The sequence below is a fragment of the Bos grunniens genome, chromosome 2 (genome assembly GCF_055505025.1).
Source record: "Bos grunniens cultivar Pamir isolate PY7600 chromosome 2, Bosgru_T2T1.0, whole genome shotgun sequence".
Taxonomy (NCBI): domain Eukaryota; kingdom Metazoa; phylum Chordata; class Mammalia; order Artiodactyla; family Bovidae; genus Bos; species Bos grunniens.
Genome location: NC_141166.1, coordinates 82,899,543 through 83,187,900, shown reverse-complemented (window position 1 = coordinate 83,187,900; position 288,358 = coordinate 82,899,543). Strand labels below are relative to the sequence as shown.

The 288,358-nt window shown below is 37.0% G+C and overlaps 2 protein-coding genes across 5 annotated transcripts in view; both read right to left on the bottom strand.

Moving 5' to 3' along the window:
• Nucleotides 1-30,413, bottom strand: part of ARHGAP15 (Rho GTPase activating protein 15) — a 700,275-nt gene extending 669,862 nt beyond the window's left edge. Inside the window, exon 1 of the mRNA XM_086368469.1 lies at nucleotides 30,132-30,413. The gene's annotated coding sequence lies outside the window, so the exon portion shown is untranslated. The remainder of the gene's footprint in view (nucleotides 1-30,131) is intronic.
• A 74,710-nt stretch (nucleotides 30,414-105,123) lies between these two features.
• KYNU (kynureninase) lies at nucleotides 105,124-226,809 on the bottom strand. 4 transcript variants are annotated; one of them, XM_086368429.1, is made up of 14 exons: nucleotides 226,557-226,809; nucleotides 219,097-219,278; nucleotides 204,263-204,383; nucleotides 191,374-191,456; nucleotides 178,244-178,305; nucleotides 176,230-176,301; nucleotides 174,980-175,054; nucleotides 172,297-172,443; nucleotides 146,628-146,726; nucleotides 145,693-145,766; nucleotides 117,390-117,442; nucleotides 115,049-115,134; nucleotides 107,715-107,945; nucleotides 105,124-106,411 (listed from the first exon to the last, which is right to left on the bottom strand). In XM_086368429.1, exons 2-14 carry the CDS (start codon nucleotides 219,263-219,265, stop codon nucleotides 106,292-106,294), a joined length of 1,392 nt encoding a protein of 463 aa, XP_086224555.1. In that variant the 5' UTR covers nucleotides 219,266-219,278; nucleotides 226,557-226,809; the 3' UTR covers nucleotides 105,124-106,291. The 4 variants fall into 4 exon arrangements, with proteins under 4 accessions (XP_086224555.1, XP_086224565.1, XP_086224575.1 ...); XM_086368439.1 differs by having other exon boundaries at nucleotides 219,097-219,223; nucleotides 226,557-226,679; XM_086368449.1 differs by lacking the exon at nucleotides 219,097-219,278.
• Between the last annotated feature and the right edge of the window lie 61,549 nt (nucleotides 226,810-288,358).

Below are 288,358 nucleotides of genomic sequence, written 5' to 3'. Positions count from 1 at the left end.
TGGCGTGCTGCGATTCATGGAGTCGAAGAGAGTCGGACACGACTGAGCGACTGAACTGAACTGAACTCACTTAAAAAAACAACCAAAAACGACCCATAAGTCCACCAACAGATGAATTGATAGAAAAATTCTGGTTTATCTATACAATATAACAATAAAAAATGGATAACTGATGCATGCAACTACATGGATGAATTGCAAACTTACTGGGCAGAGTGAAAGAAACCAAGCCCTTTCCCTAAAAAGTTCTCATTGCGTGTTTATGATTTCACTTATATAATATATATATATATATACATTTTTAGTTGTGGTGGTTTAGGTTTTTTTTTTTTAATTTTATTTTTTAACTTTACAATATTGTATTGGTTTTGCCATATATCAAAATGAATCCGCCACAGGTACACATGTGTTCCCCCTCCTCGCTTCTCCCTCCCCATACCATTCCTCTGGCTCCAATACAGTATACTAATGCATATATATGGAATTTAGAAAGATGGTAACAATAACCCTGTATACAAGACAGCAAAAGAGACACTGATGTATAGAACAGTCTTTTGGACTCTGTGGGAGAGGGAGAGGGAGAGGGTGGGATGATTTTGGAGAATGGCACTGTAACATGTATAATATCATATATGAAACGAGTCGCCAGTCCAGGTTCGATGCCTGATACTGGATGCTTGGGGCTGGTGCACTTATATACTATTTTTGAAAATTCAAACTAACAAAGTAAACAGACAAAACAAAGATTGCCTAGGGACAGGGTAGACTCTGGAAACAAAGAACCCTTTGGGAGTGACAGATATGTTTGTTATCTTGATTGTGATGATGGTTTAACAACAATATACAAGTATTAAAAATGATCAAATTGTACACTTTAAACAACTGCACTTCACTGTACTTTAGTAATATCTAACTTCTTGGACTGCAAGGAGATCCAACCAGTCCATTCTGAAGGAGATCAGCCCTGGGATTTCTTTGGAAGGAATGATGCTAAAGCTGAAACTCCAGTACTTTGGCCACCTCATGCCAAGAGTTGATTCATTGGAAAAGACTGATGCTGGGAGGGATTGGGGACAGGAGGAAGAGGGGACGACAGAGGATGAGATGGCTGGATGGCATCACTGACTCGATGGATGTGAGTCTGAGTAAATTCTGGGAGATGGTGATGGACAGGGAGGCCTGGCGTGCTGCGATTCATGGGGTCGCAAAGAGTCAGACACGACTGAGCAACTGAACTGACTGAACCAAATTATTTTTCTACTTATTTTATTTTCATTTATTTAAAATATATTCATTTCATAATCCTATGAGTGACGTATTTAAAAAACATTTAATTGAGAACAAAAAGGCTCTTTTGACAACATTAGAAATACAACTTTGAAGTAATAAAATAAGGAAGTCTTATCCCCACTATTCCATATAAATATGATTACAACTACATTTAATAGAATTTTTAAATGGATCGAATTTGACCACTAATGTATGCATAAGGGAACTTATCTCTTTATATAACTAGAATAAGATATAGAAGGTTAAATATATCAGTGTGTTTTAAAAAGTAAATGCAATCACAGGCAAATGATATAAATAGTTATTTTTCCATATACCCTAGTACAGGGTAATACATTTTTGGTTTTATTCTGTGTATTATTTATTATCGAGGCCTTCAATTTTTTATAACCAAGAAGACATTATTTCAAAATAAAGCAAATCTATGGATTTTTTATATTGATAAAGTGCTAATAATAAAGGCATGAGTTTTTTCAGCGTTTCAGTGAATGAAGTAATTATGAGTGAAACAATGAGAATCTAGGCACTGTGATTGTGATGGAGACCTTGGATTCATTATAATTAGACTAGCTAAGGGTCAGACACGACTGAGTGACTTCACTCTCACTTTTCACTGTCATGCATTGGACAAGGAACTGGCAACCCACTCCGATGTTCTTGCCTGGAGAATCCCAGGGACGGGGGAGCCTGATGGGCTGCTGTCTATGGGGTCACACAGAGTCGGACACGACTGAAGCGACTTAACAGTACCAGCAGCAACAGTTGCATAAAAAGAACTCATGATGACTTCTAGTGGCAGCACAGCCTGTAATGTCCACCTTAATGCCTTTGAACAAGTCCATGGCCCCTTATTCTGTCTTTGGAAGAAAACTGAGAGTGAGGGTGCATGGTCAACCAGGAGGACCGCTATGGTATGCACCATCCTTTTCACTTCTGATACCACTGCACTAAAAACTGGGAGCTGAAGTACTACTGCAGATTTACAGAGCTCCAAAGTTTCAGGCAAATAGGCAGCAATGAAAATGCATTGGTATGATTTAATGTCCAAGGGATGTGGATTATGCTTGAGGAGAATCAAGGATTAAACATATAAATCTTTTCTAAAAGAATCTAGATTCTCCTTGGAGTTCATTCAAGGCTTGATCTTCCACATTATTCATTAGATTTGTACTCCAAAGATAGTGTGCTTGCCACATTGGTGAGGGAAATACTCTAGCTAGAGCCACTATCTTCTGACCAAGAGCGTGAAGCCACTGAATTTACATAGCCTCACCATGTGCCATTTATAGGAAATGTTGCTTCCTCAGACGGCACACATTTCAGCATCAAATCAACATCTGCATTCTGGTATTGATTTCACAATTAACCCATAATTTGTCTGGGGATGGGTTTCCGTCAACAGGCTGGATTTCTTTAAAAAACCTCTTATCTGGCTTCCCCACCTGTTTTCTAGGGGACAATCTGCAGAAAGGAATTTCAAAATTCCTCCTTTAGATCTTTCTTTTAAGCTGCTTTCCCCCTACACTGGTTAATGTTATTTCTCTTCTCTCACTCCTCTATCTATCACTTCCTTTCCCAACTGACCCCAGTTCACATTTTGTTGGAAGCACATTGCTCTCTTATTTTTTCTTCTGTATTTTGTTTTACAATGGTATTCCCTTGATACTATTCATAGTTATTCTCATATTTGTAATATGGTGGTTTCATGTTGCTCTAAGAAGAATACAGAAAATGACACAAACTTCCTCTTACCCACAGAAAATAAATGACCTATTTAAGGTTTATTGAGACTTTCCTGAGTGACAGACACTACAGCAGAGGTTCTTTTTTTGTGTTTTTGTTTGCTTCAGCCAAGTGCTTTGTAGTAGTTTAGTGAGTGTGATAAATAAATAAATCAAATTAAATGAGAAAAGAGTTGTGCCCAGGTGGGAAGAGAAGCAATGGCATTTGACTCTGGTGGAATGGTGAGGTGTAGAGAGAGAAAGTCTGCAAAAGAAGACCAGCCGATGCTGGAGCTAAATTAAGACAAGTTGGGCTTTTGGGGCAAAAGGCTTGGTAGTGCAGAGGTATGCAAATAATTGTGAAATTATAAGGTAAAATTTCACATGTGTTATAAAGAAATACTACAGTACCGAGGAAGTTGAAGGAAAAGACAAGTGCTGGATTTCATGAAGGAAATGTCATTTAGTATCCATGTGGGTAAGTCTGATTATCTTGCTATCCTCTCATCAGGCTGAAGGATTAACTGAGAGCCTCAACCCTCCTAAGCCAACCAGTGCTATAAGAGGCAAGGTATTCTAGACACTCTGAGGAAGAGAATTTGGGAAGAGGGCTTTCCTTGGCATAACACACAAACATCTTGTGTGGAAGAACTGAGTACAAGACAGAGGGAAGCAGGACCCCCTCACCCTCAGCAGGAACTGGGGAAGGGGGAGGACAGAGGAGGAAGGAAATATAATTGCCAGAAATGACAGTTGCACTGGTAGCTGTGAAACTTCTAACTGTTGTGCTCTGTGGGTTCAGAGGTGATTTATTCTTTTTCATCCTGTTAGAAACCTCTCACACCAAGTGGATAAGGCTGTTTTATACCAAATTTTGCAAGTCATATTCCGATCCCACTTACAGTTCTTTCTCTTTAGACTCCTTCAACTTTCCCATTTTCCCCTCGCCCACACCCTAATATTCTTTTTCCTCTACCTTGAACACTATGATCCTTTTAACATTTTGGCTGCCAAAGCCCTCCCACCTACTTAGGCCCCATCACATCCACAGGGTCAATATTTCTGAAAGGCCATCATCAATTCTTACTTACATTTTTTTACTTAATCCATCTGCTCAGTGAATCACTTAGATGTATATATGGGAGAGGAGTGATTATAGCAATTAACACAATACCATAAATGAGTAGTCAGATTTCACATTAACCCTCAGGAACCGTTTACCTGAGTCTCATACTGGAAACTCTTCTGGCTATGTGGGAACACATCTCATAGTAGAAAAGCTTTGGTTATTCTACTTTGTGTGTGTTCCTAAGTACTTGTAGAGGCAGGCAGCATTTGTGACTAAGGAAAGGAGATCAGGATTGTATTCTAGTAAATGGTGTCTCCTGGAGTTGTGGGATGTGATGGCTTGCCATGGTACTCTAATTTTTGAGTCTTTAGGAAAGAAGTTTCTAGGGGAACAAACTCCATTATAAAGTCTGCCCAACTATGAGTCGAAAGAAACCCTCAAACCCCAGGGTCCATCATGACTTGCTTCCAGCATCAGGGGAAGAATATAATTCCAGGAACCTAGAAGTATTAATTTCAGGATGTGTTAAGGAAGGCAATGAAGAGCTCTAATCAATGAGTTTTTATGTTATTATTCCAAGAACATGCATAGGGTTTTGAAATCATATTCTATTGTTCCACCTGTATTTTCATTTCTCACTGACCCTCGAGTTTCTAGATTTGGTAGAGTATATCGAAAAATCAGTAATATTTTTCTATGCTTGTGCATGTGTGCTAAGTCACTTCAGTCATGTCTAACTCTTTGTGACCCCATGGACCATAATCTGCCAGGCTCCTCTGTCCATGGGATTCTCCAGGCAAGAATACTGAAGTGGATTGCCATGCCCCACCTCCAGGGGATCTTCCTAACCCAGGGACTGAACCTACATCTCTTTTGTCTCCTGCATTGGTCGGTGGGTTCTTTATACCAGTGCCACCCAGGAAGCCCTTTTCTATGTTTATTCCTATACAGTTTCAGAACATCCAGCATTCTGCTAACTATATGTCATATTAAGTTTGTTTCATGTGATCTACATGCTTATTCAGTATTTCCTGTGTTCCTTCTATAACATCTTATCATCATCATCACTGTTATTAAATTCTATTAGAAAAAAATGATGACTAAAGCATTTATATTCTTACAGGAAGCACACAGAAGCATGGTGGAAGCCTAAGGAAAATATTGAAGAATTAGTTCATTTTGCATGTGTTTAAAATGTCAATTTTATTTTACAAAACTGTCTAAATAAACATCCTTGAGTTAGAAATTTAAATGTAAATCACTTAAGGCTGCCTTCACAATTTCTCTAGACTTCCTGATTTTATATGTACCAAGAGAAGAGCAAGAATAGCTTGTGATATTACACCAGTTCCACTTTCAATACTGTTTAAAAAACAGGAAACAGTGATGAGAATGCACTTCATAAGAGCCCCACAAACTTTGACTCTGCTCAACAGACTTGGTTGGCTCAGTGATATTCTGGGTCCGATTTTCCCACTCACACTGCAAATACCTAAATAGGAATGAATGTGATATTTCATCTAATTCTAAATTTCATAGCTGCTCTGTCGATTATCTGTTGCACTCTGTTAATTATATTAAGTCTCCTGAGTTAGAAAGTTTATTTTTGACATCTCTTTCCCCTCAGAAACATTAAAATAAAAGTGTATTAAGAATTATTTGAATTAGGAGAAACTGAATGGACACTATGAAATTATTTCCGTGCTACAGAGCAGAGAAAATTAAAGTTGAAGGATATTGGTGGTTCTTCCCCAAAGTGTCCCCACCTGTTCCAAGTAGTCCCAGGACAGATCTCAAGTGCTGCATCTCCAAACATCCTTGCCTTGGTCACAGACCCCTAGATCAGGGGGAAACTGTGTCTGGAAAACTAAGGTAACAAGAATTCCAAAGGAAATCTAATGGAGATCTAGTGGATAAAATGATGGTAGAGCACCCATATTAAGTATAGATCATGTAAGTCTTTAATCATTTACATCCCTGTGCTTCCTGACAAAACCACAAAGACTTAATAAATGTTTGCAGAATATAGAAATGGAAAATAAATATGGACCCTAGTTAAGGCCAGAGTATATAGCCCAGGAAAGTATTACCAATAGAAATGCTTCTGATCAAATTTATTTCTTATTTTAAAAAGAATATGTATAACTTACTCTGGCCAGTGGGTCTGAGGACCAGTGAACGAAGGATATTTCACGGTAAGTTAATGAAATAAGGCTGCAAATAAGCAATGTTTTTCATACTCTTTGACGCCAACATTAAAGTATATTTGGAAAATCATACAAAATTTTAAAAATATGAACATTAGCCTACTTCCATTTCAGACAACCATTTTGTTTCTTATTAAGAAAAAAAATGACCACATTTATGACCATCTTGGTATTTAGCAGGGTTCTATGTTCTAACAATAGAGAAAGTCTCCCTCAAGTTTCAATTTTCTTTGGGTGCTTGACATTTTTTCTCTAAATGGAAGGACTCTCTTGCCTGACATGGATTCCCACTAAAGACTTAGTGAGGAGAACTATCTCAGAGGTAAGCACTGAGTGTGCCTCAGTGTTTTCCCGTTCCTTGGGTGTCAGCTTGGGTTTCCACTGTGTAGCAGTGAGCTGTATGGTCACCATAACCACCAAAAGCCAAGGTTCTCTCTGCCTTGACACACAGGAACTCCTTGTGGCAATATGACCCCATTCCTTTTCCGGAATGTGTAGGAAGAGCTTTCTCCAGGTCTACTGAGAGTGTGTGGAAACTCCACAGACAGATACTGTATTTGTGAGAAACTCATTTCTGTCCCCTGGAAAGATCTGTTGATCTGTGGTAAAGCACAGCCTGTTTCTTCCCCTGTGGAAATGACTTGTGACTGTGGTTGCTCCAGTAATGTGTGGCACAACCTCCATGCTACCCTTTCTTGATAGGTCAGTAATTAACTTGCATTGCGATTGTTTGTCATCTCCACCAGAGCAGCCATTTACCAAAATAACATTTTAATTTCACTTTCCTTCGAGTTTGCTTTTCTTTTCTTTTTTTTTTTTTCCCTGTGGCTTCTACATCTCTATTAAGTCTAATTTCCCTAGACCATTTTCATAAGCAGAGCAAGTGCAATAAAACTCAGTTTCAAAAATGTCAAATATAATGAGAAAGGAAGCTCACAGTAAAGGAATTTGACCATAGCCACACCACTGGGTAACATTGTCTTTGACTGGACAGGTATTACATATAGGAAATGTTATAATAAGACTTTGCATTTAGTTAACTTATATCAAGAAATCTGGGTGATACGCTGCATTTACTGACAAAGTCAGGCAGATCAGCTTCATGGATAAATGGTAATACAGTTATTCTTCACATGGGTATCCTAAATAGTGAAAATGACAAGTAAAATATAAAATGTGTTTTAAGTAGAATAAATACTGAACAAAACTGTGGTAGGCAACCTTAGTATCATGCTGCTAGTGCTCCCTCCCTGGGCACTTTAGTCCACTAGTCTCAATCCTACTGGGAGAAATGCAACATATATTATATTTCAAATAATCTTTGAGCCTCTACCCTGAGAAACAGACTTTCTAGGTCCCACAGTTTCTACAAAAATTATTAAAAATTCTGGAGTAGAGTTGGACATATACACGCTTACTTACAATGGAGTCTGATTAGAGTGCAACAGAGAATGGGTCTGAGGGCAATTTCCGGTGATGGTGAAAGTGATACCATATGATAAACTTGAAACTGTATGATAAACACGATTCAAAAGGCAGAGAAGGGATTTCAAGAGCAGTGCAGGCTGAGGTAAAAAAATTTAAGGAAAGGCAAGGTGAACATCCACAACACATAATAGAGGGGAGTGGATAATTTGGAAAGCTAGATACAGACAGTGGATTAGAGCTGGATTAGGACAACCTTGCGGAGAAGGCAATGGCACCCCACTCCAGTACTCTTGCCTGGAAAATCCCATGGATGGAGGAGCCTGGTAGGCTGCAGTCCATGGGGTCGCTAAGAGTCAGACACGACTGAGCGACTTCACTTTCACCTTTCACTTTCATGCATTGGAGAAGGAAATGGCAACCCACTCCAGTGTTCTTGCCTGGAGAATCCCAGGGACGGGGGAGCCTGGTGAGCTGCTGTCTGTGGGGTCACACAGAGTCGGACACGACTGAAGCGACTTAGCAGCAGCAGCAGGACAACCTTGGGGCTTCCTAGGTGATGCCAGAGGTAAAAAACCGACCTGCCAATGCAGGAGACATGAGGCTCGGGTTTGATCTCTGGGTTGGGAAGATCCCCAGGAGGCGGGCATGGCAGCCCACTACAGTATTCTTGCCTGGAGAATCCCATGGACAGAGGAGCGTGGCAGTCTACAGTTCATATGGTTGTAAAGAGTTGGACACAATTGAAGCAACTTAGCACACACGCACAGAAATATTACTGCTTCATTAAAGAATGTGGGCTTGTCTTATAGATTCTGGGAACTGTTGATGACTTTGTTAAAGACATAATCTCTTTCCAAAAGACTTGGTGAAAAGAGACCCAGAAGAATGGATCCCCAGTTACTGAGGCTGCACAATGAACAGTAACATTTTCATGGGATGCTTCTTAATTAACTTTGAATCAGAATAAATACCACCACATCTATTTGTAAACATTAATCTTATGATAAGAATACCCCACAATCCGGGAAAAACAAAATCAAAAAACCTTCAGGAAACTCACTTTGAACTTTCAGAGGCATGTTTAATTCTTCTGGTTATAAATCAAATGAAGAGAAAAGTAAAGGCTCCACAGAAAAGACAAAATGAAGCATTTAAGGAAGAGAGGTCCAAGGATACAATTACATCTTATTAAGGACAAAGAAGAAAAATTAAGTTGAGAGTTAGTAGAACTGCTTATGAATTTCCCACTGGTGATCAGGTAAGCAGTTAAAAAAAAAAAGAAAGAAAAGCAAATAGGAACTAAATGCTTGTATTATTACATTGATGTTCAGGCAGCAAAAGAAATTTTATGAAATGGCAATCTCCTTAGATACAGAAGAGAACCATAAGGGGTATAAGTAATGCAATCTTTTCTCTGCTTCCTCTGTCAGTTTTGACCTAATCTAGCAAGAAATGCTGAGCCATTTTCCGCCTCTTGCGTACAAGTATCAATTAAGGGAAAACAGGGTGACTATCTTAGGGCAGCGGACGATGAAATGTCACTTACACAGAAAACATCAGCTGTACAACAAGTTGTTCGGCAGCCACAGAATTAAAATAACTGGCAAAACAAGCTGTCTCATTCTCTGGGACAGACCTGACTCTCTGATCTTTGTTGGAAGTGTATCAAGTGCAAAAACACACATTTCAACCTGTGATGGCTTGTTTCCTGGAATTTCATGTCCTATAGCATTTAGTTCCTAAAGGACATGACTCAGTTGCAAAGCCCTTTTATCAAGCAGATGAAATCTAATCACACATTGATTGCAGTACACTAGGCTCCCTCTATCTCCATCTTGGCCTGCCCAAGTTAAAATATGGGGAAGCTGCATATTGCATAATTAGTGTTCGACAGTAATTAACGAGAGTCAGTAATGGAGGGTAGTAAAATGTGGCTGACATTTGTTTTATTTAGCAAATTTGTTATTGTATCCTATTAGTCTTTCCCTAATGCTCATGTCTTCAAACTCTGAATTGATTGAATTGGATTTCAGTGCCAAAGGGACATGTCTGAGAATGGGACAGTAATATGGTCCATCACTGTGACAATGATAGCCCCATTAAGATACAAATATTTCAGAATAACTTTTTAAATGCATTTAAAAATGATTTCTTTCTCGCTCAATAACATATGCCTAAAATACAGTTTAAATCAATTTTTTTATGTGTGTGTATGCCTGTATTTTTATAACATGAATTGTCACAAACTGAATGCATACTCATGTAACCACACCCAAACTGAGAAACTCAAAATCAACAGCACTCCAAAAGCCCTCGGAAGCTCCCTTCCAGTCACTGTCCATCCCCAACCCCATCAATGATAACCATCATTCTACCTTCTTAAGTTTTGTCTATTTTGAACTTATATATAACAGAAACCTAGAATATATACTTTTTATTGCTGGGCTTATTTCACTCAAAATTTCATTTGTGTAGCTGATTGCTATTTGATATTCTTTGGAAGTATCTGTGCAAAATTGTCCTTTTCTTACTGATTTGTAGGAGCTGTTTTATATCCTGAATACAAGTTTCTTTTTAGTATATCTGTTGCAATAGTGATTTTCTTTTTTTTGTAGGTTGCTTTTTACTCACTCATCTTTTCATTAGTAGAGATTTAGCTTTAATATATCCAGTGTATCACTTATCTAACTTTGTGATTAGTGCTCTTTTTGTCCTCTTAAGAAGTCCTTGCCTAATCCACGGCTACAAAGACTATTCATGTATTTTCCTCTAAAAAGCTTTGGTGTTTAAACTTTTTTTTTTTAGAACTGTGATCCTTCTGGAAATAATTGCTGTTTGTGTGAGGTAGGATACTGTTCTTTCTATATAAATAACTCATATATATATTGGAGAGGAAATGGCAAGACACTCCAGTATTCTTGCCTGGAGAATATCATGGACAGAGGAGCCTGGAAGGCTGCAGTCCATAGGGTCACACAGAGTCAAACACAACTGAAGCGACTTAGCACATGTGTGTGTGTGTGTGTGTAAATATATATATATAAAAAATATTAATTAGAAGGAACTGTCATTTCTTGTGATTTATCTAGGTGAAACAAGACCTGGGACCTGGCTCTACATCTGAAGTGAACAGATGCTGAAGAGCTCTCTTATCCACAGGTATCGACAGTAGGTGCCATTGAGTCTAATAATTACATAACTATTCGGTTACAATCTTGGTAAATACTTGGTAACTGGGGATACAAGTTGAATAAAAAGCTTTTTTTAACAAGTAGGAAAAAATACCCATTCTTAGAGGAGCAATCCTCAGAAGTTCAGCTTTGCAGATTTTTATCAGCTAGGAGGTTTGTTACAGTCAGAGTTCTGAACATTGGGTATTTGTTCAGAGCCAGCTCGATTACCCACATAGAAGACTGTTAGTAGAGAGGTGGGGTTTTAATCTTAGCAAGAAAATGAGGCAATGAATGACCAGTTTTCCAATAGAGGATGTTGTAGTCAGGGACAAAACTATGCCTAATGAAGAAGGTGTGACTTCCTGAGGCACTGGGACTTGTAAACAAGGAGGTAACATACTTGATTTGTGTATCTTAAGTGCAGACTAAAAGCCATAATCACTTGTTACAGTTTATTATTAAATTCACAGAACTCCATTTCACTGGAATTAGTTAAAGATCCCCTACATTAAGCTTTCCCATGAGAGGCAGGGTCAGAAATAACTCAACTTCAGCTAAAAAAAAAAAGACTCTAGGAGTGAGAAAGAAGATAGTTGACAGCTGTAGAGCAGTGATTCTCAAGGATCAGTGTGAGAAGCTTCACAGACATGCATATTTCACCATACCTTCCAAAGATATTCCCATTTAGCAGGACTGAGAATGAGCCTGAGAAAGAACACATTTGGCCACCACCCTTAGTGATTCATATGCACATTGAACTTTGATGAGAAACTTTGACAGAATTATATAGTTTTTTTTTTTAATTTTATATCGTCATTGTCCTAAAATTGTAACAATTACTACAATTGTCTTATTTTTAAAGACCAATGGTACTAGGTTCGTACTTGTTAATATTTTTGCTCTAATTAAGTTTTCCGGAATTAAAATTCCCTTTGGAATATGCCGGTGTTTTGGGGGAGTGGTGTGTGGATCACAGTTGAGAACAGCAAGAAGAGAAATGAGTAGGTAGCTAAATAAATATATATTATTTAGTATATAGATTTAGCATTAATTATATATTATCTAGTATATAGATTGACACACAGACACCTAGGTACATGTAAGGAATACTGTGAATATCTTATTTGAGATTAATTAAAATATGATGTTTAGCTATCTAGAATGTATATCCAGTCCTAACTTTTGCTGCAAAATTAATTATTTTATATAAAGGAAAAACCAAGTTGGCTTATACTACAAGAAATCTAGGTCTATTGTAGAACTTTCATCAAGTGTTTTTTGTTGTTGTTTTTTATATCATAAACATAGTAAGTTTGAGTAAAACAACTTGAACAATTTGAACATGTGGAAAGCCATTCTCTTCCTTGTTAAATATCAAAAGATATTTAGTGTGAGAACAAAACAGATTCCATAAAATATTGCTGTTTTCATTCAAATTTAATCTGAAATCTAGGGACAGTAAAGTTTCTCCTTGGAAGGAAAGTCATGACCAACCTAGATAGCATATTCAAAAGCAGACATTACTTTGCCAACAAAGGTCCGTCTAGTCAAGGCTATGGTTTTTCCAGTGGTCATGTATGGATGTGAGAGTTGGACTGTGAAGAAAGCTGAGCACCGAAGAATTGATGCTTTTGAACTGTGGTGTTGGAGAAGACTCTTGAGAGTCCCTTGGCCTGCAAGGAGATCCAACCAGTCCATTCTAAAGGAGATCAGCCCTGGGATTTCTTTGGAAGGAATGATGCTAAAGCTGAAACTCTAGTACTTTGGCCACCTCATGCAAAGAGTTGATTCATTGGAAAAGATCCTGATGCTGGGAGGGATTAGGGGCAGGAGAAGAAGGGGACGACAGAGGATGAGATGCCTGGATGGCATCACCGACTCGATGGACATGAGTCTGAGTGCACTCCGGGAGTTGGTGACGGACAGGGAGGCCTGGCGTGCTGCAATTCATGGAGTCGCAAAGAGTCGGACATGACTGAGTGACTGAACTGAACTGAACTGAAAGCTTTCTTTCATGAAGTCAAGAATATCAAAATAGTAAACATTTTTAGCAGTCCACATTATTTAAATTAAAAGTTTTTGAGTGTGTTTTTCAATGCTAGTCTTTGAAGATACTATAATATCCTCTGTTATTATATATCTTAAATTGTATCCTTTCTAGGCTGCTTAACTAAAGGCTCTTATGTTGCTATAATTGCTTGAAGAGCTTCAGCTGCATTGTTAGGAACCTCAACCCAGGATTTGTTTAGGGGATATTTTCCCACTGAAATAAGTTGTTTTGCTTGTCTTTCCTCAAAGTAGATTTCAGAGGCCTCTACTCAGGAAGTAGGAGTTAGAAGAGATAGTTGTATGCATTATCAAACTAGATTCCAGCTAACTGAGTGTAACTGTAATTTGAAGTAATTTAGCCAAATTTCTGTCTTAATTTAGACCCCTCATAAAGTAAAATATAGGATTTTGATTTGGACATCTTGAAGTGAAAAGGAATTCATAAATGGTAGAATTTTAAAATGTCTATCAGATTACCTAATTAAAAATTATTGAACAGTAGTTCTTTTTCTTTGTGTCCTCCCATATCATTTATATCCATTGTCATGACTACTTCTGGAAAAGAGATAATCATCTATTAAGAGATAACACATATGATGGGCTATACAACCACACTTGGGCTACATTTCCTCATCCTATGCACTGAGAATTTCACACATGTATGTGTGTGCATGCACATACACATTTAAATTGTTGTTACTATTATTATTGCCACCTAAGGTATACAAAACTAAAACTCTCTTTTCTTTGCCCTATGACAATTGATCCTTTACAAGTATAGGTGTTCTGATCTGTATTTGATATTTTATGATTTTGTGAAAATCAGGGAAACTAAAGATTATTATATTTGTTATTACTTAGAAAAGTTAAATTTTGGAGACATCTTAATGGTTAAAACAATGCTTTGAGGAGGACTAGCAGCAGAAGAGTTTGTTCTTCCAAGTAAAGTAAATGAGCCTAGTTGTGAAAGGCAGACAAACAAAAGAAGGACCTAAATGAAAAGGTTATAGATAAACGGAAGCTTTTTCATAAAGTAAATGTGCTAGTCAGTCTCCAGCCATTTATTAGGATTCATTGTGTGCACAGAAGTTACTCAGAGGACTCTAGTTCTCTCTAATCATTACACCCTGCTCCTGCTTTCTTAGGAGCAGCTATAAATTCAAGAAGAGGTGGAAAACCGGCAGACTGCCAACCAAATTCAACCCACAGACATATGTTGTTGGGCCTGAACAATGTTTTGGAGAATTTTGAATCAGCTTCCAATTGAAACATGATAATTTTTACTTTTTCTAAAAACAAGTCTGTATTTGTGTGTCTTCTCTTAAAAAATGATGAGATGTGAAGAACTGGTTAAGGTATGCATGAGAACTATCAGGTGGAGATGTGTAGCTTCAGTATCTTGTAAACAGAATGAGTTCTCTCTGAATCAGGCTTTCTCTCCCTTCACCCTTTATTTGCATAGATAACCTGACTGACCTGGGGATATCTGTGACTGTGACCCCAGGAGTCAATCACCTCTAGGAGTTTTGCTTCTCTGATTTGTGGGTTGAGCAGAGTTTCTGCTGCATATTGAACTGGTATGATTTTCAATATCTTATTATTTTTAAATCCAAGCTGATAGGATTGAAAATGGAGAACAAAACCAAGAGACTGCATTTGTATCTCAACTTTAGAAAGAAATTCACTGGAGATTAACATTATTTATTTATACAATTTTTTCAACATGATCTGAAATTACCACGAATAGGATATTGTGCTGTGCTCTTTGCTATTGCTAAGCAAGTTCCTTTTCCCCCTCTCTGCTCTGACCTCCTTTACTGTTTCTATTATATTTTGGCAGATAATCATATCCTGACTTCTTTTGTTCTCTGTTCTCTACTTGAGTTAGATGTCCCTCCTGCCAAATTGACTTTGGACTCCTAAAAGTCAAATGCTGTATTTTTTTCAGTGTTGATACACTGTACTGGACCAAGAACATTTGGTGCCTGACTGAAATTCTTTGTTTCTAATTTTTCCAGTATTAAAATGAGCATTTGCAACAAGTGCAAGTTTGCCACCATATTAGAATGGTCATGATTCACAGTCCCAAGTGTTACTGGATTCTCGTGCTTCTTTTCTACTCTCCACATCAAAAGCTGCCACATGGACCTGGGATCAGTGCACCATGGTCAGGGAAAGTCAGAATATCCACTGCATCTCACCTTGGCTCCATTCATGACTCCAGACATACTCTCTACCCATCTGCCATGCTGACTAGTCTCTGGTTTTCCTCTCCAACTGATTTCCCACCCTGCAGCTATGGTAAACTTGTTAATCCCCTTTCTTAGAGCCAGACTTCTAATCTAAAACTTCTGGCCTGTAAAAAGCAGCTAATTCTCCAGGGACAACCCCACAGCCACTTATCTCCCAATTATTTTGTCAGGGACTTCCCACTGCCACACCTTCTATCATTTAATGGATGGCCTAATACCAAGTGCTTTCAGAATTAGGACTGAGATTGGTATATTCAGTCTACCTCCATACATGAAATTTTCATCAGGTTTCCTCAAGGAGAAAACAAAACAGAATAAAAACAGAAAAAGACTTTGCTCACTGGCTCAGCACCTTAGACCTTGGACATTCCAAAATCTTTTCTTATTTTTCCCCGAGAGTATTTTTCTAGGACCCCCATGCTTTGTGAACAATCTACACTGATACTTTAAAATCCAAGGCAAAAATCAGATATAATATAAAAGTGAGTCAAAAAAAACCTACTTTTTTTTTGCTCTCTCCTAGTTTATGTAGTTCGTCTTTGCTTCATTTTAATTTTAGGTCCAAGATTCAGTAGCTGCCTTCCACTTTTTTAACTGCTCTGTGTGATAAATATTAATTTTTCAAAATTAAAGGGTATTTTTGGTTAGGACACATCGTGAACTGCTCAAAGGAAATTCTCCATATCAACCAAAAATTGGTAAATAAACAAGAAAAGAGTGAGCCTCCTTCCTTGTCTCCCACACAGCTGTACTGAGGAAATGAAACTAATAGCAAGAAATTGCTTTTGACGAGTTTCATAATCTTGTCAGACTAATCAGAGTTGAAATAAACCAAAATTATCCTGACATGATTTTTATATCATACGGAAGGGGAAAATGGTCATCATGTGTTTCAAGACAATCTAATAGAACAGTTATACTACAACTACTATCACATTACATTTAATCTTTCTAAAACAGTATTTTATGACACAAACTAGGCAAAGTTCCTTATGTACATTATTATTTTTTTTAATCTTGTGAGAAAAAGCCTTGTTTTATAGATCAGGGCTTCCCTGATGGCTCAGTAGTAAAGAACCCCACCTGTCAATGGAGAAGATGCGGTTTCAATCCCTGGGTTAAGAAGATCCCCTGGAGAAGGAAATGGCAACCTATTCCAGTACTTTTGCCTGGGAAATCCCATGGCCAGAGGAGCCTGGCAGGCTATATAGTGCATAGGGTCACAAAAGATTCAGATATGACTTAGCAACTTAGGAACAATAATAAATCAGGAAACTCTGGCTCAGAGAGATTAAGTAAGTTGTATAAAATAACATATATACTATCTAACAACTGATGGAGCCCAAGATTTAACTTTATTTTTCTGACTTCCCAGGCAATACTCTTTTATCTTTACTATCTCTCATATTGGTTAGAATGGCTGTCATCAAAAAAATCTACAAACAAAAATCTCCACAATAAATGCTGGAGAGGGTGTGGGGAAAAGGGAACCCTCTTCCTACACTGTTGGTGGAAATGTAAATTTGTACAGCCACTACTGGGCTTTCCTGTGGCTCAGTATACCTGTGGCGGATTCATGTTGATATATGGTAAAACCAATACAATATTGTAAGGTTAAAAAAAAAAAAAAAGAATCTGCCTGTAATGCAGGAGATGTGGTTTTGATCCCTGGGTCAGAAAGATATCCTGGAGAAGGGAATGGCAACCCACTCTGGTATTCTTCCCTGGAAAATTCTGTGGACTGAGGAGACTGTGCTCAGAAAGAGTCGGACACGACTGATTAACACTTTCATTTTCACTTCACAGCCACTATGGAGAATGATACGGAAGTTCCTTAAAAAAGCAAAAATAGAACTACCACGAGCGAAGTGAGTGAAAGTCACTCAGTCATGTCCAACTCTTTGCAACCCCATGGACTATTACTGTCCATGGAATTCTTCAGGCCAGAATATTGGAGTGGAGATCCCTCCTCCAGGGGATCTTCCCAATGCAGGGACTGGACTCAGGTCTCCTGCATTGCAGGTGGATTCGTTACCAACTGAGCTATCAGGGAAGCACCTACATTACAATTTACTATGTGGTAAAAAGTATGAGGGGGGGAGCAGCCAAGCCATGATGACCAGATATTATCTATCTGGCTGTATGATCAGAAATCTGACCATATGATCCAGCAATCCGACTCCTAGGTAAACGTAAGGAGAAAGACATAATTCAAAAGGATACATGCACTCCGATGTTCACTGGAGCACTATTTACAATAGCCAAGAGGTGGTAGGAACCTAAATGTCCATCAACAGAAGAAAGGATAAAGAAGATGTGGCATATATATATATATATACACACACACACACACAATGGAATATTATAATAGTCATAAAAGGAAACAAAACTGTGCCATTTTCAAGACATGGATGGACCTAGGGACTGTCATACAGAGTGAAGCAAGTCAGAAAGAGAGAAACAAATATCGTATAATGTCTCTCAGATGTGGAATCTAGAAAAATGGTATAGATGAACTTATTTGCTATTAGAAGAGAGTCATAGATGTAGAGAACAAACAAATTTACCAAGGGAGAAGGAGGTGGTGCTACAAATTGGGAGATTGGGATTGGCATATGTACATTACTATGTAAAAAGAAAAGAGAATTAATGAGAACCTATTGTACAGCCCTGGGAACTCTACTCAGTGATCTGTGATAACCTAAATGGGAGGAAACCTAAGAAAAGAATGGATATATGCATATGTAAAACTGATTCACTTTGTTGTACAGCAGAAACTAGCACAAAGTATAAAGCAATGCTGCTGCTGCTGCTAAGTCGCTGCAGTCGTGTCCGACTCTGTGTGACCCCATAGATGGCAGCCCACTAGGCTCCTCTGTCCCTGGGATTCTCCAGGCAAGAATACTGGAGTGGGTTGCCATTTCCTTCTCCAATGCATGAAAGTGAAAAGTGAAAGTGAAATCGCTCAGTCATGCCCAACTCTTAGCGACCCCATGGATAGCAGCCTACCAGTCTCCTCCGCCCATGGGATTTTCCAGGCAAGAGTACTGGAGTGGGTTGCCGTTGCCTTCTCCAATAAAGCAATATATTCCATGTAAAATATATATATACATATATATGTATATATACTTATATATAAATATAATCTTTACTATCTCCATAAGAAATTAAAATGTTCTGGACCAGAATTTGGGAAGAATATGTCCTTAGCCTGTCCTCAAACACTTCTTTTTCTCCAAGCTTCCTTGTCTTTTATTAAATCTGCTTTTTCCACTAGCTTGCTAGAATAGCTACATAAAAATAATTATGCAAAGTCATTTTTAAAACTCTAAATAGATTATAAATAGACAACAGACATTCTTATTTGTATTAATTAATTTGAACCCAACCATCACCATAAAGACATAAAATAAACTTTACATAGGCCAAATGACGTAAGAGAAATGAGTACTAAAGTAAGACCCTTTGCCATAGTCTAGACAAGCCTTAAAGGATAACCAAATGAGTAACTAAGACAATAACTGAACACAGAGAGAAGGAACTGAATGCCAATGGTAATTGATTGGATGTATGGACAGGAGTCCATGGAGATCCCAAGCTTACTTCTTTAGGTGATTTGAAGAACTTAACTGAAGTTTAAAAGAGAATGGGGATTCTGTAGGGAGATTATGGTTTTCACATGAGGCGTATACTCAGTTTGAACTGCTGACTAGACATTAGGGAAGAGGTATCAAGTGACAACCGGAACCAGGAACAATACTGGGAGAGAGACCAAAGCCAAACGTAAAAATTGAAGGCCCATATTGATTAAATTCAAATCATAAAAATGAATAAGAATGTCAAGTAATCTTGTGAGAAGAAGAGATGGCCTAAAATTTTGCCATCCACTAGAAATAGTTGTAACATGAGTAATTTAAAATTTTCTGGTAGCCATCCTGTATGAGGAAAATGAAAGAAGTGACCCCATTAAAATAATATTTTTTAATTTAATTCCCTATGTTGACATAATTTTAGCATATAAAAATGTAAAAATATTAATGAGATACTTTACGTTGTTTGTTTCTATTGTCTTCAAAAACTGGTGCTTATTTAACACTCAATTTAGATTCATGCATTTTAAATGTTAAATAGCCATCTAGGGCTAATTTCTACCATAATGGACAGCATGATTCTAGGACAGAATCTGTGGGATCTAAGGGCTGAAAGGAAACATAGGGTCCAGGGAAGATAAGAAAAGAGAAACAGGAAACTAAGGCAAAAAATGTCTTCTTCCTCACATATTTTATAACATCTGTACATAAAGTAGATGTGTGCATATATATATGAATAAGGGACAGGTTTTTACAGATGGAATAGTTTTTTTACATATGAGACAGAGCAGGATCCTTCTAAACTGTTTCAGACTATAGCGCCTCCTGAATGAGGTTCAGTATGGCTTAACTACCGACGCCTAATAGGCTTAGAAATGATAGCATGACATAGTGGAAAATAACAAGAATTTTATATCATGTGGATCTTCATACGAATCATGATTCAGCCTACCAATAGCACTATAAATTTGGGCACTTAACCACTTAACCTAAGCTTTCTTATCTTTAAAATGGGAATACTAACTCCCTTACATAATGTTTGTAGGATTCAAATGCTATTAAGTATTCAAAACACCTGATACATAATACACAGTGAATAAATCATAGCACTAATGATTACTATTAATAATCCCACTCTAATAATCATTTTTATTAACAATGTCTCATGCTACTGCAAGTATCTAGACAAGAAAGGAATACTGTTTGTTTAGCCTAACATCATGGTACCTACCACAGTGTTGGAGACACCACTGGGATAAATCAACATTCATTTTTTTCCTCCTACGTTCTACTTCCTTTAGGAGAACCATCAAGGTATGAAAAGAGGCTCAGACTTCTTGATTTCCCAGGGCATGTAGCAGAAAGGCGAAAAAGATTAATATGGGCCTCACTGTTCAGTTTCTATCCCTTAAAGTTCTAATATGAACTTAACTGAAGCAGAAAGATTAATTAAAAAAAAAAAAAATTCCCTTGACACAGCACTCAACTTCCTGAGCATTCTACCTTTTACAGCTATTTTAAAAAGAAATCTCGTTATGACTCCAAGCTTGTCATTATATCAGCAGAGACTAGAACAAAAAGTTCTCTAATTGTTTAGGAAATGAATCTAAAATAAGTAAAATTATTCAATGTAACACCATGGTTTTAGAGAAACAGCTTAAAATTTAAATGCTAAGAGGTAGTTGGTATTTTTTTTTATCAGTTTATTCAATATGTTCTCAGATGGAGGGTTGTTTGATTTGGAGTTTCAGAAAAGCGCCACAGTATAGAATGGATCCAATGTTCTAATCCCACCTTCAGCACTGTCATGTTACTCAAAAGGAGTCCATAAAGTGTCATTGTTTGAAATATGTTTCTAGCTTTCTTTCGCCTAAGTTTATCTTATTTGTGAGACCCAACAGAAGTCACAAATCTCCAGAAAACCTTCCCTGGCTCCACAGTCCACATTCAGCTTTCATATTATTTATTCTTTCACTAATCAAATATTTAGAGTGTTTATTATACGCCTACCACTGTTCCAGATTCTCAGTATTCAGTAGTAAAGAGGCAGAAAAAGCCAACACTTTCATAGAGCATTCAGTTTTGGGTAAAGATAGCCACTAAATGACTTCACATGTAATAATGATTCCTCATATCCAAAATGCCATTTAAGCAAACAAAAGCAGAGTAATTAGGCAGAGTATCTGAAAAATCATGGAAAAAGACTGAATTAAAGTACAATAGAAAATCATTTGGAATGTTTTAGTTGGAGACTTGTATGATTTAAGTCTTAAGAAAGTTACTCTGGCTACTCTTCAGAAAATGATTATCAGGAAATGTAGAATCAGGGAAATGAGTCAGGAGAACTCTACAGCAGTAGAGGTGTTAAGAAGTGATTAAATTTGGGATATCTTGATATACATTTACCCCTTGCTTAATGTTTAATTCATTCCTCCTAAGAGAAAACCAGTTAAATAAAAGCAAGATACCCAACCAACATTTATAAATATAAAAATTCATGAATGGATTTTAAAAATGGGTTTATGTAAGTAGTAACAACAATTTGAAAAATACTCTACATAAAACATATTAAAAGTGTATTTAATATATTTCTTTTATTCTGTATCTTTGTCTTCACCGATGTTTTTGAAACAGATTTCTTGCCCTCAGATGGGCAAGAAAATGCTAAATAACATTTATCATTTAATGATTACATGATAAATTATATAAATGATACTTAATGATATAACAAAAACAAACAAAACAATTATAGGGTCAGAAAATCTGACAGGAACATTCTACAAGCTCCTATTTCTTCAACCTTTTCAGTTCATTCAAAATGTTCAAATAAACATTGCTCCATATATTTCACATGATTTATCTCTAACTTGAAGCTAGGAAGTAAATTAGTAAGTGTGGTTCTATTTAAAATTGTGATGTCATCTAAATGCCACGTTTTGTAGTGTATACATTTATCAGGTGTTTTGAGGAATATTCAGTATACAAACAAAAAAAAATAAAAAGACCCAATAGTCTGAAAAAAAAAATATATATATACCTTTTTAAGAGCCAACACTGAGAAAAGTAAACAGGATTATGGGAGGTGAATTAATATTTTGCAGGTTCTGCCTATTGCTGATTAACTGGATGTTGGTTTGGGATAAGGAGTATGAGAGAAGGAATGAAACTGGGGATAATTCTTATTTACTATCCTGAACAGAGAGATAAATGGTGGTGCCATTAAATGAGATAAATGAAAATAGGGAAGAGGCAGGCTGGGTTGGGGGCAGATGGGGAGTAATTAGGAGCTTAGTTTTTGAACATACTCATTTTGTTGTCTCTTGCAACATTCAAGTGGAGATGATAGGCAATAGCATTTACGGCTTTAGTGCTAAAAAACAAAAGGCTTGGTCTTGAGAGCTAATTAGAATATCAGTTCAGTTCAGTTCAGTCGCTCAGTCGTGTCCGACTCTTTGCGACCCCATGAATCGCAGCACACCAGGCCTCCCTGTCCATCACCAACTCCCGGAGTTCACTCAGACTCACGTCCATCGAGTCAGTGATGCCATCCAGCCATCTCATCCTCTGTCGTCCCCTTCTCCTCCTGCCCCCAATCCCTCCCAGCATCAGAGTCTTTTCCAATGAGTCAACTCTTTGCATGAGGTGGCCAAAGTACTGGAGTTTCAGCTTTAGCATCATTCCTTCCAAAGAAATCCCAGGGCTGATCTCCTTCTGAATGGACTGGTTGGATCTCCTTGCAGTCCAAGGGACTCTCAAGAGTCTTAGGTAGTATTTAAAATCATGGCAATATATAATATTGCATAGAAATAAACTTGAAGACAATAGCTAGGACCGAAAAAGTAGAAATATGAAGATTAAGTGCAGGACATTTTAAAATTTATAGGGTTGGGTAATGGGGAACAGCTAGCAAAGAGACAGAAAAGGAGCATCCAAATAGTTTGGAGAAAAACTGGGAGAATGAAATATCATAGAATTTAAATAAGGAGAGAATTTCAAGAGAGAAGGAATGTTCAGTTGCATCAGATGCAACTCACATGTGAATAACATGAAGACATAAATAAGCCACCGAGTTTAGTAAAATGAAACTCTGGGCTTCCCAGGTGGTGCTAATGGTAAGGAATCCACAGGCTAGCACAGGAGACTTAACTGAAGCAGTTGGATCCCTGGGTTGCGAAGCTACCCTGGAGGAGGAAATGGCACCTCACTTCAGTACCTTTATTCTGAAGAATCCCAAGGATAGAGGAGCCTGGTAGGCTATAGTACATGGAGTCACAATGAAGCGGACATGACTGAGCATTTGAGAACAGCACAGCACAACCAGTCTCTGACAATAGCATATTCTGTAATATTTCTAAGGCATTGACTTTAAATTTATGAATTTATATTTAACTTCTTATGTTTATACACTTAGCTACCTAAGAAGTTTTCACTGGCTAGATAGCACACTGACTCTGTATCCCCAATAATTCCTAGCATAATACACTGTACTTAGTTGGAGCTCAAAATTATTTATGGAATTGAATTGGGCTGATGCCCATTGAAAGAGAAAAATCAATTTTAAAATTCACAGTTGTATGTTTTTGACAAGACTGATTTTTTAAAAATAAGATAGTCTGCCTATTTTTTGGCATCCTCTAAATACTCCCTCTCATCAAATGTGCTTTCCTACCACTTCAATGAAGATAGAATCAACAGAGAAAGTGTTCCTTCAACTTCCTTTCCTCACTTCATCGTCTCTACATCCAATTCATCTACATACACACTCATTAAAGTGCTCTTCCTTCTGTTTCAGGTTAACTTATCTATTTGAGCTAGTGATTACACCAATCTGTACTGTATCATCTGAGACCTTGTTGGATATCTGAATATATATATATATATTTTCTTTATTTTCATTTCTTTTCTCTTTCCCTTCACTTAAACATTCATATTTCATACTCATTTTAGCTATTGCCTATTTCAAGCTTTATAAAAAGAATATTTTATATACACTAGCCTCAATTCCCTACTTCCTTTAATATCTCATTCTAGCCTTGAACTTAACTAAGATTTTGATCCTTAATTATACAGTTGAGAAAGGATACACTCTGTTATTAGTAAAAAAACAACAAGACCTCTAACCTTTTAAAAAACAAGCTTATCTCAATCATAATAACAGAAATATTACATAAAACTTTATGAGGACACAGTTTTCTACAGACTGGAAAAAACTGAAATGTTTGGTAACACAATCTGTTAGAAAAGCTATGAAGCCTCCACCAGCAGTCTCAATAAGTGCTGATGGAAGTTCAAAAACTTACAACTAACATGAAGGACAGTTTGGCAATACCATTTTATCTGTCTATCTATCTATCTATCTATCTATCAGTACCATTTTATCTCTTGGCTTATAAAAACACAGTATTTCTGGGAATTCATTCCATAGATATATTTTCAAATGTACACAATTATATTAAAACATTCTTTTCAGCAGCAAAAAAAAATTTAAAGCACTCATGACTCTTTTAAAAAAGACACTGGTTAGATTAAGTACAATATATCCACACAGTGGAATACAGTACAGCTATAAACAAAGAGAGAGAGAATTAGACAGTTTATTATCTTTGTAATTAAAATAGCTCCAAGATATTACTGAAAGAAAAAATGAAGAGATATATATAGCATACTACCTTTAATGTAATAAAGATATTTACACACATACATGTGTGTATATACATATATGCTTCTGCATAAAAAAAAAACTATAAAAGGATTTTTAAAAAAAACTATGAAAAGTGGTTACTTGTTGGGTTAAGGTGGGAAAAAACAGAGGTTTATAGAAGCAGGAAAATAAGAAAGATTTTCACTAAAATGCTTATATTTAGGTTTTGTTTTCAAACCATTTCACTGTGTCACTTATTCTCAAAATTAAAAACAACCAATCAGAGTTCCACAATATAGAAGAAAAAACAAAATATTATAAGCACAGCCTATATTAGAACCTCTCTTCATAGAAGACAAGCATTTCTCCAAACCACCCTAAAGAGTATATCATCAACAGTAAGTCCTATGGAAGAAGTAAACAAATCCTGATGCTACATAACCCACCCAGATGCAATTATGGCCATCCAATTAGGGATTTCCCCTGCCTAACAACCTTGTAGTTACCTATTCTATAGAGTCATGATCTGCTCAGCAAGTTCACTCTATTAGAATCTCAAACTATCTGCCCCAACCTCTTACTAGTATACTTGTCGCTAACAGCAGGAGACAACTCACTCTGCCTTGGAAATTCTGTTACTCCATGTTTTCATCCTTTGACACATTCTTTCCTGTCCCTTAGAATGTTTCTCATCTCCCCAGTTCTAACTTTCTCTGGAAACTACCACAGTAGCACCCCCTTATCCATAGGGATACATTCCAAGAGCCACAATGGGTACCCAAAACTACAGGCAGTACCAGATCCTATATAGACAATGTTTTTTCTTAGTATACAAACCTATGATAGAGTTTAGTTAATTAGTCACAGGAAAAGATTAACAACTACTAACAGAACAATTGTAACAACATACTGTAAAATTATGTGGACAGTGGTCTCTCACACACACAAATTATTTTACTGTACAAATTTAATGTCTTTTTCATCTTAATTAAGCACTTACCATGCACTGTGGTCATAGCTATTGCAGTTTGAGGTGCAACAGCAAAGCACACAGGATTTTATTTCCCTTCTTCACAATTTCATGAATAGAAGATTCAGGTTAACCCCTACTGTAAATCTTAGCAGCCTCGACATATATATGTATTTTTTTTTTCTCTCACACCCTTTCACTTAGGGGAAGCACGCAGGGCTTCTCATTGGCATGTCCAAACAACCAGGCCAGCAGCACTACTCTTGTGCTATGGGGCCAGTATTAAGTGAAATAAGGGGGACTCCAGAACAAACGCGAAACTTCAAACCCAGGAGAGCATGGATCTGATAAGCAAGATGGCTGAGGAGTGAGTTACAGAGGAAACGCTAGACTCCGGACTGATTCGCAGGAGCAGGACGAGGTGAGACTTCGTCAAGCTACTTCAGAAAGGTGAACAATTGCAAATGTATGAATTATTTCTGGAAGTTTGTCTTCAATAGTTTTGGACTGTGGTTGATTATGGACACTGCAGAAAGCAAAATTTTGGAGAAGGGAGAACTGCTGTACACATATTTATTCAAAAATTTTGTCCTGATTTCTCTGACTGAATATGGTAAATGATATGTCTGCAAAATTCTCTAGTTTATTGCCTGGCATATAACAGGAAGACAAAAATGTTCGACGAAGGTCTGAATCCTAATAGAACATCTCGTATCTTTTTATGGTACTTGATATATTTTGTCACCATTATAATTATTAATATAATGATTTTACTAGATTTTGTGAAGAAGGAAATGCCTACCCACTCCAGTATTCTTGCCTGGGAAATTCCATGATCAAAGGAGCTTGGTAGGCTACACTCAATGGGGTTGCCAAGAGTGGGACGACTGAGCAAGTAAACAACAACGATATTATAAACTTTTAGAAGATAAGTATTGAGGGGCAAGGGTTTATACATGGAGTGCGTGTGTGCTCAGTGGCTCAGCTGTGTCTGACTCCGGAACCTCATGGACTATGGCCCGCCAGGCTCCTTTGTCCATGGGATTTTTCAAGTTCCAATACTAGAGTAGGTTGCCATCGCTTCCTTCCAGAGGATCTTTCCCACCCAGGGATCGAACCCACCTCTCCTGCATTGCAGGAGATTCATTTCCACTGAGCCACCTGGGAAGCACATAGGAATGGCTGTGGAAAAATATTTTAAAATTCAGTTTAATTAAAACATTTGCTTCATTTAGACCTACTCTTAAACTGACATTGTTTCTGTCTGACTACAGAGCTTAGAAAGTTTAAGTAGCTCTTTTGTTCTTATTTAAATATTTATTTATTTGGCTGTGCCAGGTCTTAGGTGCAGCACGCAGGATCAAGTTCCCTTACTAGGGATCTGATCTGAGGCCGCTGCATTGGGAGCCAGGAGTCTTAGCCATTGGACCAGCAGGGAAATCCCAAGTAATGCTTTTAAATGTTACCCTATGTGGCTGTGTAATGGTTTTCTATGGCTTTCAGCTCTAAGATATGAAGTTCTCTTTCTTCTGAGGGAAGAATTTTAGTTCCTCAGTGTGGAGCCCCCTCTTTTCAGCTGAGACTCCATGTGTTGCAGGGGAAGGTGGCTCATCAGTGCAAGAGTAAGCCAGTTACCTGATCACTCAGGGTATCTAAATCTCAAAGGCAGCTCAGCATGGTCACGTGACCTGCTTTTATTCAGTCAGATCTTAATCTGAAGTATCTTTGCTGTGGCCTCGGAGGAAAGACACTCTTTTGTACAAAGTTTTCTAAAAGAGTGAGATGTAAACCTGAAGTGTCCTGGTCAACTTAGTATGAGCTTCTGCCAGAGAGTGCTTATAGAAAAGAGAGAACAAGAGCTAGGGAATGAAGAAAATGGTCTTGGTAATCCTGTGTGCACTGCTGGGTCCAGCCTGATTTTTCTCTCCTTGGATTTTCAGTTATACAGATCAGTGCCTACCTCTATTTCCTAGGGTAATTTTAGCTTATTTTCTATCATTTGCAAACAAAGGCATTTTATCTACTATAAGCTGAAATTTAGAATAATTATAAGTATATTTTATAGTTTAGTTATATAACATTATCTTGCAGTACAAAAAATATGGTGCCCAAAGTGTTCAGGATATTAAATGATATTTAAAATACACATGTAAAACATTGGGTTACGTTAGTTTCTAATTGTATGAGAATAGCAAAATACCCTGAAAATATAGTACAGTTAATTTTCATCCACTGCAAGAAACATATATATTTCTTTAGGTATATTTTAACGAAATGGACATATTTCTGTGATGGACCCTTCATGTAAAACATTCTCAGGATATTCTGGGGTTAATTGCCAGAGACAGGATGAATGGTTAACAAAACACTCTTTGTGCCCCCAAATATTTCCCCAAAACTATTTGTCATGGAATTAGTCTCCTCACTTGAGACCGAGTAGTCAACATTTAGCTGTTCCCTTGGATCTTGTCTGCTGAGAGAACTTATTAAAATTCTACTAGAGGGAGGGGAGTCCTGAATAACAAGTTACAAGAAACAAAGCTTTGGAGTCTTCTCTTGTGAGCATGGATTCTTTTCATCAGATGCTCTAACTTCTGGAAAATAGGATGTGTACATTTTTTAACAACAGTGGGGGCGTGTTGGGAAGGAAAAAAAATTAAAAGCATGGTCTGTTTCTCTAGGTACCAAGGATGGTTGACCTTAAGTTAGGGACAGAGTAGGCCATTCTGGGATAGAGCTTTTAAAAAGAATAAGAGAAGGAATATCAAGCCTTTCAGAATTTTGCTGAATCCTGGCTCGAAGTGGAAGAGCATATTTTTCTTTAAAAAATGACTTTCCAGATGAGATCCTCTGCCTTGTTTTTATTTCATCAGAATTTTTTCCTATTCACTTAAAATGCATAAAGTTATAATAACTTATAGTAACTCATTTGTAATTTATTCTCTTAAGATTTGATCTGTGCATTCCAGGGATAACACATACCTGGTTTCTACAAAATGAGAACATCTTCGTTTATATGTCTATCATCTCTACCTGTTGCTCTTTATAATTTCATAATAAGTATGTTTAATTAATTCTTAATTTTACACATACTCCATAAAATATTTGCATTTTAATTTAACAGTTTCTGCAAGAAACAATCATTTAAAAAATAATTTGGCTTTTAAAAAACTGTAGTGGACTTTTTCAGTACCAAATGCTTATGTAGATATACATTCTTGCTAACGTGTAAGTACTACATATGTTTATTCATGTGATGCTCTTTTATAGTAAAATGAAATAAAGTAATAACATATCAACCAAAGCTATCTGAATTATAAAGCTTCTATAGATGTTCAGAACCATAATATTGAAGACAAATTTAAATAAGGCTTTCCATTGTGAGCAAATTGAAAAGCTAATCAGAATATCAAAGCAAATAAATATTAGCAGGGTTCTCTCATACTCTAACAATAAAAAAAAATGTATTGAACATCAAGTCCTAATCTCTGTTTTTTCCAAGATCATTTTAATAGTCAACAAGTAGCTAGCTTCAGTATTGACAATTGAGGAGGTCTTAAAATGGAGTATACTAGTGTAAGTAATAATTTCCTACCAAATTGACCACATCAAAAATCATTTATATGAGTCATTCAATAGAAGACAATAAAAGAAAAGAAAATTGTTGCCACTTATCAACCCTGTAACCATTTTTTAATAACATAAAAAAATAGTGTTGTGGGGTCATCATGTCCCCCATCCAACAGTACAATAAAAATGATATTATGGAAGAGTGTATAATATCTGGAGCTTTTATTAAAATTCCCTCAAAAATCTACAGTCAGATTTATTTTAGGTATTTGTCTCTGAGATTAGCAATACTTCTATACTTTTCATACATATGTTACAGCACATAAAGACATTCTGTAAAGGTAAGAAGTCACTATAAAAGACAAGTTCTTCTCAGTTTATGATTAACAAATTATTTTAATTTCTAAGGTTATTGTTTTGGAAATCTCAAAGAAAGAAAATTATATAATTACCTAAATAACAGAAGTATATTTCTAATTTGCCTCTTTCCCATAAGTAATCCTCTGTGAAGTCATCTGTGACTTCTCTTTTAAATGCAGAGTTTTACTTATGAAATAGAAACTTGCCCTCATTTTACCCTGTATCTTAAATAAAATTTATCGGAAAAAACTCAAATGTCATGTTAGAGAACTTTCTTTTGCATTTTGAAAGCTTCCTGCTTTTTAATAGCCATTTAATAGACTACAGATTAAATAAACTACACCTTTTCAAGGGTTTCTCATGCTAACTTTAATACAATACTTTACAGTAGCTATCTTTCATGCTGCATGCAATTCAGATGTTATTTCTTACTTTTACAAAATGCCTTTTTCTCTTTATTATCTAGATCATGAAGAGTGCACTTTATAAAGCAGTCAAAGATACAAAGTCTCACATTTTCTCTCAGTATTTGAAGCACTTTGAAACTAAAAGTTTACTTTTACTCTGTTTTTAATATTTTCCTATAAAATCTTAGTGTAATATCTTTTAAAAACTTTAGAATTTAATGGTTGCAAATTTAAAAAACAATATTCTTCTCTACACCAAAGGAAACAAATTGATGTTTCAGTCACAAGTGAAAATGTTACAATTTTGTTGGAAAGGTTTGTATGTTGCTACTGAAGCATAGAATACTCTGCCAAATATTTTCAAGTTTAAATTGCATGTTTAATACAAAGTAAAACTCACTTACCTTTCTCTCAGTGCCCACTTGTTATTGAAACTTCATCAACTTCTAACTGTTAATGATTCTTTCAACAAAAACGAAAAACAGTCAACTCAAGTCACATGTCATAAGAGTAGGCCTAGGTTGGATGCTGCTTAATTTCAGTACTGGAAGAAAAAAATAAAAGGCGGGGCGGTGGAGGGGCGGGGTGGAGTTAGCAGAAAAAACTTTTAAATAAAACCACTTCCTGCGCAGATACAGTTAACCACACACATCACATCATTACTTGATTTGAAGAAATTGCCTTCTATAGTCAACGACATTGTTGTTTTCCAAGGTGATTTTCAATTTTCAGACAACCCACAGTTGTAAAGTTTTCATCAGTTCTGATTTAATGGGGCAAAATGTGCAATTAAAACTTTAGGAGGGGGAGGAGCAGCCTGCTAAGCCCTGGGGACACTTCCTCTTTCTCTGCCTTCTAGCAAGGGCTTTAAGCCTAAAGCCTGCTCTCCTCAGTGGGCTGGAACAGGTCTGTATGGCTTCCGAAGGCTCTGTTGATTGGCCTAGGAAGCCAAGAGGCCACCGGCATTGACAGAGATGGCGCTTCCGTGTGACTCATGGAGGAGCCCAAACAGAGGTGCTCCGTTACCAAGTTCATGAGGCTTTGGACAGCCTGCATTAGAGCCTGGGAGAATACAGCCCAGGCCCTTGCTGTCACCTGGGGGGTAAGAGGCACTCATCTGGAGCAGCTGTGACGTTTGCTCTGGTGGTGGCTCTCTTTCTGGTGTGTTCTCTCTCTGTTTCCTAAGCAGTTCTGAAATCTGCTGAGGAGCTTTTGATCTGGCTGAATGACTTTTTGTGTGGCCTGACTTAAAAAGAAAGAATAAAGGATTTAAGGGGTATCATTTCTGGCATGCTGCTGTGTGCCCATCTATGTCAAACTTTGACCAGAGCAAGACACATTTAGGGTGGGAGTGGGAAGCTCAGAATGACTAAAGGGTGTGTGTTTTTACTGAACCATAGAGTTTTAAGAATAAGCTCCTGGATGTCCAGGCTTGGCTGGTTTTGTGAGATTTGTAGGATCTTCACGAAAGGAAAAGCTTTTCTTCCAAATATCTGAGAAAATTAAATCAGAATCTCTTGTCATAAAACCAATTAGACTAGAAATCTGTGTAATAGTTCTCAGTGATGTGGAATGTTTGGCACACATAAAGAAAAGCTTTAAAAATATATTCCGTATTTATGGCCCAAGATAAGCATGGCATGTTCCTGCAAATTAATTTCTCTAGGACTCTCATTTTTAAAATCATATTTCAGATCTACCGTAGAACTTGCTGTCAATTGTCATTCCAGGATGCACCTTTTTAAGTTTGTAGAGCCCTGACAGTTTGTACTCAACTTTCCTCAACGCTGTGGAGAAAATAGAAACAACGTGATACTGAAAGCGAGGAAATCGGATTTCAGGCTTCAGTTCTGACACTGCTGTTTATTTAACCTTGGCCAAGTCGCTTAAATGCTCTGAAATTCAGGTTACTTGTCTCTATAATACAATACACAAATAAAAATATCTATCTCCCAGAATAAAATTATTGGTTGGTATACTTGAAAGCTTCCCAGGTGAAATCTGAAAGTAGGCCCGATACATTAAGAGTAAAAAGAGAACAAAGAAAGAGACAGACCCATCTAGAATGGTGTGTGCGTGCTAAGTAGCTTCAGCTGTGTTTGGCAACTTTGTGACCCAGCGGGCTATGGCCTGCCAGGATCCTCTGTCCATGAGATCCTCCAAAAAAGAACATTGGAGTGAATTGTTATGCCCTCCTCCAGGGGATCTTCCTGACCCAGGATCAAACCTGCATCCCTTTATTTCTCCTGCATTGGTAGGCAAGTTCTTCATCTCTAGCACCACCTACCAGTCTGGTAGATGGCAGATTTAATAAGCAAGGGAACTCATACAAGGATTGTCTTGAGTGGCTGTAAGACAAATAAATCTTTGTACTTGCCCACCACCAGAATCTTAAAAAATTTTATATAAAGGCCTTAACTGGGTTCAGTTAAGCATATAGTCCATACAGTCCCCAAAACACATTGTTCTCTCAGGCTCTGTCCTTAAAAATGGCTCCCACTATGGGAACAGTGGGAGGAATATGCATTCCAGGTCAGGGGAGGAGGTGAGGAGCCTCTGATTGCCTTGGTCCAGTTTGTGGTTCAAGCAGAGGTCACATTCTCCCAGCTACCTCTTCCAACAAAAAGTAAATAGAGTTTAATCCTCTATTTAAAATAGATAACCAATAAGGACCTACTGTATAGCACATGGAAGTCTGCTCAATGTTATGTGGCAGCCTGGATGGGAAGAGGGGTTTGGGGGAGAATGGATACTTGTATATATATGGGTGAGCCCCTTTTCTGTCCACCTGAAGCCATCACAATATTGTTAATTGGCAATACCCCAATACAAAATAAAACGTTTAAAATAAAAAAGGAAAAAGAAAAAAATAGATTTAAATATTTTGTACACAGTAAAGATAGGCAGATATTAGCATGACTGGGAAATACTGCTGCCTCCCAAGAAGCATAAAAATATTCAGTACATCCTACTTGATTTAAGCCTTTGTAAGTCCAACTCCTGGTTACTCAGTGATAAAGAATCTGCCTGCCAGTGCAGAGGATGTTGATTTGATCCCTTGCTAAGGAAGATCCCCTGGAGAAGGAAATGACAACCCACTCCAGTTTTCTTGCCTGGAAAATCACATGGACAGAGGAGCCTGGTGGACTGTAGTCCATGGGGTTGCAAAAGAGTTGGACACCACTTAGTGACTACAGCAAGTCCAAGTTAGGCTCAGAAATGTAGAACAAGGAATATAGACCATTCCTTTTACATAGGTACTAATATCAGATATTATAATATGAAAAAATATAAAAACCAATGTATCCTTATGGGAAATAAACACAAACATCTACTTGAAGGTATAAATTTTCAATGTTTATTTTTCATCATGTGTAAGTGGACATTAAATAGAGACAAAGCATGATTTTTTATATAAGATGGGAAGGGAGTAACTTAGGCAGTGATGTATCTAGGTTTCGTGGCTAGAGGAGATGCATTTACTCTAGTTTAGACTTCGACGCTCATGACTCAGTATGTTCACTCTTTCCAGTGTTTAATATTTGACTACTTGCTGTAAGCCAAGAAGTGTACTAATCCTTTTACATGTATCCTTTTATTTAATCCTCACAGAAACCTTATGAATTAACCAATATTATTGTACTGGTTTTTTTTTTTTCCCCCCTCTCTTATGAGGAAACTGAGGTTATGTAGTTGCACAATTTAGTAAGCAATAGAGCCAGGAGTCAAACCAAGGGCCCTGATCCCACAGTCTTTGTTCTAAAATACTATGCTGTTTCCTAACTACATTTTATTCAACACAACTCAATTAAATAATAATGTGGAAAAGTTTCACCCTTTGTGTTTCTTTTTCCTTCTTCATGGACAGGAAAGATAGACTCAGCAGGTGGAAATCATTCTTGGCACTCATGCTAAAGTCAGATCTCACCAAAGTTCTCTATATTTAAATCTATATTGAAGAGACTGAAAGAATTGATAAATAAAAATACACTATGTGAATAAATGAGAAAAGTAACACTGAAGATGCATCAATTTGTCCAAGTCAATCAGCAGATAGATTCAATAGAATCTCATTTATATTGCAGTTGAATTTTTAAGAAACATAACAAGCTATTCCCAAAATTTCCATAGAAAAACAAATGTCAAAAAATACCTAAGTTTATTTGGAAACAGAACAGCAAAGACTGATGACTTACTGGTCAGATATCAACATAGTCCAAGTCATAATATTAAAAAAAAAACATTTCAATACTGGTCCAAGAGCAGATCATATTTCTTTGAGTTCTTGATATATGACAAAGATGACATCATAAAGTAAACAAAAAGGAATAGATTGATTAGTAGATGATGCTGGCAAGACACATTCACTAAATCACAGAAGCAGTGTTGAGTTTCCTACATTAGGCCACATGCAAAGATGGACCCTGGATGGAATAAAATCTACATTTGAAAGGTAAATCCATAATGTTGATACAATATAATAAAGAAATATATTTTTGTAGATTGCAACTTTTGTAAACAGTATCCCTAAAAGGAAAAGATAAAAAATATACAGACTTGACTGTATAATAATTAAATAATTCTGTTAATTATAAAATACTATAGACAAAGTTACAGAAAAATAACAGATTGGTAGAACATGCATAGATTCACAAAAGATTTGTGCAAGTCAATAGGAAACCCAAGTGGGAATTAAGAAATTTATTTGAATAAATGATTCATGAAAAGGACTGCATAATATCCATCAGTATCTAAAGAGATGTACAACACCCCAATAGTCATTGTAAAAATAAGTTAAAGTAGCTCCTATTGAAATGGCAAAAATCTGGATGAGAATTTATAGAAAGGACCTCTCATATATTGATGGTCCAACTGTAAATCGAAGCTATTCCGACAAGCAATTTGGCAAAAAAAAAAAAAAAAAAAAGGCAAAATAAAATATATGCATGCACTATCCAGCAACCCACTTTTGGTATAACATAGCTTCAGATAAATCCCTCACCAAGAATTGTTTTCTCCCCTTTATCACAACAAGTTAACTGATTTAGGTCTTGGTTTTTGTCACTCAGGTAATATTTACTTGTATCTGGGCATTTGTGTATAATTAGGGGGGAAAACCCAGAAGTTTCCAGGCCCTCCAAAAAGATGTTATGAGTTAGATGCTAAGGGAAAGCAGAGAAGAAAAGCTTGACTTATACTGAGAAAGACTTTGATTTCCTGTGACAAAAATGGGAGAGAGAAATGGGTTTCTTGCATTGGAGGAGAGCTTGCTTCCACTCGCAAGAAGCTGTCCAGCATTGGTGAACACTGTAATCTGGGGGCAACATCTGTTTACCTATTCAAGGCTTACTATGTACCAGGGAATATAGTGAGCTTTAGGGATGTGTATATTAGTTAGAAAAACATAAAATAGTTTATTGATAAGAAGAGAAGAATGAAAGCAGTGAAAGGGAACAGAAAATTCTCAGAAGGTATAAGATTGAAGGTCAGATGACAAGAGAGGATTCAGCAAGGAAAGTAAAGATTTAAAGAAAGTGATGGTTGTAGCCATGTGGATTTAGAGGTGGGAGGTGGGTATTCCAGGGAGAGGGAGTACCAGGTGCAGGGACTCTGGATACGGGTGTGTCTAGGACATTAAAAGGCTGCATGGGGGTCATTGCAACTGTGGATAAGTGAGAGAGAAGAGTATAGGGAGTAGTGTCAGAAAAGTATAAGGCTCAGACCATGTGGTCTCCTCTTCTCTTTTTGAAAAATCTGAGTAAGAAGGGGAAACATTAAAATAATTTGACTCATGATTTTACAAGAGCATTCTGTCAGTTGTATGAAGGACTGACCAAAGCAATAGGAATAGAACCTGGGAGACCAATTAGCAAGCTAGCTATTGCAGTAATCCATGGCATAAATGACTGGGATTCAGACCAAACTGGTGGTAACAAGTGTAATGGAGAAATGGTCAAATTCTGGATGTGTTCTGAAAACGGATCCAACAGCCATTTCCTTTTGAACACCTTGAACAGCTAAAGAATGGATTTTCTATTAAATGAGACAAAAAAATCTTCAGAAGAGCTGGTACATTGGGGCATGCTGACTTGTAGTAATAACTTTGAGGTGCTTATTATCATCTCAATGGAGTTGATTATTTTGCAGTTAGATATGAAGGTCCGAGGGGCCAGGGGTGGGGTACTTTCCAGGTGGCACTAGTGGTAAAGAACCCGCCTGCCAATGCAGGAGACTTGTCAGATGAGGGTTTGATCCCTGAGTTGGGAAAAACTCCTAGAGAAGGGCTTGGCAACCCACTCCAATATTCTTGCCTGGAGAATCCCATGGACAGTGGATCCTGGCAGACTACAGTCCATAGGTTCACACAGAGTCAAGGAGACTTAAAAATGGTAGTCTTGGAGGAAGGAGGAAGGAGGAAGGAGGAAGGAGGAAAAATGACTTTGATGTCCTGGAAGCCAAGGGAAAATATTTTCTAGGATGAAAGGTTCATAAATTGTCAGATGCCACTGAAAACTCAGGTAAAAAGAAAGCAACAAAATTACCTTTTGATATAGCGACATACAGGTTATTATAAACTTGATAAAAGTTTTAGTAAGATATGGACGAGAAAATCTTATTTTAATAGACTGAAGACAACAAGTACAGATATCCTTTTGGAGTTTTACTTTAGAAATAAATAGGAAATAATAATAGAAGTAAAATAAATGAAGAAGATCCTGTAGAAAGAAATATTGATGATGCCAGATAGAAAGGAAAGTGTTATGATACACTTCTTAAGCAGAGGAGTGGGAATAGGATCTCAGGCACAAGTAGTTTTATGGATTTAGCCTTGGCTGAAACATGAGCAGTTCTTTCACTGTAAAAGAAATGAAGCCAGAGGACACAGACAGGACACAAATATGCAGTATTTGAGGTCGGTAGGAATTCTCTTCTGATTGCAGCAACTTTGTCAATAAAATAGGAGTGAGAATTAGAATGTAAGAAAATGGAGTTGAGAGATTTTAAGAGAGAAAATAAGTCGTGAAAGAGTTCAACATCGTGAGGCTTTCTGTGGTAGAGTGTGGATACATCTCCATATCCCATATTTTGCCAGAAGCATCAGGACTATCTATTTTAAATTATGCCCCTAAACTTAGACAAGAAGTATTTCAATGATACTCATAATGACCCAAGGAGCTTCCCCAAAGACTGTGGAAGCAATAGGGAGTCCTATATAGTTTGAAACTTAGATGTAGAATGGTAGAATTGGGGTTGGGGTATAAATCATGATGGAAATTTAATTGTAAAGTTGGTGAGAACAGGACCTTAAATTATTTATAAAAAGATAAATAAAATAAATTGACATCTCTTGCAACCAAGTGTTACACTGTTGTGGGGGGGAAAAAACATGTGTACCCAATACTCACTCATTCAACAACTATATTTGGGATATTTACTTTGGTATTTAGACACAACACCAAGCTCTAAGGATATAATTTCTTGAAGGTATTTTAATGTCATTGAGGGGTGATAGAGACAATAAACAAGAGTAAAATCACATTAATTAATAATGTACAAGAGTAGTAAGAACTATGGAGATAGTAAAGCAAGACCAGAAAATAGTGAATATCCACAACTCTTCCAAGAAATCATAATCTAAAAGGAAGTTAAGTATGCAATGCCTTGAGGGGAAAAAGGTGACAAACAGAGAATACTAACAGTTTGATTTTAGTATTCTGGCTTGGAGAATTCCATGGACTATACAGTCCATGGGGTCACAAAGAGTCAAACATGACTGAGCGACTTTCACTTCACTTCGCACATGCTGATTGCAATGATGCAGTAGAGAAGGAAATTTTATTAATGTTGACATGTAAAAGGGATACTCCCAGAAACAATGACCCTGAGTAGGTGAAAGGTAAGGAGCAACCTTGACATCAATCCATAGATAATTCATATAATCAAGAGAAAAATGAGAGCATCTAGATGAAGGTGGAGAAGGTGATGGCACCCGACTCCAGTACTCTTGCCTGGAAAATCCCATGGACGGAGGAGCCTGGAAGGCTGCAGTCCATGGGGTCGCTGAGAGTCAGACACGACTGAGCGACTTCACTTTCACTTTTCACTTTCATGCATTGGAGAAGGAAATGGCAACCCACTCCAGTGTTCTTGCCTGGAGAATCCCAGGGACAGGGGAGCCTGGTGGGCTGTCATCTATGGGGTCGCACAGAGTCAGACATGACTAAAGTGACTTAGCAGCAGCAGCAGATGAAGGTGGATAGGTATAGGGTTTTCAGTAGTGATATTTCTGACAAGGTGACTCGACACAAGACATGAAAAAAGTCAAGGAGAAACCTGATGCATATATGTAGAACCGTGGTCCAAGCAGAAGAAAGAGTAAACGCAATGTTAGAGCAAGCTTGTCAGTTTGAAGAATAGTAAAGAGACATGCGTGCCTAGAAAGCAGACAATGAGGGCAAGATTTTGTAGGGTACTGAATGCCAAGTAAGAAACAATCATTTTTATGCACATTGTGCAAGTAATTGTGCTAGGAAATTAGAATTTCTATAAAATTCTTCACCTCCCTCTGTCCCCTTCACTTCTATCAGGACACTGTCATCACATCTTGGCTTGTTCTTTCCATCTTGCTTATTTGGATATTGTAACAGGGATAAAGCCTGTTTTTCTCGTATTGACTTAAGTAGCCAAGATATGTCTTAAGGGCTCCTGGCTCAGGAACATACTTTTGCACAGTCTTAAGATTCTAGGTATCTATACATAGCCAGGTCCCAGGTCCTAGCCTCCAACTCTATTTGAAAATCCTGGAGTATTACTCCAGGGAGAGAAGGAGGAAAGAAGTAAGCTAGTTACAAAACATGCAGTTCATGCTGTAGGAGTACGTGCAAAACGGAAAGACTTCCTATTAAACGCATGGCTCAGCATCCCAGAAAAAGCAAGTGAAACTAACTGAAAGATAGGATTTAAAAGGAAATCTGAAGCTAAAGGAGTAAGCTTGCAGGCTGCTGCTATGGCAAATAGAGGAGGCAGGTAGTCCCCGGGGTCAGAGATATTCATGGTCACCAAGGAAATGAAAAGATTGCACTAGACTTGCTCAAAAGCAGCAGTTAGAACTGATTCCTGCTGAAAAATAGGACCCTCAAATGGCAATGTCAACCACAAAAGAGAAACTAGAATAGATAAAAACTAGAAAGCTCGTCTACACTGGGTCCTTGATTAAAAAAAAAAAGTCTTTGTGAGAAATTAAAAACTGATTTATGTTGAGGATCCGGATACATGATATCTTCTCAGATACTGCTGCTACTGCTGCTAAGTCGCTTCAGTAGTGTCTGACTCTGCGCGACCCCATAGACGGCAGCCCACTAGGCCCCGCCGTCCCCGGGAATTCTCCAGGCAAGAACACTAGAGTGGGTTGCCATTTCTTCCTCCAATGCGTGAAAGTGAAAAGTGAAAGTGAAGTCGCTCAGTCGTGTCCGACTCTTAGCGACCCCATGGACTGCAGCCTACCAGGCTCCTCCGTCCATGGGATTTTCCATGCAAGAGTACTGGAGTGGGGTGCCATTGCTTTCTCAGATACTGGAGACTCCCAAGTCTACAAATTCATATAAAATCTAAACCAGTGAAACCAGGTGGCCTCTGGAAGAAGCAAATGCAAAACAACTATGTAGCAAATACTTCCTCAAGCCAGAGTGCATGCAGATCCATCCATATAAGGTGCTTTCACAATGAAAATGACACTGCGTATCAAAAAATCATCAACCATTTGCAAAAGTCAGCATAAAAATGATTCCTCAGAATTCAAGATTATACTCAATCTAAAAAAAATCTACAAAATGAGTATATTTCAGTTGAATACAAAAATTAGAAATGAAATAGATTCCCACAGAAAAACCAGAGTTCCATTTAAAACAATGACATTTTTTATAACCAAATATAAATTTTTAAAAATGCATATAAGGATTTAAGTTCTTGACTTGTTGTTTAGTTGCTCAGTCGTACCTGACTCTTCTGCAACCCCATCAACTGTTGCCCACCAGGCTTCTCTGTTCAAGGGATTTCCTAGGCAAGAACACTGGAGTAGGTCACTGTTTCCTTCTCCAGGGGATCTTCCCCACCCAAGGACTAACCCACATCCACTACATTGTGCAGATTCTTTATTGCTGAGCCACCAGGGAAGCCTCATGTTCTTGATTACTGGAGAATTTTTCTAGCAGTAGAAAAATTAAAAAGATGATCCTTTTTTAATTTTACCATAGTAACTGTACCCATGCTGCATCATGAATTAGAATAGAAGTCCTATATTACGATGCCTTCAAACTGAAATATTCCACCATTATATGACTTTCCTTGATAAATATATTATTATAAATCAAGGGTTGAATTATTCACATAATTAGTTTTCAGATATAACTCTTGGAAAGTAGATTCGAGCACATAATAAATATTCTTCAGTTAAGCAACATAACCTATAAAACAATTTGCTTCAATTAAATTTTCAGTCTCAAACTAGAAGGATCATTTACATCATCATAGATAGAATATAATTTGTTTTATATAACTGAAAAATAAGCAATTCTATGAATTGGTGAGTTTATAATTTTTATTGTTTTTCTTTATTTCCTGTCTATAGAATTGAACTAGAAACTAAAAATGACTTCTAGGTAAAAACTGCTTATGGAAAAAACATTATTGTATTTCATGGAATATATCAGCAACTTGTATTTTACATCTTTAAAACTGAAATAACCTTAAAATGTATATCTACTTTCTAATGAATAGATGACAAATATTGAAACTTTGATAGCATTGTAGGTGGTAAACTTTTCCTTTTATTTTCTAAAACTAATGCAGATGTAAAATGTCTGATACTTGCACTTTATCACTTTATGCCAATTTACCTATTATCTTGAACTCTCAGCCAGAAACTATAGTTTTCCACCTTCTGTTTCTCAGGTAAAATTTGGTAGTAAGACAAAATAAAACATAGTAAGATTAAAAATTCAAAAGGCATATTAAAGTAAACAACAGATGCAGAAAAAAATGGTAAACTGGAAGATAGACTTGAAGAAAATCCTAGTAAGTCCTAAAAAGGTGTAAAATGTTAAAGAATAAATAAAAGGTGTAAAGATAGAATGCATCTCAAAGGAAGGAAATACAAAAAACACAGAAAATAGAGGAGAACAAAATATAAAGAGATAAAGCCAGAGAATTTCCTTGACTTGACAAAAAGACCAGGATGTAACGGAAATGCAGAATAGAGAATGGTTGATTATGATGAAAGGTAGGTTCAGGCATGACTTACATAAGCTGAAATTTTTCTGAGCTGAGTTTTGAAGAAACATGCTGGTGAATCATTGAGATAGGCATGTTTGAATGTAGATAAAGCTCTTGACTGATGACACTGTGTCCTCTATTTTAATAAATAAGGTAATGTATAAATCCCTATTCACCAGTCAGAGAGGACTCTAATTTCTCTGTGATGACTTGGCACTTATCATACTGGGTGTAAATTTTATTTTTCCATCTACAAATTAAATGTTAGCCTTCCAATTTTCCAATGAACTATATTACAAAAGGAAGGTATGAGTGATGGATGAAGCTGTCCACTAGTGTGCTGGAGCAGGCTTAAGCTACCTTACAAGAGTCAAATAAAACCTATCTTCTCAAGCTGTGTTCTGTGACATCATGTTGGTAATTTGAAATTGGCCATGATGGGGGTATTTACCACAGAAATTGGCAGTTGCTACAATTTAGGACTAATGTTTCTAGAGTAAGTTATTAAGTAATTTTTTATATAAAAATGAAGCTATGCTGCAATGATCATGGGCTGCATTTATCTTTTCAAATTATTGTTTTTTTAAAAAATTGAAATATCCTAGATATACACTGTTATGTTAGTTTAAGGTATACTACATACTGATTTGAGACTTTTACACACATTATGAAAGGATCATCACAATAAGTCCAGTAAAATCTGTCCCTATATAAAGTTATTACAGGATTATTGACCATATTCCTTATGCTTATATTGCATTCCCATAGCTTATTTATTTTAGAATTGAAGGTTTGTACTTCTTAATCCCCTTCCTTTATTTTGTCCCCCTATATCCCCACCTTTGGCAACCACCCTTCTGTTCTCTGTACCTATAAACCTGTTTTCATATCCTTTTGCTTGCTTGTTTAGGTTTATTTAGATTCCATATATAAGTGATATCATACAGTATTTATCTGTCTCACTTACTTTACTTATCAGAATATGCTCTAGATCCATCCATGTTGTCACAAATGGCAAAGTTTTATCTTTCTTTATGGCTGAGTAATACTGTACTGTGTACATATACTACAACTTCTTTATTGATTCATCTATTGATGAGCACTTAGGTTGCTTCTGTATCTTAGCTGTTGTAAGCAATGCTGCAATGAACATAGGGATGCAGCTATATTTTCTAATTACTGTTTTCATTTTCTTCAGATAAATAACCTGAAGTGAAATTGCTTTTTTTTTGCATTTTTTTTTTGGAGGAAATTCCATGAAGCTTTGCTGCTGCTGCTGCTAAGTCGCTTCAGTCGTGTCCGACTCTGTGAGACCCCAGAGACGGCAGCTCACCAGGTTCCCCCGTTCCTGGGATTCTCCAGGCAAGAACACTGGAGTGGGTTGCCATTTCCTTCTCCAATGCATGAAAGTGAAAAGTGAAAGTGAAGTCGCTCAGTCGTGTCCGACCCTCAGTGACCCCATGGACTGTAGCCTACCAGGCTTCTCCGTCCATGGGATTTGCCAGGCAAGAGTACTGTAGTGGGTTGCCATTGCCTTCTCCGCCATGAAGCTTTACATAATGACTAAACCAATTTACAATTCCACCAACAGAGTTAAGTGCAATCTCCATGTCCTCACCAACACTCATCTTTGTTGTCTTTTTGATGATAGCCATTTTGACAGGTGTAATGGTATCTCATTGATATGATTTGCATTTCACTGATGATTTGTGATGTTGAACATCTTTTCTTCCATATTAACTCTTTATCAGTTATATAATTTGCAAATATTTTCTGCCATTCAGTAGGCTGCCTTTTCATTTGTTGATCATTTCTTTTGTGGTGCAGAAGGTTTTTAATTTGATGTAGTCCCACTGTTTATTTTTGTTTTTATGTCCCCTACCTGAGGAAACAGATTAAAAAAAAGTTTCTGCTTTGATGTCAAAGAACAGACTGTGTATATATTTTTTAGAAGTTTTATGGTTTCAGATCTTACATGGACATCATCTAAACATTTATTCTAAAGCCAGTTTTCTAGAGCTGAATTCTTTTCATTTTTGCTGTGTGTAAAACTCTATCTCTCCCTCAGATCTGGATGATAGCCTTGCTTGGTAGAATATTATTGGATGTGTTTTTCTTTTTTAATTTTTTTTCCTTTCATCACTTTAAATATATTGTGCCACGCCCTTCTGGCCTGCAAGCTTTCTGCTAAACATCAGCAGATAGTCGTATGAGAGTTCCTTTGTATATAACTCTGCTTTTCTCTTTCTGTTTTTAAGATTCTATCTGTATCTTTAATTCTTAACATTTTAATTATAATGTGTTTTTGTATGGATTTCTTTTGATTCATCTTGTTTGGGATGCTGTACTTCCTGGATTTAGATGTCTATTTCTTTCTGCAGCTTAGGGAAGTTTTCATCTATTATTTCTTTAAGCAAGTTATCTGCTCTTTTTTCTCTCTCCTCTCCTGAAGGGACTCATAATGCAAATGTTGTCCAGTGATCTTTTAAATTATCCTGATATTTTAAATCTCTTTCTCTGCACAGATTAGATGATTTCCACTACTTTGTCTTCCAGATCACCTATTGGGCTCAGCAGCATACTCCCCTCTGGTCATCAGAGCTCTGTGCTCTAGAGGTATGCTCTATGTGGGCTGCATGTACTTCTGGTGTGGAAGGATTGACTGCTGTGGGCATATTGGTAGGTGGGCTGGCCCCAAGCCCAGCTGGCTGTGAGGCCATGCCTTGTGTGGTGGCTCTGGGCTGGTGGAAGGTGGGATATATTTCCTTTGCAATTGAATGGGTAGCCCAGAGTGGATCAGGCTGGTATAGCCAGCTGTCTACATGGCTCAGGGAGGTTGCAGGGCTGGTACTGGCCTACTGCAGGGTGGGGACTGGTCCCTGCAGGGTCGTCTGTGTGACCAGAGGGGGAATAGACCTAGTGCCAACATGCTGCATGGTATGGCTCTATCCCAGGCAGTAACAGGTTAGAGGAAGGATTCCAAAATGGCACTTCTCACTGCTGGTGGTATTATGGTAGAATGACCTCCTAAAAAAGGCTGTTACCAGTGTTCTGTTGTTACAAGGAGCCTAGTTGCCTTCTGTTTCTCCAGGAGGCTGTCTTAAGATCAGAAAGTAGAGACCCCTTTCTAATTATTGTCCGTGTACTGGGACTCAGAGATTGTGATATTTCTGTATACCCTTTAAGAATGGAGTCTCTGTTTTACATTGTCATCTAGCTCTCCTGAACATAAACATCACTGGTTTTCAAAGCTGGATGTTCTGGGGGCTCATCTTCCTGGTGCTGGACCCTTGGGATGGGTAACCCAATATGGGGCACAGACCCTCAACCTTGGGAAGGACCTGAATGATTATGGTATTTCTTTTTTTGTGAATTGCCAGCCCAGAGGAGTGCATCCTGACTGTACTCTGTCTGCCTCCGTACTCATCTTGCTGTGGTTCTTTGTCATTAGGTGTGGAAAATCTTTTCCGCTCATCTTCAGATCATTCTCATAGATAGTTGCTTTGTGAGTAGTCATAATTCTGGTGTGTCAACAGGAGGAAGTGAGTTCAGTTTCTTCTCACTCTACCATCTTAGCTACCTCTGTCTCCATATTACAGAAATTATCAGAAACAAAGTGTAGGTTACTATTTCCAGACTTTAGATTACAATAAGGTACCACTGTGATCCATGCTGAAACACAATAAAAGCATCTCTCTCTTGTTAGGTTAAAGTATACTGTTATGACCCCTCTGTGAAAGAACACAATAATGAGGCTGAAGTGCCCTGCTGTTGTTGTTGTTGTTGTTTTAATTTGGCTGCACTGGGTCTTCATGAAGCATGGAGGATCTTAGTTGTGACATGTGGGATCCAGTTTTCGTCCAGGGATCAAACCCAGGCCCCCTGCATGAGGAGCATGGAATCTTGGCTACTGGGCCACCAGGGACGTCCCCAGCGCTGTTTTTGACACTGCCAAAAATGAGAAAGATTAGGTCATGGAGAAAATCATAATAAGAGGCTTAAAACTGCTAGACTTGGTAAACACCCCAATGATATATTTTTTTCTCTAAAACGATGACAACAATAAGAATAAATAAAAATAGTTAATTAGGATCCTTTAAAACCACTTTAAAAACATGTATGGTGAAAATACCTGAAAACTATGTCTTTGTAAGTTTATCACGGGCTGTTCATATGTGTGTGTGTTGTAAATGAACAGTTGTTTAGGAATGATTTAGCTGAGCACAATTTTAAAAGATCATATGGAAGAATCACTTATGCCGATAATATTTTGGTCTAATGAAAAAAACCATTAAGATATAAAGTGTCACAGTACAGCAACATTTGCTAGTTGAAACTGTTGTACTTTCTACATCCACCTGGGAGAAAATTTCCCATGGATCTCTTGTGTTTCTGGCTATCTATAAATCAGAGGCACTAATGACTTTGTTCTGGAGTAATGATTCAAGAATTTTGTATAGCACACAGCTTTGGAAGGTATTGTATCTTCCCCTGAAGTAGAGGGACATTTTGTTTATTGCTCAGGATAGTGAAGATTATATCTCCCTTTGGGGCAAAAATTGGTTAAGTAGGTTTGCCTTTATACAATTCAGGGTTTATATTTTAAGTTCCCGTAGCTGTGATGCAAACCTATTGTGTATACTTTATCCAGCTGAACCTATCAGCATATTGCCTTCAGGGATCTGTGAAGCAAGGGAAAATGATGTGGACTTGAAGTACAGGCTGCTTCCTGGGCAGTAAGTAAAAGTTCTTTGTCTCTGACCCACGACTCTCCTGTGTTTTGCCATATGTGAAACCTTAGCAGACTGATTTGTCAGCTTGTGTTTAGTACAAAATCTCAGAGCCTTCACTGTTCTCAACACATCGATCCTTCCAATTTTGGCTTTTCTTCCTGCACTGCTTATCCTTCCAGTCTCTGTTCATTTCATCCTTTCGTCCCTCCTTCCACTCTGTGTCACCTTATTTCTCATTGTTCTTTGTTTACTCAATCTAACCTCATCCTCTGTACAGGTAAATAGGACCTAGTACAGAGCTTGATGTATAGTATATATTTGTTAAATGAACCAATACATTTATAAGTTTCTATCTCTAGAGAGTACTTCTCACTTGGTTTATCATTGACAACTTGAATTAAATGTACAAAATGTTACTTAATTCAGTTTTTTGAGTTTCAATTGTTAATTTCCTTTCAAATTGTAGTATATTGATTTATTGTAGCAATTTTATGAACTATATTTTTCAAGAGTTTTCTGCACTATTTTCTTCTTTCCAGGGGATTTTCTTTTTTTTCTCTCTCTCTCCCTCTCTCTTCCTTTTGATGTACAGGGCCATTTAAGTCCTACATGTATTTGTGAAAAACTAAAACCCCAAATCTAAGCCTGTTGAACCTCTTGTCACACAAGTATTTGAAAGAATGATACTTAAGGGAAATAGAAAATGACACTTTTTCCCTCATCTTTTGAAGACGAAATCATCCACCCCCCTTCAATTCTACCAAAAGAGATCCCTAGCTCATTTTCCTTAGCAAGAGCTTTAAAGTGTAAAAAACTCATCAAACATCTTTTCCTCTGAGACAATGTCATCTGAGTTCAAAGGATGTACACAGCTCTGCAAAACTGCTGTCTTGTTTCAGTGATAAGGCCTAGGCTTTCATTTTATGTTTGATTCCAAGAAAATCAAATCTGTTTTTATGTACACTATGACTATAACTAAATCAGGAAATTAGAAATAATCTATTTCTGCGGACAGCTAGAGGGAAAAAGTTTCTAGTTAAAAAAAAATCCTGAAATTACTCTTCGGCTAGGTTACAGTTTCATTCTCAAGATACACTCAGTTATTTAAACTAAGATATGTTTATTTATTCTTCCACACAATGGACAAAACTGATACTATTACTGTCAGGAAACAATACTGTCTTCCTCCTATGGCTGAAAGTGAAAGAGAAAGAGAAGTCACTCAGTGGTGTCCGACTCCTGCGACCCCATGGACTATACAGTCCGTGGAATTCTCCAGGCCAGAATACTGGACCGGGTAACCTTTCCCTGCTCCAGGGGATCTTCCCAACCCAGGGATCAAACCCAGGTCTCCCACATTGCAGGCAGATTCTTTACCATCTGAGTCACAAGGGAAGCTCAAGAATACTGGAGTGCGTGGCCTATCCCTTCTCCAGCAGATCTTCCCAACCCAGGAATTAAACTGGGTCTCCTGCACTGCAGGCAGATTCTTTACCAACCTTTACTAGACAACTGAAAAATTGAGGGCAATGCTTGCTGCTTGTTTATTTTCCCCTCAAGCTGGTCAAAACTTCTGTACCAAAATAATTAGAATTTTTAAAAAGAACTTCAATGTTTATCCAGTGACTTACTGAATCACAGTTTCTAAACATGGGACACAGAAAATTTTCATAAAAAAAAAAAGAAAACCTTAGGGGAACTTCCCTGGTGGCCAAGTGGTTAAGATCCCATGCTACCAATGCAGGAAGTGCTGGTTTAATCCCTGGTCAGGGAAATAAGAGCCCACATGCTGTGAGGGGTGGCCAAAAAAAATTATAGTACTTGTGATTTTATTGATATCTTAGTATATACAGATCCATTCAATATAGTAATGCTCATTATAATGCTTGAGCTATAATATGTAAACTTTCTTATACATTCAAAAATAATATTTAGATATGAAATAAACTATACTTCATATATTAGTATAGTTTATATACTTCATAAATAAGTAACACTTAGAAAATGAAGAATGATCAGCAACTTACTCTCAAAACTATATTTCCTCTTCAAGTTCATACATATCTTGGGTAAATTTAAAAATACTGCTGCTGCTGCTGCTAAGTTGCTTCAGTCGTGTCCGACTCTGTGCCACCCCATAGATGGCAGCCCACCAGGCTCCCCTGTCCCTGGGATTCTCCAGGTGTGTTGCCATTTCCTTCTCCAATGCATGAAAGTGAAAAGTGAAAGTGAAGTTGCTCAGTCGTGTCCAACTCCTAGCAACCCCATGGACTGCAGCCCACCAGGCCCCTCCGTCCATGGGATTTTCCAGGCAAGAGTACTGGAGTGGGTTAGTCTAAAACCTAAAAATTAAAATGTTCACCAAAATGATATATAATGAGTAACTCTGTTTTTGATGAAAGATTCTATCCATTTTTAACCTCAAATATCAAATCAAATATTTAGAAATTTTACTCTGTATATGTCCTGATCAAATAAAGGTAGATACTTTCAGAATGAAGGCAGTTGATGCCTTTATTTCTCAAGAAGTTTCCCCCACCCTCTTCAACAAACCTTACTAAAATCCTTTTAGCATCTGATTGAGTGTGATCATGAAAAGAGCAAAGTGAAGAAAATGTTGAAAATTATCTTTATTACTTCCAGTCTAATGCCTTTCAATCTCATTTACTGATTCTGATAATTTTGGTGGACATTCTAATAAGTGAATTAATGTTAACAATACTCAAAAAGTGAATTGAACTGTGAAAAAATATTGCAAGTTAAAAACATATCAATTTTATCAATGAGCTCATCTACTGTCATTTAGTTATTATGTTTTAGTTTATGAGGAGAGTATTGTTGGTAAACCACAAGCTACTGAGTCAAGTTTAAAAACTGAGTAATTTTAGTGTGTTTTTAATATTTTAATTCAGTCCTATTATAATTGAATAACTATATTCATAGTGTTATTTCACTATAGCTTTTCAACAAATATTTCTTGAGTATTTAAGACATATTAGACACCTTCTCTTTTGTGCACTGCTTCATCTCCGCTAATCCTCTAGTTTCCTGAGAAAGCCAAGTTCTTTCCTGAGGCCTTTGTTCTAGCTGCCTGTTCTGCCTCAGAGGCTCTGAACCCACTCCTCATACTTGCCGTCCATTGTTCTCATAGCTAGTTTCTACAGATGTCAGCTTAAGATGCTGTCTCTCTCTTAACCAATCTATGAAGCACCCCATTCTGTTCCACATTTTTATCTTGGCCTCCTATCTCTTCTTTATTGTACTGAATTTGGTTTTTTTTCTGTTTAATCAGTTTACCTTCTTCAAGAATATGAGCTCTATATGTTGAATTAAGCTTTTGTGTTTCTTAAAATAGGTAACTCCAGCACCTGGTTCAGCATTTCAGTTCAGTTCAGTTCAGTTGCTCAGTCGTGTCTCTTTGTGAGCCCATGGACTGCAGCACACCAGGCTTTCCTGTCCATCACCAACTCCCGGAACTTGCTCAAACTCATATCCATCGAGTCAGTGATGCCATCCAACCATCTCATCCTCTGTTGTGCCCTTCTCTTCTTGCCTTCGATCTTTCCCAATGTCAGGGTCTTTTCCAAGGAGTCAGTTCTTCGCATCAGGTGGCCAAAGTATTGGAGTTTCAGCTTCTACCTCAGTCCTTCCAATGAGTAGTCAGGACTGATTTCCTTTAGGGTTGACTGGATTCAAGGCTATGGTTTTTCCAGTAGTCATGTATGGATGTGAGAGCTGGACCACAAAGAAAGCTGAGCACCGAAGAATTGATGCTTTTGAGCTGTGGTGATACATTTTAGTAAACACTTACTGAGTATCTGATTCATTTTGAGTTTTAGAGTACCTTTTTGTTCAAGACAAGTAAAAGATGATTCCTACTTACCCTTTCTATCAGTTGGAATTAGACTTAATTATGTATTTTAAAAAAATGACAGTGGCTTGGAGACAAGGGTTAATTTTTCTCACATAATGAGAAATCTAGAAGTAAATAGCAGCTAGCCCTTTTTCAGTGGTTCAGGATAGTCAAGATCTAGATATCTGTGACACTTTTGCCTTTGGCCTTATAGTCTTAAAATGGCTGTCTTAGCTCCTGTCTTCATGTCTGAGTTCCATGCAGCCAAGACAGATAGGCAAAAAAGCACTCTTCCAAATGTTTCAGCAAACAACCTTGTTTATAGCTTGTTCACCACTACTAACCAGAAAGAAAAAGTTTATAAATGTAATATTTCAGCTGAGCGCATTGACAGCCAAAAGGAAAATTAGTATTTGGTTTTTTCAGAAAAAGAGAAAATGGTCATTGGATAAACAATTTGTTTCTAGTCTTTAAAATCAGAGTTTAGCTAAAGTGTGTTTTAAGCAATATGATTGCTTTTATTTTTTACTGTAGGTAAATTTTAAGTCACAAAATTTAACAAGACACAAAATCTAACAACATAGTCTATCTTCAGCTATAAACAAGTATCGGTTCAGTTCAGTTCAGTCGCTCAGTTGTGTCCAACTCTTTGCGACTCATGAATCTCAGCATGCCAGGCTTCCCTGTCCATCACCAACTCCCGGAGTTCACCCAGACTCACGTCCATCGAGTCAGTTATGCCATCCAGCCATCTCATCCTCTGTTTTCCCCTTCTCCTCCTGCCCCCAGTCCCTCCCAGAATCAGAGTCTTTTCCAACGAGTCAACTCTTCGAATGAGGTGGCCAAAGTACTAGAGTTTCAGCTTCAGCATCATTCCTTCAAAAGAAATCCCAGGGCTGATCTCCTTCAGAATGGACTTGTTGGAATCCTTGCAGTCCAAGGGACTCTCAAGAGTCTTCTCCAACACCACAGTTCAAAAGCATCAATTCTTCGGCCCTCTGCTTTCTTCACAGTCCAACTCTCACATCCATATATGACCACTGGAAAAACCGTAGCCTTGACTAGACGGACCTTTGTTGGCAAAGTAATGTCTCTGCTTTTCAATATGCTATCTAGGTTGGTCATAACTTTCCTTCCAAGGAGTAAGCGTCTTTTAATTTCATGGCTGCAGTCACCATCTGCAGTCATTTTGGAGCCCCCCAAAATAAAGTCTGACATTGTTTCCACTATTTCCCCATCTATTTCCCATGATGCGATGGGACCAGATACCATGATCTTCATTTTCTGAATGTTGAGTTTTAAGCCAACTTTTTCACTCGCCTCTTTCACTTTCATCAAGAGGCTTTTTAGTTCCTCTTCACTTTCTGCCATAAGGGTGGTGTCATCTGCATATCTGAGGTTATTGATATTTCTCCCGGCAATCTTGATTCCAGCTTGTGCTTCTTCCAGCCCAGCGTTTCTCAGGATGTACTCTGCATAGAAGTTAAATAAGCAGGGTGACAATATACAGCCTTGACGTACTCCTTTTCCTATTTGGAACCAGTCTGTTGTTCCACGGGCATGGCTCAGTTTCATTGAGTTAGACAAGGCTGTGGTCCTAGTGTGATTAGATTGACTAGTTTTCTGTGAGTATGGTTTCAGTGTGTCTGCCCTCTGATGCCGTCTTGCAACACCTACCGTCTTACTTGGGTTTCTCTTACCTTGGGCGTGGGGTATCTCTTCATGGCTGCTCCAGCAAAGCGCAGCCACTGCTCCTTACCTTGGAAGAGGGGTATCTCCTCACCGCCACCCTTCCTGACCTTCAGTGTGGGATAGCTCCTCTAGGCCCTCCTGTGCCCTCGCAGCCACTGCTCCCTGGACGTGGGGTTGATCCTCCTGGCCGCAACCCCTGGTCTCTGGCATGGGGTAGCTCCTCCTGGACGCCTCCCCTGACCTCGGTCGAGGGGTAGCTCCTCTCAGCCATTCCTGTGCCATTGCAGTCTGGCACTCTTGGCCACTGCCCCTCACCACGGACGTGGGGTAACTCCTCTTGGCCGCCACTCTTCGGGAAGGGGTCCTCCCGGCTTCTGCTCCTGACCTTGGACTGGGGTAGCTCCTCTCAGCCGCGCTTAGTGCACTGGTTACAGCCACCTGCGGGTCATGGTGGAGAGATCTGACAGAATGTGGTCCACTGGAGAAGGGAATGGCAAAGCACTTCAGTATTCTTGCCTTGAGAACCCCATGAACAGTATGAAAAGTCAAAATGATAGGATACTGAAAGAGGAACTCCTCAGGTCAGTAGATGGCCAATTTGCTATTGGAGATCAGTAGAGAAATAACTCCATAAAGAATGAAGGGATGGAGCCAAAGCAAAAAGAATACCCAGCTGTGGATGTGACTGGTGATAGAAGCAAGGTCCGATGCTGTAAAGAGCAATATTGCATAGGAACCTGGAATGTCAGGTCCATGAATCAAGGCAAATTGGAAGTGGTCAAACAGAAGATGGCAAGAGTAAATGTCGACATTCTAGGAATCAGCGAACTGAAATGGACTGGAATGGGTGAATTTAACTCAGATGACCATTATATCTACTACTGCGGGCAGGAATCCCTCAGAAGAAATGGAGTGGCCATCATGGTCAACAAAAGAGTACGAAATGCAGTACTTGGATGCAATCTTAAAAACGACAGAATGATCTCTGTTTGTTTCCAAGGCAAACTATTCAATATCACAGTAATCCAAATCTATGCCCCAACCAGTAACACTGAAGAAGCTGAAGTTCCCTTTTAGAACTAACACCCAAAAAAGATGTCCTTTTCATTATAGGGGACTGGAATGCAAAAGTAGGAAGTCAAGAAACACTTAGAGTAACAGGCAAATTTGGCCTTGGAATATGGAATGAAGCAGGGCAAAGACTAATAGAGTTTTACCAAGAAAATGCACTGGTCATAGCAAACACCCTCTTCCAACAACACAAGAGAAGACTCTACACATGGACATCACCAAATGGTCAACACCGAAATCAGATTGATTATATTCTTTGCAGCCAAAGATGGAGAAGCTCTATACAGTCAGCAAAAAAAAAGACCAGGAGCTGACTATGGCTCAGATCATGAACTCCTTATTGCCAAATGCAGACTTAAATTGAAGAAAGTAGGGAAAAACACTAGACCATTCAAGTATGACCTAAATCATATCCCTTATAATTATACAGTGGAAGTGAGAAATAGACTTAAGGGACTAGATCTGACAGATAGAGTGCCTGGCGAACTATGGAATGAGGTTCGTGACACTGTACAGGAGACAGGGATCAAGACCATCCCCATGGAAAAGAAATGCAAAAAAGCAAAATGGCTGTCTGGGGAGGCCTTACAAATAGCTGTGAAAAGAAGAGAAGTGAAAAGCAAAGGAGAAAAGGAAAGATATAAGCATCTGAATGCAGAGTTCCAAAGACTAGCAAGAAGAGATAAGAAAGCCTTCCTCAGCGATCAATGCAAAGAAATAGAGGGAAACAACAGAATGGGAAAGACTAGAGATCTCTTCAAGAAAATTAGAGATACCAAGGGAACATTTCATGCAAGGATGGGCTCAATAAAGGACAGAAATGGTATGGACCTAGCAGAAGCAGAAGATATTAAGACGAGGTGGCAAGAATACACAGAAGAACTGTACAAAAAAGATCTTCACAACCCAGATAATCACGATGGTGTGATCACTCACCTAGAGCCAGACATCCTGGAATGTGAAGTCAAGTGGGTCTTAGAAAGCATCACTACCAACAAAGCTAGTGGAGGTGATGGAATTCCAGTGGAGCTATTTCATATCCTGAAAGATGATGCTGTGAAAGTGCTGCACTCAATATGCCAGCAAATCTGGAAAACTCAGCAGTGGCCACAGGACTGGAAGAGGTCAGTTTTCATTCCAATCCCAAAGAAAGGCAATGCCAAAGAATGCTCAAACTACCGCACAATTGCACTCATCTAACATGCTAGTAAAATAATGCTCAAAATTCTCCAAGCCAGGCTTCAGCAATACGTGAACCGTGAACTTCCTGATGTTCAAGCTGGTTTTAGAAAAGACAGAGGAACCAGAGATCAAATTGCCAACATCCACTGGATCATGGAAAAAGCAAGAGACTTCCAGAAAAACATCTACTTCTGCTTTATTGACTATGCCAAAGCCTTTGACTGTGTGGATCACAATAAACTGTGGAAAATTCTGAAAGAGATGGGAATACCAGACCACCTGACCTGCCTCTTGAGAAATGTGTATGCAGGTCAGGAAGCAACAGTTAGATCTGGACATGGAACAACAGACTGGTTCCAAATAGAAAAAGGAGTACATCAAGGCTGTATATTGTCACCTTGCTTATTTAACTTATATGCAGAGTACATCATGAGAAATGCTGGACTGGAAGAAACACAAGCTGGAATCAAGATTGCCGGGAGAAATATCAATAACGTCAGATATGCAGATGACACCACTCTTATGGCAGAAAGTGAAGAGGAACTCAAAAGCCTCTTGATGAAAGTGAAAGTGGAGAGTGAAAAAGTTGGCTTAAAGCTCAACATTCAGAAAACGAAGATCATGGTATCCAGTCCCATCACTTCATGGCAAATAGATGGGGAAACAGTGGAAACAATGTCAGACTTTATTTTGGGGGGCTCCAAAATGACTGCAGATGGTGACTGCAGCCATGAAATTAAAAGACGCTTACTCCTTGGAAGGAAAGTTATGACCAACCTAGAGAGCATATTGAAAAGCAGAGACATTACTTTGCCAACAAAGGTTCATCTAGTCAAGGCTATGGTTTTTCCTGTGGTCAAGTATGGATGTGAGAATTGGACTGTGAAGAAGGCTAAGCGCCGAAAAATTGATGCTTTTGAACTGTGGTGTTGGAGAAGACTCTTGAGAGTCCCTTGGACTGCAAGGATTCCAACCAGTCCATTCTGAAGGAGATCAGCCCTGGGATTTCTTTTGAAGGAATTTTGCTAAAGCTGAAACTCCAGTACTTTGGCCACCTCATGTGAAGAGTTGACTCATTGGAAAAGACTGATGCTGGGAGGGATTGGGGGCAGGAGGAGAAGGGGAAAACAGAGGATGAGATGGCTGGATGGCATCACTGACTCGATGGACGTGAGTCTGAGTGAACTCCAGGATTTGGTGATGGACAGGGAGGCCTGGCGTGCTGTGATTTATGGGTCGCAAAGAGTCGGACATGACTGAGCGACTGAACTGAACTGCACTGACCTGTTGTTCCATGTCCAGTTTGAACTGTGGCTTCCTGATGTGCATACAGGTGTCTCAAGAGGCAGGTCAGGTGGTCTGGTATTCCCATCTCTTTCAGAATTTTCCACAGTTTATTGTGATCACATAGTCAAAAGCTTTGGCATAGTCAATAAAGCAGAAATAGATGTTTTTCTGGAACTCTCTTGCTTTTTCCATGATCCAGCGGATGTTGGCAATTTGGTCTTTGGTTCTTTTGCCTTTCCTAAAAACCAGCTTGAACAACTGGAAGTTCACGGTTTACATATTGCTGAAGCTTGGCTTGGAGAATTTTGAGCATTACTTTACTAGCATGTTAGATGAGTGCAATTGTGCGGTAGTTTAAGCATTCTTTGGCATTGCCTTTCTTTGGGATTGGAATGAAAACTGACCTCTTCCAGTCCTGTGGCCACTGCTGAGTTTTCCAGATTTGCTGGCATATTGAGTGCAGCACTTTCACAGCATCATCTTTCAGGATATGAAATAGCTCCACTGGAATTCCATCACCTCCACTAGCTTTGTTGGTAGTGATGCTTTCTAAGACCCACTTGACTTCACATTCCAGGATGTCTGGCTCTAGGTGAGTGATCACACTATCGTGATTATCTGGGTCATGAAGATCTTTTTTGTACAGTTCTGTGTACTCTTGCCACCTCTTCTTAATATCTTCTGCTTCTGCTAGGTCCATACATTTCTGTCCTTTATCGAGCCCATCTTTGCATGAAATGTTCCCTTGGTATCTCTAATTTTCTTGAAGAGATCTCTAGTCTTTCCCATTCTGTTGTTTTCCTCTATTTCTTTGCATTGATTGCTGAGGAAGGCTTTCTTATCTCTTCTTGCTAGTCTTTGGAACTCTGCATTCAGATGCTTATATCTTTCCTTTTCTCTTTGGCTTTTCGCTTCTCTTCTTTTCACAGCTATTTGTAAGGCCTCCCCAGACAGCCATTTTGCTTTTTTGCATTTCTTTTCCATGGGGATGGTCTTGATCCCTGTCTCCTGTACAGTGTCACGAACCTCATTCCATAGTTCATCAGGCACTCTATCTATCAGATCTGAGCGCTTAAATCTATTTCTCATTTCCACTGTATAATCATAAGGGATTTGATTTAGGTCATACTTGAATGGTCTAGTGTTTTTCCCTACTTTCTTCAATTTAAATCTGCATTTGGTAATAAGGAGTTCATGGTCTGAGCCACAGTCAGCTCCTGGTCTTTTTTTTTGCTGACTGTATAGAGCTTCTCCATCTTTGGCTGCAAAGAATATAATCAATCTGATTTCGGTGTTGACCATTTGGTGATGTCCATGTGTAGAGTCTTCTCTTGTGTTGTTGGAAGAGGGTGTTTGCTATGACCAGTGCATTTTCTTGGCAAAACTTGTTTATATATAAACAAGTATATACTACATAATTAATGAAAAATAGTCTGTATGTCCAGTGTGCATGTGTGTGTGTATGTGTAGATGCACACCGCCCCCCCCCCCCCGCCCCAGGGAATCAAAGGAAGGCCAGAGTCCAGTTTCCTCATCCTATATTCTATATCAAAGGGAAGCCATCAAAGGTCTGCTATATAAACTTTACTAACAAATATTCCAGTGAATTTGTTGTAACTAGTTTTATTATGCCATTTAATTTGAGGAAGTATTTCTTGTGATACTGGTCGATACAGGACAACGTCATACAGTAATAAAATGCTGCTTGTGTGGGAAGACATAACTGAGTCTTTCTTCAGTTTGGAGAATTGCATATAGGCATCTTTCACAGTTGACAGACATTCTGCTGTCCAAACTCAAAGTTCCTCTGTCTCGCCCAACTCTTACTATAGGAAACTTTCCTATTTGTTATTACAGATTAACTGAGGTTTCCATCTTCTCTCCTTGTTTTATATTATCTGTAGAGTAAAATCCCTTTAAATGGGATCTCAGTTCAGTTCAGTTCAGTTCAGTCGCTCAGTCGTGTCTGACTCTTTGTGACCCCATGAATTGCAGCATGCCAGGCCTCCTTGTCCATCACCAACTCCCGGAGTTCATTCAAACTCACGTCCATTGAGTCAGTGATGCCATCCAGCCATCTCATCCTCTGTCGTCCCCTTCTCCTCCTGCCCCCAATCCCTTCCAGCATCAGGGTCTTTCCCAATGAGTCAAGTCTTTGCATCAGGTGGCCAAAGTATTGGAGTTTCAGCTTTAGCATCAGTCCTTCCAGTGAACATCCAGGACTGATCTCCTTTAGGATAGACTGGTTGGATCTTCTTTCAGTCCAAGGGACTCTCAAGAGTCTTCTCCAATACCACAGTTCAAAAGCATCAATTCTTGGGGCTCAGGTTTCTTCACAGTCCAACTCTCACATCCATACATGACCACTGGAAAAACCATAGCCTTCACTAGATGGACCTTTGCTGACAAAGTAATATCTCTGCTTTTGAATATGCTATCTAGTTTGGTCATAACTTTCCTTTCAAGGAGTAAGCGTCTTTTAATTTCATGGCTGCAGTCACCATTTGCAGTGATTTTGGAGCCCCCAAAAATAGTCTGACACTGTTTCCGCTGTTTCCCCATTTATTTGCTATGAAGTGATGGGACCGGATGCCATGATCTTCGTTTTCTGAATGTTGAGCTTTAGGCCAACTTTTTTACTCTCCTCTTTCATCAAGAGGCTCTTTAGTTCCTCTTCACTTTCTGCCATAAGGGTGGTGTCATCTGCATATCTGAGGTATTGATATTTCTCCTGGCAATCTTGATTCCAGCTTGTGCTTCTTCCATCCCAGCGTTTCTCATGATGTACTCTCCATATAAGTTAAATAAACAGGGTGACAATATACAGCCTTTTCCTATTTGGAACCATTCTGTTGCTCCATGTCCAGTTCTAACTGTTGCTTCCTGACCTGCATATAGGTTTCTCAAGAGGCAGGTCAGGTGGTCTGGTATTCCCATCTCTTTCAGAATTTTCCACAGTTTATTGTGATCCACACAGTCAAAGGCTTTGGCATAGTCAATAAAGCAGAAATACATGTTTTTTTGGAAGTCTCTTGCTTTTTTGATGATCTAGCAGATGTTGGCAATTTGATCTCTGGTTCCTCTGCCTTTTCTAAAACCAGCTTGAACATCTGGAAGTTCACGGTTCATGTATTGCTGAAGCTTGGCTTGCAGAATTTTAAGCACTACTTTATTAGCATGTGAGATAAAGTCCACAAAATTTGCCTGCCAAATTGTTCTTATGGGGAAGGGGAACCAGGAAGGGAAGGGAACAAAGGACTGGCAATGAACTGCCATCTTTAGGAACCTTATTCACAAGCCGGGTACACACACTCACACTCACACACACACACTCTCACACATCTTTCTGTTTGTGAATATTTATCATTTTTTTTATTCTTATGTCTTTCTCTTTGATAGAAAAGATCATAGTTTTCTTACATTACTGAGAGATTTCAAATTTTATGAAGAATTACAAGAAATAAAATCTTCAGGGTTTATTTCCCTTTGTCTTATGTTTTTGTATGTAATTAACCAGTTTTGCAGAATTACTATCATCTCTCACTTATTCTTTCAGTATCATTTCAACTATATTGTAATCTAAGCAGGCTTTGGCTGACCCATCTGACAAGAGAAATCCAAGATTTGAACAACCACATTACAAATGAATCTTTAAAATTAAAAGTTGATGACCTAATTTATTTCAGATATAGGGGTCATTTCAGCCTTACTGAAAGATGAATATACTGACCATTCACATAATAATACGAATGGCCTTAATTTGCTTCTTCCCTTGCATGTGACTGAGAGTAGAGGATCCCCTACCTTGGGATGAGATACACGTTTCAGAGGTCCATGCTCTGGTTCTCTTCCAACAGTCCTCCTTCCCATGAGTGAGGGAATCCATGGGACCAAGGGCATGTGTCCAACTTGAATCAGTGTCTCTGAACCCTTAGGTATCTACTAATATAAAAAATGAGGAATTTGTTACCCAAAGAGTCAGATTCTTGCCCTCTGACCTTGCTTCCAGACCTTGTTAAAGCCTCTTCCCTGCTTCCATTTATCAAAAAGAAGGTCACACTGCCAGATGTGTGTACCACTCACTAAGAGCTCTTTAAGGGGAGGGTTTAGACTAAGCCATATATACCTGAGAGTAAGAGTCCTTCTTACTATTCTTTGGAACTCTGCATTCAATGGGTATATCTTTCCTTTTCTCCTTTGCCTTTCACTTCTCTTCTATTCACAGCTATTTGTAAGGCTTCCTCAAACAACCATTTTGCCTTTTTGCATTTATTTTTCTTGGGGATGGTCTTGATCCCTGCCTCCTGTACAATGTTAGAAACCTCTGTCCATAATTCTTCAGGCACTCTGTCTATCAGATCTAATCCCTTGAATCTATTTGTCACTTCCACTGTATAATCCTGAGATTTGATTTAGGTCACAACTGAATGGTCCATTGGTTTTCCCCACTTTCTTCAATTTAAGTTTGAATTTGGCAATAAAGAGTTCATGATCTGAGCCACAGTCAGCTCCTGGTCTTGGTTTTGCTGACTGTGTAAAGCTTCTCCATCTTTGGCTGCAAAGACGGGAATACCATCTTCTTAAAGAGAATGGAATACCAGACCACATAACCTGCCTCTTGAGAAATCTATATACAGGCCAGGAAGCAACAGTTAGAACTGGACATGGAACAGAATGGTTCCAAATTGGGAAAGGAGTACGTCAAGGCTGTATATTGTCACCCTGCTTATTTAACTTCTATGCAGAGTATATCATGAGAAATGCTGGGCTGGAGGAAGCACAAGCTGGAATCAAGATTGCTGGGAAAATATCAATAACCTCAGATATGCAGATGACACCACTCTTATGGCAGAAAGTGAAGAAGAACTAAAGAGTCTCTTGATGAAGGTGAAAGAGCAGAGTGAAAAGGTTGGCTTAAAACTCAACATTCAGAGAACTAAGATCATGGCATCTGGTCCCATCACTTCATGGCAAATAGATGGGGAAACAGTGAGGGACTTTATTTTCTTGGGCTTCAAAACCACTGCAGATGGTGACTGAAGCCATAAAATTAAAAGATGATTGCCTCTTGGAAGAAAAGTTATGACCAACCTAGACAGCATATTAAAAAGCAGACACATTACTTTGCCAACAAAGGTCCGTCTAGTCAAGTCTATGGTTTTTCCAGTAGTCATGTATGGATGTGAGAGTTGGACTATAAAAAAAGCTGAGCTCCAAAGAATTGATGCTTTTGAACTGTGATGTTGGAGAAGACTCTTGAGAGTCCCTTGCAAGGAGATCCAACCAGTTCATCCTAAAAGAAATCAGTTCTGAATATTCAGTGGAAGGAGTGATACTAAAGCTGAAACTAATAGTTTGGCCATCTCATGTGAAGAACTGAATCATTGGAAAAGACCCTGATGCTGGGAAAGATTGAAGGCGGGAGGAGAAGGGGACGACAGAGGATGAGATGGTTGGATGGCATCATCCACTCAATGGACATGAGTTTGAGTAAACTCCAGGAGTTGGTGATGGACAGGGAAGCCTGGTGTGCTTCAGTACATGGGGTCGCAAAAGGTTGGACATTACTGAGTGACTGAACTGAGCTAAACTGGAGTCCTTCAGCTGCCAGCTAGATCCAAGGGTGGGAAGAGACAGCAGAGCTCAAACTTAAAACCAAGATCAGAGGGTTGGCTCCCTTGCACCCTCATTTCAGGGTGGATTCTAACTTTGAAACTTATTTTCCCAGGACTTTATAAAGGAATATATGTCAAGATAGTAAATCAGAACAATGTTTTATTTTGCAGCTTATTAAATGTATGTTTTGAAACCTTGAAATATTTAGTTGCTATTTGTGATCCTACCCTTGGCACTGAAAATGTTAGGAGCAGATCTAGGAGGGAGTGGGGAAAAGGAGTATTATTTTAGTGCTGGAGCACTGTGGTCAAGGTTTTTCAGTGAAGGGTTTTAGAAATATAAAGTCTTGTTCATCAGAGCTGAAAGGAGATAAAGATTTAGAATCTAAGAGTTGGGTTCAGAAAGTAAGGTTTGACTGTGATAGCTGATGGTAGCTTATGTCAGATTCGAGATCTCCAAAGAAGAAGACCCAAAGAAGAAAGGGACTAGGCTTCAGATACTCGTGTGGCAGAAGTTTTATTATGGTAAAAAAGGACAGAGAAAGCTTCTGACATAGACATCAGAAGGGGGACAGAGTGCCCCACTCACTAGTCTTCTTAACAAGGCCTTATATACTTTTACCAGATCCACTCCCACAACATACATCATGAATTAACAAGATTAGAACTAACAATAGAAACGTCTTAGCAGACCCACTCCCACAATATGGGTCTTAAGATAACAAGATTAGTCAGAAGGTTCTTGTTAAGAAGGAGAAACATGTCCTTGAGCAAAATGTGGTTGTTTAAGTCCTGTTAACTCTTGCAGCCCCATGGACTGTAGCCTGCCAGGCTCCTCTGTCCATGGGATTCTCCAGCCAAGAATACTGGAGTGGGTTGCCATTTCCTTCTCCAAGGAATCTTCCCAATCCAAGAATCGACCTGGGTCTCCTACATTGCAGGCAGATTCTGAGCAATTAGGGAAGCCCTTGTTGTTATAATCACTAGTACAGGGCTTTAGGAAAAACATACCCTTGGGCAAGATGAATTGTTTTGTTGTGTAATCATTAGCTCTGGGCTTGAAGAAAGTTAGTCTTAAAGATTGTTGTCATAACAACTCAGAGTTTAAGAAAAAAAAAAATCTCCTGTGACTAAGACAAAGCAATATAAAAATATATAAAAAGGACAAATATATATTTGTCCTTTTCTCCTCCTTGAGAGCCCCAGACCCCTTTCTCCTCCTCCAGGGCCCCAGACTCCTTATCAATCTACATAAGAATTTACTCCCTCAAACGTGGCATGAAAAGTTTTCTTTATAACATTTTCCTAGATCTGAAACCACTACACTTGCATCTAGGTATAGAAAGACAAATAAGCTTTCATACGTTTCCATTCAGTTTTTCTTCTTATTCCTTCTTGCCATCTCTAGACTCCAACATTTGCTGCCAACATCTACTCCTAAGTGCTTCATCTTCTTTCTTAAAGAAAGAAACTTAAATGAAATAAGTTGTCAAATGGACATTTGAATCATAGTAAATTGAAATATGGGTGATTAGAATTAATTGACCAGTTTGAAGATGCTAGATCTTACTCAGGTCAAAGAAGTTTTGTTGTTCATTTGCTAAGTCATGTCCAACTCTTTGCAACCCCATGGACTGCATCTGGATGGGCTTCTGTGTCCTTCACAGTATCCTGGAGTTTTCTCAGATTCATGTCCAGTGAGTCTGTGATGCTATTGAACCATGTCACCCTCTGCCACTCTCTTCTCTCTCCTTCAGTCTTTCCCGCATCAGGGTCTTTTCCAGTGAGTAAACTCATTGCATCAAGTGGCCAAGTATTGGAGCTTCAGCTTAAACATTGGTCTTACCAACGAATAATCAGGTTTGACTTCTTTTAGGATAAACTTGTTTGATCTCCTTGCAGTTCAAGGGAATCTCAAGAGTCTCCTCCAGCACCACAATTTGAAGACATCAATTCTTCAGAGCTCTGCCTTCTTTATGGTCCAACTCTCATGTAAATATAAGCTACTGGGAAAAAAACACAGCTTTGACTGTATGGACCTTTGTTGATTACTTTGATTTTTAATATGCTGTCTAGGTTTGTTATAACTTTCCTTCCAAGAAGCAAACTTCTCTTAATTTCATGGCTTCAGTCACCATCTGCAATGACTTTGAAGCCCAAGAAAATAAAATCTGTCATTGCTTCCACTTCTTCACTATCTATTTGCCTTGAAGTGATGGGATCAGAAACTATGACCATAATTTCTTTAATGTCACATTTTCAGCCAGCTTTTTCACTCTTCTCTTTCACTTTCATCAAGAGGCTATTTAGCTCCTCTTCACTTTCTACTATTATATCATCTGCATGACTGAGGTTGTTGATATGTCTCTAGAAATCTTGATTCCAGCTTGTGATTCATCTATCTTGGCATTTCGCATGATGTACTCAGCATATAAATGAACCAAGCAGGGTGACAATATACAGCTTTGTCATACTCCTTTCCCAGTTGAACCAGTACATTGTTCCATGTTCAGTTCTAATAGTTGCTTCTTGTCCCACATCCAGGTTTCTCAGGAGACAAGTATGGTGTCCTGGTATTCTAGTCACTTGAAGAATTTTCCACAGTTAGTTGTGATCCATAGAGTCAAAGGCTTTAGTGTAGTCAATGAAGCAGAAGTCGATGTTTTTCTGGAATTCTCTTGCTTTCTCTAATATCCAATGAATATTGGCAATTTGATCTCTGGTTTTTCTGCCTTTTCTAAAACCAGCTTGTACATCTGGAAGTTCTCAGTTAATGTACTACTGGAGCCTAACTTGAAGGATTTTGAGCATAACATTGCTAGTATGTGAAATGAGCACAATTATACAATAGTTTGTGCATTCTTTGGTACTTCCCTTCTTTGGGATTGTAATGAAAACTGACCACTGCAGTCCTGTGGCCACTGCTGAGTATTTCAGATTTGCTGGCATATTGAGTACAACACTTTAACAGCCTCATTTTTTGGATTTTAAATATCTCATGTGGAATTCCATCACCTCCACTAGCCTTGTTTGTCATAATGCTTCCTAAGGCCCACTTGACTTCACACTCCAGGGTATTTGTCTCTAGGTGAGTGACCATACTCTCATGGTTATCTGGATATTTTAGAATAATTCTTATGTATATTCTTGCCACCTCTTTGTAATCTCTTCTGCTTCTGTTAGAGCCTTACCATTTTTGTCCTTTATCATGCCCATCCTTGCACAGAATGTTCCCTTGATAGCTCCAGTTTTCTTGAAGAGATCTCTAGTCTTTCCCATTCTATTGCTTTCTTCTACTTTCTTATACTATTCATTTAAGAAGACCTTCTTTTCTCTCCTTGATATTCTCTGGAACTCTGCATTCAGTTGGGTATATCTTTCCCTTTCTACCTTGGTTTTGGCTTCCCTTCTTTCCTCAACTATGTGTAAAGCATCCTAATACAACCATTTGCCTTCTTGCATTTCTTTTTCTTTGGGGTGGTTTTGGTCACTGACTCTTGTACATTGTTACAAATCTCTGTGCATAGCTCTTCAGGTACTGTCTGCCAGATCTAATCTCTTAAATCTATTCTTCCCTCCCACTATATAATCACAAAAGATTTGAATTAGGTCATACCTGAATGGCCTAGTGGTTTTCCCTACTGTCTTCAATTTAAGTCTGAAGGAACTCATGATCTGAGTCACAGTCAACTAAAGGTCTTGTTTTTGTTGACTATATAGAACTTTTCCATCTTCAGTTTCAAAGAATATAATCAGTCTGATTTGACATTTACCATTTGGTAATGTTCATGTGTAGAGTCATTTTGTGTGTTGTTGCAAAAGGGTGTTTGCCATGATTTGTGAGTTCTCTTGACAAAGCTCTGTTAGCCATAGACCTGCTTCATTTTGTACTCCCAAGGCCAAACTTGCCTGTTATTCCAGGTATCTCTTGACTTACTACATTTGCGTTCCAATCACCTACGATGAAAAGGACAGCTTTTTAAAAATAAACATATAATGTACCAAATAAGCTCTTCTCGATAAAGTGTGTGTGTGTGTGTGCGCGCGTGCATGCACGAGTGTGGTCAGTCACTCAACTGTGTCTGACTCTTTGTAGCCCCATCTACTGCAGCCCTCCTGGTCCTTCTGTCCATGGAATTTTCCAGGCAAGAATATTGGAGAGGGTTACCATTTCCTGGTCCAGGGGATCTTCCCTATCTAGGGGCTGGACCTGCATCTCTTGTGTTTCCTGCATTGTCAGGTGGATTCTTCACTATTGAATTGCCTGGGAAGCCCAGAGTTGGAAACCCCTGATGTAAAAATATCTTTTCTTTAAATTGTAGATTCATCCTCAGGATTGATAAGTCCATGCTGATCTATTTAATGGTTTTCAACTTAAAAAGAAGTTGACTGAGTGCATAGATAGAACACACAGTCTCACATTTCCCCTAGAGCTCAAATGATATAGAACATCCCAGTTGTTAAACAGTTGCTGTTTAGACACCATAAACTGTAGCCCACCACACTTCTTTGTCCATGGGGTTTCCCAGGCAAGAATACTGGAGTGGGTTGCCATTTCCTTCTCCATGGGATCTTCTCAACCTAGGGATCCTGAAACAGGTCCACTGCATTGGAAATGGATTCTTTACAACTAATCCAACAGGTAAGCCCCAGGTAAACAGTATTAAAATGTAAACAAGCAAAATTTTAGAATTTAAATAGATTCTATTTGCAAAACATCTATGCAATTAGAAAAAAAAGTGTTTTGACTGACTCTGAGGTGCTTCATTCATAGTATTTTATGATCTTTCATACAAAAAGTATTAATGATGTTCTTCTTATTAGTGAAGAAACTAATATTTATTGGATTTTCTAACTTCACAAAATTTGTGTTGGTACAAAATATAATTTTGTAATGTATAATTTTTTTTTATTTTACATAATTTTATTTTTTGAGAAAGATATTGACTTATTAGGAATATCAACTTGCTTTAATAAATAGTTGAGGAAAATCCCCTTTAAAATGGTGTCTGGTGTCTCAGATGGTAAACAATCTGCCTGTAATATAGGATATTGGGGTTTGATCCCTGGGTCAGGAAGACCACCTGGAGAAGGGAATGACAACCCACTCTAGTATATTTGCCTGGAGAATTCTGTAAACAGAAGAGCTTGGTGGGTTACAGTCCATGAGGTCGCTAAGAATTGGACACGACTGAGCAACTAACACTTTTACTTTAACTTTTCTGAATTGCAATTGGGAGCCATTTTCATGTTCATGTTAGTCACTATAATCATTCACAAATATTCCCTCTTATGTACGTTATTTTATACAAAGGGTTATGTTAAGTATGTGTTTTATGGATTTTATTTATTCTATTTACATTGTATTTTGAGATTCTGAAAAACTTTTGATGCAACATTGGTAGAAATATAATATCTTTGTCAAAAAATGAAAGCAGGGCACTCGTGTACCGAGCCTGGACCAGGAGCCAGGAGCCTGGACTGGGATCCCAGAGCTGAGAGCTGGGAACCGGGCAGGTGCATGGAGAGGCCTGGAGGGCACAGTGGCACAGAGATCAAGCCTTGAGCCTTTGGAGTGGGAGCACTGACTCCAAGACCCTAGACTACCAGAGAACTAACCCTTCAAGTTCAGGTTCAAGTGAAAGTCGCTGACCCATGTCTGACTCTTTGTGAACCCATGGACTTCTCCAGTCCATGGAATTCTCCAGGCCAGAACCCTAGTGAGTATCAAATAGTGAGAATGCACACAAAGGACACCACTTGAATAAAACACTGCGCATCACCCAACCACCAGTAGCACCCTGTGCAGGACTCCTCATCTGAACAACAAACAAAACAAAATACAAACCCAATCATGAGCAGACAGGAGTACCACCTCACTCAGCCTTACCATTCAGAGGAAAAACAAACAAAAACTCAGCATAAAACATACAGGTTTTGCTTACACAAACCTATATGCAGCTTACACAAACCACTGGATCAATCTTAGGAAGTCAGAAACCAAAAGAAAGAAAGAATTCAAACTTGAAGCCTGGGAAAAGAAGACCTCAAACACAATAAGTTAAAAAAAAAAATAATGAAAAGGCAGAGAAATACTACACAAATGAAGGAACAACTTAGAAACACAAAAGTCCAAATAAATGAAGAGGAAATAGGCGAACTACCTGAAAAAGAATGCAGAATAATTATAGTAAGTTTGATCAAAAACCTTGAAAACAAAATGGAGAAAATGAATCAATTAACAAAGAATTAAAAGAATCAATTAACAAAGACCTAGAAGAATTAAAGACTAAACATACAGAGACAAACAACACAGTTACTGAAATTAAAAATACTTTGGAAGGAATCAATAGTATAATATCTGAAGCAGAAGAACGAATCAGTGGGCTAGAAGACAAAATGGTGGAAATAACTTCTGAAGAGCAGAATAAAGTAAAAAGAATAAAAAGAAGAGAGGATAGGCTCAGAGACCTCTGGGACAATATCAAACACAACAACATTCGAATTCTAGGGTCCCAGAAGAAGAGAAAAAGAAAGGGTATGAGAAAATTTTGAAAGAGATTATAGTGGAGAATTTCCACAACATGGAAAAGGGAATAGTCAATCAAATCCAAGAGGCACAAAGAGTCCCATACAGGATAAAACAAAGGAGAAATATGCCAAGACACACACTAATCAAACTAACAAAGACTAAACACAAACAAAGAATATTAAAAGCAGCAAGGGAAAAGCAACAAGTAACATTCAAGGGAAACCCTATACGTTTAACAGCTGATCTTTCAGCAGAGACTCTGCAGGTCAAGAGGGAATGGCAGGATATATTTAAAGTACTGAAAGGGAAAAATCTACAACCAAGATTACTGTACCTGGCATGGATCTCATTTGGAATTGATGGGGAAATAAAAAACTTTTCAGACAAGCAAAAGTTGAGAGAAATCAGTACCACCAAACCAGTTTTACAACAAATGTTAAAGGGACTTATATAGTGAAGAAATACAAGGGAAGGAAAAATATCAACAAAATCAACCCCAAACAATTAACAAAATGGCAATAGGAACATATATATCAATAATTACTTTAAATGTAAATGTATTAAGTGCTCCAACCAAGAGACACAGACTGGCTGAATTGATATAAAAACAAGACCTATATATATGCTATTTACAAGAAACCCACTTCAGACCTAAAGACACATATAGACTGAAAGTGAGAGGATGGAAAAATATATTCCATGCAAATGTGAATCAAAAGAAAGTGGAGTAGTAATCCTCTTATCAGACAAAATATACCTTAAAGAAGATTACAAGAGATAAGGAAGGACAATACATAATGCTCAAGGTATCAATCCAAGAGGAAGACCTAACAATTGTAATTATCTATGCACTGAACATAGGAGCACCTCAATACATAAGAAAAAACACTAACAGACATAAAAGGAGGAATTGACAGTTACACAATAATAGTAGGAGACTTTAACACCCCACTCATACCAATGAACAGATCATAAAAATAGAAAATTAATAAGGAAACACAAGTCTTAAATTATACATTAGATGAGAGGAATCTCACTGATATTTTCAGGACATTCCATCCAAATGCAGAAGAATACACTTTCTTCTCAAGTGCACATGGAACATTCTCCAGGATAGACCACATCTTGTGTCACAAATCAAACCTCAGTAAATTTAAGAAAATTGAATTGTATCAAGCATCTCCAACCACAAAACTATGAGATTAGATATCAACTATAAGAAAAAAGCTGTAAGAAACACAAATACATGCAGATTAAACAACAAATTTCTATGTAACCAATAGGTTACTGAAGAAAGCAAAAGGGAAATAAAAAAACTTTTGGAAACAAATGACAATGAAAACACGACAACTCAAAACTATGAGATGCAGCAAAAGCAGTTCTAAGAGGGAGTTCAGTTCAGTTCAGTCACTCAGTCATGTACGACTCTTAGCAACCTAGGGAAAACAGCACGCCAGGCCTCCTTGTCCATCAAAAATTCACGGAGTTTACCCAAACTCATGTCCATTGAGTTGGTGATGCCATCCAGCTATCTCATCCTCTGTCGTCACCTTCTCCCACCTTCGAACTTTCCTAGCATCAGGGTCTTTTCCAATGATTCACCGCTTCGTATCAGGTGGCCAAAGTACTGGAGTTTCAGGTTTAACATCTGTCCTTCTAGTGAATATTCAGGACTGATTTCCTTTAGGATGGACTGGTTGGATCTCCTTGCAGTCCAAGGGACTCTCAAGAGTCTTCTCCAACACCACAGTTCAAAAGCATCAGTTCTTTGGAGCTAAGCTTTCTTTATAGTCCAACTCTCACACCTATACATGACTACTGGAAAAACCTTGACTAGATGGAATTTTGTTGGCAAAATAATGTGTCTGCTTTTTAATATGATGTCTAGGTTGGTCATACTTTTCCTTTCTAAGGACTAAGTGTCTTTTAATTTTATGGTTGCATTCACCATCTGCACTGATTTTGGAGCCCCCAAAAATACAGTCTGCCACTGTTTCCCCATCTATTTGCCATGAAGTGATGGGACCAGATGTCATGATCTTAGTTTTCTGAATGTTGAGCTTTAAGCCAACTTTTTCACTCTCCCCTTTCACTTTCATCAAGAGGCTCTTTAGTTCTTCTTCACTTTCTGCCATAAGGGTGGTGTCATCTGCATATCTGAGGTACTGATATTTCTCTCCCAGCAATCTTGATTTCAGCTTGTGCTTCTTCCAGCCCAGCATTTCTCACAATGTACTCTGCATATAAGTTAAATAAGCAGGGTGACAATATACAGCCTTAACGTACTCCTTTTCCTATTTGGAACCATTCTGTTGTTCCATGTCCAGATCTAACTGTTGCTTCCTGACCTGCATATAGGTTTCTCAAGAGGCAGGTCAGGTGGTCTGGTATTCCCATCTGTTTCAGAATTTTCCACAGTTTATTGTGATCCACACAGTCAAAGGCTTTGGCATAGTCAATAAAGCAGAAATAGATGTTTTTCTGGAACTCTCTTGCTTTTTTGATGATCCAGCAGATGTTGGCAATTTGATCTCTGGTTCCTCTGCCTTTTCTAAAATAAGCTTGAACATCTGGAAGTTCACGGTTCACGTATTGCTGAAGCCTGGCTTGGAGAATTTTGAGCATTACTTTACTAGCATGTTAGATGAGTGCAATTGTGCGGTAGTTTGAGCATTCTTTGGCATTGCCATTCTTTGGGATTGAAACGAAAACTGACCTTTTCTAGTCCTGTGGCCACTGCTGAGTTTTCCAAATTTGCTGACATATTGAGTGCAGCACTTTCACAGCATCATCTTTTAGGATTTGAAATAGCTCACCTGGAATTCTATCATCTCCACTAGCTTTGTTCGTAGTGATGCGTCCTAAGGCCCACCTGACTTCACATTCCAGGATATCTGGCTCTAGGTGAGTGTGAGTGATCACACCTTCATGATTATCTAGGTCCTGAAGATCTCTTTTGTACAGTAGTTCTGTGTATTCTTGCCATTTCCTCTTAATATCTTCTGCTTCTGTTAGGTCCATACAATTCCTGTCCTTTATTGAGCCCATCTTTGCATGAAATGTTCCCTTGGTATTTTAATTTTCTGAAGAGATTTCTAGTCTTTCCCATTATATTGTTTTCCTCTATTTCTTTGAATTGACCACTGAAGAGGGCTTATCTCTCCTTGCTATTCTTTGTATATCTTTCCTTTTTTCCTTTGTTTTTTACTTTCCTTCTCTTCACATCTATTTGTAAGGTCTCCTCAGACAGCCATTTTGCCTTTTTGCATGTATTTTTCTTGAGGATGGTCTTGATCCCTGCCTCCTGTACGATGTCACGAACCTCCATCCATAGTTCTTCAGGCACTCTGTCTATCAGATCTAGCCCCTTGAATCTATTTGTTATTTCCACTGTACAGTCTTAAGGGATTTGATTTAGGTCATACCTGAATCGTCTAGTGGTTTTCCCTACTTTCTTCAATTTAAGTCTGAATTTGGCAATTGAGTTCATGATCTGAGCTACAGTCAGCTCCTGGTCTTGTTTTTGCTGACTGTATAGAGTTTCTCCATCTTTGTCTGCAAAGAATATAAGCAATCTGATTTCATTGTTGACCATCTGGTGATGTCCATGTGTAGAGTCTTCTCTTGTTTTGTTGGAAGTGGGCTTTTGCTATGACCAGTGCATTTCTGGGAAAAACTCTGTTAGCCTTTGCCCTGCTTCATTCTGTCCTCCAAGGCCAAATTTGCCTGTTACTCCAGGTGTTACTTCCTACTTTTGCATTTCAGTCCTCTATAATGAAAGGACATATTTTTGGGGTGTTAGTTCTAAAAGGTCTTGTATGTCTTCAAAGAACCATTCCACTTCAGCTTTTTCAGCATTACTGGTCGGGGCATAGATTTGGATTACTCTGATATTGAATGGTTTCCCTTGGAAATGAACAGAGAACATTCTGTTGTTTATGAGATTGCATACAAGTATTGCATTTTGGATTCTTTTGTTGACTCTGATGGTTACTCCATTTCTTTGAAGGGGTTCTTGACCACAGTAGTATATATAATAATCATCTGAGTAAATTCACCCAGTCCAGTCTGTTTTAGTTCACTGATTCTTAAAATGTCCACATTCATTGCTGCCATGTCCTATTTGACTACTTCCAATTTGCCTTGATTCATGGACCTAACATTCCAGGTTCCTATGTAATATTGCTCTTTACAGCATTGGACCTTGCTTCTATTGCCAGTCACCTCCACAACCAGGGGTGTGTGTGTGTGTGTGTGTGTTTTGCTTTGGCTAGGTTTCTTCATTCTTTCTGGAGTTATTTCCACTGATCTCCAGTAGCATATTGGGCACATACCGACCTGGGGAGTTCATCTTTCAGTGTCCTTTTTTTTGTGTGTTGTTGTTGTTATTCTTTTTCCAGTTGTTTTAGGTGTAAAGTTAGGTTGTCTATTCGATGTTTTTCTTGTTTCTTGAGGTTGGATTGTATTGCTATTATAGCATTGAAAACACAACTCAAAACCTGTGGGATGCAGCAAAATAGCCCTAAGAGGGAAGTTTATAGCAGTACCATCCTTCTTCAAGAAACAAGAAAAACATCAAATAGACAACCTAACTTTACACCTAAAGCACCTGAAAGAAGAACAAAAAGAACCCAAAATTAGTTCAAGGAAAGAAATCATAAAGATATGAGCAGAAATAAATGAAAAAGAAATGAAAGAAAAAATAGTAAAGATTAATAAAACTAAAACCTGGTTCTTTGAGAAGATAAACAAAATTGAAGAACCTTTGGCCAGACTCATCAAGAAAAAAAAAGAGTCAAATCAACAAAATTAGAAATTAAAAAGGAAAGGTTACAACGGACAATGAAGAAATACAAAGGACTATAAGAGACTATTATGAACAACTATATGGTAATAAAATGGATAACCTGAAAGAAAAGGACAGATTCTTAAAAGTTTCATACCTTCCAAGACTGAACCAGGAAGAAATGGAAATTATGAACAACCCAATTACAAACATTGAAATTGAAGCTGTGATCAAAAATTCCCAAAAAACAAAAGCCCAGGACCAGAAGGCTTCACAGAATTCCATCAAACATTTAGAGAAGAGCTAATGCCTATCCTTCTAAAACTTTCAAAAACTTGCAGAGGAAGGAACACTTCCAAACTCATTCTACGAGGTCACCATCATCCTGATACCAAAATCAGACAAAGATAACACAAAAAAAGAAAACTACAGGCCAATATCACTGATGAACATAGATGCAAAAATACTCAACAAAATTTTAGCAAACAGATGTCAGCAACACATTAAAAAGCTCATACACCATGATCAAGTTGGGTTTATTCCAGGGATGCAAATGTTCTTCAATGTACAGAAATCAATCAGTGTGATATACCATATTAACAAATTGAAAGATAAAAACCATATAATAATCTCAATAGATGCAGAAAAAGCCTTTGACAAAATTCAGCACCCATTTATGATTAAAACTCTTCAAGAAATGGGCATAGAAGGAACCTAACTCAACATAGTAAAGGACATATATGATAAGCCTACAGCAAACATTATTCTCAGTGGTGAAAAAATGAAAGCATCCCCCCTAAGATTAGGAACAAGACAAGGGTGTCTACTTTCCTCATTATTATTCAGCATAGTTCTGGAAGTTCTAGCTACAGCAATCAGAGAAGAAAAAGAAATGAATCCAGATAAGAAAAGAAGAAGTAGAGCTCTCACTGTTTACAGATGACATGATACTGTACATAGAAAACCCTAAAGATGGTATCAGAAAGTTACTACAGCTAATTAGTGAATTTAGCAAAGTTGCTGGATACAAAATCAATATGCAGAAATCACTTGCATTTCCATGTACTAACAATGACAAATCAGAAAGCGAAATTAAGAGAAATTAAGGAATCAATCCCTTTCACTATTGCAACAAAAAAATTAAAAATCTAGGAATAAACTTACATAAGGAGACAAAAGAGCTATACACAGAAAGTTATAAGACACTAATGAAGAAATCAAAGATGACATAAACAGATGGAGAGATTTTCCATGTTCCTGGATAGGAAGAATCAATATTGTGAAAATGACTATACTACCAAATGCAATCTGAAGAGTCAGTGTGATCCCTATTAAAGTACCACTGGCATTTTTTGCAGAACTAGAACAAAAGATTTCACAATTCATATGGAAACACAAAAGACCCCGAGTAGCCAAAGCAGTCTTGAGAAAGAAGAATGGAGCTGGAGGAATCAACCTTGCTGACTTCAGATTATACAACAAAGCTACAGTCATCAAGATAGTATGGTATTGGCACAAAAACAGAAATGTAAACCAATGGAACAATCAGAAAGCCCAGAAATAAACCCATGCACCTATGGGTACCCTGCTTTTGACAAAGGAGGCAAGAATATACAATGGGACAAAGACAGCCTCTTCAGTAAATGGTACTGGGAAAACTGGACAGTTACATGTAAAAGAATGAAATTAGAACACTTCCTATCACTATACACAAAGATAAACTCAAAATGGATTAAAGACCTAAATGTAAGACCAGAAACTATAAAACTCTTAGAGGAAAATATAGGCAGAACACTTGATGACACAAATCAAAGCAAAATCCTCTGTGACCCACCTCCTAGAATAATGGAAATAAAAACAAAAGTAAACAAGAGGGACCTGATAAAACTTCAAAGCTTTTGCACAGCAAAGGAAACTATAAGCAAGGTGAAAAGACAACCTGCAGAATGGGAGAAAATAATAGCAAATGAAAGAACTGACAAATAATTATTTTCCAAAATATACAAGCAGCATACAACTCAATGCCAGAAAAACAAACAACCCAATCAAAAAGTGGGAAAAATGCCTAAACAGACATTTCTCCAAAGTAGACATACAGATGGCTAACAAACACATGAAAAGATGTTCAACATCACTCATTATTAGAGAAAGGTAAATCAAAACTACAATGAGATATCAGCTCACACCAGTCAGAATGGCCATCATCAAAATGTCTACAGACAATAAATGCTGGAGAGGGTGTGGAGAAAAGGGAACACTCCTGCACTGTTGGTGAGACTGTAAATTGATACAGCCCCTATGGAAAATGGTATGGAGATTCCTTAAAAAACTAGGAATTAAACCACCATATGACCCAGCAATCCCACTCCTAGGCATATATCCTGAGGAAACCTAAATTGAAAAAGACACATGTATTCCATTGTTCATTGCAGCACTATTTACAATAGCTAGAACATGGAAGCAAGCTGGATGTCCCTCAACAGATGAATGGATAAAGAAGTTCTGGTACATATACACAATGGAATATTACTCAGCCATAAAAAGGAACACCTTTGAGTCAGTTCTAATGAGGTGGATGAGCCTAGAACCTGTTATACAGAGTAAAGTAAGTCAGAAAAAGAAAGATAAACATCGTATTCTAAGGCATATATATGGAATCTAGAAAAAATGGTGCTGAAGAATTTACTTACATGGCAGCAGTGGAGAAACAGACATAGAAAATAGACTTACAGACATGGGGAGAGGGGAGGAGAGGATGAGATATAAGGAAGGAGTAACATGGAAACCTATATTACCATATGTAAAATAGATAGCCAACGGGGATTTGCTGTATGGCTCAGGAAACTCAAACAGGGGCTCTGCATCAATCTAGAGGGATAGGGTGGGGAGGGAGATGAGAGGGAAGTTCAAAAGGGAGGGGATATATATATACCTATGGCTGATTCTTGGTGAGGTTTAACAGGAAACAACAAAATTCTATAAAGCAATTATCTTACAATAAACAAATTAATTAATTAAAAATAAATAAATATGACTTTTAAAAACAAGTTATTTGTGAAAAAATAAAAATAAACTTATTGAAAATAAAAAAGTAAAAGCATTGCATGCATAAATATGCCACTGCAAAACATATTAGCTATATTTAATAAAATTTTAAATGCAGGATTTTTTTTTAAATTTTAGCTTTTGCATAGGCTAAAATTGTTTGATTCATTACTTAAAATTGAATATAAAGACAAAGAGAACTTTGAAATGCATACCTTGGAGTAAAGTACTCAGCTCTTGATGTAAATGTCAGAGAAAAAAAAAGTTCTGATGAACTCTCTACTGCTGAAAAACAATTGTCACTGAATAGAATTATAAATGCCACTAAGATAATGTTTTATCCTAAAGCAGAATAATTTTAGTGCCATTTACTTGCTATGTGAATTTTGGCCCAATAGTTATAAAATATTGCTCTAGAAATAATTTAGGAAGGTGGTACCACTGTGTAACTTTCCAGTTCACTCTTGTGTCATAATGTTTTAGGTTAGAAATTGTCCAGGAAATAATATGCTTTAACTATTGGAATCTTTTTTTTCCCCCATCAAATTATGGCACCATAAGTTTTCATTTTCCCCAGTGCCTTTTCTGCTATAATAATGGCTTGAGGATTTAAATCCTGTGCTGTTATTGTGACTTCAAAGCCTTAAAACTGCAATTGAATGAGGCAGTTCATCTGTCATTATTCAAATATGAAGCAATTATGATGAAATAAAGATAAAATTCCATTGAGAAATACTCCAATCAATTTTCACTTATATTTAACTAGAAACATAAAACCACTCTTAGAAGAGTAAGTTTAGGTAATAAAATTGAAGAATAAAAAAGCATGAATTACTGATCTATAACTGTGTCATTTATGGAAGTTGCAAGGCATGTAAATAAAATGTGTCACCAATATTGAGTGAAACTTTGGTGCATGATAAAAACAAAAGAAAACAAAAGCTAAAAAACAAAACAGAACAGAACATAAAATAAAACTCCACTTATTACTTAACTGCTCAAAACAGTAGCTAAACCTATGTTCCCCACCAGAAGTCTTATAGATTATTTATGTTTTTAACAAATACACCCAACCTAGTCAAAATAAAATTCAGTGAATTTATGGGATGTTTGTTTTCTTTGAAAAGATGCTAAATGTGGTGAAGGACATGGCATGATATCAGACAAATGAACTTTTTATTATTTTAATCTGACTTAGTATTTTATATTCCCTCACTTGTACCAACTTCATTGTTTTATGACTCTGTTATCTTTCACTTTAATATTTCTTTTTTTAATCTAAATTTCAGTATTCCACTTGCTTAAATTAATAAAATTGATCTAAAGAGTCATCCAATGGAATGCTCAACTATATTCTAAAATGAGCTAAACATAGAAGAAAAGTAAAATACACAGCACTGTGTCATATAAGAATACTATAAACATGTCTTACTAACCATTCTTCCATTAATTTAGAATATTTTTATTAAAAATTTTTCATGTTCATCTTAAGTTCTCATGCTATTCAGTCATATAAGTACAGTGTTCTACTTTTAGTTAGCATAATTTATTTTTATTTTTGCTTTACATATATAATTTCTGAATATAGCATGTGTCTATTAAAAATTTGTATCTCAGTTATCCAAAGATTACATTCAATTAATAATAAATATCATAAGTATATTTAATATTTCAAGTGAACAAGGCATTCCATGAATGCCTACTATGTTCCAGATATCTGTCCAGTACTTAGTAAATACATCAGGACCAATACAATAGACAGGAATGAAAACAGGGAAGTACAAAACTACAATGGAAACACAAATAACTACTTAATTTTACTATGAGAATATTTAGATTGCTCATATTTTCCTGCTATGGGATGTAAGGATAATACCCTTTAGCAACAATTTCAATAGCAAATTAAGCAAGACTCAGGCAACACTTTGAAGAGTAGAAATTAACCAGGGGACAAGGCATGAGTAATGTCTTCTAAGTATAGAATCTCAGATGGCACACATCAAGAGAAAGCACAATTAATTCTGGAAGAGCAGTTTGGAGGACGAATGAATGATGAAAAGAGAGGTTTGAAAGGGTTTCAGAACCAGATATTTACTCTGTCCCCAAATCCCTGGAAATAGTGACAGTTCTAAAATGGAATTCAACTAGAAACTATTTGCCTGTTATAATTTGGCTATAATGTGGAGAACTCAAAAGGTAGGATATGCCTCCTGACAGGGAAGTGTATGAGAGGATCATTTTCATGAATTCAAGGCAAAAAAACCCCCAAAAAACAAAACTGAATAAACTGTGATTCTGACAATGGAAATGGAATATTATAAAAATAATTATAGGAGCGGTAGGAGGTTTTGTTGTTCAGTCACTCAGTCATGTCCAACTCTTTGTGACCCCATGGACTGTAAATGCCAGGCTTCCCTGTCCTTCAGTATCTCCCGGAGTTTGCTCAAACTCATGTACATTGAATCAATGTCATCCAATAATCTCATCCCCTGTCACCCACTTCTCCTCCTACCCTCAGTCTTTCCCAGCATCAGGATCTTTTCCAATAACTTGGCTCTTTGCATCAGGTGGCCAAAGTATTGGAGCTTCAAGCATCAGTCCTTGCAATGAATGTTCAGAGTTGACTTCCTTTAAGATTGACTGGTTTGATCTCCCTGTTGTCCAAGGGACCCTCAAATGTCTTCTCCAGCATCACAGTTTGAAAGTATCAGTTCTTCAGTGCTCAGCCTTCTTTACAATCTCTCACATACATACATAACTACAGGAAAAGCCATAGCTTTGACCATACAGACCTTGGACAAAAAAGTGATGTCTGTGCTTTTTAATCACTGTCTAGGCTTCCCTGATGGCTCAGGGGTAAAGAATCTGCCTGCAATCCAGGAGACCGACTTCAATGCCTGGGTCAGGAAGATCCTCTGGAGGAGGGCATGGCAACCCACTCTAGAATTCTTACCTGGAAAATTCCCATGGACAGAGGAGCCTGGCAGGCTGCAGCCCATAAGGTCGCACAGAGTAGGGCATGACTGAAGCAGCTAAGAAGCAGCAGCAGCAGCTTTGTCATAGCTTTTCTTCCAAGGAGCAAGCATCTTTTGATTTCATTACTTTAGTCACCATCTGCAGTGATTTTGGAATCCAAGAAAATAAAGTTTGTCACTGTTTTCAATTTTTTCCCCATCTATGTGCAATGAGTTGATGGGATCTGATGCCATCATCTTAGTTTTTTACAGTGTTAAGTTTTAAGCCAGCTTTTTCACTCTCCTCTTTCACCTTCATCAAGAGGCTCTTTAGTTCCTCTTCACTTTCTGACATTAGAGTGGTATCATCTATATATCTGAGGTTGTTGATATTCCTGCAATCTTGATTTCAGCTTGTGCTTCTTCCAGCCCACCATTTTGCATGATGTACTCTGCATGTAGGTTAAATAAGCAGGGTGACAATATGCAGCCTTGATATGCTCCTTTCCCAATTTGGAACCAATCCATTGTTCCATGTAAGATTCTGTTACTTCTTATCCTGTATTCAGGTTTCACAGGAGGCAGGTAAAGTGGTCTTGTATTCCCATCTCTTGAAGAATTTTCTAGTTTGTTGTGATCCATACAGAGAAAGGCTTTAGTGTAGTCAGAGAAACAGAAGTAAGTATTTTCTGGAATTCCATTGCTTTTTCTATGAACCAACCAATGTTGGCAATTTGATCTCTGATTTCTCTGCCTTTTCTAAATCCAGCGTGGACATCTGGAAGTTCTTGGGCACGTGCTGTTGAAGCTTAGTTTGAAGGATTTTGAGCATTAGCTTGCTAGCATGTGAAATGAACACATTTGTGCAGTAGTTTGAACGTTCTTTGGCATTGCTCTTTTTTGGGATTGGAATGAAAACTGACATTTTCCAGTTCTGTGGCCACTGCTGAGTGTTCCAAATTTGGGGGCATATTGAGTGCAACACTTTAACAGCATCATCTTTTAGGATTTGAAATAGTTCATCTGGAATTCCATCACTTTTGCTAGCTTTGTTTCTTAGTAGTGCTTCCTAAGGCCCACTTGACTTCACTCCAGGATGTCTGGTTCTAGGTGATTGACCACACCATTATGGTGTATCAGTAAGACCTTTTTTGTACAGTTCTCTGTGTATTCTTTCCACCTCTTATTAATCTCTTCTGCTTCTGTTTAGTCCATACCATTTCTGTACTTAATTGTACTCATTTTTGCATGAAATGTTCCCTTGGTATCTTTAGTCTGTCTCATTTTATTGTTTTCCTCTATTTCTTTGCATTGTTCACTTAAGAAGCCTTTCTTATCTCTCCTTGTTCTTTGGAACTCTGAATTCAGATGGGTATATTTTTCCTTTTTTCCTTTGCCTTTCGTTTCTCTTCTTTCTCAGATATCTATAAGGTCTCCTCAACAACCATTTTGCCTTCTTGCATTTTTTTTTTGGGGGGGGGGCAGTAGTGGATGGTTTTAGTCTCTGCCTCCTGTACAGTGTTATGAACCTTTGTTTATAGTTCTTTAGGCACTCTATCAAATCTAATCCCTTGAATCTATTTGCCACTTCCACTGTATAATCACAAGAGATTTGATTTAGATCATACCTGAATGGCTTAATAGTTTTCCCTACTTTCTTCAATTTAAGTCTGAATTTTGCAGTGAGGAACTCATGATCCAAGCCACAGTCAGCTCCAGGTCCTAATTTTGCTATAACTGTATACAGCCTCTCCATCTTTGGCTACAAAATATATAATCAATCTGATTTCTATAGTGATCATCTGGTGATGTCCATGTGTAGAGTTGTCTCTTTTTTTTTTTTTTTGTAGAGTTGTCTCTTGTGTTGTTGGAAGAAGGGTAGCATTGATAGAACTGGCACTATTGATTAAATTCAGTTATTGATTAAATCTGGAAACTTGAGGCTTAAAGGACATTCCATCAATGACTGGCTTGGGCAAATGAATAGCTGGTAAGGTTATTAAATGACATAGAGGACACAGGATGAAGAATAGAAACAAAGTTTATTTGGGAGCAGTTGTAAAGACAGCAAATTTAATTCCAACCATATTGAGGATGAGATGTCAGTAGAGTTTCACTGTAGATTTGTGTCAGGATAGGGAAAGGAACACAGGAAAGTTGTGAGGACCATCTGGACGATAAAAAGACTAGGTGTTTGGAGGGTAAGGGGTGCATTAAAATTGGGGTTGGAGGTAATGGAAATAAATGTGGCATTTATTTAGATTTCCTCAAATGCCTGGTTCAATATGAGTGGTATTACATTCAAATCAATTTAGTTGAAGAATACAAAAAAACTTGTTTAAAAGGTTCTACTAAGAATGCTCAGCATTTTGGTAGAGAATAATTTCAACAATAAGGATCTTTCAGTACTCTCTGTATGATCAGAATAAGAACTGTTTCCTTTTACCACTGAAATCAGACACACTGGGCTCTAAAGTCTGGTTGGTCCTAAGACTTGATCTTTATCCTTTGTCAAGTTCCTTAACTTCTTTAGTGGCTCCACAGCAATAATACTAGATAGAAGTATTGCAATGACTCTTGGCAGGTTATTGAAAAGCTTGAATGAAATAAAGCATGTATAAATGCCTAGTGTATTTTAGAATTAATGCCTAATATACAGAAGTACTGAAAACTATACATTGCCAAAGGGTTCATTTTCCCCTTCCTCTCCAAAAAAGTATCTCTTCTGCTTTAAATACTAAATAACATAAATCTGTGTTGCTTTTTAAAATTTTTTTGCTTCATTCATTCAACATTATTTTCATAGGAGTTTCCACATGTATAGGATAATGTCTCATTCAGCAAGGACTTGCAAACAGTGCTTGCAACAGCTCATTATATACGAGATAATATAAATTCTACAAAGACAAAATAACAAAACAGCAATAAAATCTCATTTTGGGAGATTAAAAAAAGGGATGGTGAAAGAAATACCTGTGTAACAAGATCTGAATTGTCCACGAGATCATCTGTTTCTTGTTTGCCTAGAATATTTATAATAGATGTTTAAAAAAAGAAAACACGCTTGAGGTCCATCAGATCTGGCTTTAAATTCTCGTTGCACCAGTATTAGCAACATAACTATGGGCATAGCTTAGCAATTGTCATATCTTCTAAAGTTTATAGAATACCAAGATAATGTGAGGAGGTTTCAAGCTCATGCGTCTTTAGATCTTGATTGGAGACACTTTTCCATAGAAAAAAAAAAAAAAAAGCAAAATCAAATTTAATTCTCAGTGTGGATTATAGACCTTGTTTCATTGGAAAATTTGGCAATGATATGACTTAAATCTAATAACATGGTCTAAATGTCTACACTTTTTAAGTTAGGAAGACTGTTGAATCCTCTTTATATACATGGGGAATCCATTAGAATCCCAGATAAGGATCTATTCCTTTATGATCAATATATTTACACCAAAAAAGTGAAAGCAATTCCAAAAATTTCAAGGGAAGGTAACCACCAAAACTGAATTGGGTGACATAACTGAGTCATTATTTGTAGCACTTTTTTAAACCTGAGAAGATATAAAATTACTATATAAAATGTTTTAGAAAAACATGTCTATGATATTTTGCCATTGTTGTTAAGTAAACTATACGCACTTGCTGTTTTAAATATCTGAAATATTTTGGAGAGTTTAGCAGATTTAGCCAAAGAATTGATGCTTTTGAACTGTGGTGTTGGAGAAGACTCTTGAGAGTCCCTTGGACTGCAAGGAGATCCAACCAGTCCATCCTAAAGGAGATCAGTCCTGGGTGTTTATTGGAAGGACTGATGTTGAAGCTGAAAGTCCAATACTTTGGCCACCTGATGCGAAGAGCTGATTCATTTGAAAAGACCCTGATGCTGGGAAAGATTGAGGGCAGGAGAGAAGGGGATGACAGAGGAGGAGATGGTTGGATGGCATCACCGACTCGATGGACATGGGTTTGGGTGGAATCCGGGAGATGGTGATGGACAGGGTGGCCTGGCGTGCTGCGGTTCATGGGGTCGCAAAGAGTCAGACATGACTGAGCGACTGAACCGAACGCAACTGAACTGATACTTATGACTCTAGTTAAAATATACAAAGTCAAAACCAATTTCAACTTGAGATCTTAAAATCTCAGCAAGTTCATGTACAGTATTGGAATGTGCACTGGCATAGGTTTATTCTATTTTAAAATTTAATTTAGTAAATTTTATAAGAATTATATAATTACTTACATTTTTTTCAGGCAGTGTAAGTCTTTAAAAATGAAATCAAGTATTACTGAATAAATTCACAACTGTAGTTTAAAATGTTTAGAGAATCTAAATGGAACCAATATTAATGAAATACTTCTTATTTGAAACTTTTTTCCCCTAGAAAATTTAGTTATGTACACTAATCAAATTTTATTTTGAGATTATTAAAAATTCTAAATCAGACAATTTTAAGCTTCTCTTTTGATATATATACACGGACATACACATAAACATATACGAAAGAGTGTAGGATGTCTTTTTTAAACCATTCGCAGAAAGGGAAAGATGTTTGGTGAAAGAGGTGAAAGATCATTGAACTCTTGACTACTGTTTGGCTGAGGGGGATGACAACTGGTTTCCCAGAAGAGGTCTTAATACCATTAACAGTTTATCTGAAAATTGCTTAAGCAGTTTATCAGGAATGCTAATTCCTTCCCAGAAGGAGGTTGTGAATTAAAAAGTCTGTCTCAGACCAGGTTAAGGATAATTTTCCCTTTATAAATCTTTTTCATTTTTAAGTTTATTAAATTTTATGGAAACACATAAAAAATAAATTTTGAGAGCTGATTCTAGTAATTAAAAAAGAACTAGATTAAAAAAAAAATTTCTCTTTTAAACAAAAGAAACTTCAGATTATACTTTTAGTTACACCAAAACCACCTTCAAGGATATGCCACATCCCCAAAAGCTATGGGGATGTGGCATAGAGAGATAAGATATGCAAAAGATATGGCAAAAGAGATAAGATATGCACTTATCTCTCAGGGTTAGCTGTTTGCATAGAATATGTGTTTCCATGAGTGCGTATACCTGTGTTTGTGTTTGTGTGTATACATATACATATGTATGTATATACTCAAATATATTGGCTCTGATAACATTTCTACATGAAATGTGAAGTTTTGGTGGCTTGTCAAAAAATACACACATGTACCCAGGCTTGTCAAAAGATCAGAAACCATTCAGGGAAAAGGGGAATCAAGATGATGGTGGCAGGAAGGAGATCATTAACTGACTTCTTTTCATGATAGCTGAACCTGACATCTGTCATACGTCTACACACCCAAGCTACAGGAACTAGAAGTGATTGGTATAGGAAATACTATACTATCCCACTTACATTTGATCCCAAATCTTTGATCTTGTTTTTCTGACCCAAGTGTTTTGTCTTTGTTCTCTGACTTTGATGTCTATTTCTTACTCTTTAGCTGCAAAACTCTCATTCCTCAAAACAATGATTAGTGGATTGTTGGGGACAGACCTCTCTAAGTGAGTTTCTGTGGCTAGCTGAGGTTGGGCCTGCCCCTAATTGACCTCTCTGCTCTAGCTTCTTGTCTCTATGACAAGGATGTTGGGACTCCATACAAGTGTCATGCGAGTGTATGTTCCTCGGTTCTTTGTCTCATCACAACAAAGATTTGGAGCGACGGACATTAAAGCCCTCACAGCTCTTGGGTCTTGGACAAACCATGCTATAGATCTTAGGCAAATCAGTGTTACAGCTCTATTTTGTTTAGAAGATAGCAGGAGAATCCAAGACTTGAAGAGAAGAGAGTGGAGGAGTGCGTGGGGAGGGAGGGAGAGAGAGTGAGAGAGAGAGAGAGAGAGAGAGTGAGAGAGAGAAAGAGAGAGAGCGAAAGAGCACATGCACGCGGGAGAGAGAGTCTGAGAGAAAGTGCTTTGGCTCCTCCTTTTATATGTTTTTTCCTCCACCTGGGCCTGCCCTATGCAAATTTGGCTTAGCCAGGAGTGCTCTTTGTTCTGTTTGTTCTGCCTGAAGTCTTCACTCTGGTCCTCGGACCTTCCTTGTCTTTTAGCCACCGCCATTTTGGACTCCTTTTCCCTATTCTACCTACCTAACACAAGGGACCGCAATTGGAAGGCAATTCTGATGGGTCACTGTAATCTAGACTCCCTGTGCAACTGGTTGGGAATTTTGTTTAATCTGTATTAAATTTCATTTTCTCCATTGGCACAATCCTGCTTCCTCTACCATCCCTCCACCCCACACCCACAAACACATGTTCATCTCAATAGCATTTCACATAAAACCCTTACAAATAAATTCCCATCTGAGCCTGTTTCCTGCAACTTTGAACTTCAAAGAGAACATGGGTGACCATCTAAAAAATTCTTTTCAGATTTTTTAAAATGTAAGTTTCCATGTTACTTTTTCCATACATCTCACTATTTTCAGATTTTTAATCATAAAAGCTAAAAATTACGTAGCTATTAAAAAGGAAGGGGCTTCCCTGGTCGCTCAGGTGGTAAGACTCTGACTGCAATGCAGGAGATCCAGGTTCAATCGGTGGGTTGGGAAGATCCTCTGGAGAAGGAAATGGACATTCCAGTATTGTTACCCGGAGAATTCCATGGACAGAGGAGCCTGGCAGGCTAAAGTCCATGGGGTTGCAGAATCAGACAGGACTGAGCTGCTAACACTTTCACTTTTCATGCCAGTTAAAGTTGACAAGTTACCCCTGTGAGGGTGTCTGGAAAGAGTTGGTGATGGAAGAAGACATTATTTTTTGAATTTCTAATATGAAATAGATTAAAAATCAATTATAGATTAGATGAAAGTTTGTGGGTAGAGTATGACTACTCTGTTTCTCCTAATTTCCTGCCTATACATTCATTTCAAAACTTGGTGGGCTACAAGAAAAAACTAGTGTATACCTGAGGACTGAGGGACTTTGGGTCTGGCGAACTGAGGTTCAAGGGGGTACTGATTCTCAGAGAATATCTCCACTTTTCCATAGGCTTCAGGAGGTGGGGCTAGGTTAGTTTCACATATTTTGAATGGAAAAATGCTAAAATTATTCATTCCTTCTCCTCAAAGATAATGCGAGAGTAGTGGAAACAGGTGTGGGGAGACAAAGCAAGGACTCTCAGAGGTGGAATACCTCTTCCTGGCTGAGATGGAGGCTCGTGTATGGAAAGAGTTTCTCCTGCACTTCCAGCAAATCAATGAATAGATCTTACTTTCCAGGCTGACTCTCCCATATTTGAAACATGTAGTGATTGAAGCCAGAGAATCCTCTGAGGTGCTGTTCTGTTTTCCAACAGTACAGAAGCAAGTTTCTCAGACAGCAAACAGAATGACCAACAAGCCCCATTTGTTATTTCCACTGAGAGGGTAGTGTAGTAGCTGCGGACTTTGGAATCCTCACATAAATAGTATAGAAGAAGGAGGAAAAATAGCATTCATAAAGTGACAACTTCAGGGTTCTCATGCTTGACTATGCTGGTCCTGAGTTTGTACATCTTTAAGATGTGGGTAGTAGAATGGATGTAAGGGTTCCACTGACCCCTAGTCTAACTGCAGATCTTCAAAGAAGGTGACATTTCAGAGACTTATTTTCTTTTTTTGTTTTGTTTTTATTTTTAATTGGAGGATAATTGCTTTACATTGTCGTGTTGGCTTCTGCCATACAAAAAAAGTGAATCAGCCATATTATATATCTATTCCCTCCCTCTCCACCCTCCTTCCCACACCACCCTCATCCCATCCATCTAGGTCATCACAGGTGAACACTGGGTTCCCTGTGTTATATAGCAGCTTCCCACTAGTTATTTATTTTACACAGGGTGTTGTGTATATGTCAGTGCTGCTTTCTTGATTTATCCCACCCTCTTCTTCCCCGACTGTGTCCACAAGATTGTTCTCTATATGGAGACCTACATTCTCTATATAAGTTCAGTATGGATAGTTCTTTTCTGCATCATTGGAAAACGAGATTACTTTGGTTGACTTCTAGATAAAGTTTATGGCTTATATGTTGGAAAACTAAATATTTGAAAATACTTATAAAAAATAGACCTTGTCTTCAAACACTAGAATCCCATCAGTGTGGGTCATGCTTGTGTACCAAGAAGCATCTATAAGGTGAGGGATTGCTGTCAAACGTCACCTTCTACCTGGGTCTTCAGAATATTCAGTAGAGTGGAGGGCTGCATCAGTCACCCAAACAATTAGACTGTTTTGTATGTTTAGTCTTTTTTGTTTGAGTACCATTTAGTTGTTTTTGAAAATGAATCTTGATAGACGCAGTGACACCTCTGTCTTTATGTAATGCTGTTTCCTTCCTCACTCTCTTGCTTCTTCCATTAATGATAACCAATGAGGCTGGGACTTCTGAGAATTTCAAGCTACTATAAAAGAGAAGATGTCATTTATCACCTTAGGTGGGATTAAAACTCTTCCCCCTGTTCACTTTCATAAAACTTGGTACAATAAATTCACTTTCGTTTAGCTTCTTCTGGCTTAGATTTAATCATATTAATGTCTATTTCTGATTTTCACTTCTCTGGAGTAGCGATAATGTTTTCACTATTTCAATATCTATTTACAGTGTTGAATGTATGGCATTTTAAAATATTTAAAAATTCTAAAACAAGATTTTTAATGATGCCATAAATTAGTCCCTTATAGTTCTGTGTCTAATTTTCTATCTTTATAAAAAATATTTGCATAAGTCTGCCTGAAGATATGCTTTGTGAATATATCTGCATTTGCTTGTTATCCTTATTTTGCAAATGGGGAAATTAAGGTACACAGAGACTAAGTAATTTACCCATGACCCTGAACTAGTAAGTGACAGAGTTGAAAATTTAACACAATACTATAACTCCTAAAATGACATATTCAACTGCCACATAATATAGACTCTCAGCACTTAATCTGATATGTTTGGGTCTACTTATTATTTAGAATTTTTTTGGATTTACAAAGCAATAAGATATATTCATCACATATTGCATATCACTTCCAGTAGGTCTAAGACAGTATCACTTGGGCTCAATAAAGGACAGAAATGGTATGGACCTAACAGAAGCAGATGATATTAAGAAGAGGTGGCAAGAATACACAGAAGAATTGTACAAAAACAATCTTCACGCCCCAGATAATCACGATGGTGTGATTATTCACCTAGGGCCAGACATCCTGGAATGTGAAGTCAAGTGGGTCTTAGGAAGCATCACTACCAACAAAGCTAGTGGAGGTGATGGAATTCCAGTTGAGCTACTTCAAATCCTGAAAGATGATGCTGTGAAAGTGCTGCACTCAACATGCCAGCAAATTTGGAAAACTCAGCAGTGGCCACAGGATTGGAAAAGGTCAGTTTTCATTCCAATCCCAAAAAAAGCAGTGCAAAAGAATGCTCAAACTACCACACAATTGCTCTCATCTCACAAGCTAGTAAAGTAATTCTCAAAATTCTCCAAGTCAGGCTTCAGCAATACGTGAACTTCCAGATGTTCAAGCTGGTTTTAGAAAAGGCAGATGAACCAGAGATTAAATCGCCAACATCCACTGGATCATGGAAAAAGCAAGAAACTTCCAAAAAAACATCTATTTCTGCTTTATTGACTATGCCAAAGCCTTTGACTGTGTGGATCACAATAAACTGTGGAAAATTCTGAAAGAGATGGGAATACCAGACCACCTGACCTGCCTCTTGAGAAACCTGTATGCAGGTCAGGAAGCAACAGTTTGAACTGGACATGGAACAACAGACTGGTTCCAAATAGGAAAAGGAGTACCTCAAGGCTGTATATTGTCACCCTGCTTATTTAACTTCTATGCAGAGTACATCATGAGAAATGCTGGGCTGAAGGAAGCACAAGCTGGAATCAAGATTTCTGGGAGAAATATCAATAACCTCAGATATGCAGATGATACCACCCTTTTGGCAGAAAGTGAAGAGGAGCTTTTCTTTTCATCAAGAAAAGCCTCTTGATGAAAGTGAAAGAGGAGAGTGAAGAAGTTGGCTTAAAGCTCAACATTCAGAAAACTAAGATCATGGCTTTCGGTCCCATCACTTCATGGGAAATAGTTGGGGAAACAGTGGAAACAGTGACTGACTTCATTTTTTTGGGCTCCAAAATCACTGCAGATGGTGATTGCAGCCATGAAATTAAAAGACACTTACTCCTTGGAAGGAAAGTTATGACCAGCCTAGATAGCATATTGAAAAGCAGAGACATTACTTTGCCAACAAAAGTCCGTCTAGTCAAGGCTATGGTTTTTCCAATGGTCATATACAGATGTGAGAGTTGGACTGTGAAGAAGGCTGAGCACCGAAGAACTGATGCTTTTGAACTGCGGTGTTGGAGAAGACTCTTGTGAGTCCCTTGGACTGCAAGGAGATCCTACCAGTCCATCTTAAAGGAGATCAGTCCTGGGTGTTCATTGGAAGGACTGATGTTAAAGCTGAAACTCCAATTCTTTGGCCACCTGAATCGAAGAGCTGACTCATTGGAAAAGACCCTGATGCTGGGAGGGATTGAGGGCAGGAGGAGATGGGGACGACAGAGGATGAGATGGCTGGATGGCATCACTGACTCGCTGGACATAGGTTTGGGTGGACTCCGGTAGTTGGTGATGGACAGGGAGGCCTGGCGTGCTGTGGTTCATGGGATCACAAAGAGTTGGACACGACTGAGCGAGTGAACTGAACTGAACTGAACCAAATATATGAATATTCACACTAAGTATAATAAATAGAAGCAATATATATAGCCTTCTGTAAATACTGATCAACTGAATTTGGACCAGATCTGGTTTTTGTGCTCAAATGAGTTAATACCCTTAATTTGCAGGTTTGAGTTCCCTCCCAACCTTATTCCCAGTTGCTTCATAGGGCTTTCAAGGAAAAGACTTTTTGGAATCGGGGGTAAGAATGTTATATATTTGGCTTGACTGAGTCATAATATTTAAATTCTTACTCTTTCACTTTACCAGCAAGTTAAAATTTATATGCCAATTTAAGATTTTTTGAATCCTGCCTATAGTCCACAACACTAGGGATTGACCCAAGTGTTCTAATTATCTTTAGGTGTTTAACAAATCATCTCAAAATCTAGAGGCTAAAATTAATACACTTCAGGAATGCTTGGTCCAGAATTTGGTATATCTTCTATTCTTTGTGACTTCAACTGAGGATATAGTTACATTCAGCTGGCAAGTGGACTCCTGTATATGGGTCACATTTTAAATGATTTCATTTTTTCTCTTATGAGATATCATAAAGAACATTTCAATAATACAGAAACCAAGAAAAAAAAAAAACACAGTAGAACAAGCATTATAACAAAATTAAAATTTTCCAGTGAAATTGTTGTCTGTAATAATACTTTTTCATCTTCACATACTTACTAAATAATATGTAAAATACTGACACCTAATGTTAACTTTATGTATTATAATGTCAGAGAAAAAAACCAGTATCCTGAAATAGAATTTAGAAAGCTACTGAAACTTATGGTTAAACAAACAAACAAAAAAAATCATAGTTTTTCAAAATAAAATTATTTGACTATCTGGTGTGCTAATAAGATACTGTTCTAAAAGTTAAAAGTAGAAAAGGCAGCTCGTATACATTTAATGTGTACAGTGAAAACTATGGGTGTACAACTGAATTGAAGATTAATGTCATGAATGTATTATTGATAACACCTCAACAAAGTAATGTTTTAACGCAGAAGTCAGTGAACTTTTTCTGTAAAGGACTAGAAAGTAAATATTTGTGGATGATGGTATTGTTTTGTGGATGAAAAGGTCTTTGTGACAACTATCCAACTCTGACCTTAGAGATTAAAAGAAGCCATAGATAAAACATGGCCAAGTGAATGTGACTGAGTTCTCACTCACCAAAAACATAGTTGGCAATGGAATCTGAATTTTCTATAATTATCATATGCATGAAATATTGTTCTTTAAAAACTTTTTAGCCATTTGAAAATATATTTAAAAAAAAAACAAAACATTTTTAGCTTACATGCTAAACAAAAGTAGATGTTGGACGGGATTTGGCCCACAGGCCATAGTTTGCTGACCCTGGTATATGCCTTGTAGTTGAATTGTCAATGTAGGACAAATAGAGAAACACTTCTCTCCCTTGGGGTGAGATCTGATTGAATAAAAGGAACACTCAAAGATCCAGTAGATGTTTTGGTTCAAAATAATTACTACTCATCTCAGCCTGATGTTGCCTTGTAGGCTATTTTATATTCACTGGATTAGCCGCAGGAAAACTCAAAACTCATTTTTAAAACTTCATTCACAAATTAATGTACTTTTTCACTGTTGTTTCATTAAACTATGTAATAGGAAAACTGGAAAAAATATTTTAAAATGTTAGAAAAAGTTTTTGACCTTTTAAATAGGAAATTTTGTCTATTATGTTTCTCAGAAGACAAGCTAATTTCTACCTGAAGCCCTTTCAGACCTTTGTTTGGAATGTTCTTTCCCCACCTTAGGTTCCTTGTTTCTCATCCTCCTGGTCTCATTTAATCAATTCCTCAGTGAAGACCGTCCCTGACCAACCTGTGGATGGAAATTTACCTTGGTCAGTCTTCCATTGCACACTCTATCCTTTTTCTTTACAACCCTTACCAAAACTCTACTCCTTTACTGTCTGGAGTGTATCTACATTATGGCTTCCTCCCCAGATTCTGAGCTCCCTGCAGCTGGGATGATTGTCCTTTTTCTAATCCCTGAGCTTAGTATGGCGATGTGGTATAGCCAGGGCTCAGTTAATAGGGGCATACCTTGGAGTATTATGGGTTCAGTTCTAGATCTATACAATAAGGTGAATATCATAATAAAGCTAGGCATATGGAATTTTTTTTTCTTGTGCATATAAAAGTTATGTTTACACTGCAGTGTGGCATATGCAATTGCATTATGTCTATAAAAAAGTACATATTTTAATTTTAAACTATTTTATCACTAAAAAAGTGCTAACCATCATCTGAACCTTCAGTGAGTCATAGTAACTTCAAGGATCAATGATCACAGATCACCATAACAAATATAAAACAATGAAAAGGTCTGAAATAGCTGTGAAGATTACAGAATGTAATCAGAAACAAAGTAAACAAAAATTGTTGGGGAAATGGAACCAAGTAGCTGGCTCAATGCAGAGTTTCCATAACACTCAAGTCTGTAAAAAAATATATGCAATGAAGTGAAGTGCAACAAAACAAGTTATGCCTGTATTTCTAAAGGATGAATATGTGAATCATATAGTGTTTAGTTGCAATGCATATTCTTTTAGAGAGATGAAGTCTGAAAAACTAATATAATTAAGGCTAAATTAAGAAATAGAAAGATGGCAGATCAAAAGGGATAAGGTAGGAACATGGCAAGATGACTTTAAGGCAGAAAAGAAACCAGATATATCATTGCCTGTGACAAAGGCCTTATGGTAGAACTTCAAAGTTTACAAAATGTTTATTTTTCTGAGAAGTGAATAAAGTAAGTAATTTTATTTTAGTTTACATATGAGGAAATGAACTTGCAAACCTAGGATTTTATGAGTTTGCCATGCATATTAAGAAAGGTGAGGAAACTAGAGAAAATAAAATACATCAAATTATCAGTGTGCTTCAAGAGAGGAAATAATGGATATTGGTTAAGTATTTGAGCTCTAGAGACAGACCCAGAGTTGGGTCCTAACTCTGCTATTTTTCAGTTGTTTGATCTTATCCTCTCCTGCTTTATCTAGAATTTGAACAAAATAATAGTATAAGAACCCTATATCTCACAAGGTTGTGATAGGGATTAAATATAACGTGTTTAGACAAGTCTGGCACATGTTAAGAAAATAATTAAGTAAAATCTTTATTGAGCTATTATTTATTATGATATCCATTAGATAGCTATTAGATAAAATAATGAAACCAGTTAGAAAAATGTGAAGTTTTTAACTTCTGAGAACTCAACAGAAATGAATAAGAAAGAAACAAAAGTTATTTTTGGTTGGACAAGAGTTTATTTTCACTAAGGACTTCTCATTTTTTTCAAATATTTTCCATATCTCAGAGATTAATCACTTGTGCTACAGTGATTCGCTCACTCATTCATTCGATATATTAAGCTCTGTGTTAAAGACATTCCCAAGTGAATGACTATATTGTCAAAGATACTCAACTTGTTCTAGAAGGAGAAGCTTCCAGGCAAAATAAAAGTTTCTATCGATTGGAGAAAGTGAATTTAAATTAACTAAAGAGGTAAAGATAAATGAGCAATATTCAAGGTATTGGTGTACCATAGCTTGTTTGATCATTCATTCGTGTAAAGATATTTGAGTTGTTTTCAGTTTTTATCTACTATGAATAAAGTTGTTATAAATACTTGTGTAACAATTTCTTTACATGAACATAAGTTTTAATTTCCCTAGTGTAAATTTCCCAAAGTACCATTACTGGTTGTATTATATGCATATTTTAAGTTTTAGAAGCAACTGCTGAACTATTCTGCAGGAACTAGTCAACTATTCTGAACTATTCTATATCCTAACCAGTAGTGTATTGGGGATTAAATTTCTACACAGCCTTAACAGCATTTGATATTACATCTATTTTTTGACTGTAGCCATTTTGTACTTATTTTTGTATTAACGTAAGTTACACAGCTTAGGCATTCAATATATAGTAAATAATATAAAAATACCTACAGTATGCAGGATTCTGTAATAAGAAATGATTCTTTGCTAGATTTCTAAACATTGCAAATAAAATGAATTGAATTTTATTACAAATGTTTCAAAACAAAGAAATTTACTCTCTCAGTTCTCTTAATCCATTGTCACTTCTTTTCCCCTATGTTATTCTTTTCTGTCTTTCATTTTCTCTATGTAATAAACTATGAATATAATTATGAAATATTCCATAAGCTATAAATAGCTCATATTGAGTTGGATGAACAAAGGACTATAAATATTTTTTTATCATATAGTTTTCCTGTACTCAAACTTTGCTTGCTAGAAATGTCTTTGAATGTTGTCATATGTTTGACAGCAATGACTAGATTAAATTTTGTCCCTCATTCAATTTTCTCTTTCAGTCATCACGTACACATATACAAACTCACTCAAGTTAATCTTTTTCATAAAATGTATCTTATTCAAAATTTTCAGGATGTACCTAGATTTGCAAAGATAAATATATTTCATTGAGATTCTTCCTTGAGTTTCTGATATTCAGAATCAAAGCATTTCTATTCCTGGACTAGATGTATGATGTTATACATTATCATTCCATATCTCTCCTCTTTTTCATATTATGCATGTTAAACACATAAAGGGAAGAGTAGGTTTCTATTTATATGACACCATACCTCCTAGACTTGCTCAAGCTTGGATTACAGTATGTTGTCTAGCCTTCTCCAGAAATCTTCCTTTTCGTTTACAATAATAAAAATTCAATTTTTGGTCCACATGTTTAAAATGTTTTAAAGCTGCCATTCACTAACAGCCTTAGTTTAGTTACACACAAACTGTTTGAATGCCATCAGAACTTAAGTTACAGCTTTCTTTCTAATTATGAGCCATACATTATTGTCTATATCATCCATGGAAAAACAGCTTTTGTACTTGCCAAAAGAATATCTGGAGGTGTTCTTATTTACATTGTATGTTGAAAATATAAATACAAACAAAATCATGGTTTAGTATATGTTAAAATTAATAAAACCACCACAAACAAACATTACCTCTTATTTTTCCCTCTAATTAGCATGTCTTTAAACATAGTTGGTTTTTGAAACAAACGAAAAAAAGGTATCCTTAGCCTCTAATGAGGACCAAAAAAAAAAAAAAATAGTGTCAGTTTTGTTTAAATTTTGGACTAATTAATTGTATATGAAAGAATAAGGACATATCTTAAAGCATGCTGAGAATTTAGGATTATCTTAATATTAAATTGAAGCATAGAGGGCATACATGCTATTATATGAACATATCAAAGCAGATATAGGACCAATATTCATCTGAAAGAGTAAATATTAGCATAAATATTAATTAGCCTTCTGAAAAATATTAATTAATTAGTTTGAAATCAGTTTTACTGTCTTCATTTCTTTGGTAATGAGATTCTGCTTTTTAGAAATCAGTTTTAATTCATATCTTAGGCATATGTTCACATACTGATATTATAATAGACAAAAGTTAATCTTTCATAATTAAGCATAATTAATGAATGCTTTTGTTTAGAAATTAAATAGTAAGAAACATAGTTTAAGATAGTTTTATTCTAATGATAATTCATCAACTTTTAGTTTTTAAATATAATAATTCTTATTTCTTGACTAAATTCTTTAGATTGCACAGTGTATCATGTATTTTCTAAAATTATTTTGTCAAAGTAACACATGTAAATAGTTAACAGTAACCCTGAACTGCCAGCATTACTAATGTGTGCCTCACACTATTTAAATTATTCTGTGTATTAAACTTCTTAATATCTGACAACCCTGTGAAGTAATCCTATTATTACTGTCTAATTTTACAAAAGGGAAATGGGAGCACTGAGCATTTATGTCACAAGATCACATACCTAGTAGGTGGTAGACCCAATATTTGAACCCTGTGTCAGAGTCTGTGAACTTAACTCTTACAGCACACTTCTTTGCAGGTTTCAACTTTTATATCCAAAACAGCAGTCCTCTGACCCATCAGTACTTACTATTAATTCCTGTCCTGCTAAACAAAGGGTGACAACTCTGAAACACTTTAGCTGTCTCCACCTATATTGAGTTCCGTATTATTCCATAAATATGAATTTATAGCTATTTCTTCATATTCAAGTTTGCAACATTATTTTTTCCTACCATGAAAATTGAGGGTTTAGTTATAGATCTCCCTCCTCTACGGCCCATGAACATATATGCACAAACATACACATTTTCTCCCCTCATCCTACAAATACAGTGAAATTATAATTTATATTACATCAGTATTCATTGTTTGCATGTTTATAACTTCATAGATATTATTTACAGCTTGTGTTGTGTGCATATGAAAGAGTCACGACATATGTTAGAATATATTGAGAATGTAGCATTTTTGTAGTATTAAACTGAGAAATAGAGGGTTTATCTTCTATACCACATGGTTTACTCTGATAATGTTTCTTTTATTGTATAATCTTATTTTTAGAGTTAGTAATTATCTTATTTTACATTTGTTCAGTATTGTTGTCTATTTACTAATTTGAATTCTCAAATTAGTTCTAACAGAATTTTAAACTCTTATCAGGAGAGTGAAATAAAAGAGGTGTTAGGTATTTCATCAGTTTGTATATGTGAGAGAGAGAGAGACAGACACAGAGAGAAGAAGTAAATATCCACATCTTGGAGCCCTTACTCCAGTCTGGAGTGGTTCTGCTCTAGGACTGTGGTCATGAGACCTCTCTTCATGCTCATTTAGGGAATCTCATTGCCTCTGTGTGTGTGTGTACAGAGGCATGTGAGTGCAGGCTGCTCAGGGTTTTCCAGTAGCTTCTGAGAAGTAGTACATGGAAAGAAAACATTCTAAAACCTTGCTTACCTGAAAACATCTTTATTTTGTCTTCACATTTAATTAACAGTTTGGGTTGCAATCAAAATCTCAAATGGAAATAACTTTTTATCTAAATATCAAAAATATCCTCTATTATTCTCTTTCAGATTTGGTAGTAAGAATTTCTTCATCATGATTGCTGATATTTTTAATGTAACAATTTTTTTCTATAAAACTTGTTAGAATCTTCTTTATATCCTGTGTCTTACACTTTTTCCCATAATGTGATTTATACTCTAAAAATATATTATGTTTAGTACTTATTGAGCCTCTTCTGAAAGCACATCTTTGTTTTGGGAAAAGTTCTTGGGAGGAGTTTTCTTTTTTTGATAATTTTTCTTCCTTTTGTTTTCTCTCCCTTTTTATTTTACAGCCACTATTAGATGGGTGTTGACCTCTAGTTACCTCTAACTAATCTTTTTGTTCTACTTTTGAGACAGTTCTTCAATTTTATAGTCCAGAATTTCCTTTGAATTTTTTATTTCTGATATATATATTTTCTTAATTTTCAAAGACTTTTTTCTTATTCTCTGAATCCTTTTAATTATATAGTTTTCTTGTTCAAAGATTTTTCCTTTCTATTGGAAGATTTTTAACTGCAGCTGCCCCCCCCCCCTTTTTTTCTTCTTTTTCTTCCTTTTTCATTGTATTGCTTATTTCCTATTTGTTCTTTTGGGTTCTATTCTGAACTTCGAATGTTATTGTTCAGTGTATGGTGATACTTCATAGCTGTTCATTTAAAACTCGGAACTCTAAAAATCAAGGGCAACAATTTTGTACAGGGGCAAAATTTTCTGATTGGTGGCCAGCACTATGTCACAATGAGACCCATGTAAAGTTTTGCAGTTCCTATCAATTGGACTAGACAGTTTTCCCAGTGAGAGCTCTATAATCCTATTCCTGGGTTGGGCTGGAAGGGGAACTGAACAGGACTCTGGGTGCATGTATAATTTCTTGGGAACCAAGTAGAGAAAAGAGAACAAGGGTTTTCACCATTATTGCAAAATTTTACCAAATCACTCAACTTTTAGTTAAATGGTTCGTCTATCTTCTCAACTGTCCTCATGCCCCTAAGTCTTAGAGTTACAAGAGTTGATCCTTTCTAGAAAGTGAACTCTTGTCTTTGTGGATGTAAGAAGGTGGGATTTACATGCATATATCCTGGTATACATAAATAACAGGCACCTCCAATTCCTAAACATTTCAATGGCTTTGAACTGAATTAGTTTAATATTTTTTGATAGCCTCCCTTCTCATTTTGGCAACTATATTTCAGTTTTCTTTGTCATGCTAAGTCAGCTGACTTTCCAGTTTTGAAAGTGTACTGATATCTTCCATACACTCTTGACCCTTATCATTTTGAGGGTATTTCTATGTTTATGCACATTTATTAATTTGCTATCATTTTGTGAGATGGATGGCTATTACCTGGAAATACAGATTAGTATACAGTAATTTTGCCCCCCTAAAATGATGTTACCCAACTTTCCCAAAGAAATTAATTTAAAACATTTAGTTTTCTCTTAATCTTATTTTATTTTTGCTTTTCTAACACAAATACACATTGAAATCTTTAAAGAAGAGGGAGTTTTCTGATGGATAGGTAATCTCATGGGTACTGGGTATTGAACTGCACAGAGTGCATGAGTTGATCACAACAAATGTGCCAGTTTTGACTGGATTGAAAGCCATTCAAAGGAAGCTTTTCTTCAATCCTCCTAAGTATTGTTGAGAGAAAGAGATATAAGAAAGAGAAAGATAACAAATATAGATTATAAAATACATGTAACAAGTTTGTTATAAAGTAAGTTAGTATGGCCATCAATACGACCAAATAACAGTTATGAAATAGCAATATTATTTAGAATTCAGTGAAAAATGTGACATTTGGAGTCAGTTCCCAAATTCAAACAGTCTGGTTCTGTTGTTGCCACCTAAAAAAAGACTGTCTGCAATTCTCTCTTTCTGTTCTTTTTTTTTCTTCTTAATTGCCATTTTTTTCCCCAGACCAGCTGTAGCATCTATGTCCTGACTTTGATCCAGCTACTTACGTTAACCCATAGAGAAAATGTCTCCCATAGACTCTGCATATATCACTGCAACGTCTCCATTCTTGACAAGCTTGCTGTTTTAGCACAATAGAGTGCAAGAAGAGCGGCATGAAATGAAGCTCCCACATACTGGGAAAGAGTAAATTAAGACCTCTGTTTAGTAAATATTGGCACTCAAATGCAGTTCTTTTCACCTAAAATAATATGAGTATATGTGATTGAAATTGCAACTGAGGCCCAGAAATCTAGTGTTAGTTAGCTTTTTTGTTTTTCGTGAGAAGTCACGCTTTAAAGTATTCTTATTTGATTTAGGATATTAAAGTAGGATAAAAAAACAAATATGCAAATACCATGTAAGATATAATATTCCTTGCAAAAATCCATCATAAGGGAATTATGGAAAACAACTTTTTGACACATGGAGGCAGAAGAGATTGTTTCCATCATGAGAACATGTAGTGGGGGATATTAAAAAAATGATCTTATTAAAAGCATGAATTTTGAGGCAAGTATCCTGGATTCTCAGCTAAGTCATCACTGTTGATAGTTTTTTCTTAATTTTCAAACATTAAAAAAGTATAGAGAATTTCAAACATTATCGTCTAGTTTTAAAATTGTCAAGATTTTGCAGCACTTTCCCCCTTCTTTCTTTCTTTTCTTCCATCCATTCATCATCTTCTTGGGATAGGATAATAATGACCCTGAAAGATATTCATGCCTTAATCCCCAGAACGTGTGTATATCTTACATTATATGGCAGAGTAGAATAATGATTGCAGATGGAATTAAGGTTGCTAAAAATAGGGAAATGATCCTGGCTTGTCCAGCTGATCTCATTGCAATCATAAAGGCCCTTAAAAGCAGAACAACTCAGAAGAGGAGAGTTAGAAGGAGCTGTGATATGAAAGAGCCATCAGACAGATGCAACATTGCTGTCTTTGAAGACAGGAAGGAGACCAGAGCCAAGGACTGGAACAGTCTCTGGAAGATGGAAAAATCAAGGAAATGGATTTTCCTCTGAAGTCTTCATAAAGAGATATAATCCAGTTAAAACCTTGAGTTTGGTCTAATGAAGATTCATGCTAGATTTCTAACCTACAAAACTCTTAAGATAATAAATGTGTGTTGTTTCAAGCCACTAAGTTTGTTGTGACTTGTTCGGCATCATTCTTTTTTGGAGGAGCACTGAAGGGAACTAGGGGAATTTTAAAACAAATTCCAGACTTCATGTCATTTTATTTCTTTGTACATGGTATATATATTTAGATATATTAGGATCTTCTTATATCCACAGTGGCTATCCACAGCTAACAAATTGAATAAAATTATTTTCTCATTCAAATGTTATCTCAGCAACATATTTTTTATAGTTGGTCTTTGAATGAAGATCCAAACCAAGTCCACACCATATATTGCATTTGCTTGCTTTGTCTCTCCAGTCTTATAATCCAGAGTAGTTCCTTCTCCTTCACCCTTTCCTTATTTTATTCATGCTGTGATTTGTTGAAGAAATCCAACCAGCTGTCATGTAGAATGACCCATATTTGCTTCTCTGTTGGATCATTTAGCTTGTTCCTCCATTCCTTATGTTGTTGTAAAACTAGAAAATAGCCCTAAATGTTTTACTGGACTCAGGTTTATTATTTCCTAAGTATATAGCTAAAGAGCCTCTTGATGAAGTGAAAGAGGAGAGTGAAAAAGCTGGCTTGAAACTCAACATTCAAAAAACTAAATCATGGCATCAGATCCCATCACTTCATGGCAAATAGATGGGGAAAAAATGGAAATAGTAACAGACTTTATATTCTTGGGCTCCAAAATCACTGCAGACAGTGACTGCAACCATGGAATTAAAAGACACTTATTCCTTGGAAAAAAAAAAAAAACTATGACTAATGTAGATAGCATATTAAAAAAGCAGAGACATCACTTTGCTGACATATGTCTGTATAGTCAAAACTATGGTTTTTTCCAGTAGTCATGTATGGATGTGAGAATTGGACCATAGAGAAAGCTGAGCGCTGAAGAATTGATGCTTTCAAACTGTGTTGCTGGAGAAGACTCTTAAGAGTTCCTTGAACTGCAAGGAGATCAAACCAGTCAATCCTAAAGGAAATCAGTCCTGAATATGCATTGGAAGGACTGATGCTGAACCTCCAATACTTTGGCTACCTAATGCAAAGATCTGACTCATTGGTAAAGATCCTGATGCTGGGAAAGATTGAGGACAGGAGGAGAAGGGGATGACAGAAGATGAAATGATTGGATGTCATCATCAACTCAATGGACATGAAATTGAGCAAACTCAGGGAGATAGTGAAGGACAGGGAAGCCTGGTGTGCTGCAGTCCATGGAGTCGGTAAGAGTGGGACACAACTGAGCGACTGAACGACAACAGTATATTGCTTAAGTGGTTCTATCTGCTTAATACTGCATCACCTCAGGCACATGGTAAGAAGTTGCTCCATTTTTAGCAGTACCAGTGGTAATCAGTGAGTTTAAGTGGTAACAATCCAATTTTCCTACTATGGACTTTCTTATCCACTTTTCCTAAAATGTTTGATCTTTGCTGAACTAATTATTCTAGTAATAACTGAAAATGAGTTATATCCTAATTCTATTATTCCTCAAGTATTAACTTTAATTTTTTGTTTATAAATGAATGTTTTTCCAAAGTGGAAACAAGTATTTGCAACATGCTACTATATTTACTATATGTAAAAGAGAGAAATATACATGTATTTACCTATGTTTATATCTATCTATCTATGTGTATATCTATCTATCTATCTATACATATGTAAAATAATAGAAGGGGTAAACCAAAGCATAAAAGATATGTATAAATAGGGGGAGGAAATAGGGAAAAGGGAATAAGGAGAGAATCCAGACTTCTTTGAGTATAGCTGGCTTGCAGATTTGAGTTCAGGATGGGGAACATGTGTATACCTGTGGCGGATTCATGTTGATATTTGGCAAAACCAATACAATATTGTAAAGTTAAAAAATAAAATAAAACAAAAATATTAAAAAAATAAAATTATCTGAGTATATTACACAATTCTAAAATAACTTAAATTTAAAAGGGAATTTATAAAGATTGAAAAGTTGATTCCAAAGTAGTGAACCTAACTATGTATATAGTTCTATACATATAATCATACAGAGCACAACCACACAAAGAAGAGTTATTACAAGTGCCTATTAAACACAGTAATCTGACTATTCCTAGTGAAACATATTCTAAGGAAAAAACAAAAAGTTTCCAAAACTTAACTCTTAAAGTGTTTTCCAAAACTTAGCTCTTAACGTGTTTTCACCATATTGTTTATGACAGCTTTAGTATTACTAATTCTAAAACTATATATATAATATATATGCATGTATTGAATATATATACAATAGTATATAGTGTATATGATAAAACTATACACTATATAAATTACACTATATAAATTAATATATAATTAGAACCAAGGTTTCCAGCACAATAAATAAAATATAAAGTAGATTAAGTAAAAGTTTTGTTATCCTAGGTTAAATTTAAAATATGAATATGAAATAAAGACATAATTTCTCTTAAAAGGTGTTTATTTCCTATCCTCTTTAACTCAAAATTGTGGAAGTAATGATCAACCTGATTATAATGAGAACTCTTACAGTTAAGATTACAGTTTCTAAATACCATTTTTTCCCAAAAGAGATTGAATATTTTTAAAGAAATGGGTGATGTCAAGTTTGAAGTAGGAAATATTCAAAGTAAGCCTACATCTTGTCAATTAAAAAGCAATGAAGCTATCAAAAAATAGTCAAGGTACTGTCAAGAGTATTCAGGAGCCACTTGAAACAGTCAAAAATTGGAACACTAGATCATTAATAAAAATAATAATTGCAATAAGCCAAACCACAGCAAAAATGTTTAAATCCTTTAATTTATACTAATCCTCTTTATCATTTTGTTCTTTGAGAATATTTTGCTGAGATTAAAAATGAATTTACTAGAGGGCCAGGTACATATCTCACACCTTTATCAAACACATAATGCAGATGCTAACGGTCCACAGAAGCAACAAATCAACCTTCTCAGTAAGAGAGTAGCACCCTTACCCAGTGATTGCTGTGTTGTTTTATGATGTGCTTTCGTGGTGTGTGTGGATTTTTTTTTTTAAGATTATGCCAAAATCCATTTATAAATACTTAAAAATAATTACTCTAACAATCTCAATTTATGAAACAAAGATATAATGGAATTTGAATGTAAACCCATATAGTTTTGGATGAAACAATATGTTGAAAGTTATTGAGCAGAAAATAGCTGTAGAGAAAACTTATTTCTTTAATTTGAAAATAAGTTATTGACTTTACATCCAGCCTTTTCTCCAGTAAGTTTTGTATAATAAATACAATTTAGCGTTACATAAACAGACCTGTGTATTACTATAGCACCCAAGGGTATCGTTATAAAAGAATTGATATTTATATAGATATGCATGAGTTATTGAAAAAGTAAGATTTATTTGTCACATGTTATACTTAAGAAAACAAGAAGTATATACACTTTTGGTTTTCAGTCATAAACCTGCACTTGACTGTTTAGCATGTTGTAAGGGATTCGATACCAGATAAAAAAGAACAAAAGATAAACAACAACCAAAAAAGCCTTCTAAAATGAGATGGCATGAAAGTGAGAAATTCTTAGAACCCCAAAATGAATTAAAACAGGAACCTGGGAAGTAAGCAAAGATCAAAGTAAGCTCAGGATCAAAGCATGGCTTTCATCCTGAGTATGTGCCAAATCCCAGAGTCACTGAGCTTCAGAGCTGATAACTAAATAGGACATGAGATAAGCCTAGAGTGGTCAAGGTAAGTATGCTGATAGTAGAGCCTGGCATAATATTGACAACCAAAAAAGATCAGCAAGAAAAATTAATTATCTTCTGAAGATTTGTAAATATTAATTGGTCCCCACATGGATTAACCTACCCAGTTCCATGCTGTTCATGTGATTTGAAAAGCCTGAAAAAAAGTCACAAGTGACCCAGGGCAACTGGCAGAAGCAAGCATGAATATCTTTCAAATAATACACTTTAACCCAGTTCTCAAAGAATTTCAAAAGGTCAAGATAAAGGAGCACCATAAAGTTAACAATTGCAATATATACAAGGAAACTAGCATTTTATGTGAAAACCAACAGAAACAACTGTAAATTCATCATCTATTAGATACGGAATATAAAATTCTTGGGCTTCCTTGATAACTCAATGGATGAAGAATCTACTGCAGTACAGGTGACACAAATTCAATCCCTGGGTCAGGAAGATTCCCTGGAGGAGGACATGGCCACCCACTCCAGTAATCTTGATGGGAAAATCCCATAGCCAGGGAAGTCTGGCAGGTTATAGTCCAAGGGATTGTGATGAATTGGACATGACTGAAGTGACTGAACATGCACACACATAAAATATTAATATTTATGATTATTAAGAGTAGCTAAAGGAAATGCTATCTTAGATTTAGTTCCCAAGGAATAGACCTTCAGACAGGGATTTGGATAAATATGTTTTACTGAAACAATTATCACTTATCAAACACACACACACACACAAAAAACCTGGGAAGGAGATAACAGAAAGCAAAAGAGGCTGGACAAGTGTAAAAATTCTGGTTTTGGTTTAATCCACAAATTAAGAATGTTGTCTGAAGCATTAACTGGTGTGGTTTGTGTGTGTTCATTTTTTTTTTCCCCCTTTTCTTTTTGTGTGGAAGCTAAAGATTTTCTTCTCTGTTATTTTAAAATAATAATAATACTAATAATAATCACCTTGGCTGTTTTAACATGCACACATGACGAAGGCAATCAACTGCTACCACTGGCAAAGGTAAGGAGCATGGAAATCTTCATGTCCTACTGGTTGGCATGGAAAATGGTACAGTTACTTTGGAAAGGTTTGCCAGTACACAGTGAAGTTGAACATGTGTTTGGCCTGTGACTCAGCACTTTCACAGTTTTGTGTCCTGGTTGCACTTTTAAATGTGTACACTAAGATTGTTAATAGCAGCATTGTTGCAATATTACAAATGTTTGGAATAACTCATGTCTTCACCAGTAGTAAAATGAATCAACAATTTCAATATATAATAAATTACTGAGCAGCAATGAGAATGAATGAAAAATTATGTCTAACAAATGAATGAATCTCCAAAAATAAGAAGCTGAACAAAAGAAGCAGAAGAATATATACAGTATGATTGCTGCTGCTGCTAAGTCACGTCAGTGGTGTCCGACTCTGTGCGTCTGCCCATAGACGGCAGCCTACCAGGCTCCACTGTCCCTGGGATTCTCCAGGCAAGAACACTGAAGTGGGTTGCCATTTCCTTCTCCAATGCATGAAAGTGAAAAGTGAAAGTGAAGTCGCTCAGTCGTGCCTGACTCTTAGCGACCCCATGGACTGCAGCCTACCAGGCTCCTCTGTCCATGGGATTTTCCAGGCAAGAGTACTGGAGTGGGTCGCCAGTGCCTTCTCCAACAGTATGATTAAATTTATATAAAGTTCACACAGGCAAGTTTGGCTAATATATTTTTATGGGTAAATATGTAGTTATAAAAATTAGAGAAAGGAAATGATTAACACAACATTTAATTCAATGATTATCTCTTTAGGGAGAGAGGGGGATGCAAGTGGGAGAAAGTTAGTTTCTAATACTGTTTCTCACCTACCTGATAAGAACAGAGTGCTGATTATGCTTCGAATGGTTTTTAAACACAATTTGATGTAATTCTGATGTAATTAACATGAAATACTTCAGAACTTAAACTGATAAGTGCCTTCATACACCTTCTTTTACTCAACCATTTAGTGAATACCCTTAAGATTTTTCTCTCATAATATCACCATTTATCTTCATAGAAGAAGTTATAGTTTGTGAGTGTATATTTACTTGGATGTTTATAGGTTTACAATCTATTTCCCCACTAAGCCACCTGTCCTCTGCGAGCTGAAGCTATGTCTTTTTAGTGTACCACTATGAGGTTGAAAAACTGTTTCTTCTAGATGAAGTCATTTATGGTCAGATTTTAAGGTCTTGAGAATTTTTCCATCTATGAGGATGAGTTTTGCCAAAAGTGGAGGTGGAAAGCACTTCTAAAGTAATTATGCAACTACTCAGCTAAATGAGATAACATATAAATAGAATAGCAGAAAACATGGTATGTAGGAAGTACTCCATAAATATCAGTAGTTGCTGGTGTTGATGTCGGAGCTCTGCAACTTTTTATTTAACTCTGCCATTCAAAGTGGTTGGCTAAGTTAATTTGTTTCATCATGGGCAATAATTACATCGTACTTACTTTTTCTTGTTGCTTATGTACAGAAGTGTGGAATATTTTGCCAATTCATGAATAGTGTTTATGGCATCAACAGCTAAAAACTAAGGGAATCTTACAGGGCTGAATGTAACTGCAGTTTTTTTTTTCACAGTGAATAAGAAAAGTCCATAGATTTGGTACAGGGCTTCAGAGATGAGCACTTTTTTCCTAACTCTGGTCCTCAACTGCAAGAATCCTTCTGTGATTTATTTCACTCTTTTACAGAACAGACGCATCCAAATAAAGTCTTTTATCCAGAGTGATTCCTGTTAAACAAAAACAAGAGATTATGATAACATTAAATAAAAGGACATTCATGAAAAATGGATTAGGACGCAGGAGTGAGTAAAGAAATCAATTTAATGAACTTCAACCAACATTTGTTGTGGTGACATAAAGTAATGAATATTAAAGCACGGGCAAATAATATATGCAACTTTTGCTTCTACTATGTATACAACTTTAAAACCAAATCTAGGATGATACATACTCAGTATTGGAGAAGGCAATGGCACCCCACTCCAGTATTCTTGCCTGGAAAATCCCATAGACGGAGGAGCCTGGTGGGCTGCAGTCCATGCGGTCGCTAAGAGTCAGACACGACTGAGCGACTTCACTTTCATTTTTCACTTTCATGCATTGGAGTAGGAAATGGCAACCCACTCCAGTGTTCTTGCCTGGAGAATCCCAGGGACAGAGGAGCCTGGTGGGCTGCCGTCTATGGGGTCGCACAGAGTCGGACACGACTGAAGCGACTTAGCAGCAGCAGCAGCAGCAGCAGCATACTCAGGATGAGAATCATGGCACCATCAGGGATGGTAACATGAAAGAATGGCCAGTGGCAATTTTAAGAAGCTGTTGAATGAAAGTTGAAAGATATTTCTTCTTTATTGGATGTTAAAATGTGGTTAAAAGTTATGTATTAGAATTGATGAAGTAAGGCATGTACACAAATTAGCCCCTGGTATTAAATGCATTTCTTAGTATAGATCATGAACAAAGTATTTGAAAGCCACTGCCCTAGAAAATGTATTTTGTCTTCCTTAGATTGGCATTAGGTGGAACACTGTAAAAAGCATACATTCTTCAGACTGTTCAATGGCAGTGCCTATAAGAAATTGCTTGGTAAATTAAAATTAAAGTAATAGTTCTAAAATTGATACAAAAATTTCTATATACATATGAAGTTGTCATTCAAATTATAATTAAACCAACAGAAAACATTTCATTAACTGTGAAATGTGACAGATAATCAAGACTATGTATGTGATACTTGCACCAATAAATACTTTGATTCACCAAATACCAAGAAGTTTGACAGCCATAGAGATCTCAAGACCACAGGTCCTTAGCAAAACTGTCATGTGTTCTATAAAGTACGCAATTCATTTCCAGTTAATTGTAATCAGTTTTTAAATACTTCCAATAATTAAGACTTGAATAATAGTAATAAAGTAACTGCAGGCTTTCCATTTTATTTGCTTTAGTTGCTGCGGAAAATATTGCTATTTTATGTTTCTACAGAGCCAAGTACAGAAGCGAGCAGATTGATAAATTTATAAACATCATGGAAAGAATTGTAGAGAGGAACTGGAGCCACTCGAATGCCATCTGGCTCCCGTTTGTCACACTGTAGGGGAAACAAAAAGTAAAGCCACAATAGTGTTAGCATTTTTCACATAATGGAAATCTGCATTCAAGAGAAACTTACATAAAACATTCATACTGATTACTCTAAAATTTAATATGTAAGAATTTTTTCACTTTAAGTAAAATGTCATGTTTGTGTTATTTGAAGCTATTCTCTTAATAATAATTAAAATATTAATAGGTTGGTACATTAATGTCTGAAGTGCTTTCTTGAAGTGCACTCATCCTTTATAAGCATCCAATAGTTTGGGTATGTAGTTTATCTGCGGGGAGACCCTGAAGAAACTGGAACCCTTGCACACATTTCAATGAATGAGAACTTCACTGAGATCTGGAGAGTTTTAGTCAATTATATTTCCATTGAATTCAATAATCCCTAATCTCATGAATTAGATAATTCAGCTGTCTGAAGATCACTGTGACTCTGTTGTTAAGAGACACCCCTACAGGCTAGACAACATAATAAATGATTTGTGTTTGCTGGCACTTTTAATTCGATAACAACTTTTGAGGTAAGTATATTCAATTCCAATATGGATGAGAAGTCTCAAGTCAATAGATGTTTACCAACTTTCACAGGAGCACATGGCTTGCAAATGGTAGAATGTTATTTGGATTGCTGATATTCTATGTGTCTCCAAAAACTGGGGAAATCTCTCCTAAAGGTTTGGAAAACTGAGTGCAGTATTTTCTAAATTATATTATCTCTGGAAATAGATATCACTATTTATCCTGTAATTGCTCATTAAACAATTATTAGTTCTCTTCAAGAGACAAAGAGGACTATTTTAGGCACAAAGGTAAAAAACAGCAACAAAAGAATATATTCCATACAATGTTAGCACTCTTAAGATGTGTCTACATGTCTTTCTTGACTGCAGTGAACAGGTTAAAAATAACTTATTTCAATCAAACTAAACAAGACTAATTTACTTTTTCTTCCTCTACTATATTGATGTGTTCTTTAATTCCACTTACTCCACAAATTTATATTGGGGTTTTCACTATTTTTTTTTCTGCCCAATCTATAATGAAAAGAATGGATAAGTTACATAATACTGCTTCCTACAACAAAATCAGTGGTGTTTTCCCTTTTATCAGAAATAACAGATCTCTGTGTCTTTAGTTAACAGAGTGCTGAATACTTAGTTGGCACTTAATTTATCCTCACTGATCAAAATTAAGTATCATAGAAAAATGCATAAACTGAAAAATTCAAATTTTATCCTCAACATTTGCAACCCATAGAGAAAACCTAGTAGGAAAACAAGAGATACACTTACAACCACTCCTCTTTTTTCTAGTTCTTGGATAATGTGTTTTATTGGAATAGAAAATGTTAGGGTTAGCTGGCAGCCACGTTCCGCTATACAGGATGGAGTAATTATGTTCACGACTGTTTTCTTGCTTTCTGCTTTGTCCTGGCTGAAGTACTGCTTGATCATGTATTCCAGATAACCAGTTAGCAAAATAGATTTTCTCCTCAGTGCTTTCATAGTTGCTTGTTTAAAGATCTGCAGAATGAGAAACAATTAGGTTCACACTTTCTTGTTGATTTATAAAGTAAAAATTAACTGTAAATCACATATAAAAAGGAAAGGCCTGCTTCTGACCTTTCCAATAAAACATCCCATTTTAGATAATCTTTTCGTTAAAAAAAATGTTTTTCAAGTACTGTGCCATTAAAAATTGAACACAAAGTTTCCATGATAGATTAGCTGTACAAATGTTGTTTAAACAATACTTGCCAAAGCAGAAAAAAATAAGTTAACATAATGTTCCTTCAGAGCTATTTTAAATTAGCTTCATATAATTAGTACAAGTAAAACATACCTTAATAAATGGATTTAAATTTTATAAATGTCAGACTTCTTCCTCCAAACATTTTATACAATTATAGTCAAGAACATTTTTGTCTATTCCTGTATAAAGTTTGTTTAGTCCACAAAAAAGTACAGTAAGAGTTCAATGCTTATGTGGAAGGCAATGTTACCAATATTATTCATAATCATTTTAACAATTTCTAAATCTCTTTCAGTTTAACAGTAAGAAAACAAGGAGTTAAAAATGATGCTAAGTTTTGTCAGGCAGGAAAGCAAATAATGTTAGATGTGCTTATATGTTACTGAAGCATTGGTATTGAAAGCATTGAAGTCTTTCTTTTTTTCTTCTTTCATCATTTTTTTTTCTGCTGCTAAACTCTTAACACTGGTGTGAAAACACTGGCACTTGCTTCTTGAGGTTTCTTATATTAAGATGAGTGACAAGGGCACACAGTCACTGGTGTTGGAACATTAGGGGTCAGAACAGACATGCTTTTTTAGCTTATCTCTTAAGGTCAAGTAGAGTTTAAAGATCTATCCTACATATAAGAACTGAATGAACTGCAAACAGAGAATGATGCACTGGCAGGCCACTTAATGTCCCTTTTCTCTATCGTGGTAGGCACAGAGCAAAAATAGGGTCATTTGGTGATATCTATACTTTATGAAGTCTATGGAAATAGTTCTTTCTGTATATACACATGGCATGTGTGGGTAGGCATTCTAATAGGACTCAAACTGTCCAGGCATAGATTTTCTTGACCTATTGCAGAGCGTATGTATTTGGCTGAAGGAGAAGATGGGAGTTATATTTAAGTTAATATATTGAAAGAAGAGAGGAGTATCAGACAGTAGAAAGGTATCTGTCTGTTTCCCCAACCAGACCTCATGGACTGTGTCTGCAACCTGGAAAGACTTCAGCTGAAAGTAGAAGCTAACATCTGACATATTCAGTGCAAAAAAAATGCTGCTTTAGTATTCAGGTAACCCTCGTTACATGGAGTTTGGTAGGAGACATCTCTTCATTTCCTATGTAAAACAAAATGGCCATCAGAGAGCCTGATTCAAGAATCAACATTCTCACAGAAGGCAGGAGCAAGGAACAGGTAAAATATGGTCCACCCAGTGGTCTGTCAGGCTTGGAATTAAAGCAAAAACAAAAACAGGAATCTTTCCAAGCTTCTCTTTGGCGATTCATAGTCTTTGAAGACATTTTAATTATTTAAGTAATTCTGGTAAACTTTCTGGATCTGCTTTGGGTCCCATAAGATGCAGATGGGGGCACTGTGTAAGTTAGTACTTTTAATGACATTTCACTTGTATTCATAAGTCAGTAAGACGTTGGGGGATATTAAGATTATAGGGTTCTTTAAATGAAGTTTTGCTCTTGCAGATTTGATAACAAGAAAGCAAAAGTTTTTCATGACAAATATCTTGATTTTAACGTATCAGTACTCTTTGTTAATAATCAAATAATGTTTAAATGTAAAACTATTTTCCACGTTACAACTATAACAAGAGAAGCTGCATTCTGAAGTGGCTTTAAATTCTTCTCACAGGGTGTTAAAGTCTCTTCAGAGGCTTCAGTTAAACATATTAAGAGGGGATAATAGGAGTTAACAGTGAAGTAGAGTAAATGTCCCCCACAGCCTTTTTTTTTTATTTTAACTTCTCATTATTTTCGTGCTTTCAACACTGTGGAAATCTTTTTTTCTTTTTTTTTAATTAGGAAAAATGAAAAGTGTAATTTGAAAATATTCAGCTTATAACAGAATTCTTGGCAGAATTTCCACTACTTAGATTATTTTTCTTACTAGCTAAAATAAATTCAAAGTTAGAAAAGTTAGATCATTTTAAATAGGAAAAATAAGTATAACATGATGTTCTCAACTCTTAAGTTCTTAAAATTGGGTGCCTAATAACTTTCTGAGGAAATGCAGAGTACATTTCTTCTGACTTGCCCTATATTTTAATTGAATGCTCTAATTTTATATTTTGAAGCTATTTAAATAATTATATTGCCTACCTGTTGTTATGTATAAATAGGACCCTTCGAAATAAAATATGTGTTGTTTAATGTCATGTTTACTAATTGGAAGATTGAGGTGACCTCTGAAGTAATCTGGTTCAAACATCTTTATTAAAAGGTTGAGGCAAATGAATTCAAGAATAGTTGTCATTTGTTTAAGGTCATACCTAGTGTCACAGTAAGGGATGGAGTATTTGCCTCCTGCTTCCTACCTTATTCTTCCTCTTTATCTACAGTATTTTTAAAATTATTGTGTAAATTATTAAATAGGCAACAGTATAAAGAAACCTGATTTCAGTTTGAAACTGATTATAAGGTGTTATTTTTCATCATATGCCTCAGTCAAATACACATTGTGAACAATGCCATAACTAATTTAAAAAAATTCTTTGTATTACAAATCTGTAATCATATCCATGTGCATCAATTCATTTTTTTGCAATTTTTATTTAATATTTATTTATTTGGCTGTACCAGATCTTTGTTTTCGCACACGGGAATGTCAGTCCTTGGTGCGGCATGCAGCATCTTCAGTGTAGCATGCAAACTCTTAGTTGTGGCCTCTAGGATCTAGTTCCCTGACAGAGAGTAAACCCAGGCCCCCTGCATTGGGAGCGTGGAGTCTTAGCCATCGGATCACTAGAGAAGTCCCAATATATATCGATTCTTAAGTATAAAATCTCTCCTTCAGTTGGCATTTTACTGTGTAAGAATACTTTTAGAAAGGGAAGTAGAGATAACAAATATTTGATTTGTGTGTTTATTTCTTTCACTTACTCAAACTTCAACTAATCTCCTATATTCAAAATTTTTAAATAAATAAGCTAAGTGCTGAATCTGTTAATTCATTGATAGTCATATAGCAAATTCAGAAGCATTTGAAAGAACAACACTTTAACAGTTACCCACTCCAGTGATCTTGCCTAGAGAATCCCAGGGACCGCGGAGCCTGGTGGGCTGCCGTCTATGGGGTCGCACAGAATCGGACACGACTGAAGCGACTTAGCAGCAGCAGCAGCAGAGAATGGGAAATATATTATTTTGTAATTTCAGAATTTTGCAATTTATAATGGGGAGTAAGAATTTCGAAAATACTTTCTTTAACTCAAGGTTTGATTATTTAAAGATAATTTTGGTAAAAACATAGCCTCAACAGTGAATTATTTAAATAAGGTATTTCCATGAGGCTGCAGAGAAATACTTAAGTGATGAGAAACTCAAGAGAAGTGTACATCCCTTTTCTGGGGCTTTAGGGTCATTTTCCTAGGTTTAAGTTTAGATATTGAAGTAGAAGATACATCAGTTTTCAGATTCCAGCTGAGAATAAAAAGCATATCTAGGTGAATGTTATACAGTGTGGAGCTAAACTATTGGTAGGGAAAATAGGAATCTGTTTTTTTCTGTGGCAGAAGAGGTGAATACTGAAGTCAGTCCACTGCAAAGAATGTCGGTGATAGTGTCTAAAAGACATTTTCTAGATATGGCTAGGAAATAATTTGCAAAGATGAGTAAAATCAGAGGAAATAACTTTAAGTGCTACTTCTTTCTAAGGTATGCCTTTGTGCCTTATTTCTTTTCTCCTTATTGTATTAATAATTTATCTTCTCCCTGATATAAGTTTGCAAAGTTTGCAAAGCGTTATTTTCTTAAAAAACAAAAATGTTTAATGGAACTGTGCCTCAGGTTGAATATTTTAAAAACAAGTCAAATATCATTATTTGGTTTGCCAAGCAGATTTAATCACTTCCCCACCCCTCCCCAAATATAATTTGTATCACTGAGAAATCTTGTTACTGGGTCTATTTCAATGCAAAACAGAAAAATCTGCCAAAACCTGAAAATAGCACAAGCTCCATCTAGTGGTCACACTGAGTAGGTGTTTTTTTTTTTTTTTTTTTTTTTTAAATTGGGATGAAATGAAACGAGCTGATTACTTCTATCTAGTGGTGAAGCTGTATAAAAACAGAGGAACTTGACACTGCCGTCCAGTGGCCAGAATGAGAAGTTGCTGAGAATTTTCACAGACTTCTAGAATTTTAGGTTTGGAAGAGATTTTGAAAGTCTTTATCTGGTCACTCATGCTGGAATACGAGGAGGCTTTCAATACTTTAAAAAAATCAAATTTTTATTTTAATGTCTATATATTTAAGATCTCTATTAGAAATATATATGTATATTTACTTAACATATACTTTATGTATATAAAATATGCATTTCTTTAATATGTGTATTAATACCATTATCATATTTGTTGTTGTTTTAGTCACTAAGTTGTATCTGACAACGCTTTTGCAACCCCGTGGACTATATAGCCCATCAGGCTCCTCTGTCCATAGGATTTCCTAGGCAAGAATACTGGAATGGATTTCCATTTCCTTCTCCAGGGAATTTTCCCAACCCAGGGATTGAACCCAAGGCTCTTCCCGTGTCTCCCGTATTGCAGGCACACTTTACTACTGGGCCATTGGGGAAGCTCATTATCATACAGTATATAATTATTAACAATATATATTTACTTAGATAAATTTTTGTCTCAATCTAATGAATATGAAATGAATGAAACTAATTAATTTATAAATTAATGAAACTAATGAATATCTCATATCCAAATAATTGGAAGACATGTGTATGTATATGCATTATTCAATTCAGTTCAGTTCAGTTCAGTCGCTCAGTCCTGTCCGACTCTTTGTGACCCCATGAATCGCAGCACTCCAGGCCTCCCTGTCCATCACCAACTCCCGGAGTTCACTCAGACTCACGTCCATCGAGTCAGTGATGCCATCAGCCATCTCATCCTCTGTCGTTCCCTTCTCCTCCTGCCCCCAATCCCTCCCAGCAGCAGAGTCTTTTCCAGTGAGTCAACTCTTCGCATGAGGAGGCCAAAGTACTGGAGTTTCAGCTTTAGCATCAGTCCTTCCAAAGAAATCCCAGGGCTGATCTCCTTCAGAATGGACTGGTTGGATCTCCTTGCAGTCCAAGGGACTCTCAAGAGTCTTCTCCAACACCACAGTTCAAAAGCATCAGTTCTTTGGTGCTCAGCCTTCTTCACAGTCCAACTCTCACATCCATACATGACCACAGGAAAAACCGTAGCCTTGACTAGACGAACCTTTGTTGGCAAAGTAATGTCTCTGCTTTTGAACATGCTATCTAGGCTGGTCATAACTTTCCTTCCAAGGAGTAAGTGTCTTTTAATTTCATGGCTGCAGTCACCATCTGCAGTGATTTTGGAGCCCAAAAAAATAAAGTCTGACACTGTTTCCACTGTTTCCCCATCTATTTCCTGTGAAGTTATGGGACCGGATGCCATGATCTTCGTTTTCTGAAGACTGAACTTTAAGCCAACTTTTTCACTCTCCACTTTCACTTTCATCAAGAGGCTTTGTAGTTCTTCACTTTCTGCCATAAGGGTGGTGTCATCTGCATATCTGAGGTTATTGATATTTCTCCCGGCAATCTTGATTCCAGCTTGTGCTTCTTTCAGTCCAGCATTTCTCATGATGTACTCTGCATAGAAGTTAAATAAGGAGGGTGACAATATACAGCCTTGACGTACTCCTTTTCCTATTTGGAACCAATCTGTTGTTCCATGTCCAGTTCAAACTATTGCTTCCTGACCTGCGTACAGGTTTCTCAAGAGGCAGGTCAGGTAGTCTGGTATTCCCATCTCTTTCAGAATTTTCCACAGTTTATTGTGATCCACACAAAGGCTTTGGCATAGTCAATAAAGCAGAAATACATGCTTTTCTGGAACTCTCTTGCTTTTTCCATGATCCAGCGGATGTTGGCAATTTGATCTCTGGTTCCTCTGCCTTTTCTAAAACGAGCTTGAACATCAGGAAATTCATGGTTCACGTATTGCTAAAGCCTGGCGTGGAGAATTTTGAGGATTACTTTACTAGCATGTGAGATGAGTGCAGTTGTGCGATAGTTTGAGCATTCTTTGGCATTGCCTTTCTTTGGGATTGGAATATGTGTGTATAAATGAATAGTTATAGGTTAAGTACCTAGATATATAGAAATAATAGACATATGCATGTCTAGAAAACCAAACTGACCCTTTGAGTATTATAATTTTGAGTGAGACTACTTTCAAGTAAAAATATGAATGAACTTAAAGAAAAACACTAAGCCAGTAACAGTAAAGATTACACATGGATACAATGACATAGAAACCCCAATAAGGGGGAAAATACACCCTACCTCATGGGACAAGCTTACTTAGTCTCTGCTTTACTCTGACTATTCATACTCTCCCTCGCCCCTTAAAGTAAGTCCTCCTATAATTTTGTCATATGGCACTTTGTCAGCTCACTGACTCATAGAACTAGAAGAAATGAGTCCCCAGTAATCACAACATTGTCTGACACATGATAATTTTTAAATAAATGTTTGAATGAGTGAATTAATCAAGACTTAAATATTTCAGGTTTATTTTCCATATAGAAAGACTAATAGAAGATCCCGTGACTCATTCAAGTTCACACAAATTCTAAGTGGAACTAAATATACGTCTCCCCAACTGAGTTCTATGGAACATTAAGTACCCACACTGTGCCAAGCCTTGTGCTGGGGGAGGGAGATATAAATAAAGGGTGACACGAGCCACAGTCACTGTCCTATAGGAGAACCCTGCCCTTTGTTCAATGCTTATGCACAGTGCATATTAACCTAGCTGATTAACAGATGAAATATGACAGCATGTCACACTCAGATAAAGAAAAGGTGACAACGTGGGAAGTTTGACGCATAGATCACTTACCTCTAAACTAGCATGTAAGGAGCAGACCAACAGAATGGGAGGATTTGAGATTCGGAATCCATTGACTCCAGGGATTAACTGCAGTTCTGAAAAATTAATATCACTTTTATACGATGTATCTAAAAAGTGTCCTTTATGGATATTTTAATGACAGCAAAGTAGAAGGAAAAAAATGTAAGACTTAAAAGCTTTTATTCCCAAGAGTTTTGAGATAATTAAAAGAAAATTCACGGACCTAAAATACTAGTATATTTTTCCTTCACCTGCAACTTCCATCTTGTCTGCCCCTGTAATAGGGGCAGTGTGGGCACACAGCTTCTAGTGCAAGATTCTTAGCAGGCGGTTAGAGGTCCCGCTGTGTTAACAGTCAGCCTGGCAGTGGTGCTCGTAGAGGAGAGCACAGTGAGAGACGGATCGGTGCCTTAGGCCTTAGAACTGGCAGATGAACTGGGGGCCCCAGGGCTGCATTCCACAGAGCTCCAGCGCTCTCGCTACAACCGTCCACCAGTCGGGCCCAGGCCTTGATGCAGCAGCAAACCTCTCCCTCATCCCCACCTGAGACCTAATGGCGGTGGCAGTCTCCATGGGTCACAGTCCACAGAGGCTTCCAAACCAGAAACCATGTCAATGACAGCAAAATATCAAGACTTGAATGGCTTGTAATTGTAATATCCTCCAAAGGCAGAAATGTGAGTGAAATGATGTATGAAGGTGACTTTTAATGCTAGAATTACTACATCAAGTGACTTCTCTTAGGAAAGAGGAAAAAATGTGGTTTACAAAAATGATCTGCCTAAGAATATATTGAAAAGGTAAGTTAATAACAGACAATATTGTCATATAATTAATTATATTGAGTAGCTGCAAGCTAAATCCAATAGTTAAAATTACTAGTTAGAGCAAATTGAAAACTAATACTGACTTAGAGTGAGAGAATTTTCTGGGTCTTTAGATATTCATCTAATGAGGGCTAGTCAGACTATGTCCTATGGGTCATATCTGGCCCACTCCTTATTTTGTAAATAAAAGTTTATTGGAACATAGCCCTGTTCACCTATTTATATATTTCTATGGCTGCTTTAGCACCACAATAGCAGAGCTGTGCACTTGCCACAGTTAGCCTCCAAAGCTTGACAAGTCTACAGTCTGAACCTTCACAGAAAAAAACACTTTGCCCACTCCTGATCTAATCCAACTTCCCTATTTACAGATAAGAAAACCTATTACAAACAATTTAAATAACTGTATAAAAGAGCTATGATTCAGCAGCTAAGATAAAATATAGCTTTCTTGATTTGAGTCAAAGGGCCCATCTTTATCCTTTGCATCTTGGTTGGTGCAAATGTGTATATATGTAACATCAAATCTCAGGATTGGAAGCAGTCTGAAGGATCAAGTTTAAGTTGATTTCTCAGAACATTTAGGAAGTTTTCTGTATCCCATGTGATGGAAGAATAAAGTCACTCAGGAAAGAGAAGTAGGGCAGTTTAAGAACTCCCTGCACTAATTATGTACTTTAATTTCTACCCACTGGGGTTACTGTTTGGTATGTGGTGAAAGTGGGCTTATCAGGTGGTACTAGTGGTAAAGCACCAGCTTGCCAATGCAGGAGACATAAGAGATGCAAGTTTGATCCATTAGGAGGGGGTAGGATCCCCTGGAAGAAGGCATGGCAACCCACTCCAGTATTCTTGTCTGGAGAATCCCACTGACAGAGGAGACTGGCAGGCTACCATCCATAGCGTCGCACAGAGTTGGACACAACTGAAGTGATTTAGCACACACGTACGCATGCTGGTGGCAAAAGCCACCAAAGGAGGACAATTTGGGAAAAGAGAGGGATAAAACCGAACACTTATTAATTAGTATGCTGCTTGGTTTACAGCTTTGAACATGTTTTACCCTCATGAAATAGATATTATTATTCACATTAGATACATGAGGAGAAAATTAAAAGTCCAAAATGATCAAATTTGTACAGCATCACAAAACCAATAAACTTGATACCTAAATCTCTCTGGGCCTGACTATAAGGACCATGATTCCTCTCTGTCCCTGCTGTCTGATGGTTTAGGTATTCCATATTGGTGAGACCTGAATTTCTGTATTTTAGATTTTGCTTCTTCTTATTTCCCTGTAAAAGGATAGACTCAAAATCATACTAAAATCTATGAATACTTAGTCTTACATTGAGGAAATGTCATTCCTTATTTTAAGAATTCTTAGTGGCATTTTCAAAGTTCTCTCTCCATGAGGCATGCATATTACATATCATACAAAGATGAAAACTGAAATAAACTTAAAATAAAATGACTTGTGAAGTAAAGTTGAATATACTTACTGTTATCCATCTGAAATCTGGTGCTTAGTTCATGGCCGAACCATCCCACTAACCTAAAACATATATAGTAACATTAGAGATTTTGGTCTATAAATATAGTCAGAATTAATATCGGACTCTTGGGCCTTCATATTAAAATCATTTGTGATATGAGTCATCAAATACTTAAGCATATAAATGCCATGTGATATCATAATACAGTTAATATTTATAACCTCAGAATAAAAATCAATGTTTTCATATTACTGGTTATATACTTGCAAAGTTAAATAATCTGAAGAGCTATATTTAATGACCTTGTTGTTTAACATAAAATGAACAAAAATGTTGTTTCTTTAGATTTTAAAAAAGGTGAAAACAAAGAAAAGTGATTAATACAGTAATGTATTCTTTTTGCAATAGGAATCCTAAAGGGAAATGGCATAAAAATAACCTCTAAATTGTTGAAATTTTAATAATTTTCTAAAGAAATTGGTTACTTTCAGAGTTTCATAAGAATGTTAATTGGCCAGACATAAAGTATAAAATATACAGGAAAAATCATATGTATGTGTGTGTACTTATTAGATAAAAATTACAAATGGTATGAAGAAAATATAAAATTTGAGAAAGAGACAAACACAGTATTCTTGTATAATCAACTCTTCCTAAATAAAATGCTAGTTTTAACACTGCCAAAATTAAAAATTCCAATGTACTGTTTTTTTGAAGTTGGCAGTTTTTTTATGTTTATATAGAATACATGAGTAAAAATAATAAATTTTGAAACAGAGTATAAAGGTGAATATGCTCTACATTACATGTGAAAGTGAAAGTCGCTTAGTCATGTCCAACTCTTTGTGATTCCATGGACTGTCCATGGAATTCTCCAGGCCAGAATACTGGAGTAGGTAGCCTTTCTCCTCTCCAGGGGAGCTTCCCAACCCAGGGATCAAACCCAGGTATCCCGCAATGCAGGTGGATTCTTTACCAGCTCAGCCACAAGGGAAGCCCAGGAGCACTGGAGTGGGCAGCCTATCTGTTTTCCAGGGGATCTTCCCGACCCAAGAATCTGAACTGGGGTCTCCTGCATTGCAGGCGGATTCTTTACCAAGATATCAGGGAAGCCCATATTACAAAATTCATTAAATAAATGAGGATAGTACTGTCACGAGAAGCATCAGGGAGACAAATGGAAAGTGACAGAAAATATAAATGGTCCTCAGATCATACAATTATATAATGTGATAAATGTAACATTTGAAAAAATGCAAATGTGAGGAAAATATATTCATATATTTGATTTTTAAAAGTAGAATCTATGAAAACCAAATAAAATATAAAGGATAATATCATATATTCATACACATTTAAATTCTGAATTAAAAAGATAGACAAAATTAAAAGGACCCAATGATGGGGAGAAGGACGCTGTTTGCCACATTTAAAAGAGTTTGCACCAAGAGTTTTTTCATCAGAGAAAGGGCAGTGTCCCCAAAGCTGCCCAGTCACCAAGCATGCACAGGACATTTATAAAAAGAAAAGTGAAAATGCTCCATGAATTCCAGGAAGAAAAAAGCTCAATGTTAGTAAAAATTGAAAAATATGAAACCACATAAAGATGAAAGATATTAAATTGGCAAAGTTATTTAAAATTTAGATGTCTTTTTTTCATCAGGGATTCAGTAAAAAATAAACTCTGTTCAATAATGAGTATAGTAAGTAATAAAACCTTTATGAAGTACAGTTTAAAAAATATAAATTAAAGCTATGTACAGTTTTCTGTCTAAGTACTTTTACTTTTTCAGATTCATGCAAAAGACTATTTGGAGTACTCTAAAATGCGTGTGCTAGGACAATGAGCACAGTACTATTTACAGTGTCATAGCAACCCCAGCATCTTGTAAGAAAGAAAAAATAAATTATACGATGCTTATGTTATGAAATATTATAGCCATTTAAAAAATCATATTTGAAAGAATATATATTCAAAATTATAAAATAGAGATAACAATATTTAGAGTTTGATCTTAGGATAAATATATATTGCATGCATTTATATGTAATTATGGCCAAAATGTTAAAAATTTTAACTTCTGCTTTATTCACATCCAACTCACACCTGGACTTAATGGAGAAACACCAAAAGTGCTTTCTTTAATGTTAATATTTTGCAGCTTAAAATTGAAAAATAGATAGTCAATTATTACCACTTTAAAATTTTACAGTTGTGTACCTGATATGCACAAAAAGATAACTTAGCATGGTAGTCTGGTACAAAATTAATATGAGAACTAAATATCTGTTAATAAATTAATATGAGGACTAAATTTAAAAGTGAAATTAAAAAATTGAAAGCAAACTGATATATTAACAAAAAATATTTCAGATTTATATAAATTTTTAAAAATATTCCTGAATCTGAACAAGAACATCAAGTTGAATAATTTTCAACATCAAGAAAAATGTCAGTTCTCCTTGAACTGGTGTATACATTTAAATAATCCCAGTAAAATATACAAATAGATTTTATTTGTTTTCATTTAGGACTTGCAAGCTAATTCTAATGCCATATGGAAAATAAATAATAGTAAAACATCCCTAAAAAATAAGAGCAATGAAGTTGAATATTTCTACAAAACATTATAACATTATAAAATGTCAAAATGAAAACAGTGGTCAAATCTATTAATATACTATTCATCATATTAATAAAACTAAAGAGAAAGTTATAGGATCATCTCCATAGACCAATAAATCATAAGAGAAAGTTGTATCATATGACAATCTATTTTTTAAAAATCATTTGCAACTTATGTCATAACAAGCTAAACTTTCTAGTATAAAAATACCTAGAGATCATAATGCAAAAGTAACAGCCCAAGAAAAATGACCAACATAGACAGAAAAAGGAAATGGCTCTCAATTATTTTTTAAAAGGGCCATCCATTTATTGTTAAGAAAAATACAAATTAAAGTTAAACTGAAATGCAATGGACTTGAACATGGGCAAACTCTGGCAGATGATAGGGGACAAGGAGGCCTGGCATGCTGCAGTCCACAGGGTCACAGAAAGTCAGACATAAACTTGGTGACTGAACAACAACAAATTACCATTGCCCACCTCTTAAAGTGGAAAAATTCCAAAGTTTTATTAAGAACTCTATTGATATTAACACATTGTATAAATTACTGTCATGTATTCTTGTTGGAATATGTATTATAGATGTGCCCCTCTAGAGAATAAATGAGTAACAGTTGTGGAATTTGCAAATACATATACTCTTTGACCTGGAAAATTTACATCTGGGAGTTTAGCTCTTCAGAAGAACTTGTCCAAGTATGAAGTGAATTATGCATAAGTATAGTCATTGTATAACTTTCAGTAATAATCTAAGATTGAAAATAGCCTAACCTCTCTTCAATAGAAGATTAGTTTTATAAATTATGGTAAATTTATATTGTAAAATATCATATAAGAATTACATCAGAAGTGAATAAAAAAGGATTCTGTGTCTTGAAAGGGAATGATTACAAGAAACCAGAAACCAAAAAATATATTAGGATAGGACATATAGTATTTTTATGAACTAAATAATTAACTTTTTGATTTATCTTCCTCAACTAGAATGTAAGTTCATGAGATCAGGGACCAGCTCTTAATGTTTGTAGAGGTGTGTTTTTAAAGCGAATGATGTGAGGTATGGTAAATGGTTGATAGGGGAAGCATGAGTTAGGACAGCTGAACCAAGGTGGTGATGGTCAGGGGAAGCTCTGATGAGCAAAAGAATGTGTATATTTCAGCACAGAGAAAGGAAAGAGTGTTCCAGATAATCAAAACAACATGTTCAAAGACCGAACACATATATAGACAAGGAGGGCAAATTTCCCACCACCTTCTTTCTCCACTTTTATTTTTTTTCTTTCTATATAAGTGGATTTTAAATGAATCTTCTGATTTTTAAATCTGGTTTACTAAATTTCTAGATGTGCATTTAATATTCAACTTTGGAGCTGTTGTCAAATGATTTTTCCAGAATAAAATACTAAAGCTTACTAGAAAATTTATAGTCCATTTTAGGTTCTACTCCTTCTTTGTATGATATTTCTCAGTCCAGTTCTGTTGCTCAGTCATGTCCGACTCTTTGAGACCCCATGCACTGCAGCACGCCAGGCTTCCCTGTCCATCACCAACTCTTGGAGATTGCTCAAACTCATGTCAGTCGAGTTGGTGATGCCATCCAATCATCTCATCCTTTGTCGTCCCTTTCTCTTCTTGCCTTCAATCTTTTCCAGCATTGGGGTCTTTTCCAGCATTGGGGTCTTTTCCAATGAGTCAGTTCTTCACAACAGGTGGCCCAAGGATTGGAGCTTCAGCATCAGTCCTTCCAGTGAATATTCAGGACTGATTTCCTTTAGTATTGACTGGTTTGATCTCCTTGCAGTCCAAGGGACTCTCAAGAGTCTTCTCCAACACCACAGTTCAAAAGCATCAATTCTGGTCCAACTCTCACATCCATACATGATTACTGGAAAACTCACAGCTTTGACTAGACAAATCCTTGTCGACAAAGTAACATCTCTGCTTTTTGACATGCTGTCTAGGCTGGTCATAACTTTTGTTCCAAGGAGCAGGCGTCTTTTAATTTCACGACTGCAGTCACAATCTGCAGTGATTTTGGAGCCCAAGAAAATGAGTCTCTCACTGTGTCCATTGTTTCCCCATCTATTTGCCATGCAGTAATGGGTCAGATGCCATGATTACCAGTTTCCCTTCTTTGAAAAATCTGTCTTCAGGGATAATGTACTGACATATATTGTTTGGAAAAAATATTTGGGGTGGTAAAAGAGAAAAACTTTGAAGGCTTTAATTAAAATTTTTCTCATCATTTACAAATATTTTCCTAAACTTTCTTATCCATAGTGAATCAAATTTTACTGTGTTAGGTTCATTTGTTAGGTGGAAAGCTCCAAAGGATATATATAGTACCCAAATTCCTTTTGAGTTCCAAGACAAGATTTTGAAACTTATACAGAGTCAGTAGTATTTAAAAGCCAAGGCTTCTGACTTGCAATATATAGACATTTTTGAATTCTGATTATCATATCTCACTTAGTAGCCCAGCATAAAGTTTATGCTGTGAACAGCAAAAAGAAGAGAGTGGAAGAAACAGTAAGTATTTCTTCCATTTCCTGTTTCCCATGATTAAAATAATGTTCTGAATGCTGAGGAATGAGAAGCTTCAGAATGGAAAGAGAAAGACTGGATTCATACTCCTAATACAGAACTGGCTACACTCCCTGCCCAAAGTTAAGTTCTAGGGGATAGGAGTTGGGATGGTTGAGGAATCAGTGGGAACTCCAGATACATTCAGGGGGATCTACAGATAGAAAACTCTTGTAACATATTCCCTCAGACCTACTAGGCAATAAAACCATTTGTAAGAATTCTTCCAGGCCAGTTTGGTGCTGTAGTCTTCAAATAAAAATGTTAGCAGAATGGACCTGTGATAGCACTTTTACTTATAACTTAGGATCATATTAACTCAATAGACCCAAGGTAGTATCCTGAAATTCCAGTGCCACCAAAGAAGGGAATTGAAGGGACTAAGATATTCAGTATCCCCAGTGGAATTTGAGATAAAGGGCATATTGTCATGATAGTTCCATAGACATCTTGGAGGGTGCAGTAGTAATGGAAGCAGATGACCAAGGGAGTGCCAGGCACAGTTTAATGGATCCTGGAGTTGCCTGTGGACTGGATATCTCTCTTTTATCCATGTCTGTGTACATCAGTCACCTTTTCAATCTTAAATGGTATCCTAAGGAGAAAAGGACAAAAAACAAAACAAACAACCAAACAAAAACTCTGAACAGACAGAGCTTAAACTCTGAAATTACTGAGAAAAATAACAAAAGTCATTAAGTATACCTCCAAGTTACAAGATTGAATTTCCTGCATCAAATGAGTTGATAGACGAAAATAAAGAAAATTACTTGTGTACCTGAGTTTGTAACCTGATGACCTTTACAACTTTTAAAACAATTATCAAATTTCTGATGATAACTGGAATCAATAATAAAATGAAAAATATATTTGTCAAAGCTTTCACATGCTTTGTATTAAATATTCAAAATCAGAACATATCTTAAGTTAATTTGAACATGTAACTGAGCTATACCAATGAGATAAAGTGAATGGAAAGCAAAATCACTGTGCAATTTGTTTGAGGTACTTATGTTTATCATGATGTAAATTTATTGAAAATTTATTCTTTCAGCAAGTAGGGAACTATGCTGTGTACTGAGGGGAACTCAATATCATCCTTTCTACTGAGATTAAGATTCAGTTCAATTCAGTCGCTCAGTCGTGTTCCAACTCTTTGTGACCCCATGAATCACAGCATGCCAGGCCTCCCTGTCCATCACCATCTTCCGGAGTTCACTCAAACTCATGTCGATCGAATCAGTGGTGCCATCCAGCCATCTCATCCTCTGTCGTCCCCTTCTCCTCCTGCCCCCAACCCCTCCCAGCATCAGGGTCTTTTCCAATGAGTCAACTCTTCTCATGAGGTGGCCAAAGTACTGGAGTACACCCAGGGCTGATCTCCTTTAAGACTGATTGGATCTCCTTGCAGTCCAAGGGACTCTCAAGAGTCTTCTTCAGCACCACAGTTCAAAAGTATCAATTCTTCGGTGCTTGGCTTTCTTCACAGTCCAACTCTCGCATCCATACATGACCACTGGAAAAACCATAGCCTTGACTAAACGGACCTTTGTTGGCAAAGTAATGTCTCTGCTTTTCAATATGCTGTCTAGGTTGGTCATAACTTTTCTTCCAAGGAGTAAGCATCTTTTAATTTCATGGCTGCAGTCACCATCTGCAGTGATTTTGGAGCCCAAAAAGATAAAGTCTGATACTGTTTCCACTGTTTCCCCATCTATTTCCCATGAAGTGATGGAACCAGATGCCATGATCTTCATTTTCTGAATGTTGAACTTTAAGCCAACTTTTTCACTCTCCTCTTTCACTTTCATCAAGAGGCTTTTGAGTTCCTCTTCACTTTCTGCCATACGGGTATCTGCATATCTGAGGTTATTGATATTTCTCCTGGCAATCTTGATTCCAGCTTGTGCTTCTTCCAGCCCAGCGTTTCTCATGATGTACTCTGCATAGAAGTTAAATAAGCAGGGTGACAATATGCAGCCTTGAGGTACTCCTTTTCCTATTTGGAACCAGTCTGTTGTTCCATGTCCAGTTCTAACTGTTGCTTCCTGACCTGCATACAGGTTTCTCAAGAGGCAGGTCAGGTGGTCTGGTATTCCTATCTCTTTCAGAATTGTCCACAGTTTATTGTGAAGGAATTAAGAAAGGAATTTTAGCTTGAATGAAGTAGATTTATTGACTGTCATTTAGTATAGGGGCATTGATTATTGTTTTATTACTTTTATCTTTTGAAAGAAAAGAAAAATACTGCAGTTTGTTCATGAAAATTTCTGTAGTTACAAATTAAGAATCAATGTATAAGTAGTTTTGCACATAAAGCTTTCTTTTGGAAATGAATTCAAAATTTCCTCTTGGCATTATGCTTTTTAAAAATCTGAGGCAGGCGGAGCGGAGCCGGGGATTCGTGCTCCCCGCGAGCGCCCGGCCCAGCAGAGCTGCCCGGCCGTCCGAGGGCCCCCGCGCGGGGAGAGGCGGGGAACCCCAGACGCCGCCGGGCCGGGAGGGAGCCCCACGCCAAGCGAGCCGCCGCCGCCGCCCCCGCGCGAAAATTTTGAAAAAAAAAAAAAAAAATAAAAATCTGAGGCAAATACAGTGGCTGTGAAATAGGGTCATAAAAAATTGCATATTTTCCCATTTTTTTCAATGGCTTCAAAATAAACATTGGGAGAGTACTTCAATACTTTTTTTTTTATTATTTAGCAACTTATCTTTAATTTTTCTGTATTCATTAAAAAGACTAGGTATTTGTCATTTTTGTTTGTGTAGTGCTACTAAAAAAGTCGAGTATGAATTATGATTGTTGAATATATCTGAAAGAAACAATCAAAGACCTAGTGTATGAACATGGTATCACAGGAGGAAATAATAGCCAATGTTTAAAAATACTGATGGGAGAAGGCAATGACAACCCACTCCAGTACTCTTGCTTGGAGAATCCCATGGACAGAGGAGCCTGGTAGGCTGCAGTCCATGGGGTCGCTAAAAGTCAGACACGACTGAGCGACTTCACTTTCACTTTTCACTTTCATGCATTGGAGAAGTAAATGGCAACCCATTCCAATGTTCTTGCCTGGAGAATCCCAGGGATGGGGTAGCCTGGTGGGTTGCTGTCTATGGGGTCGCAAAGAGTCAGACACGACTGAAGTGACTTAGCAGCAGCAAAAGTACTGATGACATATTCATAACCCAAATCTGAAAGGAATAAGTAGGGAAAATGTGTTCTTCTTTAGAGAAAAAAATACTTGGATCTGATTCTATAACTGAAATCAAGGCATCATTTTTATGCTTTATTTACTGAATCCATAAAAGTACTTTAAATTTTTATCTGAAAAAGTAAAAATATAATATTTTAATTGTTTCCAATTTGCCTCATTATTTGATGATGATATACCTCTTTTGAATTTATTCACTAAAGAAATTGTGTTTTACTATCCAGTGGCTTGGTCTTCCCAGGTGGCTCAGTGGTAAAGAATCCACCTGCAGTGAAAGAAACATTGGTTCGATCCCTGGGTTGAGCAGATCCCCTGGAGAAGGAAATGGCAACATACTCCAGCAGTCTTGCCTGGGAAATCCCATGGACAGAGGAGCCTGGCTGGCTACAGTCCATGGGTTGCAAAAGAGTCAGACACAACTTAGCAACTAAGCAACAATAATCCAGTGGCTTATTACAAAAGATTCTGGGACTAGTGTCGTTGGAGATTCTAATTCTTTATCATCCATCACCCTTGGCCCCTACATCTATGTCACTTTTGGATGAAAATTATATCATCCTATATAACATTTCAGAGTAGTCTAGCTAATCAGATTATCTGTTCTCATGCTTACAGGAAATCCTATTCAAAAGACATGGCTGGGCAAAGCTTTTGCATAGTGAACTACTAAGAAAAAAAGGGAAGAAATGAAGACATGTTTGCTGGAAAACTGGGCAAGATTGTCTCAGTCACTTTACTTAATCTGCAACAACATACTGAGGTAGGTATTGTTTCTCTCATTTTATGTTTGAAGAAAGTAAGGCTTGCAGAGTTTGAGTGATCATATAAAGGAACATAGCTAGTTAAGCCCATATCCTGCCCAGTAAGTGAGCAGGAACACTGACCCACAGTTAGAAACTGTGTTTGATATACACATCCTCAGAAATAAGTTGAAGGAGGAAGTTCAAAACAAGTATCTTAACGAACCAATAAACTAGAAGAACCCGAGATCATCGGGGCCTAGAAGCTGAGCAGAAGAGCAGAAGCTAAAATTAAATAGAGTAGACTTAACTAGAGTAGAGTAAAATAGTTTAATGGAAGTTACATGAAGCTAGAGTTGATGCTGTTTATAAGTGTCTCATTTCTGTAATTTATAGTACTAGTTAAATTACATTAAAAATCAGGCTTATTAGAGTTTTCCTATATTTCAATCATTAATTCTTCAAAGGTAGTTAATGACACACCTTGCTAGAAGCAAAAGATAGAAATAGTAGAGTGAACTAAAATAGAAATGGTTCCTTCCCACAAAAAGCTTAAAGTCTTTGGGTATGGGTGAGAAGCTAATTAAACAAATATTAATTCAACAAAGGGTGGGTGCATAGTCCCCCATCTTTGTTTCCTGGTGTTCATGACATTATGAGGCTCAGTATTAAGAACTGTGGGTGGGACCTGTGACTTTTCATCAATAATAATGGATTCAGGTGAAATAAAGCGGAAAGAACTGAGAGAGGGAAAATGGACCAAAACCTAGACATTTGATAGTAAACAAGAGCTAAAGAAGGCAGAGTTGTAGACAGATTTTGTTAGGAGTGAGATATTGAGTGGATTTAAATACTGAAAAAAATGAAATTAGAGACTCAGAAAGGGTGAGGAGTTTCAGTTTCATCAACCTGGTTATTGAACTCATTAAGAGAAGTAGAGGAAGAACAACAGGAGAAAGAAAACAATGACTCTTTATAGAGGCTTTTTATACCATAATTCTCTAATGATTATCACTCTGGGTCAGAGTGCTTAAGAGCCGGAGGATCAAATGTATGGCAGGAAAGTCTAATATCTAGATGTGACAGTAACATCATTGAATTCTGTTACCAAAGCAATAACTTGAAGAAAATATGCATCAGAAGAATTCAACAAGCCATAATACAAACACTTTTACGATTATGAAAAAATAGGATGGAGGAGATCTTCCATGTTGTATGTGCTTCAGAGTCCTGAGTCAGTAGTGGTTAATGGTCTCTGCTACTGATTTTTCACATGATGCTTTTCTTCACTGAATATTTATTCTGGTATAAAGTATTAATAATTGTCATATTCTTGTAATCATTTGTAGTATAAATAATCTTAATGAAATTCTAAATGTTATTTCGATGAAAATAATTGCAGCCTTCTAAATTTAATCGCTCTATACTTTTACATGATAAAAATAATAATTTAAATGGCATATTACAACAAGAGAATGACACTTTGTCTTATTAAAATTTCTTTTTACACTTAATTCCTTGTAAAGTAAAAAAATCTTAGAATCTCTTCTTTAATTTCTGAATATTCTGAATATTTTCATGATAAACACCATCAATGATATATTTTTAATATAAGACCCCATACTCATATAACTTTTACCATAACTAGATTAAAATTTTGAAAATCACTGTTAATTTAAATAAGAAAAAAAATATATTTTATTAAGATAATATGTTTGAGAGATAAATCTTTTCCCCATATTATTTTCCAAATAATAAAAATGAACAATGTGAAAACAAGTGATTGACTGTCCTCAAACCTTAAGCAAAGATCTTGTAAAAATACTCAAGAAGAGTTTGACTTAGGAATATGTGGGTTCTTCCTGATTTAGGTTCTCATAAGTTTTTTTGTTAATTTTGAGAGCAACAAAAACAAATGCTAATTGAGATTTCATTATGAGTCAGACACAGTTCTAAACAATCACTTAATCTTCAAAAGAATCATATAATGTAGATAGTGTTATCATCCTCATTATACAAATGAGAAAACTGAGGTTCCAAAACTCTGTATAAATTGTCGAAGATAATACAATTATTGGTCCTTGAAGCCTAAAATGTAGATATGGCCCATCATGACCAAGTATATTCATAAACATATGCAAAATCACCTGAGACAGGTTTTTTTTTTTTTTTTTTTAATTCATCAGGGATTCTTTAAAAAAAAAAAAAAAAGCAATATTCCTTAGATTCCTTAAATACTACACTTGGGGTTCTGACCTAGCAAAACACCAGGCTGGGTGACAGCCACATTCTGTTTATATACAATGTTTCTCCTGCAAAAACAAAAAAATATTCCTTCTGATCTTTGATAATCTCTGTAGTCATTTCCTCTTCTTCAAGGAAGAGGTTCAATGTGTGAACCTATGGATCTAATACAGTGAATCTGAATAAGCATATCAATCATATATTGCACCTTGAAGCCTCAACAGATGAAATGGGGACTGTTTAAAGTCATTAAAGAAATGATTATTTCAAAGAATATTTATTCAACCTCAAAATACATTTCAAAAAACTTCTGGGAAAGTTAAATTCATTTTAAAACCCTCACCACTTGGAATACAGGAAAGGTAAATCAAAATGCAAAAGAAATGTAATAAAAGCTTCTGCACAACAAAGGAAACTATAAGCAAGGTGAAAAGGCAGCCTTCAGAATGGGAGAAAATAATAGCAAATGAAGCAACTGACACACAACTAATCTCAAAAATATACAAGCAACTCCTACAGCTCAATTCCAGAAAAATAAATGACCCAATCAAAAAATGGGCCAAAGAACTAAACACACATTTCTCCAAAGAAGACATACAGATGGCTAACAAACACATGAAAAGATGCTCAACATCACTCATTATCAGAGAAATGCAAATCAAAACCACTATGAGGTCCCATTTCACGCCAGTCAGGATGGCTGCGATCCAAAAGTCTACAAGCAATAAATGCTGGAGAGGGTGTGGAGAAAAGGGAACCCTCTTACACTGTTGGTGGGAATGCAAATTAGTACAGCCACTATGGAGAACAGTGTGGAGATTCCTTAAAAAACTGGAAATAGAACTGCCTTATGATCCAGCAATCCCACTGCTGGGCATACACACTGAGGAAACCAGAAGGGAAAGAGACACATGTACCCCAATGTTCATCGCAGCACTGTTTATAACAGCCAGGACATGGAAGCAACCTAGATGCTCATCAGCAGATGAATGGATAAGAAAGCTGTGGTACATATACACAACGGGGTATTACTCAACCATTAAAAAGAATACGTTTGAATCAGTTCTAATGAGGTGGATGAAACTGGAGATTATTATACAGAGTGAAGTAAGCCAGAAAGAAAAACACCAATACAGTATCCTAATGCATATATATGGGATTTAGAAAGATGGTAACAATAACCCTGTGTACGAGACAGCAAAAGAGACACTGATGTGTAGAACAGTCTTTTGGACTCTGTGGGAGAGGGAGAGGGTGGGATGATTTGGGAGAATGGCATTGAAATACATATAATATCATATATGAAACGAGTCGCCAGTCCAGGTTCGATGCACGATACTGGATACTTGGGGCTGGTGCACTGGGACGACCCAGAGGGAGGGTATGGGGAGGGAGGAGGGAGGAGGGTTCAGGATGGGGAACACATGTATACCTGTGGCAGATTCATTTCGATATTTGGCAAAACCGATACAATATTGTAAAGTTTAAAAATAAAATAAAATTAAAAAATATATATATATATATAATGAAGAAAATTAAAAAAAAATAAATGAAACTTTAGCATGAATTCTAATAAGCAAATATTCTAAAGCTAATGAAGTAAAATTAAAAACCATTAAATTAGGTTATAAGTAGCTATTATCACAACAGGCTGATAAAACATATCTATGAGCTGAATATGAATAATAACAATTAAGATGCTATATCATCATACTTGGATAGAAATTTTAATCTCTTGCCATCAAAAATTAAAAATCAAACAGGGAGTTAATTTACTTGGAATGAAGATATTAGCAGAATTTTGAGAGAAGTTGTTGGAAGAGATCCAATAAATAATAAAAAAGTAAAGATTTTAATAGGCTTTTTGTTCTTTGAACATCATAAATTTCCTAAAAGGATTTTCAAATAAGTATTATCAAATGGAAAGCAGCACTTATAATAAAGGCATCTTTGAGACGTGATATTCAGATTCAGTAAGAGGAAACCACCAGGGATCCACTGAATATAATTTTGGATGCTAAGAGTTATAAAATGAAATATCCAAATGCTCCTTGATCTCCTTAGCAAGCCTTTAATGGCAGAATCTCCAGTATGAATCCGTAAATATTTCATGCACTGAATTAGTTCAAATTATTCTGCAAGCCCCTTACCTCTCCTCACTCCATAACTCACCAAAACTAAACAAAACAGCTTACACCAGTTTTCCTGACTTCTGTTAAAAATGCAATTAATCATTGGAACACAATCCAACATACAAAGAAATTAGATCACAGTCTTTTCTAAGAAAATATATTTGCATAAAAACTGCTTTCATAATGTCCTTTATTTGGCAGTTTATTACCATACATTTAATAATTTAAGTCTGTGCTTAGAAATGTAAACTTGATTGGGAGCAAGTTTCTTCTTTTTTCCCTTTTCCTTTACATCTTCTCTTCCCTTTTCCTCATTTTCTTTTTTCCTACCCTCCCACCCCTCTTCTCTTATTTTTCTTTCTCTCTTTGTCTCTTGAGGTCACAAGTTAGAACTAAATACAATTGTCTTACTGCTTACATGACTTCAAAAAATGTGTTGAATCAACAAAACTGTTACAGCATTATAAAAAATAGAACATTTGGGGTATAGCACAATTATTTTTAAACAAAATCTGTAATAGCAATTGCAGATAAGTTTGAATGCCTGTCATATCCTAATGTCCTCTAAAAGCTAGTGTGTGTGTGTGTGTGTGTGTGTTGGTGACTCAGTCTTGTCTGACTCTTTGTAACCCCATGGACTATAGCCCGCCAGGCTCCTCCGTCTGTGGAATTCTCCAGGCAAGAATACTGTAGTGGGTTGTGATTTCTTTCTTCACTTCTATAAACTAACCTCAAGTCAAAGGGTAGTACTTAAAATCCTCATCAAATAATCAAGTTTCACAGAATCAAAAGTTTCTTAAAGGTTGTTTTATTCAGGACATAATGAGAAATTTATTCATTCAGGACATAATGAGAAATTTATTCATTCAGGACATAATGAGAAATTTATTCATTCACATCGCTTTTATATAGTCTTAATTTTCATAATAAAATTTTTTGGCAGCTGAACTTTAAGAAATGGGAAGAGGGCACTCTTTCATACTTGAGAAAAGACAAAGATGAGAAGATTACAGTAAAGTTTGTTACAAATTTATCTCAACTTACTGGGCTTTACTGTATCCACCTATTACAAAAAAAAAAAAAAAATGGAAGGGAAGAGGGTCATCAGACTCATAAATATGCATAGATTTCCATTAAACTGGTTTTAGTTTCTGAGTTATCCTTATCAGCAGTTTGCGTTTTTCAAAGCTTCATATTTATTCCTAGAGAATCAGAGTTTAAAAACTGGAAGCGAATCTTAGAGATGTCCAGGTGTAACTATTTATTTTTCCCATAATTAAACCAAGACCTGGAAAGGTGTTGAGACTTGAGCCCCTTTGTTTTTAAGATAAAAATCAAAACCTCTAACTTGAAACACAAGGACCTCGATGATCCTGCCTGTTCCCTTTCAGTCTGACTAAAAGTTAGGATTTCTCCAGTCAATAGGAATAGGTTTCTCCAATTTCTCTCTCTCTTTTCCCTGTCACACTGAATGATAAATTCCAAGACGATATTTCTGAATTCCCAGTGTTTTCATACTGCTTTGCCTAGTAGATGCTCAAGAAATATGTTTGTAGTTGATAAATGAAACAATGGTGTGCCATTTGAGTAATTTAGCATCATTTGAACAGACGTAAGTCTTTAATTCTCCCCTCATTCCTGTCCCTCTAGCCAAACTTTTCTCTACGTCCTGCCAGTTCGTTTGCTCAGTCATGTCTAACTCTTTGTGACCCCCTGCAGTATAGCATGCCAGGCTTCTCTGTCCATGGGGATTCTCCAGGCAAGAATACTGGACTGGGGTTCTATGTCCTTCTCCAGGGGATCTTCCCAACTCAGGGATCGAACCCAGGTCTTCTGCATTGCAGGTGGATTCTTTACTGTCTGAGACATCAGGGAAGCCCGAGAAGCCTACAAACGTCTCAGCACTTCCTCTGCTGCTCCCCTGCTTTAAATTGTTGTCACCTCTTGTCTTCTTTCCTCAATGGCTCCCCCACAGGTTTTCCAAAGACCACCATTACCCTCTTACAACCTGTTCCCAAGAAAGCCACCAGAATGATCATTTAAAATTTTCTATATCATGCCACTTTTCAGGCAAAATAGGAATGGATCCCAAGCCTGGACCACTTTGTCTCACTAATATACAATTTGCTCAATCTGCTCCAGCCATGCTGGCTTTCTCAACACACTCATGTCTTTGAGCTTTTGATAAAATACTCCCACTGCCTGGAACCCTCTTCACTAAATAATTGTTTGGCACACCTCCTTCACCTCTTCATCCATATCATATTTCCCAATGATGAGCCTTCTTGAATGCTTTTTGAATACTGTGCATGGCCAAGTTTTCTAGATTATTCTTATACCCCCTTTTCTGTCCTGTTTTTCCAATTATCCATAGGACTTATCAATTTTAAATGTATCATGCAGTTTGCTCTGTACATACTCCGTCTGTCCTTAATGGAATGTAAACTCTATAAGAGGAAGGATTCTGTGCTTTATTTATCCATATATCCGAAAGATTTTTTTTAAATGCCTGGATTATAGTAGATGTTCAATAATTGTTTCTTTAATGAATGTAAATGTGGTACAGGGACATAATTCAGCCATACCTGAAAGGATTATAAGTCAAATTTTTCCATAATGTTCAGTGACAATATTAACTTCTTTTCATGTACAATTATACACCTTTTTTCCTGTCTTTCTTTTTAGTTATTCCAAGTTACTGTATCTCACACGCCAGTAAAGTAATGCTTAAAATTCTCCAAGCCAGGCTTCAGCAATATATGAACCATGAACTTCCAGATGTTCAAGCTGGTTTTAGAAAAGGCAGAGGAACCAGAGATCAAATTGCCAACATTCACTGGATCATTGAAAAAGGAAAAGGATTCCAGAAAAATATCTATTTCTGCTTTATTGACTATGCCAAAGCCTTTGATTGTGTGGATCACAATAAACTGTGGAAAATTCTGAAAGAGATGGGAATACCACACCACCTGACCTACCTCTTGAGAAACCTGTATGCAGGTCAGGAAGCAACCGTTAGAACTGGACATAGAACAACAGACTGGTTCCAAATAGGAAAAGGAGTATGTCAAGGCTGTATATTATCACCCTGCTTATTTAACTTATATGCAGAGTACATCATGAGAAACGCTGGGCTGGAAGAAGCACAAGCTGCAATCAAGATTGCCGGGAGAAATATCAACAACCTCAGAAATGCAGATGACACCACCCTTATGGCAGAAAGTGAAGAGGAACTAAAGAGCCTCTTGATGAAAGTGAAAGAGGAGAGTGAAAAAGTTGGCTTAAAACCCAACATTCAGAAAACTAAGATCATGGCATCTGGTCCTATCACTTCATGGCAAATAGATGGGGAAACAGTGGAAACAGTATTAGACTATTTTTTGGGGCTCCAAAATCACTGCAGATGGTGATTGCAGCAATGAAATTAAAAGACGCTTACTCCTTGGAAGGAAAGTTATGACCAACCTAGACAGCATATTAAAAAGCAAAGACTTTACTTTGCCAACAAAGGTCCATCTAGTCAAGGCTATGGTTTTTCCAGTGGTCATGTATGGATGTGAGAGTTGGACTATAAAGAAAGCTGAGCACTGAAGAATTGATGCTTTTAAACTGTGGTGTTGGAGAAGACTCTTGAGAGTCCTTGGACTGCAAGGAGATCCAACCAGTCCATCCTAAAGGAGATCAGTCCTGGTTGTTCATTGGAAGGACTGATGTTGAAGCTGAAACTCCAGTACTTTGGCCACCTGATGCGAAGAGCTGACTCATTTGAAAAGACCCTGATGCTGGGAAAGATTGAGGGCAGGAGGAGAAGGGGACGACAGAGGATGAGATGGTTGGATGGCATCACCGAGTCGATGGACATGGGTTTGAATGAACTCCGGGAGTTGGTGACAGACAGGGAGGCCTGGTGTGCTGCGGTTCATGGGGTCGCAAAGAGTCGGACATGACTGAGCGATTGAACTAAACTGAACTGAACTGACTGAAGCTCTATCCCTCTATAATCGGCCAAGGTGTTTCTTCCGCCTCCACTGACAGTCTTTTCTCAGCAAGCAATCCAGTTGTATGCCAAATGCAAACAAGGGTGGTCTGAGCAACTTGCCTTCAGGGAAGTAAGATCAGTGGGTATGACATGAGCATGGTTGCACAGTACATAAGTATCCCAGTAAATTTTTAGGTCATCTCTCCCAGTGAAGCATTAATATTGTTAAGCTACCATGCAGAAGGAGAAGAAAGGCTTGGGAAAGAGGAACAAAATTGCTAAAGTTCAAGTTGATATTAGAATAGGAAAGGTGGAGCTACTGTATAGGAATGAGGATCAGGGAAAGCAGTAGATATAAACTATAACAAACGACAAAAACAAAAACAGAAGCTCAACTAAAAATAAAAGAAGGAGCAGTGAGAATCTAAATCTAAGCAGTTAGTAAAGAGCATATTTGAAGGAAAAGTAAACTTATGGCTAAGTGATAGAACAGATTCAAAGGTGCTAATGACGATGAAAATCTTGACAAAATGGGATGTTTCAGCTTGTGAATCGTGCATTCATTCCTTGTCAGCAATGAGTTTCCAAGCATGACTATTTCAAGGCTCAGTATGGCCATAACATTAGATAGGTAAAATATTACCAACTCACTCTTAGTAAAGAAGGTCTTTATCAATTCTTAATTTGTTAAAAAAAAAAAAAAGAAAAAAGTATTCACAATTGCTCTGCTCTGTTCTAAGTCAACTGATTTAATGCTGTTTTGGGAAGGAGTTTGAGGAGTTATGGGGATTCAATTCCTTTTCATCCACTCATTTGCCCAATCATATGGAAATATCATTATGAGAGAGTGCTTTACTTGGTTCTGATACATATTCAATTACATCTTCAAATCTTACTCAAAAGAAGGCTTGTTAAAATATGCCCAGTGAGCTAACAGTATGATAAACATAGTTACAAAAATTCCTGATATTATAAATTTTGGTTATTGAAAATTGTTTCCTGAAGATTCAGAATAGTATGTTGTCCTTACATGAGCTAAATCAATATTTTATTGGTGTGAAAGCTTCATTAATAAAAATTTTCTGCTTATCATTTCTTGAAATCTACTATTATTTTAAAATATTGGTTTATAATCCTCTATGGTGATATTGGTGCTAAAATCATAAAACACATCAAGATTTCTGAACTTAGGACTTTAGAAAGAACTATTTGCAATGTTGATTAAAGTTGATTAAAATACTCATGAAGGATTTTTAAAGTTGTCTATAGCTGGTTTCATGGATATATTTAGTCTTTGTAGAAGCATATGGAAATGCATATTTAATTTGACAGTATTTTGAAAATCATACTCACTTCAGAGTAACTTGCAAAGTAGAAATACTTTCATATGCTAGAAGATGGTTTGTCTATTATGCTGAAAGTAAAGAAAGAGCCATGTATTCAACAACAAAATAAAGATATATATATATATATATATATATATATGTTCTCGGGCATTGTGGATTATGAAAATAAAGGAAGATCAGAAGGACAATGTCCTGTACTTTAACATTTAGAATTATGTTATGGTCAATTTTTCAAACCATCACAATGGACATACTAAAATGGATTCTCACAAAGATCACAGGCACCCTTAAAAAAAAAAAGATTCAAATGGTCATTTTCTGTCTAGGTTTCCATACTAATGTCACATCTTCTGAGACTTTGACCAAATCTGATTGGAACAGAGATTTAGAAGAGAGTAAAGGCAATCTATCTTTACATGAATTTATCATGATGAAGACAAACCTCAACACTAGATAAAAGGATAATTTCCACTCAATCAAATTCTCTCCTCTGGGGTGGAGTTAAAAAGAAGTGACCAAAGAGAAACTGATTCATAGGAATTCAGACCTTTGTTTTGAGTTATGCGTTACAAGCATTTTTGTGGCCTGTGATGTTAGCCCAGCTCAGTCTTGGAAGCAGCAGGACCCAGTGGCTCACGTGCAATGAGTAGTTTCCCACGCTGCCCCACACAACATGTATCACTGCACCTCTTATAGAGTCAGATGGATACATGTGTTTTCTCAACAAGAACAAATAAAGTTTAGTAATGCTGCTGCTAAGTCGCTTCAGTCGTGTTTGACTCTGTGCAACCCTATAGACGGCAGCCCACCAGGCGCCCCCATCCCTGGGATTCTCCAGGCAAGAACACTGGAGTGGGTTGCCATTTCCTTCTCCAATGCATGAAAGTGAAAAGTGAAAGTCCAGTCGCTCAGTCGTGTCCGACTCTTAGCGACCTCATGGACTGCAGCCTGCCAGGGTCCTCCGTCCATGGGATTTTCCAAGCAATAGTACTGTAGTGGGTTGCCATTGCTCTTCATATTTTATATTAAAAAAGAAACTTTTCATATTCTGAAGGTCATTTTAGGGACAAAACTTGAAGTAATTAAAACAAGAGCTGAAGCTCTTTGACAAGTTTATATTTTGTGTCTAAAGGATTCACTGACCTGATAAATCTTCAGGGACACTAGACTGCAATTTTTGAAGAGAAAATAAATTTTGAGGCTTCAAAGGACTTCAATTTTCTCATATTAGTGATTATGTCATCATTATCTGAGAATAGTGATTTGCAAACAACATTGACTTTAATGCAGTTTTATACTGATAATTACTCTTCCTGTTTTCTTTTAAGAGTCAGGATTCCCTTATCTCTTGAGTTGAGAAAATCAGATTATTTACTGAAATTATTCTTAACTGTGATCATTCCTCAGTGCATAAACATTATTTTTATGATCACAGCTTAAATTCACTACACTCAAAAATTATCTGGATGATTTGCAGAATAAAAAATTCAAGCTTTGAAGGTGAGGAGTCTTTTTAGAATTATTGATCTAAAATGGTTTCTGAATGAAGATAGGAATGATTTATGTGTCATGAATCCATAGGTGAGTTTTCTCCAATCATATTGTCTTCCTTTGGATCCTTTACACTGATGATTTGGAGACTAGGATTTCTCATAGGTATAAGCCACGCATGAGCATGGCTCTGGAACTAAGTGAGACTATGAAGCAAACCTGCTTTTACTACTGTTTTTAATTTCTAAAATACTGTAGAAAAGAGATAAAGAGCAAGATTATGATCCTAGGCAGACTTTTAAATGTTAAGTCAATAACTCAGATTCCATAAGAATTCTATCAAGTGTATAAAAAGATCACTTGACATATCCTTTAAAGAAAGGCCATTTAAGTAATTCATTATACTTCCTTAGATTTATGAAACTAATCGAGTGAAATCTCTCTCATAGGCAACAATTTCAGCTTTCAAAGTAACAGATTAAATTTATGCACTTAGTTAACATAGCATTCCATTTTGCAGAGGAACAGTATCTGTAAATTTCACCACAAACTTCTTCAAGCTTGTCCAAAGGAGCTCTGAGTTACCTATCCCTTCACTGTTCCTATGGTGACACATGAGAATTCACCCAGCAGTTATTTAGGAATTGCCTTGTGGCACATATTCTAACCCTATATTACCTATCATTTAAATTGTTTATTCAACTATTGAAACAACATCTTTCCAAATGGGTTGTATGATTTAAAAAAAATGCAGCATCCTGTATTTATTTCTATCTATGAAAGTTTCCTGTACAAAAATAAAGGTTGGTTATATTTGCTCATGCCTCCTCAAATGACTGAGAAACATTCTCTTTACTTGATAAAGCAGTGAGCACCTTAGAAAGGATATTTGTGTTGGAGTAGGATAAAATGGAAGCTCCATCATGCTTAATTCATAAGATTGGAAAGATACATGGATATATTAGAAGTCCTCATTATTTGCTAGGCTTCCTTTGTGACTCACCTGGTAAAGAATCTGCCTGCAATATGGGAGACCTCCCTGATTTGGGAAGATCTCCTGGAGAAGGGAAAGGCTACCTACTCCAGTATTCTGGCCTGGAGAGATAGTCCATGGGGTCATGAAGTGTCGCACAGGACTAAGCGACTTTCATTTTAAAGAATCCACCTGCCAGTGCAGGAACTGCAGGAGCCTTGGGTTTGATCCCTGGGTGGGGGAAGATCCCACAGAGGAGAAAATGGCAACCCACTCCAGTATGCTTGCTGGGATAATTCCACGGATTAAGGATCCTGATGGGCTAGAGTCCATGGGGTCTCAGAGTTAGGTATGACTGAGCAACTGAGCACGCATGGAATACTGGAAAAAGGTCTTTTAAAATAGAACTATTTTAAACCAGTAACCATACTTTTGTAGTAAATAATGAAGGAAAAAAATAAAAGATTTGATTGGGATGCTTTTGAAAAATAAAACTTTAAATTGTATAACAAATATAATTTTTAATTTGAGAAAACTTACATTAAAATCATAATATGCAAATTATTAAAAAGAATGAATAGTAAATCAAATGTTGATTTTTTTTTGGTGTGCTTGACAAATGTCATGGTAGCAAGCTAGAATCTTTTTTGTGTTATATTTAACTTTTTAGCATGAACATAAAGATGATCATTTCCACAAAAGTTTTGAAGCATTCATCAGTTCCTCTTAATCCCTCATATTCAAGTCATTTGATTTTGAATTACCATGCCTAATTTCCTCTACTTCATTTGTTAATGCTTTTGACTCTAACATATTCTCATTGTTCATGATTTTGTGATTCAGCAGTTCTTCAGTATAACTTGCATCATGAAATGCTGAATCTCTTGAAAAATTTTACTTTACAATTCATTTGCATAAAATTTTTACTATGTTATAACATTCTATAATCAGCAAGAGACCAAAATATTTTTTATAATGATGCATAGAGATAAATGTTAATACTAATTGAGAAAGGGTGTTTGGTAAAGGTTAATTTTATAAGTGAGTAGTTCACAGTTTTTACTTTCCTACATTGTCATGTATCTTTCGGGATTAGAATAATACTTTGATAATCAGAAGCTCTTGCAATTTGCAATCAGATAAAAGTAAGGGATAGAAAGTAAGCAAGTCATAAAGCTAGAAATACAGTTGATATCTTCTGCAAATGTCTGTTTTTGACATCATTACAGAGGATGAGATACACCTGAGTTAAAAGGACCAAGGGTTGAGGCATTGAGGGAATCAATGAAAAAGTGAAAGAGTAAACTTATCAGATACAGAAAAGCAATTGCATACATTGGAACAGAAGCAAGGGGAACTGATACACTGGAAGATTAGGGCTGTGGGAGGTAACGTAGGGTTGTGGGAGGCAACATTAAGGACAAAGGGGTGGCCAAGTACATGTAATATGGCTGTCTGACAGGGCAGGAAGTTGTGGCTAAGATGCCATCCACGTTAATTCATACTGAACATCTAACTCCAGTTAAAAACAAGCTAAATGCATAGAATAAATGCCCTGGGAGGTCTGAGTCATAGTTTAACTAAGGATTCTGTGAAAACTTTCACTGAGAAATACATTGATACTGGCCTATCCCATTTGCAAGTATCTGGGGTCTGGTGAATTCACCCACCTTGCTACCACCACCGACACTCCCTCATTCTCCCAGTCTTTAATACCAAAACCTTATATAGATACTAGAAAAAGCTGTGATAATTAGTAAGTCAGAAAGAATCACAGAAACCAAAACAGGGTTTAAGTTATAGATGAGTTTGGGTTTGTGGTATTCTCCAGCATTGCCTGGGGAAGGAAGTACAATCAGATATATCATCATCACACTCCAGAACAAGTAGATGATCTCTCTCTATAACATTAATTGTTCTGTTGGGTCAAGCGTGAAACATGCTTATAATTTTTAAGCCATTTTTATAAATTTTCTTGATGCTTATTTTTATCCTTTCTTAGACTTTCTTATGTTGTTTTGCTGCTGCTGCTGTCGCTAAGTCGCTTCAGTCGTGTCCAACTCTGTGCGACCCCATAGACGGAAGCCCACCAGGCTCCCCCGTCCTTGGGATTCTCTAGGCAAGAACACTGGAGTGGGTTGCCATTTCCTTCTCCAATGCATGAAAGTGAAAAGTGAAAGTGAAGTCTCAATCATGTCCGACTCTTAGTGACCCCATGGACTGCAGCCTACCGGCTCCTCCATCCATGGGATTTTCCAGGCAAGAGTACTAGAGTGGGGTGCCATTGCCTTCTCCGTATGTTGTTTTATGTGTCTATTTTTTAAGTTCCCAAATAATAATAATTGTAGTAATAATCTATACTTCTGAGTTTAAAATTTTCCTTTCCCAGGCACTGATGCAGCCAGCCTCTTCTGCTGGTTCTTTTTAACCTGCAAATTACTTATTACAATAAAGGAGATGACTCAAGCTCTTAATAAAGCCTTAAAAATGTCATCTCTACTTAAAGCCTTCAATCAAATACCTCTAACTGTTTATGGAAATGTATTGGCATGATTTGAAATTCTAACATTTTCAAAAAATTATCAGTAGCCTCCATTCTTGACCACTTAAAAAACTTAAAAAAAAATACTAGGGGAAGCAAGAATTTCAGGAGAGCTAATATATAAGAGCATTTGAAAGATTCTTTATGCCAGCATGGAAAGTGAAGAACAGCAATTTTCTAGTATGTATGATTTCACTGGATAGAGTAAAAAAAAAAGTAAGCCACAGAAAGAATCCTAATAACTTACTCCTGTTTCTTGCTAGAGTCTCTCTAAAAACACCAAGAAGCGATGGGTGGTGTCTTGAATTGCAGTCTGTGGACTTTTACAAAAGAATCATTTTACAGGCTTCACATATGTTTGAATCTTCTAAAATAAAAAAATTAAGTATTGATCTAAAGTCTTTCAGAAAGGTCAACACTTATAAATTTAAAATAAAAATGCAAGATTTTTAAGGACCTGAAATGCAGGAGACTTGGTTTCTATCCTTGGGTCAGGAAGGTTCCCCTGGAGAAGGGAATGGCTCCCACTCCAATAATATTTTCTTGCCTGGAAAACCCCATGGACAGAGGAGTCTGGCAGGCTACAGTCCATGGGGTCGCAAAGAGTTGGATATGACTGAGCGATTAATGCTTTCACTTGAAGGATTTCTTTAAAAGGTGATATGTTTCTAACGTTTGAATTCTTACAGCTAAAAGTAATTCCTTCATAGTGCAGAGTGATAATTACTAACTGTATACACTAAAATTGTCAGACATGAAGTACAAAAAACACAAGATGACATTTACTCAGAACCAGTCCTTATTTAGTATAATTCTTAGCTACATATAAGGTTTAGAATATGATACTAGAATGGGAAAAACATGATGATAAACTAGGAAGAGGTCAAATTATAGCTGAGATTAATGATTTGAATTATAATGCTTAATACATTAGATTGACACTGGTCTACTCATTATTTTTATTGACAAAGTGTTCTTGGAAAAAGTCTTAGGTCACCAATTTTGAACAATGGCCAAAATGCCTATTTAAATAAACAAACAAAAAATGGTGAAATTTCTTGGTACAGATGTAATCTGCCAGTTGCTAATAGGAACATCATATAAAAGATATTTTGAAATTATTCACCTAATATTAAACTTTCAGAATTCAGGGTTACAAGTTCCAGGATCCACTCACATAGTACCCTTCTTCTCAACCTTGATAAACATTTATGCATTTTGTTTAACATTGTACCTAAAATGCACCTAATGTTAACTTCCACCTCCATCCTGTCCTACCTCTTTATCAAAGGCTTTGGCTACACAATTATTGCACTATAAATATATGGTCAAATGATAGAAAAAAAAATTATACTTTAAGTATAGATAAAGAATGAATGGACCAGGAAAAGTTATGTGTACTATTTATTTGAAATAACATGTTTAGCCACTAGATGTCACCCTTTTTTTAAGCACAAAGTTTACTTCATAAAGTTAACAATAGTAGTTACATTGCACTTAGGGTAGAAGTTGGTACTATTGAAACTAGTCCCTCTAATGTCACATAAAAAGAAACTTTAACAACTGATAAACAAAGAAACAACAACCAGTGTTTCCTGTAAGAAGGACTACCTGAGTCAGACTGGTTTGAGTCTTGTTGATCTCCAAACTAGACACTTAAAATGCAACAGAAGTTAATAGCATGTGATTTTCAAACTGTACAAATAGAAGACTGTACAAACATGGCTCTTGTATAAATATAACATGAACACATATAAAGATCTCAATCAACTCATAATTAGCAGATAAGCCAGTAAGATGGTGAGGCCAGTATCAGACAGGATTCCAGGAATAGAGGCTTACAGGCTCAGTCTGAGTTTGGCCATAGGTACAAAATTCTTTAATATCCCAAAGGTCACAAACCATAACCTTTAAGGGTATGTTTCCTGCTTGAGGAGAAATGATCTCTACTAGGCAAAATTCTACAAGTTAACATGCAACTTCATAGCAAGGCAAAAAGATACTTACCCTAGATGTATGGATCACCTATCATGCTTCAGTGGCTGTGCTGTTTTACATGCATTATCCTATTTTAACCTCATGATAACTTTCTATGAGGTATATGCTTATGTTCTCTTTATCAAGAGACTAGAACACTGAGAAATCAAGAACATTCTTCAGGACCAGCAGGTGAGTGGTCAGGTTAGAATGTAAATCTGCTCTGTCTGTATGGTCTTTCTCCTGGGAGCACAGACTTAACACTTACCTACTGGAGAAGGAAATGGCAATCAACTCCAGTATTCTTGCCTGGAAAATTCCATGTACAGACGAACCTGGTAGGCTACAGTCCATAGAGTCACAAAGAGTTGGACACGACTGAGTGACTTCACTCACTGGGTCTAGAGGATGTTGAGATTCTAGAAGATGAGGCACATGCAGGCACACTACAACCCTTCTGCTCTCTCTTGTCCCTCATCCATGAAGGGCAAATAATGGTGAAAGAACTCTGAAGTGTAATAGAGATGCTGCGAAATCAGAGTTTAACTGCTAGTGCTTGCATTCTCTAGAATTTGTATACATTACTTACCATATCCCTGCTTCCCTTTGCCGATTTCTCTAGTGCAGTTTAAATAAGTGGAGAGTTGGAAATGCTCAGGGTGGTGAGTTTTCACACAAAGGCAGGCAATATCTTACATACCATCTATGTGGAAAACACTTAGGCTAGGTAAAATGTTATCAATGGGGTTGTTTATAAATGAAAAAAAACCCAGACCTTTTAAAACTTGCATGGTAGTCCTATAATATACATTTTATATTCCAGTCCATTCTGAAGGAGATCAGCCCTGGGATTTCTTTGGAAGGAATGATGCTAAAGCTGAAACTCCAGTACTTTGGCCACCTCATGCGAAGAGTTGACTCATTGGAAAAGACTCTGATGCTGGGAGGGATTGGGGGCAGGAGGAGAAGGGGACGCCAGAGGATGAGATGGCTGGATGGCATCACTGACTCGATGGACGTGAGTCTGAGTGAACTCCGGGAGTTGGTGATGGACAGGGAGGCCTGGCGTGCTGTGATTCATGGGGTCGCAAAGAGTCGGACACAACTGAGCGACTGATCTGATCTGATTCTTTTCAGATAATTTGGGACAACGGGAGAAATCTAATGTTGTCATTGTTTAGTTGTTCGTGTCCAACTGTACTACCATGGACTGTATCCCTCCAAGCTCCTCTGTCCGTGGGATTTCCCAGGCAAGAATACTGGAAGGAGTTGCCATTTCCTTCTCCAGGGGATCTTCCTGACCCAGGGATTGAAACTGCATCTCCTCCTTGGCAGGCGGACTCTCTACTGCTGAGCCAACAGGGAAGCCCATAGCTAAGATATTCTTTGCAGAATTTGGAACCAGGGGAGAACTTTAATGTCCTGACAATATATTCAAGGTAGATGAGTACCTAACAAATATCTGTCTAAAAAATGCTCTATTGAATTTTAAAACTTTAAAATCTTGAAGAAATTTAGGTATAATTAAATGAGCTGTAGAAAATGATCTTAAATTTGTATGATTTATATGCAGAGAATCTCAAAAATGTGAGGGGCTCCAAGCTTTATAACTAATTCACTTTCAGTTCTCATAAAGATTATACCATTCAGCCAGTGACTGAAAAGATTTGGAAAATTAATCAAACATTATTATATTACCTATTAGGAGTCTAGACAGTCTCCTCATCACACTCATTCTGATACAATTTTGAAAGGATTTTTTTTTACAGAATATTTTTTTTTCTCCATACCAGATAAAAATAATAGAAACACTTAAGAGTTCCCCAGTCAAATAAAAATGTTAAATTTGTTGGTGTATCACATTTGCATTTATACTTGCTCTAAAAAATGAAGAGTGCTATATAAAAATTGAAGAGTATTTCTTTTATGTAGTCAGTCTGTTGTTCAGCGTTCAGCTTCTTCAGTTTTCATGGATTATAAAATCTTTTAGGACAGAAGATATTCCTTACAAGACCATATTATAAGTTTCCAGCTTTAAAGGTAGATGTAATTTTAATAATCATGTACTACTTTTAAGCTCTATTAGGCACAGCTCTGTGTTGCCTTTGATTTATTCATCAATGTGAGAAACCTGGACTTTTCTAAAGTCTAATTTTTGAAAAAAAGTTAAGTAGTCTCTTTGCATTAAACCATCTGCTCTACATGATTACAGGGACTTGTTTTTAGCATTGAAGCTTCCCTTTTGTGATTAAATTTCTTGTTCAACCAAGTGAACTCTTTGGAAATCGTTTATTTCTGATAAAGCATATCATTGTTCACAGAGTAGTAAAATAATTATAATCAACCCAGATTCTTATTGGATAGCATCTTAAAGAACACATGTAAATTTAGCACACTAATTAATTCAAATTCATTTAATTCATTTATCCATCACCAAAGAAAATCTGAAAATAGTACTCACGCAGGTTTAATTGTATAGGCATGTTTTTCATGGACAAAGGCACCAGCAAGACCTCCTGCTCCTGTATTTAAATACTGGATAGAGAGTAAATTAAACTGTGTAGGTTTGCCTAAATATACATGATAAAAATAATAATTTGACTTTTTTGTTATGAAATCAACTTTGATAAGATCAAAATGTGTGATTATTTTAACTTTTATTATAAAACAGAATTTGGGGTTACTTTGTTCAAAGAAAAACAATGAAATGTAGCATTATTAATTAGGAATAAATAGCTATTACTATTTTGGCCAGTTTTTGCCCCAACTGGTAGGTAACAGTTCAGTTCTACTGACAATTATCTGATTTCAAAGCTCATTTATTTCAGTTATTTTGCCACAAAATATTTAAATAATAATAAAATATTATATTTTTAAAACGCTTAAGATCACTTCTATTTCTATGCTCCCTGTCAATAAACTTGTTTTCAAATGTCAATACAAAGTTGATTCCATAAGAATTATCTTTAACTTATGTAGAAATTTCTCAACATATTAACAAAAAACTAGATTAAATTTGAATTAAGTTCTAAGTATAGAAGTATTGTCCAGAACGTCCTGATTTTTTCACAGAAGTCAGAGAATTGAAGGAATAAATACTCTATAAAGGATGGAAATACCAAAACATAATAACCTATACTATTGATTAAGTGAGTCTACAATTAACTAAAGTCACAAAATACAGTAATGAAGGAAATGGAGGAAAGTAATTCAAATACCTAAAACTGGTCATTTTTACAATTTTTACAATACATTTTTAAATTGGTCATTTTTACAATTTTTAAATTGGTCATTTTTACAATTTTTACAATACATTTTTACTGATCCATTTTTACATTTAGATTAATGTTAGTGTGGACTAAAAGGATATAAATATATTAACTAGTCTGTTGATACCTTGTAGGAGCACCAGCAGGCAAAATCAACTCCCCAGTCATGTAAGTGAAGTTCAACATTTCCAACTGCATGTGCTAGATCAAAGCCAACAAAACAACCCTGGGGAAGAACATGATAACATTTTGAAATTGCTTAATGATTCAAAATAACAAATACAAGTATATTTAAGAAAATTATTGAAAAAATGCTGTACCATAAATTCAGTTTATCCTTTGGTGCAATGACTCACAAAGTGTGAATCATAAAATCTTGGGCATTCTCAAGGCCCTTTCAGGTCAAAACAGTTTTCATACCAGGAAGAAGACATTCTTTGCCTTCTTCACTGTGTTGACTTTTGCACTGATAACGCAGAAGCAATGATGTGTTAAACTGCTGACATCTTTGCACAAATCAAGGTAGTCAAAACTTGTATTGGCATTGTGTGCATTCAGTTACAACATGAAAAGGTTAATTTGAGTTATATATCTCCTTGGTACAAGTATAAAAATAATACATTTGTATAAAATGTCAATATCTTAATTTTATTCTTTTAAGGTTTAATATGGGAATTATTCATAAAACATTTAACAACATCCTGAAGTAGGATGTCTGTCTCATAATGCACTTATGCAATTATTTGAGTTGGAAGCTAAGTTACCCACTTTAAATTCATAGAAAGCCATTTTTGCATGAAAGAGCAACTTACAGACAAATGATAGTAAATCATACTTAGGTATTTGAGACATATTTTGAAAAATGAAGTGAGTCTATCAATTTGAGGAAAATAACTTGAAGAATTTGTTGCCAAAGGAAAAAAGTAGTTACCAAGAGAAACTGGAATTTTGGAAAAATTGTGTCCATTTCCATAAATATGATCATTTCCCAGTATTTAAAGATATTTATGGTGAGTTTAAAACTAACATACAATTTTAAAAAGAACATATAATGAAATATGAAATATTTAGAAAATATACATAAGTTAATGAAAAAGCAAGAGAGTTCCAGAAAAACATCTATTTCTGCTTTATTGACTATGCCAACGTCTTTGACTGTGTGGATCACAATAAACTGGGAAATTCTGAAAGAGATGGGAATACCAGACCACCTGACCTGCCTCTTGAGAAACCTGTATGCAGGTCAGGAAGCAACAGTTAGAACTGGACATGGAATGACAGACTGGTTCCAAATAGGAAAAGGAGTACGTCAAGGCTGTATATTGTCACCCTGTTTATTTAACTTCTATGCAGAGTACATCATGAGAAACGCTGGGCTGGAGGAAGCACAAGCTGCAATCAAGATTGCTGGGAGAAATATCAATAACCTCAGATATGCAGATGACACCACCCTTATGGCAGAAAGTGAAGAGGAACTAAAGAGCCTCTTGATGAAAGTGAAAGAGGAGAGTGGAAAAGTTGGCTTAATGCTAACATTCAGAAAACTAAGATCATGGCATCCAGTCCCATCACACCATGGGAAATAGATGGGGAAACAGTGGAAACAGTGTCAGACTTTTATCTTTTTGGGCTCCAAAATCACTACAGATGGTGACTGCGGCCATGAAATTAAAAGACACTTACTTCTTGGAAGGAAAGTTATGACCAACCTAGATAGCATATTAAAATGCAGAGACATTACCTTGCCAACAAAGGTCTGTTTAGTCAAGGCTATGGTTTTTCCAGTGGTCATGTATGGATGTAGACTCTGGGAGTTGGTGATGGACAGGGAGGCCTTGGTGCTGTGATTCATGGGGTCGCAGAGTCAGACACGACTGAGCAACTGAACTGAACCGAACTGAATGAATTGATATTTTCCAAATGATCAAGACATATTGTTACATATTATGCATGGATAAAAGATCTGTTCAAAATGAAAAATCAGCCCATAGGTTTTAATGTAACAAAGCATAGAAAGATCATTGATTTGGTTTCACATTTAATACTACAAATCCCAGGATGTTCTTGTCAAATTCTGGTATAGGATCAAAGAATATTCACAGTTAACTGAAAAAGCTATTATATTACTTGTACTTTTTCTAAATATATATCTGTACAAGGTCCAATTTTATTCTTATATTTCACAAAGAAAAAAAAATCAAGAGATTAAATGCAGAAGATATATAAAACCAGCTGCCTTCTATTAAGTCAAATAGCAAAGATTTATATTTCTATATAAAATATATGCCAAATATAAAACATTCTTTTTTTGTTTCTTTTAGAATTACATTTTTACCCCCTAACAATGTAATATGTATTTCAGTATGTAATGGGTTTGTTTTTTTGTCCTAGATGGTGACTGCAGCCATGAAATTAAAAGACGCTTATTCCTTGGAAGGAAAGTTATGACCAACCTAGATAGCATATTCAAAAGCAGAGACATTACTTTGCCAACAAAGGTTCGTCTAGTCAGGGCTATGGTTTTTCCTGTGGTCATGTATGGATGTGAGAGTTGGACTGTGAAGAAGGCTGAGCACCAAAGAATTGATGCTTTTGAACTGTGGTGTTGGAGAAGACTCTTGAGAGTCCCTTGGACTGCAAGGAGATCCAACCAGTCCATTCTGAAGGAGATCAGCCCTGGGATTTCTTTGGAAGGAATGATGCTAAAGCAGAAACTCCAGTACTTTGGCCACCTCATGCGAAGAGTTGACTCATTGGAAAAGACTCTGATGCTGGGAGGGATTGGGGGCAGGAGGAGAAGGGGACGACAGAGGATGAGATGGCTGGATGGCATCACTGACTCGATGGACGTGAGTCTGAGTGAACTCTGGGAGTTGGTGATGGACAGGGAGGCCTGGCGTGCTGTGATTCATGGGGTCGCAAAGAGTCGGACACGACTGAGCGACTGATCTGATCTGATCTGATATAATATATTTTAAAGTTGTTTTTATTACAAATACAGTAAATATAGGTATACATAAACAATATTAAAACCTCTTTGAGGAGTTCAATAATTTTTAAGAATGTAAGTATTTTTCCCATATTTGAAAAAGATATATGTACCCCAATGTTCATTGCAGCACCATTTACAATAGCTAAGGCATGTTAGTGATGTCAGCTTAAAGTAGAAGCATCCTTGCAACCAAGTCCTGCCTAGTTTGGTTAACGTAAAGTTGACCAAGTGGCATTAGTGGTAAAGAACCCACCTGCCAATGCTGGAAATATAGGAGCTCAGGTTTGATCCTTGGGTCGGGAAGATCCCCTGGAATAGGAAATGACAACCCACTCCAATGTTCTTGCTTGGAGAATCCCATGGACAGAGGAGCCTGGGTTGCACACAGTCCTTAGAGTTTCAAAGAGTCAGACATGGCTGAAGCAACTTCAGTTCAGTTCAATCACTCAGTTGTGTCCAACCCTGTGACCCCATGGACTGCAACACACCAGGTTTCCCTGTCCATCACCAACTCCCGGAGCTTACTCACACTCATGTCCATTGAGTTGGTGATGACATCCAACCATCTCATCCACTGTCTTCCCCTTCTCCTCCTGCCTTCAGTCTTTCATATCATCAGGGTCTTTTCCAATGAGTCAGTTGTTTGCATCTGGTGGCCCCAAGTATTAGAGTTTCAGCTTCAGCATCAGTCCTTCCAATGAATATTCAGGACTGATCTCCTTTAGGATAGACTGGTTGGATCTCCTTGCAGTCCAGGGGACTTTCTAGAGTCTTCTCCAACACCACAGTTCAAAAGCATCGATTCTTTGGTGCTCAGCTTTCTTTCTAGTCCAACTTTCACATCCATACAGGACTACTGGAAAAAACATAGCTTTGACTAGATGTATCTTTGTTGGCAAAGTAATGTCTCTGCTTTTTAATATGCTGTCTAGGTTGGTCAGAGTGTTTCTTCCAAGGAGCAAATATCCTTTAATTTCATGGCTGCAGTCACCATCTGCAGTGATTTTTGGAGCCCCCCCAAAATAAAGTCTGCCACTGTTTCTTCTTCTTTTTGCCATGGTGTGATGGGACCAGATGCCATGATCTTAGTTTTATGAATGTTGAGTTTTAAGCCAACTTTTTCACTCTCCTCTTTCACTTTCATCAAGAGGCTCTTCAGTTCTTCACTTTCTGCCATAAGGGTGGTGTCATCTGCGAATCTGAGGTTATTGTTATTTCTCCTGGCAATCTTGATTCCAGCTTGTGCGTCATCCAGCCCTGCATTTTGCATAATGCATTCTGCATATAAGTTACATAATCAGGGTGACAGTATACAGCCTTGACGTACTCCTTTCCCGATTTAGAACCAGTATGTTGTTCCATGTCCAGTTTTAACTGTTGCTTCTTGACCTGCATACAGATTTCTCAGGAGGCCTATAAAAACAATGCTATTTTTGAATCTATGTTGTGTTCTTCCTGTACATTGACTTGAGACCTGGACAATTTCTTACTGACTCTATTCTGTCTCAATTATTTACTTGTATGGTTTCAAGTATTTTGTATGTCTGCCTGGTAGAACTCAGTGTATTAGAATGTAAGACTCTTTACACTAAATTACCAGAAGGAAAGCATGGAGCAATACATTTATATTATCCAAACTGTACTCAAGTAGTAATTTACTACTTTTTCCTGATTTAATTGCTTACCATCAAAACCACTTTCCTCTGTAGATCAAAATGTGAAAACATTTAGCTAGATAATATAGTGATTCATTCCACATTAAGACAACTTTGTACATGAAGATGAATTTTTTTTAAAAAAGTCATTAAATGAGGATATTCATTTTGCAAACATGTCTTACCTCTGAGTTCTTCTATTGTTAGCTTACTAAGAGCACATATAATAATAACCTTCTTAAAACATTAGACTTCCTGCAACTTTGAAGAAATACATCTATTGATTGATGTTTTTTGAAGTTAATAATTGCAGAAGGACCCACTTTTTGATTGTAACACCTCTTAAAAATAACTCCGAACTGCTATTACAGGTACTTTCCCCAGAATAGGGACTTCGCTGGTGAGTGGCTCAGACAGTAAAGTGTCTGCCTACAATGTGGGAGACCTGGGTTCAATCCTAGGGTCAGAAAGATCCCCTGATGAAGGAAATGGCAACCCTCTCCAGTATAACTCTTGCCTGGAAAATCCCATGGATGGAGGAGCCTGGTAGGCTACAGTCCATAGAGTCGCAAAGAGTCAGACATGACTGAGCGACTACACTTCACTTTCCCCAGAACAGAGGGATGCAAACCATGACCTTTTTAATGAATAAAGTAATATTTGAGGACAGGTAATCTCATTTGTTTAGATATTGTCTATGGTTGCTTTTGCAAGCACAAATGAATTATTGCAACAGAGATCACATGAAAGGAAAGTCTGAAATATTTGCTATTTTGGCCATTACAAAAAAGATTTGCTGACCCCAACCCTATAACATCGGTTTCCATGAAGAAAGCTCAATATACTGGAGAGTCGGTTAATTAGAAAACTTACTCATTATAATGTGACCAAAACTAGAATCTCATAAAAGAAAAGAGGTTCTTACAGGTATTTTATTTCCCAAACACAAAAAATGAGCAACATGACATAAAACATAAAAACCTTACATATCTGTCATGAAAACATGACAGATACTTCACATTAACATAAGTTTTTGGAGCAACAGGAAAGAAATACAATTAATCTCCTTCAAGATTTAGAGGTTTTGGCTTCTCAGGTGGCACAGGGGTAAAGAATCTGCCTGCCAATGCAGGAGATGTGAGAGACTTGTGTTCAATCCCTGGGTCAGGAAGTTCCCCTGGAGTAGAAACTGGCAACCCACTCCAGTATTCTTGCTTGGAAAATACCATGGACAGAGGAGCCTGGTGGACTGCATTCCATGGAGTCACAAAGAGTAGGACATGACTGAGCATTTGAGCACACACACAAAAACCAGGTTTGCAGACTGATGTTTAGGTTTGAAGTGAAGTCGCTCAGTCGTTTCCGACTCTTTGAGACCCCATGGACTGCCCACCAGGCTCCTCCATCCATGGAATTTTCTAGGCAAGAGACTGGAGTGGGTTGCCATTTCCTTCTCCAGATAAAAGTGCACATACATGTACAATTGGTTTGTATTTTAAGACACAATTTTCATAATTTCAATGAAATTAAATGTAGGGGAAAGAAGTTCTGAATTTAAAATTCTCTTTTTTCTCACCAACATTTCTAATTGAAGTGATTTTTTATGAGGTGATTTTTATTCCTCAGCCTCCCATAGACAAGTTTTTATAGCACAATTTTTCTTAGGAAACTCAAGGAATAAAAAAGCAGCAGTTATATTATCAGTTATTTATAAAGAATAGCCTGATGAAGAAACTATGTAACTTCACCCACATACCATGTTGTTAAAGGCCCTGTGGTCACATATGTGGCACAATATATTAAAAAAATCACTTGTGGCTCCTACTATATATTTTAATGCATGTGCAATTCTTTCCCCATGGATGGCAGAGAACATAAGTTATTAAATGCAATTATTTTGAGTAAATGACCTTAAGATACAAACTTGAATGTGATCATCACCAAGTGATTTTATAGAAGTTTCACTAGATGGCAGCATTTTAAAGAAAACACTAAGAGTTTTCTGAAACTTTGTATAGCCATTCAGTTAATATTTTTATTACTTTAAGAAAAATAGTAGGTAAAACAATATGAATATGTGAAAACATACATTGCATACTTGAGTGCATACTTTATGCAATGCTAAAATGGAAATTAAATATTTTCAACAGATTTGGATTAATTACCCGCAATTGTTCAGAATCTCATTGGTAAATCCTGGAGAAGGGAACAGCTACCCACTCCAGTGTTCTGGCCTGGAGAAATCCATGGACTGTATAGTCAATGGTATCGCAGAGTTGGACATGACTGAGCGACTTTCACTCACTCATTGATAAAAGAGAGTGACAAATGTAAATGATAAACAACATTACAAGCACAGAAGTTTTCAGCCACCATGTCACCTGGGTTTATAGTCAATCCCCAAACTACGGAAGTAATCTTCTAACCATTCTGACTCCTTCCATCCTGCTTTCTTCCAATGAACTTTCTAAATCATACATTTGATTTTGAGACTTCCTGTGTCCCTTCAGTGATCCCCCATTCAATTCAGGATGTAACTCATTTTCCTTGGTATGGTTTTTAAAGACTGTTATGGCCTGATTTTTTCCAGCTTTGTATCTCAGGTGCCCTACACCTACTTTCCTCTTCTTGCATAAATATTTCTCTGTCTCTAGAGTATTCTTTCCCTTCCCATTTGCCTGAGTAGCTCAGATTTTGATCACAAGATAATTTCCATAGGAAGATACTTCGCCAAACCTCTCTCTTCTCTTACAGTTCCGGTTACTAAATCTCTTCTAGCAATTTTCCAATCTTACTATTTTTCTATTTTTACATAATATAAATTCAAGTATTCAATTGTTGAATGAATAAGTAAACAAAAGAACATATAATAAAGCCAGACAATTGTCAATAAATATTATGTAAACTGAAGCTAAATGTAAAAGAATATTATTTGATATCCTTTATTCTATTGCAATTTTATTGCATAAATCATTTATTCAGGCTTGGAATCTTTTAAAATGAAGTTTCTTGGGAAATCAATAGTAGCTTAAAATATATTTAAAATTCTTTTCAATAAAACAAGGCATATGATGAGTTTTTATTTTGACCATCTTCAATAGCACAATACTAAGAATTTTTCTAACCAGTATAATAATACACATAGGGCCTGTGTTGAGATTTCTAGGTAGCTATCTCACTGTCTCTTAAATTTAGTTTATTATTTTTTATTTATTAAAATGAAATATGGAATAGTAAGGCTTAATTTTATCCCTTGTAGCATTCAAGTCCTCATAATTTTGTTGGTTTATCCTGTAACAGATTGACTTTGGGCTGATATCATTATTTTCTTCTTTATTCACTCCCCAAAACTCCTATAAATTATGAAGACCATCAATAAGTAACAAATTTGGTGTGAAAAGGGTAATTATATAAGACACTTGTACCTATACACAGAACTGAAAGCCAGGTCGTATGCATTTGTATGTTCATATAATTGTTAAAATAATAAAATACTTAAGATAGGTAAGTAGCCTTTGGCCCACTTGAGTAACCACCTAGGTTACTTTGGCAGTACCTGCAAAGGATGCATGTCATGTAGACTGTGGCCATTCATACGTGCGAGCTGGGTGCATGTCCAAACTTCAGGATGCCCTTGGAAGTGGCATTAGCATCATGGTGGGTAAATTATAGGTGCCTGCAAGATTCCTTCCAGGTTAGTAATTGGATACTAGTAGTAGGAGTATGACTGCTCTCAGGACTGTTTATGGGAACTACAGTTTCCACACCACACCAAGCAGATCTTTATGCATTCTAAATGTTACTCCTGGTTCAATATAAAGTCACAGGAAACAATTGCAGAAGTACACTGCCATACATTTGAATAATGTTACCTTAAAAAGAAAAACTGGTGGGAAAATTTGAAGACAGTGAATGAAAATTTTTTTAAAAAATGATAGGAGTGTGTATGTGTGTGTGTGTGTGTGTGTGTGTTCATCTCTACATAGATAGGATAGACAAAGAGGGGATTAAAAACAACTGGTTGGCTAGTTAGTTTTGATCCTGGGACTTCCCAAAGAAGCTCATAATTAAAGAGATGTTGAATTGTACTGGGGCGGGGTGAGATTGAGGAAGAGGCAGGTGAAAGGTGGCAGGGTTTCTTGCCACTGTCTTGAAGCACTAAAATTTGTAAAATTCATTCAATTGCTATGGTTCAAAATAATGCACAGATATTAAATAAAAAAAAAAAAAAGAAATACTCTGTAAGAGGGGCCTCTACCAGTTCTGTAAATATAGTATATCATTTCAGAGTGAATTTTTATCCTGGAAGTCTTTCCTTTCACCCAGCATAAATTTATTATGATTTTCAAGTATCCTTCTCACTTTTTTTCCTTTTCATCCAACTCTGGTTATAAGCAGGAGTGAAGTCCCTCAGTCATGTGACCCAGTGAACTTTAGCCTACCAGACTCCTCTGTCCATGGAATTTTCCAGGCAAGGGTACTGGAATAGGTTCCCATTTCTTTCTCCAGGGGATCTTCCTGACCCAGGGATTGAACCCATGTCTCCCTCATTGCAGGCAGACGCTTTACTGTCTGAGCCATCAGGGAAGCCTATAAGCAGGAACTGTGCATTAATTAATTCTTGCATGGTGTTTATTTTTCACTTAAAGTCAAAATGTAATCTGTATAACATTTTCCTTCCCCTAATTATCTAACAGAGCTATCTACTATTTTGTTGTTGTTGCTTTTTGAATTGGTATGTTAAGCCTTCTCTTATTTACAGCAAGAGATTGATAGGAATAGCTGTTCCTCAATACTAAAACATATAGCAGTACAAAATGCGAATAAACTCGTAAGTTAAAAGTACACAACACAATCTTCCAAGTGGAGCTGCGGTAAATATTCTAGAAATCAAGTAGCTTGGCAACTAGAACCAACGTCTAAAATTTTAAGGCAGAAGCTGAATGCTACTCAAAGTTATTTTAGCTCTGAGGCTCTTAAAGATAATATATGATTCCAGAAGTAAATAATCAGCATATGTACTGCAAGAGAAAAACTACACACAATATCCCATCCAGGAAGCTGTGACTTGATAATTACAAATGCTCATATTGAAGTTCAGCAGCAAACAGGAACAGAAACAAGAAAAACTGGGAGGGTAGATAAGATTTTACTTTAGACCATATGATGAATTATTCTAAGGTTAAGGTGTACTCATTTGAAATGTATCTTCTATCAAAATATTATTTTAAAATGTAAGTGTACAGAGAAGGATGATTTCCCAAATAGCCCTTACACTACATGATAATTTGAGTAAGAAAACTACCTTTTTCTCCTAGAGCTATTGATTGATGGTATTTATGCGAAAATCTGTATAGAGGAGACAATAAGCACTAAAAACCAAACATCTGTGCCTCTCATGTGGGCTGTTCCTAGGGATCTGGGGAGCCATGACTCTACTTGGGAGTTTCCAGAGAACTGGATTTTGAAAAAGATAAGATATTTAACTAGGGGGACTTTTGAATCAAAAGAGTCATGACAAAGGCTGGCACAGATATCAAGGAGTTCATTAAATTAAAATGAGTACCTTTAACTTGAAATCAAAATCAGAATGAACGCTTTCACTTGATGACTTAAAGACTCTGGTTTGGATTTACGGATTAACTAAGGAGTAAAAATGGAATGCATTCTGAAATATGTATGTGTCAATCTGTACAAATTAGAGTAAAATGGTATTAGGATTTTGTTGCCTTCTTACATCAAGCCATACTTTCATATTTTCAGAAAGTATAGTAGCTTACAGCTGTAGTTAACTAAAAGAAAATATGTTTATGAAGAATGTGTTCTGTTGGAAAAGTAACAGTGAAGTGACAGGATGTGGAATATTGGGAAGAAGAGAATGGACATGGGCACGTTGTAAGGAGCTCATCTTTGCTTGGAAACCCCAGAGTCCTGAATGGGGTGGTAGAACTCCACTCACTGAAGATGAGTAGACCTCCACTCCGCTCACTGAAGATGGCCAACCTGGTGCATTTTTAGACACCTTTCCAGGCTCTATTTATGTCACAGGAAAGACAGCCTCTATTTTTTTTTTTTTAATTAATATGTATCTCAAGGTACTCTGTTTAAATTCCAGAACTGTTTTAGCTATAGAGTTTACATAGCTGACCAGGTAGCCTGTGGGGAACACTGGCAACTGGAGTCTGGAAAAATAGCTCTGTCTTAATAGCTATGCACTCTAGTTCTGTGAATAGATGCCTGGAGGAAAATGATAGTTTCTGAACTTGAGTGAGACTACATCTCCCACGCTATCTGACTTATTCTTGAGTCAATTTGCAGTGTGTGGTTTTGACCCAATCATTAAGATGAACTGGAACATGCACAACTCTACTTTTTGTGGTATTAGACTAGATTGATATTCTAAGACATTTTCACAGATTTGTTTTTACCTTTGACAAGTACTAACACAGTCTAGAACAATTTCCTTTTTATGTGCCTCTATGCCGCATATGACTCTTTAAAGGCAGAGACAGTGGAGTTTTTCTTAATCTATTCTCTCTATCCATCTGTCTGTCTGTCTCTTTCAAATCCTGGAATCTGATATTTAGTGAGGGGTCAATATACCTGTGACAGAATGAAATTTCTAGAGAGTACTCTGTAACTCAGCTACCATTAAAGGGTTCAGTGGACTTTTCGTTGAAATTCTCCCCAGTGTCATGTAGATTAGCTTCCCAATCATGTGTAAGTTGGTAAGCTCATTTAATTAGAGAGAGGGCTTGTGCAAACACATCTAAAAGCCCCAAAGAGCTGCTACCAGGAATGGCAATGACACTGTCATTGGTGAGAGCTATTACCAGTGAAACTACCTGAGACCCATCAGAAGGAGACCCATCAGTGTCTCGGGGCATCTCTTAAAGAGAGCAGTTGGAAGGAGTGTGTTTGAAGTTCTGAGTTGGGGTACTGTTGAATGCTGGCACTGACAGAATCTTATTCAGCAATAATTCTGATTCTTATCCTTGACATCTGCTGCTGCTGATGCTGCTAAGTCGCTTCAGTCGTGTCAGACTCTGTGCGACCCTGTAGACAGCAGCCCACCAGGCTCCCCCGTCCCTGGGATTCTCCAGGCAAGAACACTGGAGTGGGTTGCCATTTCCTTCTCCAATGCATGAAAGTGAAAAGTGAAAGTGAAGTCGTTCAGTCGTGTCCGACTCTTCACGACCCCATGGACTGCAGCCTACCAGGCTCCTCCGTCCATGGGATTTCCCAGGCAAGAGTACTGGAGTGGGGTGTCATCTCCTTCTCCGCATCCTTGACATCTAGGGCAAAGTAAAAACTGCGGTTTAACATTCTCTAAACTGAAGAGATGATCATGCAACCCTGAAGAGAGGGGCCTCAGTTTCCCAAGGAAAAATAACCAAGAAAGAGGGCTATAAATATTTTCTTAGACTTTCCAAATGTTGAGACTGCTTTGTCATTACACATTAAGTTTGCAGCTGTAAAAGGAGAAAATATAGTGGAAAGAGAGGTATGGAGCCAGACTCCAGTTTCCCAGATGGCTAAGTCAGCTTGAACAAGTGCTTAACTTCTCTCAGACTCAGTTTCCCTCAATGAATCATGGGAAAAGCTCCCTGTTAGCATAGCTGGGAATATTGTAAATACTACATCACAAGTACCGGAAGCAAAGAAAGCCATCAGCAGCACCTAGTATTATTACCTTTGTACAAGGCACTCTTGAAGAAACTAGATTCATCCTTTTAGCCTGACTTTTTTAAAAGTAAAGATTGATGAGACTGACAAATCCAGAGATGAGAAATAGAAAGTAGGAATATTGGGAGCATTTTGCTAATGAAATTTAAGTTGGGGGGGAGGGGCGGTGTCAGTTAAGAAGGTCTGAGACAGAGCTAAAAGCTAACAGCTACTTGGGCAGGAAAAGTAAAGGATTAGAGAGGGAGGAAAAGAGAAAAACCCTTCAGACTCTAAAGTGTTGTGTAATTTGCAGGTAAAAATGTCTTACTACCTAACAGAGTGTGCTTTCAAGAGTAAATTTCAGCTATTTCTTTTACCAGAAAAAACAGCTATTGTCTCCTCTATTTATTGTCAGAAGTAAGTGCAAAACCAAAGAAGAAAAATAAAACAAATTGAGTAATACTGTTCTCTTCTAGAGTCTTTCTCCAGCTGGCAAGGTTCTCACACAAAATATAGTTTGTTTGATTTATTTCGGATACCCAAGATGGGAAAAATAGCTCAAGGTAATTTTTCAAGCTTAATTTAGTTCATTTAATGTTTAATAATTTAATGGAGTTGTCTGCATGCCCTAAGTATGTCAAAGAGTAGAAATGGAATTTGAAAAAGAACTCAAATTTTACAACAAGTATTTTGATTTTTTAAAGTAATTAACCATTATAAGTAATTCTTCAGAATTTTCTGATTCTAATTAAATGGGAGCATAGTTATGCTTTTTATGCAATATGTGATCCATAAAACAGCCTAATCCATCCTTACTGATATACACATTTATCCATTCACTGACCAAACAGGTATCCATTTAATGATAAATAATTATGTATATGAAAAGCACTGAGTTATGTATATGAAAGCATTAATTATATATATGAAAAGTATGAGCCTGTGAAGTTTGTAAGGCCTACCCTCAATCAGTCATTGAACATTCTACTTACCAAAGCTTCCTAAATTTTATAGATATGCATATAAATAATTACAAGATAGTGCAAAATGGGACCAATAATACATTTTCTATCATGCTGTGGAAATACAACAGGAAGACAGATTTAGCCTGACACAGAGGAATGAGAAAAATTTTATGACAAAGATCAAGGATCGCCCCCTCATGGTTCCACAGGAGTTAGTCAAGAAATATTGTGAGTTGAGCCTATAAGAAATACTCCCCTTTACTCAGTTTTGTAAGAATGCTGTAATGTAAGTAGAAATATATATATGCCAGCTGTCACTCTGCTTCAGTGCTGAGGTCAGTAGGTAGAAATGGGAGTTGTGTTGAAGAACTAAAGTTCCATCTAGTGGGCAGAGCTATGACTCAGTCTTACCACTTGTTATCCTAGGTTAATGATGGTCTAATGTTGCCAAACATGTCACTTTTCAGAAGGTATTTAAAACTAGGAGTTTTTATATGAAATCTTTTGATCTGTCATTATTGGCATGTAAGTAAAAATTTTTAACGTACCACATTTGCATATACAAAGAGGGTCAGCAGTTCTCTAGGACCAGTCATAACCTGTGAAGCAGATAGTGGTTGAGCTGGGATAGAGGCATAGACTCTTCATATGTGGAAGTCCAAAGACGAAGGAAAACTAAGAAAGGCATGGCAACAGTGTGACATCTGTACAGAAAACATGTGAAACATTTGGTATGGCGTAAATATAAGTCTGTGAAGGACAGCAGAGGAAATACAATATTAAATTAAGTATATGCACAATCATAAAACGTCTACAATGGTCTGAACTATCCCACAAATGATAGAAGAGTGATGGGCACCATGTGGGAATGAGGAAGGGATCAAATAGGAGACACCAGGGCCTAATCACAGCCTCCCAATAATGGGCAGCTACTTTTCAGGTACGTGGAAACCTTTAACCTTTACATATCTGTTTTATCTACCTATCCTGTTATACATTGGTTTTAAAGCAGCTATTTAATTTATCCATCATGTGGCAATGGTGCTCTACATCGAATAAAGCACCATTTTGATTAGAAATGAAAGTACACTCTTCCCTAATATGGTTTTCTAGTGATTACTATGTCAACCTGAATGCTCATTTTCTCAACCAAATTTGCTTATATTATTAAGTTTACTACATACTGAACTTGATAATATTGCAAAGAAGTTTATGGGATAATTCTTAAATACATCATTCTTTAATTTCTTCCCTTAAATCTAGTTTTTATAGACAATGCTATGGTTATCCGCTTTGCTCACCACCTTACTTAAGATAATTTCCTAAGAAAATGAACATTGCCTTCTCAGCTCAGTTTTTGATTTTGTTTGCATACAGAATTTACCTGGTTAAATAAGGATAACATGAAGAAGGACATTAAGAGAAATCTCACATTTTATTGGGGATTTTTTTTTCCTGCTTAAAGATCTTTTGAAATTCCACCTACATTGATTGCCATCAAACACACATTTTTCTTTCCATTCTTATGGTGGTTAGTGATTAAATTAAAATGTATGTGTACATTTCATGTTGAAACACTTTCATTTTTCAGCTTAACAAAGACTTAAATCACCCTTCCTTTGTTTATCAAGTGGCTAAAAAACATAGATCTTAAACCACTCCAGTATTTTTGCCTGGAGAATCCCATGGACAGAGGAGCCTGGCAGGCTACAGTCTATGGGGTCACAAGAGTTGGACACGACTGAACACAGCCTTAGTCTAAGGCAACTTAAGTATTTTGTAAAATGTATATCATCTAAAAGAAACCCTAAGTATACACTTTCATTTGGGGAATTCTGGGTTTGGATGGGGCTAGATCAGAAGAAATAATTATCCACCATGGCTTTGATGAGAGTGGTTGCCAAAGCAACAATCCTGATTGACAATTTGGAGTCTTGCTTTTCTCAGATCTGTAATCCTAAAACATCTTGAGTGCAAATTTCTCTTCTATTGAGAATTAATCAATCTTCCTCACATGGTCCATTTAATGAAAAGCTTAAATTAGATAAAACATCTGATGAAAACTTCTTAGGGACAGCTCAAAATTTTTAGATTCTTGGGCATTGATCCTCACAAACATTGACTCCAGGCTCCTACTTGGATAAACTACAGAGCGTGTATTTTGTATTTCTAAACAGAATAATCCTTTGCTATTCCCGAAGTAAAGTATGCTTAGTTAATGAGATGGTCCATCTAAAATTTAGGTCATTTTTCCCTTCTCTCTCTCTCTCTCTCTGTCTCTGACTGTATGTATGTGTGTGTGTGTGTGTTATTATTATTATTTTTAATCCTTGTATTCTGTGGATAGATTGAAATCTAGGTGAAATCAGAGTTTAGTACAGATCCTTCATTTCTGATGCTTATACAAATTTTGTCTTTAATATCACTAAGATAAAATGTTTAAATAAGAGTGATCTATGAAGAGATCAGAAAATATTTCATTTGGTAAGAAATGGATCTGTCCTCTGGTACCCCTATCTTTTGAACTGTATCATGACAGAGAGTTTTAAACTTTTTGCATAGAGACTGAAGATGACTCTTTATTCATCTTCTCCCTACCCATTCCTGTAAGTAGGGCATATCTTTTTAAAATTAAAACAAAACCCAGTTTGTTTCATTGTCTAAAAGCTTTCAGTGGCTCCCTATGTCTTTAAGAGAAGTTCAAGACATATAATATAGCTTAGTGGGCCCTTATTTACCCAGCCTCTGTCTGCTTTATAGACTCATTTTTTATCATACCTTTTCTATCAAATCATACAGCATTTTTTACAATCAAATTATACTGAAGTATTTCCTTCCTTGCAATTCTTTTTTTTTTTTTTTTAATATGTAGAATGGCTCCACCATATTATCTGCCTCCTGGAGGGGTTTTTACCTAGTTAATTCCTACTCATAATTTTAGGATTTGCTGAGGTCTCATCTTGTCTAAGAAGGTCAGTCTAACACTCCAGGCTAAATTAGGAGTTCTTATTTAGAATTCTATTATTATAATTTACTCTTCAAATATTTGCTGATAGAAATAATGGATAAAAGATTCAAATGTGTATTGCTCTATTACAGAGAATATAGAGACAAGATTCTTTTTATGCACTAAGGACAAGATCCTGTTTGGTGAACTGGCAGTGACTTTAATAAAATAATGGCTGTGTGTACTACAATTTCTAGTAAAGATTACTTAATGTTGAGCATCTGAATATTAAATCTTTTCGGAAAGGGTTTATTCATTATATATAAACATTTCCTACAACATGCCAGTTTATGTTATAGTTGTATATAAAAGTATCTGGTACTGATTTTTCCTAACTGATTCACTGCTCAAATCTTGATCTCATGCAAGTATTATTGATATTATTCTTCTATAATAGTCCATGAGAGTTGACTCCTAGTCTTCAGTATTAGAAGCATCCCAGCCAAGTTTCCTGTTGAATTTTGAGCTTTGATCAATTATTTATCTCCTAAAAAGTCTCAAAATTTTTAACAATAATTTAAACCTTCCCTGAAGATAAGTGGATGCATCAATAAAGTGACCATTTATATATGAGTGTTATTTAGATACCTCAGTTTTTATTAAATGATGTTAAAACTAAAATATGTCTTTCTTTATTATAATGAGGTCTTTATTCATATTTCTGCTTTTGTCATATATTATTCTGAATCCAGAATTAATTCATTCTGTATTTAAATTTTGTGGTTATAATTGCAATTATTATTTATTAATTATTTAGGCAGCTTATAGTTGGGTCTAAGAGAGATGTTCATACTCACACCCACTAGAGAGTACCATGCAACAAAGGAGAAGCTAATAAAACAAAACACAGGGTTGCAAAATTTAGTCTTCTTTTTGGCTGTTATTTGCATTTCAATTTTCTTTAGGCTAAAAGAAACTAACATTCCAGCATCCATATACAGTAAAATAGTGTAAAATATATGATAAATAAGATAATTAATCATTCATTCAGTCAAAAAATATTTATTTGGAACCACTATCTGCCAGGCACCTTGAGTTCCAGAGTGCTGAAGGACATTTTGTATGGCATTGGAGAGGGAAAGTGGAATACAAGCATTTGGCAATGAGTTTTTTTAGGGATAAGATTATCAAAATTGTTGTTAGTTCATTACATAATTAAAAAAAAATTTCGGTCTAGTCTGTTGAATCCTAACCACGTTGCTTCTTGTTTTCTTTCATAATCTAGTGTAGAAGTGTCCAAGTAGAGTAAAGTTCTGAATATTTCACTTTCTAAGGATGCATTATTTCTTTGTTGTTTTTTTTGTAGGTTGGATATTACACTGTGATTTTTTTATATATGGTGATAATGTTTACTTATTACTTGCAATGCACTGTTTCAGGAATAGTACCTTGTTTCTGCTTAGAGCAAATACATGGGCACTGTTACCTTCCCCATTTACTAAGTGGAGAAATGAACTCACATTGATTGGTAAATGAATTAAGCCACTTAAACTATGCTAGAAACTAATAGAAAGGCATGAGTTCAAGGCCAAGTCAGCTCTGTCTCTACTATATAAATATTTCATTAATGCAAATGCTTCACTACTTTCAGAATTATAGTATAATACTCCATCAGCAAGCAAAAATACCTGAATTACAGATGGCAAAGCTAATAGCTGTTCTTCTTGAGCACACAGATATACTTCATTTCCCAACAATGACCATGCATTAATCAATGGAATACAAGTGGAGATAAATCCCATTCCTTTGGCTGAATATTAACAGAAGTTCTAGGATATGAAAGCCATAGGATACAACCCTGAACCCCTGGTAACTTGATCCTTGATTGCTGGATGAACAACTAATAAATATTTATCACAGTGAAGGCATTTTTGGCTCTATCTACTTGTTACCAAGACTTAGTCTATCTTCTCTACCAAGAGTTTCCATTGACAATAATTTCTAATTACCTGTTTCTTATCATAGTCCAGGTTGAGAAATTATTATTTGTGAGAATTATTATTCATTCCACCAGATGATCTAGATTTTCTTTTTATTTCTCTCTCTTTACATTTCATTATGTTGTCTGTTAAATTGCCCATGAATTGGTTTCAAATGCTTTGTGAAATGGGGCATAAAACAAATATGAAAAAAAGAAGGAAAGAAGGAAAAATTACAGAGGGCTAGAAGAATAGAAGTAATGATGTTTCATGGGGGTATAATTGGAAGATGCAAGAAGTACTGTGGGTTTGTTAGCCCAAACACCTTCCCAGCTCTGTTTTTAGCCTCTCTTTGGTTTAGGTCCATAAAAGCTAAAAAGTCCTTTACTCATGCTTCCTCAAAGCTACTGCTTCAAAAAGCATTGAATCGGAAACTGGAAACTGCTAGGTTTTTCTGGGAAAGACTTTGCACTTTGGATGAAAAGGATGGATAAAACTGTAGTGCTCTTTCTCCTCTCTTCTTTCTTTATGCGAACTGTGATATCTGGATTTGGGACAACTCTCCTAGCGACTATGACATAAGAAATCTGAAGGACATATCAGAAAGCCCTGGAGATGTCACACTAACGTTACTGAACTGCTTAGTGCATCCTAGCAAACTCCTGCCTCAAGTCTTCTGTTGTGAGAAAAATAAATTTCTAATTTTCAGCTATTTTTTCCTCTGGGACTTTTTTTTCTTGCAGCTGAAAACCTTCATAATTGCATCCTAGCAAACTCCTGCCTCACGTCTTCTGTTGTGAGAAAAATAAATTTCTAATTTTCAGCTATTTTTTCTTCTGGGACTTTTTTTTTTGCAGCTGAAAACCTTCATAATTGATTCAGGAATATTAAAGGAAAGACTAACCCTGAGAGGAAAGAATTAAGAAGTGATTGGTTGAAAAGGTAAAGAACAGGAAACTGTCAGGGTTGAGTCTATAAAGGACTATAAGGATAGTAGTGTGAAACAGTAGTGGTATTTTGGAGGGAGACAACTCTGGAGCATACTGATCTCAAGGTGCATATAGAAGTTCTGAGTGTAATAGTTAGGTGGTCATAAATAATTTTCAAGGGTAGGAGTAGCCTGTAGCTTTTACTTGGTAGTGAAAGTTGACTGGTGCCAATAGTCAAAATCTCTAGGGACAGTAATTCAGAGGAAAATAGGGAACACCCAGTGAGTGTAGATGAGAAGAAATTATTAGTACAAACAAGTAATAGAATATGAATATATATATGGCAGCGCTCCAAGATAGTAGGTTGGCCAATAATACAAAATTAAGTAGATAGCTTCAGAGACAAAATATGAATATGATGTCTCTTTTCACATGCTGGCCTTCCCTTATAATATGGCTCTCTAACCTGATCTTATGCTTAGTTTTCATTGGCCTCACACATTTGTCATGATCCCAGGTCTTCTCCTCAGTTAAGTAAAGCCTCAGCATTCTCTAAATTCATTATGTGAAAACAGGCCATACTACACTACCAGTTGTTGTTTGATTAATTTATTAGTTTTCCTTTTAGATGATAACTAGAAATCATTTATCTTCTCCTTACATCAGAATCAATTTCTATACTATTTATAACAAAGAGATAACCAACTGAAAAATTGGACAAGACACTTGAACAAGCACTTCATAACAGAAAAAAATAAACTTAGCAAGTACACATTTGAAATATCTGCAACTTCACCAATAATTAGAGAAGTTCATATTAAAACTGCAATGCATTATCATTACAAACTAATCAGATTTGCTATTGGTGAGAATGTAGAGTTACAGAAATTCATGGTGAGAGTATATGACCAATTGATATAAACCTTTGGAAAGTTGTCATTGTTGATCTGGATTTAACATACACCTACATTATATTCTAAAAATGCCAAATCTAAGCATGTAACTCAGCAGAGCCACAGGACTGGAAAAGGTCAGTTTTCATTCCAATCCCAAAGAAAGGCAATGCCAAAGAATGCTCAAACTACCGCACAATTGCACTCATCTCACATGCTAGTAAAGTAATGCTCAAAATTCTCCAAGCCAGGCTTCAGCAATATGTGAACCGTGAACTTCCAAATGTTCAAGGTGGTTTTAGAAAAGGCAGAGGAACCAGAGATCAAATTGCCAACATCTGCTGGATCATGGAAAAAGCAAGAGAGTTCCAGAAAAGCATCTATTTCTGCTTTATTGACTATGCCAAAGCCTTTGACTGTGTGGATCACAATAAACTGGGGAAAATTCTGAAAGAGATGGGAATACCAGACCACCTGACCTGCCCCTTGAGAAACCTATATGCAGGTCAGGAAGCAACAGTTAGAACTGGACATGGAACAACAGACTGGTTCCAAATAGGAAAAGGAGTACATCAAGGCTGCATATTGTCACCCTGTTTATTTAACTTATATGCAGAGTACATCATGAGAAACGCTGGGCTGGAAGAAACACAAGCTGGAATCAAGGTTGCCGGGAGAAATACCAATAACCTCAGATATGCAGATGACACCACCCTTATGGCAGAAAGTGAAGAGGAACTAAAAAGCCTCTTGATGAAAGTGTAAGAGGAGAGTGAAAGATTTGCCTTAAAGCTCAACATTCAGAAAACGAAGATCATGGCATCTGGTCCCATCACTTCATGGGAAATAGATGGGGAAACAGTGGAAACAGTGTCAGACTTTATTTTTGTGGGCTCCAAAATCACTGCAGATGGTGACTGCAGCCATGAAATTAAAAGACGCTTACTCCTTGGAAGGAAGGAAAGTTATGACTAACCTAGATAGCATATTGAAAAGCAGAGACATTACTTTGCCAACAAAGGTTTGTGTAGTCAAGGCTATGGTTTTTCCAGTGGTAGTGTATGGATGTGAGAGTTAGACTGTGAAGAAAGCTGAGCGTGGAAGAATTGATGCTTTTGAACTGTGGTGTTGGAGAAGACTCTTGAGAGTCCCTTGGACTGCAAGGAGATCCAACCAGTCCATTCTGAAGGAGATCAGTCCTGGGTGTTTTTGGAAGGAATGATGCTAAAGCTGAAACTCCAATACTTTGGCCACCTCATGCGAAGAATTGACTCATTGGAAAAGATCCTGATGCTGGGAGGGATTGGGGGCAGGAAGAGAAGGGGATGACAGAGGATGAGATGGCTGGATGGCATCACCGACTCTATGGACGTGAGTTTGGGTGAACTCCGGGAGTTGATGATGGACAAGGAGGCCTGGCTTGCTGCAATTCATGGGGTTGCAAAGAGTTGGACACGAATGAGCGACTGAACTGAACTGAACTGAATTAACAGAAATGTGTGAATGCATACCCAAAGAAATGTATAAGGATATAGATTTATAAGGTTAGAATAAAATTTATTGTAATGGCCCTCAAATGATTAGAATAAAAAAAATTAAATGGTGATCTATTTCATATAATACAATAATATACTGAAATGAAAAGGAAAACACTCAAAACTGTTTGAACAAAAATGGATGAACTTCACAAATACATTTGTGAGCAAATAAAAAGACATAAAACAGTGTATGTTAATCCATTCATATGAAGTTCAAAGATGGACAAAACTAATATGTATATATTTATATACATGGAGGATTCTGAGTTTTATAAATGTTCTAGAAATTTCTTGATCTAGGTGATGGTTGTAAGAGTTCAGAATAACTCATCTACCCACTTATAATTTGTGATCTTTTTGGTATATATGTATTTCTTTAATATATTTTTCAAAAATTCTATCTCCCTCTTCTCTTTCATTTGAAGTTTCTACTTGAAAATCTACTAATGTTGGCTTTTATTAATCAGTTTTTGTTCCAACCATATTTATGGAAACTTTTCTTTTTTTTTCTTAATCTCACTTAGACATTCATAATAGTGACTCTTTAATGGCATTTTTCCACCTCAGATTTCCCAACTCTTTCTTGATTGACAACTTTAATTTTCTTTCTCTCTCTTCAGCTTTATCTTCATAGACCACCCAAGAGAGCTATGTAAATCTACATTTTAAATACTTTTTCTAAATCTTCATTGAGAATGAAGGGAATTGTCTAGCAAGAGTATAAATATCTGTTAGAATCATTTTGATAATGGATAAATTGAAGTCAGCTAGATCACCATTTCACTCCCATAGTATCCATCATTTCTGTACAGTTGCATTTATATGGAACTACTCATTCCTACCTTGCTTTCTATGACTGAAAACTCAATGAAAGTCTTACCTAGTAGGCAGTTACCACATTTGGTAAGTGAAAGAAAGCCTGCAAAATATTGAAAGAATGGTTTCAGCATCAAAGTAGTTGAATGGGAGTTACATATAATATGTAGTAAACAAGTTTATTTTGCTTTTTAATGAGAAATGAAAGAAAATGTATATTTAAGCCACTTTCTTAACTTCATGCTTGTTGAGGACAGGGGAAAGTGGGAAGTAACCACTATTTAATAGCAGAATATGTACAATCTAATAGATAATTTCATAATCTTCATAATCAGCACTGCATTCATCAAGTGGGTTCTGTTATTCCAACTAACGCTTTTGAAAACAGAGACTCAGAAGAGTCAAGTAACTTGCCCAAGTTCATATAAAATTAACTGACCTAGCCAAGATTAGAACCTCAGACTGAGTGATTCCAAAACCCACCATCTTTCTTATCTACCTTCCTGCCTCATTTCTATGAAAGTTAATGAGACATGCATGTATAGTAAGGTGATCAGAGACTTCTAATTACTTACATAACATTTTAAAATATGGTATTTTATTGAACTATGTTTATTTTGGTGCTTAAGCTTTAATATCTAAATTAAGAAGACATCATCATTATATCTTTTGTAATGCACCACTTTCATATTTATCAAATCATTTGGAAGTTGTGGTTGGAAATTCCTAGAGACCACTGGTAATGGTGCTAAATTTCTTTTCATTAGTTCCATTCATTAGCTTCAATAGCTGAATATATTAACTAGATCTCACTTATGTATTAATCCCATAACTTACTAATGTTAAGAATATAATTTGATTGTTAATATATATGGCTTTTTAAATATATGGCTTGATTGCTAAATCAAATAGAACACTTAAAGATTTTAAATACAAATTGTAACTGTTAAGTGTTTTCCCTCTTATTTTTTTCAAGCAAACATACTAAAACACTTTTTCACAAGACACATATAAAGAGTTACTGTTTCATAATAGTATACTGTGTAAATATTATTCAGTAGTATTTAAAGAAAATTACTCATTATAGGCAGTATAATGGCTTCCTTAAAGTAAACTGGGTAAAATCACATCTATGATAAACTTTTATTCTTCATCTCCCCTTCAGGTACATAGGGTTAATGAGCATAGATTATATTTAGAATGAGTTATATGATTATATTTAGAATGAATTAGAGTTATAACTATATTTAGAATATAGTTATATTTAGAATGGAATAACTGGAATGGCTCAATTCCCGTTGAGCTATTCCAAATCCTGAGAGATGATGCTGTGAAAGTGCTGCACTCAATATGCCAGCAAATTTGGAAAACTCAGCAGTGGCCACAGGACTGGAAAAGCTCAGTTTCATTCCAATCCCAAAGAAAGGCAATGCCAAAGAATGCTCAAACTACCGCACAATTGCACTCATCTCACACGCTAGTAAAGTAATGTTCAAAATTCTCCAAGCCAGGCTTCAGCAATATGCGAACTGTGAACTTCCAGATGTTCAAACTGGTTTTAGAAAAGGCAGAGGAACCAGAGATCAAATTGCCAACATCCGCTGGATCATGGAAAAAGCAAGAGAGCTCCAGAAAAGCATCTATTTCTGCTTTATTGACTATGCCAAAGCCTTTGACTGTGTGGATCACAATAAACTATGGAAAATTCTGAAAGAGATGGGAATATCAGACCACCTGACTTGCCTCTTGAGAAACCTATATGCAGGTCAGGAAGCAACAGTTAGAACTTGACATGGAACAACAGACTGGTTCCAAATAGGAAAAGGAGTTCGTCAAGGCTGTATATTGTTACCCTGTTTATTTAACTTATATGCAGAGTACATCACGAGAAACACTGGACTGGAAGAAACACAAGCTGGAATCAAGATTGCCGGGAGAAATATCAATAACCTCAGATATGCAGATGTCACCACCCTTATGGCAGAAAGTGAAGAGGAACTAAAAAGCCTCTTGATGAAAGTGAAAGTGGAGAGTGAAAGATTTACCTTAAAGCTCAACATTCAGAAAACGAAGATCATGGCATCTGGTTCCATCACTTCATGGGAAATAGATGGGGAAACAGTGGAAACAGTGTCAGACTTTATTTTTGTGGGCTCCAAAATCACTGCAGATGGTGACTGCAGCCATGAAATTAAAAGACGCTTACTCCTTGGAAGGAAAGTTAGGACCAACCTAGATAGCATATTGAAAAGCAGAGACATTAGTTTGCCAACAAAGTTTCGTCTAGTCAAGGCTATGGTTTTTCCTGTGGTCATGTATGAATGTGAGAGTTGGACTGTGAAGAAGGCTGAGCGCTGAAGAATTGATGCTTTTGAACTGTGGTGTTGGAGAAGACTCTTGAGAGTCCCTTGGACTGCAAGGAGATCCAACCAGTCCATTCTGAAGGAGATCAGCCCTGGGATTTCTTTAGAAGGAATGATGCTAAAGCAGAAACTCCAGTACTATGGCCACCTCATGCGAAGAGTTGATTCATTGGAAAAGACTCTGATGCTGGGAGGGATTGGGGGCAAGAGGAGAAGGGGACAACAGAGGATGAGATGGCTGGATGGCATCACTGACTTGATGGATGTGAATCTCAGTGAACTCTGGGAGTTGGTGATGGACAGGGAGGCTTGGCATGTTGTGATTTATGGGGTCGCAAAGAGTCGGACACAACTGAGTGACTGATCTGATCTGATCTGATATTTAGAATGAGTTATAGAAACTCAACTAAGCACCAGAGTTGAGTTTCTAATAGTCCTAATATATAGTTACTATCCTAAGTATTGGCTACTTCTGCTGACTGAGCAGTTCTGTACCAATGACAACACTTAAGGAATCTCACCCATCCTGCTGATTAGAGGTAGACATTGAGAGAGCAGATGCTAATAAGGAGGTATGACCACAGAAGTAACAAAAGAGGTTTAAACAGAGATGCCTAAAGCTAAATATTCATATTTTAAAGTGTATTTAATAAACTTTAAATTTTAAAATATATGTATTAAATACATATGTATTAAATATATTTTAAAACATAAATATTTTACTTTAGGCAAATATATATATATGTATCATATGGGGCTTCCCTGGTGACTCAGACAGTGAAGAGTCTGTCTGCAACATGGGAGACCTGGGTTTGATCCCTGGGAAGGGAAGATCTGGAGAGGGGAATGGCCACTCCAGTATTCTTGCCTGGAGAAATCCATGGACAGAGGAGCCTGGCAGGCTACAATCCAAGGGGTTGCAAAGAGTCAGACACAACTGAGTGACTGACACTTTCACATATCATATATACACGTGTGTGTGTGTGTGTGTGTGTGCGTGTGTGTGTATATAGATGTTCTGGACAAAGTGGGGAGGAAGAAATGGTGCACATACCTTTGCTTGTCCTGCTTTTGTGATGGCAGGTATATTAAAGAGCTGTCCGGTATAAAAATGCAGACCACTGAAAAGGATCACTGCAATAGAGTCACCTTCATTCTCAATTACTTCAAGGATATCCTCTAATCTCAATGTGTCTTCCCCCTAAAGTCGTGGTAGGCATAAATTACATAATATCCACAATGACAACTTTTCCGTTTATATTTCCCAATCCAAAAATCACTTTGGGATCTTTCTTATCATAAGAAAAAGCAAAGGTATTTTTTTCAAGTTAAGAGTCTTCAAAAATCTGGCAAGAACATTTGAACATGCTTTTTGTTATTAAGAAATGATAATACAATAGTAAAAAGTATTTTATAAAGTATAAGTTTTTGCAAAACTCTATTGCCTGATTTTATTCTTCAGTTTTTCAATTAATCTTTACTATTTAGATACTTATAAATTATTTCATTTTTATTCCCATCCAATAAAATACCAGAAAAATAGGATATCCATAAAATATTAAATGTCAAAACTGATTTCTTGCAAATTAGTATTTTACTTATCAATCTAAAATCATTAATTTTTTCCAGATAAAAGACACATATACATCATCTGAGTGAAACTTAACCTAATATTTTCTATTAATTTAAGAGCAATATCTATTCCATACCAATCTGAAGGTAAAGATCCAAACACAAAGAAACTATCAATGAAATTCAATATTATCAAGGTTACTTTTCTCCCACAATTCAGTGATCATTTAGTTTGTGAATACTGTGAATGATTTAATTTGGTCTTATAAACAACTTGAGTGAAAGGACTCTGCCAGATACAAATTATAAATTTGTAGCCTAATAATTCTCATCTATTTATGAAGTCTTCATGATTTTCTACACTGCTCAATCTGACATGGTCAGTATTAATGGATTTTTCTTCAATTGTTTTTAATTTTGGTAACTCTTACTATTTGCCAATTACTGTGTCCCACATTAGGCATATATCATATGTATCACATATGTAATAATATGCTAATTTCTGCTAGTAGTCTGAGACTTGTTTGAAAAAATGATAATCTATAAAAATAAGAGTGGTAAATTGTACTGGTCAATCTACTTGAAGGGCAGGATACAGATAAAGACATAGAGAACAAACTTGTGGACACGGTGGGGGAAGGAGAGGAGTTGAGTGAATAGCCCTGAAACATATCCATTGCCATATGTAAAACAGATAGCTAGGAGAAGGTTGGTGTATAGCACAGGAAGTTCAACCTGGTGCTCTGTGATAACCTACAGAGGTGGGATGGGGGAGAGGTGAAAGGGAGGTTCAAGAAGGAGGGGGATATATGACTGATTCAAATTGTTGTATAGCAGACACCAACACAATATTGTAGGCAATTATCCTCCAGTTAAAAATAAATTTTAAATTAAAAAATAGTAATTCTAAGAAAAAAATTTAAGGTAAAATTAGTAACATGACAACCCCAACCTCTTTTTTTTTTTTTCCTGTAGAGGAAGCTAATACATTTTGTCCATTATAATTGTTTAAAAAAGTAAGGAAAGTGCTCTATATACTAATGCTTTATTCCTTTAAAGAATCAGTACTAAGAAAATGAGAAATTTATTTTCAATGATAACATATGGTTCTGTTTCATGTTGACCTGCTTCAATCTAGTAATGCTAAAGAGTAGTCCCAAATATATGATTAAGTCATACAGCTCCACAACACTTATTACTTTAAAAAAAACAAAACAAAAACTTGTGATGGCTATAGTCATTTTTACTAGAAATAAGCAATTTATATACAATATATGAAACATATCATTCCAAAGCTGTGAGAACTTTCTGTTTCATTAATAACATGTTGCCAAAAAGAAGTGAATAGAGTAGATCTTTAATTTCTCAAATTGGTTTTGGGTTGAAAGAAATAATTGTGCAAACATTGACTTGGGAGTGTCATACATACATGAAACCTAAAATTTATCCTGTGTGAATCTGTTGGTGCCAAGTCACACAAGGGGCAGGGTTTAGATATCAAAGCCTGTACAACTTAGCCTTACAGCTTTATTAATATAAAGGGCATAGTATTTTAGATCTTAAACATATGGTCAAGCCCAACTGTTTCCTTTGTAATCTGTTTAAATATAAAGAAATCTCAGAGATAAAGTAAGTAACACAAAGTCACGGGGATTTCCCTGGGGAGTAATAACGAGATTGTAAACCTAATTTCCTTCTGCTACACTAAGTCCCTTTCAATACCCCAGACTAAACTCAGAGGCAAACATTTGGTACTTAGATTAAGAGGGGCAAAAAGATAGGCATCATTCAACTTCAACAAATATAACTGATTTTTAATGTGATTTTAATGGCACCCACAGGCAATGGCATTTAAATTTGAAAATGATATATGCAAGTTGCTATCTCCTTCCATCCCACTGAAGAATATGGCAGACTCTAGTGGTATTGATAGGAATATAGTTTGCTTATAATATGACAAGCCCTTGAAAAAATTAAAATAAATACACTTCTGAGTTAAGTTTCTATTTTAAGCAAAATGACCTAATAGTAACAGAGTATAGGTCTTTTATACTTTCTTGAAAGTTCCATTAAAGTAATGAAGATAATAAACTTTTGAAGAAAATGAAGAAAAAATCAATACTAAATAGAAGCATGATGAATATTTATTTCTCTTTCTTATATACCTCTCTTGGCTTTATAATCCGCATACTTTTCTCAATGTTAAGTCCATGAAGTTGAAGCTGTGACTCAACAGCATACTGGAAAAGAAAGATGATTTATTAAATCAAGTCCAGTTCACAGAAGTACATTAAAATATCTCAAAAAAAGATAATAAAATAACAATAAAAGCATATTATCATTTTAGATTCAAGGTCAAGGTTAAAAGTGACTAAACAGAATGTATCAGAGAAAAATTTAACATTATTTACATGCAGCAATCTGAACAGAAATATTATAGGGATAGAAATGAAGGGTCATTTATTCTTTAGAAATATGACATTTTTTGAGTAAGATATTTAATTAATCTAATTTGAGTCAAAACAGAGTTTAGAAAATAACCAAAGTGAGCAGTGAAGACTTGCTAGGCTTCAATACAGGATACAGAAATGGCTTGCCCTATAAAGAGTAAGCTAGTGTAAGAAAAGGATAAAAAAAGTTCCCTTCATTGAGAGCCCCAGATGAAAATGGGAACCAGAAATTTTAGGGACCCTGAATTTTTTCAAGATAAATATTCTTGATCCTTTTTAGTAAGATCATGGCTATTAATTTGAATGATTAAATGCCTTGAAATTATAAGACATAGGCTAGAATACTTAAATAGTGATAATATAAAGATGGAAATTAAGTTTCTCTAATACTAAAACTGAAATATGCTTTTATCTGTGTTGGTGTCTGTAACAGTCAAATTTCTTATCAACTGACATTGCAAAAAAAGTAGCATGGTTTTTTTCCTTGAACCACAAAAAATTCTTAAAGTCTTCAATGCATTTTTTAAATTAAAAACTACCAATAATTATGCTAGTGTGTTATGAAAGCAAATGGACAGATAAATGTTTATATTCCTACTTTAGGTAACTAAAGGGTTAAGTACTGGGGTGTGTATTGATTTAATTTCATAAAACCAAACAGCAACAAGAATTAATAAAACATTTATAACTGCACTTGATTTAGACCAGTGGTTTGTTCAGTGTCTTTAAAAAGACTAATAAATCAATGTTCCTACTCAATTCTTTCTTCCCTTAACACATGTTTTACTTGAACAAAAGAAATAAAGCTACAATCTATAAAAATGCATAAATCAAAAGCATTTGACAGATCTTTTTATTATAAGGTTACTTAGAAAAGACTAGTGAATAAACATTCAAGTCAGGCAAATGACATGCTCCTTTAGGAAGAGTAGAAAGAATATAAATATCATTTGAAGAATCCTTACATGATCTGAAGGGAAGGCTTTGGCTTCTAGGAGAATTTTATACCGTTTGGGTGTAGGCTTGAAAAATGATAACTGCAATGAAATGGATTTATTGAGAAAAGCATTAATGTACAACATAGACATTTGTTCATTTTTATACCACACTTTAATTTTATAATCTCCAGCATTTTAAAGGAATTAATTAACTACACAGTTAGATGCCTATCAAAGGTACATTTTTCCAATTAGCGTTGTTTCCAATGAATTCTAAAAACAAGATATTTGCTCACTATGTTTATCAGTAGGAAAGCAAATTTGAGAGAAAAATGTGAATCAGATAAAAATGAATTCTCAAACTTCACTTAAATGCTAATTGAAAATTAATTGAAAATTGAAAATCTCAATGCACTTAATGGCAATTGCTCTGATACTGAAATATCATAGTCTATCTACTGCCACCTGGGAAGCCTATCTATATGTATGTCTTATTCATAGCTGTAGATTTGGTTTCTAGTACATAATCTTTCTAAAGTTTTATGATTGTATGAAATCTAATTTTAGATCCAACTGAAAATTCCTTTGCCCTAATGAAACATTTGGGATTTCTAGATTCACCAGGGATAAGTAGCTCATGTGTTCAATGGAGCCTTGTCATTTCTCCGTGCAGTTCTTGGAGAATACTGACAGACAATAATAACAATAAGGATGATTGCTATTGTTAATTGGATGTTGACCATTGGCCGGGGTGCTAAAACAATTTTCACATATTATCATGTTTTATATGTATGAGGTAGATATTATCATCCTCATTTTTTACAAAGGAAAAAATTAAAATTAGAAATGCCAATTGTTGTTTAGTTGCTAAGTTGTGTCTGACTCTTCTGCAACCCATGGACTGTAGCCCACCAGTTTCCTCTGTCCATGGGATTTCCCAGGCAAGTATATTGGAGTGGGTTGCCATTTCCTTGTCCAGGGGATATTCTTGACTCAGGGATCGAACTTATATCCCTTGCACTGCAGGTGATTCTTTATCACTGACCCACCTGGGAAACCCAGAAATGCCAATACCCTTGTCCAAAATCAAACAGGTATTTAAGTAATCTAGCTGGGAGCCAAACCAGAGTTGTCTAAACTGAAAGTCATGCAGTTTACCTTCATACTTAACATACTCCATAAGCACTTTCCTTCAGCCATGTTTAATAATCATGTCTGTATATTATAAAAATAAAATATCAGTATCTTAATAGTCCATCTTTGTCCTATAGACATGTTTTCAAAATCTCACTTAAAAATGAAATACAAAATTTTCATGACATTAGTTACTCTAGGCACCATATTTCAAACCAAGAATATATATTTTAAGGTATACATATTACCAAATTCTTAAAATGTAAGAAATACCTAAGCAGAGTGACTCAATGTTTGTTATTGTTGTTCAGTCAGTAAGTCATGTCTGACTCTTTGTGATATCTTGGACTGCAGCAGGCCAAGACTCTCTGTCCTTCACTGTCTCCTGGAGATCGAGCCATTTCATGTCCATTGAGTCGGTGATGCTGTCTAACCATCTCATTCTCCACTGCCCCCTTCTTCTCATGCCCTCAATCTCTCCCAGTAACAGGGTCTTTTTTAATCTACCCCCTAAAATCAATGTACAGAAATATAATATTCCATAGTCGAACCCCCTAAAACTCAGCATATTGGAAAACTGTCTTTCTGAAAAGATCACTGCTTGCTACCATTTTTACATCGTTATTTTGTGTGCTTGCCGCAATTTAGCTTTTTATCAACTGTGACTCTTATTCCTTATGTTCTAAGATAAGAGCTCAGTATTCTAAAGCTGTTTGTAAAGAGACAACTCTCCCATGATTATGAAGAAGCCATTCTAGCAGGGCCCAGCATTTCCTGGAATAATTGAAAATAATCTCACAATTTATTTTTAAGTAAGTAAAACTCCAAATCCTCATGAATTAAAGATAGAAAAAATCAGATTCTGTAAATGAGTGTATTCTAAACACTGGTGGGAAAGGAAGCTTACCAGTAGAAGATGTAAATTAACAGTCAAACCATTCATTAGGGCTATTTCTTTCTCATTGGCTCCTGAAAAATAAATATACAGTAATTTAGATTTTCCTGTTAGTTTTAAGGGTGCTTGGAAAAACAAAGTATCACCATTTCACCTTAATGTCTTTAGTGATAAGGGCATATTTGATGCATCATCACAAAGAAGTGGAAGCTTTCCCACTTGACTAGTTTTATCAAACGATATTTGGACTCACATGCACATAGCTAGCTAAAAATACATTTTCTTTTTGACATAATAAATAATAACAACATAATAGTGAAGCATTTGCTTTCTCCTGTAAACTAAAAATGATCTATCCTATCATCAGCTAGGTTGCCAAATTCCCACAGAACACATTTTTGTGGTAAGTGCATCTCGAAGAGGAATCTAAAAAGAATTGAAGGCCAATCACATCTTTAAAGCTGGTTGTTTCTAACATTAAATTAATGCACCTTTAATAAAAGAAGGCAATGCTGCTAAACATAACTCACTGTTATTACAGTGAAATATACAGTAGTTCCTAAGACAAAAAAAAGCTAGTAGTTAAGTAAATGCTAAATAGCTCTGGGTTTTCTTTATTCACACTGATATGAGATAATTAATATAAATATGTATTGTTTGATGAAGAAAACATGCAAAATTAAGATAACCACAACACAATCATAATCTGATCTAATTCCTATTAACAAGGGTTATACCACCAGAAACAGACCCAAAGAGAAAGCATACAGTGGATACTTAAGAACTCAGAGCACAAACAAAGGTAATAATACTTTCCCCCTTTTGCTTCTTATGATGTCTCTTGAAGGCAATTAAAATAGTATCTCTTTACCATTGCTGAGAAAAAGAGGGTATGAGCTTTAATGTTTGTAAGGCTGTACTAAGTGTAAGAGAAAATGCTTCATAAAAGTCTTGCACTTTGTATCCAATGAGATACTTCTGATAGAATCCCATTTTACTCAAAAAATAGACTGTAAGTAGGATAATTATTCTAATAAGTAGACAGAGTTTTAGGTTAAATTCACTTGAGGGGAGGCCACTGGAGATAAGTGGAATTTATATTTCAACATAGTCATTTAAGGAAAGGCCTGTGCTTTGAACTAGTTAAGAAAAACTTGTTGCATTTGATGGATGGATTTCCCCACTTGATATGCAAGTTCAGTTCAGTTCAGTCGCTCAGTTGTATCCGACTCTCCGAGACCCCATGAATCGCAGCACACCAGGCCTCCCTGTCCATCGCCAACTCTGATATGCAAGACTGGTAAACAAATGGTGGCTGTTAAATATGTATCTCTGGTCATTGTAAGGTGAATAGTGTCTCAAGTCCAAGGACAATAACAACCTCATACTGCATATATATATATATATATATATATATATAAGTTGCTCAGTTGTGTCCAACTCCTTGAGAGACCCCATAGACTGTAGCCTGCCAGGCTCCTCTGTTCATGGAATTATCCAAGCAAGAATACTGGAGTGGATTGCCGTTTCCTTCTCCGAGGGATCTTCCAAACCCAGGGATCAGATCCAGGTCTCCCACACTACAGGCAGATTCTTTACCTTGTGAGCCACAAAGAAGTTCTTCATACTGTATTCCTTGCACTAAACAGGTATCTCACACACGCTAGATAGCTTATGTTGTATATGGGGGCATACATCTTCTATGGTATGAGCATCTTTTTGAAATATGATGAAAGAAATGCTGCCAGATTTATTTGCATTATGGTATGAATTTTCACTATTACTTATAAAACAAAACATCATCTAAGACATCAATCTGATATTATTCTTAACTTCCCATTAGCTCTTTACACATATCTTTTCTGAAAACTATTAATTTTAATAAAAAATATTCTGGCAGGGAATGTGGAAGGAGGAAAGGAAGGAAAAATAATACATTTCACCATCCTTATCCATGGATGTGAAACCCATGGATATAGAGGAAGGAGTGTATTCATGGAACTACCCATTTTATGTTAGGGACTTGAGCATACACCTATTTTGATATCCTGGAGGGAATATCCTGTGTGGACTCCTGGAAGCAATCCCCAAAGAAACTGAGGGGTGACTGTATCAAGAAAGAGCAGAACTAATACAAAGAAAGCATTTGAAAGACTGTGCTGTTGTTTACTTGCTAAATTGTATGCGACTCTTTTTGCGACCCCATGATCTGTACCCTCCAGGCTGCTCTATCCATGGGATTTTCCAGGCAAGAATACTTGAGTGGGTGCCATTTCCTGCTCCAGGGGATCTTCCCAACCCAGGGATCAGATCTGCATCTCCTGCATCACAGGGGGATTATTTCCCACTGAGCCACTGGGGAAGCCAGAAATAATGTAATGAGAAGAAATCAAAAGAGGATAAAATAATTTATACATTTACCACCAAATGAAAACAAAGATATGGAAGATGCAGAAAAAAAAGAGGTAGAATTTCTATACAAGGCCAGGCATTCCATTTTTGCTTAATAATTATCTTTTGTCTAAAATAATTGTCCTTGCCTAAGAAATGTTAGTCCTTCAAAGAATACAGTGTTCATTTTGGATCACCTAATTTTTTTCATGCATGGAATGTGATGAACCACAGGTGCTTGGGCGGAATTAATCTAGACATACACTTGGCCCTGTGCTTTGCACTCTTCACTCTCAACGGACTGCTAAAACTTGGATCAGTTCTTTGTAAGTAATCCTTCACTGACTTGAATTTGTCTGCCCACATACACAAAAGTTATCCCACCTTAGCACTTTAAATTCAATCAAGTTCTTCACAAATGCCCTCCTCACCTGCTTATGAACTTCGTGAAGGGGAAGCTCAGTGTATTTAACATGTGTGTATGCACACCCCAGTATAGCTAAGGATGGTGCATGTTTTAAGGCTGTATAACATTAACAGAAATGTTTATTCCAAATATGACCTAAAGCACCCAAAGAATCAAGTGTTCTTAACATTCATGGGCTACAAATCAGATAGATTTTTAGCATATTTTCAAAAGAAAAGTTACCTAATTGACCTATTTCTTTTGGTCCAGTTTGTATTTCTGAAATTCATGTTTGTACCTTTAAGATATTTCAGTATTATCAGCATTCTATATGACAATAAATCTTCATTTAAAGCAAGTTGAAATTCTCTCAAGTTGCTTTTGTTTGTTCCTTTTGTTTTTCCTAAGAGCTTTTTTTGAACTAATGTTGACACATCAAAAACTGTAAGTATGGGCTATAATTTCCTGTGCTACACAATATATCCTTATTGCTATCTATTTTATACATAGTGGTTTGTAACTGCCCTAATTTCCTCCCCTCACTTCCCTCTCCCCTTTGGAAGCCACTATTTCTTTTCTACATCCCTGAGTCTGTTTCTGTTTTGCATATACCATCTTTTGCACTATTTTTTAGATTGTGCTTTGTCACTCAGTTGTGTCCGACTCTTTGCAACCCCATGGACTGCAGCCCACCAGGCTCCTCTTCTTCGCTTTCTGCCATAAGGGTGGTGTCATCTGCATATCTGAGATAATTGATATTTCTCCTGGCAATCTTGATTCCAGCTTGTGCTTCATCCAGCCCAGCATTTCTCATGATGTACTGTGCATATAAGTTAAATCAGCAGGGTGAAAGTATTCAACCTTGACGTATTCCTTTCCCGATTTGGAACCACTCTGTTTTTCCATGTCCAGTTCTAACTGTTACTTCCTGACCTGCATACAGATTTCTCAAGAGGCAGGCCAGGTGGTCTGGTATTCCCATCTCTTTAAGAATTTTCCACATTTTGTTGTGATCCACACAGTCAAAGCCTTTGGCATAGACAATAAAGCAGAAATAGATGTTTCTCTGGAACTCTTGCTTTTTTGATGACTCGGTGGATGCTGGCAATTTGATCTCTGGTTCCTCTGCCTTTTCTAAATCTAGCTTGAATATCTGGAAATTCATGGTTCACATACTGTTGAAGCCTGGCTTGGAGAATTTTGAGCATTTCTTTACTAGCGTGTGGAGAAGGCAATGGCACCCCACTCCAGTACTTTTGCCTGGAAAATCCCATGGACGGAGGAGCCTGGTAGGCTGCAGTCCACGAGGTCGCTAGAGTCGGACAGGACTGAGTGACTTCACTTTCACTTTTCACTTTTAGCATTGGAGAAGGAAATGGCAACCCACTCCAGTGTTCTTGCCTAGAGAATCTCAGGGACGGGGAAGTCTGGCGGGCTGCCGTCTCTGCAGTCGCACAGAGTCGGACACGACTGAAGCGACTTAGCAGTAGCAGTAGCAGTTACTAGCATGTGAGATGAGTGCAATTGTGTGGTAGTTTGATAATTCTTTGGCATTGCCTTTCTTTGGGATTGGAATGAAATCTGACCTTTTCCAGTCCTGTGGCCACTGCTGAGTTTTCCAAAGTTGCTGGCATATTGAGTGAAGCACTTTCACAGCATCATCTTTCAGGATTTGAAATAGCTCAATGGGAATTCCATTACCTCCACTAGTTTTGTTTGCAGTGATGCTCCCTAAGGCCCGCTTGACTTTGCATTCCAGGATGTCTGGCTCTAGGTGAGTGATCACACCACGTGATTATCTGGGTTGTGAAGCTCTATTTTTGTGTAGTTATTCTGTTTTTTTCTTGCCACCTCTTCTTAATATCTTCTCTTTTTTTAATTAATTATTTTTTTTTAAATTTTATTTTATTTTTAAACTTTACATAATTGTATTAGTTTGGTTCAGGATGGGGAACACATGTATACCTGTGGCGGATTCATTTTGATATTTGGCAAAACTAATATCTTCTGCTTCTGTTAGGTCCATACCATTTCTGTCCTTTATTGAGCCCATCTTTGCATGAAATGTTCCCTTGGTATCTCTAATTTTCTTGAAGAGATCTCTGCTGCTGCTGCTGCTGCTGCTGCTAAGTTGCTTCAGTCGTGTCTGACTCTGTGCGACCCAATGGACGGCAGCCCACCAGGCTCCCCCGTCCCTCGGATTCTCCAGGCAAGAACGCTGGAGTGGGTTGCCATTTCCTTCTCCAATGGATGAAAGTGAAAAGTGAAAGTGAAGTTGATCAGTCGTATGGACTCTTCTCGACCCCATGGACTGCAGCCTACCAGGCTCCTCTGTCCATGGGATTTTCCAGGTAAGAGTACTGGAGTGGGGTGCCATTGCCTTCTCCGAAGAGATCTCTAGTCTTTCCCATTTTATTGATTTCCTCTATTTCTTTGCATTGATCAATGAGGGAGGCTTTCTTATCTCTCCTTGCTATTCTTTGGAACTCTGCATTCAAATGGGTATATCTTTCCTTTTCTCCTTTGCCTTTCAGTTCTCTTCTTTTCACAGCTATTTGTAAGGCCTCCTCAGACAACCATTTTGTCTTTTTGCATTTCTTTATCTTGGGGATGGTCTTGATCACTGCCTGCTATACAATGTTATGAACCTCTGTCCATAGTTCTTCAGGCACTCTATCAGATCTAATCATTTGAACCTATTTGTCACTTCCAGTGTATAATCATATGGGATTTGATTTAGGTCATACCTGAATGGTCTAGTGGTTTTCCCTACTTTCTTCAATTTCAGTCTGAATTTGGCAATAAGGAGTTCATGATCTGAGCCACAGTCGCCTCCCGGTCTTGTTTTTGCTGACTGTAAAGAGCTTCTCCATCTTTGGCTGCAAAGAATATAATCAATCTGATTTCGATGTTGACCATCTGGTGATGTCCATGTGTAGAGTCTTCTCTTGTGTTGTTGGAAGAGGGTGTTTGCTGTGACCAGTGCGTTTGCTTCACAAAACCCTATTGCCTTTGCCCTGCTTCTTTCTGTACTCCAAGGACAAATTTGCTTGTTACCATATAATATTCAGTATTTGTCTTTATCTGTATGACTTATTTCATTAAGTATAATATGTCCTAGGTCCATGCACACCCTGCAGAAGGCATTATTCCATTATTCTTTATGACTGAATAATATTCCATTACCTAGTGGCTCAAATGGTAAAATATCCACCTGCAATACAGGAGACCAGGGTTTGATCCCTGAGTTAGGAAGATCCCCTAGAGAAGGGAATGGACATTCCAGTATTCTTGCCTGAAAAATTCCATAGACAGAGGATCCTTGCCAGTTATAGTCCACGTGGTCACAAAGAGTTGGACATGGCTGAGCAACTAACACTAATATTTTGCTTTTCTTTATTCATCTGACTATAATTTATAAAAATTACAAATGAAAGTACTACATTATTGGAGGCCAAGGATTTCTTAAAAAACTTCCTGAAATCTTATCAGGATTTGAAAGAGTCTTTACTTTAGAAGATGGGCTTCCCTGATAACTGAGTTGGTAAATAATCTGCCTGCATTTCAGGAGACCCCTGGGTCTGGAAGATCTGCTAGAGAAGGGATAGGCTACCCTCTCCAGTTTTCCTTGGCTTCCCTTGTGGCTTAGCTGGTAAAGAATCTGCCTGCAATGCATGAGACCTGGGTTCTATACCTGGATTGGGAAGAGTCCCTGGAGAAGGGAAAAGCTATCCACTTCAGTATTCTGGCCTAGAGAATTCCATGGAATGTATAGTCCACAGGGTCACAAAGAGTTGGATACAACCGAGCAACTTTCATTTTCACTTTACTTTAGAAGATCATGTACAAGTCACTGCAGTAAGTGTAAAAATTTGAATTATTTCATCTAAGATATGTGTGAGACAGGGTTCTCATTTGAAGAGTGAGAACTGCTTGTTTATTTATTGAACACAATTTTTTGCTCTACCAGAAGGTGAAACTTATATGCAAGCACTACCTTCTTCTATCCATACCTAGCACACTAATGTCCATTGAGCCCTTATTATGTGCCAACACTTCTAGTGTGACTTATATTATCTTCACAGTAATCCAATAAGGTATCTACTTTATTTTCCACTTTTATCAATGAGGAAACTAATGTGCAAGCAGATGAACTAACTTGTCACAGATAGGAAGTAGGAGACAAAAATCTTTCTCTCTCAGAAAAATAAATAAATAAAATCTTTGTTCAAGATAACATTTGCCAAGTGTTGTCCATGTTATCTGCTCTCTGTACGTCAAATATAGGAAGCCCATGTTCATTACTAATATCCTTCTGTATCTTTCTCATCCTCATTTAATTTCAAATGTTTTGCAAAATAAGAATGACAGGGTCCCTAGCTGCTTAGTGTTTGATAAGAAGGTTCTCATAACTGCCATGCCACGTTCTGTATATTTTATTAAGCAGATGCAAATGTTGTTTTGTTCTAAGGTTTGCAGTTAAGCTAATATGAGAGCTTTCCACTCCATTTTACAAGTAGCAAATTCCTGGGGTCCTTAGTGGTGTCTCGAGTGTGCTTGATGATTCATGGCTATTTGGAGAGAGCTCCCAGGGATATTACCTCTCAGAGGGTCAACCTCAAGTTTCATAAAGCAAATTTATGTTCATATTACAATAGTTTTATAAGCCAAAATGAATGTATCTAGTCCTCTGTAATGTTTATGTACCCAGGGAGAAGTAGGCTTAATAATAATATTAATAATATTCCTCAGCAATTCTATTTCTAGCATCCTGATAATGTGACATTAATTATAAGGGAAAGTTATTCCATGTTTTGCAGTTCTACCTTTAGAGACTTTTGTGTCTTTGAAATACCATACAAAGGCATGTAATATGTATGTGATAAGCTTCATTTGTTTTTATATATATGAAAAGTGAAATATGTATATGTTTGATAACATATATATAAATGTTTTATTAAAAGTTTTTCATCCCTTATGAAATGGGAATTATTTTCTCTATGAGTAAATAGGATTGCTCATTACCTCTTTCTCCTCTCTATTCACTCTATCAGTTTGTACCCATAATAATTTTTATTATCCTCCTGTTTCTTCTTTTTCAGAAGTATTATGACAAAATAAAGGCTGTGGTTTTAAGAACCTGGAAGATTCAATCGTAGTCCAAAACTTATAGCTTGTCTGTTTGCTCCTGACTCATTTCGACATCCCACAAGTAGCAAAAATCAATTTGACTTTTGCTCTTGTCTTCTGTAGTTGCCATATAATTTAATTTTTTTAAAATTTATATAATATCTACCTCCAAAGAGGATATTAGGTGTCTTGCATTTAAGGTGAGAAAGAATGATTTTTAAAAATTACAACAAAGTACAATATATGCTCATGGGAAACAAATTAGAAGCTATTAAATGGTTCTGGTACTTCATTCTATCATATTTTCTCAGAACGTACTAGTAACCAAGGCAAAAAGGAAACCTGGGATTTTCAGCAAAAAAGACAAACATGAACACATACACAAATACCTTATAAAAGAATCAGTTCCTACTAAGGCAAACAAAGTAAACTCATTCATTTTTAAACTTAAATTAAGAACCATTTATTTGATGGTAATATAAAATTGTAATATATACAATTTTAAAAGTAAATAAATTGGGGGATAGATATTAGCTACTGAAAAAAAATTTTAAAAACGAGCTTTTAAAATCATGCTCATAGTCCTCTTTTGCAGCTACTGTCAACAACAACAACAAAAAAGGTAGAATTATTTCTCCCGATAAAACATACATTGTAGAGAACAAAATAGACATTTAATAAAATAGTCATTAAAATAAAGAAGCTACTTTAGATTTAATGATGCACTGATAATATTTCCAGTTAAATATGATAATTTAATTGTCATATTAAGGCTTAAAACTTTGAGAAATATATATATATATATATATAATAAATAGTACATATACTGTTTACTGAGTTCCATATAAAATTAAGTTTATCCCATATATGTCACATGCCTTTGTGTGGTATTTCAAAGACACACAAAAATCCCTAAAACTAGAACTGATAATTATTGTTTAAAACATTTTTAATAAGTTCAATTTTGTTACTTATCTAAGTAATCTAAATACTTATTCTTTTTTTAATAATCTTATTAACAATAATGAGAGGTGGGCTGGTTTGAAATTTCATTGATCTTTGTGACATATACATATTTGCTGGGCAACAAAATGCATGCTCATTTAATAAGTTGCAGTGGAGCTATAAAGTTTTAAATGGTGAAAGGAAATCTTTTTGCAAGTTTTATGGGTTTTATAAATCTCACTAAATAATTGCCTTACCACTTCCCTGGCCTAACACCCTAACTCCTCTTTAGAGCATGATAAATATTAATCACAAAATAATAGAATTAGAATGCAATTTATGTTCTGAATGCAAATCTAGCAAAGAAAAAACAGTCCACATCTAAGGAAAATATAAATGCTCAGGTGAAATTAGTTCAGGATTTTTTGAGTATTTTTTTTTTTTTAGATTTACATGTTAGGCATTTGAATGAATATAATTGGCTTCAAAGAAATGAACACAGATTAAAAGCATTATCAGACAACTAGGCAAAACACTTATAAATGCTATCCAGGATTGTTCAGGTGAGAATCCTCTCCATAACACTATACACATACGTATACATATCCTCTGGGTTATGCTGGCAGTCTGATCAAGTGCTCTGTGCTCCCAAGATCCTGACTGGTTTGGAAGGAGACGCTAAGCTTTCACCTTTAGCCACCCTGGTTAAAATGTCCTGACTTTGGGTTTGAGTCCCAAGCATCCAGAGCTCTGTAGATTCACCCTGGGGCTTCTTGTGCGAGTCCTGCACTCAGACCCTACATACTCATGCTGGCTCCATGCACTACTCCTCAAATACTGTGCTTCCAGCTTCCAAGTACTTCTTTCTTCAGCAAATACTATATTTCTGATCAATAAAGATTTCTTTTTAATTTTTAAGTGTTGCTATATGCTTGTTAATCTAATTTTTTTTCTATTTTTCTGTGTTTAGAACAGAAGGGAACATTTCAGTTTGTACTTAACCTCTTATTTTAAACTAGAAACTGATATTCTGATCCTGTAATATAACTACATAAAAGAGGTAGAAATGTGTATACTGTAGTGATTATTCAAAAATAAATAGCAGCAAACAGAGTTTGCTTTTGCTTGCAACCTTTTTATCTAGGTGCTTATTTATTTATTTATGTTAACTTTTTTAATAGAACAGGTTACATATTCATATAGTTCCTAAACTAAGAACTTATTTTCCTTAAAAGTCTAGCAGTTTGGGCTATGTTAAGAATGAGTGTGTTCTATGCTCATTCATGCTTAACACAGTTGATATATAGACCTGGATGTCTGTTTCTTTTTCCAAGTTAGGCAGGTTTTCAGGTATTATCACTTCTAATTCATAGTCAACTGAATATTTAAACTTGGGGGGTGGCTCTGAGCCCAGACTGAGCCATCTAGAGTCATCTGGTTCTCGATCGTGTTGAGGCTTTTTGGGAAGCCAGAAACTTTAGGCAGCTTTAAAGAAAGCTGAGCACCGAAGAATTGATGCTTTTGAACTGTGGTGTTGGAGAAGACTCTTGAGAATCCCTTGGACTGCAGGGACATCCAACCAGTCCATCCTAAAGGAAATCAGTCCTGGGTGTTCATTGGAAGGACTGATGCTGAATCTGAAACTCCAATACTTTGGCCACCTGATACGAAGAGCTGATTCATTTGAAAAGACCTTGATGCTAGGAAAGATTGAAGGTGGGAGGAAAAGGGGACGACAGAGGATGAGATGGTTTGATGGCATCACTGACTCAATGGACACGAGTTTGAGTAAACTCCGGGAGTTGGTGATGGACAGGGAAGCCTGGCGTGCTGCAGTCCATTGGGTCCCAAAGAGTTGGACACGCTTGAATGACTGAACTGAACTGAACTGAAAATGCAAAGTCATTTCCTGTGGATCTATTTTTGGGGGTCTATTTGGGACAGAAGACTGTCCTTATGCTGGGATGAGTCCCAGAAATACATAAGAAGAAGTTAGAAACATAGCGTTCCTAAATTATTTGTGGTCTGTTTACAAACTATATTAACATAAATTGTTTTGATTATGATAATTTTGAATCTCTCCTTGCTAAACACGGAACGAAAGCTAAAGCTTTCTTCCCTGTCTTGCTGTCAGTACAGAGGGTGTGAATGGTGGCTGAGGATTGAGGAAGCTTCACCTGATAGATGTGGGTGCTAGTCTCTTGTCAAATGTGTCCATAAGCTTCCTTCTCGCAGGCAACACCCCAACCAAGCATCTAAAGCAAGATATGCTGCTTTCTTCCTCTTCTCCCTACATGGGGTTACCGGCAAAGCTAATATGACCACTACTTAGAAAGAGTAATGACTTCTGCAAATACAAGGGTGTTCTTTCTCCCAGTCTCTCCTGTTTCCTTCCTTTAGAAATCCTCTGCCCTAGACAACATGCCCGCAACATGCCCAGAGGGTCTCTGCTTACCCTTCTCCTGTGGTCTGGTGATACCTCCACCTTGAATGTGAACTGCTATTCTTATTACCCTACTAAAGAAGAGCCAACTGGCATGTTGTCAGAAGGCACTATTTAAAATGTGAATCATTACAGAACAAATGAATACTGTGTATAGGACATTTAAAAAAGAGACATTTTTCCTTTTATAATTTTTGTATTTCTACTTGTGGCCTTTTCTTCCCACCTACAGAAGTCTCATTAACATTTCCTGTAAAGCATATTTAGTGGTGCTGAATTCTTCTAGCATTTGCTTATTTGTGAAATGCCTTCACTCTCTTTCAAATTTGAATGATAGTCATGCCAAGCAGGGTATTCTTGGTTGTAGGCTTTTTTTATTTTCACCACTTTAAATATATCATGCCACTCCCTTCTGGCCTGCAGAGTTTCTGCTGGAAAGTCAGCTACTGTTTTTTTTGGAGTTCTCTTATGTATAATAAATTGCTTTTCCCTCGCTGCTTTTTTAAGATTTTCTCTTTATTTTGTTGACTTTTTAATTACAAATATGTTTTGGTGTGGACCTCTGTGGGCTGAGCTTATTTGGGACCCTCTGTGATTCCTGGACCTGGATGTCTGTTTCCTTTCTCAGGTTAGGGAGGTTTTCAGGAATCATCACTTGTAATAACGTCTCTGCCCCTTTCTTCTCCTTCTGGGACCCTTATAATGTGAATGTTAGTATACTTGATATTGTCCCAGATATCTCTTAAACTGTCCCTCTTTTTCAGTTCTTTATTCTGCTTTTCTGCTTAGCTGGAGTAATTTTTACTACTCTGTTTTCCAGTTCACTGATACATTCCTCTGTATCATCTACTCTATTGTTGATTCCTTCTAGTTTATTTCAGTTGTTTCCTTTGGCTCCATTTGGTTCTTCTTTATATTTTCTAACTCTTTGTTTAACTCCTCATTATTTTCACCCATTTTCCTGAATTAATTGAGCATCTTTATAATCATTACTTTGCATTTTTTATTGAGTAGATTATTTATTAACACTTCACTTAGTTCTTTGCAGTTTCCTGCCGTTCTTTGGAAAATATTCCTCTGTCTCCTCACTTTGTTTAATTCTCTGTGGTTATTTGTATATTTTAGGGAAGATTTTTATTTTCCTGATCTTAAAGAAGTGTCTTTATATAGGAGATACTATGGGATAGATATGTGTGTGTATATGTATATATGTATACACACACATATATATATATAGTTTAATACCTTAAATTTCATATAAGACTTCTTTAAGCAATGCTGAATAATCTACCCTATTAAACAAATAATTTTTTTCAATATGATAACACATTTACCATTTAAAACTATATTGAATAGCTTTACCAACAGTATATAGAACTCACTTTAGGAAATACATCATAGACTGAAAATACAGCATCAATATTATTTTCAACAGCACTCAGCCTAATTTTAAAAGATCATCACAGATTAAGTTGAAATGACCCTAAACATATTGGTGTTTTAGGCCTTTAGCATGTGAAGGTTAATGTTTATTTTACCGTATAATAAACTCTTAGAAAATTAATTGAAGTTCATTTCTATGAAATTTCCTTAATTATAAGTGCAGATGTTTTTCATTGATGAGTAAATAATAGCCTTAGAATATATAAGAAAAAAAAAAACTTTAGCAATCGAGTCTTAGTTAAAAGCACATTTACTCTTTAGTATTATAGATTAAAATAAAAAATCAGGATGTTCTTCAATAAAACGTTTGTCTAATAACCTATGTGTATAACCAAATGATTATGTCTTTATGAGTTTTTTGGAAAAAATTTACTTTGTACTTACCCACAATGTCAGCCATAAGTCCTGAAATAGTCTCATCTCCTATAATCCAAGGACGTTTCCCTACACTGTGACCATAGGCTCCCCTGAAATTGAAAAGGGATATAACAATCTTAGTTTTGGTGTGCATCTATGTGTATAGTGTGTATCTCTGTGTGTCTGTGTCAGTGTGTGTGTGAGTTTTCAAATATCAACATTAGTGACTGAACATTTCTAAGTGAGTCTTTGTAATGTTTTAATAAAAAGCATGCTTTTTTAAAAACCAAAAGTAATATTTGAGAACTCTGCTTTTTAACTTGTAATTTTAAAATATTTCTTTGTTTTCTTTTGTTGGGGAGTATAGGGGGAGTTGACCATATAATATTTCATTATCTTTCTTTATTTTGGAGTCTAAGATATTATTTTTTCTCTTTTGAAAATTTTAAGGCTATTTGAATATCTTACCTGTATACCATTCCATATAATTGTATCTATACTACAACATTTTACAGCTACCTGAGGCTAGATATTAAAATGATTATTAATTGCATTTTAAAATATAATTATAATCTATGAATTAAATATAAGTATATAAAATGTGACTATACTCATGATGACTTTTTAAGTTAATAGTGAAACTTGGCAATAATCAGAGACAATACTATATCTTCATCTGCTTGTGTGCTCAGTCCTGTCTTATTCTTTGTGACTCTACAGAGAGTAGCCAACCAGGCTCCTCTATCCATGGGATTATCCCAGCAAGAATACTGGAATGAATTGCAATTTCCTCCTACAGGGAACCTTCCCGACCCTGGGATCACTCCTGTGTTCCCTGAATTGACAGGTGAATTCTTTACCACACTGAGCCACCTGGGAATCCCATATTTTCTAGCAATTTCATCTATCACATTCTAGCTCAATTTTGTTATTCTAGTAAGTATCTCAGTAGGCATAATGGAAAAAATGCTAAATACATAAGATAATGTCAATCCTCAAGTCCTTTCTATCAAATAAGGAAGGCAAATACATTTGAAAAATAGGAGAAGAAATCAAGAAGAGAGTGACTGTGTGCTGTTACAAACTTGTATATTAGAAAGTTCTGGAATAGATTGTTCTTAATTCTTTTGGGATCCAAAGACTATGTAAACTTGGAAGAAAGGAATAAGCATGTGCTCTATGTATAGTGTTAACTGTGATGAATATATATTCTGGAATTAAATAAGCTGGTAGTGGTGAGCTGGAAAACCTTCTCTTAGAGGTGAAAAGTAGTAGAATATGCCATCCTGAAACATCATTGTGGTACATTCATCATATTGTGCTATAGGCACTTGAAGAAACAGAAAATCCAAGAAGAGGCTTTCTCTGAACTTTGCTATCTGCCTAAAGACAGATCCTTCAGAAGAAATTTAGTTATCATAAATCTTCCCAAGAGTTTCATCAACTAAAGAAGATTGACTCTTGGCACGGTGGGCGCATGGCAATTGCTCAGCTGTGTCCACTGTAGCCTACCAGGCTCCTCTGTCCCTGAAATTTGTCACGTAAGAATACCTGGGTGGGTTGCCATTTCCTTCTCCAGGGAATTTTCCCAACCCAGGGGTCAAACCCAGGTCTCCTGCACTGCAGACAGACACATTACCATCTGAGCTACCTGGGAAGCCTCTTAGCAAGGAGAGATTACAAGCAACACCACCCCCCAGATAAACTTCAGAACTATTCCTCCTATCTATTCTTCAAGGATCCATCCATCTTTCACAGAAGTCCTTAACTATCCCCCAAGAGGCCTGCATCTTTCTTCCTCTTTAGCTATTAAATGAGATTTAAGCTTGAATTCTCAGCCACCTTCAGGAGTCACTCATTTTTCCCTGAATATTCCCTATGTATCCTTTAGGTATTCATGTTAATAAATTGTGTTAATAAGCAAAATTCTTTTTTTATCTTGTTAACCTCTCTTTTATTACAGGGCTATCAGTTAAAACCTCAGAAGGCCAAAGGATTGTTTCTCCTCTACAGAGCAGTGGGGAAACTGGAAAGGAGGATCCCTTGCTGATTTCTGTGGTATGAATACCACCCATCAATGAAAATCCTGAATGTTTAACATTTGACTCCATCACCTGGGATGGGCCAGTTCCAGGTCAATACTACGTACGAGGCTACATTTATTAGAGGCTTATAGTACTTAATTTCCCACTTTTATAACAGTAAATGGGTTATAATATGTACCTTAAAGGCTTTGTATGAAAAATAAATAAGATACCATGTGAAAGATCTTGGTACATGGTACCCCTTTTTTGAGTTGTCTTTCCTAATGCAAATCTAATGTTAAAACTCACTTGATCAGCATGTGAGGGCTTCCCTGGTAGCTCAGAAGGTATCTGCCAGCAATGTGGGAGACCGAGGAGACCCGAATTCAATCCCTGGGTTGGAGATCGATCCCTTGGAGACGAAATAGCACACACTTCAGTATGCCTGGAGAATTCCATGGACAGAGGGGCCTGGCACCGGGCTACAGTCCATGGGGTTGCAAGGAGTCAGACAGGACTGAGCGACTAACACTGCACTACACATCAGCATGTGGTGTAAAACACAGTTTTTAAACTAATACTTCAGTTACCATATAAAGTGAGATGAAGGAAGAAGACTTTGAGAATAAGCAGACTATAAGAACTAAGGAGGAAGAGAAAGAGAATTGTTCGTGAGTATTATTCATATTATTGTTAGATAGCCTGCAGCTTGCCTCTTTCTTGACTTCCAATATAAATGCTAAAGACAAAAGTCTTTATCATTAAATAGTAGTTAAAGGCAGATACTTGGATCCTTTTTTATTTTAATCACATAGAGCTCCATGGCCTTGCTGATAGCACAATACATCTTATTGCATTTAGGCAGTAAAATTCTATGTTCTGCCTCAGAGAATTTATATCTCAGAATATTATGCCACCTACTTCTCACCCTTGTAGACACCATGGTAATAATCTTTAAGGATCCGTTTCTTCCTGCAATGCTTTTGGCATCTTCCTTCCTTTAAGATGTCACACACAGAATCAACTTCTTCATTTTGCCAGTCTACTAGCCTAGGGTAGTGAAATGTATTTAGGAAGTGTTACCCAAATAAACTTAAAGTGGCCTGTCATTAGAAAGAGCCGATGTGGATCACAGTGCAGTTATAAACATACATATTCAATTGAAGAGAAAGCTTATGTTGTTTTCATTCTAAACTGCTTAAAGCAGTTGCAGTGTAGGTGCAATCTTCTTTTACTAATGCTGTGAGGAAAAGAGAGCATAGGACAGAGTTCACTCACTACCATTGCATCAATCATTGCTGTGAGTCGGCTGAGATGTCTGCAGAGCAGTATTTGCTCATGAAATTAGATTTCAGGATATAAAATCTAATTAGGAAGTTAATAGAAATGTGGATCCTCTTTGAAATAGGGCTGCGCTTTAACCATCCTACAGAATGAAAAGTGCCCCTGCTTTTAAAAGCTCCCCCCAGTAAGCAAATAAATAAGGCTTCAAAGAGTCTCCCTTAATGATATCACAACTTTTTTCTGTGACCCAGTTGATGATTAGCCAACAGAGATGTCAGGAAAAGCTCTGTAACATGTCATACCATGTACTTTTTTATTCATACTGGAGGCAGAATATGCCACACTAAAACTTGCCGCTTGGGCATAAGGATTATTATGTGCTGGAGGTACTTGAAAAAGAGCAAATGCAAGGGGAGGATATCTCTGAACTCGCCTTATCTGTGTGAAGACAGATCCTCCAAAAGAACTCACTTGTCATTAATTCCCTCTTTGGAAGTTTCATCAACAAAGGAAGATTGACTCAGGTCACAAGAGAGGAGATGAAGTCAGCACCACAGCCAGATAGACCTTGTCACAAACTACCACACTTCCCATCTATTCTTCTAACAGCCTATTCATCCTTCCTAACATTCATTTACTTTTCTCAGAGTGACCTGTATAGCTCCTCCTTAGCCCCTATTAAGACAACATATAAGCTTTCAAATCTCATTGCTTTTTTTGGATAATCATTTCTTTTTTTCCTGTGGTGTCCTCATGCATGTAATATTAAAAAGTAATAAAATTTTATGCCTTTTCTTCTGTTAATCTGCCTGTTACTTTATTTCCTAGGCCCAGTAATGGACCTGTGGAGTAGGGGGCAAGTCTTTCCTCCTCTACAATACACCTTTATATTTTTTAAAGAAAGAACCCTTAAACTGAACGAGACTGCAGGTCTGCAGAAACATGTGTATCCCTGTACTTCACCAGCACCCTTTCTGCACACATATTACCATGTAAGCTAAGTCACTGCAAACCAGGCAGCTTGTTCCTACTGTGTAATTCAGTGTGCTATTTTTCTTTTTAAGTAATTCTACCTAAAATGTATCAGTGTTTATAAGAATCCCTATAAAGACAAAACTGTGGCAACATTTTGCTCCTATAAAAAAAGAAAGACATTTATTTATCTAGCAAATGGGATAACCCAGAAGACCAATAATATAGTGATTACTACCTAGGGACACAACATACATCCTTCAACTTACAATGTGCTCTTTAGGACTGATATAGCTGAATTTTACCACTATGATTACTTACTCATTCTCCTTTAATTGATCTGGGTCATTAGTAAATATTTAATTTTAAATATTCCCCCAAATTAAGTTTATTGCCTATCCATCTTAGCAGACCCACAATGAACAAGCATATGATATTGTTGCTTCTTATTGTTGTTATATCTTCTTGCTGATAACTAATTATTATATATCAAAGAGTGAAATTACACTAAAAGTTTTCTATTTCAGAAAATTAAAATAATCTAAATATTATTATTTCATCAAATAATTTATTCTCCAAATAAAGTGTTATTAACCTACTTTAGAAATCATATACAGTTGAAAATGAATTTGGAAAATACTAATAGGCATTTAAAAAATACAGAGGTAAGCATTTTAATTTCATAGTCTTGCTTGAATCACTTGAAGTTTTAGAAGAAATCAATTGAGTCCTAAAATATTTCTAAGTGTGTCTGTATTCTTGACTTTTCTTTAGTGTAAAGTAATCAAATATGGCAGTCACGTGAATTATAAGATTGAGCTGCATGATGACCAGTGATGGTTTATTTTATAGATAAGTAGGTAATATGTCTACAATAGTCCATGAAAGATGATGACTTAGAAGATAAAAAACATAAGCCAAATGTCATTTCCTATGTTATAGGTCATGGATGCCCAGAGATTTGATATCAATATCCCAGGGCAATATTTCACTCAAATTTCTCAGTTACTGTTAAGATTATAAATTTTTAATATTATTTTCCTCTGTTAAGCAAATAATTTTAAGGTACATTATTTAGTGACTGTGTAGCTCTCTTTGACTCAGTTCTCAAAATCTCTCACTGGTCAGGAATGGGGGTGGGCACTGTCTTGGTTTGGGTATCTGCTGAGAAGTAGGGCAGAATTAGGGTTGGAGGAGATGAAGAAGAACAGATAATCAGATAATACTCATTACAATAACGAGTGGCTCTGGGTCCAGAGGCAAACCAAACATATGCAGGGGAAATTTAGTAAAAAACAAAGGCAATAGTTAGAAAGGCAAGTGAAGGAAACAACGGGCCACCAGAGTGGCAGGAAGATTACTTTAAAAGCATGTTTGACCTAAGAAAGAAATCCTAAGAAAGAAACATTGTCCAGACTTAAGGAAAGCCTCCTGAAAAAACCACCACCACTGACCCACCATCAGAGAAAAATGGCCCTTAGCACTAGGAGTTACACATTTACTTTCCCTCAGTCTTTCTCTTGGGGAGCTCCCAAGCAGGAAAGATTTGCTGGTTATTATCAAGTTGGAAAAGCCCAGTAGAGCAGACCATACTTTCCTACCGAAGCCTAAAACTGCCCACTTTTTGTTAAATTGGTTTTAATCCCTTACTCTGGCTGATAAGTGAACCACTGTAGTGTGTTTCGGTACCCATGTAAAATAAAGTTTACTCCTGCTAATCTGTGTGTGTGTGTGTGTGTGTGTGTATGTTCTGCATGATGTACAACTCTTTGTGTAGCCTGCCAGGCTCTTCTCTCCATGGGATTCTCCAGGCAAGGATACTGGAGTTGGTTATCATTTTCTACTTCAGGGATCATCCTGACCCAGGGATTGAACTGGCAGGCAGATTCTTTACCACTAGTACCACCTAGAAAGCTAATCTATCTGTTGTCAATTAATCCTCAGGCCCCCAACCACTGGAAGGTAAGTTGATAGAGGAAAATTTTCCTTCCAACACAACATTAGCTGAAAAGGCTAGAGTGGAGTTTTAAGCTAAATATTTAGGAGTCAATATAAAATGAATAATGCAATAAATGAAATTAAAAACACTCTGGAGGCAACAAATAGTAGAATAACAGAGGCAGAAGATAGGATTAGTGAATTAGAAGATAGAATGGTAGAAATAAATGAATCAGAGAGGATAAAAGAAAAATGAATTAAAAGAAACGAGGACAATCTCAGAGACCTCCAGGACAATATTAAACACTACAACATTCGAATCATAGGGGTCCCAGAAGCAGAAGACAGAAAGAAAGACCATGAGAAAATACTTGAGGAGATAATAGTTGAAAACTTCCCTAAAATGGGGAAGGAAATAATCACCCAAGTCCAAGAAACCCAGAGAGTCCCAAACAGGATAAACCCAAGGCGAAACACCCCAAGACACATATTAATCAAATTAACAAAGACCAAACACAAAGAACAAATATTAAAAGCAGCAAGGGAAAAACAACAAATAACACACAAGGGAATTCCCATTAGGATAACAGCTGATCTTTCAATAGAAACTCTTCAAGCCAGGAGGGAATGGCAAGACATACTTAAAGTGATGAAAGAAAATAACCTACAGCCCAGATTATTGTACCCAGCAAGGATCTCATTCAAATATGAAGGAGAAATCAAAAGCTTCTCAGACAAGCAAAAGCTGAGAGAATTCAGCACCACCAAACCAGCTCTCCAACAAATACTAAAGGATATTCTCTAGACAGGAAACACAAAAATAGTGTATAAACTTGAACTCAAAACAATAAAGTAAATGGCAACGGGATCATACTTATCAGTAATTACCTTAAATGTAAATGGGTTGAATGCCCCAACCAAAAGACAAAGACTGGCTGAATGGATACAAAAACAAGACCCCTACATATGTTGTCTACAAGAGACGCATCTCAAAACAGGGGACACATACAGACTGAAAGTGAAGGGCTGGAAAAAGATTTTCCATGCAAATAGGGACCAAAAGAAAGCAGGAGTAGCAATACTTATATCAGATAAAATAGACTTTAAAACAAAGTCTGTGAAAAGAGACAAAGATGGTCACTACATAATGATCAAAGGATCAATCCAAGAAGAAGATATAACAATTATAAATATATATGCACCCAACACGGAAGCGCCGCAATATGTAAGACAAATGCTAACAAGTATGAAAGGAGAAATTAACAATAACACAGTAATAGTGGGAGACTTTAATACCCCACTCACACCTATGGATAGATCAACTAAACAGAAAATTAACAAGGAAACACAAACGTTAAACGATACAATAGACCAGTTAGACCTAATTGATATCTATAGGACATTTCATCCCAAAACAATGAATTTCACCTTTTTCTCAAGTGCACATGGAACCTTCTCCAGGATAGATCACATCCTGGGCCATAAATCTAGCCTTGGTAAATTCAAAAAAATAGAAATCATTCCAAGCATCTTTTCTGACCACAGTGCAGTAAGATTAGATCTCAATTACAGGAGACAAACTATTAAAAATTCCAACATATGGAGGCTGAACAACACCCTGCTGAATAACCAACAAATCACAGAAGAAATCAAAAAAGAAATCAAAATTTACATAGAAACTAATGAAAATGAAAACACAACAACTCAAAACCTGTGGGACACTTTAAAAGCAGTCCTAAGGGGAAAGTTCATAGCAATACAGGCATGCCTCAAGAAACAAGAAAAAAGTCAAATAAATAACCTAACCCTACACCTAAAGCAACTAGAAAAGGAAGAAACGAAGAACCCCAGGGTTAGTAGAAGGAAAGAAATCTTAAAAATTAGGGCAGAAATAAATGCAAAAGAAACAAAAGAGACCATAGCAAAAATCAACAAAGCCAAAAGCTGGTTCTTTGAAAGGATAAATAAAATTGACAAACCATTAGCCAGACTCATCAAGAAACAAAGGGAGAAAAATCAAATCAATAAAATTAGAAATGAAAATGGAGAGATCACAACAGACAACACAGAAATACAAAGGATCATAAGAGACTACTATCAATAATTATATGCCAATAAAATGGACAACGTGGAAGAAATGGACAAATTCTTAGAAAAGTACAACTTTCCAAAACTGGACCAGGAAGAAATAGAAAATCTTAACAGACCCATCACAAGCACAGAAATTGAAACTGTAATCAAAAATCTTCCAGCAAACAAAAGCCCAGGTCCAGACGGCTTCACAGCTGAATTCTACCAAAAATTTAGAGAAGAGCTAACACCTATCCTGCTCAAACTCTTCCAGAAAATTGCAGAGGAAGGTAAACTTCCAAACTCATTCTATGAGGCCACCATCACCCTAATACCAAAACCTGACAAAGATGCCACAAAAAAAGAAAACTATAGGCCAATATCACTGATGAACATAGATGCAAAAATCCTTAACAAAATTCTAGCAAGCAGAATCCAACAACACATTAAAAAGATCATACACCATGACCAAGTGGGCTTTATCCCAGGGATGCAAGGATTCTTCAATATCCGCAAATCAATCAATGTTATACACCACATTAACAAATTGAAAAACAAAAACCATATGATTATCTCAATAGATGCAGAGAAAGCCTTTGACAAAATTCAACATCCATTTATGATAAAAACTCTCCAGAAAGCAGGAATAGAAGGAACATACCTCAACATAATAAAAGCTATATATGACAAACCCACAGCAAACATTATCCTCAATGGTGAAAAATTGAAAGCATTTCCTCTAAAGTCAGGAACAAGACAAGGGTGCCCCCTTTCACCATTACTGTTCAACATAGTTTTGGAAGTTTTGGCCACAGCAATCAGAGCAGAAAAAGAAATAAAAGGAATCCAAATTGGAAAAGAAGAAGTAAAACTCTCACTGTTTGCAGATGACATGATCCTTTACATAGAAAACCCTAAAGACTCCACCAGAAAATTACTAGAACTAATCAATGATTATAGCAAAGTTGCAGGATATAAAATCAACACACAGAAATCCCTTGCATTCCTATACACTAATAATGAGAAAACTGAAAGAGAAATTAAGGAAACAATTCCATTCACCATTGCAATGGAAAGAATAAAATACTTAGGAATATATCTACCTAAAGAAACTAAAGACCTATATATAGAAAACTATAAAACACTGGTGAAAGAAATCAAAGAGGACACTAATAGATGGAGAAATATACCATGTTCATGGATTGGAAGAATCAATATAGTGAAAATGAGTATACTACCCAAAGCAATTTATAGATTCAATGCAATCCCTATCAAGCTACCAACGGTATTCTTCACAGAGCTAGAACAAATAATTTCACAGTTTGTATGGAAATACAAAAAACCTCGAATAGCCAAAGCGATCTTGAGAAAGAAGAATGGAACTGGAGGAATCAACCTACCTGACTTCAGGCTCTACTACAAAGCCACAGTTATCAAGACAGTATGGTACTGGCACAAAGACAGAAATATTGATCAATGGAACAAAATAGAAAGCCCAGAGGTAAATCCACGCACATATGGACACCTTATCTTTGACAAAGGAGGCAAGAATATACAATGGATTAAAGACAATCTCTTTAACAAGTGGTGCTGGGAAAGCTGGTCAACCACTTGTAAAAGAATGAAACTAGAACACTTTCTAACACCATACACAAAAATAAACTCAAAATGGATTAAAGATCTCAACGTAAGACCAGAAACTATAAAACTCCTAGAGGAGAACATAGGCAAAACACTCTCCGACATACATCACAACAGGATCCTCTATGATCCACCTCCCAGAATATTGGAAATAAAAGCAAAAATAAACAAATGGGACCTAATTAAACTTAAAAGCTTCTGCACAACAAAGGAAACAATTAGCAAGGTGAAAAGGCAGCCTTCAGAATGGGAGAAAATAATAGCAAATGAAGCAACTGACAAACAACTAATCTCAAAAATATACAAGCAACTCCTACAGCTCAACTCCAGAAAAATAAATGACCCAATCAAAAAATGGGCCAAAGAACTAAATAGACATTTCTCCAAAGAAGACATACAGATGGCTAACAAACACATGAAAAGATGCTCAACATCACTCATTATCAGAGAAATGCAAATCAAAACCACTATGAGGTACCATTTCACGCCAGTCAGAATGGCTGCGATCCAAAAGTCTACAAGCAATAAATGCTGGAGAGGGTGTGGAGAAAAGGGAACTCTCTTACACTGTTGGTGGGAATGCAATCTAGTACAGCCACTATGGAGAACAGTGTGGAGATTCCTTAAAAAACTGGAAATAGAACTGCCTTATGATCCAGCAATTCCACTGCTGGGCATACACACTGAGGAAACCAGAAGGGAAAGAGACACGTGTACCCCAATGTTCATCGCAGCACTGTTTATAATAGCCAGGACATGGAAGCAACCTAGATGCCCATCAGCAGATGAATGGATAAGAAAGCAGTGGTACATATACACAATGGAGTATTACTCAACCATTAAAAAGAATACATTTGAATCAGTTCTAATGAGGTGGGTGAAACTGGAACCTATTATACAGAGTGAAGTAAGCCAGAAAGAAAAACACCAATACAGTATACTAACGCATATATATGGAATTTAGAAAGATGGTAACAATAACCCTGTGTACGAGACAGCAAAAGAGACAGTGATGTATAGAACAGTCTTATGGACTCTGTGGGAGAGGGAGAGGGTGGGAAGATTTGGGAGAATGGCATTGAAACATGTATAATATCATGTATGAAACGAGTTGCCAGTCCAGATTCGATGCACGGTACTGGATGCTTGGGGCTGGTGCACTGGGACGACCCAGAGGGAGGGTAGGGGAGGGAGGAGGGAGGAGGGTTCAGGATGGGGAACACGGGTATACCTGTGGCGGATTCATTTCGATATTTGGCAAAACTAATACAATATTGTAAAGTTTAAAAATAAAATCAAATTAAAAAAAAAAAAAAGAAAGAAAGCTATGGTACATATACACAATGGAGTATTACTCAACCATTAAAAAGAATACATTTGAATCAGTTCTAATGAGGTGGATGAAACTGGAGCCTATTATACAGAGTGAAGTAAGTCAGAAAGAAAAACACCAATACAGTATACTAAGGCATATATATGGAATTTAGAAAGATGGTAACAATAACCCTGTATACGAGACAGCAAAAGAGACACTGATGTATAGAACAGTCTTTTGGACTCTGTGGGAGAGGGAGAGGGTGGGATGATTTGTGAGAATGGCATTGAAACATGTGTAATATCATATATGAAACAAGTCACCAGTCCAGATTCAATGCACAATACTGGATGCTTGGGGTTGGTGCACTGGGATGACCCAGAGGGATGGTATGGGGAGGGAGGAGGGAGGAGGATTCAGGATAGGGAACACACGTATAACTGTGGAGGATTCATTTTGATATATGGTAAAACCAATACAATATTGTAAAGTTAAAAAAATTAAAAAAAAAGACTTAAAGGCAAAAAAAAAAATACTTATATTATTTTTAATATTCAAATAATATAAGTATTTAAATAGTTAAGATATTTTAAAAAAATCCAGTTTTAGCTGTCAGTAATTATTAGGGAAGGATAAGAAGTACATAAGATTAAGTTATTTTCCTTAAGGGATTTATAATATAGCTAAAAATATGAAACTAATGTAAGTAGATATCTCCAAACTACCTATTGTAGAGCGGTGATTACTATTACACTAGATATTCCACAAGGGGTAATGAGTTGTTGAGAAGGTTGATATTTAAGAGATGAGAACTGAGGTAAGTAGAGAGTATGGAGAGTTTCATAAGTAGAAGAGTAAAAGCAGAACAGAAAAATGGAGAAAAACATGAATCCTGATGTAAGATTCCTACACAATTAGAGTGAACCTGCTAAACTAAGCCCCAGTGGAGCATCTACTCAATGAAAGTTATAGTTGCTTAATCGTGTCCAGCTCTTATGCAACCCCATGGACTGTAACCCGTGAGGCTCCTCTGGCCATGGGATTCCCCAGGCAGGAATACTGGAATAAGTTGCCATGCCCTTCTCCAGGGAATCTTCCCAATCCAGGAGTTGAACTAGGGTCTCCTGCATTGCAGGCATAGGCATGAATCTTTACCATCTGAGCCAACAAGGATATGCATCTGCTCAATAATCAAGTTCAGTTTGGTGAGGGAAGTACCGTCTGTTTCACTCAACCTCTTGTCCTGCCTCAACAATTTTTATTTTCTTATTTATAAAAATTGGTGTACTAGAGTTTAGCCAAGAACTAACCATGAAAACACTAAACTGAATCCTAAATATTAACTCCTTTGTTGGTAATTTAAAAAAATAAAATAATTGCTTATGACATAGATGTGCCAATTCAGAAGAGGAGCTTAATTTTTAAAATATTTTAAAAGCTTTACTATTGATTCTACCACTAATTTGCCATATGACCTTATTTACTGATCCTCAGTTATTTTGTCCATAAAATGAGAATATTTTATCATTCATTGAACACAATCCCTCTGGTTCCTCTCTGCTCTAATATTCTAAGATTCTGCTTTACATCTTTTCAAATATTAGACAGTCTAGAGTGATTTTTACAATTCTTGTATGAGATGTTGATTGTTAGCTTTTGAAATAATACTTACATTTTGGCCCATTTATCTAGTTCCTCTTCCAGGTATGTTTTAACCATTTTTGGTTGAAGGCCAAGAGAATTTCCCGAGAAATAGATAGCTTCTTCATCCTTATTCACTAAAGATAAATCAACTGAAATAGAAGAAAATGAAAAAAAAAATACTATTCAATTAATTAACATTATTCCATTTGGCATTGTTTATCCACTACAAACAATTAATGTACTTAACTCCAAGAAGGATGAGAAATATCTTACAATTCCTTCCAAGTATAGCATCAGGTTCTCTTAAAAATAATATTTTACATTTATATTTTAACATATAATTTAAATATTTAGATGCTTCTGTTTAGATATGTCATATGTATTATGCTCCACAAAGAAATCTAGATGAACAAGTACTTCCAATAATAAATAGCCAATAGAAAAAAGTTAAAACAAGAATTTCTACAGAAATTATATCAGCCTATCTAGTTATAGCAGAAGGTTATCAGAATTTGACAAGTAATGATACTCTGCATTAACTGGTGTTGCAGCATATAGACACAATCTAAATGATTATCGATATATCTGAAGTGGATATAATAAATGTGTACATTTTTATTCTCTCTCTATGCATACATGTTTAGGCAAAGGCTCTTTTCTTTATTTACTTCTTATTCAAATAAATGAAAGCTACACTAATTTTTAATTCTACCTTGGTTGCAATAAATGTAATTTCAGCAGTAAATCAATCCATATGGTTAAAATATTTCCTAGAAATGCACAAGTTTATAATTGTGTTCTTGTAAGTTTTATCTTAATTCTATTGAAAAAAAAATTAAACTTCTGCCAAAATTTTATTGGAATAATTTTGTTGTATTCTTTTTTTTTTTTTTTTTTACATTTAGGAGTGTCTGCACCACTGAGGTGAGATCCTGCACGGTCTTGGGGTCAGTCTCGGCCATCTCCCCGGTGCCCAGCTTTGGCGGTGCTGCCTCAGACCTTCACCTATACTTCCGTTTGTTCGCGCAGACGCCCCAGCGGCTACTTCTCGCCTTTGTTGTATTCTTGTCTTTATTTAGATTACTTAAACTTTTGCTGACTTTTTTTTTTTTTAACTTTACAATATTGTATTAGTTTTGCCAAATATCAAAATGAATCCACCACAGGTATACCTGTGTTCCCCATCCTGAACCCTCCTCCCTCCTCCCTCCCCATACCCTCCCTCTGGGTCATTCCAGTGCACCAGCCCCAAGCATCCAGTATCGTGCATCGAAAAAGGCCACCATTTAATTCAACCTGACAGCCTTTATAGATACTATCTTTGTTTTTCATTGGCATCTCTTAAGTCTGACTCTTTCTCAAATTGGAACCAGTCCATTGTTCCATGTCAGTTCTAACTGTTGCTTCTTGACCTGAATACAGATTTCTCATGAGGCAGGTAAGGTGGTTTGGTATTCCTATCTGTTGAAGAATATTCCAGTTTGTTGTGATCCACACAGTCAAAGGCTTTAGCATAGTGAAGGAAGCAGATTTTTTTTCTGGAATTGTCTTGCTTTTTGGAAGATCCAACAGATGTTGGCAATTTGATCTCTCATTCCTCTGCCTTTTTTGAATCCAGTTTGAACATCTGGAAGTTCTCAGTTCATATCCTATTGAAGCCTAGCTTGGAGAATTGAACATTACTTTGCTAGTGTGTGAGATGAGTGCAGTTGTGCTGTAGTTTGAGCATTCTTTGGCATTGCCTTTCTTTGGGATTAGAATGAAAACTGACCTTTTCCAGTTCTGTAGCCACTGCTGAGTTTCCAAATTTGCTGGCATCTTGAGTGCAGCACTTTCACAGTATCATCTTGTAGGAATTGAAATACCTCAACTGGAATTCCATCACCTCCACCAGCTTTGTTCATAGTGATGCTGCCTAAGGCCCACTTGACTTCTTACTCCAGGATGTCTGATTCTAGGTGAGTGATCACACCGTTATGGTTATCTGGGTCATTAAGATCTTTTTTGTATAGTTCTTCTGTGTATTCTTGTCACCTTTTCTTAGTTTTTTCTGCTTCTGTTAGGTCCATAAGTTTTCTGTCTTTTATTGTACCCATCTTTGCATGAAATGTTCCCTTGGTATTTCTAATTTTCTTGAAGAGATCTTTAGCTTTTCCCATTCTATGGTTTTCCTCTATTTCTTTGCATTGATCACTTAGGAAGGCTTTCTTATTGCTCCTTGATATTCTTTGAAACTCTGCATTCAGATGGATATAGCTTTCTTTTTCTCCTTTCCTTTTTGCTTCTCTTTTTTTCTCAGCTATTTGTAAGGCCTACATTTTTGCCTTTTTGCATTTCTTTTTTTTGGTCAAGAAGCAACAGTTAGAACCAGACATGGAACAACAGACTGGTCCAAATTGGGGAAGAGTATGTCAAGGCTGCATATAGTCATCCTGCTTATTTAGCTTATATGCAGAATATGTCATGTGAAAGGTCCAACTGAATGAAGCATAACCTGGAATCCAGATTTCTGGGAGAAATATCAAAACCTCAGCTATGCAGATGACACTATCTTTATGGCAGAAAGTGAACAGGAACTAAAAAGCCTCTTGATGAAAGTGAAAGAGGAGAGTGAAAAAGCTGGCTTAAAACTAGACATTAAGAAAACTAAGATCATAGCATCTGGTCCCATCACTTCATGGCAAAAGATGGGGTAACCATGAAAACAGTGACAGACTTTATTTTCTTGGGCTCCAAAATCACTGCACATGTTGACTGCTGCCATGAAATTAAAAGACACTTGCTACCTGGAAGAAAAGCTCTGACAAACCTAGATAGAATATTAAAAAGCAGAGATTTTACTTTGCCAACAAAGTTCCACATAGTCAAAGCTGTAGTTTTTCCTATAGTAATGTATGGATATGAGAGCTGAACCATAAAGACAGCTGGGCACTGAAGAATTGATGCTTTTGAACTGTGGTGTTGGAGAAGACTCTTGAGTGTCCCTTGGATTGCAAGGAGATCAAACCAGTTAATCCTAAAGGAAATCTGTCCTGAGTATTCATTGGAAGGACTGATGCTGAAGCTGAATCTCCAATCCTTTGGCCCCCTGAGGCAAAGAGCTGACTCTCTGAAAAAAGACCTTGATGCTGGAAAAGTTGAGGGCAGGAGAGAAGAGGGCCAGAGGATGAGCTGGTTTGATGGCATTATCAACTCAACGGACATGAGTTTGAACAAGCTCCAGGAGTTGCTGATGGACAGGGAAGCCTGGCATGCTGCAGTCCATGGGGTTGCAAAGAGTCAGACACGACTGAGTGACTGAACTGAACTGAAGTCTGTCCCAATAAACAGATGTAAATATTGTTCATACATTTAAATTGGATTAATCTAACAGTTCTTTGTCAATCTAGAGAACAAATTTTGAACGATTTTATTCAGAATTCAGAAGTTTCAGTCAGTGCACCATGGCTTAGATTTCAACTGAGCATTCTAAAAGTAGTTTAAAGACTAAACATGTTCTGTGTGTGTCAGCCTTATCAACAACCCAGAAAGAGGAGGGAACCACCCAGATATCTGCTCCCATGTTTTGTTTTTGTTTTTGTCTTGTTTTTTCTTAGTGGTGCTTTTATAGACAACTAAGTATTGGGTTTGGCATAGTCAATAAAGCAGAAGTAGATGTTTTTCTGGAACTCTTGCTTTTTTGATGATCCAATGGATGTTGGCAATTTGATCTCTGGTTCCTCTGCCTTTTCTGAATCTAGCTTGAACATCTGGAAGTTCACGGTTCACTTACTATCGGATCCTGGCATGGAGAATTTTGTGAGATGAATGCAATGTGTGGTAGTTTGACCAGCCTCCTGAGAAATCTATATACAAATTAAGAAGCAACAGTTAGAACTGGACATGGAGCAACAGACTGGTTCCAAACTGGGAAAGGAGCATGTCAAGGCTGTATATTGTCACCCAGCTTATTTAACTTATATACAGAGTACATCATGAGAAATGCTGGACTGGATGAAGCACAAGCTGGAATCAAGATTGCCGGGAGAAATATCAATAACTTCGGATCTGCAGATGACATCACACTTATTGCAGAAAGCAAAGAAGAAATAAAGAGCCTCTTGATAAAAGTGAAAGAGATGGTGAAAAACTTGGCTTAAAATTCAACGTTCAGAAAACTAAGATCATGGCATCTGGTCTCATCACTTCATGGTGAACAGATGGGGAAACAATGGAAACAGTGACAGAGGGCTCCTAAATCACTGCAGATGGTGACTGCAGCCATGGAATTAAAAGACACTTGCTGCTTGGAAGAAAAGTTGTGACCAACCTAGACAGCATATTAAAAAGCAGAGACATTACTTTGCCAACAAAGGTCCATTTAGTCAAAGCTATGGTTTTTGCAGTAGTCATGTATGGATGTGAGAGTTGGACTATAAAGAAAGCTAAGCACTGAAGAATTGATGCTTTTGAATTGTGGTGTTGGAAAAGACTCTTGAGAGTCCCTTGGACTGCAAAGAGATCCAACCAGTCCATCCTAAAGGAAATCAGTCCTGAATAATCACTGGAAAAACTGATGCTGAAGCTGAAACTCCAGTCTTTTGGCCACCTGATGTGAAGAACTGACTCATTGGAAAAGACCCTCATGATTCAAAAGACTGAAGGCAGGAGGAAACGGGGATGACAGAGGATGAGATGGTTAGATGACATCACTGACTCAAAGCACATGAGTTTAAGTAAACTCTGGGGGTTCTTGATGGACAGGGAGGTCTGGCGTATTGCAGTCCATGGGGTCACAAAAAGACAGACACCACGGAGTGACTGAACTGAACTGAACTGAAATATTGGGTTACTGTTATTTAGAAAATCATTTTTAAAATGTGTTCTTATGAAAGAAAAGCAGAATTGTAAAGTATTTTGTCACATGTCTTCCAAAAGTGGGTTCCCCATTTTCTTTATTTTCCTTTTACTTGGTTGCATATTTTTTAAGTCTTAAAGCACATCTAACGACATCATAAGAGCATTCCATTGGCATTAGGTAAAGAAGTACAATAGAGTATCAAGAAAGTACCTTTTATAATAAGAATGATGAGATAACATTCTACTCTCCAGCTCAATCCCATCAGATCTTTACAACATCAAAGACCTATAGACCTTTAAGCTGTGGGGGCCTCGGCTTCTCTTGTGCCAGAAGAATGATAAGAAAATTTGGTATTGAAATTTGGTGCTCTTGGCTGTCATGGGGTTCTGTACTAATTTCTAGAAACATACAACCTGCCAAAATTGAATTAAGAAGAAATAGACAACTTGAACAGACCAATCATTATTAGATAAAATGAGTTTGTAATAGGAAAAAACAAAATCAAATCAATACCTCCCAGCAAACAAAAGTCCAGGACAGGACAGCTTCACAAGGGAATTCTAGCAAAAATATAAAGGATAACTAATACATATCCTCCTCAAACTATCCCCCAAAGTTCAAAAGAACTCTCAAATTCGTTCTATGAGTCCACAATTGCCCTGATATAAAAACAAAACAGACTACAAAAACTACAAAACAAAAACTGCAACAACAACAAAAATGCAGATCGGTATCTCTGATGACTATAGATGCAAAAGTACTCAATGAAATATTAGCAAATGGAATCTAATATAAAAAATGATCATACACCATAATTGAGTTGGATTTATTTCATAGTCACAAGCATGGCTCAGGATTCACAAATCAATGTGATGCACCACATTAACAGTAGGAAGGATAAAAATCTCATGATTATCTCAATAGATGCAGCAAAAACTTTTTATAAAATTCAATATCCCCACATGATTAAAAAAAAAAAAACTACTCTCATCAAAGCAGATCTAGAGGGACAATATCTCAACATAATAAAGGCCATTTAAGCCAAACTCATACTCAATGACTCATTACATCAGAAAGAATAAAACACCCAGAAAACAAAAAAATAAATAAATAGCTAAAATAGGGAAAGACCTATACTCTGAAAACATTAATGAATGAAATTGAAGGTGATGCAAATAAATGGAAAGTTATCTCATGAAGTTAAGCTGAAAGAATTAATGTTGTTAAAATTACCATGTTACCCAAAGCAATCTTCATATTCAATCCAATGCCTATCAAAATACCCATGAATTTTTTCACAGAACTAGAATAAATAGCCCTAAATTTCATATGGAATTCTGAAAGGCCCCAAATTGTCAGCAATCTTGAGAAAATAAACAAAGCTGGAGGTGTCACCCTCTCAGACTTCAGACTATTTTATAAAACAACAGAAATCAAAACAATGTGGTTTTAAACAAACACAGACATGTATCAATGGAACAGAATAGAAATCCCAGAATAGAGAATTGCACAAATAAAACACTCCCTTAAATTCCTAACTCTTTGTTACAGCCCAGGAACTTTTTCCATATACCATACTTGAAGGGTCAAGTATGGATGTGAGAGTTGGACTATAAAGAAAGATGAGTGCCGAAGAATTGATGCTTTTGAACTGTGGTGTTGGAGAAGACTCTTGAGAGTCCCTTGGACTGCAAGGAGATCCAACCAGTCCACCCTAAAGGAGATCAGTCCTGGGTGTTCATTGGAAGGACTGATGTTGAAGCTGAAACTCCAATACTTTGGCCACCTGATGAGAAGAGCTGACTCATTTGAAAAGACCCTGATGCTGGGAAAGATTGAGGGCAGGAGGGGAAGGGGACGACAGAGGATGAGATGGTTGGATGGCATCATCGACTCAATGGACATGGGTTTGGGTAAATTCCAGGAGTTGGTAATGGACAGGGAGGCCTGGCATGCTGCGGTTCATGGGGTCACAAAGAGTTGGGCACTACTGAATGACTGAACTGAACTGAACTGATACTTGAAAGGAAAAGGAAATATGTTGAACATAGGATTTCCAAATTGTTAGCTTCTGAATTTTCCTCACCTACAGAATCCATTGTTTGTTCACTGAATGTCTGGAGCTGTTCTTCATTTGTGCCAAGAGAAGTCCCTTGGTTAGAATGTCCATTATTTTCTGGACCTCAGATTCAGTCATGACTCATTGATTTCCATCTTTAAATTATCAATTGTCATGTCAATTATTCTTGATTGTCTTGCCGATCATTGCTGATAATTTTCTGCTGCTTCCTAATAGCTTAAGTCCAAGTCTAGAGTCTTCTGAAATAAAATCATGAGAATGGATAAGATCCAGGTATGTTCATGGTCTGGGAAGAGTTCCTTTTCTGAAAATATTCATTGCATTTATTCTTTCTTCCAAAGTCAAGTTTGACATAAACTGGTCATTTTTATTCTTCAGGATATTTTCTGTGTGTTTAAAGTTTCTTAGCATACTGAGGATTTGGTATTCTGCCAAAATATGTATTTTGGAAATGATGCATTCATATTACTTTTCTTTGAGTAGGAGATATCAATTTAGACATACATTTTTGTAATTTCTCAACAGTTCTCTTGCATATGTTGCCATTGGCCTCCAGATATTCCCTTTCATATTGTATTAGTGTACATCTTATCGAGCTCATTTTAGCCTGGTTACATCTATACACTCTATCTCCCAATAAGGTAACTTTCTGTGGTACTTGGGGTTAGGACACATAAGCTTTTAGGGATACAATTCAACCCATAGCATCCTCCTTGAAGGTTCACTTGACTTTAAATAGTCTAAGAACTCAAGAGTTTCAGCTTTCTACAAAAAGGCCTCACCTCATTTGTCTGGAAGTCTCATCTGTTGACAAAGGTTGTTATATGATTGATATAGAGTTCATGATTCTGGATATTCATTTGCTTCTTAGTAATTTCAGTGCATCAAAAATGTTTATCACTCCGGACCTTAATTGCATATCCTTTAAGTTCATTCATATGTCTCAAACCTAATCCAAGAACCAATTTCATTTTTCCTTCTTAAATATAAATCAAAATTTCAACATCACTTCCAATTCAAAGCTTTATGCATTACCAGCTCAGGGTTGATCTAATTCAGAAAAGTATAGTTTGAAACAGAGGAATATGTTGACAGTAGTTTGTTCTTGTTCCTCACTGCTGCTACTTTTAATTTCATAAATGAAATGAGGAAATAAAGACAAGAAAAACTTAATCTAGCTTTAGTGCCTTTGTATTAGTAGATCTTTCCTTTATGGGTTACTTTTTTTGTACTTTTTTTCTGTAGCAGTGCCTCTTACTGGAGACTTCCTATATTTAGTTGCCTCAAGTAGTGAATGCACACTTCAGCTGATGTCTTTTGATCCTATTCACTATCACTGCCTGCCACCTTTTCCAGTATATTTCAAGACCGTTACTGCTGTAGTTAAAATAAGCCAACAAGTAGCCCTCCCAGGTCAGGTGCTTTTGAAGTGATTTAATTCTACTATATTTCACTAGGTTCAGCTACCTGAAAGGAAATATGCCCCCTAAATATATTAATTATTGGCATTCTAATGAAGCTATTTTAAATTTTTAGTTGTAACTATTTTAGAGTCTTTGAATAGAATTTTATGTCTTCAACATATATAAATTTTCTACTAGAATGCTGTCCACAAAAAGAACACTCAGTGTGTTTAGAACAGCCAACTAATATTACTAGAGTTGGCCAAACAGCATCCTAATTGTAAATATGTTGGCAGATACCAGTATTGGATATTATGTCTTTGGAAGAGATAGTCATTTTAAAATCATAAATATGTGGGTGTAATACTCTTTATACCAGTTATTATAATCTATTCATGAAAGATTAATTTTTAAGAATTATATATATATATGTATGCTGCTGCTAAGTCGCTTCAGTCGTGTCCAACTCTGTGCGACCCCATAGATGGCAGCCCACCAGGCTCCCCTGTCCCTGGGATTCTCCAGGTAAGAACACTGGAGTGGGTTGCCATTTCCTTCTCCAATGCATGAAAGTGAAAAGTGAAAGTGAAGTCGCTCAGTCGTGTCCGACTCTTAGCGACCCCATGGACTGCAGCCTACGAGGCTCCTCCGTCTATGGGATTTTCCAGGCAAGAGTACTGGAGTGGGGTGCCATTGCCTTCTCCATATATATGTGTGTGTGCGTGCGTATGATCTTTATATAAAGAGAGCTGAGCACTGAAGAATATATGCTTTTGAACTGTGGTGTTGGAGAAGACTCTTGAGACTCCCTGGACTACAAGGGGATCCAACCAGTCCATCCTAAAGGAAATCAGTCCTGAATATTCATTGGGAAGGACTGATGCTGAAGCTGAAACTCCAATCCTTTGGCTACCTGATGCAAAGAACCGACTCATTTGAAAAGACCCCGATGCTGGGAAAGATTGAAGGTGGGAAGAAAAGGGGACAACACAGGATGAGATGGTTGGATGGCATCTCTGACAATGCACATGAGTTTTAGTAAACTCTGGGAGTTGGTGATGGACAGAGAGGCATGGCCTGCTGCAGTCCATGGGGTCTCAAAGAGTCGGACACGACTGAGTGACTGAACTGTACTGATGAGCTTTATGTATTTCAATTTATTAATAATGTATGTGCCAGTCTATCATATAGTCACATTTCAGAAGGCCTGGACATAATCCTCTTATTAAAAACAGAGCAAAATAATAACTTGTGGCTTCCAAGTGAAACAGAGTAGTCATCAGTTAGATCCATTAAATGATAACTTGCTTAATGAATAATAAGCTATAATCTGCCTTTACCAAATAAGCTGGCTTTCATTGTTTTTTTAGACACACTTGCATATCTTCTAAGCAGCATGTAGCTGAAACAATATTTTACCAAGTTTTCATTCAGGAACTTGGAGTCAACTCAGGCCAGTTTGAGCTCAAACCAGTTAAAACTGGTTGGGATCACTGGGCATGTAACAGCATCTAATAGGTGAACTTTTGATGTTAGAGGGCCAAAATGTCCACTCTCAGGTCATGCTGCTACTGCTAAGTCACTTCAGTCGTGTCCGACTCTGTGCGACCCCATAGACGGCAGCCCACCAGGCTCCCCCATCCCTGGGATTCTCCAGGCAAGAACACTGGAGTGGGTTGCCATTTCCTTCTCCAATGTGTGAAAGTGAAAAGTGAAAGTGAAGTCGCTCAGTCGTGCCCGACTCTTAGCGACTCCATGAACTGCAGCCTACCAGGCTCCTCCATCCATGGGATTTTCCAGGCAAGAGTACTGGAGTGGGGTGCCATCGCCTTCTCAGCTCAGGTCATGCTAAGCTCACCATTTTCTGAACATGTGTCCCATGAAGAAGAATGTAGCTCAGTTGTGCCTCTGCAGGATCATTACCTCACTTTTTCTTATCTACAATTACATTTCTTCACCCCTCCCCCAAGCCTCAGACTACCCTGCTTCTTTATCTCATAGTATCTACAACCCTTCGCCTTCAGGGAAGAGGATTTGAGATTTGTTCTCCTGTCTCCTTGCTTCACTCTCTCATGAATAACCCTTTTATTGCTACAAATCTCGGCATCTCAGTGTTTGTCATGTTGCAGATGAACCTGATTTGGTAACACAAACATAAAAATCATATTTTACACTCAGTCTTCCCTGCATACTGATGGGGTCATGGCAGGTAGGTAGGTATGTAATAAGCCTACTTCTGGGAGGTTTCTTCAAGGGAGAGCACACACACACACTTTTCTTCTTTGACCCTATCTGCTCCTGTTATTTGAAATATAGCTTGCAAAATGTTCTTCCCTCTGAAGGATAAGATCTAGTTGGCTGCCTTCCCACTGGAGTCTGCCCAGATGACACTCACTCAAACATAGAGAAATCAGTCTCTATTTCTAGGGAGCAGATAGCCTAATACAAAAGAAAAGAGAAGGATACAAATAAGTCTTAACTGTTCCTCCCTAAAATGCAGAATACAACTGCCTCTAGAAGTTCAACATGTCTACAAAATTTAGCTTTTAATTAAGAGATACTCCATTGTTTTTCTTATGGATATTAGATATTTAAGTCATTATTAAAATCACATGTGTGTGTGTGTTAGTTGCTCAGTCATGTCCGACTCTTTGCAACCCCACGAACTGTAATCCACCAGGCTTCTTTGTCATGGAATTCTCCAGGCAAGAATACTGGAGTGGATTGCCATTCCCTTCTCCAGAGGATCTTCCCAACCCAGGGATCGAACCCTGGTCTCCTGCATTACAGGCAAATTCTTTACTGTTTGAGCTACAGGGAAGTCTTTATTAAAATCACATAGTCCTAACTGGATAAAGCCTTTGTTGAACACAGTGTTAACTGTCCTTAAATAAAGCATTCCAGTTTATGTTGAAAAGCATACTTTCCCTCATTTTGTTTACTGTTACCTCCTACTCATCACTGTTCTGAGACTACCAATAGCTGAACTGAAGAGCCTGCATTATGTTATGTGAAAGCCCTGGATACAAACTCAAGCATGACAGTTTTCTATGTCAGTTTTATGTAACCAGTGCTAAATATGACAAAGTCAGAATAAGAGTAGATCTTATTTAGATAGCTTAAATTTAACTTACTGAAGATGGTTGGCAGTGCCAAATTGAAGGAGCCATCAGGCTTATCTTCATCTCCATATTCTTGAGTTTCACTTCCTCACTTAATTCTTAACCACTGTTCAAATATCATCTCAGCAGTGTTTCCTTCCCTGAGTCCCCTGAGTAAAACGAAACTCTTCCCACCCTCCCAGCCCTTAAACTCTTAGAGCACTATCTGACAGAGTACACCTAACATTGTTTGTAATTTTGTTTATTAGATCTCCTCATACTAGAATAAAACATTCAGGAATGTGATAATGTTGCTCTTTAGTCCACTGATAAACTGTTTTGAGAATAGTGTCTCAAACAGATTTAGTACTTAATAAATATTTGTTGAAAGGATGAAACTTCAGACAGTAAGGAACTCCTAGAGTGAGAATAACTAGAGCAGAAGTTAATTAGTCTAACTCTCTGTGACACAACCCAAAGTGAGCTAGTTACAGATGACTGGATTCCCCTGAGTCTAATTTAGTAATTCTGGGGGTGGTAACCAAGAACTGGCAAGTTCTGGTTAGTTCCCTGGTGATCTTCACATGCTGGTCAGAAAATCACACTTTGACAATAACTAATTTAAAAAAACTCTTGGAGTTAATGAAGTAAAACTTTGTATCATTCAAAACTATACTTTTTAAGAAATCAATTGTTTAGATTGATTGAATTTTTACTGAATCAATTCATCTTCTTTCCCTTTCTGTATATATATAGAAAATTAAAAATTAAAATTATTAAAAATCAACAAAAATTTAACCGTTTGTAGTTTTTAAGTTATTTTCTATTTATAAAAATGTGATACCCATAATCAGGATACTTGAGTCAGCTTTTAAGTGTAATGAAGTGGTTACATGTGCATTGCTATATTTATCTGGGTTCTGATTAAATTATCTCAAAGCTTAGTAAAAGAGCCCTATGTTGATCTGTATTAAAATCAGACCACAGAGCCTCTCAGGATAAACACTGTGAGCATGTTTCAAGGCATGAGGGGGATTGTGTAAAGGTAACTAATAAATGTGTGTTGAAAGTAAGTGATTCAACATGAGGATGAGAGTTATGTTAGTTAATAAGGCTTAAGTTCAGTAACAGAAAAAAATGATGAATTCAAAATAGCATTTGAATTCACTTTCTGTCTATGCATTCATTTCAATAGACTTTTGTCCTTAAAAACCCAAATCCCTAATGGTTTTACTTTGAAGAAAGACATCTTAAGAAAAGAATGATGACAAAGAAGTCAAAACTCCTATTGTATCATCTTCAATGTTGAGGAAATAGCCATTGTGTCTAGATGTAGCCATTATTTAGCATTATTTTCCAAGAAATCTCGGCCCCGGCTGCAGCTACCATGTACCACTAGCCATTTTCTTTTCTTATTCTTCCTTGTCTCTGATACCATTATCTACCCTCACTGGAAAGGCTTTGCTGCTTGCTTACTTTGTTGTGTCTGTTTTTCTTATCATTCATGAAAAGGAACAAAATATTTTTTTAATCACGAGAAAATTAGAACTTGCAATAAGTAACATAAAGTTCTAGAGCCTTGATTCTCAATTTATAGTTCTGTTGTGTGTGGAGGGCAATCATAAACTCTGGCACTCCAGGGTTCTGCTGTCATCCCTCATCTAAGTGAAAGAAAGTGAAAGTGAAGTCTCTCAGTCATGTCCGACTCTTTGGGACCCCGTGGGACTGTAACCTACCAGGTTCCTCTGTTCATGGGATTCTCCAGGCAAGAATACTGGAGTGGATTGCCATTTCCTTCTCCAAGGGATCTTCCCGACTCAGGGATCGAACCCAGGTCTCCTGCATTGCAGGCAGACGCTTTACCCTCTGAGCTACCAGGGAAACATCCCTTGTCTAGGGGCTCATTAAAGCCCCAGGTAGCCCAGAGGCTGGAGAGTGCATTGGGACAACAGGGTCATAATGTGTCTTAAGTGGGTCCTTGGACTTTTCAAGGACTTCCACACTATGTTCTGTATGCTACCATGTCCTTAACTTCCCATCATGATAGAATATTCCTAGACTTAATTTCATCATTTTCACACATTAATATTCCTTTTTATCCTTAAGTTTCAAAGCAAAATGCACTTACATTCTAGATTCCAGAAAGACATAGAAGATTTTTTTTTCTTATGATCTCAGATCACTTCACTTACAACCCCATTTTATCTGGTCTCATCAATGTCTTCCTCAGTTAATTGTAAGCAACTTTAAAATGGATATAAATCCTCCTCTTATTGTGTGTGTGTGTGTGTGCACTCAGTCTTGTCCAACTCTTGCAACCCCATGGACTATAGCCCTCCAGGACTCCTCTGTCCATGGGGTTTCTCAGGCAAGAGTACTGGAGTGGGTTGCCATTTCTTTCTCCAGAGGATTTTCCCAACCCAGGGATTGAGCCTCATCTCTGGTGTCTCCTGCAGGGCAGGCAGATTCTTTACCACTGAGCCAGGGAAGCCCTCCTCTTATTGTATCCTTCCATAATTCTACAAGGTGCCATCCCATGTTGCATAATGAAATATAAGCCAAATAGGAAAGTTATGTGACCTGATCTCATTTTAAAATCATATTCGGTAATGCTCTTGGATTACAAGTATCCAGAATTGTACCTGCCACAATTAATTTGAAGAAAAAAGGAAATTAGACTGAATTAGAAAGTATGTGAAATCCATTTTGGTAGATCAATTCCATTCAAACTGGTAGCCTTTTTCATTGACATAAAATGAAGCAAAGCCAAATACAAACTATTGCTTCATTTTTTTTAACCTGTTACCTATTTTTTTTAAACAGAAAATCCTCCAAAATAAGAGTTAGTTTCTTTTTTTAAACAGAACATCTTCCAAAACAAGAACAGATTCAGTATTAAGTTTTTAAAAAGCAATATGCATTTCTTAGGCATTTTATTTATTAAGTAAGTCTTATACATGCCACAGCACACAGAGTTAGATATCCATGTAATATCCCTCCTAATATATCCAAGTTCCAGAATAATATCCCCTCTTAGACTAATGTGCTGTCATGAACTAGGTACCAGAAAATAAAAGATATACTAATACTGTATTGAAAAGGAATTGTTTTGAGCTCTAAGTGAGTAAGAGAACAAGTAAATGCATCCGCTATAATTTTCAATCAGGCATTCTATTGTTCAGAGAACTAGATGACAATATAAGAACACTGAAAGTATTTTTCTTTTCAGCAGAGGAGAGGAAACATATAGGATCTGTGACTAAATTAGGCTGACAGGTTGATTTAATGCCGCCAGGAACCTGCTGTTTGCAGACATGATTGCAATGGCTCTATTATGTAACAGAACAATGATTTTCAAAGATTTGTGATAAACACATTCAGTAGAAAATATAATAACAAATTGATTAAGGAAAGTAAAACCCTTTCCAGTGTTCTTACTTGGAGGCAGATCCTGCATTTTGGGAATATAAAAACACTCCCTGAAGTGCCTCAGCTTGTCTTCTTCATCGAGGCGGAGAGCAACTCTCTCATCTGTTGGGTGACATCTAAGTTCAGATGCGATGCGCTGCAATGTATCAGTTGGTAACTCAAGAGGTGAAGGCTCCATTACAAGTTCTCCTCTAAAAATACATTTGAAAAAAAAACTAAAAATAATCAAGCCACTGTCATTTTTCTTCAGTAGAAAATTAGCCTTTTAGGTAAAACACCTTTTATTTTAACAAAGTTTCTAGTCTTCCCAACCTCACAAATGATATAATTAACAATTGGAATTCAAACCCATGCCTGAATTTTTCTTATGTAAGGAAAATAATAGTAACTTAGGGATTTGAAAAAGCTGAATTAGGTAATGATGCTCAAGACAAGGTCAGCTTTCAATAGATGTTAGCTCGTTTCTTTGTTATTTTCCAAGAAATGGTCCCAATTAATGATTTTCAAACATATATAATGTTGGCATCTTTTCTTTAGATGTCTTACTTACTAGGAGGTGAGAATAAAGAGGCTTTTGTGAAAAGTGTAGAAGAGCAGTGCTCCACTGAGCTCATCTTCCTTTTCTCTAGCTCTCCTCAACTCTCCCATCCCCAGTAATTTTTGGATCATAGTTTTACAAATAGAGACATATACACAATAGAACCCTAGCAAATTATTTACTGTGAATAAAAACAATATCAATGAAAAATATTTAAATACTTTAAATAATGTTAGTGATTTTTTTCCCATATGAAGACCAATGAGATCTACGAACTGCTGATAATGAAACATTTCTCCTCTTTCACAATCATATAGTCCATCCTTGAACAAAGCAGGGACCTCTGGTGTTACTTGAAACCACATCCTGCTTCATTTAATCATTATCTAACACTTCCTATATTTTTGGAAAGAAAACTTAAATTTCTGAAATGGATAAATAGCAATGGAGATTTCTATTTCTTTTTTCAAAAATAATTATATTTCCCAAAATTTCATTTTTTTTTTTTTAAATTGAGCAAGAATTGTACAGGCTTCCAGTTCAAGATAGCGCTGCAGGTATATACTGAACTCACCCACCCCCACAGACAGAGTCTGGAGCCACATATGCAGCAATGTCCTCTGAACAAAAAAATGTAAAGGCTGGCTGAGCATCAAATACACATTGGAAAAACAAAGAGAAAACCACACTGAAGTGAGTAGAAGAGGCTAGGATACAGTCTGGCCTTAACACCTCCTCCTGCCTGTGTAGTGATCTACCTTCTGAAGGAAATCAAAGCCTGGATCTTCTCTCTGAGGTGCAAAGGGTTTTGCTCCCACATCAGATACTTCAAATTTTAAGACGTGTATTTAAGAGAGAAGCCCCCAGAACATAAAACTGTGAAAACCAATAGGGCTGAAGTCCCAAGGCACAAAAGAGTAGGAGCCTGAGTAATAGCTCTTAATGGGCTTGGGTGCTCAAACTTATCTGTCCCAGGGCCTGGCTCAAAGGCGGCCAATTGTGCTTAGACCTAGTCAAGGAGACTCATTTGCTTATATTTAAACTCTGGCCTGAGGGGTTGGCATCTAATTTAACACACATATCTAGGAACCTGCTAGAACACTCTCTGAGGTTAGAGACTGGTGGGTGTCAAGAAATTTTCTCAAGCTAGTTTTATTTAATACTTATACTATTGTTGACCCCATGTATACAGTATTTCATTTTTTCACTCTTTCAACAGATATTTATTGAACACCTGTACTATAGCCCCAACTACTATAGAACAGCAGCATCTAACAAAGTATATAAAAGTGACTTTTGTTGAGTGACTTTTTAGTGCAAGAAGGGAAAAATAAATAAATTAATACAACTTTAGATAGTTTCAAAAGCTATGAGTAGAGATAGCAGAGAATGGAATAGAGTCACTGGAGCATGGAATTGCTACCTTAGGGGGTGCGTCAAGTGCATTTCTCCTAGGTAAGGACATAGGAGAATTTCTGAATCCCGTTAGAAAGTCAGACATGTGAAGAAGATCTAGACCTGGAGGAAGATGATGAAACGTGCAAAGGTCCTGAAGTGTAGACAGGTTTGGGTTGTTCAACTCAGGAAAGCAGAGAGAAGGGAAGACTAAAATGTAAGAGAGGGGGAGGTGATCGTTTATCATAACGACTCTGAAGGCCAGGAAGGAATTTGGCTGTTTTTCTATGTTTAGTGGGAAACCACTGGAGTGTCTTGAATAGCAGAGTTATATAACTTTAAATAAAAATCATTTTTCTGCTTTTGATGAGTTATAAGAGTAAAAAAGAGATTATTTTAGTAGTTCAAGGGGAAAATGATAGTAAATTAAATGTGGTGAGGGGAAAAGAAGTGTGTGGATTTATGGTATATTTTGGAGAGAAAAGTAAAGAAAGTATCTCTGGTGAGGACAAGAAAGGGAGTGACCTTTAGCTTTGGGATCTGAGTGAATATATTCAAAGTGATGAAGTAAGAAATACCTAGGAAAGAAACAAATTCAGGAGGAAAATCAGAGTTATGTTTAGGACACGTTAAGTTTAAGATGATTATTAAGAATCCCAGGTAGAAATGTCAAGCATTGGATGTTTGAGTCTGTAGCTCATGAGAAAATTGAATCATGAGATATAAGTTTGATACTTCTCAATTCATAGACAGTACATAAAGTTTAGAACTCTTATGGACCAATGGAAACTAACAGATTGCAGTTCAATCATCTTTCTCCTATTCCTCACTCACTCTCCTGCCACCTCAACCAACACACAGTGTTAGGCAATTAAGAGTTGCATATCTCAATGTTTTATAATGCCAGCTAAGTAGACATACCTCCTGTACTCTGTACTTAAATCCTCCTTATTTATTTGAACTCTTCCTTTCTCAGTTGCCAGTGGTCTCCCTTGATGAGCCATCCTTTATATTCAAAGGTAAGAATGCTGCAGCTGCTGCTAAGTTGCTTCAGTTGTGTCCGGCTCTGTGCGACCCCATAGATGGCAGCCCACCAGGCTCCCCCGTTCCTGGGATTCTCTAGGCAACAACACTGGAGTGGTTTGCCATTTCCTTCTCCAATGTGTGAAAATGAAGTCGCTCAGTCGTGTCCGACTCTTAGCAGCCCCATGGACTGCAGCCCACCAGGCTCTTCCATCCATGGGATTTTCCAGGCAAGAGTACTGGAGTGGGGTGCCATTGCCTTCTCCAAAAGGTAAGAATACTGAGCTTTAAATGTGTATGTTTTTTTAGCTTTGGTGCTCGTAGTAGTTTTCAACTGCTCTGATCTATGCTTTTATAAGAATGTTAATTGATTTTGTTATTAATGTTTTTTGTTCTTTTAATACCTGACCATACTAAATTGGGGATTCCCAGGTGGCACAGTGGTAAAAAAATCTGCCTGCTAACGCAGGAGAAGCAAGCAAGAGACACAGGTTTGATCCCTGGGTCAGGAAGATCACCTACAGGAGCGCACAGCAACCCATTCCAGTATTCTAGCCTGGAAACTTCCAAAAACAGAGGATCCTGCTTGGTTAAAGTCCATGGGGTTTCAAGGAATTGGACACAACTGAGCACATGCATACACACACTTTAGGGCTTCCTCGATGGTTCAAGGTGTAAAGAATCCACCTGCAATGCAGAAGATGCAGAAGTTATGGGTTCAATCCATGGATTGGGAAGATCCCAATGCACTCAGTATTCTTGCCTGGAAAAGTCCCATGGACAGAGGAGCCTGGAGAGTTACGGTCCATAACATTGCAAAGAGTCAGACATGACTGAGCACATGATGGCAGGGTGGATAGATGGACACCATATTAAATTAGTTGTCATCTTCACAAAATTTTCTATCTCTATGATTTTTATTTATTCCCTTTGCCTAAAATATTCTACTTTTCCTTTTATATATTCAAATCCTGGTCACTCTTCTAGCCCTAGCTCAGATGTCATTGTTCTTCATGAGTTCCATCATGTTATCTGAGCTAAAAGTAGTTTTTTCCCCCTCTGAATACCTGTAACACTTGTGAGCATACCTCTTATAATAAATAATACGTTCTGCTAGTTCCTGTAGTTATTTAGATACATATGTATATATGGGACAAACATTCATGCCATGCCTACAACTTGATTTTATCTGCATTTCTAGCTATACTTTTCTGATGAAGGAACCTGCCCATTAAATAGCACTACTGCTTGACATTGTCAATTGCCTAGTCATAGTAGATCAGACTTTTGCTGGATACTTGGTGCACTAAAGACAATGCACTATTTTATCAATGGTCTGTGAATGACTTGCTCATAAAAGCTCTAGCCCAACAATCCTGATGGTGTTTAGCTGAGCATATAATCCAATTTTTTCAGGAATCTGACCTGTGAGATATAGCTATTCATTCAGTTAGAAACAAGCACAAATTTAAGAAAGAGAAGCAATAAAATGGTAGGGTTTGCAAGGAGTATTGTCATGAGTGACTCATTTTTTCAGAGTCAAACTGAACCACTGATTGTTAAAACATGAAGTGACTTCAAAGGCAAGTAAGAATCACTTAGTTACATGGATGGCAAGAGATAAAATAGCTATGGCTCCTAGAAAGATGACAAGACAAGCCAACTGGGAAGTCATTGATCTTTCTGTGCAACATACTATTTACAAGGCCTGGGAGGTTGCCTTCTTGGCTGTTCCAAGAATCCCATGAGCTGTTTTTTCTGTCTACCGAGTGTGTCTTTACTATAAGCTTGCTACTTACGATAGCTTGATTGAATTGCTGGTCTATTGTACTGAACTATATTTAGTCGGGGGACTGAATCTCATGTAATTTATCCTTGCAGCCATCCCATTCCTGATCAGTGCCTTTAAAATAGAGTAATCCCTTAAACTGGCAATTGAATAAGATGCACAAAATCGGTGAATTATTTGACAGGATTAATGACCGTTACTTTAGGAATACCCTTCTCATTTAGCCACAGGGGAAGTGATTTTAAAAAGAATTTTTTCAGTGGGACTCTGCATGATTTCCTTTGGAGAGTCAGCACTTTGTGAATTCATCAGGGCTGACTCTAAACTCTAATGGGTTATGAGTTTGGGTGAACTCCGGGCGTTGGTAATGGACAGGGAGGCCTGGCGTGCTGCAATTCATGGGGTCACAAAGAGTCGGACACAACTGAGCGACTGAACTGAACTGAACTGAAACAAACATATATTCATTTTCTTTTGTGATATCCCCTGTAAAATTTAACTTTCTTTGTTTAACAAAAAAGATATTAATATTAACTCACGGGCCTCTTTATATTTGTTTCTTATTTCATCCCTGTACCAGTTTTGAGGGATTAGAGTTGTTTTTCCTCTACTTTGAGACCAAACTCTGGAATCAATAGAGTAGAAACAAAAATGAAGGAGAAAGATAACAGAGCTCACAATCTGGGACTGCACTTTGCCTGAGGAACTGAGTCAAGCTGAACTTGTCATTGACAGGGCATGTGGGTGGAGTATGCAGAGAAGAATTCCTGACACAAGGCTTGAACCTTTCATTTCTTCCATCTAATTTTTTAATTCTTTTTGCAGTGTTTCTTTGGCTCATTCCCTTTCTTTCTTTTTTTAAACCCCTGTATTCACTCTGCAAAGCCCCACAGGCTATAAATCCATCTACTCTTTTTAATCAATCCTTTCAGTCCTAGTGAGGGCAAGGTTGAAGTCCACGCCTTCTTCTGAACTTGTCACAACTTGAGTATCAAAACCTCACCTGCCCGGGTAGTAAGATACTTGATGGTGAAATACTCTTTCCAGAAGAGCACCCAGGATGCCACCCTGCCAACAGCCCCCAACAGGAGTAAATAAACTCACAGTACCCTCACTCTAAGAAAGCAATTTATTAACTCATCATAAATGATTCCTGCTACATTCTGCACTCACCTTGCCACTAAGTCAGTTAGTACTTCACAAACCAGAATGTTATACCTTGTTTAGTTTACCATTTACAGGTAAATTGACATGCTCTGATATTGAAATAAAGCAATTCAAGCCAAATTTAAAACTTCTAAATTTTATATTTCATATATTTAGAGGTAATTTTATTTAAAAAGTGGTTATGTACACAGATGGATAAAAGTCTCATAATATTTTTTTTTCATATTAATACCTTATGGTGGAAATTGCCATTTACCCTCAGTGGAAATTTTGTAAATTGTGTTTCCAATTTTATTTATACAGCTAAAATTTTAAAGAAGAAACTTCTATAGTTATAAACACATTTTTGTGGAATCGTGGAATTCAAGATCTCCTAGTTACCCACAGGTTCTCAGGTTAGATAGTTAAATAAATTAACTAGTAAGCAAATTAAATACTTAAATAAGTGACAGTCGATCCCTGGGTTGGGAAGTTCCCCTGGAGATGGAAAGGCTACCCACTCCAGTATACTGGCTTGGAGAATCCCATGAACTGTATAGTCCATGGGGTCACAAAGAGTCAGACATGACTGAGGGACTTTCACCTCACCAGTGGTTAATCTTTACACAGTTTCAGATTTCATGGCTGAAATGAGCAAATTATTCACATGAGTTCAAAGTTTAGAACCTGGCAAAGCATATTATAAAGAAAGTGTGTAGCTTGAGAAAGAGTATTATTTAATACATATGCACAGAACAATGTTCTTTAAATGTATCGCTGTTTGAGGAATGAAGAAACGTCACTGATACAGCTGCACACTTTATATCTAAGCTTATATGAATTACATGCTGAGTTTCAAATTAATAAATTCAAGGTGTTTGGTCCAATATTACTATCTAAAAAATACCTCACCCTTCTCAAAATAAAAACAGGAAAGAAATAAGTAAACTCTTTTAACTATATAGAAAAAAATGTTTCAACTTTCCATTCTTAGGCAAACATTTCACAAAGTGAAAGCGGAAGAAACCTTATTCAAGAAATAGACATTTTCACTTCTCTAAATAAAATTGAATATAACTAATATCAACATAAGACAAATAGAGTCCCCAGAAAACACAGGATCTAAAAAGCTAACTTCAGGATATGAATTTTCATCTAATTTTACCATTTAAACTCAAGAAATGGCAATCCACTCCAGTATTCTTGCCTAGAGCCTGGCAGGCTACAGTCCATAGAGTCGCAAAAAAGTTGGACACGACTGAGCGAGTATCCACACCACAGTAAGATTAACTTATTCAACTATAACTATCTTATAGTAGATGTTTTATACTATATATATATATATATATATTTTAATCTGTTCATTTAACCCACAGGGTTAAAGGGTCTTTAGTGGTAGAGACCCTGTGTGTTGCACTATTTTTATGAAAATAATTTGGAGGAAAAAAAAAGAAAGAGAAGAATCTAGCAGAAGAAACTGCTAAAGCATTATGACAAAAATTCTAGCAGAAGGAATATCCTTTAGAAAACTCATTGAATGTATATTTGTGTAGAGTATATCAATGTCTCAGAACTTACCTATTAGGATTCCAGTGGGGTCCACAGCTCCCAGTGTCTCTTTTCAGCAAAATGAAACCTCTCAAAAGTAGCTTACAAATATAGACTAGACTTCTGAGTGAGAAAGTCAAAGCACTTTTGCTCAGACTCCACCCTATGGGGAATTTGTGAGCTAATTTTAGTTCTTCCTACTCTTGTGTATTCTGACGGTAAATCGCCAGTCACTGACAGATATCTAAACAACATGCTGCTCCTGCTCTGTATTTCAAACACTAGGGGCTCTGCTTCGGGCACTGTCCCCTGTGAAGCTCTGCCCTGTAGACTTAGGTAAACACTTTCTTGTTCACTAAGATCTTTGGGAATGTGAACCATATCCTATAATAATCTTGTAGAGTAAATGGATTATCCTCTTTTGTGTGTGAGCTGAACCAATTAGTTTGTCTAGGAACTAAATCCCCAAATTCACATTCCTCCTTGCTTTGGGCTATGAAATACACCAAGAACTGGAGAAAAGTTATTTCCTAACTCCGGAGGTAATCCAGAAGACTTGGATTTTGAGATAATACCTCACTGTCAAAAGCATTGTGAATTTCTAGTCTGGAAAACAGAACTCTGTTTCTAGAAACAGAGTTTGACACTTAATGAATTAACATTTAAGTTGAAAGTTTAATATTGGCCCTAAATTCTAGGATATACTTTATAACCTGCTGCTACTGCTGCTGTCACTTCAGTCGTGTCCGACTCTGTGCGACCCCATAGATGGCAGCCCACCAGGCTCCCCCATCCCTGGGATTCTCCAGGCAAGAACACTGGAGTGGGTTGCCATTTCCTTCTCCAATGCACGAAAGTGAAAAGTGAAAGTGAAGTCGCTCCATCATGTCCAACTCTTAGCAACCCCGTGGACTGCAGCCCACCAGGCTCCTCCATCCATGGGATTGTCCAGGCAAGAGTACTGGAGTGGGGTGCCATTGCCTTCTCTGTTATTGCCTAATAGGTGGATTTTAAAAAGTCCTAAATCATCAATCTAGATGGTTAACAAAACAATCAAGTAAGAAAAAGTCAGTGTTAGAAGATCATGTGGAAACTAAAGTAGGAAATTGTAAATGGAAATTATTTAAGCTTGTGGGCTATCTATCGTTCTACCTTCATTATCTCTTTATGTTTATTCCCAAGCTTGGGTCTTTTATTATATATCCTTTTAGGTATGAAAAACCACAAGCAAAATGTTTCAGAATTAAGACCAAAGATAGAGACTGGGGCTAAATAATTAAATCACTTGTATTTACTGAGATTACTGAGATATATATAAAGCAATGCATGTAGAGAGCCAATGTACCAAGACACACAAGTTAATAAGTAACACATCCTTAAAAAAAAAAAAAAAATCCAGAACAAAAGCATTACCCTCCAGTGTCCAAGAAATGGGGATAAAAGACATACAAAATTACTTTTGTACAAGTAATTGTACAGTGAAAAGAAAATATGTTTTATCACATGAATCTTATCATTAAAATAATACTATAGAATAAGAGGAATGTCTTAATTTTATTAAGTTGGAAGAATAAAACTTTGAATCCAGACTATCTCAAATTTTGTATTTTTTTTTTTTTTCTATTTCACTTATTCCTTGTACTGTAAGAATGTTAGATAATTTGCCAAGTTCTAATATCCAGGAAGTAAGTCTGAGGGTGAAGTCTGTGTCATTTTTGGTAGAAAAATTATACTCCTTTTTAACTACAGGAGACACATATAGATATATACAAAAGTAGAGATAAAGTGTCTTGCTTTCACTTCTTCTTCTGAAGTCTTTTGATAATGTTAAAGACCACTCCATCAAAATATTGTCTTAAAAACTATTGTTTAACATAGCCACTTTTAAAGAACTCACTTGGAGGTCTAATCTATCAACCTATATCTTATATTTTATAAATCTGTCCTTTTAAAAAAATGTTCCCTTCATTCATTTTTTAAAAGTATTTAGCATATTCTTTGTAGCTGGTGATATAATGGTTTTCCATTATAAAATCTTTATAATATTCACATTGGTGTTTAGTCATTATATCATGTCTTACTTTTTGTGACCACTGTAGCCCTCCAGACTCCTCTGTCCATGGAATTATCTTGGTAAGAATATTGGAGTAGATTACCATTGCCTTCTCCAAGGAATATTCCCATAAACACCTAAAAATATAAAAGGTTGTGAGAAAACAAGTTGTGGGGGAGTGGTGGATGCAAGATCCACTGCAGAGCCAGCTGTAAAGGGAAAAGAGAGAACAGAGTGAGTTTATATTTCTTCTTTCTTGGAAACTGAAAGAAGAAACATGTTGCCAGGTTAAACTGTTGTACCAATTCAGAGCCGTCTACTAATTTCCGTGTACGACATCTCACCTACAACATATGTTTCTGAAAAGCAGAGAATTTGATTTTATCCTCCTCTGAGATTGCCCATGAATAAAGCTAAGAAAATATCTGTTGAATTTTTTTTTTCCAGAAGTTGATTCAGTTCTTTCTATAAAAATTCATGATTTGGAATATGAGAGAAATTCTCTTCTCTCAAAAACTAATTCTTAAACTGTTCTTAAACTGTGAACTTTATCTTTACTCTTCAGGGCTTATTCACTAAGACTGGGCCAGTGCCTGACATGGAGTAGATTTCAGTGAGAGATCGTATTATTATTAATCAAATTAAATTCAGTGTGGCACACTATTCCTGTAAGAATCCAAGGGTATAGATTCAGCTATGAAACTCTTATGCTACATGTTCAATAAGTAAAAATGAGTATGAGATTGAAGACAAAGATGCTGACTTATCGTCAGTTCAGGTCCAACTATTAGAAGTGATCTGTAGAAATAAAATATGACCAACATAGACAGCCTATTAAAAAGCAGAGCCATTACTTTACCAACAAAGTCTGTCTAGTCAAAGCTATGTTTTTTCCAGTAGTCATATATGGACGTGAGAGTTAGACTATAAAGAAAGCTGAGCACTGAAGAACTGATGCTTTTGAACTGTGGTGTTAGAGAAGACTCTTGAGAGTCCCTGGACTGCAAGGAGCTCCAGCCAGTCCATTCTAAAGGAAATCAGTCCTAAATATTCATTGGAAGGACTGTTGCTGAAGCTCAAGCTCCAATCCTTTGGCCACCTGATGCGAAGAACTGACTCATTTGAAAAGACCCTGATGCTGGGAAAGATTGAAGGCAGGAGGAGAAGGGGATGACAGAGGATGAGACAATTGGATGGCATCACCGACTCAATGGACATGAGTTTGAGTGAACTCCGAGAGTTGGTGATAGACAGGGAGGCCTGGCATGCTGCAGTCTATGGAGTCATAAAGAGTTGGACACAACTGAGCAGCTGAATTGAACTGAATTGTATAAATAAAAGAGAACCTCAGGGGCCAGGGAGGATGAACTCATAAAAAACTGCAGTCTCAAACTCATATGTGGAAGTATAGCAGAATATGCTACCCCGAAAAATGATTGTAGGAGTTCAGGATGTTGTTGTTCAATTGCTCAGTTGTGTCCAACTCTTTGTGACCCCATGGACTGAAGCACACCAGGCTTCCCTGTCCTTCACCATCTCCTGGACCTTGCTCAAACTCCTGTCCATTGAGTTGTAATGCCATCCAACTGTCTTATCTTCTATCGTACCCTTCTCCTCCTGCCTTCAGTCTTGCCCAGCATCAGGGTCTTTTCCAATGAGTTAGCTCTTTGCATCAGGTGGCCAAAGGATTGGACCTTCACTTCAGCTTAAGTCCTTCCAATGAATTTGCAGGGTTGATTTCCTTTAGGATTGACTTGTTTGATCTCCTTGCTGTCGAAGGGACTCTCAAGAGTTTTCTCCAGTACCACAGTTTGAAAGCATCACTTCTTTGGCACTCACCCTTCTTTATGATCCAAATCTCACATCTGTACATGACTACTGGAAGACAATAGCTTTGAGTATACAAACTTTGTCAGGAAAGTGTTGTCTCTGCTTTTTAATACGCTGTCCGTGTGTTACCATAAATATGCCACTGTGGTATATTGACTAGTTTGAGCTATAGCACTTGAAAAACAGCAAATGCAGGGCGGAGATGTCTGTGAACTCCTTTTAAACATGGATCTGAAAGGAACTCAGTTTTCATAAATTTCCTTTTCAGAAGTTGGATTAACCAGGGAAGATTGATTCTTATCACAAAAGATACCAGAAGTTCACACCACACCAACAAACCTTCTCACAAACTATCTTCTCTTTCACTTTTTCTTCTAAGGGTCCATTGATATTTCCTAAAATCATTTGTTTTCCGCAAATTGTCATACAAACCCCTTGCCTTTTCCTGTTACGATGGGCATTTAGCCTGAATTTTAAACAACCTCTGAGAGTTTTTTTTTTTTTTTCCTCTTGGGTAGTTCCTATGTATACATAAGGTATTTATATTAATAAACCTCTGTTTTCTCTTGTTAATCTGTTTTTTATTGCAGAAGTCCTAGTTAAGAACTCAAAATGGTAGAGGGAATATTATTTTTCTCCTTTACACTATATAGTAACTTTTACACTAATCTATATTTTAATTAAATATGAATATTTTAAGAGATCACTTTTTACTCTGCGGAGGGAAATTTAATCTGTCATTATTTGGACTCTCTTTCCTTCTTCAAAGGGGGTATTGGAAATATCCCAGATGTTGTACATACAGCAGATCTTCAGCCTGGTAGCCTCCTTTTCACTTTTCCTTCTGCCTCTCCTTTCCCAGGAGACAGCAATGGCACCCCACTCCAGTACTCTTGCCTGGAAAATCCCATTGGCAGAAGAGCCTAGTAGGCTGCAGTCCATGGGTCGCTAAGAGTCAGATACGACTGAGCAACTTCACTTTCACTTTTCACTTTCATGCATTGGAGAAGGAAATGGAAACCCACTCCAGTGTTCTTGCCTGGAGAATCCCAGGGACGGGGGAGCCTGGTGGGCTGCCGTCTATGCGGTCACACAGAGTTGGACACGACTGAAATGACTTAGCAGCAGCAGCTCCTTTCCCAGTTTCATCACTCTGCACTCCCAAGCACTCTTTCCCCTTCCTCTTGGGGTTAACTAATATAACATGGGTTCTCTCAAAACCCAGGTCAGGGGGTTCTTGTCTAGCAATTTCCATTCTGAGCCAAGGAATGCTGGATCTTGTTTACATGGGTAGGAAAAAATAGAAGGAACAGAACACACACACCTGGATTTCTCTGTTTTTTTTTTTTTTTTCCGTCCCCCTTTTTTTCTCTCTCCTTTCCTCTCTTTCCTTGCCTTATCCTTTACTTATGCCCTCTCCTCCTCCTCTACTCTCCTTAATCCTCCTCTTCTGCCTTTTCTCACTCTCTTGCCCCCTTCCCTATTCTTTCTTCTTCCCTATTCCCTCCCTCCTGTCCTTTCCCCTCATCTCCTTCTCCTCCACCCCTTACCCCTCTTCTCTTCCCTTTTTTCCCCTCTTCCTTACATGTAAAGGGGATAGAAAATAACAAATCACTAGGCTAAACAGATAATCTGTTCTCTCTTTCCTTTGAGGCATGCATTTGGTTATTATAAGAATTAGAATTTTGGTAATTAGGAAAATTCCCCAGTGATGAGCACAGGCTTTCCTGTCCTCTATATGTAGTTCTTCTTTAAAAAAAAAAAAATACAAGAGCCTATTATAAGCAAAGGCCATTTTGCCATTTGGTAATTAAAATTGTAAACTAAAATTCCTATAACCTACTCACTTTTTATTGGATTACATTTTCTCCCTTACAGTTAAATTCAGAGGCATAAAGGCAGTCTATATTTGTGCTCTTCTGGGGAACCTGAATATTTTCTATTATATATGTTTGCATATCAATTTTCCCAAATCTCTGTTTACATGAAGAACTGGAATTATCAAAAGTATCTATTTTCCCCTCTGTATTCAGATAGTTAGCTGATAAGAGAATCAGAGCTGAGCTACAAATTAGCTGAGCTTTTCAAATTAGTCTGGAAAAGATAAATGCTTTCAAAATAGTTTTGAAAAAGGCATATTTGCTTTCAATGAGTCATCACATCTGAATAGAGGAAAATTAGATGATTAGAAGATGAACATTAAGGATTTTAAAACTCCCACTGTAGAGAAAGATTTGCTTTCAAATAAACCATTTTGTAATAGTAGTTATTGCTTGTGTGTGTTTGTGTATACACGCTCAGTCATGTATGACTGTTTGTGAGCACATGGAGTATAGCCTGCTAGACTCCTGTGTCCATGGAATTTTCCAGGCAAGAATGCTGAAGCAGGTTGCCATTTCCTATTCCTTTTACTATTTGTTTATTTAATGTCAAATTTTCTCAAAGTAATATTGTTGCTGCAATCATTGTTCTCTTGATGAGGAGAGATGTCCTGAGTTTCCACTGATATAAAACAGAAGGCACAAAGTAATAAGTATATTGGCATCATTAATTCAATGACAGCAGTATTGCAATTGTGATAACTGCAAAATGGGAACAGGTGATGCAAAAGTTATTTTCTTCCTTTCTTTCTCTCTCTCTTTTTGTTTATTTATTATCTCAACATTGGTTCATAACATTATATGTTTTATGTGTACAACACCATATTTTAACTTTTGTATACACTCCAGTGTGCTTACCACCAAAAATTTAGTTTCCATCTTTTATGACACCCATTTGGGGGTGTTATTTTACCCATTTTGGTCTTACACCACACTCCTTCTCTGGTAATCACTACTTTGCTGTCTCTGTGTGTGCTTGTTTTTGTTAGGTTTAGTTTGTTCATTGATTCTGATTTGTTTGTTTGTTGTATGTTTTTTATATTCCACATGTGAGTGAAATCAAATGTTGTCTTTCTCCATGTGACTTATCATAATAGCTTAACATAATACCGTCTACATCCATCTATGTTGTCGAAAATGACAATATTACTTTTTTATGGATGAACTGTATTCCTTTCTGTGTGTGTATATATGTATGTGTATATGAAACTGAAACTTAAACAGTCGCTCCATCATGTCTGACTGTTTGTGACCCCATGAATTGTAGCCCACCAGCTCCTCTGTCCATGGGATTCTCTAGGCAAGAATACTGGAGTGGGTAACCAATCCCTTTTCCAGGGAAGCTTCCCAGTCCAGGGATCCAACCTTGGTCACCTGAAATGCAGACAGATTCTTTACCATCAGAGCCACCAGCAAGCCATATATATACACGCATGTATGTATATATACATATATACACATATATACACACACACACAAACTACACTTTATCCATTCATCTATAAATGGGCAATTAGGTTGCTTCTGGGTTTCCCTGGTGGCTCAGCTGGTAAAGAATCTGCCCGCAATCTGGGAGACACCAGTTTGATCCCTGGATTGGGAAGATCCCCTGGAGAAGGGAAAGGCTACCCTCTCCAGTATTCTGGCCTGGAGAATTCCATGGACTTTATAGACCATGGGGTCGCAAAGAGTCGGACACAACTGAGGGACTTTCACTTCACTAGGTTGTTTCTGTATCTCAGCTAATGTAAATAATGCTGCAATGAACATAAGGGTGTATGCATCTTTCTGAATTAGTATTTTTGTTTGCTTCAGGTAAATATTAATACCTGGAAGTGGATTAGCTGAATTGTATGGTAGTTCTATTCTTGTTTGTTTTTTAGTAATCTCACTGTTGTTTTCAACAGTGGCTGTACAAGGCTTCCCTTTTCTCTACATTCTCTCCAACAGTTATTTCTTGCCTTTTTAGTAATAGTCATTAAAATGGACATAAGGCGATATTTGTGGTTTTGATTTGCATTTCCCTAGTAATAAATAATGTTGAACATCTTTCTATGTATCCACTGGCTACCTCTATTTTTTTTGTTGTTGTTGTTGTCATTTTGCTTCTTTGCTTGTTTGGGGGGAAGTAGTTTGGAAAAATGTCTATTTGGGTTCTCTACCCATTTTTTTAATTGGCTGTTGTTTTTTTGTTGTTGTTGTTGAGTTGAATGAGGTTTTCACATATTTTGGATACTACCCCCTTGTCAGATACATGGTTTGTAAATGTCCATTCAGCGAGTTATTTTTTCATTTTGTTGACAGTTGCTTTTGCTGTGAAGAGCTTTTTAGTTTGATGCAATCCCACTTGCTTATTTTTGCTTTTTGTTTCCTGCCTCAGAAGACATACATTTTAGCATATTTTTTTTTTACTTTTTTTTTTCTTCAACTTATTTATCTGTTTTTCTATTTTCTTTTTATTTTATGTAGGCTGTGCTTTTTGGAGCAGTTTTAGATTCACATCAAAAGTGAGCAGAAAGTACAGAGAATTCCTATATACTCCTTCCTTCTCAACTTATTTTTTTTAAGTTTTTATTGAATTTTTTACAGTATTGCTTCTGTTTTGTTTTGTTTTGTTTGGCTACAAGGCATGTAGGGTCTTAGCTCCCTAACCAAGGGTGGAACCTACACCCTGCTGCATTAGAAGGCGAAGTCTTAACCACTGGACAGCCAGAGAACTCCAACTTATTTTTTCATATTAATCTTTTCCAAACAAATTTCTTGCTTTAACTTTTCAGTTTTGTCCAATCTGATTCTTATGTTCACTTATTATTTATTACTCCAATATTGATTCTTTTATAATTTTAATTATTTTACTTTTTAAAATGTCTTTCCCTACTTTATTTCCTAAATGACTTTTAATTTTCAGTTTTTATTTATTTTAATCTTTGTTATTTTAAATGATTTTCTTGACATGGTCAAGGATTTGTTATTATTTGCTGTGTCATTTACTATTGATTATTATTTATTTTTACTCAATTTCTTGTTTTTTGTATTCTGTTTTTTCACGTAATCTCACTGGTTTTATTTCATAATTCTTTCCCAGTTATTTCAAATATTTATTATTAACAGTTGCAATTGCTTTTAATTTTATAAGTTACCTTTCGACAGTATATAGAAAATAATCAAATGCGGGTGGTGGCCCAGGCAGGAAGAGTCTGTAATAGGCAAGAAGATAAAAGAAGAGTGAGACAAAGAAGCTGAGTGATTGTTCATGTTACAGTCCTACAATGTAAACCTTTTTTCTACCTAAATTTCCAGCCAAAAGTCTTATGTCCATGTTATAGCTGTTGTTGTTTAGTCACTAAGTCATATCTGACTCTTTTGCCACCCCATGCACTGTATCTTGCCAGGCTCCCCTGTCCATGAAATTTCCCAGGCAAGAATATTGAACTGGGTTGCCATTTCCTTCTCTGGCAGACTTTCCCAGTCCTGGGGTCAAACCCGTGTCTTCTGCATCCGCAGGTGGGTTCTTACCGGTGAGCTAACAGGGAAGCCTGTCCATGTTATAGTTGGTGGAAATAAAAAAAAATAGTGTTGGTGTTCAGCACATTATGATTTGGTAAAGAGAGAACCTCTAATGGACTAAAATAGTCTTCTAAATGAAAGATATTTATTCAAATAGGAATACAGGAAAGAGGTGATTAAAAGTATATTTTCCCTTCTACACATATCCTTGGAACAAAGGAAGGCATTCTGAGGATGAATATTCAAGGTTATCATTAGCATTTAAAAGTACCTGGGGAAATCAGTGACATCTGAGTGACTTTTCAGAATCTTAAGACTTTACCTTAGGCTTCACCCTTGAACGTCATTTCTTTTGGCTCTTAATGAATTTGGATCTTATAGAACTCCGATTTGACTTACTGCCTCAGTGTGACTTGATTTGACTTACTGCCTCAGTGTGACTTGAGAGAAGCAAAGGCAGAATCATGCATTTCACTTTATGTTTTTTTTACCTCACTGTTTTGATTTTTCTTTGAAAAATTATAGGAGAAATATCATTCAAATCTTAGTTTTTTTTTTTTTTTTTTTAAATCAAGAAGAATTGTACTACTGTTTGGCTGCTTGGGGAGGTTAAAATCAATTTTTTGCCCTACCTAAATGTCAGCCCACTCCAGTATTCTTGCCTGGGGAATTCCATGGACAGAAGAGCCTGGTGGGGTACAGTCCATGGGGTCAAAAGAGTCAGACATGAGTGAGCAACTAACACTTAAGCATTCTGTGAGACTTTTCATTTACATCACTCAGTTCTAATTTTCTCTTATATTTACTGTACAATAATCTGTCTATGGCATCAATATATTTATTTATTTTTCAGCCTACATGTAACCTTTTAATTGATAATATAAATTAGCCAGCCTAGTTAAATAATAATGGATAAATAAATATGAAGGCAATTATTGCTCCCATACTAATTTACCTTGTCTCACTTTGGCTCCTAATTGCTGCTCAGTAATTCAGTTACTCCTTACCTTTTGATTTCATATTATGGGCTCTTGAGAATCTATTTAAAATATTCACCCTCATGGTCCTTCCTCCAAGGAAGCCTTCAAAATGCAGGGTCATATCTCCTTAGCCCTCCTTGTTTGATCAGATATTTTATAAGACAAGAAGCCTTTACTGTCTGTATATTTACTGTGGTATCCAAGCCAGGAGGTAACTGTAAAGTGGTCAGTAACTAGCTACATCTTCTGTCCAGCTTACATCAGACCTACTTTCAACACGGCAGTTTATAAATCCTCTAATCCTCTAACTTCTAACTTTTTAGTTCTCTTTGTTCTTTGTCAGAATATAGATGCTGCTGCTGCTAAGTCACTTCAGTCGTGTCTGACTCTGTGTGACCCCATAGACGGCAGCCCACCAGGCTCCCCCGTCCCTGGGATTCTCCAGGCAAGAACATTGGAGTGGGTTGCCATTTCCTTCTCCAATGCATGAAAGTGAAAAGTGAAAGTGAAGTCGCTCAGTCGTGTCTGACTCTTAGTGACCCCATGGACTGCAGCCTACTAGGCTCCTTCATCCACAGGATTTTCCAGGCAAGAGCACTGGAGTGGGGTGCCATTGCCTTCTCCTCAGAATATAGATAATCTCGAGTAATTATTCCTAAAGAATTCCTTGTAACTTTTCTACTCTCATGAGACTCCTATAACTTTATTGTGCCTACAAGAATGGACTTTTGGACTCAGTGCCCTAACACAGGATGGATGCAATTGGAGATTACTGTTTTATTGACAGCAATTAGTAACCAAGCAAGATGATCTTAAATTGAAAATTTTAAAGGACACTAATAGAAAACAAAAATATCATCAGCAGGAAACAACGTGCAGGAGAAATGTTCTTAATTTCCTTTTATCTGTGACTCTTTATGAGATCACAGAATTGTCACTCTATAGGTACTTTACAAAAAGTACCTATGGAGTCCTCAATTTTACCAAGTGTTGTCTAGTCATTCCTTTTATCCCTTTCTACCCTCACTGCTTGTCTGAGTCTAACATGTCATCATTTTATGACTTTTTAAAAATTTCCTTTATACAGTATCTTAACTTGCTTCCTTGTCTAAATATTTCCCTTGTAATCTAAATTCCTTGTCATTCGCAGATTAATCTTTCAAATCATGTGTTAAATGCTACTTAAAGACCTTTTAAAATTGTGTGCGGGAGGAATGAAATTATTGACATGACATATGAAGCACTTTATGCTTTGGCCTGTGCCTACTTCTGTAACCTCATTTTGGGCCCTTCTTCCCCATGTGTACTATAATCCAGCCATGTGAAACTCACTTTGAGAATCTGACGGCTCCAAACTCTCCACCCACTTCTCTTTTCCTCTATGTAGTTTCTTCCTTTGATTTAAAATATTCTTTTCTCTCTTGCTTGCTCTCTTCCAAAAATGAACTTATATTTTTGCCTAACTTAAAATTTTCTTTATATTCCAAAGTTTATTGTCTGTGTTATAATGCTTCTTATTTTATTTTATTTAACTGACTGATTATGCTGAGACAGTTCAAGTCCTCCGTAATTCAGAAGCATGACTGAGGTATTCAGGAGATGTGAGGGGATTTATCTGCTCAGTATGTTTCGATTCTTTTTTGTTGTTGCTGAAGCAGTAAATCAACATGGCTTAGAATTTAGCTCCAGGTGACACAGGTTTTTGTGTTGTGAAATGACTTAACTAGCTTTTATCATCATCAGTGAAGTGAATTGCTCCTTCTCTTTCCTCCCACTACCATACTGACTGCAATTTTGTGTGATGACGGCTGATCTATGTACTTTCTCTTCCATTCTTATGTCTCTTTTCTATATTCAGAGTAGAATGGAGCTTAGAGATTGTTCTCCACCCTATTCAATTTTCCAGAATTACTTTCTGGATAAGATATTCTTTGCGGGACCCATAGGACCATAGGACCATACCACCTGCCTTGGGAGAACTTCAGGGCTCAAATGAGATGAGTGCACTCTTTGCACCCAGACATGTTAGGTCTGAAACTGTGTATTCAGCAGCTATTCATCATAATTTTGGTTTGCAATTATAGCCAATGCCCATTTTATTAAAGAGAGATTTCTTCTCTATTTTCTAAGAAGTTTTCAGTTTTCTCTTGGCTTCAAAGAGAACAGAGTAGAAACACCTTTAAAGTGCCTCCTTAACTGTGAGCTCCTCTTAAATCTTACTTCCACTTCTGCTGTGTCACTGAGTCTCTTCTCTAATAACAACTATAATGATTTCCTAATTGGCAAATCCAAACCGCCTTCTCTGCTGACAGCCTCTACATTGAAAGCTCTTGTTCTTATCAGTTCTTCTATAGTGCAAATCTGTTTAATCTTTTTTCTCATTCTCCTTTGCCTTTTCTTCTTTTCCAGTCTCATTCTACTTTCCCTTTGCTGCTAATAAAAATGCATGCCTTCATTTTTGTACCTATAACACTTTATTGCTGTTAATAGCCCTTAGCATAGGCTGAGTTCTTAATATATGTGTATGCATGATTATCTTTCTTTTAGAGTACTGTTACTTGAACATAAACTTTTATCTTTCTTTACTTCATTTTTCATAGTATATAATATTTTTTTCTGAATTCAAGTTATTAAAATATTGTCTCTGCACTGCTTTTATTCATCAGGATATATTATTAACCAGTTACATTGATAATTAAATATATTAACATATCATTAATTGTAATCAAGAGCAAAAGGGAAAAGCATTATGGCAATGGAATATGAAACTAAAAGCTAAAAACAAAACAAAATTCTGAACCATAAGTCTGAGGATCTGTTTACCATGTAGACCCAGCGTTATCAGAAATGAACATGAGGTCTTAAGTAGACACAAAGCAAACTGATAAAGGTGAAAGTTATGTTTATTTTTAGAATGTTAATTTTTTAGGTTTTCTAATATTCAAAGATCTACTTGTGGTCTTCAAATAGAAAACAATGTTGAAATACTACCATTTTGTGTCAATGCTCTGTAAAAACTATTTTAATGTATACATCATTGTCATAAAAATTATAAGTTAAACATGATAGAGGTATGCAATTTTAATTAAAATAAAGGAAAATCCACCAAAAAACAAAATATTCTTTCAGAAGCCATCGGCTGAATAAAAATACCCACTAAATACTAAACTAGCTGTAGAAATACTAGAAAGAAAAATATGCTTTATTGGAATTTCTTTCTTCATTATCAAAACCTTACAGCCCACTCTTTCAAAAATTAAGTTGCTTCTGTTATAAGCAATCATAAGGATGATTGGGGAAATACATACATATCAACAGAATTAGAATTAATCATTTCCCTGTATAACCACACAATGATTGTTTTTTACATTTTCAGCTAAAGAGACTTTATGAAAAGTTTATTTTCTGCAGTTCTGCCTGTTAGTCTAAGAGTTGACCCAAAGTCTTTGCTTATTAAAGATCCCATTCATAATTTTTGAGATACAACTAATGTTTTTATTACTAAGCTTCTTGTGTTCTACATATTGATTACAGTATAATTACACAATGAGAGAAATACTGCCTATTATGTTTGTGAAACTTGGAGTTTATAGAACAGCATGCGATACCTTTGTAATAATCCAAACATGATAGAAGAACACACATAATGCTCACTGAATTATATTAGAGGATAAGCTAAGTTTAGATAGCCATAGCATATGCATGGTCCTTACATGATTTGTATGTAGTAATCCACTTGATTAATTAATTTAATGTATTGATTAATGTAATAAAGGATTAACTGGTCTAAAAAGCTTCCAAGAATAGTAGCTATTTCATATTTACATTTGACAAATTAAATCACAAGAGAACTTGAATATAATTTAATTATTCAAAATATTCTGAAAATACAGCCCCATGGAATTGGGAAGAGGTAATGATGATTCTTGGAGAAGGCAATGGCAACCCAATCCAGTACTCTTGCCTGGAAAATCCCATGGACAGAGGAGCCTGGTAGGCTGCAGTCCATGGGGTCGCTAAGAGTTGGATATGACTGAGAGACTTCACTTTCACTTTTCACTTTCGTGCATTGGAGAAGGAAATGGCAACCCACTCCAGTGTTCTTGCCTGGAGAATCCCAGGGACGGGGGAGCCTGGTGGGCTGCCATCTATGGGGTCGCACAGAGTTGGACACGACAAGAGACTAGCAGCTGCAACAGCAATGGTGAATCTGCTTGGGAAAATGAGTGAGTATTTAAAAGAAGTGTCTATACCCACTTGAAGCTCCTCCTTTCTTCCTTGCTGGTGGCAGTCCCTGTTAATGGAGCTCACACTGTGCTGCTTTCATCTGTGCCTCATTGTGGTCTTTCATCTCCTTAACAGAGTACTTCAGGAACTAATTTTTAAAGGCATGGAATGTTTTTACCAACCTAGGCAGTATCATAGACAAACCTGATATAGATAAGTGAATATAAAATGCTCCCCAGAATTCCTTGCTAGTGAAGAATCTGGCCAAGAACAGAGGTATTGATTGAAGGAGTCACAGAAGGGCAATGGAGTAAGAATTTATCAAACACTAGCCATTTACTTTAATGATCATTTCCTGAGAAGTTCTAAAATATTTTCAATGTTTAGAGAATATGTTTAGGAACTAAATGGAAAAGTTTCTACCAAGAGAAAACTCCATGCACTTATAAGAACATTCCACTTGCCCCTTGTTTTTCATATCTCTCTGCCAATATCTATGATAGATTTTAGAAAACATATTTTGCTTCATGAGTTCATGAATGATTCCACTTTCTATCATGACATTAACAGTGTAGTTTTTTTTTTCCCCCTAGAGTTTTTCATCAGTAAAGAAATCAGATACAACTCTGTATTTCATGATACGTTCCTCAAAATGGCTCGAAAGTTTGGGTGATAAATCATGCACTAGGGGCAAGAGTAATGGTGATGAAAATGTTGCAGTTTTGAAACTATAAATGTATGGATTCAATGGATATATTTGGCACAGGTGAAAACATGCAAGTTCCTCCATCATCAGCAGGTCAGATGCTTGGGGCACAAAAGCAGGTCAGCTTTAAGGGCAGAGTCTGCTCTTCACAGAGGCAGGCGTGCTGTGCCTAGTCGCTCAGTCATGTATGTCTCTTTCCAACCCCATGGACTGTATCCCACCAGGCCCCTCTGTCCATGGGGATTCTCCAGGCAAGAATACTAGAGTGGGTTGCCATGTCCTCTTCTAGGGGGTCTTCCCAACCCAGGGATCAAACCTAGGTCTCCCACAATGCAGGCAGATTCTTTACTCTCTGAGCCACCAGGGAAGTCCCAGAGACAGGAGTTCCAGGCTAACATGTGTTTAAGAGCAGATTAATGGCTCCTAGTTTCTTAGTCACATCTTCCTCCATCTATCACCAGAATCTACATTTTCAGTTTCCTGTGTCTAGTCTTAGTCTTTGGTGAGGGAGTTAACAGAGGATGAGATGAATTATTCAATTTCCATTTAGACTAAAATTAAATTTATATCTCATTTTATATGTGTATCTAGGCCCCATTACAGTATCAGTTCAATTTGAAACAAGCTTAATAAATAACTAGTTTATATTTAATCCTGAGTGTGAAGTAATGTACTAGTGTTTCATCTGTATTTTCTCCCTTAATCTTTAGAAGGAAAAAAAAAATGTTATAGGTACTATTAGTGCTTTTGCTTCTACTTTATAGAGGAGGAAAGTGAAGTGAAATATTATAGATCGAGCCAACGGAAAAGTGACAAGTTCAGTTCAGTTCAGTCATTCAGTCATGTCTGACTCTTTGTGACCCTATGAACCGAGGCACACCAGGCATCCCTGTCCATCACCAACTCCTGGAGTCCACTCAAACCCAGGTCCATTGAGTTGGTGATGCCATCCAACCATCTCATCCTCTGTCATCCCCTTCTCCTCCTGTCCTCAATCTTTCTCAGCATCAGGGTCTTTTCAAATGAGTCAGCTCTTCTCATCAGGTGGCCAAAGTATTGGAATTTCAGCTTCAACATTAGTCCTTCCAATAAACACCCAGGACTGATCTCCTTTAGGATGGACTGGTTGGATCTCCTTTCAGTCCAAGGGACTCTCAAGAGTCTTCTCCAACACCACAGTTCAAAAGCATCAATTCTTCGGTGCTCAGCTTTCCTTATAGTCCAACTCTCACATCCATACATGACCACTGGAAAAACCATAGCCTTGACTAGATGGACCTTTGTTGACAAAGTAATGTTTCTGCTTTTCACTATTCTGTCTAGGTTGGTCATAACTTTCCTTCCAAGGAATAAGTGTCTTTTAATTTCATGGCTGCAATCACCATCTGCAGTGATTTTGGAGCCCAGAAAAATAAAGTCTGACACTGTTTCCACTGTTTCCCCATCTATTTCCCATGAAGTGATGGGACCGGATGCCATGATCTTTGTTTTCTGAATGTTGAGCTTTAAGCCAACTTTTTCACTCTCCTCTTTCATTTTCATCAAGAGGCTTTTGAGTTCCTCTTCACTTTCTGCCATAAGGGTGGTGTCATCTGCATATCTGCTGCTGCTGCTGCTGCTAAGTCATTTCAGTCGTGTCCGACTCTGTGTGACAGCATAGACGGCAGCCCACCAGGCTCCCCTGTCCCTGGGATTCTCCAGGCAAGAACACTGGAGTGGGTTTCCATTTCCTTCTCCAACACATGAAAGTGAAAAGTGAAAGGGAAGTCACTCAGTCACGTCCGACTCTTCGCAACCCCATCACCTGCAGCCCACCAGGCTCCTCTGTCCATGGCATTTTCCAGGCAAGAGTACTGGAGTGGGGTGCCAGCACCTTCTCTGCTGCATATCTGAGGTTATTGATATTTCTCCTGGCAATCTTGATTCCAGCTTGTGCTTCCTCCAGCCCAGCATTTCTCATGATGTACTCTGCATATAAGTTAAATAAGCAGGTTAACAACATACAGCCTTGACGTACTCCTTTTCCTAATTGGAACCAGTCTGTTGTTCCATGTCCAGTTCTAACTGTTGCTTCCTGACTTGCATACGGGTTTCTCATGAGGCAGGTCAGGTGGTCTGGTATTCCCATCTCTTTCAGAATTTCCCACAGTTTATTGTGATCCACACAGTCAAAGGCTTTGGCATAGTCCATAAAGCAGAAATAGATGTTTTTTCTGGAACTCTCTTGCTTGTTTGATGATCCAGTGGATACCCCACATCCAAGGTAAGAGAAACCCAAGTAGGATGGTAGGCACTGAGAGAGGGCATCCGAGGGCAGGAAGACTGAAACCACAATCACAGACAACAGGCCAATCTGATCACATGGATCACAGCCTTGTCTAACTCCATGAAACTAAGCCATGCCGTGTGGGGTCACCCAAGACGGACAGGTCATGGTGGAGAGGTCTGACAGAATGTAGTCCACTGGAGAAGGGAATGGCAAACCACTTCAGTCTTCTTGCCTTGTTTACTCCATGAACAGTATGAAAAGACAAGTTAGGTAATGATGACTATTAAGAACATCTAAAGAATTCCTCAGGAAAAATGACCAAAACACAATAAAAATAATAAAAAAATAAACAGGGGATTAAAATACACAGTTCACAATGGGAAAACCTGAATAGCTGATACCTTTTGAAGAGATACACAAACATTTTAGGAATCAGAGAAGTGTATAGTAACAGAATGATGAGCTACCTTTAGCTATCATGTTGACAGAAATACAAATGATATCTAGAGCTGAGGAGAATAAGGAAAAGTGCAATGTCCTGTGGCCTTAGGTCTAGAAAAGACATTGTATAGACCATTTCTGGCAATTTATTGAAATGAAACAGGAACACCCCCTATGATTTAGCAATTTCACTTCTGAAGAGAGATCTGTAGTTATGTTTTTTCCCCCATTTTGAATATTTGAACTGACTTAGCCCAGTCACAGAGTGTACCACTTGAGGATTTTCTCTAGAGAATGCAGGCAAGCCTCAGAGCTCTCAGAGATATCCAGTTTGAACCCCTGTGGGCCCAATCTCTATGCTCTGGGACTGGGCTGAGTCTCTGACTTGAACTGCCAGGATATGGACAAGGAATTATATCTCGGGAGAGTTCCTCCCCAAAGGTCTCAGTGGTTCGTTATGTAGATAAATCAGGCTCATCAAACTGGTTAGGTCAGTTGCAAACTATCAGTAAAGAAGCTAACTTTGAGTACTGTCAGGGAGACCATACTCTAAGCAGAATATCATATATCTACTGCCTGCCCTTATTTTGGCCAAGTCGAAAATCAGATATAGCTCTTCTTATTCAGGTGGAAATCAGCTCTATCTCCTATCCAAATGCTCCCACACTTACACGAAGAAATGTATCTTCATATCCATTCTAGCATGTTTCGCATAGCAAGGATATGGAAATGATGTCAAGGAAAGGAAATTATGGACAAATGTGTGACATGCATAAGATGGAATACATATAATAGTAGAAGAACAAGATTTATCTCTATCAAAAAAGATAGAGATCAAAAGTGAAATGTTCAGTGAAAACCAAAATTATGACATTTTCTTGAGCTGTATTACACAATGTGCCATATTGCATAATATAATTTGTGAGAATAAAACAAACAGACACAAACTATATATTATTAAACCCACATGAATGTAAATAAGTCATGAATGGTGGTTTGAAAAAGATGCAGATGATAAATAAAAGAATGAGTGCTTATAGGGGAATGAATTAAAATTTGACCAAATGTTTCTACTTGGGTGTGCACATGAGCATGCCTGAGTGTGTGTGTATACATGGACAATTCTTCCATGTAATTTAGAGACAATTACTAACTTGTCTCTCCCCAACCTCTTCATTCCCCTTTTTTTTTAACTCCTATATTTCACATGTCAGACATCCTGGTTTATCTTAATAGGTTCCTTTTTATTATCTTTGCATTTTTTGTCATTTCAAGATTTCAGAATGCTAATTTCATTTTTAACAATGACCATCTCCTTTCTCAGTATTTCTGATATTTTTAAATTTAAAAATTATACTTCTATAATGATGCCTTATTATGATCATTGCATTAATCTCAGTATTCCTTTTGGTTTCTGTAACCATTTCATCTGTTTCCTCCAGATTCAGTTTCAAAGTGATATTCAAATTCAAATTCCAGATTCAGATTCACTAGAAGACCCAACCTTTTTGGATTGTTTTCCTTGTGTGTTCTGTGCTTTATGCTAAATTTCCTTGAGGCTATATTTACCCTCAGCTTTATTTGCCTTTGTGACTCAGATCAAGCTGTTGAGCTATGCTGAGGGATACAAGTGGTGGGAGTTGCTGCAGTATCTACAGCTGGGTATTGGTGATGTACCACCCACAGTCTGTCTGCCCTCTGACGAGGCTCCATCACAGTCTCTTTTGCTGAAAACTTTGCTATCCTATGAGATTTAGGTTTAAGTGTGTCCAACGGTATGTTGCTCCAGCATTGCTCCCAAGGCAAGAGTATTCCTGACACTACACAGTTGTTCAAATGCCACCTTCCTTCCCTCCCCAGCAGTCTATGGGTTTCTGCAAACTGAGCTTTCTCCAAGAACCTAAGAACTGGATTCTCACCACAAGACTGTCTGCCCTCTGTCTCCAGGCATCCTTCTGGATAAAAGAAGATAAATAGTTTGTGTATAGCTTCTCTTTCTTTCCAGATCCAAGTTTGAGTTTCAATTTGAAGACAAAAGTTCTGTTTTTCTAGCCTCAGGCTTTCATAGGGAAAAACTTCAGCTTGTGTTACTGTTTCACTGCAACCGCTTCTACGTTTTCTTTATTTTAGAAGTGATCATCTGTGCAAGAGTTGCCTTTTATACAGTTCACCTATGTAGTTAAGCTTACCAGGACAAGGTTTTGAGCAAAAAAGGCAAACAGCTATGTTTTTACAGGGGAATAGATTTGATGCAGTGCCAAGGGATAGGAACCCACTGCCTCTACACTTCAGACCAGCTCTGAACAGTAATAGAGCTATTCTGAACATAGAGTTTAGATAGTGGTATTCTGTTTATTCATTTATTTTAATTGGAGGATAATTACAATATCGTGATGGCCTCTGCTATACATAAACATGAATTGGTCATAGGCATACATGTGTCCCCTCCTTCCTGAACCCCCATCCCATCTCCCTCCCCACCCCATCCCTCCAGGTTGTCAGAGAGCACCAACTTTGGATTCCCTGTGTCATACATCAAACTCCTACTGGCTATCTATTTACATACTGTAATGCATATGTTTCAATGCTATTCTCTCAAATAATCCCATCCTCTTCTTCTCCCACTGTGTCCAAAAGTCTGTTCTTTACGTATGTGTCTCCTTTGCTGCCTTGCATACAGGATTGTCAGTACTATCTTTCTAGATTCCACATATATGTGTTCAGTTCAGTTCAGTTCCGTTCAGTCGCTCAGTCGTGTCCGACTCTTTGCGACCCCATGAATCGCAGCACGCCAGGCCTCCCTGTCCATCACCAACTCCCAGAGTTCACCCAGACTCACGTCCATTGAGTCAGTGATGCCATCCAGCCATCTCATCCTCTGTCGTCCCCTTCTCCTCCTGCTCCCAATCCCTCCCAGCATCAGAGTCTTTTCCAATGAGTCAACTCTTCCCATGAGGTGGCCAAAGTACTGGCGTTTCAGCTTTAGCATCAGTCCTTCCAAAGAAATCCCAGGGCTGATCTCCTTCAGAATGGATTGGTTGGATCTCCTTGCAGTCCAAGGGACTCTCAAGAGTCTTCTCCAACACCACAGTTCAAAAGCATCAATTCTTCGGTGTTCAGCTTTCTTCACAGTCCAACTCTCACATCCATACATGACCACTGGAAAAACCATAGCCTTGACTAGATGGACCTTTGTTGGCAAAGTAATGTTTCTGCTTTTTAATATGCTGTCTAGGTTGGTCATAACTTTCCTTCCAAGAAGTAAGTGTCTTTTAGTTTCATGGCTGCAGTCACCATCTGCAGTGATTTTGGAGGCCAGAAAAATAAAGTCTGACACTGTTTCCACTTTTCCCCATCTATTTCCCATGAAATGATGGGACCAGATGCCATGATTTTCGTTTTCTGAATGTTGAGCTTTAAGCCAACTTTTTCACTCTCCACTTTCACTTTCATCAAGAGGCTTTGTGGTTCCTCTTCACTTTCTGCCATAAGGGTGGTGTCATCTGCATATCTGAGGTTATTGATATTTCTCCCAGCAATCTTGATTCCAGATTGTGCTTCACCCAGCCCAGCGTTTCTCATGATGTACTCTGCATATAAGTTAAATAAGCAGCGTGACAATATACAGCCTTGACGTACTCCTTTTCCTATTTGGAACCAGTCTGTTGTTCCATGTCCAGTTCTAACTGTTGCTTCCTCACCTGCATACAGTTTCTCAAGAGGCAGGTCAGGTAGTCTGGTATTCCCATCTCTTTCAGAATTTTCCACAGTTTATTGTGATCCACACAGTCAAAGGCCTTGGCATAGTCAATAAAGCAGAAATAGATGTTTTTCTGGAACTCTCTTGCTTGTTCGATGATCCAGTGGATGTTGGCAATTTGATCTCTGGTTCCTCTGTCTTTTCTAAATCCAGCTTGAACATCAGGAAGTTCATGGTTCACATATTGCTGAAGCCTGGCTTGGAGAATTTTGAGCATTACATTATTAGCATGTGAGATGAGTGCAACTGTGTGGTAGTTTGAGCATTCTCTGGCATTGCCTTTCTTTGGGATTGGAATGAAAACTGACCTTTTCCAGTCTTGTGGCCACTGCTGAGTTTTCCAAATTTGCTGGCATATTGAGTGCAGGACTTTCACAGCATCGTCTTTCAGAATTTGAAATAGCTCCACTGGAATTCCATCACCTCCACTAGTTTTGTTCGTAGTGATGCTTTCTAAGGCCCACTTGACTTCACATTCCAAGATATCTGGCTCTAGGTCAGTGATCACACCATCGTGATTATCTGGGTCGTGAAGATCTTTTTTGTACAGTTCTTCTGTGTATTCTTGCCACCTCGTCTTAATATCTTCTGCTTCTGTTAGGTCCATACCATTTCTGTCCTTTATTGAGCCCATCTTTGCATGAAATGTTCCCTTGGTGTTTCTAATTTTCTTGAAGAGATCTCTAGTCTTTCCCATTCTGTTGTTTTCCTCTATTTCTTTGCATTGATTGATGAGGAAGGCTTTCTTATCTCTCCTTGCTATTCTTTGGAACTCTGCATTCAGATGCTTATATCTTTCCTTTTCTCCTTTGCTTTTTGCTTAACTCTTCTTTTCACAGCTATTTGTAAGGCCTCCCCAGACAGCCATTTTGCTTTTTTGCATTTCTTTTCCATGGGGATGGTCTTGATTCCTGTCTCCTGTACAATGTCACAAACCTCTGTCCATAGTTCATCAGGCACTCTATCTATCAAATCTAGTCCTTTAAATCTATTTCTCACTTCCACTGAATAATCATAAGGGATTTGATTTATGTCATACCTGAATGGTCTAGTGGTTTTCCCTACTTTCTTCAGTATCTTCATTACAAAATATCTATTGAAAAAATAACCAATGAAAAGTACTACCATCATGCTTCATTTATCTTCTTCAGAAATAGCTTCAGAAACTCTCCTCACACCTTTCTACAGAACATTCCTGTAATTATAGACACTTACTGTGGCCCCCAAATGCTTTAACTTCAAAGTGTGATTGAAATCAACTTGTTCTTACACCACTGCACTATTCTTTATTACAAAGTTTTTCGTGTAAATGCCTCTGAGTTACAGTGTTCATCAATTTCAAAGGAGGCCTCTCCAGTGTTTTTTTAGATATGATATCCATAAAATTCTTAATGATGGTAATTATAGGCCATGTTATAGAGAAGTCTCGATTACTGGGTCACAACTGGAAATTATTCAGATATACAGTCTCTATAGTGAGAATTTGATCTTACTTTTAAAATTCATTATTGAAGAACTCTAGTCCTAGTAGCTCACTTTGAATTCTTTGTTCAATTTCAAATTTTGACTTTTTCCTTAGTATTTAAAACATGCCTAAATGCTTCTATAGATAACATCATAATAAGCCTACATGAAATGTTACAAAAAAAGAAAGTACATAGAAATACAGAACAATCTTAGCTATAGTTTATATAAATCCATTTCCTTAAAGGTCATATTTGTTCCAAACATTGTGGAATATTTCACAGAACTCTCATTAAAGGAATAAAATGAGTTTTACAACTCAGAAAATAAAACATATATATATATAATCCTTTGGCATCAATATTCAATGCAATATTTTCTCTTAAAAGAAAATGATTTACATTTAAAATATACAAACATTTGAAGGCACCTGCTTTGTACCCTAAAGAAATATACTATACTTTCTTCTATTTTGTGTTACAGTCTATTATCTAGCTCCTGTATGAAGACTATTCAGCTATACTGTTTTCAAAATTAAACTATTATAGTGTAGCTCAAGCAAATGATAGGTCTTAAATTCAATATTCCAAATATTCCATGTATTCTATCTCTACCAGTGATAGAAATTGATCATTTTAAATCTCCAAAGTCAGAGCATATTCAGGGGAGAAAAGTCTCAACTTGACTTTTAAAATGACATATTTCATTTTGCCCAGACAATAATTCTCTAGTATTATTTGGACATCTCTTATGTGCAGACTGTCAACAGACTATCAGTAAGAAACATAATTTTAAATCTGTTTTAATTGATGAACTCTATTTCAATTCTTTTTACACTCTGTCCCTTGAATTGTGGCCCCTTTGCCTCAGCTGAGTGATTCATGATATTTCCAATAAAAGCTGGTCTTCTTTGGCCACGTGATGAGAAGAGCTGACTCATTTGAAAAGACCCTGATGCTGGGAAAGATTGAGGGCAGGAGGAGAAGGGGACGACAGAGGATGAGATGGTCAGATGGCATCACTGACTCAATGGACATGGGTTTGGGTGGACTCTGGGAGTGGTGATGGATAGGGAGGCCAGGCGTGCTGTGGTTCATGGGGTTGCAAAGAGTCGGACAGGACTGAGCGACCGAACTGAAGTTCTTGCTATTTCTGGATTGCCTTGATGGAGTCTTCCCTTTAGTGAGAACTTACTATTTCCAAAATATTCTACCTTTAGTCTTTCTTTACTTTCTCCACTTCATTTGTTCCCACTTCTTACAATATTTTGCATATTTGTTTCTGAAACTTCCTCATCTTAAATCCGGCTACAAACTCCTACCCAAAAAATCTTTGCCTAAACAATTCAGACTTAGTGGTTCCATATAACATTAATATCTAACTATTTTTAATGTCACTGTTGGCTTTTAAAAGTTTAATTATTTAATAAATATTAGAATTTTGGAACATTGGAATAAATATTTGGAAATATGGGAATAAATATGAGATTTTCAAATCAGATGTTGTAAGGCAAAGCACACGTTATCCCTCTGTTTGATGCCAGTCATAGACTCTAGTAGGAATACCATATATAAATATTGACTGATTAATTGGTTGTTGCTTCTATTTGTCATGTTATCTGTCATTTCTATTCCACTCCCTGCACAGGAGCTCACTAGGTTCATTGCTCCTATCCGTCTTTAGAGCTACACCATATGGTGAGGCTGGGTACAGAAAGGATTTGTCCAGCGTTATATGGCTGGAACTTAAAGTTCTCATATTGAATGTTATATCTAAGCATGGAATAAAATTATGTAGCCATAAACATTTGTAGAGAAACTGCCGGGGTCCAGCCCCGGCTGATCCAGGGTATTCGAAGGAGAGACGGCCTAGGCGACTATTCAAATGTTAATTAGAGATATAAGAGTAATAGAATGAGGATAGCTCAGTAGGAAAATTCAGTGGAGAAAAGAGGCTGAGTAGCTTGGTTTACGCGGAAAATCAATATAACCCGTGACACCAGGTTAGCTCTGACCACGGAGGCTGCAGACGCCCTCTCGAATAGCGGAAGGTGCCCCACCTTAGACACCTTCTCGAGTGGGTCTTAGAAGCCCAGGCAAATAAATGGTCGCAGAGGATATCCACGCTCCAGATGGAGACTTCAGCCAGAATGTGAAAAGAAAGAATGACATGGGGAGACCAAGCGTTGGTGAGCAAGGCCCATAGCTTTATTTTTAACAGGGGCTTATATACCCTAAGTTACACATAGAGGATAACAGGGGATGCAAAGTCAGCAGTTTTTGATCCTTATCAAAAACCAGGGTTTCTTTCCTGCAAATTTATCGTATACAAATGGTTTAGGTGATTTACATCATCTTTTGGCCAGAAGGCCTATTAACATTTTATGACTCTTGACAAGGACTTATCAACAAAGACTTATTTTCTCTAAGAGTAATTATTTTAAGGTTTGGCGCCATCTTCCAAAGATAAAATTGCATTCCTATAGGGTGGATGTGTAATGGGTTTACAACAAAGGAAAGAATTTATTACCTTAAGGGTCTAAAGTTACTAACAACAAGGCCACTACTTATTTTTTCTACATACCAACTATATTAATTAATACACATTCAAGGATACAATTCAGGGGATGTGAAAACTTGGCAACAAGCATTGGCTCATCAATGAAATCCTTTACTAGTTTATTCTGACAGTTTCTAACTCTCTGAGAGGCTCTAAGCTATTTGAATATCTTAAGCTTCCCGTGCCTCTCGAGGCTGGGAGACTGTAAACAATCGTATGCATAGCTGTAGGAGTCCGGGTAAACTTGTCAGGCGAGTTAGAGAGCCATCTGAGGGGTTTGTAAACACTCCTAATTGCCCAGGAACTTTATTAATTGGAGCTGTAAGTTAACTCTTTGACAGAGAGAGTGAGATGGTGGTGGGGGACAGCCCCCAGTAAAGTCAGAGGTGAGAGCACAAAGCAATAAAGTAGGCAGACTCTGGTTTTTTGGGGGGTAGATGCTCGAGAATATCTAGGGGGACTCCTGAGGCTCGATCCCGCCTTTGGGTATGCCGAGCCTCCTTCCTCATGACCTTTGTCACGAGTGGAATGCCTCACCGGCTCTCAGCAAGAAGCTCACAGAATTTTGGAATTAATTGATGTAGAGGAAGAAAAATGTCTTATTCTACCCATCTGGGCTCTCTAGCTGGAGCCCTTTAAATTAGACTGGAAAAAGAAAAAAAAATCAACAAGAGAAAAACAGAAACAGAGTTTATTAATATGTACATCACATGTGGCACATGATAGTACTCAGATATGAGGAACTCAAAGATTTGGTTAGAACTTGGATTTACACAGCATCTTAACAAAGAAATAATGCATTTCTAAAGAAGTGGAAAGGACCTAAGTCTCTAGGGGCAGGAAAATGTGGAAAGGTAAATATATGAGCAACTCTTCTGTTCAGTTCATTCTCTCAGTCGTGTCCGACTCTCTGTGAAACCCTGGACTACAGCATGCCAGGCCTCCCTGTCTATCACCAACTCCTGGAGTTTACTCAAACTCATGTCCCTTGAGTTGGTGATGTCACCCAACCATCTCATCCTGTCATCCCTTCTCCTCCTGCCTTCGATCTTTCCCAGCATCAGGGTCCTTTCCAGTGAGGCAGTTCTTCGCATCAGCTGGCTAAAGTATTGGAGTTCCAGCTTCAGCATCAGTCCTTCCAATGAACACCCAGGACTGATCTCCTTTAGGATAGACTGGTTGGATCTCCTTGCAGTCCAAGGGACTCTCAAGAGTCTTCTCCAACACCACAGTTAGAAAGCATCAATTCTTCGGCGCTCAGCTTTCTTTACAGTCCAACTCTCATATCCATACATGACTACTGGAAAAAATGTTGCTTTGACTAGATGGACCGTTGTTGGCAAAGTAATGTCTCTGCTTTTTAATATGCTACCTAGGTTGGTCATAGCTTTTCTTCCAAGGAGCAAACATCTTTTAATTTCATGGCTGCAATCACCATCTGCAGTGATTTAGGAGCCCCCCAAAATAAACTCAGCCACTGTTTCCACTGTTTCCCCATATATTTGCCATGAAGTCATGGGACCGGATGCCATGATCTTAGTTTTCTGAATGTTGAGTTTTTTTTTTTTTAATATATTTTTTTTTTACTTTCTCTTTATTTTAATTTTTTTAAACTTTACATAATTGTATTAGTTTTGCCAAATATCAAAATGAATCCGCCACAGGTATACATGTGCTCCCCATCCTGAACCCTCCTCCCTCCTCCCTCCCCATACCATCCCTCTGGGTCGTCCCAGTGCACTAGCCCCAAGCATCCAGTATCGTGCATCGAACCTGGACTGGCATCTCGTTTCATACGTGATATTTTACATGTTTCAATGCCATTCTCCCAAATCTTCCCACCCTCTCCCTCTCCCATAGTCCATAAGACTGTTCTATACATCAGTGTCTCTTTTGCTGTCTTGTACACAGGGTTGTTGAGTTTTAAACCAACTTTTTCCCTCTCCTCTTTCACTTTCATCAAGAGGCTCTTTAGTTCTTCTGTGCTCTCTGCGGTAAGGGTGGTGTCATCTGCGTATCTGAGGTTATTGATAAACTAATGGTAGATAAAGCCTAGTTAGTATATCTTGTCATGTAGGTTCCTCTGATGCTGTTTCCAGGCTATTATCAAAACCTTTCATCAGTAATTAACTTTTCTTTCTTCTTCTTTTTTAATTGCAGTATAGTTGATTTACAATACTATATTAGTTTCAGGTTAGAGCATACTGTTTCAAAAATTTAACAGATTATACTCTATCAAAGTTATTATAAGATAATGGCTAATTCCTTGTGGCCTTGTTACTTATCTATTAAGGGAGCAGGGACAAACTAGAGGTATGGGATTAAGAGGTACAAATTACTGTTTGATGGTTAACTTTGCTCTTCCTATTGATAGGAGAGTAGAGATACCTCTGTCAATTTATGTTTTGCTTCTAAAAAGAGCAAGGCAGAGAACTTTTTTGTATCTAATTCCTCACAACTGACTTCAGTTCAAAATAACCCCTGTGCTTAAGTGGCATATTTTGAAATGGCATAGTCTGTAGTCTGCCACCCTACAGCAATTGAGCATTTTGCCTTGACCGTTTACTTATAAGGCCAAGTTTAAAGTATTCAGATTTCTAAGATTTCTAAGTATTCAGATTTCTACCCCAATCAGTTTCTTAGATTGGGATAATTCAAAGCTAGGACCTCAACATGTATACACGGTGTATGGGCTTTTCTTCTTTTTATATCAACTCTGTTCAAAAGATCCTCCAGGAGAAGTTTAAAAAATCCTCTCTCTCTCATTTTAGAACACTGCTATCCAAAGGACAAGATGACACATGCAGGCCACTAAAGTTAAAAAAACAGGACTAAAGCTTCAAAAATAATTGAAGGAATTAACAAGAAAATATTAAGAACTCAACTCATCTGATGAGTAATAAAATTCCTTAAGCAGGAGAAAGATGGCAATAAATCCAAACAGATCATCAGAAAAACTCCGCCTAATTTTTTCCATTACTTCTTGAACATGATCAACTAAACATTAAACCAAAACCTCCTGTGTGGATATAGTTCATTGCATATAAATATTTAGAGTAACATATACTTAACTCTCATAACAGATATGAGTTCACCTGTTTTATATATATTCTTTCTTTCTCTTTATGTTCCCAAAACACCTTAAAATTTTACTATAAATATAGAGTGTCCTGGTCTGACTGGACACTGACTTTTAGATAGGTTACATTGAATTTCTATTATATTCTGGTATACAAGATGTTGGGTGGCTTCCCTAGTGGCTCAGTGGTAAAGAATCCAGATGCAGAAAATGTGGGTTTGATCCCTGGGTGGGGAAGATCCCCTTAGGAGGAAATGCCAACCCATTTTCTTGCCTGAGAAATCCCATGGACAGAGAAGCCTGATGGGCCACAGTCCATGGGACACAACTTAATGACTTAGCATGCATGCATACAGAGACTGAACAAGCGTGAAAGTCACAACCTGAACAGAATGCTCACTTAATTCTTTCTCTGTCTGCTAAAAGTGCTATAGTGCTGAGATGTCAAATGTGATATAAAAATAAAACCCCAATTATGGTATACAGTTACTTCACTGAATTCCACAGTTTTAAAATGATCTCGTTAGTTAGCAACATGAACTATTTCAATAAGACTAACTTTTTAACTTTGCAAAATATTTCTCCTTTTTATTCCACCACACGCAACCTCCTCTGCCGGGGTCCAGCCCCAGTGGATCCAGGGAATTCGAAGCGGGGACGGCGTTGGCGAGGATCAGGAAACAACTGCTTAATTAAACGTTAATTAAGGATATAAAGAGTAATAGAATAAGGATAGCTCAGTGAGGAAATTCAGTGGAGAAAAGAGGCTGAATAATTCAGCCAGAAGGTAAGAGAAAGAACGAAATGGTGAGACCAAGTTTCGGTGAACAAGGCCCGCACTTTATTTTCCAAAGTAGTTTTTATACCTTAAGTTATGCATAGAGGATAATGGGGGAAGGGGTAGAGTCATGCAGTAAGCCAGGCTTTCTTCCTGCAAACTTATCATATGCAAAAGTTTAGGTGATTTGTATCATCTTCTGGTCCGGAGGCCTTTTCCTCTAAAGGTGATTATTCTAAAGTCAGGCCAGCCTCCAAAAAGTATTAAAGTTGCATTCCTACAGAGCAAAGGTGTGGTGGGCTATAACAAGAAAAAGAATTAACTCAAGGGTCCCAGGTTACAAACATTAAAGCTACTATTTACACCAATTATATTAATCAATACACTGCCAGGGACACAGCAGGTAAGGGATATGGAGACTTAGCAGCAAATATTGGCCCAACAAGTGAAAATCCCTTCACCAATACAATTTCTAATCAATCTTTTGACTGCTCAGAGGAATCTGTATTTAGACAGTTTAGAACATCTCATGCCTCTCACAGTTTGGAGGCTCTGAGCAATCACATGTGGCCGGAAAAACCTATTCAGGCAGGCTAGAGGACTTCCAAGGGAGTTTGTAGGTTGAAACACTGTCACACCCAGGAATTATTAACTGGAGCTGTAAGCTAACTCTTTTTTCAGAGAGAGGTAGTGGGGGACAGGTGAAAGCACAAAGCAGAAAGTAGGCAGACTCTGGTTTTGGGGGTAGATTGCTCGAGAATTTCCAGGGAGACTCCTGAGGCTTGATCCCGCCTTTGCGTATGCCAAGCCTCCTTCCTCATGACCTTTGCCAGGGGCGGAGCTCTCGCCCCGCACTCCTCCAAACACAAGACACAGATGTCATGCAGTCATCATCTTTCCATACTATCTGTTCCTACTCTTCTTAGATGGCTTCTTCTTTTCTCTTAGCCCATCCATATCCTGACTGTCCTTTGGGAGTCCTGGGTCAGGTGCCAATCACTTGACAACACTGATGTCTCTTTTCTCTAATTTCTTTTTATTATTGTCAGTCAATTATATCAAACACAGTCAAGCATATGTACATAGGACACACTCAGTCAACTTTATGATGATTTATTTCTCTGCAGATGGCATCATAAAAGCAGAGGCCATGCATATGAGCCAAAAGTATGATATTTGCTAGTCTGAGTCAGTTGAGCACTGCCCCTATCAGAATCCTGTCACTTAGTAGGGCACAAAAGAATTGCTATGAGGAGATGTGGTTGTACCTGATGCTAACCCGAAATGTTAAAAAAAAAAAAAAAAAAAAAGAGCTTCCAAAACACCATTGTTTCCCTTGAAAGCCTGTGTGGAACTGTCATCAGTGTCTTTTTAAAGACATTAATGATGCTATTTATATTTCTAACTTGTACAGTTATATTTATGAGCAAGGTCAAATGTAAACAAATAGTGAAATGAAGAGGGCTCTTTATAGGTCCCCTCCTTCATTCTCCTCTTTCTCCCATTTCAGTGTCCCCAGTGCTACCATACTCTTTTCAATTATGTAGGAAACTTAAATAGGTAACACCAATTTCAGTGCCCCATTTGTTCCAGATATATTTGCAACTAGAAGAACGGGAAGGAAATACCTCACATGTATTAATGGATTAAGATTGGTGGGCTTTGAAGCTGTCAGGGGAAGGCCACTGAAGCTGTCTGGTAACTTTTGAACATTTTTTAATTGAAAAATTATATATATTACCACTTATTCCAGTGGGCACAAGACTGACTCTTACTGCTTTCTTTCTTTTCTTATCTTCTTTTTTTATTTTAAAGCAAGAACTGGTGCTGTGTAATCTGGCCAAAAAATTCTTAGAGGCTGAATAACAGAACCCAGTAGTTCATTGTGTTTTGCGGATGTTGCCAGCTGTGCTGAGATCTGCTTTAGAGGCTACGTGATATGGAGAGAATGTGGATTTTAAAGTCAGAACACACAGAATCCTTAGTGAGAAACTGCTGCTTTCTAGTATGTAGTCTTGTGAGAGGCAGCCTCTGTTGGTCTCAGATTCCTCCCATCTGTAGTAATATATCATGTTTCCCTTCCTCACAAGACGGCTGCGAGGATTCCATGAGATAATATTCATGTAAGAATACTCCTACAGGAGGCTCGCTGGATGAGTCATGGCCTGCGAACAGTGTGCTCACAATAATATGCTCAGGGATTATTCCTCCTATATTCCATCCATCCCTTAATAGATGTAGAAGATAAGAAACATCAGTCTGGATGGAGAAGGGATGTATCTGTAAAGAGTTCACCTATAGAATGTGAGTAAATTTTTACTGTCTCCTTTGAATCAAAGGCAGTGTGCTGTTTTGCTTTTAATAATATGAAGTGAGCTAGAGATAATAAACTGCGATTCTATCACTCCAATTCTAGTCTATATTTGCAAGTCAATAGTAAAATGAAGGAAAGACAGAAACAAAAGGGACATATACAACTTATCATTTTTTTCTCAGTGTTTGATGAAACATGGCTTCCCTGATGGCTCAGTGGGTGAAGAATCCACCTACAATTCAGGAGACACAGGAGCCGTGGATTTGCTCCCTTGGTTGGGAAAATTTCCCGGAGGAGGAAATGGCAACCCACTACAGTATTCTTGCCTGAAAAATCCCATGGACAGTGGAGCCTGGTGGGGTCCAGTTCATGGGGTCATTAAGAGACAGGACTGAATGACTAAGCACTCACACAAGGCTTTCCCGTGATCATGCCAAACAAATTCCCCCAATCCACTGACCACTTAAAATACACACACACACTAACTTATAAATGTGAATACTGATATCAGATTAGATCAGATCAGTCGCTCAGTCGTGTCTGACTCTTTGCGACGCCATGAATCGCAGCACGCCAGGCTTCCCTGTCGATCACCAACTCCCGGAGTTCAGTGAGACTCATGTCCATCGAGTCAGTGATGCCATCCAGCCATCTCATCCTCTGTCGTCCCCTTCTCCTCCTGCTCCCAATCCATCCCAGCATCAGAGTCTTTTCCAATGAGTCAACTCTTCACATGAGGTGGCCAAAGTACTGGAGTTTCAGCTTTAGCATCATTCCTTCCAAAGAAATCCCGGGGCTGATCTCCTTCAGAACGGACTGGTTGGATCTCCTTGCAGTCCAAGGGACTCTCAAGAGTCTTCTCCAACACCACAGTTCAAAAGCATCAATTCTTCGGTGCTCAGTCTTCTTCACAGTCCAACTCTCACATCCATACATGACAGGTAAATAATGGGTGTTTATAAGAACCATACTCATCTCTGAGAGATGTATAAATTTTATCTTTTTGAATGTAAACTTAGAATTTCTACCAAAAGCAATCTTACATATTGCAACATATTTTTAATTTAACCAGTTAAAAAGCCAAAAAACAAAAAAACAGTACTTGTAACAGGTATGCGTTTGTTTGATCACTGATTTATGTAATCAGGGAATTCTCTGAATGGGTTGTGAATTTTACTGCAAATGTTTACTTTCTAATTTAGGAAAGTTAAAAATGGATAAAACAGTATATAAAAGTTCTGCTAAGCTTTAGTAGACATACTGGAGTGATTTTAGAAAAAAAATGAAACAGGTCAAAATTAAATTTCAATGCTAAATATGCTCAAAATATTAAAGGAGATGAATGAGTATAAGTAGAAGGACTAGCATGGCAAAGTGCTATCAGTTCAGTTCCGTTCAGTCTCTCAGTCGTGTCTGACTCTTTGCGACCCCATGAATTGCAGCACGCCAGGCCTCCCTGTCCATCACCAACTCCCAGAGTTCACCCAAATTCATGTCCATCGAGTCGGTGATGCCATCCAGCCATCTCATCCTCTGTCATCCCAATCCCTCCCAGCATCAGAGTCTTTTCCAATGAGTCAACTCTTTGCATGACGTGGCCAAAGTATTGGAGTTTCAGGTTTAGCATCAGTCCTTCCAGAGAACACCCAGGACTGATCTCCTTTAGAATTGCCTGGTTGGATCTCCTTGCTATACAAGTCATTAGATGTAAGAACCAGAGGCTAGGGAAAAACAAACTATAATAAATATGGATGAGCATAAGGAGATCTATATTCAAACCTGCAGATTTTGAGACAGAAAATATAAAGGTCAATAGCTAAGTGGATAAATAACTAAATTAATAATGACTCTTAGAATTAGCTAGATTTAAATATCTTATACCAGGGACCAACGTGCCACACATTTTTCACATAATCCTGTATACTCCATTTTATGTTCTGAAAGTATGTCCTATTTGTCAAAATAATAATGTTTTTACATAACTGTATGCTAAATAACATTTACAGAAAACTTACCATAGAATCAAAATTTGTTGTTTCTCTGCAAATTATTCTTGAAAATTGTAGTCATGTAAATAATCAAAATGTGGGAGAAAAACTACCTGGAGTATTCAGTCTTCACTTTATTTTTGTGTGTGCAAATAATGGCTAAAGTTACCCCTAACGCATGGATGATTGTCATGAATCTTGTCAGGAAGCTCAACTGCAAAGACAATATTAAATCCAGATCAAACACTCCCAAATTTGGTTGGACACCTGTCATCATCATGAAGACTTAGAGTTAATCCTACAACTTAAAGAGGTGACTAAATGGACATTAATATATTACACTTAATTGTGTTTGAATCACAAGTTGTATTACCTGCTTTGAGAGTCTGTCACTGGAAGCTCAGTGACCCCAATTCTAGCCCTCAGTATAATTAATGATGGCAGTTTCCCTATATCTACTTGCTGATGCCATCTACTGCCTGTGATGTCTCACTAAGATAAATGACTTAGCCAACTGCAGATAAAAATACTTTCCATCAGAAGTAGGCTGTGACACTACAATGGAGAACAAGCTCAACCTGACTTTATGAATGGTTAAAATTTCCTGGCCAGAACATGCAATGGTAAATGATTTGTTAATATTGATTTCTATCCATACAAGGGTAGGGATATAAACAAGATCAATTTTTTTAGTCACATCTGTTGTTGTAGGATAAAAAATATCTGCTAATTGCCAAAACTGAATTTAATATAACAGTGTGGTTTAGATTTTAAATTTATTTTAGCCCATCAGGTTTACATTTTTCAGGAGGAATGGCAAGTGAAATATTGATGAGTTTTACCCATTGCTATCTGCTAAAGTTAATGTGAAATTATACTGAAAAAAACCAAAAAATTTAGAATATTTTTATCAAAAGTAATATCTGTGGACTGGAATAACAGTCATTAAACCCCCCTCCCCACATTCTGCAGAACTGAGGTTAGTTTTAAAGAAGTGTGGACTTTTTGACAAACAATAATGATCAGTAAAAAAAATTTGTAATTGTGGTACACATGAATAAAATTACAAAGCTGTGACTTTTAAAGCATGGAAGGCAAGACATGTAGAAATGTAATAGTAGTTCAATATAGTATCTTTTTCACTGAGAGATTTCATAGGAAAAAGAGAATTACACATGAGGGGGATATTTTTCCCCACTAGTGCAGGTTTTTTCTGTACATAGCTAGGGTTTTTTTTTTTTTTTTTTTTTTAACACAAATAGATCAAATTGTGTTACTTGCAAGATGAAACCTTCCAGCAAAATACAAGTGAACAAGAAAGGCTAAACACTCTCTGTGGTCAACAAGGCCCAACATGACTGAGGTCCCTGAGACCTTTCTGACTTCAACACACATTGTATTCTTCCTTCTTCAGTGGCCTCCAGCCGTCCTGGTCTTCATTCCTTTCTGTAACTGTGCTCATGTTGCCTCACTCTAACCTCTCATACTTGCCCTCTCTCCTAGGAAACTCTGTTCTCCTATCTTCCTATTGAGTGTACAGTCTCTCCATTTTGGTCTCAATCCAAAAGTTACCTCTGATGTAGACTCTCCCTAAATACCTTGACTGAAAGCAAGATCCTCTCCCCTCCTCCATTTTAAGTTTCATTACATTTATCATTCTCTGAAATAACTCAGTTTGTTTACTTGTTTACATTGCTCCCATGAGGTCAATAATACTGTCTTCCTTTTCAAAAATATACTCCTGACACATAGCATATGCTTAAAACACATCTATTGAGCTGATGAATGGGTATGTTGACCATCATATTAGAATATTACAAAAATCCCTATATTTGCTCGTGTAAATTACTATCCCAGTGTTTTCAACATCATCTTCTTATATTTTAATAAGAGAAATAAGTAATCAAAAGTAGAAATGCTGCTGCTGCTGCTGCTAAGTCGCTTCAGTCGTGTCCGACTCTGTGTGACCCCATAGACGGCAGCCCACCAGGCTCCCTGTCCCTAGGATTCTCCAGGCAAGAACACTTGAGTGGGTTGCCATTTCCTTCTCCAATGCATAAATGTGAGAAGAGTGAAAGTGAAGTCGCTCAGTCATGTCCGACTCTTAGCGACCCCATGGACTGCAGCCTACCAGGCTCCTCTGTCCATGGGATTTTCCAGGCAAGAGTACTGGAGTGGGTTGCTGTTGCCTTCTCCACCATAAAAAAGAAAAACAAAAAACAAAAAACCAAAAAAAACATCTGTAGCAACAGGGATGCAACTACAGATTATCATACTCAGTGAAGTAAATCAGAAAGACAAAGACAAATACTATATGAACATATTAAAAAGCAGAGACATAACTTTGCTGAAAAAGGTCTGTATAGTCAAAGCCATGGTTTTTCCAGTAGTCATGTACGGATGTGAGAGTTGAACCAAAAAGAAGGCTGAGGACCGAAGAATTTATGTGGTAGTGGAAAAGACTTTGAGTCCCTTGGACAGTAAGGAGATTAAATAAGTCAATCGTAAAGGAAATCAGCCCTGAATATTCATTGGAAGGACTGATGCTGAGGCTCCAATACTTTGGCCACATGATGTGAAGAGTCAACTCATTGGAAAGGACCCTGATGCTGGGAAAGATTGAGGGCAGGAAGAGAAGGGGGCAACAGAGGATGAGATGGTTGTATGCATCATCAGCTCAATGGACATGAATTTGAGAAAACTCTGGTAGATAATGAAGGACAGGGAAGGCTGCAGTCCACAGGGTTGCAAAGAGTTGGACATGACTAAGCGACTGAACACAAAACACCAAATCACTTACATGTGGAATCTAAAATATGACACAATGAACCCCTTTAGGAAACAGAAACAAAATTAGGAACACAGAGAATAGACTGATAGTTGCCAAGGTGTGGAGTGAAAGAGAGTTGGATTGTGAGTTTGGGATTTGCTGATGCAAACTGGTATAACAATATACAGAATGGATAAACAGCAAAGTCCTACTGTAGCACAAGGAACTATATTCAATATCATCTGATAAACATTAATGGAAAATAATATGAAAAATAATGTATATACATAACTGAGTCACTTTCCTGTACAGCAATATTTGACACATTGTAATTAAAGTTTACTTCAATAAAAATAAGCAATCAAAATTACTTATATGTAGAAATTATACCAGGTTTTATTAGGAGAAAGGGAAAATAGGCAAGGTTAAAAGGGTCTACTTCAGAGTACTTTAAAAAGCACAATCAGTTCAGTTCAGTCGCTCAGTCGTATTCAACTCTTTGCGACCCCATGAATCCCAGCACGCCAGGCCTCCCTGTCCATCACCAACTCCCAGAGTTCACTCAAACTCATGTCCATCGAGTTGGTGATGCCATCCAGTCATCTCATCCTCTGTCGTCCCCTTGTCCTCCTGTCCCCAATCCCTCCCAGCATCAGAGTCTTTTCCAGTGAGTCAACTCTTTGCATGAGGTGGTCAAAGTATTGGAGTTTCAGCTTTAGCATCAGTCCTTCCAAAGAACACCCAGGACTGATCTCCTTTAGAATGGACTGGTTGGATCTCCTTGCAGTCCAAGGGACTCTCAAGAGTCTTCTCCAACACCACAATTCAAAAGCATTAATTCTTTGGTGCTTAGCTTTCTTCACAATCCAACTCTCACATCCATACATGACCACTGGAAAAACCATAGACTTGACTAGACGGACCTTTCTTGGTAAAGTAATGTCTCTGCTTTTGAATATGCTATCTAGGTTGGTCATAACTTTTCTTCCAAGGAGTAAATGTCTTTTAATTTCATGGCTGCCGTCACCATCTGCAGTGATTTTGGAGCCCCCCAAAATAAAGTCTGACACTGTTTCCCCATACAATTCCCATGAAGTGATGGGACAAGATGACATGATCTTAGTTTTCTGAATGTTGAGCTTTAAGCCAACTTTTTCACTCTCCTCTTTCACTTTCATCAAGAGGCCTTTTAGTTCCTCTTCACTTTCTGCCATAAGGGTGGTGTCGTCTGCATATCTGAGGTTTTGATATTTCTCCCGGCAATCTTGATTCCAGCTTGTGCTTCTTCTAGCCCAGCATTTCTCATGATGTACTCTGCATATAAGCTAAATAAGCAGGGTGACAATATACAGCCTTGATGTACTCCTTTTCCTATTTGGAACCAGTCTGTTGTTCCATGTCCAGTTCTAACTGTTGCTTCCTGACCTGCATACAGGTTTCTCAAGAGGTAGGTCAGGTGGTCTGGTATTCGCATGTCTTTCAGAATTTTCCACAGTTTATTGTGATCCACACAGTCAAAGGCTTTGGCATAGTCAAGAAAGCAGAAATAGATGTTTTTCTGCTTTATTGTTGGAACTTTCTTGCTTTTTTGATGATCCAGTGGATGTTGACAATTTGATTTCTGGTTCCTCTGCCTTTTCTAAAACCAGCTTGAACATCTGGAAGTTCGTGGTTCACATATTGCTGAAGCCTGGCTTGGAGAATTTTGAGCATTACTTTACTAGTGTGTGAGATGAGTGCAGTTGTGTGGTAGTCTGAGCATTCTTTGGCATTGCCTTTCTTTGGGATTGGAATGAAAACTGACCTTTTCCAGTCCTGTGGTCACTGCTGAGTTTTCCAAATTTGCTGGCATATTGAGTGCAGCACTTTCACAGCATCATCTTTCAGGATTTGAAATAGCTCCACTGGAATTCCATCACCTCCACTAGCTTTGTTCAAAGTGAAGCTTTCTAACACCCACTTGACTTCACATTCCAAGGTGTCTGGCTCTAGGTGAGTGATCACACCATCATGATTATCTGGATCCTGAAGCTATTTTTTGTATAGTTCTTCTGTGTATTCTTGCCACCTCTTCTTAATATCTTCTGCTTCTGTAGTGTGAGTTATATTTGGAATTCATCCAATAGTATTCATTTTCTAATTATTAGATTCCTTATTGGTTCATCTGTGCACTCATTTACTTAATGTTTCTTGATTTAATGAATATTTATTGAACACTTTGATGCATATGGTACTATTCATGGTGCTTTGAAATTTACCAGGTGGGAAAACCCTGATCCTATAATTTATGGTTTATGGGAATAAATGTGCAAAATACCTGGTAAATAAGAAACATGTATAGGATTGTTGGATGTTGTTTAAAATTCTGGAAAAACAGAGCAGATGCAGGATGAGGGAACAGCAAACCCCTCTTGCTGGTTATGGCCTTCTGTGTAAGCACAGTACTTTTCACATGATGTATGCTCTGCTATTTGCTTCTCAAAATGGATATTATATTCAACAGATTCACACCCAACATGCTAAATTTGTCACTTTTGTTTACATTTTTAATTATTTTTATTGATACCACTTTTAGTTTCACCACAGTCTAACACTTTTTTTAAAACTAGTATTTTCAACATTAACCCAGCTTCTGTACTCTTTAGATATAATGTAGTAATATTTAAAAAAACAAAATCATACCCAGAAAACACTATTTCTGAGCAAACCACACAGTGACTGAAAGGATGCCATATCATCACTAATGCCATCTGCTGTTATTTTGCAGAGATCCCTGTTTCTTTCATGAAACTTACAGCCATCTATAATATTTTGGTTTTAACTTATTCATTAATCTAATGCTAGAGTTTTAGCTTCAGAAGACAGGCTCATGTTTGAAATTTATTCCTTAATTGTTTTTATTTCCCAATTCCAGGTATATCATAAGCAATTAAAGCAATTAAAAATTATTTATTTTAATTGGATGTTTATTAATTTACAATGTTGTAGTGGTTTTTGCCAAACATTGACATGAATCAGCCATGGGTGTACATGTGTCCCCCATCCTGAACCCCACTCCCATCACTTTCCCCAACCCATCCCTCAAGGTCATCCCAGTGCACCAGCCCTGAGCACCCTGTCTCATGCATCGAACCTGGACTGGCAATCTGTTTCACATATGATAATATACATGTTTCAATGCTATTCTCTCACATCATCTCACCCTTGCCTTCTCCCACAGAGTCCAAAAGACTGTTCTATACATCTGTGTCTCTTTCGTTGTCTCACATATAGGGTCATCATTACCCTCTTTCTAAATTCCATATATATGAGTTAGTATACTGTATTGGTGTTTTTCTTTCTGACTTACTTCACTCTGTATAATAGGCTCAAGTTTCATCCACCTCATTAGAACTGATTCAAATGCGTTCTTTTTAATGGCTGAATAATATTCCGTTGTGTATATGTACCACAGCTTTCTTATCCATTTGTCTGCCAATGGACATCTAGGTTGCTTCCTTGTCCTGGTTATTATAAACAGTGCTGCGATGAACATTGGGGTACACGTGTCTTTTTCAATTTTGGTTTCCTTGGTGTGTATGCACAGCAGTGGGATTGCTGGGTCATATGGCAGTTCTATTTCCAGCTTTTAAAGGAATCTCCACACTGTTCTGCATAGTGGCTGTACTAGTTTGCATTCCCACCAACAGTGTAAAAGCGTTCCCTTTTCTTCTCACCCTCTCCAGCATTTATTTGTTGAGACCAGCTCGACAAGCAGGGTTTCTGAAAGCACGATACAGTGAGAGAATGAGAAATGAGACACAATAATTCAGAGAAAAGTGAGGGTCAGGGGACCAACACTGCTCCAAGGTGAAGGTGTCAAAACTGAATCCAAGGCAGCTTTATTATACTTTCAGCTGTGAATGAAAGAATAAGCGGGAGTTAAACTATAACTCATGTGGCCATCAGGGCCACAGAACAAAATGATTGTTAACCATTGAGTAATTAGGAAACAGTAATCAATAACAAATCAGTAGCTAAGACTAATATTCTTATCTATAGATTTCCCACCAAATACATAAAACATGTGACTCTGAGATGCCACTTGAGAAACAGTCTGGGGTTAGTTTTTTGACCCCAGGATAATATCTTGTTTTCAAGATTATGAACTATTCCCTCTGGACTTGTTCCAAGAGTCTCATGCCTTATAACACCCAGTTTATCAATAATTATAAATTTCTTTTGCGGCCTTGCTGGGGCCTTCTTTTCTTTTATTCTTCCTGTCTCTTACTTTTATTCTGACCAGCATGAGATGGTACCTCGTTGTGGTTTTGATTTGCATTTCTCTGATAATGAGTGATGTTGAGCATCTTTTCATGTGTTTGTTAGCCATCGTATGTCTTCTTTGAAGACATGTCTATTTAGTTCTTTGGCCCATTTTTTGATTGGGTCGTTTATTTTTCTGGAATTGAGCTGCAGGTGTTGCTTGTATATTTTTGGGATTAATTCTTTGTCAGTTGCTTCCTTTGCTATTATTTTCTCCCATTCTGAAGGCTGTCTTTTCACCTTGCTTATACTTTCCTTCGTTGTGCAGAAGCTTTTAAGTTTAATTAGGTCCCATTTGTTTACTTTTGTTTTTATTTCTTTTACTCTGGCAGGTGGGTCATAGCGGATCTGCTGTGATTTATATTAGAGAGTGTTTTGCCTATGTTTTCCTCTAGGAGTTTTATAGTTTCTGGTCTTATGTTTAGATCTTTAATCCATTTTGAGTTTATTTTTGTCTATGGTGTTAAAAAGTGCTCTAGTTTCATTTTTTTATGTGGTTGACCAGTTTTCCCAGCACCACTTGTTAAAGAGATTGTCTTTTCTCCATTGTATATTCTTGCCTCCTTTGTCAAAGATAAGGTGTCCATCAGATCAGATCAGTCACTCAGTCATGTCTGACTCTTTGCGACCCCGTGAATCGCAGCACGCCAGGCCTCCTTGTCCATCACCAACTGCTGTAGTTCACTCAACTCACGTCCATTGAGTCAGTGATGCCATCCAGCCATCTCATCCTCTGTTGTCCCCTTCTCCTCTTGCCCCCAATCCCTCCCAGCATCAGTCTTTTCCAATGAGTCAACTCTTCGCATGAGGTGGCCAAAGTACTGGAGTTTCAGCTTTAGCATCATTCCTTCCAAAGAAATCCCAGGGCTGATCTCCTTCAGAATGGACTGTTTGGATCTCCTTGCAGTCCAGGGGACTCTCAAGAGTCTTCTCCAACACCACAGTTCAAAAGCATTAATTCTTCAGTGCTCAGTCTTCTTCACAGTCCAACTCTCACATCCATACATGACCACAGGAAAAACCATAGCCTTGACTAGACGAACCTTTGTTGGCAAAGTAATGTCTCTACTTTTGAATATGCTATCTAGGTTGATCATAACTTTCCTTCCAAGGAGTAAGCATCTTTTAATTTCATGGCTGCAGTCACCATCTGCAGTGATTTTGGAGCCCAGAAAAATAAAGTCTGACACTGTTTCCACTGTTTCCCTATCTATTTCCCATGAAGTGATGGGACCGGATGCCATGATCTTCATTTTCTGAATGTTGAGCTTTAAGCCAACTTTTTCACTTTCCACTTTCACTTCCATCAAGAGGCTTTTGAGTTCCTCTTCACTTTCTGCCATAAGGATGGTCTCATCTGCATATCTGAGGTTATTGATATTTCTCCCGGCAATCTTGATTCCAGTTTGTGTCTCTTCCATTCCAGCATTTCTCATGATGTACTCTGCATATAAGTTAAATAAACAGGGTGACGATATACAGCCTTGACAAGCTCCTTTTCCTGTTTGGAACCAGTCTGTTGTTCCATGTCCAGTTCTAACTGTTGCTTCCTGACCTGCATACAAATTTCTCAAGAGGCAGATCAGGTGGTCTGGTATTCCCATCTCTTTCAGAATTTTCCATAGTTTATTGTGATCCATACAGTCAAAGGCTCTGGCATAGTCAATAAAGCAGAAATAGATGCTTTTCTGGAACTCTCTTGCTTTTTCCATGATCCAGCGGATGTTGGCAATTTGATCTCTGGTTCCTCTGCCTTTTCTAAAACCAGCTTGAACATCAGGAAGTTCATGGTTCACATATTGCTGGAGCCTGGCTTGGAGAATTTTGAGCATTACTTTACTAGTGTGTGAGATGAGTGCAGTTGTGCCGTGGTTTGAGCATTCTTTGGCATTGCCTTTCTTTGGGATTGGAATGAAAACTGACCTTTTCCAGTCCTGTGGCCACTGCTGAGTTTTCCAGATTTGCTGGCATATTGAGTGCAGCACTTTCACAGCATCATCTTTCAGGATTTGGAATAGCTCAACTGGAATTCTATCACCTCCACTAGCTTTGTTCGTAGTGATGCTTTCTAAGGCCCACTTGACTTCACATTCCAGGATGTCTGGCTCTAGGTCAGTGATCACACCATCTTGATTATCTGGGTCGTGAATATCTTTTTTGTACAGTTCTTCTGTGTATTCTTACTATCTCTTCTTAATATCTTCTGCTTCCGTTTGGTCCATACCATTTCTGTCCTTTATCGAGCCCATCTTTGCATGCAATGTTCCTTTGGTATAGGTGCATGGATTTATCTCTGGGCTTTCTATTTTGCTCCATTGATCTATATTTCTGTCTTTGTGCTAGTACCATACTGTCTTGATGATTGTAGCTTTGTAATATAGCCTGAAGTCAGGCAGGTTGATTCCTCCAGGTCCATTCTTCTTTCTCAAGACTGTTTTGACTATTTGAGGTTTTTTGTTTTTCCATACAAATTGTGAAATTATTTGTTCTAGCTCTGTGAAAAATACTGCTGGTAGCTTGATAGGGATTGCATTGAATATATAGATTGCTTTGGGTAGTATATTCATTTTCACTATATTGATTCTTCTAGTCCATGAACATGATCTATTTCTCCATCTATTTGTGTCATCTTTGATTTCTTTCATCAGTGTTTTATAGTTTTCTGTATATAGGTCTTTTGTTTTTTAGGTAGATTTATTCCTAAGTGTTTTATTCTTTTCATTGCAATAGTGAATGGAATTGTTTCATTAATTTCTCTTTCTGTTTTCTCATTGTTAGTGTATAGGAATGCAAGGGATTTCTGTGTTAATTTTATACCCTACAACTTTACTACATTCATTGATTAGCTCTACTAATTTTCTGGTGAAGTCTTTAGGGTTTTCTATGTAGAGGATCATGTCATCTGCAAACAGTGAGTTTTACTTCTTTTCCAATCTGGATTCATTTTATTTCTTTTTATTCTCTGATTGCTGCGGCTAAATCTTCCAAAGCTATGTTGAATAGTAGTGTTGAGAGTGGGCACCCTTGTCTTGTTCCTGACTTTAGGGGAAATGCTTTCAATTTTTCACCATTGAGGATAATGTTTGCTGTGGGCTTGTCATATATAGCTTTTATTATGTTGAAGTATGTTCCTTCTATGCCTGCTTTCTGGAGGGCTTTTTTTTTTAATCATAAATGGATGTTGAGTTTTGTCAAAGGCTTTCTCTGCATCTATTGAGATAATCATATGGTTTTTATCTTTCAATTTGTTAATGTGGTGTATTATGATGATTGATTTACGGATATTGAAGAATCCTTGCATCCCTGGCATAAAGCCCACTTGGTCATGATATATGATCTTTTAAATATGTTGTATTCTGTTTGCTAGGATTTTGTTAAGGATTTTTGCATCTATGTTCATCAGTGATATTGGTCTGTAGTTTTCTTCTTTTGTGCCATCTTTGTCTGGTTATGGTATTAGGGTGATGGTGGCCTCAGAATGAGTTTGGAAGTTTACCTTCCTCTGCAATTTTCTAGAAGAGTTTGAGTAGGATAGGTGTTGGCTCTTCTCTAAATTTTTGGTAGAATTCAGCTGCGAAGCCGTCTGGTCCTGGGCTTTTGTTTGCTGGACGATTTCTGATTCCAGTTTCTATTTCTCTGATTGTGATGTGTCTGTTAAGATTTTCTATTTCTTCCTGGTTCAGTTTTGGAAAGTTGTACTTTTCTAAGAATTTGTCCATTTCTTCCAAGTTGTCCATTCTATTGGCAAAAAGTTGCTGATAGTAGTCTCTTATGATCCTTTGTATTTCTGTGTTGTCTGTTGTGATTTCTCCATTTACATTTCTAATTTTGTTGATTTGATTCTTCTCCCTTTGTTTCTTGATGAGTCTGGCTAATGGTTTGTCTATTTTATTTATCTTCTCAAAGAACCAGATTTTGGCTTTGTTGATTTTTGCTATGGTCTCTTTTGTTTCTTTTACATTTATTTCTGTGTTAATTTTTATGATTTCTTTCCTTCTACTAACCCTGGGGTTCTTCATTTCTTCCTTTTCTAGTTGCTTAAGGTGTAGAGTTAGGTTATTTATTTAACTTTTTTCTTCTTTCTTGAGGTAAGCTTGTATTGCTATGAACCTTCCCCTTAGTACTGCTTTTACTGAGTCCCATAGATTTTAGGTTGTTTTGTTTGCATTTTCATTCATTTCTATGTAGATTTTGATGTCTTTTTTGATTTCTTCTGTGATCTTTTGGTTATTCAGAAATAAATTGTTTAGCCTCCATATGTTGGAATTTTTAATAGCTTTTTTCCTGTAGTTGCCATCTAATCTTACTGCATTGTGATCAGAAAAGATGCTTGGAATGATTTCTTTTCTTTTCTTTTTTTTTAAAATTTGCCAAGGCTAGATTTATGGCCCAAGTTGTGATCTATCCTGGAGAAGGCTCTATGTGCAACTGAGAAAAAGGTGAAATTCATTGTTTTGGGGTGAAATGTCCTGCTGCTGTTGCAACTAAGTCGCTTCAGTCGTGTCCGACTCTGTGTAACCCCAGAGATGGCAGCCAACCAGGCTCCTCCATCCCTGGGATTCTCCAGGCAAGAACACTGGAGTGGGTTGCCATTTCCTTCTCCAATGCATGAAAGTGAAAAGTGAAAGTGAATTCCCTCAGCCATGTCCAACTCTTAGCAACCCCATGGACTGCAGCCTATGAGGCTCCTCCATCCATGGGATTTTCCAGGCAAGAGTACTGGAGTGGGTCACCAGTGCCTTCTCCAGAAATGTCCTATAGATATCAATTAGGTCTAACTGGTCCATTGTATCATTTAAAGTTTGTGTTTCCTTGCTAATTTTCTGTTTAGTTGATCTATCCATAGGTGTGAGTCGGGTATTAAAGTCCTCCACTATTATTGTATTACTGTTAATTTCTCCTTTCATACTTGTTAGCATTTGCCTTACATATTGTGGTGCTCCTATGTTGGGTGCATATATATTTATAATTGTTATATCTTCTTCTTGGATTGATCCTTTGATCATTATGTAGTGTCCTTCTTTGTCTCTCTTCACAGCCTTTATTTCAAAGTCTATTTTATCTGATATGAGTATTACTAGTCCTGCTTTCTTTTGGTCTCTATTTGCATGAACTATCTTTTTCCAGCCCTTCACTTTCAGTCTGTATGTGTCCCCTGTTTTGAGGTGGGTCTCTTGTAGACAGCATATATAGGGGTCTTGTTTTTGTATCTATTCAGCCAGTCTTTGTCTTTTGGTTGGAGCATTCAAAACATTTACATTTAAGGTAATTATTAATAAGTATGATCCCATTCCCATTTACTTTTTTGTTTGGGATTCGAGTTTATACACTTTTTCCATTTCCGGTCTAGAGAAGATCCTTTAGCATTTGCTGAAGAGCTGGTTTTGTGGTGCTGAATTCTCTCAGCTTTTGCTTGTCTGTAAAGCTTCTGATTTCTCCTTCATATTTGAATGAGATCCTTGCTGGGTATAGTAATCTAGGTTGTAGGTTTTTCTCTTTCATCACTTTAAGTATGTCCTGCCATTCCCTTCTGGCCTGAAGAGTTTCTGTTGAAAGATCAGCTGTTATCCTTATGGGGATCCCTTTGTGTGTTATTTGTTGTTTTTCCTTTGCTGTTTTTAATATTTGTTCTTTGTGTTTGATCTTTGTTAATTGGATTAATATGTGTCTTGGGGTGTTTTGCCTTGGCTTTATCCTATTTGGGACTCTCTGGGTTTCTTGGACTTGGGAGGCTATTTCCTTCCCCATTTTAGGGAAAATTTTAACTATTATCTCCTCAAGTATTTTCTCATGGCTTTTCTTTTTGTCTTCTTCTTCTGGGACTCCTATGATTTGAATGTTGGGGCATTTGACATTGTCCCAGAGGTCTCTGAGGTTGTCCTCATTTCTTTTAATTCTTTTTTTCTTTTTTCCCCTCTGCTTCATTTATTTCCACTATACTATCTTTCACCAAACTTATCCCATCTTCTTCTTCAGTTATTCTACTGTTGGTTCCCTCCAGAGTGTTTTTGATCTCAGTTATTGCATTATTCATTATTGATTGGTTCTTTTTTATTTCTTCTAGGTCCTTGTTAAACATTCCTTGCATCTTCGCAATCCTTGTCTCCAGGCTTTTATCTGTAACTCCATTTTGTTTTCAAGATTTTGCATCATTCTTACTATCATTATTCTGAATTCTTTTTCAGGTAGACTCCCTATCTCCTCCTCTTTTGTTTTGTTTGGTGGGCATTTATAATGTTCCTTTACCTGCTGAGTATTTCCCTGCCTTTTCATCTTGTTTAGATTGCTGTGTTTGGGGTGGCCTTTCTGTATTCTGGCAATTTGTGGTTCCTGTTTATTGTGGAGGTTCCTCCCTGTGGGTGGGATTGGATGAGTGGCTTGTCAAGGTTTCCTGGTTAGGGAAGCTTGAGTAGGTGTTCTGGTGGGTGGAGCTGGATTTCTTCTCTCTGGAGTTCAATGAAGTGTCCAGTAGAGTTTTGAGATGTTTATGGGTTTGGTGTGACTTTGGGCAGCCTTTATATTAAAGCTCAGGGTTATGTTCCTGTATTGCTGGAGCATTTGCATGGTATGTCTTGCTCTGGAACTTGTTATCTCTTGGGTGGAACTTGGTTTCAGTGTAGGTATGGAGGCTTTTGGATGAGCTCTTATCGATTAATGTTCCCTGGAGTCAGAACTTCTCTGGTTTTGGATTTAAGCCTCCTGTCTCTGGTTTTCAGTCTTATTCTTACAGTAGCCTCAAGACTTCTCCATCCATACAGCACTGATGATAAAACATCTAGGTTAATGGAGAAAAGATTCTCCACAGTGAGGGACAACCAGAAAGGTTCTAGATGGAGAAAAGAAGAGCGAAGAGAGAGATAAAGTGTACCAGGAGGAAGAGAAAGGGAATCAAAAGGGTAGACAGCAAGCTAGCCAGTAATCCAATCCCTATGTGCTCACCACAGCCTGGAACACCCAGAGAGGTTCACAGAGTTACTAGAGAAGAGAAGAGGGAGGAAGGAGATAAAGGTAACCAGGAGGAGAAGGGTGGGGGGATCAAGGGGAGAGAGACAGATCTAGCTAGTAATCAGTTCCCTAAGTGTTCTCCACAGTCTGGAATACCCAAAGAGATTCACAAAGTTGAGTAGAGAAGAGAATGGGAGGGAGGAGACAGAGGTGACCTAGGGGAGAAAAAGGAGAGTCAAAAGGGGGAGAGGGCAATCAAGCCAGTAACCACGCTCCTAAGTAAAAATGGGTACTGAAGATTGGGTTCTTCAAGGTACAAAATTGAAAACAAATAACAAAAAACAAAGATTAAAAATCTAGAGTAGATGTTAGAATCTCAAAAATATAATATTAAAACAAAACAAAACAAAATCACAAAAATTATTTAAAAAGTAACAGTAGGTTATAAAAATGAAAATTAAAGGCACAATAAAGGGCTTAAAAATTAAAAAAAAACATTAAAAAAAGGATAATAGAAAAAATATATCTAGGAATTTCTCTGGAGCTGTTGCAGGCAGTGTTGGGGTCAGTTCAGTTTCAGATAGTTCCTTGTTCCAGCTTATACTTCTCAAGTTCTATAGGGCCCTTCCAATGTAGTCAGTGCTAACTACAGGGTTTTAATCTGTTGCACCTGTCACTTCCAAAGTGGATCCCTCTGTTTATTTTGGCTTCTGTTTACAAGTCTCTTCAGTGTCTAATTTCTGCCCTGACACAAGGGGAGAAGGCGGTCACTTATTTAGGCTCACTTGTCGTGCTGTGGGGAGGGAGGAACACTGCAAACAAATATCACTGGCGTGTGTGTGGAGTGCTCGCAGTGTCTTGGCCACACTGGGTTTGTCCCCGCTCAAGGCGTGTGTGCTTTCCCATTCTACACTGCTAAGGCTCCAGGTTGCTCTGCAGGGGAATTGTCTAAAGCGGGCCCTGAGTTGCATGCACTTCCCAGGTCTAAGCCGCTCAGGTACAGGTTCTTGCGTACTCCACAGAGGCCTGCGTTTTGTGCCCTTCCCAGGTCCGAGAAGCTCAAGCGACCAGGTCCTTGGTGAGCACACTCTCCCCAGGTGGGGCAGGGAATCTTATCACCTCCCCGGTCCCGGGCACTCACTTTCCTGGGTGCGCAGCGGGAGTGCCGTCTCAGGTGTGCCGTGTGTCTCCTCTGGAGAGCTGATTTCTGGCTGTGACTCTCTCAACAGATGTCAACTGGCCAGGGTCCCAGGAAGACTTGGTTAACAACTGGGAGCCTGCTCGCAGTTTGGTAGAGGATGCCATCTCTGGGGCTGAGATTGCCCCTTTCCGGCTCTGGCTGTCACATGCCTGCCTCTCTGCCTCTGGTGAGGGGTGGGCTGGTGCGCAGCTGGCTAGCTCTCCTCTGGTATTCACTCAGTCCTTTGTTTTGTGAGCAGGCCCGGCAGAGCCTTAGGTTAGAGCTTTTCCTGGAAAAGTTCTCTCTCTCTCTATTCTCTCTCCCTTTTTTATCTCTCTCTGGCTATCCCACTGTTTGGGTAGCTGTCTCACATTAGCTCCCTCAGATTGCCCTCAGGGCATTCAGGTCCGTACCCTAAACAATGCAGCCTGCGCCTCCCTGTTCAGCCCCTGCTTACTGGTGGCAGATGCGAACATGTGGGCTACTTCTCTGCTATGAGTTGCCATTAGGCATGTAATCTGTGGGGTTTTTTTTTTAATTTATTTTTCCTCCCAGTTATGTTGCCCTCTGAGATTCCAAAACTCCCCTACAGACCCACTGGTGAGACAGGTTCCTGGTGTTTGGAAACTTCTCCTCCTTTACGAATCCGTCCCCAGGACAGCACTCCATCCTTAACTCTTTTGTCTCTCTTTTTATCTTTTATCTTTTGTCCTACCTCCTTTTGAAGACAATGGGCAGTCTTTCTGGGTGTCTGGTATCTTCTTCCAGCATTCAGAAGTTGTTTTGTGGAATTTGCTTAGCGTTCAAATGATTAATGAGAGCTAAACTAACCTTTGTGCTGTCCTATTCCTTCACCATCTTAGGACCGCACCCCTCCAAAGCAATTTTTGAAATAAATTGACAGCATCTGTAATTGTTTGTGATATTCCATAATGTTCCCAGCTATTGTTCAATGGAAAGAACTAGAATGTCCATATACCTAAATGCAGATGATTTAGATGAAGAAGTAAATATTCAGCTTTGCAATATGAAATTGTGTACATTTGGCTGTGGAAGAGTTTCTATCCCTGTTGACTTTGTTGCCTGGATGAGAAGGCAGGAAGAAACAGATGGTAGAAATTCTTCTTCTCTTTAGAAGGCTTAGAATGGATTAAACTACATTAAACTATATTGTTATATTATAGAGATGAGAGTTTTGTTGAACATGATTTAGGAAAAAAGGTGGATTCTGGGAAGAGAAATGAGAAATTGAGAGGCAAGCCTTTTTTGGGATAATGGGAGAATTTTTCTCTCTGGGCCTCATAATAATGAAATGTAGAACAGAGTGCCCCACTGTTTTTGTTTTTGTTTTTTTAATAATGAGAGCTAAACTAACCTTGCTGCATGTAGGCAAGTTGTCATCTAGAGTACCTGACTGTCAGGAAATCCATGAGGGTAATCTTGGGCTAGTGGGCTTGGAAATGAACCACATGAATTAGCACTTGTAAATAACTGCTGGTTTTATACCCCTGTGTTAACCATGCACTTTCAGTTAAATGTTTTTAGAAGCTGCAATTTAGTCACAATCCTGCCAAGGGAGTTTTAAGGGATGACCTATTTTTATTCCTCATGTCAATATGTTGAAGTGGAGGGCTCTGCCTTCCCCACCATTATGCCCCGACTCCTACCTGCCTTCATGTTGACAGCTGCAGTGGTCCAAAGGATTTGGAGGATGGAGACAGAAAGGGAGGATGAGGCAGTCACGCAGGCTGGTGTTCAGTATTGATAATTATAAAGACAACAGCTACAGCAAGAAGCAAAAAGGTAAAGTTATTAATGCTCATTGAATGCTTACTTGGGGTTGAGTAAGCATTAGGAGTCAATGCTTCTTTTGTTCTAAATACTGTAATGTATCAATTAACTTAATTTTCCCAATACTGTGGTTGGGTTGACCTTAAATAAACAGATTGCCTGATATGTCTCCCCAAAAGATGAATTTATTTTGGATCAGCTGAGAATTACAGTTTGGGGTCTGCAACAATGGCAGGCCACATGCAAGTTCCCATCCCACAAGGGAAGGAGAAAGCTTTTATAAAAAGGTAAATGATGTTGATAGTTCTATTGTAAATAATGAGTCCATGGCTTTTTACTGAGTCCTTTGCAACTCTATTTAATTGAGGCTTTGGTTTATTAATTTTAAGCTATAAAGTAGTACTATTCTTAACATACGAGTCATAACCACATTGAACAGAGGGGGGAAAAAAATTAAACAAGAGACTGCCACTCTGTGGTTCAGAGTTATCATGTTGACAGTACTCCCTGTAGAAGTCCTGTTTATTGAGGTCTTCTTTGTAACAGCTTATAGGCAAGATTAGACTAGAACAAAAAACCATGAGAAAACTTCTATTAAAATCTAAAAATTGTGAACTATCTACTGTCCACTAGGATTAGGACATTTTTCCAGATGGTTGGGAAACCCAAAGGACTTTTTCTCACTTCTTAGACAATCTGCATCTCCTATTCTTCTGAGAGCTTCTTTGCTAAGAAGAATAAATACTGACAGCAAGACTGTAATTTATTAAAAGTTTTGCAAGAGAAAGATTGTTATCTATTTGCTCAAAAGGCTTTCCTGCCAAGCATGAACCTTGCTGATCAGTTCACTCTGAATATAAGAAGAGATAGTTATAGGCTAGGTGCCTTGGTGATTACTCCATTTTCAGTCTTTGTTGCCATGTTTAATCTCTAAATCTCGTCAGATTCTTTATGACCCCGTGGACTGCAGCCTGTCACACTCCTATGTCCATGGGACTTCCCAGTCAAGAATACTGGAGTGGGCTGCCATTACCTTCTCCAGGGGATCTTCCTGACTCAGGGATTGAACATGAATCTAATGCATTGGCAGGAGGATTCTTTGCCGCTGATTCACGAGGGGTTTCCGTCTTGCAGTCATTACTACATATCAAAACCAAGGTAAATTCACTGAGGACACTTGAATCTTCTATGCCCCTTCCCATCTTGACCTGGGTATAGGAGAAAGAAAGAGACCTTTTTACCTTTATATTAGCATAGTGTCCAAAGTGGGCTACATAAATCTATTTTTTTATAACATATTTGTAGATAAAAGATAATGAAGGAGAGAGAGAGTGACAGAAAGTTCAGTATCTGGACAATGGCTGCATAGCTTAAACAACTGAGGTAGGATGCAGTATAGTTCAAGGAATGATTCTGACTGTCTTTACTTATTGACACCAATTGCTATGGTTGAACAGATTTGGCAGTGATCTCGACTGAATATTAAGGTGGCTTTGTAAGCAGAATCAACTAAGCTTTAATGATGTTTTAGTATACATCCATAAATCCATCTGTTTATTTTCATTTTCTTGGCATTTTATCAGAGGGAAAATATGTGTTTATTCTCTGCATATGGTGCACTAGTTTAACCCCTTCATAAGTAATTTCAAAATAAAAGCATTTATTACTGAAAGATATAAATATCAACCAACAGGCACTAAAATGGATAAACACAAGGGGCCTTCTAAGGTTATTGGGGTGAAGATTTAATGGAGCAGAGACTTCATAAACATTTCAGGATAAAATATGAGATGTGATGCTTACACTGATACATTGACTTGTGTGTTGTGAAGCATCTTTTTGTTTTTAATTTATTTCTCCAAGCAAACATAAAGTATCACAGAATTTTAAGGATGTATGATATATACACACTAAGAAAAACATTAGCAAGTATCATCTAAATATGTAGGCTTTAACCATAAGAAAAATTTTTCATTAGCTTGCTAACTGCTTCACTTTTTTCTTGCATGTGTCTTGGGCCAGTGCACCAAAAATCAAGCCAAGTCAAGCACTTTGTCTATGTACTTTCATGTAGATCCCTAACATCATGTCTACAGGCACAACACTCAATGAGTTTGCTGCTACTGCTGCTGCTAAGTCGCTTCAGTCGTGTCCGACTCTGTGCGACCCCATAGACGGCAGCCCACTAGGCTCCCCTGTTCCTGGGATTCTCCAGGCAACAACACTGGAGTGGGTTACCATTTCCTTCTCCAATGCATGAAAGTGAAAAGTGAAAGTGAAGTCGTTCAGTCGTGTCCGACTCTTCGGGACCCCATGGACTGCAGCCTACCAGGCCGCTCCGACCATGGGATTTTCCAGGCAAGACTACTGGAGTGGGGTGCCATTGCCTTCTCCCACAGTGAGTTTGCTGCTGCTGCTAAGTCACGTCAGTCGTGTCCGACTTTGTGCGACCCCACAGACGGCCGCCCACCAGGCTCCCCCATCCCTGGGATTCTCCAGGCAACAACACTGGAGTGGGTTGCCATTTCCTTCTCCAACGCATGAAAGTGAAAAGTGAAAGTGAAGTCGCTCAATCATGTCCGACTCTTAGTGACCCCATGGACTGCAGCCCACCAGGCTCCTCCATCCATGGGAGTTTCCAGGCAAGAGTACTGGAGTGGGTTGCCAGTGCCTTCTCCGACAGTGAGTTTAAATATATTTAATTCTTCTTTCCATTATTTCTTCTGTTAGCATATGCTATAATTATGTTACTATGCAGTTAAGAAAAAAAAAAAAAAGAAAATAAATAACCTGAATGTCTGGGTAGTGCTAAGACCTGGGAAATACAGAACTGAATATTTCCATACCCTCTGTCAAGAACCCAAGCCACTTACCTGGAAATGTAATTTTAAAAAGAAAGTAAAATATGAAAAAAGAAAGGAAATTCACATTATGTGTAAAGAGTAAAAAAAAAAAAATCATATTTTACTTTTATCCAGTGAAATATATTTTTAAAAAGAATGTCACCTAAGATAATTGGCATGTGCTCAGTTGTGTCTGACTCTTTGTAACTCCTGTCCATGGGATTCTCCAGGCAAGAATACTGGAATGGATTGCCATTTCTTTCTCCAGGGGATCTTCCTGACCAGGGATCAAACACACATCTCTTAGGTCTCCTGCACTGGCAGGCAGGTTCTTGACCACTGCCGCCACCTGGGAACCCCTTTTAGCTTTCATAGGGGAAACTATGTGATTCCAGACCTTACAAACTTCCCTCCCCTAAGAATTTTTAATTTTTCCCAAAGTTTACATGCACACTACATGTGTCACCATTTTTTGTAAACTCTTTGAAACAAGAGATTGATTACATCTTTTGCTCCTTAGAAATAACTGAGACTTCTACAAGCAGCCAATAAACACATATTGTTAATGCACGCTGGCTGAAAACTCATGTGTCATAAAATTTTTTTAAAGGGAACTTTTTTATCTCTGTAATTTTATTTGTACAGTTTGGACAAGTAGCTCACATTTGAAATGCTTTCAAGTATGTTTTTTCAATCAATCAATAAATATTTACTGAAAGGTTTCCGTGTGCTCAGTAAGGCACTGGATGAGTCATAATAAGGTTGAGCAAATCTTTGAAATCTAGTTTTATCCCAGTTCTGTAGAAAACATTTCTCTCAATATATTTATACCAATCTCCAGATGACTCTTTTTTGCACCAAATGTGACATTTTTCTAATGTGGTCTGAGATAATAATTTAATATTGTTATTTTAAGAATAAAAAAAATAAAATATTCAATAACTTTTTGAAAACAAGGGTAAAAATAGTGCTTTGTTTTAGAATATATCAAAATATATATGTAAAGTTGAGATGCTGTATCTAGTTATTTAATTTGGTTACTAAATAAATAGTAAGTAACAATTTAATGACTAATATAATATGTAATTTTATTTTATTTAATGAAAAATCATTAAGAAGTACTATTATAAAGGTTAATTGTGTATCAATTAAACAGAGTAAAATGCTGGATAAATAATGAAAACCTATGGTATAGTGCAAGGAACTCTATTCAGTGCTATGTGGTGAAGGAAATATAAAAAAAGAGAGGGTATATGTATATGTATAACTGATTCATTTTGCTATACAGCAGAAACTAACACAACATTGTAAAGCAACTATACTCCAGTAAAAATAAATTAACTTTTTAAAAATAGAGCACAATGTCTACATCCAAGGGTAAAAGTGTGTATATATTGAATTCATGAATATTAATTTATTCATTTTATTTAAGTATTTTATTATTGATATCTTAAAGCTATGGGAAAGCTAATATTATAAAATATATATGATGATTGACATTCAAGAAATGATAATTTGGATTCTCTATTTACAACATAAATCAAAATAAATTCTCATGTATTTAATACATATTAACAGTAACATGTTAAGATGACAAAAGAATTGAATGCACCTTAGGATAGGGAGTTACCTTCTAAACATGACATATCAAGAGAAGCCATAAAGAAGAAGACTTAACAGTACAAATTCAAACTTCAATATGGCCACAAATTTATAATAAAATAAATGTCAAAAACCTTTAAAATATGTACATATGTAATAAAGATTTACTAATATTACTGCAAAATGAATATGTAAAATACTTTGAAGACAGTTTATAGTAGAAAACAACAAACCCATTAAGTGTATGAGCAAGTTGAGAACAAAAGATACCACTAATATTAATTTTCTTCACTTATATAGAAAGAGATGACACAAAAAACAAATTTGATTTAAGCATTGATAAAAATAAAATAATTTCATATTTATTGTTCATTTTAGAAGTTAATCAAAACTTGTAATATTTTACAAAGTGATTTGACTTTTGTAAAAACAAAAACAAAAACATGTATTTGCTATCATTTCCAGTCCTCAGACGTGAGTATCTTCACTAGTCTCTGCATGTCAGTGACTTTGCAAATGTTGTAATTGTATTCACTTTCTCTGCTTAGTTAAATCCTACTTATTTCTTCTTCACTTTCTTCATTTCTTCAGGTGTGATTTTGTTTGTAATTTATTATATTATGATACACACTGAAAGAATAAAGTGGAAAATAATGTACAGAAATAATGAATAACAAAGGAGTATGAAATTACTAATGTGATCAAGGAGGGCCTCTCTGAAAAGGCTACATTGACGTCAATCATGGCCAATCACGAGAAGAAATAATCAATCTAATAAAAGAGAGAAGAGTATTTCAAGCAGAGGTGAGAAGGTAGCAAAAATAAAGGCCACTAAGGAGCTTAAATTTTTCTGGTTTGGGTTTTTAATGGAAGTATATTTGATTTATGGGGCTTTCCAGGAGGCTTAGTGTTAAAGAATCCACCTGCCAATGCAGGAGAGACACAGATTTGATCCCTGGGTTGGGAAGATTCTCTGGAGAAAGAAATGGCAACCCATTCCCAGTATTCCTGCCTGGGAAATCCAATGGATAGAGGAACCTGGCAGGCTACAGTCCATGGGGGTCACAAAAGAATCAGACATGACTTAGCAACTAAACAACAACAACAAAAATAGTTGATTTACAATATTGTGTTATTTTCAACTATACAGCAAAGTGATTATTTGGTTATATACATATGTGCACATATCTATACTTTTTAAATTCTTTTCCATTATAGGTTATTACAAGATAGAGAATTATAGTTCCCCATGCTATACGGTATGTCCTTGTTTATTTCATATATAGTAGTGTTATTTTTTAAGAGTTGCAAGAAGGGACATGTGGCTAAGTAACTAAAAAGAATGTGCAATAGAGACTCTAGGTGAACCAGGCCAGACAGGCAGAGTCAGATAATGCAGTCCTTTTAGGTCAAGGCTAGGTATCTCAATTTGTTCAAAGTGTAGTTGGAAGTCATTGAAAAATTTTAAGGCTTGGGTAAGTGACTTAATAAAATTTATGTTTTTAAAGATTGTGCGCTGGTAACTTTGGTTCTAGCTGTATTCTGGAAATAATTACTGAATATGGAAAAAGCCATGCAACTGAAGACAGGCTGGGTGTAGGGCTCCTTCCTTTAAGAGAAAGGGAGTGAATGATCTTATTCATGTATTTTGGCTTTTTCATCTAAAGATGTTTTGCAATTTTTAGTTCCTGGTGGTAGTGGTTTAATTGCTAAGTCATGACCAACTCTTGTGACTCCATGGATGTAGTCTGCCAGGCTCCTCTGTTCATGGGATTCTCCAGCAAGAATACTGGAGTGGGTTGCCATTTCCTTCTCCAGGGGATCTTCCTGACCCAGGAATCGAGCCCGGGCCTCCTGCATTGCAGGCAGATTCTTTACCGACTGAGCTATGAGGGAAACCTTCAGTTCCTAGGAATAGAGCCAAAACAAAAAATGGCCAAGTACAAGTAAGAGCCTAGAACTGAGAAAATGAATGAAGCTTGTGGAAGAAACATCTTGGAGAGAAGGAACTCCAGAAAAGTGGATACAATAATCTGTATGCAAATTTTCTTTTTTTTTTTAAATTTTATTTTATTTTTAAACTTTACATAATTGTATTAGTTGCCAAATATCAAAATGAATCCTCCACAGGTATTGGCTGGTTCTTCAACTATGCCTACATAGAGCAAGATTTCAAGACACCTGGCAGAAAACAGTGGCTAAAACCTCCAGAAGTTGGTGATGGACAGGGAAGCCTGGAGTGCTGCAGTCCATGGGGTCGAAAAGAGTCGGACATGACTGAGCGACTGAACAGAACTGAACCGAAAAACCAACAGGTAATCAGGAATTTCATGTACATAGTACTAGGAATGCAGACATTGTATTTAGACACTGACAGAATGGAGGAGCCAAGTACTTCCAGCCATGACCCAGAAAGTTCATGTAGAGCAGTAGGAATCTGTTGTAGAAGCTTAGCCTGAGTGAATATGGTCTCGGAGTAGGGACAAACTAAAATAGCTAAGGAGACGTAGATTCCACGGAGGATAGTGAGTCAGAATCTTTAGGAAGGAGGAAGTTGGCAGAATGAAAGCTCAAACTTAATTTTACCAGTAGCTGGATTATGCAAGATTCATAAAGAAAAATGGAATAGTTTTGATTTCCCCGATGGCTCAGTGGGTAAAAAATCTGTCTGCTATGCAGGGGACACAGGATATGTGGTGGGTTGAATTCCTAGGTTGGGAAGATCCCCTGGAGGAGAAAATGGCAACCAACTACAGTATTCTTGCTTGAAAAAAATCTCTTGGACAGAGGAGCCTAGTGGGCTACAGTCCAAAGCGTCACAAAGAGTTGGATACAACTGAGCACAAACACAAGTTGTACACCCTGAATCCTGGCTTGGAATGAAATCTACTGTCTTGGAAGGATTCCCTTGTATTAGCATATTGTTTCTAGAGAATTTGCTCTATATTATTTAATGAACTTGAGGTATATATTAATATTTGCCAGAGAAAAAAATAAGAAGTGTGCTTGTGTATATGTATATATTTATATGAGGGGAAGAGAGAGATTTAGTTAGGAATTAGCTCACACAATATGGAACCTAGCAGATCCACAGTTGGCAGGTTAGGCCAACATGCTGCAGAACCAGGAAAGCCAATGGTGCAAATGAAGTCTAAAGGCAGTCAGCTGGAGAAATGCACTCCTCTTGCTAGGGACGCCAGTCTTTTTGCTTTATTCAGGCCTTCACCTAACTGAATGAAACCTACCCACATTATGGAGAGCAATTGACTTTATTCAAACCACCAATTTATATGTTAATCTCATCAACAAATAACTTTCAAGCTGACACATAAAATTAGCCATCACAAAGTGTAATTTGGATAAAAAGCATAGATGTGAAGTTTTCAGTGGAATGAGTTTTGACAAATAAATATCTCTGTGACCACACTATAAGCAAAAACATTTCAGTCACCTCAGAGCATTTCCTCATTTACACCTTTACATTTAGTCTCTTATATTTGGTTTCTCCCCAATGCAAGGTAATAATTTATTTAATTTCTATTACCAATTTTTCCTGTTCTATAGCTATATTTAAATTAAAATGTGAATATCTTGTTTGATTTGCCCTAAATGATTTCTATTCCCTTGTATTAATATCCACAATTTGTTTACTCGTTCACATTTTAATTTGTTTCCAGTTTTCAGTATTATAAATAAACCTGTAATAAATATTCTTGTACCAATATTTTAGGGAGCACAGGTTTTGATTTATCTTGGGAAAAGTATTTTAGAGTGAATTTTCTCAATCATGGGGTAGGTATATTTTAACTTTATAATGAACTGCCAAGTAGTTTTCCAAGTGATGGTACCAGTTTCTATTTCACCAGCAAACAATGGGAGTTCCAGTGGCTCCATATGCATTAACCCTTAGTACTGTCATTCTTTTTAATTTTAGCAATCCTAGTAATGTGGCTTTTACTTGCATTTTCATGATGAATAATACTGAACTGCTGCTGCTGCTGCTAAGTCGCGTCAGTTGTGTATGACTCTGTGCGACCCCATAGACAGCAGCCCACCCGGGTCCCCTGTCCCTGGGATTCTCCAGGCAAGAACACTGGAGTGGGTTGCCATTTCCTTCTCCAATGCATGGAAGTGAAAAGTGAAAGTGAAGTCACTCAGTCCTGTCTGACTCTTCGCGATCCAATGGACTGTAGCCTACCAGGCTCCTCCGTCCATGGGATTTTCCAAGCAAGAGTACTGGAGTGGAATACTGAACTGCCCAAGTTTATTGGCCAGTTGTATGTTCTTGAGAAAGTGTCTGTCAAGTTGTTTGCCCATTTGTTTTCTTATTATTGAGTTTTATAAATATATATGTATATAAAAATATACATATATATTTTCTAGATACAAGATATCACATATAGATACTAGATACTATATCACATATAGTTACTGCAAATATTAATATCCAATTCTTTGGCTTATGTTTTTATTTTCTTAATTTTTCCTTTCAATGAATATACATCTGGTTGTGGTTTAAGTCTTATTTACCATTTTTTGGGGGCCTCTGTGTTCTCTAGAAAACTTTGTCTATCTTAACATCACAAAAATATTTTTCTCTTTAATTCTAGAAGTTTCAAATTTTTATCTTTTACATTCATCTTGTAAAATCATTCACCTTGAATTATTTTTTATTCAAGGTGAATAAAAATAATTATATATTATTTTATATCATTCACCTTGAATTATTTTAATAGTTTTATTATAATAGGCATACATTAAAATGCCTATATGTAGGATGCCAAGTTTGAAATTTCAAGGGAGTATGATGTCTCAATCTAATGGAAATTATGCTGCTTCACTTTTAAAAATAGTTCCAAGCATATATTTCTAACATATACTTGATTTGCATTTTTGTATTCCACCAGTTTGGTGTATACTTTAAAGTCTTTAAGCATAATTTTATTCAGTCATTTATTCCAAGTCTTTAAGAAAGGCAGTGGTTTTGATATCTCATTCTACTTGATAAGTCACACATTAGTTAGAACGAGAGATTGCTATGAGGGCCACACTGCTTTCCAAAGACTCAATTCCATTTTTTTCTTTTTAATTGAGATTTTGGTAAAATACAAAGACATAAAACTGATGATTTTAGCCATCTTAAGTATATAATTTATTAGTATTATATACATTCAGATTGCTGAGCTACCATTACAACTATCCATTTCCAGAATTTTTTCACCATCCCAAACTGAAACTCTTATCCATTAGACAATATCTCTGTTCTCCTCTCCTGCTAAATTCCTGACAACTATTGTTGTACTTTGTGTCTTTATGAATTTGCCTATTAAATTATTTTTGTGTATCATGTGAAATGGAAATTTTTCCCCATATGAATGCTTGGTTATTCTAGCATCTTCCAACTTGCCAATTAAAAAAAAAGTCTGCTGAGATTTAAATTGAGATGAAATTGAATCTATATTTTCGATAAATTCAGAAAGAATTGAGAGCTTAAAAAAAATATTGAAGCTTTTAATCTATGAGGGGCTTCCCTGATGACTCAGAAAGTAAAGAATCTGACTGCAATGCAGGAGACCTGGTTCGATCCCTGGGTTGGGAAGTTTGCCTGGAGGAGGACATGGCAACCCACTCCAGTATTCTTGCCTGGAGAATCCCATGCACAGAGGAGCCTGGTGGGCTACAGTCCATGGGGACACAAAGAGTCAGACACGGTACTTTCTAATCTATGAACGAGGTAAATCTCTTAAATTTACTTATGTATTCTCTAATTTATTCTGTAGATTTTTGCCCTTTACTGCACAGATATCATGCACAGTTTTCATTAAATGTGCTCTTTATTTTCATTCTCTGCTGGAAGAAATGGGATTTTTTTTTTTAAACTTTGGTTTCCATTGCTTGTTTCTAGGCAACTTTAAATCTTTCACATCAGTCTCCTTCAAGCACAGGATAAAGCATGCCTCCAGATATTGAGAAACTACACCATGAATATATGCCTGGCACTTGAAAATGATTTTCTGGCCTATTTGGTGTAGCTGTAATATATGTCTTAAAAGATGTGGAAAGAGAAGAGAGGCAGGTTAAGTAGTATTTCTAGAGTAATGTGCTAAGGCAGAAACAAGGTGAAAAAAGAATCTGAAGTTGCTGACTCCCTATGCAGGGTTCTCATGAGGGGCAGTTGTGAAAATACCACTTTAAGCAATACTACTAAAGCTGCCAATAGAGACATGTTTATTTGCAGATTGAAAGGACTGAAGTACTTTCAATTATATTTACAAAAGGCAATGACTTTTTCTATTATAAATGTTCTTAATATTTAAAGGTCATTCTAATACAAGGCTCTTGGTTAAATACAAAAACGCATCAACAGGTCCATTATCACCAGGAGCAGTATCTTTAAGTGGCTCTGTGTTGCAGAGAATATTTGGATACCTCTTTTACAGGGATTGTTTTTAAAAAAATAATAGGGAGGAGGTGGATCTATTAATTGTATAATACTTGACCGTATTCATGTTTCAGTTTCTGAAATTCTCTGTCGAAAGTGAGTATTTTAACTGTTTTGAA

What these genes read in the sequence shown, in the direction of transcription:
- KYNU (XM_086368429.1), bottom strand. Translation starts at nt 219,265, where the DNA reads ATGGAGCCTTCACCTCTTGAGTTACCAACTGATACATTGCAGCGCATC. An exon ending in GGATTATAAAGCCAAGAGAG is followed by an intron (nt 172,444 to 174,979) that starts GTATATAAGAAA and finishes CCACGACTTTAG; the next exon opens with GGGGAAGACACATTGAGATT. An exon ending in CAAAAGCAGGACAAGCAAAG is followed by an intron (nt 146,727 to 172,296) that starts GTATGTGCACCA and finishes GTTCTTCCCCAG; the next exon opens with GGTTGTTTTGTTGGCTTTGA.